At 50.0% G+C, this 268030-nt stretch overlaps 2 protein-coding genes across 16 annotated transcripts; one reads left to right on the top strand and one right to left on the bottom strand.

The window, feature by feature from the left end:
* Positions 1 to 1817: 1817 nt before the first annotated feature.
* Positions 1818 to 234273, top strand: NCOR2 (nuclear receptor corepressor 2). Of its 15 annotated transcripts, none has more exons than XM_071571895.1 (47): positions 1818 to 2053; positions 72708 to 72922; positions 85157 to 85284; positions 94614 to 94794; positions 115657 to 115836; positions 120666 to 120779; positions 132035 to 132091; positions 137135 to 137187; positions 147709 to 147775; positions 153014 to 153201; positions 154445 to 154541; positions 156932 to 157110; positions 159835 to 159889; positions 162053 to 162151; positions 175776 to 175897; positions 176774 to 176946; positions 179688 to 179750; positions 188998 to 189140; positions 193817 to 193964; positions 196424 to 196976; positions 201215 to 201335; positions 202285 to 202525; positions 206718 to 206873; positions 207346 to 207485; positions 207564 to 207669; positions 208327 to 208431; positions 209260 to 209363; positions 211772 to 211922; positions 215479 to 215631; positions 215998 to 216084; positions 216541 to 216818; positions 217608 to 217971; positions 218779 to 219006; positions 219119 to 219364; positions 219481 to 219630; positions 220065 to 220205; positions 220317 to 220479; positions 221007 to 221440; positions 223786 to 223929; positions 224088 to 224230; positions 224555 to 224748; positions 226283 to 226429; positions 226732 to 226877; positions 228167 to 228220; positions 230130 to 230357; positions 232004 to 232183; positions 232306 to 234273. In XM_071571895.1, exons 2-47 carry the CDS (start codon positions 72818 to 72820, stop codon positions 232479 to 232481), a joined length of 7485 nt encoding a protein of 2494 aa, XP_071427996.1. In that variant the 5' UTR covers positions 1818 to 2053; positions 72708 to 72817; the 3' UTR covers positions 232482 to 234273. The 15 variants fall into 15 exon arrangements, with proteins under 15 accessions (XP_071427996.1, XP_071428005.1, XP_071427999.1 ...); XM_071571904.1 differs by having other exon boundaries at positions 230130 to 230216; XM_071571898.1 differs by having other exon boundaries at positions 154448 to 154541.
* An 11261-nt stretch (positions 234274 to 245534) lies between these two features.
* Positions 245535 to 262322, bottom strand: RFLNA (refilin A). The gene is made up of 3 exons (XM_071572304.1): positions 261659 to 262322; positions 252552 to 252661; positions 245535 to 250869 (listed from the first exon to the last, which is right to left on the bottom strand). The coding sequence occupies exons 1-3, from the start codon at positions 262025 to 262027 to the stop codon at positions 250536 to 250538; spliced, it is 813 nt and encodes a 270-aa protein (XP_071428405.1). The 5' UTR covers positions 262028 to 262322; the 3' UTR covers positions 245535 to 250535.
* Positions 262323 to 268030: the final 5708 nt, after the last annotated feature.

A 268030-nucleotide genomic window follows, 5' to 3' on the forward strand; every position in this document is an offset into this window, starting at 1 on the left:
CAAAGTGTTGAACCACATGGACAGTGCTGTCTGAAGCCAGTGGACACCAAGCTGCTGCAGGCACAGGAGGGCAACTTTTCCTGCTTTTCCTCGCACGTCAGGCTCATTTGAGGCAATTTGCTTTGTGCTGCTGGTGTTTATGCTCACACCGAGGCGTGAGCCTGTGCTTACATATCAAGTCGGGTGACTTAAGGAGACTGAGTCCAGTCCTGGGAAAGTCCCTCTGCCCTGCAGTGGCGCAGCCTTATTGGGGCAAGGAATGCCATGAACTGCCCACTGTCCTGCTCTCTTGCTCCCAGGGAAATGCTGCTCATGGAGATATGGGAAAAGAGACATGAACAACCGGAGGCAGAGCAGCAGGGAACCCATGTATGCCCACCTCTGCCCACGCTGCCTGCTGGAGTACGGAGGGAGACATGGAGGTTTTTCTATCTGCTGGAGTAGGGAGGGAAAACTGGAAGTTTGCAAGATGCTTTTCCAGATGTTGTGGTCATACATCACCTATGGCAGGGGGAGGGGGTGGTTTCTCCTGGGCAGGGGTCACCCAGCGTGGAGCAGGAACCGTGGTGGCTGAGGGGGCATGACCTTCTTCATCCCCCCTCTGAGGATGGAGGGGAAGAAATATGAAAAAGCAGGATATTAGTTAGAATCAGAAGGTGGGCTGTGAAAGTGATAAGTGGGAATGGTGAGGCAGTGACCTGGGCTGCCTCAGTGCCAGTTTCTGTAGGCATTTACTTGTTAAACCATTCAGATTTCCCTGCAAAGATCCCACCCTGGTAAAGTTTTTGTTGTGGCCAGGATCACAGCACAGACTTTAATTCAGGACTGGGGACGTGCACTATGGAGTCTTCTCCTGGATACCCCCAACTTCACTTTGTGAGAAAACTGAGGTTTCCTTGCTATGGCTCTGAGGGATGCTCCAGACACCAACTTCTGGCACCAAGTGGCACCTGACCAGCTGCAGTACCTTCCAATGAAGTGCTTGTGTTTGAGATAGCACCAGGATGAGAGGATTGCTGAGCCAGTTCACATCACAGATGAGAATCTCTAATTTTCACCAGAAACGTTACTAATGACACCCAAGGGCACTGACACAGCTGTTGGCACCAGTAAAGCTAGGAATGCCAACATGGCAGGTGGCACTGGTGCAGCCAGTGGCACCAAGATAACTGGTGGCACCCGTTTAGCCAGTGGCACTGATAAACCAGTGGCACGGGTGCAGGCAGTGACAGGGTTACAGCCAGTGACAGTGGTACACCTGATGGCAGGGGTGCAGGGGATTAAGGCAGTGATGGGCGTACAGCTGATGACAAGGATGCAGGGGATGCAGCCGGCAACAGGGATGCAGTCGGTGACAGGGGTGCAGGAGGTGCAGGCGGTGACAAGGGTACAGCCGGCAGCAGGGATGCAGGGGATGCAGCCGGTGACGGGGCTACAAGCCGGTGAAATGGCTGCAGGGGATGCAGCCCGTGACAGGAGTACAGCCGGCAGCAGGGATGCACCCGATGACAGGGGTACAGTCGGTGAAAGTGATGCAGGGGATGCAGCCGGTCACAGGGGTACAGCCGGCGGTCCCGACACCCGCTGCGGGCGCGCGCTGCCCCTTTAATGCGCGCGGGCGGCGCGGCCCCGCCCCGCCCCGCCCCGCCCGGCCGCCGGGGCGGCAGTGGGGCGGCCTGAGAGACCGGCCGACCGACCGACCGCCGCCTCCCGCCGCGTCGGAGCGGGCAGGGCCGCGCCGCGCCGGGCAGGGCAGGGCAGGGCAGGGCTGGGCTGGGCTGGGCTGGGTAGGGTAGGGTAGGGTAGGGCAGGGCGCGGCTGGGCTGGGCAGGGCAGGGCACAGAGGGGCCGGCGCTGCGGCGGGGGACGGCCCGGCCCCACCGACCGACGGACGGACGGAGGGACGGACGGCGCAGCTCGCAACCCCATGGCTCTGGATTTATAAACACGGCGCAGATGGCGGGGCTGCGTCCCCGCGCCCAGCGCTGCCCCGCCGGCCGCTGAAGCGGGAGCGGCGGCGGCGATGGGGGGCGGCAGCTGCCGGCGGGATTAGGTAAGGTGGGAGGGGGCACCCCCGGGGGATCCCCCGGTCGGTGCCGGGGTGCGGTGGGGGCCGCGCCGGGGCCGCCCCGCGCCGCTCCCCGCAGGTCGGGGAAAGGCGGCCGCGTTACGTAAAAATGAAAATGTGCCGCGGGAGCTGCTCGCTGGGGAGAAACTTTCTTTTTTTTCTCTTTTTTTCCTTTTTTTTTTTCCTTTTTGTTTTGATTGTTTGTTTGCTGATTTTTGCCCTCGAGAGAGCGCGCCGCCCGGGAGCGGCGGGGTTTGGGAGCGCGGGGGGAGCCCCGCGCTTGGCAGACCGGCAGGGACACCGGTCTGCGGGGTGGGGGCACCCACGGGCCTCTTTTAACCCCCTCCCTCTTTTTTTCCCTGCACTTTTTTCAGTTCTGTTTTTTCCGGCTGTTGTCCCCCGTTCACTCAGACCCGGTGGGTTCCGCTAGACGACAGCCCGGAGCAATGAATGAGCATCCGAGGGGTCCCCGGGCGCGGGTGGGAGACCAGCCTTGCACCCCGGGGCCGTGTCAGTGGGTGCTGGGGGGCATGGCCGGGTGCTGGGCACGATCAGAGCCCCCTGACTCGCTCCTGCTGCAGTGTGGCGTTCACTGTGTGAACCTTTACGGGGGGTAACAGGGCCGGTGTCTGCAGGCAACAAGTGCACATTTCTCTGAACCCCAGCTACAGTCTCTGGAGTGATTGCTTTTTTTTCCTGACTGTTCTTAAAATTTCCTGTTCCCTTTTCTCCCTCGGCCTTTCCTCCCGCTCCCTTGCCCTGACAATGCACAAAGAGCAGGCTGCAGTGGGTGCAGGCAGCTGTCTGCCATGTGGGCTGCTGCCAGCGCCACTGAAGCAGCAAAACCTGCAGGACTCGGGCTGGGGCTGCCTGGGGCGTGGGGCCGTGTTGACCCAGCAAACCCATCCCTCCTTCCAGCGCTTTGAACCCTGTGGAAGCCCGGCATGCCTGCAGGCACTGCTGCCTGCGCTGGAGGCTGCGTCTGCTCCCTGAACTTTGTGTTTTGGGTTAGCTCAGGAATGTGCTGGAGAGGACAGTGGTGCTGGAGGTGAACTGTGCAGTGGGTGTTTCCTAACCCGTTGGGTTCACAGGCATTTATGGTTTGAACTCTTTCGGTGAACTCTCAGTATTCGCAAAGATTGGTGCTCTGGGTGCCTGAAATGTCAGGGTTTTGCTGAATCTGGGATTTTTAATCTGGCTTTGGTGAATGTGACGTTGTTTCGCTGCTATTCCTTGGCCGAATGGGGTGAGAGTTTTTCCATTTCTATTTACCATTTCGCACAGGGTTTTTATCAGCAAGGTTAAGGTTAAGTTTGCCATGTGCTTTATAGATAAAGGTTTGGTGCTACTACTAATTCATAAAGGGAAGGAATGTGAGTTGGGACAACTGAGTGAGGATTTCCATCTCCTCTGGAAGTGGTGACAAAACTCCTGGAGGGCTTTAGTGAAGCTATGCATTCCTGGATGGCTTTAATGAAACTGTACTTAATTCTGTGAATTTCACTGCCGACTCAATGGGTGACTTTGGGATTTAGCTCAAGCCTCCCGTGTGCCTCAGCTGGCCAGCTCTGCACAGGACCCATGCCTTGGGCTGGAAACACAGCAAGGCTCGCAGAGTGTGTTGAGACTGAGTCCCAAGATGCTATGGGAGGGAAGTTTTGCATGTGACAAATATTTTATAACTTCAGTTGAGTAAGCTTCAGAATGAGAGAGACTCTTGCAAAACGTGTTTAGTTTATTGAAAGCAAATGCACCCAAACCTCGGTTTGTTGTTGCCAAAAGGGAAAAAGAAGCTATTTTTGGTGCGTGAGAGGAGATGGGGCACGCACACGTCTGGGGCAGGAAAACACTAGTACGTTGTTCTTCTGGCTTCATGTGGGTGGTGGTTTCTGTTATTTAGCTGTTGTTCCTGCCAAGTTGCAAAACCTACCTGGTTCTGAAACCCCTGCGGAGGTCAGGGCTGGCTCTGCAGAGCTGGTACTGGGCCCGTATGGGAACGCCTCCCACGCCAGCATCTCTATCGCTGGAGAGGTGGGTGGATGCTACTGCCTTCACACCTTTGAGCTCCAGGGAGGTGACTGGCATTTTTTTGCGACAGGATCTGCACTGAAACCGTAAACTCATTTCAGGCAAGCCACCAAACAGCTGCTGCTTGGCAATACCTTTCACTTGCTAATGGCTGTGGTTGGATTTGAACCAAGCTGCCTCCAGTGGAGGTTGTACCAGTCCCTGGAGCCATCCTGTGCTAAATCCAAAGAGGGTTTGGTTCAGGCTGTGTTCATGTCTTGTAATTAGGAGATCCAGTCTGGTAAAGGCAGTTTTGTTATGATTGGCAGTGGCAGCGTGCATGCAGCTGTGCTGATAGCTGCACGTGAGGAGAGCTACCCCTCTCATCTCCGCCACAGCTCTGGATCGCACTAGCTGGAATTGGGTCATAGGAGATGTCTTCGTGACATGGCTGTGAATTATTTGTCCCCTTGATAGCTCCTGGTGTTCCTCCCACAACTGGCTCAGGTTTTTAGTGGTCTCTGCTGAAATACCGTCCTGTTTGCAGTCAGGTTGTCCTTGGAGGAACCTGCTTGAAGCCAACCATAATTCATGTGTCTGAGATACCATCATCTTCATGGCCATGTGGTGGGGAGGCAAGTTATGATCTTGTCAGTTTCTAGATGAGTAGGCACAAAGGAGGATTAAATTGGTGAATTTCCACAGGTGGGTTTGGGTGGCTGATTTGAGCAGTTGTGAAGGAGCACGGGTTTGAGAGGGCCTGTATTTGGGGTGCAGTGCTACCCATCCCTAACCTAATGTCTCATTCTGATTCAGATCACTTGACAACTCAGAAAGCTGAGACCAGGGAGGTTACATGAAGTTCAATATGTCAGACCAAGTCTGCTGGAGAGCTGGTGAAGTGGAGTCTCTTTGCCCATGAGTGCTTTGCCTGTTCAGTGTGTTACTCCCAGTGGCAGATCGTTGGTTGCCCCCTGGGTTTTGTGCTTGTGACCAGTGATCCCCCAAATGCAGACCACAGGCTTAGATACAGAGATAAATGAGGATGGAAATCCAGGGCAATGCGTTCTTAAGAGGACTGTTATCTTTGTGCAGCTGCATGTGTGTGAACAGTGGCTCGCTTTAGTCTTCAGTGAGAGATTTTAACAGAGAGCAGGGTCAGCTCTAATGGAGCTGGAAATGAGGTATAGCAGCACCCGGTCGCCTCTCTGATTAGTGACTGAGGCTTTTGCAGCTGCTTAAGGATTTGGGCATCATGAGGTCATGGATTTTCATCTAGGCTGCTGTGGCAGAGGCTCCTGCACAGCTTTGAAGGGCCCTTGCTGTGTATCGAAAAATTGCTATTTATGGCTGGGCTTGTGCTGGCACACAGGTGTTGGGGTCTCCAATTTGCCCTGTAATGCTGTAATGTCAAGGATAGATCTTTGCATTGCAGTAGAAAATGGAAATGTGTATCATTTAATGAGCATGGCTAGAGCAGAGATGCTTCCAAAAAAAGACCTGAAGTGGGGAGCTAGAGCTCCAGAACAGAGGGCATGAAAATGCCTGTAAAAGCTTGGTCAGAGTGAGGGAGGGATCTGGTCGGAAGGGAAGGAGGACAGAAGAGCAGAAGGAAATGAGTGATTTGTCAGTTTTGGGAAGTGAACCCTGACCTGAGCACGAGGCAGCAGTGGGACTATACTGGGAATTGAGAAATCTGGGTTGCACCCCCAGTCCTGCTGCCCACCCTACTTGTCACTTCCCTTCTTGAGGCCTCCAGTTCCCCGTTCCTGCCAACCTGCCTCTGGCAGCTGGAGTTTCTGGGTTTGTGGACTGTTCCTTATTGAAGATGAGGAGAGAGGGTGCTTCAGAAGGGGTTATTTCTGGTGAGCAGGCAGTGCTCACACAGTAGCAGCACCTCTGCCATCTTCATGGTGGGAAGCCAAAAGATGTGTTGTGGCTGAGGTTGGGCAGGCGAGAAAAGGCACTGATTGCTGCAGACAGCGCTGCCAACAGTGCGTGCTCAGCTGCTGATCCACTTGGAGAGGTCGAGAGAGGAGCACTGCCTGCATGGGAGAGGTGACCAGTGCTGGCACCGGAGAAAAAGCAGTAAAGATGGAGCGAGATGGCCATGGCTGTGATTGCTACCACAGTGCCAGGGCTGGAGGAGATCTGGGGCACGGGCAGGGGAGGGTTGGTGGGGGGTGGACAGGGAGAGCAAAGCAATTGGTGCGATTATGTGCCTGCTGGGTTCACAGAGGATGCTGATAATGGTTAGTGCTCTCTTTATAGCTGTGGAGCACTGAGCAAACATTAACGAATGTAAAGGATAGCAGCTCTGTCTAGTTAGAGAGAAGGGAAGTTAACTCCAAATTAACTTTATGATCCGTGAAACTGAAGGTTATTTAAAAAAATAATAACATAAATGGAAATGCCGAAGTTTTCCAGAGTCGCTAAGTATGCTGCTTGTTGTTTAATGCCTTCCATTTTTTCACTCCTAGTCTGTGTTTTTGGCTCGTGAACAAATTACAAGCAATATCAGCTTACGCTTGGATTTGAACCCACATTGCTCTTAGTCAGCTGAAATATTTCCCCTTATCGCTGCGCCCATAATGTTTATTTTAGACCGGATAGCATCATGGCTTTTCTGCTAGCTGTAGGGGAGAAGCCTGTCTTTGAAACAGCCCAGCATCTTGGAAAGAAATGATCTCAAAGCTGGTTTGGTTTCTGAATGAGGTATAGCTTAATTTTCCACCAAGAGGTTTAGACAAGGCTGTATCCCAGAACGGTTTGTGGCATTAAAAACCCAGGAGGCAGCAGATGGATGAATTGCTGACAGATTTAAAATCATACAACAAACATAAAGCATTCAGACATGAGGCCAAGGTGGGAGGAAGGTTGCAGGGAGAGATGGAGGCAGAAAGGTTGAGTAAGTTATTCTGGGCAGAAGGAAATGTGCAGGCAAAGGCAGACTCCAGTGGATTCAGCCTACCAGGGGAGGGAAGGGCTTCAAGAGGAGGAATGTGTTGAGGAGCATGTTCCCATCAAAGGGCCAGGGAGCCCTTCATGTCCTGGACCGGTGGTGGGAGGAGGATGAGAAGGAGGAAGGAGGCCAAGTCCAGCCTTGGCAGCAGCGGTGAAACCCAGAGCGGGGCTGCCTTGGGAGGAGACAATGTGGTGGGGCCCAAATGGTTTCCTTCTGTGGGAAGTGGTCCGAGGGAGAGTGCCAGCACGTGGGGAGGCCGGGGACGGTGTGGGTATTGTCTCTGGTGGTTGCAGCCCTGGCTGTGGCTCTCCGGGTGGGTGGTGCGTGTGTCAAGGGAGGGAGGCAGCACCGGCAGGATTTCCTCTCTGCGGGTTAATAACTAACCAAGCAGTCTAGGTTTATCCTTTCATTGTGGACGAGAATTATTTACATAATACCACTCAGTGTAGTCTTTATTTAGCATTGTGTCCCTGTTGTAACACTGGACGGAATGGCGGTGCCCAGAAATGCAGTTTTGACCCAAATGTGTTGGAAGTTAACCCTTCCTGGCTGGGTGTGCTTTCCCTGCCTGCACAGGGAACTGGCTGTAAACCGAAGAAATACTCCAGTAATACAGCCATCCGTCATACAGTTTTTTGGGACTTCCAAGTCTTCTAAACCCTGTTTTCTGCAGGCTCTGGGCTGGTGCTCTCTGCTGCTACCTGAATGCTGCTCACCAGCTTCCTAAGCAGAACTGTTTGGGTTTGTCCTGTGCATGTTGGGGCAGGGGTGTAGTTTGTAATGCACTCTTCCTTGTCTCTGTGTTGAAGAAGGCAGAAGGAAAGAAATGTGTCAGCCCGTGGGTGGAGGATGACGGGATTTGGGAAGGTTCCTGTTGTGGATCATCCCATCGTCTGTGATCAGTCCCTGAGGACTTGCTGTCTCCCAGGTGGGCAGGTTTCGTCCTCCTTGGGGAGCGTTTAATTGCAAGGTTTGGAAGCTTAAGTGGTTGTGTTAAAAGCTGGGCCCTGATTAGTGCAACAAAGTACAGTGAAGGATTGAACCCTGCGCCTGAGTGTCAGTGGAATGCGGTGGGAGAGTTGAATTGGTGAGTAGGAGGGCAGGCAAAGTCAAGCTTTCTGAAAATCTGGCTGTGCTTCCAGTCGTGCAGTGCTGGCTGGAGAGGGCGGAGGGTGTCTTTCCTCTGCACTGCGGGATGTGTGGACTTCTAACAAGCCATGGCAAACAATGGAAAGTTGGCTTTCTTCTGAAAATAGTTTAAAACCTTATAAAATTACTCCAGCAGCTAAATTTTTATAGGACCAGATCTCAGCTTCATGGTGCTTGATCACTTCATAAATAGCTTAGTCTTTGGCCTCTACAAACTTCTCAGACATGTTCCTGCAGTGCTGCAGAAACGCCGGTGAGCACGTGGTTTATCGGTGGCACCACCTGGCTCTTGTAGCACAAGTGCTCTGCATTAAGTGTTTACTGCCGAGGCCTTGTGATCTGTCTGGTCTGATGTTGCAAGGACGTGGTTTTGGAAGACTGTGAGTCCCCAGTGATTTACAGTGTATTACCTGATGGTGCATGCACAGTCCAGGCTGGATGTTGGCTTGGGACGCCTCTCCTGTCAGCCTTGCCCGAGGGCGATGTGGATCCTGTATTAGTTTTATGCTGGTGATGTGGACATTACCCCATCAAGCCTGAAACTTGCTGGAACAAAGGTAACTTGTTAACACCCTCCTTGAACCAATTACACCTGGCAGGGTGAGTTTGCATTGGATCAGTGCTGAGACTTGTGACTGCAGCATTCCTGATCCACTGCTTGAAGCCCTAAAGCTTTGTGTACCGATCCTTAAGCCCATGCCGTTACCATCATGCGATATGTGATATGTAAATCTTGGGTGTGTAGCAGAGCTAGTGGTGTTTGGTATCAGAGCTGTTTATTTGGGAATTTCTCCAGTTGTTTGCTGGGGGTATTTTTCCTGCATCTGGACCTTAAATAACTGTGTCCCCTCTTGTCTTGCTCAAGAGTTTCTTCTTCTTGGCAAAGGAGATGACTTTTTCCTGTTGGAAAGAATTCCTTGATCAGGTCCTTGTTTTTCTGTGGTTACTACGTCATATAATTCCGTTAAACTTTTCAAGCTCCATCTTGAAAGCAGTTACAGCTTTTTTTTTCTTTTGCTGCAGAGTTTCAAGCTCATGCCAGAGTGTCAGCTTCATTTCTAGGTCACCGGGCTGCCCTTTCATTTCCCCCTCACGCTCAAGTTGGCCGGCTTGTTTTGATTTGGTAATATGTGAGGTGGTGTCCACAGACAAAACCAGGCAGGCCAGTGAAATTCATGTTTCCCTGCAGCCTTGTTCCTGTTGTGTGTGTGAATAATAATTTCCAAATGCTAGACCAGAGGTGATTAAAAACTGTCAAAGAAATAAAATGCAGCGAAGTCTGCATTATAGGAATCTGTGTGTTCAGTGTTTTGGGAAAACTCTCTGAACTGGCAGTGGAAAAAAGCTTTTGGTATTATTTAAGGCTTTCTCGTCTTAAATGTCACTTAACTTGGGAGGTGCTGGTGAGGCAGCCTGAGCATATCCAGGCTCTGCAGGAGGTTGGTTGCTGCTGGCTGGGGAGAACCTGGAATCAGTAGAGCTCTGTTCCTGCACTTGCTCTGTGGAGTTATTTGGGATCCTGAGCTACAGTGGATATATTTTTGCAAGATGTGGCACAGGCACCTGGGCAGCCAGCTCTGCTGCAGGCTTGTGGCTGGAGCTGCTGAGCATGACTGGCAAAGGGTGGAGGGGTGAAAGGCTTCTCTGCAGCCCAAGTGGATGCTTGAGTGGATGTGAAGAGCTGTAACTTTCTGGGGAGCAGCACATGGTGTCTGTTGCTTGCTCTGAGGGAGTACAAGTGCTTTTTTCTTACTGAGCTGCAAGGCAATGAGTGTTCAGAGGTTTTTATGCAACCCTGATGTTGGGACTGTGAAGCAGTTGTCTTGTCATCAGTTGGGATGTGTTGGGCATCCTAATTCTTGGAGCAAATGATCCTGCTGACAAGCATGTATGGGAGGTGTCAGCCAGCTCTTTTTTCTTTGTCTCTTTTTTCCTTCATTTGTAGGTTTTAGTCTTGGCTTTACTTTGATATCTTGACAGGTTTGCTGCTAAAAAGTTGTTGGCTTTTTTTTTTTATTTTTTGATGTCTACGTGTCTTGAGTTGCCATGATTAGAGGTGCACGTAAAGAGCTGCTGTGGTTTTGGTCCAGAACCCAGCCAGCTACCAGCAGCGTTCCTGAGGGCTGTGTGGTGTCGGAGTGAGAAACACTGCAGGGTTTTGGGTTTTCTCCAGCATTATGAAACAGAAATAAAGAGAGAAGTCAGCATGTACCTTAAGGGTTGTGTTTTCGTTCTAACTCTCACTGTGAAGAGCTAAGGTTTGCGCCTTCTCCATTGAGATTGGTGCTCGTGAAATGCTTCTGTGAATGTCCCTAAACTCTGCCAACAGCAGAGAAAGCTCAGAAATGGGGAATTTACTTTGCCCAGAGGTGGAGGAGTTGTGCTGCAGAGGCAGACACAGGCACCCTGGTGGCTCCTGCTTCCCCTGCCAAAGGCGGTGTGAGTTTTGGTCTGTTGCAATGAGACAAGAGCGTTAAGCTCCATCTGTGTCTTTTTTTTTTCCTTCGTTTTGTTCGGTTGTGCTTTTTAAATGTCTGTGGATTTCTTCTCAGCAGGAGGTTTTACTCCCCACACAATGTATTATTGTTTGCTTGCTCTAGTTCCTTGTTTTATGCGGAAACACCTTGAACCTTTGGCTGAGTTGGAAGATGGGTGCAGAGTCAGACCCGTGGCTGCAGGCATGGGGTGTTCCAGGAAGAACATGCCTCTGCACGACTCCTCAGCCTTGAGTTACCCGGTTGCTGCTCGAGGCACTTAATGTGTTTGGCTAATGCAGGCACTCCCCTGCCTTCTGATCAGGCAGGCTACACGTACTTATTTTTGTTTTACAGAGGCTGATCTCTAGGGTAGGAAGGCTGTAGCCAGAAATAAGTGAGTGTTCACACTTGCCTCTATAAACTTCTTGAATATTTTGCCAATTAATTCTTAGGTAACCGAGGCTAAAATACCTATTGTAAAGGCTAGGCCAGGAATGCTGCCATCCCAAGCCTTTCTTCACTCATTCCAGTTCATGCAAAACTCGATAAAGGTGCCTGTGCTGTCTTGGCCACTTGCAATCTGCTTTATGGAGCTTCTTAACCAGCAGAAGAAATGTCTAAATAAATACAGCAGCTTCACCTTGCAGCCTTACCTGGTGTGTGTGTTGAGGAGGCAGAGTAATTAGTTACAGAAACAAATGGGTCTTCTCTGTGTTCTGCCCTCCCATCACAAGGACAGCCTCCAGTGTTGTGATAAGTGTAAGAGTGAAATCTGTATTAAGTAACTAATTAAAGGTTGTGCAGAACGGGGGAAGAAAAAGGTAACAGCGCAACATTAACCTGCTAAGAAAGGTGGAGCTGAGTTGTAGCTCTTAATACGTTTGGGGCTGTTAAACAAGGGTGATTTCTACTGCCTTTTTCACAGCTGACTTCTTTTAAGCTCTGTTTCTGAGATCTGGGGACTTTAGTTGTAGTGCTGGTTGAAGAAGTTTGCCACCTCACTGCCTCTGAGCCTGTTCCTAGCACAGTACTTCTCTCTCCTGCTATTTTTGACATGAGTAGCTGAATGAATATCTTCACCAAATGGTCATAGTTTTGTTTAAGTTGGCACCACTTTGTTGGTAGAATGGGTGCTGCAAGAAGGCATGGGAACCCAGGGGACGCAGTCTGAAGTCAGGGAAGAATGGCTGTAATTTACACAACCTGGTTGTGTTTCAAGCCTCTTTTTGCAGGTGTGGTTTTCACAGTCCTAAAATTCCCTTCTAAGGGAGAGATTTCCCCCCTAAGCTTCTGTGCAGACCTCTTTGTAGGCATGTCATATGTCTCCCTCTTTCAGGGAACAAACCAACCAATTTTGCATCAGCAGTATGAACCCTCACGTAGGGTTCTGTTGATGTTCCCGCAGCAGCAGCAGTGATTTCAGCTTGGAAATGTGGTCAGGCAGTGTTGGTAAAAGTTCAGTCATTTCTGCCATGGTGTGGGCAGCTGGGAAGGTCTGTGGCATTTGGTCCTGTTCCATAAGCTGGAAATAGAGTGCCTGGTTCAGAATGGTGGCTGGGAATGTTTCTCCGTGGCAGGGTTTGGGCTTTTCATGTTGTTGCTGCTTTGTGCTAGTGCCGGCTGCAGCACCTTTGTTGCTTGAATAATCTTGCTTGTGCTCCCTGGGAGACTCAAGTAGTCTGTGCCTTTGTGCCCTGGCCCTGCATATCCACGGGAGAGCTGATGAAGAGGAAAGTTGGGCAGATGCCATCCTCTGTGCTCTGTGGCAGCTTCTGCAGGCATCAGTCCTGGCTCAGTGAGGCACCTGATGAACAGAGTGAGAGCGCGGGGAGGGTCCATTTCCCAAGGGAGTTTAAAACCACTCTGCCACAGGAGCTTTGCTGAATCGCAAATTGCTTTTTCTCTCCCACTCTTTTCTAAATCTGCTGCTGTTCCTGAAGTGGCAGTAGATTTTACTCCTGTGTGCTGGTGCATGCAGGAGTGTGCGTTGCAGCGTGCAGTTGTGAGCAACTGACATGATGCTGATCATAACGTAGCTAATGACACTTAAAATATTTACTTGTTTGTAACACGCGGTGGTCTCTTCTCAGGCAGTGAAATTGATAGACAAGTTTCAGTTGTATTTGCCGTGGTGTTTGGAGAGAAGGACAGCTTTCTACCACTTCTTGTGACAGATGGGCTTTGAATTTTTAAGAGGAAACAGAGCATCTTTTTGTTTCTCCCCCCATTCAAAACCAGCCAACCAAAAGCCAGGTGGAGGACAGATCTCGCATGCGTTTGTTCTGCTTATTTCCATGTGCAAATGCATCTTCTTGATGTGTCATTAACCTGGTTTATCTCTGGTGCTATTTTTAGCAGCCTTAATGGGTCTATGGACAACGAGCTCTGCCAGTAAAGGTTTGTGAGCAGCCCAGGCTGGGATGAGGATATAGGCAGAGGGCCCAGGATGTCCCCGGGTGGCAGGTTCCTCCCTGTGTGGCTGGGGGGCCTGGTGGGACTGGACGAGCTCACCAGTCCCACACAGGAAAATCTGTGTAAAGCATTACTCTTCAGTTCCTGTGGCCATGGTAACCGACTTGGATACATCAAACTTGACTAATTAACCTAATGGAGAGTCGTTTTCAGGCTGAGTATCTCCCCTCGGATTTCAGAGCAGAACTTGTGTTGTCTGATTCACCAGCAACCTCCACAACTAGGGCAGACTTTCTCAGGATGGTTTCTCTTGCAGGTTTCTTTCTCAGGTCAGTTTGAGTTGGGGAGGATGGCTGAAACTGAATGATGTTTTGGGTGCGTCTCTTGCTCTGCATTCCTCTCTCTTTGAAATCCCTCACATTCCCTTGGGAGCAAGGTCCGAAACTCAGATGGGAAAAACTTGCTCTGTTTTCCTTCTTGGACTGAGGAAGGTGAAAGTGAATAATTTCCTGTATCTCTCCCGTTTCTGTACTGCAGGATCTCTGCCACCCTGGCTTTTCCTGTTTAAAATCTATGAAATCTTCAGGCTTGAAATAAAACAGCACATCCTGGAGATGTCTGTGCACGTCTTCAGGTTTCCTCATCTTAATGTACTAGTTAAAGGCATTGCTGCTTTGCACTGTTTCTCCTGGGTTTAATTATTGTTTCAGTGATTGGAGCTGCAGACTGCAGCAGGGACCTAAGAGTTCAGGCTCAATTAAAAACCACCCTGTGCCAGGCAGATAGCGGCCGGCAGTGCTGCTGTTCTCAAGTGTCTCCAGCAGTCCATCGAAACACCATGTGATTGGCTCAGTTGAGAAATCTGAGTAGGCAGAAAGCAGTTTCTGGGATAAACCTTGTGAGTGCTTCTCAAAATAGCCTGAAAGCAAGGTTTTGCTTTCCACAGTCGCTCTTGGTCCTTGAGGCTGGTCAGAATTTTACATGGATTACTAAATATTGCAAAGGTCTGATGTTCAAAAACCATAAGATCCTATTTTGTTGGGGTTTTTTCCCTTTTTGATGCTGCCTGTGATATGTTTGAACTGAAAGAATTTGCATTTTCATGTCTTTTTAGCTTTAATTGTAAGTACTGGGACCTTCCTTATTTGCAGTTCCAGCTTTTTATATTTTTCAGCAAAGCTGATGACCTCGTGTTTGACCTTTGGGCAGCCCAGCAAACAAATGTGCTGTGAGAGGAGCACATGAGAGGTGCCTGAGCCATTACACTGATCAGTCATTGACCAGGACTCTTGTTTTTCTTCCTTTGAAGATCTGCTTAATCATTGGCATTGCAACCCCTGCTGTGCTGGGCACTTGGAGGGGTTTGCTGGCTGCTCCCAGTGATGTCCTGGGTGATTGGGAGGTGGCAGGGGGGCTTTAGAGTGTCCAGCAGTGTAATCAGGTTTTACTGGGGAAGAGATTGTCATTGATATCCCTAGGATTTGGCATCTATATAAATACACAAGCCAAGCTCTGTTGTGTAGGTTCATGTCAGTTCATTTGCCTGGGAATAGGGCAGGGAGCATCCCATGACCATGATGGTTCTTTTGTGTAATTTCTATTCCCAATATAAAACAGAATCTGATTAGATGGGGTTTGCTGAGGGTAAATCCCTGTAAATTCTGGTGCAGCTGGAAGCAACTGCTTCAGATGTGACTGATTTCAGAACCAACTGAGAAATGGGGCTAAAAACTGCATGACTAAAACTAGTACTGTCACATTGACAGAGATGAGGGCCCATGGGCCTGGGTGCTGCATGCGTGACTGAAAGTTTGTGAAGCAGATCCAAGATCTTAAGAGTTGTGAGTTGTTTTTCCAACCTTATTTACTGTAATACCTCTGGGTGACACAGAGTGTTCAGGACATGCTGCTAAACTGAATTCTACAGCTGAATTCACATTGGAGAAATGGCAATTACTTCTTTTTGTTGGGGAAAAAATAAATCTGCTTTTATCACATTCTTGTTATCCTTCCAGCTTATGGCTTGGAAAATGAAAGAAAATTGATAGTGAGGGCTGACTGACAATGTGGAGAGAAGTAAGGTCCTGACTTTCTGGGGGCCTTTATTTCATGAACTTTCTTGTCCTTCAAGTGTTCGCTGATGTGTCAGTGGAACTGAATTTTGTTCAAGAATGTGGTTTGAGTGGAAATCTTAGATTGGCTCTCAGTTGGCTGCCTAAGGGTGATTTTAAGCGAGGCTTTGAGGAGCATCCCTGCTCTTGCTGTGGCTTTGGCTGTCGCTCTCCCCTACCAGACTGGCCGTCTGCAGAGGGGCTTTTCTGCAGAGAACTGCAGCCTGTGCTCCGTACTGAGCAGAAGCCATGAAAAATGTGGTTCGGATGACAGTGATTTGGGGTAGCTCTAGAAAATAATTTTCTGCTGGTGGATAGTACCAAACTATTTCCCTCCACCCACTCCCCCCTTTCCCAAAACAAAAGAAGAGATGAAAGGATTCATTAGGAATTATTCACTCAGCTCTGCCGCCTGTCTGAGATCTGGCTGTCTGCGTTCATCTCCCAGCTCAGGGAAGGTCAGAGGCCATCTCCCTGGGGAGGATTTGCTGTTGACTGAATTGCACTGTGTCATTATCCTGCTGGATAACGAATGCAGTGGCCTCATTGGCACTGGCTTCAGAAAAAGCACGGTCATCTGCATGTGGCCTTGAGGCGAGAGGCGAAAACCTGAGGAGAGCAGTGTGGAAAACCTCATCTTGTGGCGAAGATACAGGGCAGACCCAGGCAGTTTGGCACAGTGGTTTGCTTGCTGCATGATGCTGAACAGGTCTGTAGCTGCTCTGGACCTCTACATTATCTTGTTGGAAGTGGTGGGACACAGTAAGAGGGTTTAAAGGACAAAACTCCTTCTGATGGGGTGAAACTAGTTAGAGCTGCTCCTGTTTGCCTCAGTAGAAAATGTGGCATGCTTGTGGCACAGTTTGAGATATTTTAATGAGACTTAAACAATTTTTTTTCTGTTTGTTTTGTTTTCAGATAGGTTTCCTGAAAGAAAAACACACAAATCCCCCTGAGCTAATTGGTGTGTGATTTGAATTCAGCTGCTACCTTGGAAGAACTTTTCCAACAGCTGATCTGAAAACAGCCTTTCCCACAATATTGTGGGTTGTCAAGGATCTTGGAGTTACTGATGGAGAGGAGAGAGAGATGTGTTTTGTTTGATATGCTGCATCTTTTAGTTTGAGTGTGATACAACACTCAGAGGCATGTGACAAAGACCCTAATGGAGAGAGGCTGTCAGAGGGATTAAAGTCTTGGTAGCTGGAAATGAGTAAGAAACAGGTGTGGGTGCTGGAGCCCGTTGGGCTGGCTGAGGAAGCAGATAGACCTGAAGAAAAATTGCATTTTAAGCACCAGTTTCAGATGATACCCACTGCCTTGTGCCTTGATCTTCTGGCAGCTGTGGCTTAGAAGGGCTTGAGGCTGTGTCCTTCCAGCCTGTGGTTGTACGTTGCAGAACTGCACTGGGGGTGGCCAGATGCAGCCCTGTGAAGTCAAGTATTAAGCTTCAAACGTTGGCCTTCATTGCCTTCAGGCTAAGTCAGTTCCCTGGAAGGTGCTGTGATAAAATTGTTGGCCCAGGTAATTTGTGTCCTGATGACAAGCAGCAGAGAGGAGGCCGAGAGTTTGTGTGTCTGCTTATTGCTGTCATTCATCTTGCAATCAGAAACTTATGAAATGCCCTGTTGTGTTACAGGGCAGGGTGTGCAAGTGCATAATTAAGTGGTTAGTAAATATATCCAGTTGCTACATTGGATCACATCACCCTCTTAACAAATACAGACAGTGAGGGTTCACATTTGGATGTCCTGACAGTACAGGATGAGGTGGTCTTAGTGAGTTTAAAACCTTATACCCAAAGCAGGGCAACAATTGCTTGAAATTACGGTAATTCTGCTACCAGAATTAAAGGATATAAAATTATCTTGTGCTGAAAAGAAAAAAAATGTACAGCTGCCTAGAAAATTCTTGTTCCTGTAATCCAGGACAAAGTGTGTGGGACTGGTCACAAATCAGTTTAATTGCTTTTGGGAGTCTGATCCTCCAGATCATTATTTTGCAAGAAATCCTCCTCGGAAGGGCAGTCGTCTCCGGGCTGGTGCTCAGCTGAGTGATGCATGACCAAGTAGTAGCTTGTAGCGTTTATGAACTAGGCCAGAAGTAGATCCCTTATTCAGGCAGAGCTGTATAAGCCTCCAGTGCTCTATACTAGGCCCCAAATTTGCCTAGTTATAAATAAGTCTGTGGCTGTGTGCTTGTGTGTTTCTTTTTTTAAGCTGAAGGCAACCCCTTAAGCTCTTTTCTGCAGGTCTGTTCAAGCTGGGGCATGGGGAATTCCTAAGAGGATTATCATGGTTTACTTGATACAGAACTTGAACTTGAGCAATGGCTTATCTTATCAGGGATAAAAGACATGGAAATGAAGTTTACGTAACCAAAGAAGCCTTGAACAGTGCTTTTTTTTTTTCCCCCCTGCTGGAAGCTGGAATGACAGATCTCCCAAGTTCTTCCCTGCTCACAACTGCAGTGTTTCTATTACCTGGTGTGTACTGTCTGGTTACCAGTGGCATTTATGTCCTGTGCTGTGTTTGAAACAGTTCTCTGGAAAAAATAAAGGGAAAGGGATGGAGGGGCAGAGCAGCAGAGGCTTGGGAAGAGGAATTGTGGGCATTTGCTGCTTCTGCTGGAAAGCTTTGTGTCCAGGCTGGAGAGACTGGTGCTGCTCATGGCTTGGGTGCAAGCTTCTGCATTATACTGAGCTTGGCGTGTCATTTAAAGAGCAGCATAGAGCAGATGCACTTCACCAATGGGCTGTGAGCAAGGGCCTGGTAAGTTGCTAAAAGTTGAGTAAACTGGACCCTGAGAACCAGAAAAGGCCTGGGACTGGATTAAGATACCCTGTCTGTTCCCATTGGAAAAAGCAAATGAGTGGGGAGGGCCAAGATAATCTCTTTGATGTCAGCTAGAAAATAAATGCTGATAAATCTCTGCTGCTGTACTCTGTTGTTGGATTCCTCTGACACAGTGTCTGTGCCTCTGCCCAGGTGAGGGAGGTGCTGTGGCACCCTGACTGCTGCTGGCGGAGGAAAGCAGCCTGAGCATCATGGCACAGGGCTGTGCTCTCATCTGCTGCTGATCCTGTGCCAGATATGCCTGTGTGGCTGTGGGCTGAGCAGCTGTATGTGCACAGCAGGGCTGTGGAGCAGGATGGGCCATGGCTACCTGCTCACCTTGTCATAGTACATGATGTCTGGCTCTCATTGTCAGCTTCTGGTTCAGAGAGGGAGATACATGGTGCTCAGCAAGCAGCTCTGTGGCCAGGAGCCCTTCCATCCTGCCAGATTACAAGTGGGTTTATTTGCCCTGGTGTCCCACACATGCCTTGTCTGTGCTGCGTGGGGGGAATTTTATTTTTTGAGCTCTTGCTGTCACAGATTGTGACAATGCCACAGAGGTCCAGGCCTCGCTATGCTTCCCTCAGAAGGACTGAGCAGACAGTTGAAGGCTGGCAGGCTGACAGCACTTATTAGAGGTAACCTTCAGGAAATGCCACACACAGCCCTCGCTGAGCTCCCTGGCTCCAGGCGCATACAGTATTTACACCACGCTTCTTGAGTTTCCCTGAAGGCTCTCAGCCTGCAGCTGCCTTTCTGTGCTCTGCCACCTGCCCCATGTCCTCATGCTCCAGTGCCTGGAGTGGGTTCTGGCTGCTGGGCTCCTCTGGCAGCAACAACCGTGCCGGGAGGGGCTGTTGGCACCGACACTTCTCTGCGTGGCACAAAGGTCATGTCCTTTGGCCTTCTAAAAGGTGTTCGTGGTAATGTGGCTTTGCAGCCTTGGATAAAGCCAGCACCAAGTTTTAACACTTGTGTGTGCAGGGAATGAGCCGTTAAGAAGTGCAGCACCTGCACAGCAGCTCCTTGTTGAAATGCAAGGGAATTATATCAGATCAACTGTTTTGATTAAGCAGGTGACTTGCTGGAGTGGCTGTGTATGGAGTTAAAAGCCAAAACCTAAGCACTAAGGTTTGAAGTTTTCCTCAGGTTGTCTTGATGGTGTTTTCCTTCTACATGGGGGTGGGAGGAAGGAAATGTGATATTATCTGGTTCTAGTAAATGACAGTGCTGAACAGCACTTGGGTACTTTGTGGTGCCAGAGCCTGGACTGGGTAGGTGTGGGAAGGCAGTGCTGTGCACCCCACTGGGACATTTGCCCTGAAGGCAGGTCAAGGATTTTCTCTGTTTCCTGGGTGAAAGGTTATGGAATATCTGAGGGATGGGATTATGGGATGTGCTTAATCCTGGCCTCGCTGTGCTGCTCCCAGAGTTGGTGTCCCATGTGTGTTCTACAGACCAAGGAGTGAGTTGTTTCCAGCAGCAGCTGGCTGCAGGTTGAGCTCGGGTTCAGTTGCCTGAGTCTGTTTGGCTGTTTGATCCACCCACTCTCATCTTGCTGCTTGTACTGCGCAGGAGTGTTCTACTCCCTTCAGTGAAGGATCAGCTGTGATCCTTCACCAGTGAATCTGCTGTATGAAGAGCAGAAACTTCTGTGCTCCTGGATGTTGCCCTGCTTGGGGATGTTGGGAACTTGCTGGTAGTTGGCCTTGATGGGGTTGTCCTCTGGGATGCTCTAAACCCTGTACTGGCACATGTGCTTGCAGAGGTGTAAGTCTTTCCTCCGTGCTACCTTGTGAGAACTGTCAGAGGGGAACCCATGGAGTGGCATTAAAATCTCACTTTATTATGCTTTAATTTTTCGTAATACTTGCTCCATCAGAAGCTTGCAGTGACTGGTTGCTTGGACTTGCTCAGTGGGGAAGAGCAGGACAGACTACCTCAAGCTGAGGTCCCTTGGCTGTGTTGGCTCTGAATCCCCTTGCTCCTCTAGTGTGGATTTAATTTCCATGGTGCTGCAAATGCTTCCCCAGTGCCCAGCTATCAATTGAAAAGCACTGGGGGGGCCTGCAGGGGGGTGGCGATGGTGGGGAATGACTTGTGGTCTCCATGGCAACCTACAGACGATAAATGGATCAATGTGTGCTATTCTGTTCCATCTGAAACTCAAACAGCGCTGGCTAAATCTGGGGGCTGCCTTTGCCTGCCAGATCCTGCTGTGGGGGTCATTAGTGTGAGACAGCTCAGCATGAAAGCCTTCCCATCCTTCCCATCAGTGTGCCTGCAAGAAATTGCTGAGTTTGCCACAGAATATGTGGGGTTTGTGTGGAAAACCCACACTTGGCACACTTAGGGTTTTGGGTGTCTAGAGCTGTACCATTGCCTTGGGCTTAGGGTGCTGTTGTGGGTGACTGGCCAGCCATACCAGTCCCTGGATTTGGAAAGGGTAAAGACACTTGGCTCGCTTCCCTTCTACCACTTTTTAAAACCTTCAGCTCTTTCTGCACAGGCACAGCAAGATTTATGCTTCCTTTTCTGTGAGTTAAAGGCTTAGGATCCTGGCTGAGGTTTATGTTGGGGTGATGGTTAAGGGCAGCTGCCTTTGTTCTCACTTCTGCTTCTGGTGATGTGGATAAACAGAAAGTCTGTCTTCTGATCTGCTGCTGTAGTGTTTTCAGTGGCCATATTTACTTAAGCAAAGAAAATACTGATCTTCCTTCACTAGATTTCATAAAAACTTATCTTGGTATGAAGTTTCCAATCCACTGTTTTTTTCAAACAAGAGTCTTTCCAGTGCTGAAGTCTCCTACATGCTTGTCACACCTGACTCAGGTCAAACCAGAGACTCCCCAGTTGTTTGGCCAGGACCAGGTGCTGGTGTTCCTGGAGCAAGTGGAAGGCAGTGACTTGGGTGCTGCTCTTTGGACTGTACTTTTCTGGCTGTATGAAGGGATAATCGAAGTGTCCCTGGTGCTTTGAGTGCTGCAAATCTACAGGGCCACTCTTGGAGTTGGCCATTGATTGTGGTGACAAGGAACTGCAGATGAGCTCGGGACCTGAGGTGCTGCCTGGGCTTGGCTGCTGTTGCATCTGGGGCCATCAGTGCATTTCATTTGCAACAGGAGGAAAACTGTTGCCTTCCACTGAACAAAGGGGCCTGGAGAGATGAGTTGCCAGAGGCTGCACCTGAGGCTTGTGATGAAGCTGGGAATATCTCACAGAGTTCTTGAGCAGCTTGGGTTTTCTTTCCAGACTTATGTCTGAGATAAATACTGGTGTTTCTAGGGCTCTTCTCACCTAGAATTCCAAATGCCTTTTTGGGTCATTGAAGGGACTTTTGATTCCTTGGCGAGGTCTGTTTGGTCAGGGATGTGGGTGCATTTCATTTCTAATTTGTGGTGCTATGCTTGTAATTTTGTTAATCAGACAGGGAGACCTGCTATCTGCTGTGGGGTAGAAAATCCCCAAGGTATGCTCTGAAACTGCTTGTCTGTTGTGGTTCTGTCTGTCCAGCTCTGCCTGAAGCCCCTGACAGTGGCCTGTCTGTCACACATTCAGATGCCCATTTTGGAGATCACTGTTGCTGTTTATAAAGGCTTGACTGTGGGACAGTCTGGCCAGATGATCTGAGCTCATAATTCTGTGTGGTGCGGTGCTGAAATGTCCAAGAAATCTGCCATCTCTGTTGCCTTGTGAATAATTTATGGCTCACTTGACTCTATGCTCATAAAAATCGATAACTCTTCGTGGATTTTTTTTTTCAGCAGCAGCTTGGTTAAACTCTCCCATTCTTTTAAGCTGCTGATGTTGAAAGGCCGTGGCTTGTTTGCTTACCTGAGCCATGTTTTCTTTTTGCAGCGGAATTGATCTGGGCTTTTGCACAGAGCTCTCTGTCGTTGTTCTTCACCAGGACACTGGGCTCGGGTTACTGTAGGAGACAACCTCTCTTGTGTCTTTTCCATGGGCTGTTACATGTCTTTGGGCTGTTAAAACTCGTGCTCCGGGACAAAGCTGCAGAGCTTCGAGAGGTCAAAGTGTTTGAGCTCTGTGGCACCAGCTAACAAGAGATTAAAGCAGCTGCTGGCATTAACTGGCAGCGTCAGGAGGCCAGTTCCTGCCAGCAGAACTGCAGCCCTCTTAGCCCAATATTTTGGATATGGATATGTTAATTTATTCCTGTAATTTCTAGGCCTGTCTCTAAACACTGAAGTGCTCTGATGATCTTTGCTCCCTGTCAGGCTCAGAAACGAAGCCTGAAGTGTACCAGTAACAGCTGTGCCCTCTGTGTTGGGTTATTATCCTTTCAGAATTTAATAACGTGACACCCCTTTTTACTGGATAGCTTGGCCTTCCCTCTAGGAACAGATCGATAACAGACCTTGTATCTGCTATTTGGATGTAATTGCTAGTGTCAGCTGATGTCTGGTGTTGTTTCTCCAAACAGCCCTGGGAGGCTTGATGGGCTGTGGGGAGCAAGAATTTCTTCCAGGCTGGTGCCCCACGACATCCAAGAGCCTGAAATGAAGAGAGAGTTTTGCAGAGGAGTTTCCCTGCTCACTTCTCTTCCTGCTTGTGTTTTGCTGTATGGGGGCTGTGAGCTGGGGAGGGGGAGAGGAGAAATGAAGCCTCCAAAGGCAGTGGTGGATAACTGCATCTGAGCCATGATGTTGTGTTTGGAGGACTCCGAGGAACTTAAAGCTGACTGCCTAGTGCTGGTCTCGATCTGCAGGGCATACAGATTTTGTAGGTTGGCTGTAGGTGATGGAGGAAGAGTTTGGATTTGCATGGGGAGAAGGCAAGAGGGTTCTCCATTGCAAACAATTTATTCTTGCTGAGTCTTTAGGGTAATTGAAGAGGGTAATTGCTGTACTTTCATGCATCTAATCCACGGGTTGCCTGGGGAGAAAGGAGGAAATGATTCAAGTGCAGTGCAGGGGGTGTAGTAAAAAGGGGAGGTTTTCTCCAAGGCTGCCCATCCCCGCCTGGTCCTCTCTCGTACTCACTCCAGTTTTCTTCTCCCTGGTTGCGGGGCACCTTTGCTGGGGTAACTGGTTGGATTCATAACTGTTAGGAAGGAGAGGGGGTGAGTTGTGGGTAATCTGAGGCCTATTTTTCAAGAGTTTTAATGAGTGGGTTTGAGGTGAGGATCCATATACATGGAAATACAGTACTCAGAAAGTAAAGGAATGTAGTAACTGTAAAAAGACTGTAGTATCTAGAACTAAAAAAAAATACTTTATAAATACTTCCTAGCTGTAGGATTGGCCTGTGTAATCCTACAAGGGAAGAGAAGCCGAGTGATTGATGGTTGGCTCCATCCTGCTTTATCCCCAGACACAGAGTACTGTATTAAATATGGTTGCCTCTTGGTCTCACACCCGTAACGAGAGGCATAAATATTAAGTTACGGCCTGTGTACTGGCTGGGGCAGGTCCATGGGATGGCATTCCTGCCTCATTTCAATCTGTGACAAAACTCCCTTAGATGGACTCAAGGCCAGGCTCTTGCTCTGTGTGTTTCATCACCAGAGAACGCAGAACTACTGGGACTTGCATAACCATTTCATTAAAAATCCTTCATGCCCGTTTTCCTAGTTGAAAGCTGCGTGCCAGCATGAGCATATTTTTGTTTATTTATAACACCTGCATTTACAGCACTGTGCAAATCATCTGGAGAATGGGATGAGTACCTAAAACCCTGGGGGGGGGGAAATTTGGAAATATAAAACCTGCCCTGTGCAGCTGCATGGGCTTCCACTTGACCAGAGCTGTGACCTGCAGTTGGCCTGTGCTGTGTGCTGCACTTCCCTCTCTCATTTATTTTTTTTTAATTTTCATTATTATATCTATTTTTGTACCCAGCTAAACTGGGAGGTGGAGGGGTGGGAGAGCGGAACAAAACAGACTGATATAATGGGGCTAAATCCTGCCCAGCTGTTTTCTCAGCAGCCGTCTCCCTTACAATCCCAAGGAAATAAATGCTCCTCTTGAGGGTCCTGATGGTTAATGATGATTTGAAGAGTGCACACAAACATCTCTGCAGATGCAGCCTGCCTATGAGATTCCGGTCATGCAGCGAGCCCTGGGACCCCGCTCCTCTCACATTCAGTGCGATGATAAATCATTCATGGCCTCGGCAAATGCAATTCTCTTCCTTGCTCTGCACATAAACAGTCCAGGACCCTGAAGAAAGCCTGTATTTGTAGTCCTTGGAGGATGAGGCAAGTGCTGTGACAGCTGGGAGGATCTGAAATTAAAGTTATGGGAAGGGCTCTGAGTGCATGAGTGTAAAAGCAATTTGGTATGGATGGGTGTTTTGTTTTGTAGCTGTTCTAGGGTGATGAAGGGAGAATAGGGATGTGTCTCTCCTGTCCTGACAAATCAAAAGTATTGTGCTTATTGCCCTTGTTTTGTAGGGAGCTGATAACAAACGTGGATTGCAATGCCTTGTATGTGTCTCTTGTGTTCAGGGGATAAGAGGAGATGTAAAGAGGTGCTGAGGTGGAGGAGTGCTGATTGTAGTTGTGCAAAATGCGGGATCTTGAAGGTCTCCTGGGTTTTGTTTGTTTGGTCCAGCCTGAAGTGTGCAGCAAGCTGGATGGATTGGAGGGTGAGCCGGGAGTCAGCTACAGCTTGGAGAAGCAGCCTTATCTAATGTCCCCAAAGCAGTGATGAGTGGCAGCTGTGTCCACAAGAGCTGTTTGTGCTGAAGCCAGTGTGGAAACAGTGTGAGGGAGGAATGGAACCCTGTGTGAACACCAGAATCTCTGTGTGTCTTGCTTCAGGTCTGGCTTGAACAGCCCTGCTCTCCCCCGAACTCAGCTCGTGGCCAGCACGGCCCTGGTCCCATTATAAAATCCATGCTTGTCTCCGTGCCCCCCTGCACATCGTGCAGGCAGTGTGTGGGTTTGTTGGTATTTCAGTCCTAATCCCTTGGAAGCCCGGGGAGGGAGGAATGCCCTTGACCATTAACAGCTGGCACCTCTGGCCGGCCAGCGTGTGGAGAGGAGGGTCACTCTGCCGGAATATCTGTCGCTTCCTGTTTAAAGCAGAGATCCAGTCCTTAGACTTCAGTCTTGTCAGTGAACTAATTTGGGTTTCTGGTTATGAGTGTCACACAGTGAACTACTATAGGGAAAGGGAAAAACACACTTGCACCTACACACACTCTAGAAATATGTCAGAGTTGGGCTTGCTGAGAAGCTCAAGGCCAAGCATGACCTACTTTGAGACTGTTATAATCTGCAGGGGAATGCCCTCTGGATTAGATCAGTGTGATCTTATCAATTTGTCCCTCGGGCTTCAGGAATCACTGGCAGGGTTGCTTATTTTCCCCTTTTGCCCAGGAAGGCTGGGGTTTTTTTTTTCCTTCCACCACTGAGACCAGCAGAGGTGTATTGAGAAGTATAACAGCTTGGGCCCTGCTCGTCCATTGGGGTGCTGTGCTGAGTACCTTCTTTCTGAGAAGCTTCTGTACCATGGAGCAGCAAAGTCCACCCTTGTTTGTGTCTCAGTGAAGTTGCCTGGCAGAGGCTCTGGTGCTCTGGTCCTGGCCATGGAGAGATGTCATAGCTGATCCCTCCAGTACCATTTTGGTACTCAGCTGTGTCAATCTGTTTGTTTGGGTTTGTTCTTTTTGTCTGACCTGCTGTGCTGAGAGATGCTTTAAGAAAATGTGAGAAATTCTCCAACCTTTATCTTTCCTCTTGTGTCACCAGCCATTGTTTATGTAAGAGCTAGAAATCTTTATTTTTTTCCCAGCCAACAAATTACTTCCAGAGCTCAGCGAGGATGTGCATATCCACAGCAAGAAGGAAATAAACAGGGAGGCTGCATTTAATTTCAGCGTCTGCCAGAAAGTGGGAAGTTAGCACTTGCCAAGGAAAGATTTTTGGAATAGAGGTGCACCACACTTAATTTTCCAGGAGACTTTCTGAAAATAAAGAAGCTGGAATGGAAATAAAGCTTGCTGTGATGAAGAGAAATTGCTACCCGTTGGCTGGGAGCTTGGCCTTTGATTGCAGAGGTAGCTTTGCCTCGGGTGACTCTGGGGGGCTTTCAAAGAGGCTTTTCTCCCATCTACAGTACCTGGCACAGCAAGAGGAATGAAGAGCGAGTGTTATTTGGTCTGCTGGTGTGAATTGTTCTGCCAGACTTCAAAGAGAAGTGGAAATACCTAATCTGTCGCTTTCAAAAGGAGGAATAAAATATTCTCATAGATTCTAAACGGAATCACATCAGTGGTGCCTCTTCCACCATTGCCTTTGAGCTGTTCACTGATCTTTCTGATTGGGGTAATGCAGTGAGGAAGATACAGTATTCCCTCGGGGGGAGCAGCTTGTGAACATTACTGTTCAGTCAGCCTGAAAAGCTCTATTACAGACAGATTTAGACCCGTCTTTGTGCGCTGAGAGGCACAGCCTGGCTTCCGGGAGCAGGCTTTGTCTGGAGGACAGGTGCACATTGGGCTGAATTATATTTACCCTTTTTATCTCCTGCATGCACCACTTTCACCTGCTGTCTCGAGGAGGGGGTTGGTGAAAGGGTTAGAACAGGCTGCCGGTTATCCGGTTTGTGGGTCCCGGCAGTGAGGCATCTCTCCCACAGGATTGCAGCATCCTTTCCCAGGCCCATCCGGTTTTGGCAGCTCTCCAGACACCTAATGAGTTGTCCTCTGTGAGACTGGGAAGGTGAGGGGAGAAACAGATTTGCAAACAACCCTACCAGTATTGATTTTCTTCATTTCCCACATACCCTGCCAGGATTCTGTGCACTGGCCCAGCAGCTGTGGGTTGTGCTCATTGCCAGTGAGACTGGAGGGAGCTCAGAGTGTCTGTGGGGTGACTTGGAGGGCTGCAATGCCATGGCCGTGGGATTTCCCTGTGTATGTAGTTGGGCTAATTTGGTTGTCGTGTACAAAACTGGGACATACGTGCCTGATGTTGGCTGCCTCTTTTGCTGTCTTAGGTACTTCCATGTCCTAGTACTTGAATTTCAGTCCTGAGAGCCTGGTGTTGCAGTGAAAGGCACTTTTTCTGCACTTGGAAGAAGTCTCAGAAGGTCTCTCTGTTGTACTGGGAGCTGCTGAAGACAAGCGGGGGAGATTAAAGTCAGGTGGATAAACCATCAGCCTCATTAAATGTGCTGCGACAGTGTCTTCAAGGTTTTGTCTGTTTCCAGAGTTCTGTAATAGCTTGCACTGAGCTTGAGGAGATGTCATGTAGGAGTTTTTGGAACAGTATGAATATGGAAAAGGGAGAGGATTTCCTGAAAGTACAGTACAGATTATTCCCTGTGTCTTGCAGCTACACTGGCATGTTTGAGAAACATACCTTTTATCTCTGTCGTTTGGCTCTTCATGTCCGTCCCTTCAGGAATTTCAGCAGGGCAGATGGGATTGTTCAGCCTTTTACATAGATCCAGCTCTTCTATGCTTCCCTGTAGTGGGCCTGTCTCTACTGAATACTTTGAGTACTGAGCCTCCCCAGTGTCTGGGAAAGACCACAGGCTCTCCCCTGTTTTGCTCTGCAGAAGCAGCACAGCTGGAAACAGCAGAGTAAGTGCCAGCTGCTCACTGTGGAATTGGGCTGGAATTGGGAGTTTTACGAGAAGCAGGCTGTAAACCTCTTGTACTGCAGGAGGGGGAGGCACTCCTCCGAGATGACCACAGAAATCCATCCCAGGGTGGCTTTGGTGCCCTGCCTGTTGTAAGAGGAGCAGGACTGATTCCCTTCATGCCTTGAAACTATGTCTTCTCAGCAGGAGGGAGGACACATGGTGGTGTGCCTGGGGTCACAGCCTCTCCTGTGGTGAAGCTTCTGGATCATGTCCATTGGGGTGGGAGAGTGCCTTTGAGGCAGCTGCAGCAGAGCAGCCTTGGCCACACCAGCGGAATCAGCTCAGGGAGAGGTCTCAGCTCTGGCACGTTGCTGTCCCAAAGCCCAGCAGGCTCTGCTCTGCAGAGCAGCCTGCCAGAGCTGGCTTAGCGTGACCGCAGCTGTTGGTTTGGGTGCCAGAGGAGACGATGGAGAAGGGGAGGAAGGAAGGAAAAGTTCCCTTTGAAAAATGGCAGTGACAGCAGGAGAGCAGGGAGGGTGAGGCCTATTGATTACATGCTCATCTCTGTTTCTTTTGTGCCTCTCTTCGAAGGCACAACTGTGTGGACAAAGAAGCCCTGTGCAGTGGTCTGAGGCGGATGGTGATGGAGCAGGATCTGGTACAGCCTCTGGGAACTGAAGCTGCAGTGTCAGGTCTGTTTGGGCTTCAACCCAGCTTTGCCAGCCATCCTGACTTCTTGGAGACAGCAGGACATCCCTGGTGAGACAGGCTTCCTGAAAGAAAGAGTTTTGTTGTTAGTATGAGGTCTGGGCTATCTGGTGAAGGCAGCTAGCGTGTGGGCTTACTGAGCAGCTCTGAAATGTTGGGGATGTCTTTGTGCGTCACTGTAGGAATCCATAAAAGTCCTATTCATCCAGTTGGCATTAGAAGTTTAAAGAACCATTGATACAGGGAACTAGTCTTGCCCCTAGAAAGAGATAGCTGGCTCAGCAGCTGCGTGCAGCTCAGTTGTGTCGCCACATGGTCTAGGATTTATCCTGCTTGTAAAACGCTGCATTTAAAGAATGCTTCCCCCAAAGCCACTTGTGCCACATTCTTTGTATCTGAGTATATTCCCTTATCTTTCATCTCCTTACTTTTCATATATAATACAGATTAGCTGTGGAGAATGGCCAGCCCCTTAGGTGGTGGGGGACCGTGGTGACTGACTGAGAGCCATCTTCTGAATTGTGAAGCTGAGAAGAAGCATCAAGGTGATTTACCTCCTTGGAAGCTGGGAGACCTGTGGTGTATTCCTAATTCACATTGGCATGCCTGGTTAGCTGTGTCAGTGTCTTGCATTAAAGACCCTTCAGCAGAATAGTTTTGTTCCTTTGTGCAAGCATGATGACACCTTCCCAAAGTCTGGTAGGGAGTGCTGCATTCTCTTGTTACTGAGCCAGAAAGTGAGACCTGCAGGGCTTGGCATTTGCAGGGCATATCTGTCATCCATGAGCTGTGCAGAAGATGGATCTTGCAGCAGTCCCCTCCTGGTGTTATTCTGTGGGTGTTCCTGTGTATGTGAGATCTGGGGACAGCCTGGTCTTGGAAAATGCTCACTTTTTAGGAAGGAGCGAAGAGCCAACACGAACTGGAGAAACAAGCTGGTACCACAGGAGGGTTTGGCAGCTGTCCTTACCTAGGTGCTCTGGCTGGAAAACCTGAGTGTCCCTCGGTGTGAACTGTCCTGGACAAAGACAGTTCTGGGTGGATGTAATGAGTGTGACCAACTGATGGGAGCAGATTGCCTTTCACTCTGTGCACCTTATGCTAAAAATACCAGGGTGTCATGGGAAGGGAATTATGTAGGCTGGAAAGCCTGTGTGTGGGCAGAGGTATGGGAGCAGCCTGTTCCTTGGGGAAATGCTGAGGAAACCTGGCACCACTGCAGTGAGGAGCCAGCACACAGAAATCCAGGTGCTGGAGCCTCTCACAAGGTGCATGGTCTCCTGTGGGAGAATGGATGTTCTTATGGTGTTTGGGAGTGTGAACCAGTGGGTGATGCAGGTCCTCTCCCAGGTTTCTTGCAGAGCTGACTGTGTCCTCTGTGTGTCACTGACCGAGTAACACGCTTGTTTTGTTGATTTGGAGTGGGAAAACATAGCTGGAGTGGGAGTGCACATTGACAGATGCCTGTTTTCTCTCAGAAAGCCTGGGGGTAGTAAAGACCTAATTAGCATTCTCGTGAAGGCAAGTCATAGGGAGACTCCAAGATGTAGGTTTTCAAGGAGGGAATTGGCATCAGTGAAAACAACAGATTGCTGAAAATGTGCAAGCAAAGTACTTGATGCTCTGGTGAAGGAGAGAAGGTGGCATGGCAGGGGTGGTGGGAACAGTCAGATGTGTGGTACAAGGGCACGGGCTTCCTTCAGCATTGACAGCATGGTGGCCAGAGTCAGTGTCCCATGTTAGTGCCTTGTTCTTTCTGTTGAACTCCACTCTGATGGTGCTGAGGTGGGAAGACCTGTCTCAAGGTCTCAATTTGCTGAGGAAAGGTGAGCTCTGCAGTGCCTAAGGGTCACCAGCCTGGCCAAGTACCAGACTGTTAACTGTTAGAAGTTAAGGGGCAGCTGCTGCCTCTCTGCAGTCCCATTTAATTTGCTATTTTGGAAGGTTTTCTTTGGAGGTGATCCAGGGATAAAATCCTTGTGTGAGGCCAGTGATTTCCAAAAGTTTGTGATTGTTTTTCCCTATACCCTTTTGTCTCTGAGGGAAACTACACATGTGTTTATGTTGGCTGGGAGAGATGCTCTTGGAGAAAGCAAATTAATGTTTAAGACGTTGAACCTCCGGTGTAGAGCTAATCACTGTATTTCTGCATTTGCAGTATGTTCTGTGGGTTTCATTTATCATGATGAAGTTTAGTTGAGCACAGCTCTCTTGCTGGTCTTCCAGTCCTCTGCCTGAGGCACATATGCTTTCATTAATTTTCTGCTATTATCCACTCGGGTGTCCTGTGTGATCCAACATGCTTAATTTCATTCTACTGAGCACCAGCTCTTCCGATCTGAAGTTAGCAGTGCGATTTGCAAGCATCATAAGGAAATGAATCTTTCTTTTCTGGAGATAACTGCTTCCTGAATTTCTGTTCTATTTGTAATGCACTAATAACCTCCATCCACCAAGTCCTGCTCAACTGTGTCCCTTGGGTTTCTGTTGAACTAGAGTGTTCTTTGTTGTATTATTGGTACATCCAGAGCCTGATGAAGCGTATTTTGTGCTTGGTGCTGCTCCAAGTCAATGCTAGGCAGTGGGCTGGACATGCTACAAGCTCTTTGAGGATCGGTGTCATGCAGAGCTACAGCAAATATTTGGAAGACATGGCTATTGCCAGGCTTTGGAAAAGGGAAAGTTACTATGTTTCCATAGGCTGAGGATATGAGTCCAGAGAAGGTGGATTGGTGATGGGCGTGGTGTAAAGCTCTGGTGTAAATTACAAATGGTGATATAAAAGGTGACCTTAGGCAGGCCAAGTTTCAGAGCTGTCTGGCTTACAAAACATAACCAGGGCAGAGTCTCTTTGGGGCTAGGTAGGCAGACAGGAGAGCTTTGAGAAGGCTGTGCTGTAGATTTGCGGCCACTTGATGTTTTTAAAGCCTGGTCTCAAAGATGCAATGCTTTGGGTGTCTTTGTTCCTGGATGAAAGTCAGGCTCCCCTGTGGTTTTGACACCCTGGGGTCCTTCACAGCATCCCTGACATCTGCTCTGATCGTCAGATAACTGTATACAGAAGGGGCTTTGCTTCTGATGGCTGGGGATGCATCACTGCTGGGCCAGAGTAATTTTTCATGGTCTGGATTTCTGAGCTGGAAACGCCTGAGGATCAGGCCTGGAGCTGGACAAAAAATGCAGGAAACTTGTGGACTGAGCAAATACCTCTCATAGCAGACTGTTTGCACAGAGAAGCAAAGTTTAGAAGCAAAAGCAAACATGCACTAGCTAACGGAGAGGGTGAGGCAGGGGAAGAATGCTGAGATATGTTTCTCTGTCTGCAGGTCCATTTCTTACTTGGCTGCTCAAGGATTTAACACTGATCCATTCCTTGACAAGGAGCGTTTTGGTCTATACTTGTTAAACCCCTCAGCTTAGTGCAAGGTGTTTAAAACCAGTTTGAGACCTGCCTGTGCAGACACTTAAGGACTAGTGTGGCATGGGGGTCTCTGCTTCCGTTGAGGGTCAGACACTGCCTGCGAGGGTGAGCATGGGGTACCTGTGTTTGTACCTCTCAGGAGCAGGGGAGAAGTGTGGCTGAATTCTTGCCCTTTGGGCTCAGGCAGTTGTACGGCTCAGCTTTGTCTATAAGACAACTCTGAGGCTGCTAACATGAATGAGTTCCTACCTAAGGATAAATCTGATTCCAGAACCAAATGGGAGTGGATGGGCATGGATGGCCGTGGAAGAAGGAAGTGTGGTGAGGTTTTTCTTTGAGAACGGCCTTTATACTGGCCATGTCTTGCCTTTGAAGTGTTTGTATGGATCCATAGACAGTGGGGACCTGCAAGGCAGCAGGAGATACTGGGTTGTGTAATGATGGACCCGAATATTTAATTAGCTAATGATGTTCTGTAATTTAATTAAAAGTATCTTAGAGTATCTAGGCAGCAGGAGGAATATGTCTTTGCCTGCCCTCAAGCCTACTGCTGATAAGTGCATTAATCCGTTTGCATTTGTTCTGTGAAGGCATGTTTCTATCAGGTTTTCAGGAAAGTCTGCTTCCTTTTAAATGGAAAAAAGATAAGGCAAGACACTTGAGTCCTTTGTGGGTATAGCCTATAATCCTCCACATGAGGAAAGTTCTGTTTGAGCCTTTGTCTGGCATTTCATTGGTACAGTATGTTCCTGACTATTCTCAGCCTGCTTTGCATAGGTAATTAATTTGTCCCCTGCAGTAATTTCTCTATAGTGATAATGCGGTAAATGCCAAACTTAGGTGGTTATGTGTGAGAACATGTAAAAGAACTAGTCATGGTTTAAATGACTGAGATGATGAGACAGATATGTACAAAGTATTGAGCATTAGCAACAGGCTGTACTGTTTCCACCACGTAATGCAAATAGTTCAGGCTCTGAACAATTCAGAGTCTGAGTCTTGATAATAGTGAGTACAAAGAGTGCAGAGCACACCTGGAAAAATCTTTTTTATGGATGTTTTCCATTTAGCCCTTGCACTGGCAGATTTTTGGCTGTTCTGTTTTTTTTTTTTACAGATAAAAATTGAGGTTTGGAGACCTTAAGTGACATGTTCCAGGAAGATGTTATCAGAGCCGAGATTAGCTGTGGGGTGTTTTGTGGCTTTCCATCTTGTGCTTGTGCTGCTGAACATCCTTGCAGAGAGCACATAGGTTAGATACCCTGAGACATGCCAGCTCTGTGTTCCCTTGGGCCGGATGGCAGAGTGCACAAACCCAGCTTTGCCTTTTTCCTTCAAGGGACAGGAGAGGCTGGTTGCCAGTGAAGAGAGCAGAGCTGAAGATGGGAGTTTGCTTGCAGTGAAGAGGAGGCTCTCTATGCAAAGGGCACTGTACATAATTGGGCTGAGCTGCATGTCAGCTGTTTCCTGCTGTGTGGCATTTGATCTGCAGCAGAGATCAAGTCCTGGTGACGTCCTCCATTGAAGCTTGTGCTGTTGTTGTTTCAAGGGAAGCCTGTATTACTTATTCATGTGGTTTTCAGAAGTTGCCCAGCAAGAATATACTTGAGGGTCATCTTGTTTTTGTTTTTCCTTCTCCCAGTGCTTTCTATCTTTGTCGGTCATTTCTTCAGAAGTAAACATTTCTGGCATTCTTGGTAGTTTCTATTTAAAGAAAAAAGATTGAAAATCAGCAAAGTCTTCTGTTGTGAGTGCAGTTATTTCTTCGCGTGCAGGGTCTTTCAGTGCTCAGTTCTAAACGGTTGAATTATTAAACTTGAAAAGCATCTGCTCTTTAGAAAGCATTCACATGTCCTGGAAACTTGATGGATAACAAAGCAGAACCTAATGCAATTGACAGAGCTTTGTTGATGTTTGGAGTGTGGATTTGTGTGAGCTCTTATTTTACAGTTGTGGGGTTTGACTTGCTGCTGGGGTAGCCGCTGTCTGATCTTTGGGTGTCAGCTCCCTTCTTCTGCAGGTTTGAGCATGCTGTGTGGAGCTGGGTTTTTCCTATACCAACGTGGTGGCAGCCCAGGGATAGCTCATGGGTGGACATGAAAGGCTGGTCCAGGCTCACCTTTGGGAAAGTCAAAGCTCTCCAGCCCGGGATGTTTGCACAGGTGCTTTTTGGGAAGTGTTGCTCTCCCCCAGGGAGCAGCAGCTACCCTTGACCTTCAGGGAGGCTTTGGGCTGGAAGTGAGCCAGTGTTAACCCAGGTCTCGGAAGCATTGCTTTGGCAGGGCATTAGGACTGTGGTTTATCAAGCCATCTCTCTCCAGAGCTGTGCTGCTCGACATCAGTGGCACTGGGAAGTGAGATGCAGTTTGCTGTGGACCAGGGGCTCAAGGATTAGTCTCCATGCTGCTGGAAGGACTCTGCCTGCAGCACACAAGTCCTGCCCTGCAGCAGTGCTCCTGTCTCCTGGGGACAGGTTGTTACAGGCCTCTGGTGTGGCTCTGCCCGGGAGGAGCTGAGAGGCTGAGGTGCTGTGATGTCCCTACTGTGTGCTGGGAGGAGGAAGGATTGCACCCATTGATCTGCTCACGGTGTTTCTGGAACTGTAATATCTTGGTACATTAGGTTTGCTCATGTTGTCCTATTCTCTGTACCAACTTCAGACCCTTTTGTGGTGAGCAGAGAAGCACTAATTGATTTGCACTGAGGCATTCCTGAATCCAGGGCTGGCTTTCCTGTGTGCTTCCTCCTCAGTGCCTCTGGGCCTCATTTTTTAAGCTCACGGATGTGCAGAATAAGCAGCTCTGCCAGCGACTGCCTAGGCAGCATAAGAGGCCTGTGCAGTCCTACTGACTGTGTCTGAATCTCTGCTCTGAGTGGCTTTTCCCCCACCTTGTCCCACCCCACCCCACTGCGAATAACTAACCAATGCAGAACTGATGATAGCTGGGAGGCCAAACTGGACTTGAAAACTTTCCCACATAAAACACACTGGCAGTGCCAGCAGAGATGAGGGCGAGAGGAGACAGCTCTGCTGTGCCAAAGCACTCTTTTCATCTCTTTTCAACTCTCCCCATGAGGGGTCCTGGCTCACAGCACATAGATGCCTTGTGCAGATGTCTTGGCTGGGAAAGAAGTGGCCCCTTTTCCCTCCCAAGCAGAGCAGAGAGATATAAGAAAGCTATTGATCTGCCTTTAGCCAAAGTGAGCTAAGCCAGGCTCTGCAGTGCCTTATTGAGCTGGGGTTAAGGCTTTGTTGCACACTGGAATTAAAATAAAAAAAGGAGGGAGAGGAAAAAAGAGTGAAGGAAAAATAGCTGAAAGTACATTTTTTTTCCTATGTTGGTAAACAAATTGCTAGCTGGGTGTTGTTTACCTGCTGGTTATTTCCCAAGCAAATGAGAGGCAGGAACAAACACTGAACAAAGGCTGTGCTTTCTCATCCCACTCGGGGGAGAAGCAGCCTGGCCCTGGGAGCTGCCAGGCTCAGGTCTGAGTGGGCTGGCAGCGGGGGCACCCAGAGCTGTCTTATCTGTGGGGTGGCACATGTGCAGCCAGACGGTGGCAGGACTCCAGTTGTTAATGGGCAGGTGCTTCTGCTGGTGAGAATCACAGTGACCTTGTTAGTGGCACTGAGAAGCATGTCAGGGAGTGGCTGGGGTGGGAAGCTGAACTCCATTGTGACCCTGCATGTCGGTCCCTTGCCCCTCAGTGGTGCACTGAATCTGCCTGGCCAGTTCTCGCCACTCTATTTCACTTCTGCTGGAGGAGAAACAGAGCAATTGCTCTCTGGGGCTCTTAGTCTGGTCTTTTTCCTGAGCACTATATTAATCCTTGAAGCCTTTCCCCCGGTAAGCAAGTATTTTTGAGGAAATACGGATTTTGAAAACAGCTTGATTTATTTCCTTGGTGCTCTCCTGGAAAAGTCATCAGTCTTGGCTTTGCATTCCCTCCACTGCTGTTGAGAAATGGTGCTTCAGTGCCACGTTCCTGGCGCTGCCTGGCTCGGCCCAGGCAGGTTGGTTAGTGCAGGGAGCCACAGCTGCGGTGGTGCCAGTGTGGATGAAGAGTGCTCTGGATTGTGTTCAGTGTTGGGAGGTTGGCCAGAGGACTGCAGCAGCCAGCTCTGCAAATAGGAGGTATTGCTATTGACACCCTGTGTCTGAATGTGTTAAAATTTAGCTTTAATTGTAATTTAATTTTACTTATGTGGTGGGATTTAAAACCATTGGGTCATATGGAATACTTGTTGGATTTTAAAGGCTGGAAACTGCTTGCTGCACATGGTGCAGCTAGTTTTGCTTTACTCAGTGAAGCCACGAGGTTGGCCAGGATTAGTGCCTACTGCTTGTCTGAACTCCCCTGTTTGATTTTCACATCATCCTGTTTGATTTTGAGGAAATATATTTGATTTGTGGTCCTGTGTGGACTTCAGCTGAAATGTTCTCTGCTTGGTGCCTCTGTGATAGTTGGTGTCACCTCCTCCTCACTTTGCACACATGCAATGGAAGGAGTGCTCCTTGGACTTGGGAGGGGAAAGGGGCTTTTCTGGGGCTTTTCAGTTGCTAGAGAGCCGTAGTGATCTTTAATCCTAAGGTGCAAATTGCTATTGCAGCATTTTCCAGGGGAAAAGCAGCCTTGAGAGGAAATGGAGCTATAAATGAGCCTGGCTGGGCTCCTGGCTGAGTGCTTTGAGCTAGCATTTGTGCTCTCCCTTTTGGCTACAGGCCAGGCTTTCAAAGGCAGCTTGGCAGAGCTGTGCTGCACGCTCAGGTACCCCCTAACCCTTGCCCGCTGATGTTCTGATAAGCAAGTGCCTGCATGCCGTGTTGGGGCTGATCACGTGTGTGCTCGACCCTGCTGCCAGTGCTGTGCTTTGATGGCTGTGAGTGTGTGCTGGCATCATGCAGTTCACCCACAGACTTTTGAGAATCTAACCCTGTAATTTTAGCAGCTGGCTCAGCACTGTCTCTGAGCAGATAGGCTGGTTAAAATAAATAAATAAAAAAATACAGGCCTGTTTCCTGTGCATGTCAATATTGGAATAATTTTAAATGGTGTGTTTTCTCCTGGTCACTGACCTATAGTTTATTCCATTATCGACTGCTGGGTTACTGGCTCTTTGTATTCTGTGGCTAAGTGAACTGTAAGGCTGAAATCATTTGGTTGCAGTGGTGTTGCTGGGCAGGAACTCGACTCTGGCTGACTCAGATTGGGGTGAAAGTGTACCCTTTGGCAACTCAAACACTCATTTATCTCCACCTCCCCCCCAATAAACGGGTTAAACAACATAGTGGAGTATTGATCTTGCTTTCATCTGGCAGCCCCAGGCTGTAGCAGTTACCTTTGTGCCACATTCCTGCTGCTTTCCCAACAATGCCGGTACATTTTCTCCATAGCTCCCTCCCTCCCCTCGGTGACCTTCTCCTGGCTGGGCTGTGATGGCTTTGCTGCTGGACGCCTTCACCACTGTGAAGCACCAGTGTGGGCAGAGTTTGGCAGCCTCTGTAGGTAAAGGTGGCAAAGGCTTTCTCAGTTGGTGTGATGCTCTGAACACCATAGAGTGAAGTTCTGTGGCTTGCTAACATGCTTTTGTTCCCCAGGCTCTGTTCTGTGAACTTCTGGCCTTAATGGGATCCTAGAGAAACCACGCTCTGTTCTTTTGGGGTGTTACGGAGAGACTGAGGGCTGGTTGAAAGCCATGCACTTGCTGTTTTTGTGGATGCCATAGTTACTGGTAGGTGTCCAGCAATTACCACCTTATGTCCTGGTCTTTGGCAGTCATGGACCTTTACTGGTGCTGTGGCTTATTTAAAACTCTGATTAAGACTTCTGGATTGGCTTGTATTCCTGCTTTTAGCAAGGCATTTCCTTCTGAGAAGTGCCTAAATCTTCTGACTGTTGCTGACATCCAAGTTGCTGGTGGGTGGTGAGTCCAGCCCTACATGAGACCCCGGACTCTGCTGGTTGTGCTGCCTGTGTTGCATAATGGCTCTGCAAACATGGGTGCAGAGAAACAATACAGCTGGAAGGAGTCTGTTAAGCCGTATTAACACCCAGTAAACCATCACCCCTTTCCATGCCGACAGCTTGGAGCAGGTTATCCAGTGCTGAGGGGCTCCAGCCTCGGCAGAGTCCCATTGCTGAGCTGCATGTGTTTATCCACAAGGGAGAAGGACGGTTCACTCTTTCTTTCCCTGTTAGCGTGAACACTTGCACTGAGCTTGCACGTTGTGCCTGAGGCTCTTTGGAGTTTTTGGCTGCTGCCAAAAGTAGCTTTAGTACACAAATACTCAGAAATACTGTTCTGTATGATCTGTTCATATTTCAGGTCTAATGAGGACTTGATCTTTGTTAGTGACTGCTTTGTGTGTCTTGATTGTGGGCTATGGGGGTGTTAGAAAGCCCTTTTTGAGTGTTGCTTCTCAGCTTCCGACCAGATGCATCCATCATCTTCAAAAGAAGCGGGGGAGAAAGATGACTTACTCTTTTTTGAGCCATCAGAATTTGGCATCCAAATAAACAGGTGTTCTGGCATGGGAGCAGAGGAGTGCTTGTCTCTGAACTCCCATCTCTTTTCATGTGAGGTTCTTCAGGGAGTCTCTATCAAAGAGCTGACTTTACTAATGAGGTAATTTTTTCTGCTGAGGAATTGGTGAATAACTGGGTTCCTGGTGTCTGTAGCAGAGTAGACTGGTGCAAGAGGTAAATGTCTCTGGAGTACAGCCCCAAAATTGCCTTGGATAAAATTAAACTCTGAAAGTAAATAATGTTGCAGTTCTGCGAACCTCTGGCCTTAGGAGGTAAATACTCAGGACTGTCAGTCCCAACATGATGTGCTGTGTTCAAATGAGGTCATGTCTGCTGTTACTGGTAGACAGATGCTGGGAGTAACCCGTGAACCTCTAAGGAACCCAAGTCTGGAAAGTTTTAGAAACTATGGATTTTGGTACTTCGGCTCACAACTGGAAACGTGTGTCAACATTTGCCAGCATTTTGTGTGCAGGTCTTCCCAGAACCTGATTCCTTTCCTCTAGTGTTTGACCTCAAAGTCTGGCCTTGTTAGTTGCTTGGTGTAGAGAAATCCTTATGGATGGTATGGAAAAGCTTTCTAGTATCAGTGCCTTCTTGCCTGAGCCCTGCGAGGAGTGTGTGCAGAAGACAGGCTGGGCCTCAGGAAGATGAAGGCAGCAAACCCCTGATCAGTCTTAACTTCGTTCCTTGGCTTCCAGGCAGTGACACTTCCAAGATAAGGCAAACACTGCAGTGACCTTATCCAGGGCCCTCGCTGACGTCAACGTGTGCCTGTCCATTAACCTCGTTGGACTTTGGGTCAGGTTTCTTTGAAGGCTGGGCATTGAAAGCAAAGAGCGAAAGGCTAGCTGGGGTCACTCCAGTCTTTGCTGGGGTAACTGGAGCAAAGACAAGGGGCAGCCTGTGTGAACAAGCCTGTTGGGAGGGTCAGCCCACATGTGATTGAAGGCTGGGGGGTTTTCCATGGCCCTCTGTCTTGAGCTTCTTATGCCAAACATCTCTTACAGACCTGCTGCTGGGCCTCTCGACATGCATCTCCCTTTAAATGTTTGTTTATGTGCATGTCCCTGGGGCGCTTTGAAAATCTCTGGAGATGCCTAAAAGGATTGAGGCACCCAAGTGGCTGTGCACAGGATCAGCACAGCACGCTTGGGTTTATTTTGTCCTTAAATAAAAGCAGGCTCTGAACAGATGGAAACATTAGCATGAGCCCTGTGTGCCTTTGTGTTTTAATGCTGTCTCCCTGAGCAGTGAGAGACACACATTATGAAGTTCTTTCTTTAAAAGGACCTAAGGACCTTGATGGCAGCAGCCAAGCTGAGGCAGCCTTGGAGAGGACTCATATGCCACTTTTTGGTGCTTTGTGTTGTGGAAGTTCTGCCTGCCTCAGGGCTGCCTCATTGCGACTCCTGTGACAGAAAAGTCCAGATACAAGCCTAGGTTGGTAAGTTTAAGTGAATGACATTAACTGGGCAGTAAATGTTCCTGCTTGGCTTTAGAGTTCTACATAGCAAACAAAGAAACAGAAATAACAAACATTGGGTTTACTTAGGAGTAAAGTGACTTTGCTTTTTATTGTAAGCCTCGGGAGAACAGTAACTTTCACCTAGTGTGACCTCCTTCCAAACCATGGTATCTCTGCCTACAGACACACTGATGGATGTCTGCTCCTCAGGTTTTGCCAGTTACGTTCATCATGTTGATACTTGCAGACTGTTTTTCTGCTCCTTTCCTCCCCCATGCATGTGCTGCTTCCTCAAGGCATTTTGGCACCAAAGAGAAGGCAGAAGTAGCACTTAAAACATAAAACATTCCAGATGTGAGCATGCCTTGGACACTGCTGGTGGAGGAGAAATGTGTAATCCACACAGGTGTTCACATTATGGTGTGGTCACATGGTATGTGTGGATAAATATCCCAGATAAAGCTGATTGTTTTTGTAGGTTAGTTTCCTCTCTCCTGTCTAAACTGTAAATTGAAATCTACTCTCTGGGGAGCCTGCAACTGTATACCTGTTAGCTCCATTCCCTGCTGTGGTGTCAACTTGATGGCTGGAGCTTCACATTCTTAAATGTCAGCGATTAGGTGTTAGAAGTTCCCCTCTTCCTGCTGGAGGAGGTTGGAGGAGGCCCTTGAGAACTGTTTGCTGTAGGAAATGAGAATTGCCAAGATCCTCTGTTTCAAGGGAATCTACATGATCCCTTCACCTTGTGAAGGATGAAATAATGCTGGTATTTTCACTTCAGCCCCATCCCTGGGCAGATAGCAAAACCTGGTCCTTCTTCTGATGCAATGATTTGCCTCTGCCACCGTTCTCTACAAGGACAGGCCAGCAGAGATGGCTTTGCTTTGAGACTGAGTCTCCTTCCCCATTGATGGGAACTGTAGTGCTTGCACTTCCCCTAACACTGCAAATTATTTTGCAACTTTATTTTCACAAGAAACAGGCAAATGGTCCTTATTGTGCTTGGGAGGGGTTGCATGCTAATGAAACACAAAACTTGATATTTCTTGGCGAGAAGTTTAATTTTGAGCATCTTGAACACAAGATCAGAGAGGGGTTGAAAAAGTCTTGTTTTTATGGGAAGTAGCTGAAAAACTCATTGCTTTTGCTGATGGCTGGTTCTCCTTGGAAGCTTTGTAGTGACTGTGATATTACTGCTGTTGACTGTATGTTGGTTTCATGTCAGAATTGTTAATCTTTGTGAAGGTGATTTCAGTCCTTTTCTCTGTCAGGTAACTTCAAAATAAAAACCAGTATGCTGGGTCTGAATCTTTTCCATTAATGTAGCAGATTCCAAAGTGCCAAGTGGGAATGGTCTATTTGTAAGGATGCTCCTCTAAACTTTTGATGGTTTGTACAAGCCCTGTGCATTGGTTGGAAGAAATTACATTGAACTCCTGAGCTCTTAAATTATTTTTGGGTCCGGAGTTGAATTGGAGAGTGAAAACTGGATGTCACAAGTGTCTGAGACGCTGCTGGAGGCGATGACGCTCATTCGAGGCTGTGGAGGCAGCTCCTGTGTGCACTGTGGTGAGCAGTACCTGCACATTAGCAGGGCTGTTACACAAGGGATGGAAAGGTCCTGGAGTGTTCTGCGTTTATGCTACTCTGCAGCCTTTTGTTCTCATTTTCTAAATGGCTGCTCAGAATTCTCAGAGCAGTTTGATTTAAAGAAGAAATTTTGAACTGAAGGATTTAAAAAAAACCTCAACCACAACAGAGAATTACCTAATTTGAGGCTGATGTTTGTACCATTTCACACTCTTACTCCTGTCAGTCAGGGCTCTTTTTATATACATATGAATTTTCTAAGTCAGACCTTGCTGTCTAAGGCTGTGGTATTGTCCTGCCTATTTCAGGCTGCTTCAGGATCTACTTGAGATGCTGTTTCCTCATCTCCATTTCTCAGCCATGCTGCTGCATCCCTTCTGATCAGGCAGGGAATTGAAACTTTGGACTCAAGTCTTCTGAGGAGACTCCTGAAGTTTTCTGGGAAAATGCTGCGGTGTCTGAGCAGCTGGTGGGGGCAGGCAGAGCTGGCAGATGGGGGGGGATGCGGCTGTCTGAGGCTGGGAAGGAGGATGCACGCACTGGCCAGTGAGGCTTTGGGGAGCCGCATCCTCCGTTCCTGGCTTTGATTTGGTGTGAAAGGTTTGGCTTCAGGCTGCTGACCTCCCTGGCCCAGCAGTGTGGCAGGAGCAGTTGCTTGCGTGAGACCTTTCTTGATTTCTGTCCTGACCTGATGTGTCATGCTCTGGAGACAATGGTTTTATAAGGATTCTCTGGGGTGGTGAGTGAAGCGCTCAGATATATATTCCCCCAAGCCCCATGGAGTAGTATTTTTGTGTACTTCTGACGTGAAAAAGAAGAATCTGGCAAGTATGTAGGAGGCTGCTGCTTTGACTGGTATACACAAGCATTAAAATGATAAATCTCGGGGGTTTATTTAGGATTTTTTTTGTATTTTTTTAACTCTTTGAGCTCCTCTGGACTGCAGGTAGGAAAATGGGATGCATAAAACCTAAGGCATGGTTGATGCCTTTGTCCCAAGAGTGCTGCAGTGTCACATAAGGTGGGGCTTGGGGCTACAATATTCCCAAATGCAGCTTGAGGCTACAGCATTCCCAAATGTGTCCACCCATGTGTTTCCCACCGCGTGAGGCCTGGAGCAGTTATCTGTAACAGTAGTAATGTAAATTGAATGAGCAGTCCGGTTAAATAAGTAATGAAGTTAGCAGGGTGCCTAATTAAATTAAATTCAAAATTATGTATGGATGATGCCTTTCTAATAATTGCCGTAGGTTTGTCATTGAGGAACTCCATGCTGCCCTCTTGGAGGAAAGTTCCCTTTTCCCAGGTGAATGTTGGTACCACAGAGGGAAGCATTTTACACTCCAGTTTGCTTTATCTGCTTCCTCATGCTCTTGTGATCACTGCGTTGTTGCTGTTTTCTGTTCTGCTGAGATGTGTGGAGGGTGTTTGGGTGATTTCAGCCTCTGCTGCTTATATGATGTTTTTTTCCATCCTTTCAAAGGATTTCTGATTTGCTCCTGCCTTCCTAGATCAACCTTGGTGCTGTTTCGTCAGTCTCTGTGCCACACTGACCTCCTCATAGGAACTGTCCCCTATCCCTCCCATCCTCTTAATGTCTAGGGAGTTGCTCCTGCCTCCATAAAGCATTGGGGCCTGATGGCTCATCTAGTTACTCTGGTCACAATGACTTAGCTCACTGCTTTATAATCTCTTAATATCCATCTTTCCAGGCTTCCTTCAAACAGCAGTGCTTTCAAGCTGTGTGTCAGTTTGGGGATAAACATCATAAGCTGAGGTGTAAGAACAATTCTGAAGTAAGGGAAAGCTGCTGAAGTTAAAGACGCTTAAGACGACGCAGCAATCACGACCACCAGAAGCAATTCTCCTCTCTCCAAACAGCATGTTGAAGGCAGCCTGTTCCTGTCCTGGGCATGGTCAGGTACTTGGTGTATTTTGAAGATGGGCTGTCAAGGCAGAGCTGGCTCTGGCTGCCAATTGCTGACTTCTGAGGTAATGTGTCCTTGATAGAAGGATGTGAGTACATCAAAGGAAGAATTGTCGTTACTGTCTTTTCACCTCCTTTTGAGAAGGCCAGGTCTGTTAAAGGACTCTGCTCTGGCAGAACTGGTCCTACCCCTCCAGGAGATGACTGCTGGTTTTTCTGAAGTCAGTAGTGGATATGAGGAGGAGAGCCAGCCCAAAAGACCAGAGCAATCTTGCTGCTTTTTTATTCCCACCCTGCCCCACTGTTCGTTTTGCTTACATATAAAATTCCAAATTGTGTATTCAGTGTAGTATCCAAACTTGCCTGATGCAGGGGCAATGGTCCTGAGGACCCACAGCTGGCAGTGTGTTTTGAGCCGAGACTGCTCTTCATTAATCAGCAGATGCACTGCAGAGAGACACTTGGGACAGCAGCTATGGTGATGAATTACAGAAGATTTTTGTCACATTCTGGGCAGTCTGATTCTTCCTTGTTGATCGTTTCCCTGGGAAAACCTCCAGGGAATGAACAGGAGAATCATGCATCCCCTTTTTCTCTAGGAATGGGAAATGCTTTGCAGTATTTCCCTGTGCTGCTTCATCAGTGAATCAGAAGGTCCTTTGCAAACCTTTAATTAGTCCTTGATTGGCATCGGCACCTTCACACCCACCACCCTTGTGACTGAGCAACAAGACTGGAGAGCCTTGTTACGCCCTGTCTCCGAAGTGGAAGTGTGAAAATAGAAGGATCTTGGCCCTTATGAAGCCAGAGGAGTCTAGAAAACCACAGGGTGTAGTGACTGCTGTAACTAAGTGATTTGCATGGGTGCAGTGACCTGAGCAGGGCTCTGCACATTTCATGCACAGTTGCGTTAAAGGGATGCTGATCATTTTCAGCATGACCTGCTAATTATTAGAGCAGATGAAAGCCTTTTTTTTTCTCTTTAAATCCTCCTCCCCCTGCATGTTCTCTTCTCCCTGCTCCTTCCCCAGGCCCTTATCTAAGCTAATCAACATGACACAAACAGCCGAAAAAGCAGTATTCTTACAGCAGCTATTAAGTAGAAAGGAGACAACAGCGTCTGGAGCCCCTCGGGAGGGGCTCGCCTGGTATAACCCATCGCTTTTAACAGCCAGAGTGAGAGCTGCAGAGTCACAACAGAAAAGCTTTAAGCGTCTTTCTTTTGAGCTCCTAATATGCAGTGATCTGTTTCCTGTGATGTCATTTTTTAAGAAGACCAGAGTGTGAAAACCTGAGTGTGAAATTTCGGTGCTGATGAGGGGCTTTCCAGATAACTGATACATCCCTGATTAAAAATAATATCAATAGCTATATATGGTTTTTGGTAAGTCTTCAGAAGTTCAAGGCATATGGCTCGGGCCTTCAAGGAGAATCTTTCCATCTCAAGTGTCCACTTATTGTTGGTACAGCGTCCTCAGCAGCAGAACACACAACTAGAGGAAGGTCATCTTAATTTGATGAAGTGGTTTCTGTGATTGCATCAAGCTGGACACATGGGTTTGTTTTCTTCTGTATTTCAAGATTTCTTTTGTCTAGAGCCATGGGAGGGATTTTCCGGTCTCCTCTGCTCTGGTTTAAATGCATGCTTGAAAGTTGTGCTTGTAGTGATAATGGAATAGGCTGAGACAGAGGACAGACACATCTTAGGAATTTCAGTTGTGGTGGTATGGTGGGAGGAAGCTGAGCAAATAAATGGACACAATGTTTAAACAGTGTATCCTGAATTGCTTTCATTTGGTTCTTATTTTGTAAGCCATTGGCTGGGTTTTCTGTCCTTTCAGAAATCAGCAGCTTCTTATGAAATATGGAGCTGTTTAAAAACAGACAGCAGCTGCTCCATCCTTGCGTCAGCACGGACTCGGCAGAAGGAAGGGGAATGGTAGACGGTTGTTTAGCTGTGATACTCTTCCCTTCATTGCTGTTGTCATATTGTGTTAACAGAAGGCCTGATCAAATATACACCAGGAAAGTAAGACTTAATGTTTCTTTGTTCTCCTGGAATTGTGCTGGGAGGGGAGTGGGGGAATGTTTGAATGCGACTTTTATTTATGTGGTTCAGATAGCTCAGCATTGCCTGTGTTGGTAGATATGTTGTTCTGCTCTTATTTCTTAGGCTGCTGCTGTATTTTTAGCTGGGAAAAGTCTTTACTTGGTTGTTTGTACAAAACCTCTGCTGTGTGATATGGAAAGCTCGGAGGGGAGGTAAATATTTAACAGGGAGGGTATGCTGTGTTCACACTGACTTCCTAACTGGTTTTAAACTATTTTCATAAAAAAATCTCAGCTAGATAATTTAAAAAATAAAACGAAAAATGAGGAACATTGTTGCACAAGAACTGGAAAGAACCCAAATAGTTTGCTTACTGTTAAAATTGCGACATGACTGGAAACATTTGGTAAAGAAAAATTAATTGCCTGGTGTATTTGTGGTTTCCTGTTGAATCTCAATTTCTAGAGGAGGTTGAAAATCCCATGGATGTTTCCTCAGATTACTAGATAGCATTATACCTTGTGACCATGATGAAAGACCTTCAGCAAAGCATGGCAGATATCCATGGCTTGCTATAAAAAGTCTCTCCCATCTGGAACATGACTGTTTTCTCCTTTTTAGTAGCATGGTTTGAGCAAAGATAAACATGCAGTGAGATTTAGCCTGGTCCAGTCTTATTTCATTGCCAGTGTGCACTTTCCTCCAGTCTGGGAGTCACCTTAAAGAAGAATGCTCCTGTGGTCATATCCTCAGACAGACCTTTTAATGAGCTTTGAAGCCATGGACAGGCTGGCTGGCAAGGAAGGAGGAGAGGGCCAAGCAGTTGTCATTCAGCAGAGGATGGGCTTGGATGTGGTGGAAGGTCTGCTCTGACCCATCTCACACCACTCCAGAGTAACAGTCCCGTGCATGTTGAGCTGAAAAGCCAGAGGTTGTAAGAGTCAGATGGGAGAAATACGAGGAATGTTTGTATGGTGCCCTTTGAGAGGCACCACCATAGCCAGTCACTGAGAACTTCTGTGCAGAGTTGGAGCTCCTTTTGAGGAGCCTGATTGTGTACAGGGTCCTGTGGAAGGGTCTGGGTGAGCAGGTAGGGTGCTAAATGCTGCAGCAGACAGATGAGGAACCTGGTGGTTCCTACATCTGGATGCTTGGGAAGCATCTGAGAGCTGCTGGGTGAAACCCTGGGGTGGAGACATCTGGCCAGGGATCAGGTCAGAGCATCACAGCTCTCCTTTGGCCCACAGCCCCAGCTCTGCCTCCTTGTTTGATCAGGCAGACCTTTGTGTACGCAGAAGTTTAACTCGTGATGACACAGGTCTTAGCATTGTGAAATCTCTGAGGCTCTTCTGGGTATTCCTGTGGGAAGGGAAGAGTTATTCCTCAGATAATTTCCATGGGGAAATAGTTAATCTCATAAACACCAGGGGCTGTTTTCTAAAGAGAAGGCAGGGCTGTGCGGGAGCGTGGTTAACCATGTAGAGTGAAGACAGGCTGAAACTCATAAAGGAAAAATGTATGTAGGAGTTACAGCTGTGTATGAGTGTATTAAGGCTCTAATTTGAGATCACTGACTGAGATGAAATGAGCTGCTGTGGAGTGACACTGCTTTCAGGGAGCTGAAAGCAACTTTTTGAGATGGATGGTGGCCCCACAACTGCAGGTGCTTGATGTCTGAGAACATGCACAGTACAACAAAGTCTGCTTCTAGTCCTGGAAAACAGTAAAGTGTTGGGTTTTTTGCTGTAATTTGAAATAATGACAAAGTTATTTTAAAATTAATAATCATTACCTTTCTGAAAATCCCCCAACCAGCTTTGATTGTGTCTATTCACTCTTGGGCTGTTGGGAGTTAAATTTACCTCTTGACTCAACTGTGGAAATGGTCTTCATCTATAGTTTCCCAGTTTAGCTCCTGTATTAAAATTATGACAAGGCTGGGGTTTATTTTTGTCTTGTGTACATTTATCTCCTGTGTATCCTCGTGTCTATTATTAGAGTCCTGCTCCATTGCTAAATGGATTGGCCGAGTTCTTGGGGACAAAATATTGAAGCATATGACTAGTCTGCAATATGCCTCAGCCACTCGGCTCTGCAGTATTCATAGTGCCTGGGTTTACCCAGTGTTTGTCACAGCTTGCTTATTTTAAACACTGAGGATGAAGTGGGCAGAGCCAGCAGATAGGAGATGTTCAGTGGCATATCAGCTTGTAAGTGGAAGTAGGGAGGAGGTGGAGGGGAAGCTCCAGCTGAAAATAAACAGATAACAGTGGTGTATGTTTGGGAAGCATGGCCAGGGCACAGCCCTCTTGTTTTGTTTTTTTATTGGGACTTTTTTTTTCTTGGCAGGATATTTCTGTTTCCGAGTGCAAATAAGGGAATGTCGAATCGTCTGCAAGAGACCTGGAGTGGTATTTGTTTGGCTATGAACTTACCCTTTCTTCAATTAAAAAAACCCTGGAAACTTCCGATGGGTTCAAGCCATATTTCCGAGTCCCCATGACTGCCACTTCTGCTGGTTGGTGGCTGGACACTTGTCCTCCAATCTCTACCTGGCTTTTTGGCTTGCACAAGAGCGACTTGTATTGCTGCTGATCTTGCCTTCTGGTTCCACATCCAAACTGAGCTGTTCTTTAGAGTCTTTCTGGGCTTTGCTCCATTTCAGAACTTAGTTATGGAATATCTTAACTGTGTTCTTGCTTTGCTTATGGGATCTGTTTGTCCATGTGGCCTCTTCCATGTCTGCAGCTCTCTACCAAGTCTTAGGAAGACCCTCAGGGTCCTGCCTGCTATAGTGGTATACCTTTCAGAGGTTTAGTTTTTGGTCCTTTTGTTTTTTTTAAATAGCCTAGGCAGTGTCTTTGGCAAGGACTCACAGAAGCAATTAGAGAAGACTCTTCCTGGTATAACAGGGTTTGGGATCAGATTCTTGATTTTTATTCACTTCTACTTTGTTTCTCTTAAAAAAATGTGTTGAAATGCTTTCCCTATTCCCCTTTGTTCCTTTTTTTTTTTTAAACTTTTCTGCTATCCATGGGATGCTCTCTACTACTGGACCTCTTGATCCAGTTGCAGAGGCCTGGTAATGCCAGCTTTTGCACAGATCCTTGAATGAGTCGTCTTTTTCCACCTCCTCCCTTCTTTGTGTTCCTCATCCAGCATCCTTTGGTTCTTACGTATGTGACACGTGCTTCCTTCTTTTGCCTGTGTTAACAGAATTTCTGATGTCAGAGCCTGTTCCAAAGGATGCGGCTTGGCCCTTGCAAAGCTTTTTCTCTGCTGAAGGCTCCACTGGTAGAGGAAGGTGTGCCCAGGATGGAATTGTGCTTGGGCTGGGTGTGTTTCTGGAGGCTCTGGCTTGTGGAGCAGGAGGGTGGTTTATCCCTGGCCATGCAGCTGTGGGTGTAGGAAGCTGAGTACTGTGGGGTAGGGTCAGCACAGTGGACTGAGTTGCCTGAAAAGTTTGCTGTGGCTACAGAATGGCTTGGCAGGTGGGGGAGAGTTGGTCAAACAAACCTGCTTCCACTAATTGTCTGGCCTTTGTATTTCTTTTTTTTTTTTTTAATTTCATGGACTTTAAAGCATGCGTGACTGAACAGTTTAATTAGCTGTGGGAACTGCCGGAGATAACTTGCTGGGCTTTTCTGCAAACCTCTCTTCCCTTTTCATGTTTTCTGTGCAGCAGAGTTGCTGTGAGCAGGCAGGCAGGAGTGCCCACGGACGTGGCCCAGGTAAGATGTTACCACCTACAGGTAGTGGTGTGAAGGCTGACTGTTTGCTGGTGGGAACCAGTCCCTAATCTGGTACCCCTCTCTGGGCACGTTGCTTTTGGGGACAAGGTGCACCTTCAGCAGAGCAGAATCCAGCCACATGCATGAGCTGTGCTCGCTGGGGATGCTCTCATACCTTGGAGACATACCTCTTTCATCTGGGTCACCTTCTTGCACTCCTCTGTTGCAGAGTAGACCTTATGCAGCCATTGCTTCATGAACTGCATGCCAAGTTGGTAATCTCTGGGTGATCATCTCTTCTGCCTTCCACCCCAGAATGTTTCAGTGGCTGTTGAACTGGTTACGGGAGGAATACCAGCAGTGTTGTTAAAGTTGTATGGGCTTTACGGAAATATGAAGGTTTGTTATGGCCTACCAGGACATTTTCAGAGGCTGCTAATGGGTGATATTCCCAGAGACTTGGCTTGAAATCCTGCTCCCCCTGCAGTGAATGGGTGAGTGAATGTTCCTCATGACTTTGCAGGGACTGGCCTCAGCCCAAGTTCTTCTCCTGGTTCCATCAGGAAAGTCGTCATGTCTGGATCCCTTGCCTTGGCTGGATGTGCTTTCCAGGCCATGGGAACTACCTGAGTGGTGGGTAGAGGAGCTGTAAGTGGCTGCAAGTTGTTCTTTCTTTTCTGCAGGAGAAGCAAAGACCCACCTTGGGATAATGGAGGTTATAGCAATAAGGTCCTGGGTTGTGTCTCTGGCTTTATTAGCAATGATCAATATTGATTTTCTGATGTGTTTCTCTTGTGCACACAGTGATTTTCTTTGGTCAAATATGTCTTCTTGTTTTGTTCCTGTGCACAAATGGATTGTATTTGGAGCTGGTTTCCCTGCTACAGAGGCTGCTTCATCCTGACACCCAGCAGTCTGTCCAGAGGTTGTACATGATTGAGCACACACTTAATCGATTTGGAATTGTTAAAGGTCAAGGATATTATTGCAGAAGGTTCATTTTAAAAAAAGCATCCTGTAAGAGGTGCTGGTGGTTATTTTCTTTAAATCCTTAGATTAGGGGTTTCAGAGGAAAAATTATTAAATGATGTCTTAAAGCTGAATAAAGTCAGTATTGAATGTTCTAATGTCTTACAGATGCTGTGGGGTTGCAGGGTTTTATTTTAAATTTAACAATGGGAGTTGGAGTGGCTCCAGCACTGTAAAGAATAGTCTCTTTAATTAAAGGTTTAAGCTAGAAGAGTGTGTGTAGTGTGATGCCATTTTAAAGTTTCAGCAGGGCTTTGTAGTTGTAACTTGTTATTCCCCATCTTGCATCATACATCCGTGTGTCCGGGGTCGTGATGGGGGTGGATTTTCCTTGCCCAGAGAAGAGGTTGGTCTGTGTAAGGGTAGAAAGGTTTCTCCAGATGTTTTAGTCTTGACTTCACTATTTTCTCTTTCCTGTGAATCCTGATGCCCACTATAGGATGCTGTGTGTTAGCAATGGATGTGTTGTGTTACATCCTCATGCTGCTCACAGCAACATGGTGTGTTTTTCCCTAGTAGGTTTTTTTTCTTTTCAGGCTGGGGAAAGTGTGTTTGGTAGACATGTTCTTAGATGTCATCGTGGTAATAGCAAGTTGGGTACTTACTGTGAGAGTTAGGCTCTTCTGTGGCAGTAGGAACTGTGGCCTTCTAGCAAAGGCTGAGAGCTGTGAGTCTCTGACAAGTACTAAGGAACTTTTATGGTTTGCATTTGGTGCCTCCTGATATGTTTATTCCCATAAAATAATTAATTGAACTAGAGCTCCAAGCAATGTTATCACCTTTGCACATTAGAAAATCATAATCATGCTCTGTGACTTAATGAGATTTAGAAAAAAATGTTCTTTTTTTGTTTGCCTTCTGGTTTTCAAGTGTTAAAGACTCCCATGGGTCGTGCATTCAAGTGCTTTTTGGAGATCACGGGGGCAGTGGGCTGTCTGTAGAGGGCTGACCAGAGAGAGCCACCAGCCACCAATGCAGAGCAGGAGCCTTCAGGTTTCACGGAGTTGTTGCCAAACTTGGAGCTGGATTGTGAATGCTGGCAACACTGTTTTGAGAACTAAGCAAGGAGAATGGAGCTAACTCCCATTTTTGTGGTGGTCTTGGCTCTGCTATTTTTTTAATTTGTTCTTTTATTTTGCATTGTTTTCTTTGCTTATTTGTTAACTTGCAAAATTTGACAAATTCCAGAGGATCTCCCAGTTCTTGTGGTAAGTTTTACTCAGGGCTGCAGTGAGCCAGCACATGACTGTGGCACTCACTGAGCTTCTGTTTAGAGGTTTAAGTGTGTCTGGGACCTGCTGGCCTTCAGGTGGTCAGTGTGTGTGCCAGGGCATGGAGATAGTGGGGTCATCCTGGGCAGACTGTGTGCGTAGTCATGGTAAATATTAACTTCACATGATCTTGGGAGCTGCTGTATGTGTGTTAGCTGCTCATTTCTATAGGATTTGGCTGCAACTCAATCACGAGGCTCCTTCATCAGTCTTCCTACACCGCTGACTTTAATGATATCTTGAGTGTCTTCTCCTCCTCTGAGTTTTGCTGTTGTTTCTCAGTCTTACCAGGGTGTATTAATACTTTTAACTCCCTTGGCTGCAGAATAAGCCCAAACTGTGTATGGGCAGTTTTCCCTGCACAGCCATAGGAGCACAGGACATCTTGAGTGCAGGTGGTTCTCCAGGACATCCCTGCAATGCTGTCCGAAAAGGACAGATGAATTACAGAATCACAGACTATTCTGAGTTGGAAGGGACCCACAAGGGTCCAACTCTTAAGTCAGTGGCCCATACAGGTGATTGAATTCTCCCGGACTTGGTGAGAGGGGATTTGTAAAGCATCTTGCTTCCCTGCAGCTCTGCAAATTGCATCCGGAGCCCCACCAGCCTCCTCATGGCTCTCACGGGAGGGCAGTGACAGGATCACATGCACAAGTGTTATTTTGTGGTCTGTTTTCTCTCAGGCCGGGCGAGCTGAAGGAGAACCTCGTGCGCAGCTTGCTGGAGGCAACAAGCAGAGCAAACATACCTGCTGAGTAACAGATTGAAATGAACCCCGAAAAGCCCAGATGGGGTTGTGGCAGTTACTGCAGATGCTGCATCTGTGACAAATCAACAAATCCACTAGATGGGAAACAGTTCCTGTGTGCTGTCCCTGGGAAGAGGAGCATCCTCCTGCACGACTGCCTGATGACCCCGGACTGTAACACTGGGCAGCGGTGCAGGAAGGAAATGGTTAAAGGAGGAGAGGTTGTCAAGTTGGGTTAGCCATCAGATAGCTAATATTTTAGAGGTTTTTCAGAGCTAAGCTATAAAAAGGCCGTAGCAGTATTTCAACTCGCCCATTGTCTGCTGGAAGCCAGCCAGCGTTGCCATGCCGACGAGGAATTATTACTTGCTGCCAGAGCTGGAGGAAAAGCTCATACTTTTGGCTTCAAAACAGGAGGGGTGGACTTATGTAATCCACTGTGTTTATAGGCTGAGACTGGCAGGAGCATTGAGAAATAATTACAGGCTTTCCATTTCATTTCCAGCTTGGTTTTAAGGCTGTGTGGCCTCGCTTTATTTATTTATTTTGAAGTTAGGAGGGTGGCTGCTAAAGATGCAGGAGGTGATGTGGGGATGCTGCTAGGTAAGTACCCCCTGCTTCCCTCCCTGGGCTGGCTGGCGGCTTTTGTTTTGGTGGCATTTTGTGTGGAGAGCTAAACTAGGCCACAGCAGGGAAAAGTTGCTTTGAAAAACTGAGACTTGGCCCGGCGACACAGAAACAGTGTTTAGTGTTGGAGGCTGAGCACATACTCCTGCAGTTGCCTGGAGGTGTCCAGCTGCTTGCTGGTGGAGGTAAAGTGCAAGGTTTTGTGAGCCCCTGCTGCTTTCTGAGGTGATTTTATCCCTCCAGCCCTCCTTGGCATGAAGTGTGTAATTTGGGAGGGAGGGTAGCAACAAGGAAAAAGAAGGAAAAAAGTTTGGAAATGTTTTTTCTGGACATCTTGGTCTAACGTGTTGCTCTGTTGGCTGGACAGGAATTTGTTGGTGGGATCAAAGCAGTTTTGCTGCTGTTTGGTGCTTTTGAGAGGTGAATTGCAAAGTTTTGCTTGTAGTTAATGTGGGTTTGTTCATCCCGGGAGCAGTCAGCAGATGATGCTGTAATTTGGGTTTGCCTGAAAAGCAGCACTCAGTGTGTTTTGACTTTGGTCTGGCCAGTGGGAGTTCACAGCTGCTGTTTTGGTGCTGGCTGTTGCATAAAGGGAGTTACTGCTGGTACACTCTGCTTGCACAACTTTGAGGACAGATGATTTTGCTGGTTCTGAGGGTCATGGTGCTGCAGTCACGGGGAGGATGCTTCTGGTGCAGTGGGAATCTCAGGAGAGATGGTGGGATGGGGCTTTAGCTGGACTGGAAGGAGACAGTGAGGAGGGGGATGCTGTGGATGGGATGGGGGAGGGCTGTGCTGGGGCAGCATCAGAGCCCCTGAGCTGGTGTGAGCTCTGCCACACGATGTTGTGCTCAGGTTTCCTTCAGTAAATGAGAATCCTTCAACTGTGACTTTTTAAATCTCTTTGACATTGGGTGTAAAGCTGCGAAGAGTGGATGAAGCCTATTTTTGGAGGGGATATGAAGAAGAATGCTTTGGTATTCTTCAAACTTGCCTTGGATGTTACAAAGGTGTATAGAAGCTGCAGTGTGCTGTGATTTTTTTCTTCCTAATTTTTTAATAACATTTCCTTTCATTGCACAGCGTCCTACTGAGGAGTTACATTCTTCTTCCATGCTAATCTGCCCTCTTGCCACTGTTGTCTGGTGTGTACAGATGCAATATCCCTACTGCTGTGCCAGGCTGCTTTAGAGAGTGTACTCTAGTGTTGGCCAGCACTCGTGACTCAGATGCTGCACTTCTTAGGGACAGCTGCAGTCCCATGTGAACATGTTTGGGCCCCGTCTTGAAACACAGAGGTGCCTCAGTGGAACTGATGTACACAAAGGCTCGTTGAATGCACACTGCAGAAATAGACTGCTTTTTCAACAGTTTCCCACAGTTATGGGCAAAAACTTGGGACAGTGGTGACACACTTTCAGTGGGGAAATGTTCCTTGAAAGAGCAGGTTTGACTGGTGTTATCAGAGATGCATAGGTGTGTTGCACAAAATAATTCAGTCATTGAATGATCTATAATGCTGCTCTAACTCCTACCACAGATGCGGTTAGACTCAATGTGAGTTGGATTTGTTACTGCAGAATTTTTTTTTCCTTTCTCTGGGCTTCATGCCAAGATGAACTGTATGTTCTGTTCTTAAGAGCTATGAGTAATGTATGTGTGAATCTATAACATAAGTAATACGAGTATATAAAATGTGTGAGTATGCAGGATCTGAGTATCCTGCGTCTGCAAAGCACCCCATACATGCTCTGTGTGCGTTCTGAAATAGGGTGTGATACATGTCTGGGCAAAATTAATGACATGCCTTGGAGTTACTGCTCGCTGCAGATCCCTGTCTGATGGCCTCATCCCAGAGAGCTGAGCTGAAATCCCAGTCGCAGCTACGGTTTAGCTGCTTAATTGCCCTTTTGGAGGAGTTACAAATTAGAACTGGAAGTCCCTCCCTGTGCCTACAGCAGAAGCCACCCTTAACGGAGACAAGAGGGATGCTTGCACTGTTGTTTCTCAGGTGCTCAGTGGAGCAGAGGGGTGTCTGGGGGTGCTGGGGGGCTATGCCTTGGAGCAGGGGTGACCACAGTGTGCTGGGAGTCCCACTCTTTACCACCCCAGGTAGGTGCTGCTCCAGGAGCTGCTGTAGAAGCAATACATTCCAAGGCAAGCCAGCTGCTTCTAATGGGATTTTTTATTTATTTTTCAAATGAATAAAATGGGCTTTCACTCATAAATTATTTTTCTTATGTGAAAAAAGAGAAGGTGGCAAGTAGCCAATTTCCCCGCCTCCCTCTTCCCAGCTCCGATGAGGTCATTGCCTCTTAAAGTTTATACCACGCACTGTGAGACATGGCTGGAGGAGCAAGAAGGCAACAAATGGCTCTCTTGGAGCGGGTGGGAGCGATGACCGCCTGTCCCTGAAATGTTACTGAGCTGTAAGTGATTCCTGGGTGGACAGAGTGGGGAGGGGGCCTCGTACAGCTGTCTGGTAAAACTTTGTAGGACGAAGATCTGGGTGGGAGGGAAACACCCTGGTCACTGCCTGGTCCTTGCGATGGTCCACGTACAAGGCATGGCAGGACATGGGGTGTTTTGGAGGCAGGTCCAGGGGGTGGTCGTGAATCTTGGTGGGCTGCCAGGTGGAAGAAGACTGGGCATAAGCTTTGGCAAAATGTGATTGGCAGCAGTCCTGGCACTCCTCATCTCAGCTTGCTGTTGTGTCCATTTACTTTTCCTCAGGAATTTCCTCAGCGCTGATTTTGCAATGGGGTTGCGAAAGTTCATGACCCAATGAAGGATCTCTCCAAGACCTTTATGTCTCTGGCTCAGTGGCTGCCTGGAGAAGTTGTTTTTCTTTTCCCTTGAATGCCATGCTGAGCTGTGTGTGGATTCCTGAGCTATTGTTTTCTTCTTGCGTGTCCCCCCCACCATCCCATGGAAACAGGAGTGCCTGGACTGTGAGGTGGTCCTTTGGGCTTTCCTACAGGCTGCAACACAGGAGGGGGGATTTGGAGGGCTGTGCCTTCCTCCTCACAGCCTTTGCTGGAGTGCCTGGGGACAGTGGCATGCGGTGCCTGTGGTTTCCAGGTGCAGCACTGGCCTGAAACCACAGTTTTGTAGGTGCCGTAATTAATTATTGAAATATCAGAGCTTATTTACTGCCTTGTGCCTTTGCCTTGGCTCAGATTTTGGCTAGAGTTTGCTGTACCTTCTAGGGGTGATCAGGAAGAGGACATTTAATGCATCGTTAGCTCTTACTGTCTCACAGCCCCATTGTTGCTCTGGGGAGGTGTGATGAGCTGAAGACTGCAACTGGAAATTTGTAAGTGGGGGGCTTGAGGAGGGAGGAGTCCAACATGCTGCTGTGCCTTTAGGCACAAACTTAATAAAACCCAACCGTCTTTAAATTTGGTGTTCCATTGCAGCTTGTCTGTTCTGTGGAAATCATTGGAAATGTCCTGTTACTTCCAGCAGCTCCTGTGCTGCTGCACCCCAATGATATCTTCTGTTCACGAATTCTTTGGGGTTTTTTGCTTCTCCTTGGCAGCCTTGTGGATTTTTTTTCCCCCTGTCGACACAATACAATCACTCCTTGTTAGCCTATCTTGCTCCTTCTTCTTTCAAGGAAGGGAAGGAGCAGGGGAACCAGATCTGATAATTCCAGTGAGTAGAACTGTTCCCTTGAGCCCTTTATAAAGAAATAAAAAGGCTCTCCTTCTCTCTGCTTCTCTTTGAGTACAAGCACTTTACCCTCTTGGATTCCCTGCAGGCTCCTCATACTGCTAAAATTGAAACATCAAGATGTCTGAGACAGCAGGAATTACCATCAGTGTTTTGACACCTGGAGGTACAATTTCTATTAGCTTTTTTATAAAAACAACACCAGTTTTGCCAACAGAGTTCTCATTAAATAATGCATGAAGACCTCACTCCTGACAGTAGGTATTTTTCTTTTACTTTCCTGGACTCTTGGGTAATGGCTTAATTTTTGTGACCATTGGGGAAAACCATGCACACTCCCACACATGGAAATACATACACGGATACACACGTGCTTAATTCCCGGGCAGAGAGTCAATTACCCCATTTGCTAATTAATGTGGAGAGATGGGGGAAAGCAATTTGAGGTTGATCTGTTGAGCAGGCTTGGATTGTTGTTTTATTTTTTGTAAGCAGCAGAACACAGGTCCTTGTGAGAGCTTTGATGGTAAATAAGACTGCTGGTGTGTGATCTGCGGGGCCCTGGGAGGGTCTGTGTGCTCCTGGACAGAGATGAGCACAGGGTCATCAGGAACAAAAATGGAAAACTTGTGCTTTTGTCTGGATGATGCTTGGCATGGAGCATATGCTCTGTGCTCTCTTTTGGGGGAATTGAAGTGAAACAGAAGGGCACAGCATGTGGATGTGACTACTAATAGTGAGAATCAAAGTACAGTTTTGACATTTCTAACCTAATAAGTGGTGCTGTGTGTGAGCGCCTGCTTATTTTCCTTTTTTACCATGAGATGCTTTGACAGAGGAGTAAAGTCCCATTTTGACATTTCTGTCATTTTAACTAAAGAGAGAGATTACAGTAAATTGGATTAAGTGAAAATCTTCTTCAGATGTTTGTGGTTTGGGCTGATTTATGGATAGATGTCATTTGAACGTCATTCTGCATTTTTTAAGCATCTGCTTGATGGTTGCTTTAATGCTGTTGCTGCAAATAGTCCACGCAGAGGAGGGAAGGCTGAGCAAGCAGCAGCAACCCATGACAGAGCTAATGCTGGTGTGTGGCATGGGGACAACAAAGCACTGTCCTTCTCACATTCCCAGACACATAGTGCCAGATTCTGTGATGGGTGCTTGGTTCTCATTTGAGTTCCTGTTATTAACCTTTGTTATCTTCTGCTGAGAGTCATTTAAATAGGCTTTTAGAAGTATTTTTCCCACTTTGGAGAGGATGGTTCAGCACACACGGTCCTTATCATGCACTTGGCAGATCTTGGGTTGCCTGTTGCCCCGCGACCAGCAATGACGTTTTTCTTGGTTGTTCTCATGCAAAGTCTCTTAGAGTCCTTCACTTGCTCTGTGTGTGTGACTTTTCCAGAAACAAAAATACTCTCCTAACTGTGTTCTGGCTCACTAACATTAGCAACGGCATGTGAAAATACTTGTCCATGTACTGATATTTCCAAAAGATAGTGTTGAAAGTTCTTCTTTAAACTTACAGCTTGAGACATCTGAAATATATATGTCTTGTGTGGCTTCCTCCACCTAAGCTATTTCAAAGCTGCTGGTGCCATTTGGAAAGCTGCAAAATCTCTTGTGGGTGGTGATGTAATCAATACTGTAATCAAATCTGCCAATGATGTCATTGATGGAGTAGCCCACTGTTCCCGGTGTGGTGATCAGTGTCTGTACAAATGGTGTGATGGGAAAGCAGGAAGTACCACCCTGGGCAGTGCAGGGCAGTTGTTGGCCAGTGCTGCTCCCGGAGCTGTCTCTGCTCTGCACCGAGCAAAAGCAGCGCTGGTCCAGGGCCGTGTGTGACTGGGGCTGAGAGTGAGAATATAAAAATTGCCTTCGTTCTCTGAAGAGGTTGGATTTCTTAGTTTGTGTCTGTGTTGACTTTTACTGTCCTGATGCAGCAAGGGGCTGCCCAGATGCAAGATGCGCAGGTAGAGAGGTACAGTTGGAAGCAGAGCACACCAAATTCCTGGCTGCTCAGGGTAAGTCAGCTGGTGATGCTTCACGTGGAGCCCCTCTGAGCTGAGCCCCACTGGTTTGATTTGTAGTGTCTCAGCACTGCAAGGGATTTTCCCATGCTGCTGGAGACACCAGGATTGTGGTCTTGTGTTTTCTGTCTCTGTGTCCACCTCAGTGCTTTTTGTCCACCCTTGCAGTTAAAAGATTTTGCCTTTTGCCATGTGAGCATTTTGTGCCTTGCTGGTGACTCAGAGTGCAATTCTTAACGCATTTTCTGTATTATTTGTCATGATATGATTATTAGTTGAAGATCTCACTACAGAGGGAAGATAAATTTGTAATCCTGCTTAGTGTGTGATCTTATGCAGCTGAGTAACTCTCATTACGTAAGGGACAGTGACCTGAAATCTTCTTAAACTGTCCGACAGGATGCTTTTCCCTTCTCCACTTCACACATGGGTGTGATAGAGACTTTAAATGGTTTAAAGTTTAGCAGTTTTACTTAGAAATCTGAATACCTTCTGATAACTAACCTTTGGGTTGGTGTGCCAGAGAGAACAGTGGTGCCTCAGGGGGTTGGCAACTTTAATGCATCAGTCTACACATTAAACAGATGTTTTTGCATCTCTTGCAGCCTGGCTTGCTCTTTGGGATTGCTAAGCAGCATTTAGAAAGGGTGCCTGACATGAATGACAGGAGGATCAAGCAGAAGAGCTTGATCACAACCTCAGGAACATTCACGAGAGAGGCTGAGGTGGGAGCTTCAAGGAATGGCTCTGGCACTGGGGAAGGGCTCTGCTCCATCCCTCTCCATCATGCTCCCACTGCTGGATGCCAGCAGAAAGGGTAGGTGGGTGAGCAGGAGGAGAAGAGCTGCTGCTTGTGAAGAGTGAAGAATGAAAAACATCTGCTCCAGCTGTGTGCCTCATTGCTCTGGTTTTTAAATTCTCTCAGTAAAGCAAATGAGAAACTGGCGGTGCATTTCTTGGCAGGGACCTTGTCTTGCTGGAATTGAAGAGATATTTCCCTTTCTACCCAGCTGGCCCTTTCTCCTCTTATCCCTCCCAGGCACGTAGCAGCCCCAGGCTGAGCTTGGTTGAGGCATTTGGTCTCTCCTTGCTGGAGAGGATGATTGGAGGGCGCTTAGTAACTTGTTACCCCTTAGCCCCATTCCCTGAGAAATGCTGCATTAAATATCTTAGTGTTGTGAGCTCCATCTAAAGTTGTGAGGCTTATTCTGTCACCTCACCTGTCTGCTTCAGCACTCCTTGTTGGAGGAGGAAGCACAGGCTGCTTGTGTGTGAAGCCAAAGACCAAGGATGGGAACTGCCTTTTCTTTGTGGAGAAGCACAACTTCATGGGTCAGACCTGGAGCATGCAGTTCTTGAGGTCCCAGTTGCTCCAAGCTGGTGCTGGATACAGCCTCAGGCTGCTCAGGAGTTTCCTTCAAGCTAAGCAAGCATCCAGGCAGAGGGATGCTCTCTCTCTCTGGGTGCTCACCTGCGGTGGGGTGTTCATAGCCCTTGGAGGTGGCTGGTCATGCCCAGGTTTGAAGCCTGTGGAGCGAACGAGTGAGGCTCCCCTGATGTGCTCACTGCAGCTGGGAAATGTTGGCAGCACTCTGGTACATGAAGGAGCATCTCTTCCAAAGTTAATATCCCAGTGACTGGCAGTGGGGAAGGAAGAAAAGGTGGTTTTTCTCTCTGGTGCGGGTGAATCAGTGCTGTCTGTGATGGATTCTCACTGCGACAGGCTCTAAATGGGAACTCCCAGGGGAAATTAGCCTGCAGCTTTTGCCTTTATTAAATATTCTCCAGTGCCATCCCAAAGGGCCACTTTTTAGTGCTCTGCAATGGTTCATGTGTATTTTTAACATCACCTCCATGGAGTGTGACAGTATATGGCCTATATTTGCATTAAAGCCTACATACAAATAGTTAAGAAATGATAGATAGTGTGCCCTGTTCTTCAGGTCTGTAACATGATGGGCCTGTACAAGTGTGAGAACCTCAGCTGGAGATACAAAACATTATTACAAAGTCCGATAACTTACTTAGAGTTATGGCTTATAATGATTGATTCAGCCATTTTTTCAAACACCTATTTAATGATTGATTAAGCCTTTATAAACTATTTGTAACTTTTAAAATGGGACCTGATGTAGCTCCATTAGCATCTAGCTAATAAAATACACTGTGGACCTGTAATGCCAATTAGGTTGACAGAAATTATGTTTTAGGCCTTGCACATGTTGAAGCATTAAGTATCTTGTTACAGATTATTCTTGGTGAGTTTAAGATGCAAAAGAACAGTCTGCTCCTCTGCTTCTGCCGAGTGCCTGCAGATGCTGTCCTTGGGAGCTTTGACACAGAGCTCATTGCTGACTTGGAGCAGAGCCTGAGTGATGCTGGTGACTATTCACCAGATCCCAGCTGACCCAGCTTCCTGCTGGAGCAGGGGGCGTCCTGTGCTTTCCCTGTGGCCCTGCCTGATCTGGGCTGAGTGAGCTAAGAAGCATAAAGGGAAGGAGGGTGGTTTGCTTGGAGGCGTGGGATGCCACAGTGGAATTTAATTGAAGAGGTTGGGCTGAACTGGGAGAGGGGGAAGAGTGCTCTGAAGCAGAAGAGGTGCAGGCTAAGCTCTACATCCTACACTTGTCTGTGCTGTCTTCCTGATTCCTAGAATCATAGGATATTTTGGGTTGGAAAGGACCTTAAAGATAATCCACTTCCAACTCCCTGCCCACCAGACCTTTCACTAGATCAGATTTCTCAACCCCCCCCAAAAGCTGGCTTCACCTTTATTTAACCAATACCAAAAACTGAAGATAAATTCTGTACACAGGGTTATAGGGGACTTTCTTTTTTTTTTAAATCTGGCTTCTTTGTACGTGTATAAAAGCATTTTTTTCCATCAAGTGCTCAACTTTCCATTTGCTTGAGCTGTACAGAGCTGGCAGCTGGGATGAGCTGTGTAATGGGATATCTGAATCGCAGCAGGAAACCGGCTCCAGTTTAAGCAAACCTGATTTAAAAGCACGTTCAGTCAAACCAGTACAAACTTCTGCTTGGAGAAATTAAAACTACTTTATTTCCAAGTGATGTCACTTCTGCTCAGGTCAGTAACTACTGCTGAGTGATGCTCAAGTGGATAATGAGTAGAACTTTTCATTTGCAGGTTGAGCAACAAATGTCCCTGATGTTCTGCCTTTCTCATGGGGCTGTAGAGTGTAGGTAAAATCTGGCAAGGGCTGACTTTTCATCTGTTCCTGCTCCTGCCTAGCAAATGACTTTCTGCTCATATGATTAAATGATCTTGGTGACTGGTGTATGTTTGAAGGGTAATGCTGTGCTTTTCCTTGGCAGTCTGAGCTTGTAGGACTTGGAAATGTTGTGGTGAGGCTGACGATGTAAATGAGCACATGGGGACGTGGGAATGGTCCTGCCCTGTGGGTGGCTGATGTAAAAACAAAACTGGGAAGCCTTTTTCAGGCTGGGGCTGTGGAGCAGGGAGGTGGTTTCGGGGAAGGCTGCAATTAATATTTCTCTTTCCATGTTGTCAAACAGTTCAGCATTCATTTCCTTACCTCTGGCATCTGTCTGCAATATTTGTGTGCTTGTTTCTGGAGATTTCCTACTCATCAACAGGAGAAGACACAGGGAGAAGGGATTGGCTCTGGTAGCCTGTGCCTGTTATTTGGTCCCCAGCCAGCTGTTCTGCAGCTGTTTTCAGTGCAGAGGGTTTCCCAGAGCTAACCCCTACTCTGGGCAGGAGGTGACAGGAGCTGACGGTGCCCTGCCTGCTGCCCCTTCCAAGGGGTGTGTGTGGGGGGTGTGTTCGAGTGCCAGGTGCTTCTCTGGGACGTTGTGATAGGGTGAAGAAAATTAAGGTTTATTTACTCCATTTGACTTGCTTGAATATTTTTTCTTGATTTTTCTCTGTCTGTAAAGTTTATAACTTTAACCCAGGGCTCAGAAATAAACCTTGGGGGACACGAAATGGGAGAGGGGAAACAGTGAATTTCCCTTTGGGTAAGAATTTACCATTCAAGCCTTGACCTTGTTAAAACTTGTTAACTCAATAAAAGCCTGAGTATTTAAAGACAAGTGACTTCTTCCTGCCTTGAGGGGCATAATTAAGCCTTTCCACACCCCTTAAACTAGAGCTGTGGGAGGAAGACTAAGGAGCTCCCAATCCTGCCTGTCTAAGTCAGTCAACAACATTCTAGCTGGGTCATCTCTGTCCTACAAGGCAGCACTCCTGAGCTGTGTGGAGCTATTGCCGGAAGGCTCTGGAAGTGCTGGGAGAGTGTGGCAGTGATTGCGTAGGAAACGTGGTATTTCCCAACCCTTTGGGAGGATGACATTGCTCCTTTTTCAGGGCAGGCAGGTCTTGCATCGGTTGGAATTGTGGTCAAGTGTTTTGTATTAAAGCAGACTGAATTTCCTGGGTAAAACATGCAACAGAGCTTCATGGGGCATGGAGTGAGGAGGAGGCAAGGCAGGGGTTATGTTCATCCATAAAAGTCTCTGTACAACTTAAAACAGGAGTTTTCCTTCAGGATGTCTCATCTATGTAGCATGAATTTCAGTCACCTTTCAAGGACTCCTTCAAACTATTCCACAGCCTCCCAGAAGCCTGTGAATGACAGGCTGAAAACCGTTGTTCTGAGCCCAGGAGAGACCAACGACAAAGGGTATGACCAGGCTGCAGTTTGAGAAGAGTCCTGATCAGCAAGGCAGGACTCCTGGTCTGCTGGGCTCTGACTGACAGCTTTGGACAGCTTGTTGTCAGCAGGACTGAGCTTGGCAGGGAAGCAATGAAATCCCGTTTGCCCACTTGTGCGGGTTCAGTTATTAAACACATCAGGAATCCCCATCTGTTTTGTAAGACTGTCTGTAGAAACATAACCCAAAGCTTGGCTCCTGCAAAATGCTGTTTGCCTCGGAGTGAAGCTGGAGGGAGCTGGAGCTGTGCAAGCTTTTCCTACTTTTCAGGGTAAGACTCCTCTGTGGATGCAGAACAGGTTTGCTGCAGTCCAGGCCTCTTCCTGCACTGGGCTGTGGTTTGTGTACAGGGTATTTGAGAAGGGAATGGAGGAGGAGGTGGAGGTGATGTCCTTCTGCCCCCCCTTCCCTCACTGCAAATTGTCAGGCATTCTGAGAAGTGCTGCACATTGTATGCAAACGTTTGAATTTTTTTGGTGCCTCTGGAGAGGCTTTGACTTTCTGTCTAGAAGCTATTAATTACCTGGACAAGGAAAGCAGAACATACCCAATTAATGGCTCCTACTGCTTAGACCTGTCTCTCCGACTGATCTGCTGTGAACTAATGAGCAGCTCCTTTTACTGGGCCACCAGCAAGCCAGAAACTGCTCACCCTTTTTTCTGGGGAGAAATGAAAGCAGCAGCAATGTGCAGGAGCAAATAGCTGGAATTCAGTTATTAACCTGGGCTGAAAACTGACTCTGTCTGTCAGTAATTACCTGGGGGATGTTAGGAGGAAGGCCTAGAAGAGGGTTCAGAGCTGGTATTTGACAGACCATCACAAGCAATTGAGGTGGCATTACTTCAGTTCCCCTCTGGAGTCTGGGGTGCAGCGATATGCTGGATAGGTGGAGTGACTGCAGTGCAAACCTGGAGTGAAATGGGTTAGTTTAAGACATCTCTCCTCCCAAACGACTCCCTTCTTTAGTGATATTTTATGGCACAGCTGCATAGCATCTCATATTTTTGAGTACCTTGGTTTACAGGTCATTTAATTTATTTGCAGGCTTCGTTTCAGATCCCTAGGGTAATTCTGTTCCTTTGCACGTGTCTTCCCAGGGAGGCATTAAACTGTGCAGTTTGTCACAATAGTTCAGCTTTTATGCTGGCAGTTGGTGCTCTTCAAAGATCCTCGTGTGAAGTTTAGACTCCTCAATCATTAGGGGATCATGAAAGAAAAGGAATAATTTAGAAGGCAAAGATGTTTTGTCGTCTTTGAAATTGGGAACGTGCGAAATGAGAAAATGTTTAGCGGTACAATCCGCCTCAAAGAACTTATCTTAGGAACTCCAGAAAATGAACTTCCCTTCTTTATTCAGGATGTAAATAACCGAAAATGTCACTCCTGAGCTGAGTAATTTGTTCAACAAAAGGATCTGGAGGAGATGACTCCGCTTGCTTTCATGAACGTGCCCAAGACATCAGAGGACCTGTCTCTTTAGCAACATGAACTGAAGGGTTTGAAAATCAAATGAGCAGCGTGTTCTTTGCAAAATATATAAATAAATCTCGCAGGTGCTTTGTCATCTGCTTTGCATTTTAAAAGCCTTGTTTATCTGGGTAGTCTGGGGTTTAGATTAGCTCCTGGGAGCTGCAAGTGGACGCAGTGGCGTTGTGTTGTTACAGCGACGGTTGTTAATGCGCTGTTTAATGTACTTGGGAGCGTGGCTGAAATAGCCACATGGTTACTGTACCTTTATTGCACTACAGCAAGGAATAGCGTGGGTTTCTCTTGTTTTAAAGTTGCTGGTGCGTGTTTATTCAACTGAGGTTAGAACTGTGTAACAGTTACAATATTTAAGCCCATGTTTAATGTAAGAAAGGGTAGCTGAAGTGGGAAAGATGTTTTATGGTGTGTTCAGGGACGAGACAGGAGAAATGGGATCTGGGAGTGGGAAGAGGAGGAGCTTTAGCCTGGAACAGACTGTCTGCTCTTGCCCCATGGTTAAAATTCCCTGGATCCCATCCCAGCTGGATGTGGCAGCACAGGGAGAATATTGCAGCATTGTAGGCTGCCAGACAAGGGGGTAGAGGTAGAAGAGGAGAAGGGTTTGGTTTTTCCTTTGCACAGGCCATCTTGCCCCAGCAGATGTGCTTTTTATTTTCAACTCCTGCATTTCTTTATCTGGAGCTTTAGGCTGGGCTTCCATCACAAAGTGGGACATTGTCAGCATTTTTTCCATCCCTTGGGTTTTACCACTCACTTATGTTGGTTTGTTTTTGCTGTCCTGCACTGGTTTTCTTATCTGTCTCCTTTCTGGCTGCCTAATCTGTGCTCTGGCCTCTGACTGTCACTCCTTTCCTTTCCTCCCTGAGTCCCCTGCCCTGTTTCCCTCTGCAGTCCCAGTGCCCGGGTGGCTTCATGTTTGGTTTTTTTTTTAATTTGCTCTCCGGGCATTTCCATTTGTCTTTGCAGATCATCTTCAACAAAGGCCTCACATGGTCTAATTTGTTTTCTATTTCCAGCCCAGACTTAAAATAACTCCTTTGTTCCATGAATGGCCTGTGCATGGATCCAAATCCCACCTCCTCTTTTTTTTTTCTTTTTTTTTTTTATGGGTTTCTGTTTCACTGTTCCTTGTCACTATCTTTAATTACTTGAAGTGTCCCTTTTGGGCATTTGTGCTGCAGCTGCCAGTCAGGAGCTGTGGGTTGCGTGTGGCCATGTGCGTGCCGGCTCTCTCCACTTCCCGGCAGAGCAGCGTGGGGATGGGTTTGCAGGGCAATGGGTGCCCTGGCACAGGAGCAGCAATGCTGTTGCATAACAAGAGCAGCTCCCTGCGGACAAACTCACTGTCCAAAGAGCCACGGGTTGTCTGCATGGGTTTGCAGTCACAACTGCAAAATCAGGAGATGCTTATTTTTTCTAAACTGATTAGAAGGGGAAGATCCAACAACGGGAGTAAGGAAACTAGAGGAAAAGAAGCACATTATGGCAGGATTTGAAAAGCCAAGGCTGAGACCAGCCGTGTTGATGCTGACCTGAGGCTGTAGCCATGGCCAGGCCAGCACTTGGTATGTGGCTTGTGCATTTTAATAAGACAATGTCCCTGTAGCTGAGGAGTGACAGCCAAGCACTCCTGCAAAGAGAAATGGGTCAGTCTTGTTCATTTAAGCACATACATGTCCCTCTGGGAGCCATCACAAGGTCACTTGCAGCCCCTTTGCCGAGGGCTGAGACGTACTTCAAGTGTGTGAAATCCACTGCAAGTGCTCCCCTGACAAAGGGTGTCCATGGTGGTCCGGGGGTGCAGATGTCTCATCAGCTCTCAGAAGCCACTTTCTACTCCTGAGGGCTGGGGTCTGAGTGAGGGCTGTTGGGCAGGAATCACACTGCACAGTCAGCATATCCTTCCCGGAAGCATCAGACCAGTGTCGAGCTGCTGCCGAGAGCAGCCAGGCTGGCAAACCTGCCTTGCGAAACACAACCGGGAATGGGGTTGGCACAGTCTGACCCTCTGACCTTGCTCCACGCTGCTACAGTGCCAAGATCTGTACACAAATGCAGGCAAAGGTTATCTTGGGGCAAAGCTAAACATGGGTCCCATGCCCAAAATAGCTTGGAAAGATTGAAAAGGAGAAATATAAGTGGCAAATCCTGCTTTGTGGCTTTGGGCAGTGATAGGAACAGGGCTGCGATGTCATCTTTCGTCAGGGATAGGAACTGGTTCTGCATGGAGCCATGCTGGGATGGGAGAGCTGATGCAGCCTGGAGGTGTCCAGCTATGAGACAGCAAACCAGGATGAGAGACTTAAGCTCCTGAGCTTCTGCCATTCCCTCTGTGGCCTTAAGGACCAGTTGTACCTTCTTAAAAGGGCAGCACCCTGCTCTGAGCAGCTCTGCCATGGTGCTGCAGGCCCTTTCTTCCCCCAGATCTGCTGCCCTAATTGCTTGTACATCCACACCATTGATCAGGTGAGGAAGAAAATCTAGTACAAAAGAGAAGAGGGAGGAGCGTCAGCTGGGGAATGGCACAAGAACTGTTTTGGGTCTCACTGTGGGAGGAACACCTGAGGACTTGCAAGGTCTGACCATCATGTGCAGCGTGCTGCCAGCCTGGCTTGGCTTTAGTGCTCCTCCAAAGCAAGAAAAATGCTTTAGGATCACATGCAAGTACAAGCCTGGGCCCTTGAGGTTGAAATAACCTCTCCTCCATGCCATGGAGCTCAGGATGTGCCTGATCTTTGCTGTTGACCCTGTGCTGCAATGTTAGTGTAAAACCTCTTGTGCTCTGCTGTGATTGAATGCTACTTTGGATTCCTGGGCTGCAGACACTGACATCGTCATCTTTATTATTCTGAATAGAGCCCTAAATTTATGGCAGACGGCCTGCTTTCCTCTTGAAAGGACTTAATAGATACAGTACATACAAATATTTGTGTATAATGTCAACTGTCTTCCAAGAAAATTTCATGCACATATTGATTAGACAAATCCATTAACGTTATGTTGTGGTGCATTTCTTAGGAGTGTCTCTCTACCCATTTTCATCACATCTTAATTGTTTTTGCTTCCACTCCTCCTTTAAAGCAAGGGTGGGTAAATCTCTTAGCTGCTTTTCAGGTCTGGTTTTGAGCTAGAGCTGCACAGCACATCAGTGGGTCGGCAGCCGATGGGCAGTACACTCTGTGCCACACACAGGTGGGTGCTGGGGTTTTAAGCATCATGCTTGGTTGGACTCCTGGAGGTGGATGTTACACCTTGGTATTAATTAACCATTATTAACAAAGGTCTCCTTAATTTTTATTTCAAAATACACGAGTTGACTGGAGGATATATACCTTTTATTTCTTGTTTGAGGTGGAAAATTGTAATGTATTTAGCATTTCATTAAAGACGACTTTGTTGTTTTTTCCAAAAACAGCATCATTTAATGTAATTAAATATGAGCTTTGTTGTCAATACTCTTCAATTAAATGGACTGGAGAGTGCCAAAAGCATTTCTCACATTTGTCTTGCCTGCGTGGTGTGGTGGTACTAGTCGTTGTCTTTTGCAGTCATTTTGTGGGCTACCTCCTAACGTCTTCTATAGACCATCCATGGTCCGTAGACCACAAGTTGAGTAACATTACTCTGGACTTAAGAAATAAAACATTCTGTTAATCTTATTTCAGCATGTCCTTGCTCTTAAAAAAAAAACAAAACGTGTATTTGAACTTGAGCCATGTGTTTTCATTGGGATCTTTAAAACTCTTCAGAGCATGGATGAACCGGTATTTTCTGTGAGCTGGGAGTGTCTTATTGTTCTCATCTTTCAGACAGATGAACTAAGGCATGGGGTAATTACAGCAACTGGCCCACATTTGTACTGTGTCAGCAAAAGCAGGGACCTCTCCTGGGAATCCTGCTCTCCCTGAGAAGTCTGACCCAATCTGGAGGGTTGGCTCTAACTTTGAAGAGCAACAAGTGTGTTGAATGATGTTAATTGAAATTTTTGCAACTGGGTTTAGTTGCAAGCCCTCACTTTAGACTTGCGGTGTTTTAGCATGGTCCTGTGTCAGTGTGTGCTTGGCTGTGGTTGGGAGCTGTGCTGAAGGCCGACCATGGAGCTGGACAGCCCTGTGTCTGAGTGCTGGGAATCCATGGATAACTGTAGGATGTCATGGACTTGTCCATGCCCATCTTTTGGTCTGCATGTGAGTGTGCTTGACCCAGTGCTGTGCACCCTGTTACCATGGGCTGTGCCTGAGCTGGAGGACACTGCTGGGATTGGCAGGCGCTGGGCAGCAGAGTGTGCGGGCAGAGCTCCTTGGCATGTGGGCCAGCCTGCAGCAACTTGCAGTGGCTTGTAGCCTCCTTTCATGGTGTGAAATGGGAGAACAGGTGATGGGGAAACAATTTTAGACAGTAAATGGCACATGAGGAGGAGAAATAGGGAAGCAGAGTGGTGGCAGGGGGATGATGGGGGAGTTTTGAAAGCTTCAGCAGTGGGGCCCAAATCCTGAGAGTCTCCCAATAAGTAGAAATCAATGAGTGTAGAAGGTTTCATGGTCTCTTGCCTCATCATGTAGCCCTGACTCTGGGTTTGCTGGTTATCTCCAGCTTTCTCCTGTTCCTAATCAGAGACCATAAATCTCCTGGTACCTAGTGCTGTAATGGCTGACACAGGTCTGTGGGTAAAACAGTCTCAGATGGAGACTCCAACTGGGGAGGGGAAATACTTTTCCTGTGAGACAATGTCTGTTCCTCATCAAAATCAGTTGAGAAAAGTAGGAACCAAACAGTTTGATTTTAAAGATTTGAAGAGCCTGGCTGTGCTCTCTATCTTAATTCCATTAAGCTGCTCCTATTGTTTGTGTTTCTCTCTTAAAATAATTAATAAAGGGATGTGGAGGAGGCACCCCAGTGTCTTCTTGCTGAGACTAGGTGGCCAAGCAGTTTCCCAGCTGCACCCAGTTCTGAAGCGAGACCAGCACTTCTCCAGCAAGATGTTGTGCTCCCGCTTTACTCCCAGTGGCAGCACCCACAGCCTTGTTGCCAGCTGATCATGGACTCTCCTCCTGGAGCAGTGCTGGGCTGGGCACAGCACAGGGTGTGTGAAAATGGGATCTGAGGTGATGGCATTTGTGGAGCTGCTCCAGTGCTTTGGTGACCTCATTTGGTTCCAGCCCACAGTCCCACTGTGGTGGAAACATTGGGCTTGTTCTGAGATTTTGTTGGTGACCCGCTGTTTGTAGGTTTGGAAACACATGGACAGTACTTCTTCAGCTATTCGCAACCACTGTTGGTTTTCCAGGGCTTATAACAAGAAGCCTCAATAGAGACAGAGGTGGCTTGCTGCCCTTGTTAAGGAAAAATCCCTTTTGTGTTCCCTCTGGCTTGTGATTAGTGCAGGGCGTGGCTTGCATACACTGACTTGGTGCAGGATGGTTTCGTTGGCCCCTGTAAGTTCATCCTGTGTAGCCCTCCAGTAGACAGTTAACTTTTTTTTAGTTGCACAGACAGAGGCAAAAAAGCTTTTGAACTGTTTTAGAGCTTGATACCGTGTGGCTTTGCACCTGGTGCTGGGTTTTAAGCCTAACTTCTGATGTGAACAGTTCAAAAAAAGAAAAAACAACCTATTTCTTTTACTGTAGCAGCTGCTGTGGCATGGTCAGGTTTATCTGCTGAGGTTCCAGGGAAGCCTTGGCTTGCTGAAAGCTGCCAAGGACTCTGGGACCCCAGCTGGAAGTGTGTGTGTATGTGTGTGTATATATATATTTACACGTGCTAATTAACTTGTAGCTGGCTGCAAGCCAAGATGTCAGAGTTTAAATCTGTTATTAGGAAAGTACCTTAAATTACTGCAGATCCCAATGAGCTTTTGGGAGCCCTTTAGAGAACCCCATGCATGTGTCCTTAGCTGCTGCAAGGGAGGGTTTGCCTCAAGAAACACATGGGCTGCAGGAGGGCTGGGAGAGTGGTGGTAAGTCCCTGGAGAGTGAGCAGAGAGGGTGTTGAACCACATGCTCTTGGCACAGTCCCCAGCTTTGGGTGGGAATTGGTGATTAAAATCCCATCCAGTCGGAAGTGTGAGGGGAAGTGGGACAGTCATACTGGAAGTATAAATACACGTCTTCTGGATGCCTCTGAATTCCCCCACACGTACAGGGGCTTTCCTGACTTGGGTGTATTGCACTGAGCACGCCAAGCTCTTGCATGGGGAGGCTGTCTAGTCTGGGATGAGGGTCGGGCTGCTCCCAGGACCCCGGTGCTTCCCTGGGGTGGCAGGTAAGGTGCCCTGGGGCTCAGCAGGGATGTGTGGGTGCAGGGCTGGGGGAAATCCCAGCTCCTCTGCGTGGAGTGAGCCAAAAGCAAGAAAGACATGGTTGTCTCTCTGCTCCCTGCCTTGAGAGCTAAGCCTTGCTGTGTGTTTTTCCATACATTACTTGGCAAAATACCTTTTTCCAAAGAGTCTCACCTGACCCTGGGCAGGAGCATGGAATTGTCTTTGCATCTCTGTCATCCTTAAGCTTCATAGGGATTTGCTGAAAAATACGATTTTTGTACAATTTAACCTCTGGATGAGAGAGCCTCCCTAGATTGCTTTCCTTGGGCCACTCATAGTGCCTGAGCTGTCAGGGACTGTTGCCTTTGGTTTTGTTTCTGTCTGTGATCGGTGCGTTGATGCTGGCAAACCAGTGAAGGCGGCCCTGTGCCTGCCTGCAGCAGATAGCAAGGGATTTATCAGCATAGGCTGATCTGTGGTCTCACAGGAGGAGAAAAAAATTTAAAAAAGAAAAGCTTCCTCTTTTTTTAATCTTTTTTTTACCCTCTTTCCCACCCCTTTCTGGTTTTTGTGCATGCTAACCGCTGTTTCAGTTGAAGTTGCTTTGGCTGGGACTGGCTCTGCTCCTCGTGCACAGAGGCCATGAGCGTGGGGAGAGGCTTCTGGGAGCTTGTGGCACCGGAAACTTCCTCTGCTGCTCCTAGTGTGCTGATGGAAGATTTTGATACTGACAAAAACCTTGCATAAATCTAAATGTAATGTGCACCTGCACCGAGCGGGAGGTGTGCGAATGTGCACAGTGTTGCGTGGAATGGAGGATGGATCCCTGGGAACTAGGGCTCTTGCTGCTCAGGATCAGTCCTGGTGGCACCCCCTGAGCTTAGGCAGCACTGGGAATTTATGGTTTGTAGAACTAACCATTAATATGTGAATAGTAGTTAATGTACCTCAAGCTGGCAGTGATGAAATGCAGCATTTAGACCTTTGTCACTTTTTCATTGTAATCTGTACAAAAAGAGAGGCTTAAAATCCTCACTGAGCAAACTACACAAAGTATCTATAAAAATCAGTTACTTGTAAATCTCCTCTTGGAGCCAAGGAGTATCTTCCCACTTTGTTGATTTCCCTGGTTCTGGCAGCTGCAAAAGGAATTGCAATAGGTGGTTCAAGACTGAATGTGTGGGTTGAAAATACCCTCAGGGCTGTTGTGTCTTCTCTGGCTCTTAGTCCTGATCAGAAGGACTGATCCAGGTGGGTCTGGATGTGTGTGATGTACTGTAGTTCTGGATTTTAGTGTAGCATCATGGATGAGCATGGCTGCAGGGGAAGTCAGTGCTTGGTGTCCCTTCTGGCATGGATCAGAGCTTGCCTGAGGGGTCTGCGAAAGTGGCCACAGCTTGGAAAGGAGAGCACTCACATGAGAGTCTGGATGTGGAAAGGGATGGGCTGAGGAGGGACCTTGTGCCTTTGGACCTTGTGTTGAAATTCCCAAATTCTAGGTTGTGTTTTGGAAACTAAGTTGCCCTGCAAAAAAGTACCCATTTCCAAGAGAGGAGACATAGCCCAGCAGGGCCCAAACAAAATGCTGGCAGTTTGCTGGCCTGGTCCTGCTGGCGCAGGGGGAAGGCTTTCCAGGGAAATTGGGTGGGATGGATTTGGGGAAATCTTTTATTTGGACTTCCTTGTGCTAGGAGTAATCTACAGCAAAAACTTGGCAGCAGTGGCATTTGCCAAGAAGAAAACGGGGCTGCTGAGCAATTCCGAGGGCAGTGAGGTTTTGGTGATCGCCCAAGGCCTGATGTTTGGTTGTGACATGGGACTGTGGTTGGCTGTATTTTAACCTGCTACTTTCCTGTTTCCTTCCAGCTATTGCCTGACGCGGAGAGCACACACATGATGAAGAGGAGCCCTCAGCTCTCCTAATCCTTTGTCAGTGATTCGGAAGCAGCGACCGCCGCTGTGCCTGCTCTTTCGCCATGTCTGGATCGACGCAGCCCGTGACGCAGAGCTGGCGCGCTGCCGAGCCGCGCTACCCCCCGCACGCCATGTCCTATCCGGTTCAGATTGCCCGGCCACATGCGGTAAGGCAAAGCCTTTCCTTCCCCACCCGCTCGTGGGCTGGGAGCCGCGTGGCGTGTCCCCATCGCCGGGGCAGTGGTTCAGCCGCGCCGGGCTCGGATGTGGCTGTTACAGAGAAATCAGACCGTTTCTGTGCCTGTGGTACAGGATTTCATCGTTCCCCTCTCATGGGATCCTCTTTTGTTTCTCCATACGGTGCTTTGAGTTTTTCTCTCCCTTTCCAGCCTTTTCCTGGCACTTGCTGTGACAGTGCTCATGGGCTCTGGCTTTCCCTCCTGGCAGGACCACCCTTGGCTGGGTGCAGTAGCCAGCCTAGGGGGAGAGGAGGAGATTGACTGTTCGCATGGAGCAGGAGCTTGTGGCCTCCAGCTCTCTTCAGCATGTCCTTTCCTTGGTGCTGAATCCCAGTGAAAGGACCATCCTCTTCTGTGACTGGGCTCACTGCTACCCTGCAAGCCCAGTCTTTGCTCCTCACACCCTTGGGAAAGCTGTCCTGGTTCCCAGACAAAACTGCTGGGAGTGAACATGTCACCTGCCCTTTCTTCAGGAGACCTGCCTCTCTTTGTGGAACCCTCTTGGGGAGCAAGAAGATACCTGAGCTACTAAGTATTCTGTTTTGTCCTTCTCCACTTTTGTCCCTCTTACCATTGACCTCTAATCTTTTCTCCTCTTGGATCAGCATAAGCTGTGATGATTTTTTTGTTTGGCTGAACCAGCACTTGCAGAGGTTGCAGAACCTCGATCCGGCCTCTCCTTTCTGTGCCATGTCACTCACATCCATGCTTGCTCATGGGTGAATGTTTTAGGTTTAAACCCTTAACGGAAGAAACTCTCCTTAGTGGAACAGCTTTAGTCAGCTCAGGCTGCTTAAAGGAATCTTATTATGTGCTGGAGTGTGGCTCACACTTGCAAGACTCTTCAGGACCGGTTCTTGGTGGGTCAGAGCAAGGTGGCCACAGCCAGGAAGGTGCCTGTAACACAAGTCAGTGAGGAGACCTTGTCTGGGAGTTATGTATGACAGCTACTGAATGGTCAGATTCAGTGTGTGCTGTTTTTAGTGTTTGACTTAAGGGCATGGAAACCCATGAAGTGTCAGTGAAGGGGTGAAATTCCCTCATTTGCCCTCCTTGCCTGACTTCAGCAGAGTGGCACAGGGAATAGAGCTGGAGTTTGGAGAGGCTTTGAAATAGAAACGTTAAGGAGGGTGTGGGACGAGCTCTTGGCTGCGTTTGCTGGCTCATCTACATTGCTTGGGGCCTGCGTGCTGCTGCACAAAGAAGCTTTTCATCCCGGGTATGAGACACGCTGACCTGGTTCGATTTATGGGAGTTTTGCTTCCATTGGTGCAAGCGTGTTTGTTTGGGGGTGGAACAGAACCAAGAGCTTTTGTCTCAAAAATAAAATCCTAATTCCTTTTTATCAGAAACCCAAGCAGGAGGAGGATGTTGCCAGGTGAGCACAGTCTGCAGTTGTTGCAAAACTGTGGTTTAAAAACAAACCAAAGGAACCTCAGTCTGCAGTGTGGAGACTTATTTTTAAAACAGTGCTAAAGGCTCCAGGCCTTGAGGTTCTGAGCCCTTTTCTCCTGCAAATCCCACCTGCTTCCTCTAAATGCTGCAACAGCAGGATGAGCCGAGTGGGGCAGTTGTTCACAGTGGACCAGAGCTGGGGGTTCCTCCAGCCTACCTTGCTCCCTGGCTGCAGTGAGCACTGGTTTTATTCTATTGTATTAATGTTGGAAGAAGTTGCTGGCATTTGCTTCTAGAAGCTATTTTTACAGTCACATGTAATCACCCAAAGTTATGTGATACCTTTTGGGTGTCTGGATGCAGGAGAGGTCCGAGCTGAGATTTTTTTGGATGGAAAGCAGGAGCATGACAGCCCCACACAAACCAGCACACCTTGCCTCTTTGGGAGGGTAGGCAAAGTGTTCCTGCAAGCATGTCCCTGCATGATCTGCCCCGCCACTCTCAGCTGTTTGCAAACACGTGTCTCTTGCTCGGTGGCGCCATGAGCTGGAACCTGGCCATGGCTCTGGGGCTGGAGCTGATCTCTGGTGGGATTGCTTGGGAGAGGAGAGCCCAGTTCCTTTGAAGTTGCTGTGCTGTTTAATATTAAAAGTCAGCGGTATTTGCTTGCATGTCTTGGCCAGGTCAGTTTTCTCATGGGGTGTGTTTGCACAGGGAGAGCTTGTTTGGAAGAAAGCAAGAGAGGCCAAAACCAACTTGACACTAACATGTCTTGCATCTAATTAAATTCTGGTTCTGGTTTGTTGCGTTCCAAGACATCCTCTCCTGAGAACTGGGAATTCGTTAGCTCAGGGATCCTTATCCTGGTGTTGGAAACGCCCTGGGTCACCTCCTGGGCGCGTGTGCAGGGCTGAGCACAGCAGGGCTGCAAATGCTATTATAATATAAATAAATAATCACAGTCCAACTGTGACGGTCGCACCCAGGGAAATGCGGCGCAGCAGGAATGCTGAGCTCAGAAATGAGCCGTGACATTATTTTAGGCTTGAAGACACTTTATGAAAAGTGATTTAAAGGATTGCAGCTGTTTGATTTCACAGATGAGGCAAGTGAGAGGGGATGTTGTGAAGGGGCAGCAGGCAGTGGAAGCAGGATTGGGTATTTTTCCTCTCCCATCACATAAAACCCAAGGGAATATCTAATAAAATGAGGAAAAATATGTATTTCAAGTGAACAAACAAGAATGTGCTTTGTACATATGGGCACCTCCTCCCAGCAGCGTGTTCTGTGAGTTACTGCTGAGTTTGGAGCTGGAAGAGAAGATCCAGTACCGGTTGAGTGAGGATGTTTATTGGCTGGTTTCACTCTTGGGTGCCAGCTTTGGGCAGGGCTGTGAACCCATGGGTCTGACCCAGACTGAGCTCTGATGGATGATTCAGCAAACAGGCTCTTCCACAGGGTAAGCAGGTCCACAACCATATTCAGGTGTCCTCCTCCTCTTCCTCTTCAGTGAGAGTCATCTGGTCCCAACAACTGTCAGGGAGGCTCGATGTGAAAATAGTGCAATATTTTATAATGACCCTGGATTTAATTCTGTCCTATTGGAAAATGACTTGCATAAAGCATTGACAAGTAAGCATGCTTTTAAAGGTTGTGGTTTGTTTGACTTTCTTGAGGTAAAACTAAAATCACCAATAATCAGTAGTTTCTTCTTAAGGGTACTGAGTGGTTCTTGGCCAAACTGCAGGGAAAACACTTCTGGTTTCCATATTCATTAGCTGTAATGTTGTGTGCGTAGTTGACTTCTGTCATGTTCAGCTTGGAAACAGAGGAATTGTTTGAATGCTCCATGACCTTTAGCTAAAGGTGAAAAACCACATTACTTACACTCTTAACCTTCTAATGTGTCTGAAGTTCATGCTCTCTCAAAGGAAAGTTTCCCATGAAGGATATTCATTTTCAGGCAACATGCAGATATTTTCTGTAAACAGATCAATTTTCCTGTGTAGTGCACGTTCCCCTTTCCTTTTAAAGCTTCCTTGTGATCAATATTCCCAAGGAACAGAAGGGTTCCCTTCTCTTCCTCCCGTGTGAATCCATTTTCTTGCTGTGCCCTTCTTACCAGTCATCCTGCTCCTATCAGAACCCTGACATTTCAGAGCAGAATGATGTGGCTCTGGATGCAGGATGGGCTTTTCACGAGGGTGGTATTCTTCTTCAGAAGATGCTGGGAGTCAGGGTGCCCAAGGTGTCCTCATGCAGCAACCTCTCTGACAAAACAGCTTCTATTTTTGGGGTGCTTTAAGTGTTTTACCTACTAGAGATACTAAACAGGTTTGGGGATTGGTGGGATGGGGATATGTGCATGTTCATATGAAATTGGTGCTCCATCATCACTTGAATCTACATTGTGAGCAGTTCTCCCTGACTACAAATAAGAGGTGCTTGGTTTGCCTCCTTCCTGCTGTTTGCCCCCATTCCCTGCACGTGTCTTCAGCTGGGATGGAAAAGTGAGCTTAAGCCCTCTCAACCCCTCTGCTTCAGCTTTGAGACCTTTGTGTTTTCCCCATGCCACCTCTCTCGCCTGAGAACAGCTCAGTTGTTCCTTCATTAAGCTCCCCATTTGCAAAACAGCCCTTGTGCAGGAGTGGCCCGGCCGATCACTCGTTTGGTTTGGCCCATGATAAATAACTTCCTTGTCTGTCTGAACCAGAGACAAGAGGTTGGTGCAAACTTGCGTGTTGATTTGGTGTCCCAGCCAAAAGGTGGCCTGGGGGGAATCGAGTGCCTTCCCTGCTCAGACTCCTCCTCCCACCAGTTTGAGCAGGGCAAGTTAAACCCAGTGTCCTGCTACAGAAGGTGCTGTCAGGAGACACAGGCTCTGGAGATGGCAGGAGCTCACTCCTCTCCACAGTGACATGGTTGGTGTGGCACAGAAATGCCAGGTAAGCCTGCAGAGGGGCAGTGTATTTTGCATTACTGCTGCTGTGTTGGTTTTCTTTGGAGCAGCTATTTGTTGTACTGTTATCTCCTGGGAGCAAAATGCCAGTCTGTGTCGGTGCTCCAGGAGCTTGCAGAATGGAAGAGTTTACAGTGCACCACCTCTGAGTGCAAGGAACAGCCTCCTGCTACCAGCTGAGTGAGTGGCATCCTGAATTCTGCCCGCCAGGCTCCAGCTAATGTTCTAAAGAATGAGTTGAAAGTAAAAGACTTACCTTTGAAATACTGACTCTGATCGGGTCTGTCACAAGAACTAAGCGCGATCTCTCTTGAGTACCTTTCCAGTGACGGATTGCATTAGATCTGAGCAGCTCGGTCATGGATTTGGGGAAATGGGCTTTCTGCTGTGGCACTGTGAGAGCATGGAGGTGAAGGAACAGGACACCTAATTGCCTGCCCTAGGGTTTCCCTCCCATTGCCGGGAAGAAGGAGTTGGCTTACAGCAGTTTGTATTTAAAGCTCATTTTCCCTAGGATACAGCCTTTATCCAAAATACTTCTTTTCCTTCAAGCTACTTTAAACTTCTGTGGTTGCTCCCTAATCTGCTTTTTGGACGTGATTTGATGCAGAAGGTGATGCTTTTGGTTGATCTTAAGATTGTAAATCCACAGTGGAAGAAAGAACTTTTGCTGGGTGTGTGGTTTGGCAAAGGTATAGACCCACTAAAGCCACTTTTGGAGCTATTCCTGCACTCCAGTCCTGACTGATCACCCTGCCCCAACAGCCCCTGGAGGCACCTTCTGCAAGGCTGGGGACTTTTGCTGGCTGTCATGATCACAGCATTTAGTAAAAACACTGAACAAGTGAAGGATTTGCTATGGAGGTATAAGGAAGAGTAGGAGAGAGTTGAGTGGGGGATGTGGAAAGATGAAAGGGTCATATATGGACCTGCAGAGAGGTTATGGATGTTGTATGGGAGCAGGTGTGATGGGAGATGGTGGTGGACTACGGTGCAGAAGAGATGTGATGAGGAACAAAATGACCTGGTGTTTTTAATGTGGAAGGTTTGGGTTTGTCATGTGAAGAGAGCTGCTGCTCACCCTGAGTTGATGTCCATGGCTTCAGGAAGCAGAGCACCAGGCGTGGGGGATGGAGGAAGGGCAGACGGGTCAGTCCAGGCTCAAAGGCGCCTGGAAGCGACTGGGACAAAAGTCTTGTGATGGAGAGAGGCTTAAAAGCAGCACTGTAATGGATGTGCTGCTGCTCTGCAGGCACCTCTGGCTGCTGGGGAGAGGGCTGGCAGCTGGCTCTATCACCCAGCACCAGTCAGATGATTGGGGAGCCACAACAGCTGAGAGCTGCCCTCACCGGGATGTGATTTCTCCATGAATGGTGTATTCAGATGGGACAGCCAAGCGCCACTGACAGCCCTGGTTTGCTGGAGAGGGGGGAGAGGGCGTCGGGAAGGATGCAGTGCTGTGCAGCTGGTGCAGATGCTGACAGGGCTGGCAGCAGCCGTGGCCTCAGTGCAGGGATGGCAGCAGGAATCAATGCTTTCCAAGAAGGGGCCACGTGCAATGTGGTCACCTCCTAAAACAAAAGGCCAAGTCAGCAGCTTCTGAGAGATGGATGGCAATGAGACTGTTGGAACAATAAGGGCATTTGTCTTTTCAGCACATGTTATATCCCTGTAGGCAAGATAAAAATGCATGTATTCAGCCAGGTTTTTATTACTGACCTTATCTTCAACAGTGGAGCTGATTGTGGAGAAGTTATTGTTTAGTTTATGTTGGTATTTTTTTCTTAAATCTGCAGTGAACTCCTCCCAGGGTTTTGGGAGGAAGTTGGGTAGACAGCACTGTGTTTGTGGTCAACCTGTTTGGATCAATAATCACCTCCTTTGCTCTTGAGTAGAGGTTTTCAGCAGCAGAGGATGGCTCCTCTGGGTTGGGGAGGCTGAGGATGATGGGCCACACTGGTCCTTGTGCAGCCTGAGCTGCTGCACCTCATGCACTGACAGCTCTGCTATCACCCCAGTTCCTCCAAAACCTTTCCCCTTCCTTTTACCTTTGGGAATCAGCTTGGGGAAAAAATTATTTTCTCCAGGCAAAGGCTAAAAAGTGCATTTCTCGGTCTGATGAGCAACTGCTGTGCTGCCAGTGCCAAGGGGTATCCAGGCACCAGAGAGCTTTTCCTTTTATTGCTAAAATAGGTCACGCTTGCTGCTGGCAGGAAGAGATTTAAAGCAGCTTCTTTTTCCTAAATTGAGGGTGTGCAGAGCAGTGGTGGGGATATTCCCTGTCTCTGGCAAAGCCACAAGAGTGGTGGCTGTGCTGGTTTGGTCACTCTGCCTTGATCTGCCTGGCTCATGGGTGGCACTGCATGCAAGCCCAGCTGCAGCCAGAGCTGCACCAAGGGACTTGAGCAGCAGCTTCTTGTGCAAAGTAATTGCTGGATGGTCTGAGGTCCTGACAGAGTCCAAGCTGGGATACACTGCTCTGTGCTGCCTGTGCACTCCTGGAGGTGCAGGAAGCTCAACTTGCCATGTGCTTCCCAGCAGGATGGGGTGTGTCCAAGGCTGTGTGGTTAAATTTTGGATACGATGTTGGGCTGCTCTGGGCTATATGGGGCATACCCGAGCAGCTGTAAAGTGCCCAGCTATGGCTCTGTGTGCCACCAGTGCCACAGTCCTGGGGGAGGGCAGACATCAGCCCCCTGACATCACTGTTTACTTGCCCTGTGGTTAACATGAGTTCCCGGAGTGGCCTGTGAGCTGCTCACAAGCAGCAATAACAGGCCAGGCATCCCTTTGTGAGATTAGATAAGGGCCAGTTCATGAGGCATGAAATAAATAGGGATGCTTTGGCATTGTTTTCTGCTCACTGTTTGCGCCATGCCATTATTAATTGCCCTTGTTGGGGCTTAACACTTAGTAGTGTTTCAGCAGAAATAGTACATTGTTAAGAAACACATATTATTTGCAATACAGCACTGGGTGAACTTGTAACGAGCAGCCTTAATCTTTGGTGGAGGTGGCAAGGAGCTGGGATTTCTTCCTCACGTAGCATGTGCAGTGCTCTGGCCTGTTTGCCTGCCTGCAAAAGGTGACGAGGACAGTGTGGGGCAGTGGCTTGTCACTGAGTGATCTCTCCTGTGCACAGGGAGCTCCACAGGAGCGGCACTGCCTGCACCCAATGCTGTGATTCGAGATGGCTGCCGTGCGAGTGCCGCCCTCCCAACAGGGAGCCGGCTCAGCTGGCGGATGTGGTGGCTGACCCCAGACTGCTCCTCCTTGGTGTCACGGCAAAACAAGAGCTGGTGGTTTTGAAGCGAAGTTGTCTTGCACTGAAACTCGATGGGGAGCTCCCAGTTGCTTTCTCAGTGATAAGCGGTGAGGACCAATCTCACGCTTTGGGCTGCTTGAGTTGTGCTGCAGATCCTCGTCTGGCTGCACTCTAGGTCTCCATGGGTTTGCTCCAGAGCTGTTTTCCAAGAAAGCCAGAAGTGCTGGGCGTTCGTACTTGTTTTTCTGCTGGTGGGAGGAACGGAGGAGGAGCAGTTCGCCTTTCTGTTGCAAGACCAGCTCCAGGTTTCCTTTCTGCAGGCCTCATGTCTCTGGGGTCTTCTCCTCAGGGGCTAATTCTTGGAGTTGTGGGAAGGCCATCTGGATGGAGCAGTCAGTAGCTGCCTTGTCCTTGTGGATGTGCTCAGTGCTGGAGCTGGAAGAGCAGGGTCCAAGGCGCTGTTGGCTGTGGCGTAGCGTTGTCTGGCACTGTGTGCTGTGGGTCAGTGCCCAGGGGTGCTTCCAGCATTGCTCTCAGACCTCCCTTTCCTCCTTCTCGCTGGAGATCAGGCAGCCACAACCCGAGCAGCTGCAGGCGGGGGAAGGAGACGTGAAGCACACCAGCAAGTGCACGTGTCCAAAACAGAAAGCAAGAGAGGCAGGACGGCTGCGCTGCTGCAGTTACTGGCTTAGTGTGGGGGTTATCCTGAGGTCGGGGACAACAGAAGATTTTGCTGGAGACTTTATGGTACGTAAAGCAGCAGGCTGAAAGCTTTAAAAAAATTTTAAAAGGGGGTGTGTGGAAAAAGCTGCTTTTTTTACCTTCCATGGGGCTGTCTCTGTGTGTTGCCAAGAGCTTTTCTGTAACACTGCATTCAATCTCCCGGCTTTAGGCAGTTTGATTAGCAAATCTAAATGAGCCTGGTAGACTCGGGTTACTTACGGTCAGAGGATTTACCAGGAAGGGAATGGAATCGGTGCTCTTGGCACTCCCAAATCTAGTGATAACACAGAAAGACCTTGAGACTGCAGGTGCTTTCCCTGCCTCCCCCTCCCAGCACCCCGTGCAGGGTCAGTGTGGATGTGTCCAGCTTTTCTGGCTGCCAGCAAGGGACGTTTTCGGCCCCTCAGGGTGGGTCCAAGTACTTTGTCAGTCCTCTATGTGAAGAAGAGTGTTTTAATGAGGCTGCTTTTGGGTCTTTAGCATTTTATTTTTCTAAATGTTGGCCTGGTGCTGTGTTGCTCTGCCAGTGTGATTTATGGCACTCTGGGTGTCAGTCAGTCCTTGGCAATGCTTCTAGTGCTGGTGTCCTCCTCCAGATCTGTTGATGTGCCAGAAGCCCCTGAATACCTGTAGTTTTTCTGCTTCCTTGATTTCTATGTCAGGATATTACTGAATTTATGAAATTCTGCAAAGCTTCCCAAAGTACATCCTTGTGGGAGCACCTGAACCACAAGGAACAGTGGGAAGGTTGGTGTAAGAGGAAGAAAGTCCCATCTCAGGCAATGGGTGATTTGACAGGCCTGGAGAAGGTGCTCTGATATGTCAGCAGATTTGTGGAATGGGAGAAGTGATTGCAGAGAGCAGGAAGAGATGCAAAGAGAGGGAGGGCAAAAATTAGAATTAAGCAAAACAATGGAGAGGAAAAGGAGCAACACGTACCTTGGGGCTGCAGGATTCTTTTGTTTCAGGTGTTTTACAGCTGCCCTTGAGCAGGTGCCAAAGCTGTGCTGGAAATTTGAGGTCAGGATGGAGGCTAAATGACACTTACGTGCGTTGGTGGTGGGAAATGCAGTTGAGACCCACTGGGCACTACTGTGTCTATGCCAATGTGTGGAAGGTGCAGTGGTGCTGGCAGCAGATATCTTTAAAACTCTGGTAAAGAAAATTGAAGCCTCTTCTGAATCATAGAATCGTTCAGGTTGGAAAATACCTATAGCATCGTCAAGTCCAACTGTTAGCCCAGCATTGCCAAGTCCACCAGGCAGCTTGCAGGAAGCTCTTGCATCTGAAAAACAGTTACAGCCCACAGTGCAATTTGCTGGAGTAACTTTCTGAGCAATTAATCCACCTACGTCCTGCCAGAGCTCCCACGGTGCTTCTGATAGTTCATCACAGGGCACAGAAATTTGTCAATTTTAATCCTCCTCCCTAATTTTTAGGTGATGATATGAGCAATGCAGAGCAGCTCAGAGTGAGTTGGGTGATGTCTGGAAAAGCTAGAGCTGGTGATTGCTGGCTTTGCCCATGGTGGGGAAGCTGGAGAGACACATCTGTCATCCCAGTCCATGCCAGTGTAACGAGCTTTCCATGACTTCAGGCCATGCCAGCAGGTTTCGAGCTCCACCAGCCGTTTTCCAGTGGGGTTAGATGAGGAAGAGGCAAAGCTGAGCTGAGTGTGGGCAAGGGGAAAAGAAAAAACAGACAGTTCTTGGGGCATGCAAGAGCCTTTTTTTTTCCTCAAGGGCTCAGCCTTTGAGCCTCCCAGAAAGGTAATTCTTGTTTATACGCCCACAGAAGGTGATGGTCTTGATTGTGGACCTATTGGTGTGTCTTCCCAGAAACAATGTGTTTGTTTTGTGGGTGGTTGTCAGGAGCTGCATCACTCTTCTATTTAATTATTTATTTTAAATTTAAAATCAGGGCAAGTGTGAATGTGGGGAAGCTTGTCATAGGCAGGGATTCTGCTTTGGCTGGGGCTCTAAGAACTGATGGGCTCCTTCACTCCAGGTGTCTTTGTGTGTCCCATCTGTGATTGGACCAATGGCATGTTCTGTCCTGCAGCCCGCCAGGGCCTCCAGCATGGGTGGACTCCAGAGCTGGAGGAAAAGCAGCTACATGGGATAGCATGCCTGGATTTACAACAGAAATGGAACATCCCTGTGAGGATAAGGAGGTGCTGTCCCAGTCATGTCTTATGTCACAGGAACCTGTCTGCAGACACCCCTTGTCCCAGAGGCTGAGGTCTGGGATGGCCAGGCTGGAGGGGTTGGCCAGGAGTTGGGGCTGACAGAGGCCCCTTTTCCCTGGTATTTCACAAGATTGATCAGAACAGAAAGGGAGCAGCCCCACACTATTGCCTGATGATGGGGAGAAATTTACTCGATTCCTAAAACTGGCACAGCTTCTAGGAACAAAGAGAAGTGGTGGCCATCGGACACCATAATCTGCTTTGATACTTGGCCTTTTCATCTTTTGTGCAAGAGAGCCTGGATGTAGGGTAGGGGATCTGCTTTTCTTGGCTCCCCTGGGCTGAGTGCTTACCATTTCTGGTTTTTTTCCTGACTTTCTAGAAAAGCTCATATGCAAACATGTCGTTTTACCCTCTGATCATCAAAGATTTTGGGCCATGATGTTCCCCTCTACTCCACAGCTGACTGGAGGGGAGCATGACATCCCATACTGGGCTGCTCTGGTCATTTCCAGCTTGGGAAGGGGATCTCCAGGCTATTTAAGCTCCCAGATCCTTTCGTTGCCTGCCATGCACCTTGCTGGGGCAATTCCCCAACTTCCCTAGTGCTGGAGCATGTTGATGTGCACTACATCTGATGAAATAATTCCTGTTGTAGCACTTGGGGTAAGAATGCCTGTCCACATCAGCCACACTGGTGTCTTATTTTAAGATTTTTAGGTTTTCTTAACACCCTGAAATTTCTCTTTCTTTCCGATGGAATTGGAGATTTCTTGTTCCAGTTGGGAACTGTTCAAAAATAGCCTCCCAGGAGGAACTGGATCTTCTAACATAAATGTATTTCAGTTTTTCCAGAGATATTCTGTGACAGGGCTTTCCATGCTATTGCTGAAGGTCTTAGTTAATTAGATGATTAGTCTGCTGGTCAAGTAGTATCTATGTGCAAATAAAAAACAGCAGTTGAATATAGCTGCTAAAATACTGTTGCTGGAATCAGTCTGTGGCACAGAACAGGAGGGCTTCTTATTTAATTAAAATCAGGAACATACTGTACTGTACTCTGCAAGGGTCAAGGAACAAAAGGGACATACACATAATAAGTAGCAAACTGTCCTTTCAAACCACTTGAGCTCAGCCCAGGGGAGCTGTGTTTAAAGGGAAACTCTCAAGATAACATTTGTGATTTCTCTTCTGTCTTTTTTCCTCACCTTTTTCCTTTCTCTGTGCTGCTGTGTGAATTATTGAAGCTGAAAATATCCTGGGTTTTTTAGTTTTGTTTTCACTTGTTCTTCCTCTCAGATTTGCAGTTGTCATCAGGACTGCTTGGATGCCAGAAATCTTTGTGGGGGTGCTCAGTGGCTGGGCTGGGATTACTGGGGTCCCTTCCTAGGAACCAACCTGCCCACAGCCCCAGGAAGAGGCTGGAGAGGGCTGAGCTCCCATCCCAACACGGTGCAGCTCTGGGAATTTCTGGGAACATTTCTGGGGAGGGGAAATCACTGAGCTTTGTGGCCCAGCACTCAGCGCTTCAGAGAAGGAATATCTACAAGGGAGTTTTTGAGTTGTCAGGGTTATGTGGTTGCTTGAAAGTTCCCACCAGCCTAACGAGGTCTTCTGTGTTTGTTCCTGCAGGACGTTGCGCTGTTGGACTACCAGCATCATTCCAGGGATTTCGCTTCCCACCTCCCCCCAGGGTCTATCATGCAGCCACAGCGGCGGAGGCCATCCCTGCTCTCCGAGTTCCAGCCGGGCAATGAAAGGTACTGACTCCCCACTTTCCCTGGGGAATCCCAGCTGCATCAGCCAGGCTGTTGTGCGGGGCTGTGGTGGCAGCAGGAATGCTGTAATGCTGTGTGTGGGTACTGACTGTGCTCAGGCTCTTGTGCTGGTTCAGCTTCCTCATGCTAATGCAAGTGGCACCTTTGCCTTCTGGTTCCTTCCCTCAAACTGAAATGCATTTTAAAGGAGTCTTAAAAAGACCAAACAACAAAAAAACCCACCCTCCTCACTACTGTGAAGCTTCACATTGCTGTGACTGGTTGTGTTGGCTTCTTCAACATAAAAAATGAAGCCCATGTGGTCAGGTTTGGTCTGTGACTCCCAAGGCTACAGGGAGGAGTGAGAAGAGCTCATTTCCACCCCCAGCTCCGCTTCCTCTGCTGCTGCTCTTCCTCAATGCTTTCATTGTTTTTGTTTCTTTTTCTGCATTTCCCTTGCAACTTTCTCCAAGCTGCTTTTTTCCTGTCTGCTCCTGTCGTGCCTCTCCCTGTGTCCCTGTTTCCTGTTGTAGCCTCCTGTGGGAGGGAGGCTGGCAGTGTTTTTGGGTGCCACTCAGGCAAGTGCTGTGTGGCTGGGAGTGCTGTACAGGCCTTACCCACAGGAGCTGATCTCATCTGAAGGGCATCACTCTCACTCTCTGTTTCGACTAAAAATGCTGATCTCTCTCACCGTTTCTCTTCTGCATTTCATGCTTAGTGGTTATGGAAAAAACTGGCCTGGAAGTGAAATGAGAGCCTTGGTACAGTTGATTTATGCAAAAGACTGTTTTTAATGCTTGTTTCTTAGTCAGACTAAGAACAAAACTAGTGCAGAGTCAGAGATGAATCTGTTTCTCTAAAATCATCATTGTTATGGGAGAAGAATAAGACCACAGGGTGCGTAATAGATACAGACAGGATCCTCTTTTTGTTATGGGATGAGTTTGGCTTGGTGCTCAAAAACAAACCTGTGAGAATTTGGAGGCAAACAGCAGCCTCCAGAGTAGGTTTTGCACCTGTCCTCCTTGCTGTACCCTTTCAGGCTGTGCCTGTGGCACCTACAGGTACAGAGGGTCGTGTTACTTTTGATAACCAGTAATTTATTGAAGCATGTTGTGCTGCCTTGGCTTGCTTTGATTTCTCAGTGCTTTGATTTCTTAGCACAGAGTAACACGGTTAAGTTGGAATTGGGTCAGATTTAGCTAAATTTGGGGGAGATGGGTAAAGAGGAGCCAGCAATATGCTCCTTCTGCCTGTTTTTGTTTTTCACACTACTGATGGTTTGCAAAATGGAGAAGCAGTTCTGCTCTCCAGTAAAATGAAGGTTTCAAGGTCTGAATGTGCTATTTAAAAAATGTATTTTGGTTTTTCCATATAACTAAAAAACCAACAGCAAGCCTTGGTGTCTGCTGAACCACATGCCTGATACGATGTGGTCACTCAGGCATCTCCCTTTGGCCTACCAATATTTCAAAGTCTCCAAGCTTCTTTTTGTGTTGACAATCACATGAGTGTGGTAAGTGTTAATTGAGGTTGTCAGGACTAGATACACATCTGCATGCTTATCATGGTACCTCACTTTAAACCCAAATGGTGATGTTTTAGCATGCTGTAAAAAGAAACTTTTTTTATCAGACTCAACTTAGATTTAATCCCTTTTCCCTGTAATATCTGAAATATTGAACTTTTGCAAAATTTGGTAGTAAACCCGCACATACCATTTCAGTTCATTTGGTGTCTTGTGCCAGGATGCTGGGACACAGACTCATTAAAAATTTTTTGGGGGACATCTTGGGATGCAGAAGGGGTGTCTTTGTGGAAATTGTAAAGAAATTTTCAATCCAATGTAATGAGTTATTGAAGTATTAAAATGGAGCACCATTGGGGTTGGGGAGGTGTTAGTCTGTTTTGCAAAGCCATCTGCAGTTTCTCTGCATCCTTAAGCACCACACTTAAAATCCATCCTTAGGGGGCTTGGCTGTTCACCTTTATGTCTGCCCTGTAGGTGATGGTCCCTGACCTGGAGCTCCTGGAGTAGGTTGAGTTGCTCACTGGTGCCCTCCCAAAAAACAGCTGTGGCACTGCCTGGCGCCGAGCAAAGCCTGGATGAGGGAGGGTGGCAATGGCAGTCATCTCTGCAGCTGAGTCCCCTTGGCAAGCTCAGCACCTTGGCTTTGTTCCTGGACTGGGATTGATGGTTTCCAGCAGAGGCAGCTGGCTCTCAGTGTGAGGGGCTGGGACAAGGGAGACCAAGGCAAACAACGTCCACAACATGGCATAGGTGGGCTAACTAGAGGGAAACACAGGGGTGTGCTGTGTCTGAAAGGAAGACCCAAGACCCATGCTATGGTTCCCTGCTTGGCAGCCCACCTGGCACACAGTGATGGTGGGCGTGAGACAATCCTCCCCTTGAAGCAGGTGTCGGCAGAGCAGAACCCTTCCAGTCCCCCATTGCTTCAGGAGTTCAGAGGAAGCAGCCTGTCTGCTGTTGGCTGTGGTAGCTGATGCTCTTGCGGGATCCCTCCCCTCCTTAAGGAAATAAGCTTGTGAGTCTGGTGCAAGTGGGATATGGCAGACTGACAGCACTGGATTGAGCTCTCTGTGTGTTCCCAGATCCTGCCCTGCCATCCCTGTGCCTCATGCTGATGCAGAGCAGTGCCTGCAGCTGGAGAGTGGTTCAGAACCTCATGCTGCTCAGTCTTGTTTCCTCGGAGCCCACCTGCCTGGTGGGTGGCTGTTGTCTGCCCTCCTCTCCTGGAAACTGCAGGGATTCAATTTACTCTTTTGATTTGGGGAGATTGTCCCCCAGTTTGGCTTTGCCTTCACTTCAGGCAGATCTCTGAAGCTTCTACCTCTCTCTTCGCATGTGGTATTTGAGGCTTGACCCCATGGATGCTTTAAATCCCACAGAAATCATATGGGCTCACTTAGATGGGCTTCCTGCACTTTTGCAGGTTTGCAGTCTCTCCTGGCTGCAGTTTTGTTGTAGCCACCAGGATGGTGGTTAGTTGTGATCCAGTGGAAAGGGAACAAGCGGCGAAGCATTTCACTGTGGGCAGTGTGTTAAGTGTGAATCAGGTTTTGGGGCAAAAAGCTATTGAGTGGTAACTTGCAGGAAGGAACAGATGCTGAGATACTCCCGCACTTTGGGCCCTCTGAGAGAGAAGCTCATTGGGAAATTACAGACTGCCCTTTCTCCATGTACGTCAGAATTGAGAGTTGTCATCACCCCTTGGGGATTGGGCAAAGACTTGACTCCCTGAGCGGCAATTCTGGCTTGGAAGGAAAACCTGAACCACTCTGAATCTGTTGCTGTAGGGAAAGTTGGCTGTGTCAGTATTTGTAGGGATGTGCTGCTTTCCATGATAAGTTTTTTTGGTAGCAGGCTTTTTCTTGGAAGGCTCCACAGACTTCCCCTTAGCTTGTTCGACTGGCTGTGCCAACTGGACTGCCGGAGCGAAGAGAAGTATTTCAGGATCTGCTGTTGGTACAAGTCGTACCATCAATACTTGCAGTGGAATGCCCTGGAAAGGTGACAAGGATTAGGGCTTTTTTTCCTTCTCTATATATATTTTGGTCCTCAAAAGGAGTGAGAAAAAGTGGGTTGAGTGTTAAATGGCAGGTGCAAGTGGGGTGAAGGGTCTGAATAATCAAGGAACTGGGTTTTTTTATTTTTTGTAAGTGTTAGGATTTTAGAGGGAGGTTCCATATTAGTGCAGGAACCCTGGGGTGGATAATGGTTTCTCTGGCAGAAAATGTGGCTGTAAATAAGTGGTATGCATGTTAATACAGTATATTCCACCTCTATCCAGAATGAGATGAGTCACTGTTTTCAAAGATTATTTTCCCAGTTCAGGAGATGGTGCTCTTCTTTCGGAACCATCCTGCTTAGCAGGCATGAGGAGTTTGAAGAGTCTGCCCAGTGTTGATCTGTGGGATGACATTTTGGATACATTAAGCAGCTGCTGTGGTTCTGCAGCTATCTGAAATAGCCATGTGTAGTATGGCATGAGAGCAGGCTGGATCCCTGTGCCTCTTGAATGGGATTAATTCTGAGGAGCCCAGGGAGCAGTGGGAAGCCAGGGCGGTGTGCAGGGTGCTGGTTATCATGTGCAGCTCTTGGTCTTCATCTGTGCTGGGTCAAATGCCATCAACTGCTCTTGAGGTAACAAAACAACCAATTTTATTTTATTTGTGGTCTTTAATTAAGTTTCCATTTTTAAAGCTGACCCTTTCCTCAGGATTGAGTGGCGGTGCAGCTGGAATCTCCATAACTGTACATCTGTGTGCCTTTTCACACTGGAAATGGTGTTCCGGGAGCTGGGGTTTTTTCCTCTCCCTAATTGAACATGGGAAAGTGACATCTGGAGAGGACAGATGCTGGTGTGTAGACACTTGGTGGCAAGCCTTGTCTTGCAAGTGCCCTCTGCTTCTGTGTGGGCTGTGGGCATGTCCATGGACAGGCACAGAGGGTGACCAAGGCTCCACAAGAGGAGAGGCAGAGATGCCAGGCTTCTTGGAATGGATCAGTGTGCCCTGGCAGAGAGGTATGAGAGGAAACCTTGGCTTTGTCTTGACTGGGATGAGGAGTAAAAGTCCACAAAGCAACTTCATCGTGCATAGTCTTGAATCAGATTTATTTTAGGGAAGGAAAGGTGATCTTGCAGTGTATGCAGTAGGCCTAGTGTCCCTGAAGCCATTAGCGGAGGAGTGTTCCAGCCACCCAGGAGTGCCAGAAGGTCTTTCCTGACAGACTCCAGTTTTGGATACCTGGAGAAAGCATGTGGGGGAGCTTTTGTAGAGACACAAATATTCCTTCTCCTCCCTTTGAGTGAGGCAGTACCATTGTGTTAAAGCTTCTGCTGATCCTGTCCCCATGAATAATTCAGGCTCTGTGTATGAGGATCTTCAATATGCAAGTTTTAAATAAAGCATCTGTTCTTATTTAAGTTGCAGTTGGCTTGGAAGAAGGTGATGAGGGGTTGTGCAGCGCGGCTGAGACACTGCTACCTGCCCTTGTGTGGGAACACACAGGCAGAGCATCCTGAGGATGCACGTGGGTGCTTGGCCAGACCTCATGAGGACCTGGGAGTCCTTGAGCTGGGCCACATGGTGAGCTAAGCATCCTGCTTGAGGCTGTCCCACACCTTTGGTTTGGGAAGACTCAGTCCTGCTGCTGGCACATGTTGCCGAGGGCGTGGGAGCTCCATCTTCCCCACCCAGACATGCAGCTCTTTCCATCAAGTCATGATGTTTTTATCCCCTCTCCACCTATCTGACAAAGGGAATATGTCAGCTGGTCCTGGACGTGGTTTTCTAGGTGCCTGGTGTCAGGTTTGCTCCTACAAACCCTCCAGTTTCTTTCAGAGGTCCTAATTTGCCTAGTCTCCCTACTCTGGCTCTCATTATCTGTAAAGGGGTTGCTGAAACCTCTGACAAACCTTGGTATTGGCTGTAAATAATTCACGTCAACACCAATGTTTTTCTGTATTACTCTCTCAAAAGCATGTTATTGTCTGTCTGTACCTGTGGGGGTTGGATACTCTTTTTAGAACTTATTTTTGGAGACAATTTCCCACCAAACCATCTCAGCAGGGGGAAATAAACAGCCTCAGCAAGGCCATCACTTGTCTTGGTTCTGGTTCCAAAAGACAGCAAGAGTCAGTTTTCCAGCCTGGTTATGTTGTTTGGCCCTGTGGTACCTAGGGAACAGTATTTGCAGATGGGAGAAATTCTTAATATGCTCTTGCTGGGAAGTTGGTAGGAGCTGGCTCAGAGTTGCTGCTGATGTTTGAGCCCTCAGTGCAGGAGGCACAGCTGCAGGAAGTCAAGCTGATTTTTTGGATGTTGCAGAACAGCCATCATTCCTCCTGCAGCCACCTTCTGCTGCTCGGCTGATGGAGAAACCACCAGAGCAGGGGAGGATTGTGCTGCTCTAAAGAGCTGGTCAGTGGATTAATGGGGTGGAAGAGTCTTCTGTGGCTTCCTGAAAAGTTTGTACTTGCCCGTTTCCCAGTGATTTGGCATCAGGAAAGTAAAGATAAAGGTAAGATCCATTTAGATCTCATCAGGCCTGCTCTTACAAGTCCCAAGGGTAGCTCAGGATATCCCATTTGATTCTCTCTCTGCAGAGAGATGCTCTCAGCTTAATGGTTGGACTTGATGATTTTAGAGGTCTTTTCCAGTCTTAAGGATTCTATGATTCCCAGCTAGGAGACAATCCCTGTTTTCAGCCCATCTCGTGCTCAAGTGGCTCTGATGTAGGTATAATGTAGCAAAAGATGTTTTCCTAGGTCCCAGTGACCCACATGTGCCAGAGTGAGCTGCAGGTGCCCCACATTGATGTTGGATTTTATCCACTCATGCCTTCCTCCTTACATTGTCCTGTGTGAATCTGCTGAGGGATCAGCCTGGTGACTGAGTAACACTCCTGCAGCTGGGAGGGTGCAATTTATTTATCAGATTGGTAATAAACCAAAGGTCTGATCTTGGGGTTATCTTGTTCTTGTGAACTCAGACCTGCCCCAAGCAGAGCTGTGCGTGGGTGGCTGGAAGTCAGGCAAACCCTGGGCACCCAGCTTTGTGTGTCAGCAGATCTCACGCCACTCTGCTTCCCTGAAGTAATTCAGTGTTTGTGGTGAAGGGCTCAGGTGAAGACTAACCTGCCCCACTTCATAATTAACACTGGCATTTGCTTTACTTCATTTAATTATGCATAACTCACATGCAATTAAAAACACTCTTTCCCTTCAGCAAACTAGGAATCTCTGGAATAAACCTGCCAGGTAGGAACTATTTGGAATATACAGTGAACGCCAAATTCGGTGTAACGGGAGGGTTTTTCAGCCAGGGTTATTTTTGCGCTGACAGCAACGTCATTGCTGTATAAAAGTCTGTTGTAAAGAGCTCGCTGCAGGTGTGGATGTGAAGAGTGAAAGGTGTGAAGGCTTCAAGCAAGAGCATTTGTGTTTGCAGCCAGGACAGGCTGAGTGGGTTGTGTCGGGCAAAGCAATCTTGGGAGCGACTGGAAATTCCAGTGGATAAAGTTAATAGCAGTTCCAGTGGATGTGGAAATGGAAATAAAATAGCACCCTATAACATTGCAGCTGCTTTCCCTGGCGTGGCCCCTGCCTCGCTGTGAGTAACTGCCTTTGTAAAACTGAGTGGTGCTCTTATCTACAAAATCCATGTTTTTTTCGGAGTGGAGCAGTTGTGCCAGGTTCCTGACAACTGCAGAGGTCTCAGAGACGTCCTGTGTCAATTAGCAGCTTCTTGGTAATACGACCTTAAAAAGAAGAGGGAAGAAGTGAAAATAAATACATCTCATTTTTAATTGCCTCAGTACAGCAAAGGCTTGCATGTTGGAATATTTTAGCACCTGCCCAGCTCAACAGTTGCTTATTGTTTCTGGGTTTTGCAACAGAGCCTGAAATGCTGGCACGCAGCTGCAGGCGGGCAGGGATCGCATGAGGGGTTGGGACCAGCCAGCAGGAAACCTGAGAGGTGCCAGGAGAGATTTCTGGGCTTGCTGAGAAAAGTTGAGGGTCATTCAACGTGAAAAGTGTTTGCAGGTGAAATGAGCTGTGCTTCAGGGCCAGATTTCAGGCTGTTCAGCTCTGAAAAGTTTGTTGGGTGAGCTGTGCATTTGCTGTCTCGTAGGCTGGAGCACCAAAGGCAGTGCTGGAACCTCCCAGCTCCTCTGGCCCCTTTTTGCTGGGGAAGAGGAAGAAGATGAGCCAGATTCTGTTTCTGTGTGTCAGCAGCAAAGCTGCTGCCTGATTCCAATGCCAAACCCACAGCAGCAGAGGTTGGTGTGCACATGCTTTGTGCCTGCTGTTGGTGTTTAAATTAAAAAGTAAAATACCCAATTTTAACTTGGTAACCTGGAGCTGGACTGAGTTGGCCACGCTGCTGCAGGGGAGGGCAGAGGGCTGTGCTCAGAGTGGTGTCCCTACAAAGGTGGATTCCTCCAGGGTTGTTCCTCTCCCTGGATGTGATCCAGAGCCGTTATAGCCACTGGCTACTGGGGGCTCTAGGTGCTTCCTCTTTTGCCATTCTCTCTGAGATATTTAATGTCAGCAGTTGCACTTTGTGGGTGGGAGCCAAACGATGCATGAGAACCCTTGGTTTTATTTTTGATCCTGACAAAACACATCCCCTTTCTTCCTCCTCCCCTTTGAGCAGCTCCAAAGGCTGTTTAGTTTATTGGTGTTTGGTAACTGGGGAGGACACTTCACCACCACTCAGGAGAACTTCAACTGTCTTGTTTAAGGGGAAAAGAAAAAAAATCCATGTTTTTTCACAAGCTTTGAATCTCCCATGCTTTGTTTTATTTTTATTTTTTTAAGAAACACTTCTGCCTAAAGTGGTATACCCTTGGAGCTGCTGCAGCAAAGCTGATCTTGGGGCATAGTAAAAGGTTTAATGTATTTTTGTAGGATCCCTTTACAATTCTCACAAGAGAATCTGCTCAGGAAAACGGAGCTACAAAGAAAGTTTTACATTTGTTTTAAAAAAGCAAAACCAAACCTACTCTCCAGGTATTACCAACTGCATCATATTTAATGGGTGAAAGATATTGAGCCCGATGTGACTCGTCAGTACAGTTGCTATCACTGGATAATGTGCCTTTACAGCCTGCCAGGTCTGTGTCAGAGATGTGAAACTACATGTGGCTGGTTTCTTTCCTCCCCCATCGTGGAAAAATAAATCCCTACTGTCTAGCCATGGAGGAGTAGGCATTTTTTCTTCAACATACAATCTTTGGTATTCCTATGGAAGATGCTAAAAATAAACAGTGGTGCAGGTACCTTTGACTAAATAAGCCAAACGTGGCAGAAGGGAGTTCTGCCTTGTCTTGGAGGCATAGGAGGGTTTATGGGTCAGATTTGGGGATTTTCTGAGCTTTGGCTCTTGCTGACCAGCCTGACACATGTGGCATGACAGGGAAGGCTCACACCTGCAGCCTTGTTCACTTTGCCCTGGGGTAGGGACAGCCACCTACCACGTGTGGTGGGACAGGAGATGACCGTGAGGCTTTTGAGGTGACATGGTGGCAGTGCTGAGGAGAGTGACAGCTGGGTGGCCTGTTGGGCTTGGGGGATGGCAGTGATGCTGCTCCAGGTGATGCACTGTGCCCAGAAGCCAAGCTATAGGGCTGTGCATCTGGGTCTGCAGAGCCTGAAATGTCTGAGTCCAGGGCCACCCCTCATGAATCCTTCTGGAAAACAGGCAGATGTTGAGCCCTGTCTTCTTAGAGTGGTTTGTGATTGTGGAGCAGGGGAGAGTGGAGGTGATTTGCTTTCCTAAGGCTCCTTTCCCTTTGTCCACAGATCTCAGGAGTTACACCTGAGAACTGAGGCGCATTCCTATCTCTCTGACCTGACCAAGCCATCAGACTTGGAGTTCATTGAATCCAAGAGGCCACGCCTGGACCTGCTGCAGGACCCCCTGATGCGGCACTCGCCTCTCCTGAACCAGAGCCAGCAGGGAGGGACAGAAGATCTCTCAAAGGTAAGGGGCCAATGGCCTGGGCTGCCAGCTGGGTGTGAAATCTGGGTTTTGAGATCGCCTTGGCTTGTGTAGAGCTGTCTTTGAGCTGCCACTGAATTCAGTGTAGCTGGTGGTTCCTGATACTCTGAGCATGGCTTGGTGGTGTTGGATAATATTCCCTGGGATGGGGTGACCACTTGAGGGGAAAAAAGAAGCATATCAGCTTTCCCTATAACCGTTGCAGTAGTGGACCTTTTTTTTACTGGGCTATTAGATATGACAGAACAATTTTGAAGCTCCTGTAGGCTGAATTAAGGATGGTCGTGTCTGGCTTATCTGGATACTCTGCCTTGATTTGATTTTTACTTGACGTTTCTCATTTATCACATCTCTTTATTTAATATCAGCGTTTGAAGGGCTGGAATAGGTTTCTGGTGGTTCTTTAATAGAATCTTCCCCAGGAAAGCCTCCCTAGTCCCAGTCTCATTTAACAAAGCAAATCATTTACTTACAATTGTCCCCTCTGCACATGGAATAAATGTTGCAAAGAGCAATCCCTTGCTTGTGTACCTGTTTGGATTTACTTTCATGCTCTGTTGGGGTAAATTGTATTTGATTTTACCTGGAGTTTGGACATTCTTCTGGTTGGCAGGAAGGTCGTGCTAGATAAATGTGCTGGAGGCAGCTGTCTCTTGATGCCACCAGTGCTGAGGGTTAGTGCAGCTGCAGGATGAGCTTGAGAATTGCATGAGCCCTCAGTGAAATGAAAGGGAAGTTGCATCTGTACCCAGGGTGCTGGGGATGGTTTGCTATTTCACTGTGGGAGCTGATTGAAATAACATACAGGCAAGAAAGCTCTTGGTTGGGAATGCCAAGATATTCAGACATCCCTTATCCGTACAGTACTGGTGGGCTTTACCTGAGATCCCTCTGACCTGTCTTTAATGAGAAGGATATTTAACTTCAGAATAGTTTGGATGCCAAGGGAGATCTGGAGGCTCTGAAGCGTGGAGTGTCCTTGGGGAGCATTGATGGGGTGGCTGATGGGGTGAATACACTGTTTCTTGTCCATGAAACAAAAAAATCCCCCTCTCCAAAGATGTGAGGAAACTAGAATGACTCTTTTGTCTGCGTGTTAGTCTCACCAGCAGTTCTGTTCCACTTCTCACCAGAAAACCACAGATTGTCTCAGCTATTTGTTTCTAATAGTCAAAGCCTCTCTTGAGGCATTAGTTGGTGAGTTTAGGGGTTGCATTTGCTTCTCGGGCTGTGAGACGTTTCCAAGAATTACATGCATTTTATGAGGCTTAAAACATTTGTTAATGAAAGAGAGCGAGAGAGAGCTGAGATACAATTCAGCAAGACAAGATAATGCTTTTACTGGAGCCATTGGTAATTTTGGAGTCTGGAAGGAAGAAGAAAATGGGGTGTCCCTGACTGGTGAGAGCCTGACTGGAGCTGGGATTAGTTGCTCTAAACTAGTGGGAGCTGTTGCCAGAATGGGCTTGATGGAGTTCACTGCAAGACCAGATGATCTCAGTGCTGTTCAAGTGGTTGGGAGTAGAAGGCAAGTCTGGGGCACAGATATAGCTGCCTTTGCAGCTTGGGAAATCGGGTTAATAGCAGCATTTTGGCATTAGTCCTGAGCACTTGTCCTCAAACTAGTCTATGAACTGCTGGTGGACATTAAGGTCATAGAAAAGCTCCTGCAGTTGATGTGTGCATTGCTCTGGGCCTCAGCGTGTTGGAGAAGCTGTTCTGGGTGTGCTGGTCTGGAGGAAACGCAAAAAAACTGAGACTGGTCTTTGGCCACAGCTCTGGGCACTTGCAAATCTGGGCTGCTGACACAGGTAAAACCACTTCTTGCATCTATGCTAAGCTAGCAACTTCGCAACTGAATTCAGCACTGGGCTCTGATGGTGTAACCCACCACCTGGAACAGATGATAAAGACTTTCCTGACAGGCTCTGTGCAGAGGGAGACATGTGTTCCCAGAGTGTTGGCACACGTGTTGTCAGGGTGTGTGTTCCAGAGCAGTGGCACACACATGGTGGCAGGATGTGTGTCCCAGTGACCAGAGCTGGAGAGAGATATTTACTGTTCTGTCCATCCTGCTGACTCAGTGTCTGATGAAGTCACTCAATACTTTATCTAGGGCAGCTTTGCCAAGCAGGTTAGCTCTTTGGGTGAGATGCATCATGTGAGCCCAGTATTACTAAACACACTGCTGGTTGTTTAGATGGAGTATCCTAGGAGTTGTTCCCTTACTCCTTACCCCATTCCATGCCGTTGCAGTCACTGCGTGGGGAGGAGCTTGGTTTACTCATGGGAGTAACAGCATTAGGACTGTTTTTCATGGTGATTTTACAGATTGAGCTGATTTTTGCACAGTAAGAGCTCCACAAAGCCCTCAGTAAAAAGAATAGGGTTTGGTTACACACTCTGGGCGCCAGCCTGACTGTCCCAGGGGATATAACTGTAATGGATGTTGCTCCCAGGCAGTGGATATGTCTTGGTCTCAGAGCAGTGGTGGGGCTGAAATGCAGAGTCAGGTCTGTGGTGGGGTGTGAGTTTAGCACATCCCTGATAACCATTGATAACTGGATTTACCAACCTTCAGCCCAGAGCAGAGAAGTTAACATCATTCCTGCACATTTCCAAGGCCTTTGTTTTGTGCCATAATCTGTGCTCCAGAGATGGCGTAACTGATATGGTGAATACTGGTAGCAGGTTCCAGAGTTTTTTCCCCCATGAGAAGTGCATCTCTCATGCCTTTTATGCCTCATCTACCCCTCCCACATATGAGGTGAGCTGGGCCCCTTAACCCTTAATGCTCAGGATCATAGCAGCCTCACACCAAGCAAGGTTTACTCTATAAGGAGAAGGTCATGTCTACTCTTGGGTCAGCACATTCTAGCTGGAGAAAGCTGACATGCTTTTGGGCTGTGTGCCTTTCAAAAGCAGCAGCTTTCAGCTAAATCTCACTTTGTCTAGTGGAAGATAATGCCTTAGTGTACAAACCTCACATTGTTCATATCCTCAGACACTGGTGTTGCTTTCCAAGCCAGGGAGCAGAAGGTTGTTTTCTTGCCTGCTTTCCCCACTTCAGCATCTTTTTCCCTGCAAGAGGGGTTGCTGTCATGTTGCTGCAGTATTGTGGTCCTGGGATCCTGCTGCTGAGTTTGGATAGGAGGGCTCCAGTGAGCTCAGTCTGCTTGAGAGAAATGAAATCTCCCCATGCCCTTTGTGCCAGCCCAGGCTGATGCTGCCCCTGGGAAGGTGCTCCCTGGAGCTGGATGACAACAACCAGACACAGCTAAAGCAGGGCTGTTTTTTCAATCACTACAAGCCTGGGTGTGGGATTCATTGGAAAAGCTGCTGTGATGTGGCTTTGCCAGGTGTGTTCTTGGCAGAAATGCAGGAGCTTGTTCCCAGGACCCTTGATGGCTTCTGCTTTCTTTCTTTCCTATAAAGTCATGGACCTCCATCATGTAGCAGCAGCCAGGAGTAAAGCAGACAGCCCCAGAGCAGCCCAGGGATGCTGTGCGTGATCCTTGTCCCTGCACATACGAGCGCAGCTGGTGCTGCCTGTGATCCTGCCCCATGGGGATGGCAAGCGTGGCACGTCTGGTCGATCGGCTCCTGCTCTCACCTCTCCAGAGCTGGAGCTTTATCCTGTCTCCCCACTTCTATCTCTTCTTCTTCTTGTTAAGCTTCCACTTGTTTGTCTCCCCATTTTTAAGACTGATCTTCCACCATGTATGTGGTTTGCTGCTCCTTCCTATAGGATGTGAGTCAGTCATGATGTGCATTTAGTCCCCTTGCAAGGGCTGGCTGGCTGCACTTACATGTAGCCTATTGCTCTGGCAGGAATTCATTTACAGGGAGACGTGTAATCCCATGGGTATGGGACTGGGTGGAGGCTTAGGAAACCTGAACCTTGCTGCCATCTGCCCTGGCAGGCTGCTGGTCACCGGGTAAGTCTCTTCCCCTTTCTGTATCTCAGATTTCCCCATCTGTACAAGGGACAATGCCACTTCCCTCTTTTGTAAAATAATTAACAACTATGGATGGAAAAAGGCAATTAAGAAGCCATGTGTTGTTAGGACTGGGACTGTGCTTTACATTGTGGAGAGGTTTTAATTTCTTCCCTTTCTGAGTGAGTGTTTTTGTTGTGTTATGGACTGAAAAATGGAATGAGGAAAGGGAGGGGGGAAGTTTTGGAAAAGACAGCACCAAGGCTAGGAAATACGTATGGCAAAGCAGAAATTAGGGCAAAGGGCATTTTGCTTTGATGCATATTAATGTAGATTTAAAAGCAATTAATTGAAAAAGGAGGAATTAACACATTTGAAATGCCTTTTTAATGATGCATTGAAGCCAGCAGCGTACATGCCAAATTTCACACTGGCTGCCCATTCCAGAGCCCAGTTTACAATGAGCTCCTGGAAGACAGGCTGTGGGATGGAAAGGCTCTTGGCTAGCCTGCAAACTCGTGCCCCAGCCTCAGGCTGGCGGGGCACCGAGGACAGCCGAAAGGCCTGTCGGGAGCCCTGTGTCCTCCTCCTGTGCTGGCCAGTGCCCTGGCAGTGCTGGTCCCTGGTAGCTGCCCCATCCCTTGCTGAATGTTCCAGGGGAGAGGAGCAGGAGACAGGGGTCTGCAGCAGCAGGGATTTCCCTGGTACAGGGCAGAGGGCAGTGCCACAACTCCCGATACAGATAGCTGGGCTGGCTGGTCGTGTTTCTGCTCTGTGGCTTTGTTATGGGAACATTGATCTGTTGCTGGGATTAACCTCTCAGAGTTTCCAGTGGGTTGGTTTCGCAGTTATTAATGAAACTGGCTGGAACTTGTGTTGACCTTGGCAGAGGCCCCAGTTGGCTTGGAGGTAACTGGCAAAAGCATAATCTCTAATTGAGTAATCCAGGGCTGGGGGAGGGGAGCAGAGAGCGGGTGGACACGCAGCAGTGCTTTGAACTGGGAGAGCTCGTCACTCGGGCGGGATGCGTGGGAGTGGAGGGCTCGGAGCGGCGCTGAGCACGGCGGCCACCGAGGGAATTAGCAAGCAAAAGAGAGGCGGCATCTTGGATCTGGCACCCCAGGCTCCCTCTTGTACAAAACAGCCCAGAATTCCAGTGCCTCCCTGTGATTTATTGCTGTGGAACAATAGCACAGAGGGGCTGGAGAATGGAACAAGCTGTGAGCGTCGGCCGTCCCTGGATGCGTGTCCTCTCGTAGCCTCTGTTTGCAGCTTGGATCATGCTGAGCTCTCCCTTCCCCACTGGAGGTTGTTTATCACTTGGGAAAATGAGGTCTGGGCTAATTTCTTGGCCTTTTGGTGAATTGTCTGCAAGTGGGGACCCTCCAATAGCTGGGCTGTCTTCCCTAACTGTGTGCCTCTGCCATGGGAGAGGGAGATGCTTACTTAGTCAGCTGTGGCTGTGCCCAAATCTTTAGGGGAAGGGGTGACTGTCAACAAGCCCCATGGGACACCCAGGCAGAGGGATTGTGAGGAGTTGCTGTAGCACCGATGGACAGGGGACACACCCATGCTGCCAGCATCCTGTTGCTCCCTCCCAATTATCCAAAACCCAAGTGAGAGACTTTCTGCCAGCATGTGGCTTGACTAGCCCTGTGGCAGGTGAAATGCCTCGGGCACATTGCCATGAAAAGAACAGTTCTTGCCTCGACGACTGTGGAGTGCTTGATGCAAAGCCTGCACAGGCTGCATGGCTTCCCAGCTGCTTCTTGGAGGAACGGACTTCTGTAGAAGTGGCTCTAACCTCAGGTCTGAGCAATGAAATGAAACCGTTTTACTGGGTACAAACACACCTACGTCTTTCCTGCTTTTGTCCTCCTTCCCCTGCAGAGAACGGCAGTTCTTGTTAACTCTCCTTACAGCCGTGGCTGGGAGGCAGCAGGGCTCTCCCCGAGAAGCCGAGCCAGTGGAGTGGGGTGACCATCAGGAGCAAGTGGAGTGGTGTTACTGAGTCCAGGAGCTGTAGGAGGATCCTCCTCCAACGTGTTCAACATCCACCCATCTGCTCTGAGCTTGCTCACGCTGTCGACTTGTGCCTGATAAAAATCTGGTTGCAAAAAATGATTTGGTGGGGTGGGGAATTTACGTTAGGGCAGCAATGATTCAAAGCTATTTCTGGGAAAATGAGGGAGATGTTGGCATTCTCTGTCATTCCAAACATATTTAAAAGCTGAAATATTTGCATTGTTCACGTTGTCACAGTGCAAACACTTCTGGCTGGATTTCTTCCACCCCCTGCTTTCCTCCCTGCTCTGAAGATCATTTCCAAATTGCATGAGGATGAGTGTGAATGTATGGACCCCTGCTCACCTGCATGTGAACACACACCTTTGGGCATGTGTGTCTGCTCTGTGCAAGCAGAGTGGTTCTCCTGGCATGCCCAGCAGTCCATTCTATCACCCACTGTGCAGCAGCTGTGTCAGGATGGCTGTGAGGGGTTGATAGCAGCCCGTGCCATGCACCAATGTGGGATGGGAAGCCAAAGGAACAAACAGCCTGAGAAGTGTTGTATCTGGAATCTCTGTCCCATGCATGGGCTCATGCTGGTTTAATTTGAAAAACAGATGCTTTTAGGCGTTGCATAGTCCTTGTGAAATATTCAACTCCTCCAGCCTGCCCTTTTTGCAAGACACCTGGTTTTATTCCATTTCTCACCTGAAGTTCCTATGGCCAGAGAACTGAACTATGGCCTGAGAGACGTGTGTATGTCAGGGAAAGCCCTCATGGGCTGTGGAGACATTCCAGAGGCAGAATGTACAACCCCTGGACCCTTCCCCGAGCTGCCTGCAGCCTGGCTCTTCCTGCCCTGGCTGCTGCAGCCTGTGGTGGTCCCTGAGCCACAGACAGCAGGGCCAAGGCTCAGTGCAGCTGAAAAATCCACAGTAGAGCTGACAGTGCCTCAAGCACAGGTTGTTTCGCACTTCTTTGGCTCATTTGTGGTGATCGACATCGAAAACAACCTTTTAAATTACCTTTCAAGCCACAGCAGTGGTGAAGGGCGATGTGATAAGCCTGACTGCTTCTCGGGAGCCTGCTTCATCATTTACATAATTGGACTTTTCTGTTCCACTCAGTCAATATTATAAGGCTTGCACAGGGCGACATCTCACCTGATCTGCTGGAGGGAAAGAAAGTCCCTTGACTTCTTTGTGTGCCTCACCCCTGTAATTGGAAGAAATATTGCCAGCTCTTTCTTGCTTGCAACAGGGCAGCCTGGTGAGCTGGGTATGCTGTACATGTGTGTTCAAGGATACTTCTCCATCTATGTGTATCTATTTTGTCTTCCATTGCAAGGATTCTAATGTACCCTGTTATGTACTGGAAATGCAGGAGAGAGCAAAGCTAGTTTGCTACTTTGTCAGTCCTCGAATGGGACTTAGGAGATACAGGATTGGTGTGGCAGGAACTGGTACTGGTCTCCTGTGCGTTGCTCCAGAGCATGAATAGGATGTGGGGTGAGGAGGGCTGTGCCAGCCACTGGTGCTGCCTGTGCTCAGCCCATTTGCTACACTTGTATTGAAAAAGAACCTCTCGCCTGGAATAAATTTCCAAGGGCAAATTCAGTCCTGCTGCTAAGAGGAACATCCTGGCTCTTTTCTTCTGCAAGTCTCAGCCTGATGCAGTTTTCTTCTCTTTTCCCGATCTTCGGGGAGGGGATGTGTATGCTGCTGGACATCCTGCAGATGAGCTCGGCCTCCCTCCTTGTTCAGCATCCCTGCACACTCCGTATTTCCAAGGATCTTCCTGGGGAGGATGAGGAGTTTGGAGGGAGCAGCTTGGGTGTCTTCTCCATGAACATACAGCACCAAGCACATTTTTGATGCTGTACTTTTCCATGGTTAGGAAATGCAGCCCATCCACTGTTCTGACTCACAATGAAAGCCAGTGAGTTGTGACACCCATCAGATTGATTCTGGGTGCTGTGTTTTGAGGAGGAGGGTATTTCATGCTAATACCTTCCTTCCAGTGCGGGGTGGAAGCCTTGGAGGAGATGTAACAGCAGTCGATGGTGTTTGCCTCCTGCTGCTGGAGGGGATGGAGTGGGGGAGTGATTTCAGAGATGGATTTGGCAGAGATGACTTGCTGCTCTTTGTGCCTGTGGTGATGGAGCTGTAATAACATATTGAACATGGCAACAGCCCTTGCTAAAGCTCTGTGACTTCACGTTCGTGCTTCGTGGAGCCTCATCTCTTAACAACACCCTTAGCATCGATAACAAGAGAGGAGCTGTTGAGTGCCAAAGGGCCTAGTTAAAATCACTCACTGAAAACCTTTCTTTTTGGACCCAAACTTGCTTTTTAAACAGAAAACTCTTTGGCTGTGTTTTAGGCAGAGAACATTCAGAGGGTTTTTTGGCTCTGCAGATCCATGCTGCCTGGGGGGGCCGGGGGGCGATGGACGCTGGTGTGTGTCAGGAATGCTGGCTGTGCTCTCAGCAAGCAGAGAGGGGTTGTTTTAGGACAAGCTGACAGGCCCTTGGCTTGTTCTGCTGCTCTCGAAAAATGTAATTCTAATTCTTGGCACCTTTTTCCAGGAGGATAAGGAGCGAGAGCACAGTGAAGCCTGTTCCCTCTGCCCTTGGAAATGGGCTTCTACCCAAGAGCAGAGTTGGCTCAGGGTGGGAGTGATGTTCTCTGTCCTACCTGCAGTTTGGGGGATCAAAAGCAGAAATTAGTGGGGGAGAAGCAGCGTGGGGAGAAACAACCTGAATCACCTCCTCGCAGCGTTGACCTCAATCTAGTTACTCTGGTCATCTCAGTGCTCTGACAGAGCATCTTATGCAGGTGCCAGCATTCCACCCAGGTTCTGCTTGCCTTCATCCCAGCCAAGGGTGGCAGTCCCTTTGATCCTGCACCTTTTCTTGTAAGCGAGGAGTGGTGCCCTGTCGTCTGGCAGTGCCAAGCAGCAGCGTGGGAGATGGGGCATTGGGTATGGCGTTTCCCATTCCTCTGCTGCATCCCAGGGGGTTCTCCTGGGGCTACAGAGCCCGTGGCACCCAGCTCCAGCACATGCCTGCTAACCGCTATATCCCTTCCTCTGCCTGCACGGTAATTCTTCCCAGACTTGCCTTTGAGCAGCCTGCTCTGGTCACTGCCCAAACAGGGTCTGATTTCTTTCCTCCCTGTGCTGTTCCCTGAGGAGCAGCAGTGATCATTTCTGCCTTCTGATCTCCACTTTGGATGCTGTCATTCCTGTGGCTGCTTAAGAAAGAACCATTGCCTGGTGCAAATCAAGCCGTCCCACGTGGTTACATGACCAAACCAAGCACAGGCTTTTATTTCAAGCTGGTTTCCAGGTCTGTGTTACTTTATCTCATGCCAGCCATCTCAGGTATGATGTAGAGCAGATTGCCCCTAGCAGCTAATGTGTTTCTGCCTCAGCAGCAGAGAGAGTGGCAGATGTAAACACAGGAAAGTTACAGTCTTTCAAACACAAAAAACTTCCAAAGAATAGGTGGGTATGTGTATATAAGTATATACAGTGCATTATATTAATGGCTTTCAATATATTTGGAGAGAGATGTGTAAATTCATGCTTTCATGAATGTTTCATGTGTATATACTTTTTTATAGGTTTTTAAGTAATTGAAAAACATACATTTTTGTATATATATATATATACACACATGTGTATCTTTATATATATGCTGCCTTGTATACTTGTAAGCTGTTTTTTCAAAGGCTTCTTCCAGCCTCGTTCAGTGCTCCTGCCTTCAGCAGGCACAAGGAGAAATGCTCCAGTCTCAAGCAAAGCTAAATATTGATTTGAGTCAATCTGGGTGCACTTGGAGACATCACTAGTGTTCATGAATGCAGCATAATCGCTGATTGGAGTGGGGAAATTTCATCATAAAGGCCCCAAAAGGGAGGTTTATTATTGCTTTCTTCCAAATGCCTGAATTTTATTAGCTTCAGTCATTCTTGGCAGGGCAGTGGAATGGGATTTTATAGTTAGCAAAGGAAAAGTAAACACAGTAATCATTTCACAGCCCTGTGCCTGCCAAACCAAGATGGAAATTCCAGCCTTGGTGGGAAGCTGCTGCTTTGCTAACAGATAATAACTAATTCACTGTAGGCTTATTCTTACTGTGAGAGTTGAGATGTTCAGGTTTTTCTGTAACACCCTGGTCTGGGAAGGCAGAGGTGCTTCATACTTTTCTGCAGCTACAGCCTGGGCAGAGGTTTGTGGTTTGAATAACTCCCAGAGCCATTCACAGTTAAAAATGGTGTGTCTGCTCTGAGCCTTTGGGAGCTGCTCTGTCCCACGCTCTTGTCAGTATTTGGTCTTCCCTAGGTCAGTCTTGCTTCGGTTGCAGAGCTGAGTGATGCTTGAGGAGTGACACCTTTGAGATGCCACAATGGTCCTTGAGCCCTGTGGACATCTTTACCTGCTGAATGGGGGGAGGGATATTATGACAAAAAAATTCTCCATATAAATCCAAAACTCTCATGAAAGGCTTGTTTTGCGTGTTTTCCTGGGCTTGTTGAGGCGGAGGGCTTGGCTGCCTGCTCAGATCTGGACCCGCACCCGCCTGCCTTTCCTGATTCTGGGGGATGTCATTTCCTCCCACCTTCCTGCCCTACCGGCCTGGGGTGGTGGTGGGGATGGCCAGCACTGCCCCCCTGCCCCCACCATCACGGGGTGCAGGATGCGGCTTCCTGATGGAAAAGCAGGCGGAGCAGCGAAGGAAATGGCCACTCAAACAAGCGGCCAATGTCGAGGCAGTCCCTTCCACGTGTCTGCACAATTATTAGAACAATAAAGCATTGAGCGCAGCCGGTGGCTGGCTCTGATGGATGGTGCAGCTGACGGCTGCTGTGCACCACCCGTGCTCCCTGTCAGCACGGATCCTGCCGGAGTGTTGGGCCCTGCTCTGTGCTGTGCTGCCTCTTCATGGCACCGAGATGGAAGTCAGTGCAAGCAGCTGGGGCCGTGTTCCACATCCCCACCTGTGTCTGTATCAAGATGTGCTTGAGATGATGACTGATGGATGTGTTTTGTGTGGCCATGGGGGCTATCAGGCTCCTGGTGAATTTCTTGGGCAGTGGCAGGGCAGGCGGAGCATTGTTACCGTTGTGTCCCCCATGGTTTCTACAGGTGAGAGGTATTTGATGTCCAGCTTCATACACTGGAGAGCACAGCCAGAATGGACCTGTACATTAGGTGACCCTGAAGACAGTGGAGCAAGGAAGTGATGACATGCAGCTGGTAAGGGAAGCTCACTGGATTGCTGAGGTTGGTGGATTGAAGTGGGAGCAGGTACTTAAGTTTTTTAGGCTGACACAGTTGGAAGAGTTGCTGCTGGCAGTGAGCAGAGGTTTGATGCTGGGACCTGTCATCCTGTGCCCAGTGTGCTGGGAGTCCCCAGGGGAGTTGTTGGTGATCCTGGCTTGGTGAATGAGAGAGAAAATTTGGGTTGGTCGCACAATGTACCTCAGCCACTACTCAAACCATTTCATGTCTTGTTTGCATTTCCTTTCTCCATCAGGCAGTCTTCTCCTCAGTAGACAGCTCAGCCTCCAGGATTTGGGGAAAAATAATTTTCAGTGATGGTTTTGAAGGGAGGGAGGGAGGGAGCATGAGTTTCCTGTTAAGTGTATTTCACTTGTGGTGGTTAAAAAGAGCTGTCTTCAGTCATTCCCTTCTCTCCCCTCTAAATTTGATGCCCTTTCAAGCCAACTTCCAAAAATTGATGATGTGTGCCATCTTGATTAACTCCCAGACAAATCCATGCTTCACAGGGCTGCCGAGAGCTGCCTTATGTGTGTCCCGCTGGGATGTGCGTGGCTGAGGAGTCCCTGCTCCTCCTCGCCCTCCTGCCTCCTCCCTGGCAATAGGAGGAAATTTAAATATTTCTGAAGAGCAACATTTCCATTTCAAAAGCTGTTCGTTCAAGTGCGTCTGGAGTGGGATTTCTCTCCCCCACTCCTCTCTGAATGGGAGCTTTAGAAGTCTCATTTCCTCTGCTTGATAACACCAGGCTGAGAAGGGCTTTTGTCTTTTCATTTCCCCTCAATTTTTTATTTTTAAATCAGTGAGCTTTGGAAAAGCTGCTGTGGTGGATTTTCCCTCCCCCGTATTTGTCCGTGTTCTGGAGGATGCACCTGGCATCACCCAGTGAATGAGCTGGAGCTTCCTGGGGAACAGCCCTGAGCTGAGCAGGCACCCACCTGGGAGCACCCTGTCAGTCACTCCTGACAGCAGAGGAAGAGGTTTGCTGGCATGTCGATGCAGTGAAGCACTGCACTGCCTTTCCCAGCCCTCCCACCAGGGCCTTACGTGCCCCAGCACCCCTGGACAGCATTGGTGTGATGGTGCTGAGCCTGGCTTGGGATCTGGCGCTGTGTTTCCAACACATGACACTGCAATGGCTTTCATCCCACTGACTGGTTGCCTGCTTGCTTTTTGGCTGATGTAGCTTTTCCAGTTCTTGTGAAAATACATATTTTAAACAGGATGCTCAGGGGAGGGCAGATACAAGCAGATGCAGTTGCCCAACTCCCACTTCTGCAGGACTGAGGAGTGTGGATGGAGTTGCTGTCCCACCAGTGTGATGGCATTTGTGCTGGTCACTGGAGTATTTCACTGGTATTAAATAGGATTTGTTTATTGCAGAAGCCTTGTTTACAAAACTGCAGCATGCTTTTCACTTGGCATCTAGGGCTGGAGGGCTTTCTACCTGCTTGAGGGCCAGCTGGAATATGGCATGGACCATTCCAGCATTCTCTGTCAGGATGCCTGCTGGGATTAACATAGACCTTGATGCTACATCCCTGCCTGGTTGATGTGCTGGAAAGATGTGGAATTTGCTTTGCTGCATGTGCCAGTTGGAAGAAGATGGGTAGTATTGCCAAAAATAAAAAATTGAAATGAAATGTTGGGAGGCTAAAGCTTTCAAAGGCACAGAGTGAATGTTCTGTTCCCCTGAGGTTTGTTGGGTTGGGTGACAAGGTGCTTTCCAGGATGCTGGAGGAGGTTTGGGGATTGTGCCTGCACTCCCAGGCAGGGCACCCCTTCTGCCTCCCTGGGGGTGTCCCTAAAGAAACTCCCTGAGCAGCAGACACAGAGAGAAATGCAAAAACAGGAGAGAGAGATAGTTCAATGAGGTCATGTCACCATGTCCCATGTTTCCAAATCCATGGTGATTATGCAGAGGTTCCTGTGAAGGCTGCCCAAAGTTGGGCAGCTCCTGGGAGTGCGAGAGATGTTTGAGCCCCGGTGCCCTGTGGCTTTGCTGGGAGAAGCAGCGTCTGGCTCTGCCATGAACTCCCTGTTACCTTTAAAATGCAGTTCTCCAGCGAGGGGTGCTCACCCTGCTGCCTGGCCGGGCACCAAATCGGGCAGTTAGAAATTTGCCTCCCTGCTTTGGCATTTCATGTAATCAGAGGCTTTTTTCACAGTTTGCTCCTTTTTAAGAGACACCAAACAAGCATGCTCGCATTGCCTGCTGCCTCCCCCATGTGTTGTTCATGCGCTTCCCAGGTGTTTAAGTGAGCTGGGGGCAGCCCCCTCCTCTCAGCCTTCATAAACCCAAGGGAGGTCTTAGTCACCCAGGCTGTGGTTTTGAGTATCTTGGTGCAGGATTTTGATGCGCTCTTGAGCCGACTGGTTACGTGCCTGGTACCTTTTTCATGCAAACCTTTGCCTCCCCAGCACTGTAGTTTCATGGTGGTTTTCCATTGCCGTAAGCCAGCACTGTTCCCACAGAAGTGGTTTTGCTTCTCAAACCAAGACATCAGTGCTTGTCTCCTGGCTCCAGCTGTGGGTGAGCCTGGTCCCTGCTGCAGCACAAAAGGCTGTGGGCAGGACATGCCTGGCAGAGACTGCTCTGGGGTGGGCAGAGGGGAGGCTGTGGGGAGCTGGGGCTCCAGTGTCTGTGCCTCTTCCAGGTTAGCAGAAGCTCCAGTGGTTTAAACACATGGGTTTGAGTTCATGAAGGGAAGGTGGGGATTTAGGGCTGAGGTGCTGTGCTAAGGGACAGTGATACTCTTGGCAGGACATCGTTGAGTGCAACATCAGCACTGGTGGAGTGATGCTCTCGGTGGCTGCTGGGTGAAAAAATTATTGAAAGAACATTAAAGTTTCCAGTGGAGGAATGGAAGAACTTGGTGCTCTGCCTCCTACTCTGACAACCTTAAGTTGTCCTCCCCTTTTTTTGCTGGAAGCAGCAGGACACGACCTCTTTGAGTTACCTGGCCCTCTCTTCAGTGCCTGGGACAGACTCCTTCCCTTGCTGAGGGGGTCGCTGGCTGCTTTAGTCCATCCTCATCATCTGGTTTGTGGTCTCAGACTTTACCTGCTGTCCAAACCATGACTCCTGCATTTATTCACAGCTCTTTTAGGTCACTCACTGTTGGCCTGGAGTGCTCCACACATGCCTGTATGGTCCTTCCAGCTCAGCCCTTTCCCTTCCTTTGCAGAAGTATGGGCAGAGTGTGTTACCTGTCTTGGAGCTTCCCAGGAGCAGGACCCCGCTCTCCCTGCTTGCTCAGTTCCAACTCTTTCCCTAGAAAAGCACCAAGATGAGATTTTTATTAGTATTTTTTCTTTTGACTTGGACACTTTTTCAGCACTAACAAATGCAACTCGCTGGCAGAGAGTCTTACCAGATGTACTAACTGTGCTGAAGATGCTCAAAGGAAAGGTTCCCAGAATCTCTCTGAATGTTGCAGAAAGGCATATTTTCCTGTAAACTTGTTCTTGGAAGCGGCAGAGTTGCTTTGGCTGAAATTCACTGTTTAGGAAAAAAAAAAGAAAAAAGGCATAAAAATGCCTGAAGATGATGTTCAGCATGGAAAATTTCAGTCCAGACAGTTACTGTTTGAACAAACTTGGGGTCAACTGCAAATCCGGGGATGCAGAATAGGCAGTGTTCAGGGATTCTTAATGAGAGGTGGAGCAATTAGCTCCTTATTATAATGAGTAGATGGGTAGGTGAGAATTCATCACTCCTGCAAGTCAGTGGGGAATGTTTGCATTCAATGCAATTATTACCCACTAATGGGGAAACGCAGGACGGGAATGAAAGGCACAGCATCCATTTGTCGGTGTAATGCCTTCGGCTTCAGTGGGAGTTTGCCCGAGTAAAAGGTTTTCCAGATCTGACCCGTTATTCTAGGCTGCCTCTGAGTCCATAAGCTGTGTCTGACGGTGCTTCAGTAGAATTCTGCAATCCTGAGATCCAGAGGCAGCATCTGTGCAGTGTAACACCATGGAATGGCTCTTTTGAGCCCAAGCAAGTTTTGCGAGACCAGTTACAAGGCCTTGGTTAGTGCACTGAACTGAGGCACTCGCTGGCAAGGTTTTACCACCCTCGTAAATCTGGCAGGGGGGATGGGGAGGGAGGGTCAGCATTTGGTCCTGGTTTTGCAATTAAATTGCTTCAAGCTGTTGAAACATTGGGGAAGTTTTTTGACCTACTTTCGTGCAAGCTTAGAAATTGTTGGGATGGTTTTTTGCTCTGTCTGCATGGAATTCAGCAGGATTACAGAGGAAAGGAATTTCGTGGGCCTTCTCGTAAAGTCAGATTTATTTTTAAAAAAGGAATTAAGTATAAAAAACCCCAGCTTTGTCTTCAGACAGCTTTGGTCTCCAGCTTCATGAATTCCCATGAGAGCACGTACTGGGCTGTATCCAGTGAAAGTGATCCCTGTTTTCTCGTCCCTCACTGCCTGCACATGCCATGAGGATGGAGGCAGGAGGTGGGTTATGCCTTGGTCTCACACCTGGCATCCCTCAGGAGCAGTGGTTGGCCTTGCACAGGATTGCCCATGTTCTCATAGCTGGTGAACGTGCCACAGGTGCTTCCCAGAGCAGACAGACATCTACATCCCACTTGGGCAGCCCTTGGAGCACATGGGGATGCAGCCCAGTGAGAGTTCAGCAGTGTTTAAGAATTAAAATCTCGTTTGAAGTGCTGGGCTGCTGAAAGAGCCATTAGCACAGCAGATGGCCATGAACAAAAGAGTTGCAGTAACTCGATGTACTTTTCATTGCTTGGGCTCCCTACTTCCTACCTGTGCATTTCCCCAGAGAAGTGGCATGTTATTTTTCAGCCCCTCTAAAGTTTTCCACCTGTCGGTGATGTCGTCCTGAGGCTGCTGATGTGTCAAAATGTGTTGAACACTTTTCCAGTTAAAAAAAAAAACCTTTGGTTTGTATTTGGCCGATTTGAAAGTTTTCTATGTGTGTTTTTGCCTTAGAACCTGATGGATGGAAGTGTGGGGTGTTGACTTTCCTGTTCAGTTCTCTTCTCAGGGAGTGTGGGAAAGCCCTGGGGCTCAGTGTTTGCTCTGAGTGTGATGCTGCCCGTCCATGGGCACCTAAACAGGGAGGATGAGCTGCTGGCTCTGCCATGTGGCACAGTCTCACACGGATGGGAGTTTGGGAGGGGTGTGTGTTGGTGGAATACTGGGATGTTCACTGGCTCAGTGCTGCTGTGAGAGGCTCTGGTGACAGAGGTGTTCCCCTCACAGGGAGGCCCACTGATCACAGATTCATATGGGGTTTTTTGGGAACTGACTTGAGGACAAATTGCACAGCCCCAGCCTGTCCTGCCTGCTTTGGCAATCTCCTCCAGCCCGTGAGGACTTGAGATGTGCGAGTGGGCAGAAGTTGGAGATAACACCTCTTAATCCCTCTTGGTGCTCCAGCAGGAAACGCTGCTGCCGGCTGATAATTAGAAAGTGAACAGACTGTGGAAGAGATGATGTTGGCATCCCTAAATCTCTGTCCTGGGCTTGGGGGAACAGTGCTAATGATGTGGATTAGAAAGGCAGGGAGAGACCCGGACTTACTGAAGACGATATGTAGGGCAAACACCACGTGCCGTGTGGGAGCTCCTGAGGGTCATCCTGAGCAAGTGGCTCTGATGGGGTGTGGAGTCTTGGAAGCTTGCCTGTGGAGCTTTGAAGAGACAGCTGTGCAGTCCAGGGATCAGCAAGGTCAAAATGCATTTTACAGCAAGAGTTAAATGTGGATGGAGCAGAGATACTGATCTGCCATCTCCTGAGGGTGGGAAGCAGCCGAGAAAAATGACCCTTCACAGAGGCTGGGCTGCATCCAGCTGTAGGTGATGAGCTGAAACATGGCACAGTTGCTCTTCTCCACCCCAGCAACCCCCATGAGCTCCCTGGTCATATCATGAGGTGGGTCAGTAATGCAACATAAGCAGGTGGCAGTGGTCTCTGGGGCATTGTGTCCCCGGGACCAGGGTTGGGTTCCCACTGTATTTTTTCTTGTGGATGCAGTTGCTGGTGTGTCTGAAGACAAGGACATCAAATCTTCCAAGGCATCAATGGGCAATAGTCTTATCCTTTTCCTTACCCCTCTTTCTCCCATGTTTTTACAGTCATTACTTAATAGCATGTAGTAGGCTTGCTCTGTTATCTGTGTTGGGAATTTTTATCCTTAAGTGTGTAGGAGAAACCCACCCCAAAGCCTGGCCTTGCTCTTTGACAGCCTCCTCAGTGATAATTGTTTTTTTCAGTGCCAGCACCTCCTCTTGCTGCGGGGAGGTTTATGCAGCCTCTGCCCCCCACACACCCACCCTTGTTATCATATAAATCACAAAACAAGGCCAGGGATAAACAGGAGCTGCAGTAGCTGTTAGCCATGTGTAAAAACAAATCACATGGAAACAGTATAATTACTGAGAAAATATCAACTTGAGTAATGCGGTAATTGTTTTCTTCCCTCCAGCAGATTTATTCCAGCTCTCCCGGCTCTTGCTGGTTTGGAAGTCTGTGACTTCACGTTAATAAGAAGAATTTCACGTTTCACACTGCACTTGTTCAGAGCCTGGGAATGACACTGTCTGGAGTAGGGGAATATATTTTTGAGTCATTTCTTGAGAGCAGTAGGGAACAGAGCACTAGTTGAAATATCTGTGACAATTGGGATCTACCCCAGGCTCTGGGTGGACTCTGGTTTTTGCAGACCTCTTTTCAACCCATTTTTGTGATTTGGAAGAAGAGTGTCTTTGTGCCTTGCATAAATCCAGGAGCTCTGCTTTTTGGACCTCATTGCATGGGGAAGGTTCTTTTTTGTCTTCGGTTTTGTTTTTTCCTTCCTCTTGCTGCCTGTCATTCCTTTGATTTAGAGAGGTGCTTGTGACTTGACAGTACCCAGTTACGTGAGGTCCGGGGACAGTGCCCCTCTCTGTTGTTATAATCATCTCCTAATACCAGATGATGATGATGATGTTTCTGCTGTGACTTGCATCTATTTCCCTTACTTAGCTTTGCTACTCTTTTGCTTCATATTCTTTAAGGTAAAAAGATAAAAACGTATCAGGAACCAGGTTTCCAAGGGATTTTGTGGCAAGTAGAAGTTTTAAGATGCCCTGTCTTGCATATTGGCAGACGTTTGAGAGTATCATTTGTTTCACGTGAACAGAGAGGAGTCTTTCTGTCCCATGTCTTTGGCAGGTGACTTGCTTTACTTTAGAAAAACCTACCCACCTACGATCCACTGCCACTTCCCCTTCCTGTGCCTTAATCTGAACAAGATTTTATGAACACCTAATTTATCTTTTGTGGTTGTCCTTCTCCTCTTGACTTGGAAAAAACCCCAAAACCACAAAAAAACCCAGTTGTGGAGAACACAAAGCATTCCCACTGCACCAGCCTGACCATTCTTGATGTCTAATGCTGGGAAAGTAAAACAGGATGGGATCTGCTCTTTGAGATTCTCCAGAAAGCTTTGACATTCTTCTTCTAGTTTCTCTTCTGAATGGATGCTGGATACAATCAGCTTAGCTTTCCAGTTCCTTTATGCTCATGGGGCTGGATGAGCCCCAGGCAGGATAGTGAGAAAGGCGTTTTGGGGTGCTCCTTTGCCTTCTGTCCCTTGATGGCAGCAGTGAGAAGGGTGTTCGTGCCTCGAGGCTGTACCCAGCAGTGGTTCCCTTCTTGATGTTTTGATGTCTTCTCCAGCTAGAGCAGAGTTTAGCCAGGGAGAGGAGGAGGAAGGGGCCAGTGAAGGATGATGGTGTCCTGGGACATGGCCACTTTGTTGGGAACCATCCTTTTTGCCCCTCCTTGTTCCAGCTGTGCCTTGGATGACGTTGCCCATCCCTTCTGGAGTGGAACAGAGCAGAGCCCATCTCAGCACAGCCCCACCAGACAGGGACTGCTTTTGAAGCCACATCTCTGTGGCTCTACTCGGCTGTGGGTGCAGCCTCCCAGGAGACAACTCACTGTGCTTCATGCCCATCAGGACAGGAGCAGGGTGGAGGCCACCCGACCTGGTTCTGCTTTGTGGTAAGCACATGCTGCTGAGATGCTGAACAGTGCTAAGGTGGCATCTGCACGCTCACCACACTTGGCATGAGCTGCAGCATGGCCAGTGAACAACCCAGGACCATCATCCATGTGCCTTGTTAGATGGGGGAGCACAGAGGAGTCCACAAGCCACCATCCAAGCTCCTTTGTGGCACCCTTGTCCTGCAGGAGAACCAGCCTGGGCAGAGGGTCAGCCCTGGGCACTTGCCAGTGGCTGTGTCAGCACAGAGGAGAGGATGCTCAGCACCATTTGGTGCAGAACAATGTTGGCTTTGTACAGGGCTGCTGTAATGAAGGTAGCAAAGTTGTGTGAACTTCTTCCCTTGTTCATCTGCCCCCATCCCTCCCCTCCTCTCCACAGCAGCTGCAACATGCTGGCTGCCCAGCCTGACAGCGGTTTATGGTTACAGAGCCACTGCTCCTCTTCCTCCTCCTCAGGAAAAAGAAATCTATCCGCTTGCTAAGCAAATGAATAGATAAACTTTTAATTAAGGTGTTGGGTGGCTGCCAGAGAGGAGCATCTCGGGTCAGGGTAGGCTGGTGGTGTGCTGTGATCCCCATCTGCGTGTCCAGTGGCTGTTGAACAGCTTCTTTCTCCCAGGTGCATTCATCCATGGTGGGCAGACTCATCCAGGCATGCAGCTTGCATTGGCAAGAGACAGGCTCCTTTGCTTGGGGCTGGCAAGGTGAAGGGAGGCAAGTAGGAGAGGTGGTGTGGCTCCAGGATGCTCTGGGGTGCTTGTTGGGCTCAGCAAAGTTGTTGCATTGCTGGAGGCAAAGCTGAATGTTTCAGTGTGTTTTGTGTCTGCCTCCTGCCCATGGCCAGTAGAGCTGCTCCCTGTCATGGCCACAGTGGTTTTGCTGATCTCTCTGGTCTCTGACTTGTAGGGTCTTGTTGACCTGAGAGCTTCTTCCCGTGGAATTTGCAAAACACTGACAGTTTGGTCTATTTTTATCTTGACTTGTCTCTGCCCTTTTTCTCCATTTGTGGATGGATGCATTTAACATTCAACAATCAGAGCACACCCAGAGTTTAACAAGAGATGGAAGAAGGCTTCCATGAAGGAGTCCTCTTTCATCCCAGGGACTGCCCTCATACCCCCTTCTCCTTCTCTCTGGTTAATGCTGCTCTTCTCTCCAGCACAGCTGTGGCTGTGTCCGAGGAGGATGTGTCTGTGATGCCTCATTTTTGCAGAGAAGATGTAGCCCTGAGCTCTTTGAGGGACAGTGTTGTTGGGAGCTCTTGAATATGAAGGGGTTTTTATTGATCCTGTAGGAATGCAGGTAGCACTTAAGGTGGTGGGAGCCTCTGAGTCTTTGGCAGGAGGAAGAGCTGGTGTCACATCCCTGGGAGAGTAACCCGGTGCTCTTTAGAGACACTGGAGGTTGTGGAGTGCTGCAGTGATGTGATCTGACAGCTGGTACTCCTTAGTCTAGCAGGGTTTTTTGAAGGTTTTGTGTATCTCAGAAGGCTGAGAATGGGCCAGGGAGCTGTGGGAGGATGAGAGAAGAATCCAGAGTCTCCTGGGAGAGAGATGACCTGGTTGTTTTGTGTTCCCCAGGATCGTGGCCTGCCTGGCAAACTGGAGCCCGTGTCACCTGTGAGCCCTGCTCATGCTGACGCTGAGCTGGACCTGCTGCCTGCCCGGCTGTCCAAGGAGGAGCTCATCCAGAACATGGACCGCGTGGACCGCGAGATCACCATGGTGGAGCAGCAGATCTCCAAGCTGAAGAAGAAGCAGGTAAGAGGCTGTAGTCTGGAGAGAAGCACACATTCTTGCTTTTGTGTGCCACCTTATGCCCTGGCCTTGCCCATGCACGTCTACAGAGGATCCACCAGGATCATCTGTGTCCCTGCTCACTGTTGTGACATGTGTGGTTGCTGCTGTGCCAGAATTCTGGAGCTGGTAGTTGTGAGATGAGGGAAGGGAGCTTTGGAAGCCCAGCTTGTGGTCTCTTTGCATGTCAGAGGACCTTAAAGGGAGAAAAATGTGCCCTTGGTGACTTGCTCATGAACATGCAAGTGGTCAGCGGCAGAGCCGGAAGCACAGCCTGGGTTGCCCAAGTTGTCTGAACAGCCCAGCATAGCACAAGTCTTTTCTTTTTACTTTTCAGCAATTGTCTCTCCTCAGTGCTGCTGTTGCCAGTATTCAGGACTGGGCTCTTTAAACCATTGCTGAGACATCCTAATGATTGGCCTTTCCTGTGCACCCAGTCCCCATCTTCAGGGCTTTACAGCTCTGCAGCCATGAACAGCATCTGGTCCAGCTCCAGTCCAAGCTGTGCCTGAGCCAGGGATTTGAACCTGATCTTTCTGGTTGCTGCTTTACCCCTGCACAGGAACACTTTCCAGCAGGGTGGGCAGCTCAGTGTTGGCCTGTATACAATTACCATAAACCCATTAAGAGATTAATATGACAAAACCTTTGGGGACATCTGTGAAAAAAAACCCCAGAATTAAAGGCCTTCACTTCTTAACTCACTTCTTTGCCTCTCTCTTTCTAGTTGTTTTATTTTCTTTGCTTGGGGCCGCTTTCTGAATGCCCTGATGGCTGCTAATATCAGTCTGGCTGAGAGGAACCACCTTTCCCAATGGGTGTGCAGTAGGAATTTGGGAATGGAGCAAAATCTCTGCTTGGGCTGTTGGGTGAAGCTCCTTGAGGATGAACATGCAGTGGACCTTTCCCAACAGTTCTGTATTTTCCCATACCAAACCCTATTCCTTTCTGTCCTGCAAGACAAAATAGGATGTTTTGGTTTTGCTTTCAAACATTATGTTTTAATTAATGCAAAGGACCCTTTTCGTCATGTGTGTTGCTTTATATCTGCAGAGGTATCAGAGTGATTAGGATGAGGGAGCCAAGAGTGTTCAGAAGCAGCTGTGCTGGGGGTGCGAGGAAGCAGCCCTGTGTACCAGTTGTAGAGCCCAAAGGAACATCTGCAGTGATGGAAACCACAGAGGTTCCTCTTGCTGGTTTTGGTGGGAGCTTGTTGAAGGCAGCCCTTCCCCTCTCCCTCTTAGAAGGCTCAGGCAAAATGTTGGTGTCCTTTTCCATCTGGCAGTCCGGCTGCTGGTCCATGTTTTTAACTCACATTGGAGGAAGGAGGCACAAACCATGATTATTTCCTACTGTGGGGAAGGGCTTCCCGAGTGGGATACATGCCCAGCATGGCAGTGCAGTCCCTTTCATGGGAGGGGCAAGGACCGTGAACTCCGATGATCCACTGCCTGACTTTCCAGGGATGCTGAGGAGCTGCTGCTGCTGGAATCAGCATATGCTCCTTGCTGTTAAAATCAGGCTGGCCCTTCTGTAAGGAAACGTTTTGAGTTTTTTGTTGGCCTCTTGGTTGCTTTATTTCTTCCCTATGAACAAATTCCATGATTCTTCATCTCCACAAAAATGCTCTGTTAAATGGGAAGGAAGATGAAAGGGGCTGGGGGCTGTTGACAGTAAAAGTATCCTCTCCCCTCCTTTTTTATGTTATTTTTTTCTTTTTTGGCACATGGTGAAAAAGTCATGTGGTAGCAAATATGACCCCTCCAATATGGCCTCCTTTCCCCTCTGGCTGGAGCCTTCCCCATCCTGGTCCTCCAACAGAGCTGGCACATCTGGGAAGAAGCGTTTTTGGAGCAGGGGGTCCTCTCTGAGGTGCTCCAGGAACGTTTTGTCCATCTGTGCGCCTGAGCTGTCAGTGCAGGAGGACGAGCAAGGGAAAGCAATCAGCCTGGAACAGATACCACTCCTGCAGGAATGGTGGTGGAGCAGGGGAGAAATTGTATGCAGCAGGAATAACCTAATGCTTTTCCCCTCTGTCTTTTGGAGGCCTTCTCAGGGTAATTAAATACATTCATATGGAAAGGCTGTGCAAAACAAATCCCAACCAACCCCAATCCGCTATCTCTCTCTTTTTGCTTGTTCCAGTAATGGCAGGAAAGGCTCTGCCTGGACTTTGCAAGAAGCAAATGTCTTCAGCAAGCTGAGAAACCTTCCCCAAACCCTGAACACCCCTGGCAGGAGGCCACCTCTGTCAGCCATCCCCCGCTCATTCATGCACCATATGCGCTTAAATCTCTCGCTGAGTCCTCTCTCCCCCTCTTCCTGACAGGGAAGGATAATCCTTATGCATTTATTCCTGGCAGCAGTACCGAGGATCTGAAGGAGAAATAAACTGCTGGGCTGTTCTCTGCAGTGGCGCCGGAGCCTCCCTGGGCGCTGAGCTCAGCAAAGGGCTCTCCGGGAGTACAACACTCCCACCTGGTGATGGAGGTGGAGCCGGCTGGGTGGAAGAGCTCCAGGGTTTCCCCTTCCATCTTGCTTCTGGGTTTCCTCTGTTTTCCCCTTGCCTCTTTGAAATTGGTTTTCAGAAATGCCCTGTGTCTGGAAGCCTCTCCTTTTCCTGGGCAGGTGAATCATCCCAGTACTCAGGTGATGGCAACTGGGTGCATGTGGAACAATCTTGGCTTCATCAGGCCGGTACCTCCAGCACAGGAGCTGGTAGGAGAGGGGTTGGGGGTCTTCCTGAAATGCCACCCACCTTCCTGCCAGCACTGCTGGCTCCAGTGGCCCCTCTGCAGCACATGGTGCAGCTGAAGGGACTCTTACCTGGAGAGGGCACCTTCTCTGCTTGGAAATGGGTTGTCCTGTGGGTGCTGTAGGAGCCAGGGTTGTGGCTAATGGTGGCATCTTGCACCCCTTCAACACTGCTGCACTGTCTTCATTTGGGGAGAGGAGGGGGCTCTTGGGCAGCCACTTCTGGAAGTGAGGAGGGAGAGAGTGTGGAGCTGTCAAGACTCATCTCTGATCCCGCTTCTCTCCCTGTAAAGGTCACAGTCCTAGCCTGCCTTTTGTGACAGACCTTTAAGAAATCTATTTTGTCCCTGTCTGGGAACCCTGACCTATTTTGCTTTGCCATTTCCTGTGGCTCCCAGGGGTAGCTGTTGCTGGCTGAGCCTCCTACAGTCAGGTGTGCTGCCTTCAACCCCTCCTCACATCCTCACCTCCAGCATCTGGCCCTTTAATAATTGTACATCACTATGCCACAGAGAGTAAGAGTTTAATTCTCTACTGTATTTCAGCTATAATTAGATTTGTATTTTTTCTTCTAATGAGCTGCTTTTAATGAGCCTCCACTTAGTGGCAAAATTTCGTTTCCTGATAGGCCATCAAACCCTCCTGTCTGAAATCCCTTACCACACCCCCAACCACTTGGCAGGATTTTTGTGGGTTTCCATAACAAGATAGCCAAGTTTTGAATGCTTTGACTTTTTTTTCATTGTTTTTTTTCTAACACAAGTATTTTCTCCAAATGAAGTAGAAAATGTGTCCTGATCTGTTTTGGTGGCTCATCCTTTGGTGTCTATGCTTCTGCTTTTCCCTCTATGGGAAAAGGTGTCCACTTGTGGGAAGGTGGAATTTACAGCATGGGGTCCTTCATCCATTGAAACACATCTGATTTAAGGAGTGTGAGTTTCCTCAGCCAAGACATTAGACCTGTCTGAGGGCTTAAGTGTTTTTTTGGGCTGCATCCTACTGCTCTAGTGTGCTAAAGGTGTTGTCAGTGGCAGCAGAGATGATCTGGAGGAGAAATAGTTGCCCACCTTCTTCTCAGACCACCAGCCACTGCTGGCTCTGGTAGGTCAGTGGTACACTTGCCCTTGGTGCAAGCCAAGTCCCAGGTGCATTTTCTTCCTAGTGCAAGACTTGCTTGATTTTCCCCATGCTTCAACTGAGGATGCTTTAGCTGGAGGAAAAAAGTACAAACATTTGGAGATTCACAGCTAAGCAGTGAAAAAATCCTCAGCATTTTTTGACAGCTGCTCCCTCTCCTGTGCCTGTGCTGCCCCACAGCTGCTGTGCAGGGCTGTGCTCTCCCTCCTCACAGGCTGGCCCCAGGAGGAGCCTGGAGGAATCTGTGATTTCCTCTTTCAGCTGAGCAGTTCCTCAAACTTACAGGAAGGATGTCTCCTCCTGCATGACAGTGTTGGGAGAGGTGGAGGTGCAGGTGGAAAGTCAGGTTTACCTGCTGATCACGGTGATATTCTAAAGTGCAGGAGTGGCTGGTGCACAGTCATTTAGTTCAGAACAGTCATCCTGAGGCATCTCCTCCAAGTACTCCATTGGAAGGGAAGCTGAAGGTGGAGAGCAGCCTTGCTGGTCACTCCTGGCTCTTCCACCAGTTCCTGCATGCAGCTCTGGAGGCAGGTAGCAGCAGGGAGCTGGGCTGGAGCTGCTGTTTCATTTAGGGGTTTCCAGTGAAATCATTATTTTCAGCTCCAGGAGGCTCCTTGGAGGCAGGCCCTCAACCTTCATGCCTAAAACACACCGACTCACCAGCACATGGCTGGTGCCTGGGGCAGGCTGGTGCTTTGCTTGCGTGGCGGGGGATGCTGTGCAGCTCTCCTCCCTCTCCCCATCCCTCCGCAGCCTGACCCTGCCCGTGTCTTGCAGGAAGTCTCTTGCCATGGCGGTTTCTGCCTCGGTCGCGGTATCACAAAGAGTCTCGTGTGGACGAGGACAGCTCTGCTTCTTGCTGTGACTCACCCTCCTCCTCCCCCCTCTCCTTTCCACAGCAACAGTTGGAGGAAGAAGCAGCCAAACCACCAGAGCCTGAAAAACCCATCTCTCCGCCTCCTATCGAGTCCAAACATCGCAGCTTGGTGCAGATCATCTACGACGAGAACAGGGTGAGTCTGGAAATGATGGAAGTACAAACGTGTGGTCGTATCATGTCATCCTGGCCAGGGATGGGGAGTTTGGGAGGAGCCAGGTGGGGGATTCTCCTGGGCATTACCCCTGGGGTGGAGGCCATGGGAGTGGGATAGATGGAGCCCTGTAAGAGAGTGACCACAGAGGGCTCAGCCTTTGTTGATGAGCACTGATGTCTTCTGAAGAACCTGCCCGGGGGGTTTTCTGTCATCAGCCTTAGATTCGAAGTGTTCAGGAGATGCTTTAGACTCCCTTCTGTTATATATTTGTTTCATCCTCTCTCACAGGAGCAAACATGGTCAAAACTGCCTCAGAGGATGAGGTTTGGTGTGGGGTGGGCTGCATGAATGGAGGGGGACATCCATGGTGCTCCAATACTGACAGCCAGCTATGAGCTCTCCTGGCTGTCCCTGAGCCCCCTCAGGCTGGAACATAAAGGATGTGGATGCAGCCATGGCTGATTTGTGGATATTGGATGCTGTAAATAGCATTAGCAAAGGTCAGGCTGGCATCCCTGGCTCTGGATCTCTGCCTTGACCGCTCATTTGTCAGCCTTTGCCTGTATTAGCAGCCCGAGGAGACATGAATTTTGCTGTGTGCATCGGAGCGGTGCTCGGAAATTGGGCCCTTTGGTAGATAATCAAGCATATTCATTTTCATTTAGGTGTTGGATAAAAAGGATGATTTTGCATAAAAGGAAAACTACCAGTCGCTAATTATTTTGAATTGCGAGGCCTGCGATTTCACTGGGAGCTGCAGAAATCCAGGTGCCCAATTCCAAAAAAGAAAAAAATCGCCTACCCTGCGCTCCCAGGCAGTGCAGTTTTCCTGGTTTTCCTTTTTCCATCTGCTTCTTTCCCTAAGCCGTAGGAAACCCAGCACTAGCACAGTCTGCTGTGCGAGTGGGTGAAGGCTGAGGTTGATGTGTTTGAAGCAGAAACAAGCACCAGCTGGTGGTGGCTTTACAGCACTGGGCTTTGGGGCAGATGCTTAGTGTTCCTCAAAACCATTCTCACCACCAAGTGCCCTCTCCAGGGTCTTGGGCTTGATGGGTTATGCCTCCTGTGCAAGGGGTGAGGCTCAAAGAAAGGAGCTCTCAAACATTTTTATTCCTGTTCCTTTGAGCCCTGTCCTCCTTGGACAGTCTTGTGTAGCTGTACCACGTTAGAAGGTGAAGAAATGGGTGGTGGGGTTGAGGCAGAAGAGAAAGGTGATCTTCAGCCATGACATCCCTAGCAGCCTGCATCATACCAGTCCCCATTAGCTGGAGCTAGCTCAGGGCTGAGTGTCCTGCTGTGTTACCTCCTGTCTGCCCATGCCAACAGAAGGGTCACATATTCCCTTCCCACCTCCCTGAGTCTCCTATCACCTTCTCTATGGCAGACAGGATATGCTCTCAAAGCCTCACCATGGCTCAGGGCTGTGTCTTGGGGCTGTTGCCCTATCCTGTGGCTGATGGCAGGGAGTGTGAAGAGCAAAAATGTAGTTCTACATTTCTCCTTGAAAGTACATAACACCTGAAACATGGTCACACAAAGTGCTCAGAGCTGGTGGCATCCCTTTGTCAGTGTTGGGCTGATCCTCAGAGCCAGCCTCGGTACCCGGAGTGTTTCACTATTAACCTTTGTGAGAGGTCCACTTGTTCCAGGTGGGTGCTCAGCAAGCAAAGCTCACATCAGACACCAAATTGCTGCATAATTTCACATCTGGCTGCATGTTCGTGTCTGCGTGATCCCTGGGATGGGTGAATGATGATTCTTCCCTGTTCTGGTAAAGTCCCCTTGTGCGTAGCGTGTAACAAGCCTGATTGCGGTAGGGGACAAACCAAACAACCTTCCCCTTGGCTTGATAGAAACCATAACAGGCTGCAGGGAGGTTCCTCCTTTGGAGAAGACAAGATCTATCTATGGGCAATGCAGAGGTGACAGCCTTGCTGGCCCGTGGTGATGGCTGAGGCTGGGTGATGGAAGGACCCTTTCAAGTACCATAGCAGGGACATGCCAAGCTGTGGGCTGCAAGGGGAAGGGTGTGCTGAGCACTGCCTTCATTGTGGCTACAGTTACAAAGGTGGGATACAGGATGCAATTTTCCTTTGTAAAAACAGTCCTGGGCTCAGCTTTCAGCCTCTCGTGTATTGGACAGGTTTGGGATGCAGTTTGGTGATGACCGCTCTTCCCTTGGGGCCAGGAGGAGGAAAGCTGGAAGAGGAAAGGACTTGGGAACAGCATTGGTTGAGATCATGAGTGGCAGAGTGGCTGGTGGTTGGATATGCTTTGAGTGGGTTTGGTGGCAGCAGAACCTCTGGGTTTATCCAGCTGTCTGTTGGACAGGCACTCTTGTGCTGGCCTGTGGCTTTGCTGTGACTTAACACTTAATTGCAAGGTGAGCTGATAGGAGCAAAGGGCTGTGAGCCAGATCTAGACATATTGATTTAGAGTGGGGAAGGTTGCTGAGCCAAATTTTAAGCCTTTCTGCCTCTTCTGTGCTGTGAAAAAACAGTGAAGTTAATGCCTCGGGGTCTGCTTGCAGGAAGAGCGTCAGTAGTGGCTGAGCCAGGGCTCCAGCCTGCACACAAAGGGCGGGAAAGCCGGATTTACTCGCATCTCTCGGCTTGTGGCTTGAGGGAGGCAGTGCACGGTAAGAAATGCAAATAAAAAGAGGATATTCAGGCCTCAGGAGGAGGCGAGAGAGCAAAGCAACCCCAGAAGAGCTGGCAAAGCCTGAAATGATCTTTTAAAGAGCAATGTTGTGGAAGGGGCAGAAAGCCAGCCCTTGTATCAATCCCAGAGCAGGTGGGAGCCGGCAACTTCGTGGAGGGGCTTCTGCCTGGCTCTGGCTTAATTTTTCATGAACTGCGGGTCTGTGCTCCACCGAGCATGCGGGTGTTGCCGTGCCTGTTCCCACCACTCCTGCCAGGCTGGGCCGGAGTTGCACACTGTGTGCAGTTATACCCTGAACAAAGGAGAGACCAAAAACGGTCCATGGGAGAGGAGAGGTTACGTGAGGACAGAGGAGCTAGAAATGCCGGAAAATCAAGTTAGCCAGCCATTCTGTGACCTACTTTCCTTTTGGCGATAGCTGTGGCTTTGCAGGCGTGAATGGTTTCTAATTTTAGCTTATGGTTCATCAGGGAAGCCTATATATTTTTCTCACCACTGGGCTGCATATGGACGAGGGATTTGGGATGCAGGTTGGCACTGGACTATATCTGATTTTCTCAAAATTCAGGTTCACTAATTCTAAATGCCCATCATGCTGCTGTTCTCTCTTGTGGCCTACTTAATGTGTATGATTTGAAAGTTCCTTGGTGTTAGGAGGATAATTATGGAAAACATGACCTGTAATCCCCTCTTGTCACACTCTGCTGGACAAGTAATTGATTTCCAGGAAAAAAGGTGACTGTACAGATTCTCCTGGGGAAAAGTGGGGAGAAGCTGCTCTTCGTTGCAGTCAGATCCTGAACTGTTAGACTGTGATTGCATTTGGAGAGGTTTTAGGGACTTGGATTATAGAGGCACCAGAGGGACAGCTAATATCGAAGATCCAGGTGCCTCCTGCCCTGGATATGTGACTGGAATCACTTCATCTCCAAAGCTGATCTGTGAAGTTGCACCCGAAAAAAGTACCTTTTGGGAAATCTTTGCAGTATAACACAGGAAAACCACACACACTCGAGTAAAAGTCTCAACTGTGAGTGCAAACTGGACCATTTCCAAAAGGATGTGTGAGAATGGGAATTAATATTTTTGATATTGTCCATAGGCTAAACTAAGAACAAACAGTGGTCAGCATTGTCGGAAGTATTTGAGTCCTATTTTCAAAAATGCATTTAGTCCTTGAAGAGTCCTTGGAAGGTGCTGTCGGGAGCTCAGGGGACCGTTTTGGCTGGAGGGTGCTCAGGTGTAGGATGGAGTGTGTTTGATGGGCACCCCTTTCCAGGAACCAGGTGCTGGCAGAGTGGCACAGGACTGCCTGGGGAAATCAGGTTGTGATGGATGCCTCAGTTGTTGCTGGAGGTTGACAGCAATGCAGATGTTGGGGATCTCCAGAATTAAACCCTGTGAGTGGTTTTAGTGTATCCCTTGCAGAAGGAAGCTGATCCCTACCAGGTCTGGCACCTCAAAGGTGGTAGCTTTGTGACACAGCCTCCTTTAGGGCTTTAATTTGCACCTCTGGGATGTGTTACTTTTCCAACAGGATTTAGCTTTTTTCCACATCAAATCCCCATAACCTGGGCAGATCATCTGTGTGTATTTTTAGCTGTGGCTTTATTCTGCTGGGCCATTCACGGGATTCCTTGCATCTGCCTTCCCTTGAAATCGATACCTGGGCTTGAAGATGTTTTTGTGCTTTAAATGGAAATTTCCAGGTCCCTGGTTAAGAACGGGAAGGAGAGCAGTGTTTCTGTTGCTCCACATTGTGCTCTCTGTCTTTCCTGGGACATGGGGCTGGCTGAGCTCTCCTTGGCAGTGTGTCGTGGAGGAAGCTGCCCACCCTGGCTTGGCTGGGTGAATTCTCCTCGAGTCCCGAGTCCCCATCAGCTACCACACACATGTGTGTGCAGAGGTGCCCATGCTGTCACTGACCATGGAGCCCACAAGTTGCCTGTCTCCAGCTCTCTCTGAGATAGACACAGGTGGTTAGAGGCTCCCTGCAGATCTGCTGTGCATCGGAGCCAGCAGGACTCCTGCTCAGAGACCAGCAGATACAAAGCAGCTCCCGTGCTTGTGTCAGGCCTGTCCCTGCAAACAAGCACACGTCAGCTTTCCACTAAAACATTGCACTTATTTATCAGAGAGGGAGAGGTCGCGTCAGGACATGGCGTGACTTCGCCCTCCGCTGCCATGCCAGGGAAGGGATGCCACGTGCTGTGACCCACCACAGTGTGGCAAGGGCTGGGATGAGTCCCCCCCACGTCGCCCCTGCGGGTGCCAAAGACTTGTGGCCACACGAGCCCACCCTGATGCGCTGTCAGCCCTCCCTGCTCTGCTGTCAGCCCTCCGAAAAACTGGGCTTGATGCAGTGCAGGCAGTGGAAGCAGCAGCAGCGTCTGTCTTGCTCTCAAGATTGAGCTGGTGGAAATCAATAAGATTAAATTTTAATTCATTTTCTGTCTTGATGTGTGTTCCTTCAAAAGGGCACAGCTATCTATCTATAAATCCAGCATTATGCTGTAAAATTGGAATTCAAAGGATTGTTTGGAACTTCTTCCACCCCCTGCTGCTGTTATGTCTGTGTGGAGTATGTTCCCAGCTATCCGTTTACCCTCCTCAAATACCTTCATAAAGGATTAATGCCCCATCCATAAATAAGAGACTAAATAAATGAAGTCTTTTTGCATTGCAAAGTATAATCTCGCTGTTAACTAATCACAGACACTGAGTGTGACTCAGATTCTACAGGGATTTTATGTCTGTAGAACTCTGATTTTCTATGAACTCCTGATTTACATGAAAAAGGGAAGAATCGGGTCTGCCTCGTCAGCACAGAGCTGGTGCAGTAAATAAAACCTTATCAGTGAAAGTGCTTTTGAGCATTAAATCTGCAGGGTTTTTTCAAATTCTAGTTTACATGGTAGTTGGGATGGGGGCATTTCATACTTGGCTGGTGAAAGGGCCTTCTTCATTTTGCTTTTGTTTCTAATAACTTTTATTCTGCCTCATCAGGGCTCAGTGATGCAAAATGAGCTTCCGAAGAGTCTGAAGAAAAACTGGAGAGGCTGGAATTCAGATGTTATTTACACATCTGCGTGATAGGAAGATTTCCAAAAAGATAAAATTTAAACAAATAGCCTGGGGTAATTGAGAATCCTTTTGGGTTTTTATTGAATTTTAAGAAAATTCGTTTTTTAATGGTCATGATGTCTATTTTTGATGTCCGCTTCAGGATCCGAAGTTCCCAGTAGGTGCATTGACTCAAAAGCTTTGTCCATGACTAACCCAGACCAGATAAGACCTTGTCCTGCATTGTCAGGTCCTGAAAGTCAAGATGAGAATTGCAGAGATCCCAAATCTGTCAGCGGGAGAAAGGCAAACCTTGCAACAGAGCTCTGGCTCCTTCCATTGGGCGACTGGAGCTTTCCTGTAACCACTGCAGTGCCAAGACTTGGATTTCTCCAAGTTTTCTGTGTGATGCCAGCGCTCTCAGCAGTTTGGCAATGGTGAAATCTTCTGCCGCATTTCACAATGGCAAAGCCTTGCTGCTACCTCACTTTAACCTAAATGTGCCTTTGAATGGCACTGTGACCTTGCAGACAACAGAGCAGGGTGAGAGGGCTGTTGTGTGAGTGTCTCAGGGTTCCCCCCCTGGTGGGGATGGGGTATGAGAGAGCTGAGGATCAAAAGTGTCTGGCACTGATTAGCCAAATCCAGAGACTAGAGAGTAACTGAAATGAGTCGGCTTGTCATGCTCTGTGCAGGGGTAGGTGGGGACTGGTGTGAACACATAGCTCCAACGTAATCCATTTCCTCCATTTTCTTACTATTTGTGATCAGTCATTTGTGACCCCCACTGCATCATCTGCTGGCCTCAGCCTTGGGGACAGGGCTCTGCCACTGCTGGTGTGCTGGGGAGGTGGCTCCAGCTGGGCACAGCCAGGAGGGGGTGTGTGCAGGGCACCCGTGTCCCATGGGTACCCCTGGAGAGCATCAGACCCTGGGCCAGGTGAGAGGGGCCAGGCACATGCCATTGTGGCTGACCAGTGTCCCCTGATGGTCAGAAACGTTTGCGTTCAAGGAGAAGGGAGGGCAATCATCCTTGGGCTCTTGCAGTTGTGTTGGGAGCACTGTGGTTACCATCTCTGCCAGCTGTGGGAGCTGGGGATGGAAGAACGTTGGCTTCCCTTCCTGCTGTGGCTCATCCCACCTGCTTTGTGGGGAGGGCAGCAGATTGCTGGAGTGGTTTAGCTCTCAGAGAGTGGATGCTGAGGTTTAAAGGGGAAAAACTTAGTACCTGTGGTCACAGGAATTACATAGTTTCCCCCATGGAATGGGCACTGCCAGGTTGTGGTTTGGTCCCAGCAGATCTTGGCACAGAAGTAGGGCTGTTGACCCCCACCCCAACTGCTTTCTGCTGTCTGCAAGGAGATAATCCCACTTGGGGGTTTCCATGAGTTCTGCTGACCTCAGCCACACTTCTGAATTTTGTGTTAAATAAATCCCTCTCCAGCCTGCCTCTTTACCACTCTGCACCAACACAGCCCTGCCTGTTCCTAGGACAGAACTTTTCCCAGAGCTGCCCTGGGTGTGGTCTCCTGCCTCTGGAAAGGCTTTGCATATCTCCATGTGGGACATGCCTGGTCCCAAATAGAAACCCTTCCATTCCCCAGCGCTGCTGCCTACGGGCTGCTATAAATAACCCTGGGAGCACGGTTCAGCTGCAGCAGCTTTGTGCTGCATGGAGCCATGGCTGGAGTCGGTCCAAGAAAGTGCCGCCTCCTAATTTCAGATCCGCTTTCTCAAAATAACTCCTGTGTTTCCTTCTCTTCCATTTTTAAACTTTGCTTTAAGAAGAGCCCACGCAAAATCCCAGACTCTCCGTCTTATGGTTTCAGAAGCTCCACTGCCTCGTGGGGTCCTCCCATCATCCCCACGGGAGCTCACATGGCCGGGAAGTTACTCTTCTCCCTGCTTTCCCCTCCCAAGCCTATTTTAAGTTTCTTCAAAGGAAAAACAAGGAGCTGGAGTTTGCTTTGGAAGCCAAATGGTTTTAGGCAAGAATGGAGATCTTTGTAGTCTGCAGGGACTGTTGTTGGCAAAGATTGCTTTAGCTTCAGGTTTGTTGTATGATCATAAACCTGATACCTGTGTCTGTGTCGCTGCCAATGCCCCTGCCTGAGGGAGGTTTTTAGGGGCAGATGCTGCTGCCTGGGTTCCCTTCTGAATCTCTGGGACTTACAGTGTTTGTGGTTCAGACATGCTTATTGTGGCACTTAATCCCTCAAATATGCACTTGGAGGTCTAATATGGGATAAGCTTCACCTCTTCACCTGAGTCATGCTAAAATGCGCTCCAGAGGAGGTGCTCCTGCCCTCAAAAGTGCCCATTGTTTGCTCATGCCAGTGCCAAACTCAGAGCTGCTGATGGGAGCAAAATTCAACCTCAGGGCTTTGGTCCCTCCTTGAATGCCCCTGCTCCAGTGCTGGAGCAGTATTTCAGGATTCTCTGCCAAATCAGGGAAAGAGGTCTTTGCCTGCTGGCTCTGGAACTGTAGAGGGACCTTACAGTTTCATGCACCTCACCAGAGGTAACGGGTCAGGTTTGCTTCCCAATACATTTCTTTCTGTTAAACAGTGGGAATGCAGGCACGAGTGGGATCATTCAGCAATGCAGGACGAACCCTGTGGTTTCCTTCTGCAGAGTCCATCATTAAACATACTCCTAATGAAATCAGTATTGGAACCAAGTCCTGGGTGGCTGTGCCTTTGAAAAGGAAAGAATTTACCACAGTTCTTGGTGGTCTTTAGCAAAAGTCCTGCTGCTGTGGGGAGATCTGGTGGGGCCTGCTTTTGCACCTGAACAGTTTGAGGTTTGCCTAAATTCTCCAGTCAGGCTTCTAGCTCGCTGGCTTCTTAGGCAGGAGCACATTTACCTGTGTCTGTCTGTCCTTACAGATGAGCCCCAGCATGGTGGGAACTCTCTGCTGAGTATTCTGTGTCCTTCCCAGTTCTGCCGCCAGCTCTCACCTCACTCTGCTGGGCCTTTCAGACAGCTCTTTACAGTTTTGCTGTGATCTGATAAATGCAGCAAGGAGCATCAGCAATTACACTGGGTGTCAAGTGTTAATTGGGCAGCTTTCAACATAGAGGCATTTCTTTGTGTACGTACAAAGATATGACGTGCTCGGAATAGCTTCCCCTCCTGATCTTTCGTTCTGGAGACGTGTATATTGCAGTCAGTTAATGCAAGACAAATTATGCCATTCTTCTTGATTCGCCACATGTTCTGCCTATGGTGATTTGCCTCTGGCTTGTCTCATTAAGTTGTCTAAACATGGCAAATGCAGCAGCTGAACATACTCGGCTTTTTCTCAAAGTTAATCACATTGTACACACAGGCCTGCAGCATCACTGGTCCCTCGCTGTGCCATCCACCTCTGCCAGGGCATCATCCCCCAGTGCTGGTGCCCAGGAGAACAGGCCCATGGTGGGACTGCCTGCCTCAAGTGGAGCTGCAATCTTCTACCCATAATTACGTTAACTGCCAGTAATTGGTTTGCTGCTTTTTGTCACAGGGGTGTGTCAGAAAAATTTGGGTAAGCTGATGCTTCCTACTCTCCAGCAACCAATGACGAGCAGGAGGGCAATGTCCAGATCACCCTTTTGGCAGCAGATGTAGAGTGTTTTTAGCAGTTTTAATGACCTCCCTGAAAATCTTACCCCCTGGTTTTAATACTGTAAGACTTCTAAATGCCACAGTGCTGATATTCTTCAAGGTCAGCAGGTTTTATAAGTCATGGAGACCAAAATATTAAGCTCTGGCTCAGAGAGAGACATTTCTGTGTGATGAATTTTTCCAAAGGGCAGGTCCCTGAATGGACTTGGCTCATTCCCATGAACCAAGTCAGGTGGGCAGTGGGGGAAACTTCTTTCAGTGATCATGATGCCTGTGAATCCCAAAGTCTGCTGTGGGGAGCACTGCAGATAACCAGGCAAGGATGCCTTAACAGCAGGGCTGCTGCCTGCCTCGTGCATACATGTGGGGATGCTGCCAGAGTGTGCTCGCTGTGTGGTTACATCTCTCTTAGCATCCTTGAAGTCTCTTCTAAATTGCAAAGAAGCTTTGTGTCATCCTGGGCATACAGTAAATAGAGGAACTGGAAACATATCCTGGTTGCCTTGCTGTGGTGAGGTACCTGGTGTAGGCTTTGCAGCTGGCCTGGGGCTGGTTTTGGCGAGAGCCATTCTACTGGGGCTGTTTTCCAGGGCCCTGAGCCTGACCAGGGGCAGAGTGACTCACGCAGCTGCTTGGGGCCAACTCTGCTAAAGTGCACACTGGCAGATCAGACTGTGTGTGGGTGTGCAAAGCCCTGGTGTGGTGCTTGCATGCCTACAGCTGCATCAGTACTTCTAAGGACCCGACACCAGCGGGGGAATAGGCAAAGCTTTTAGAAACCCAGCGTGGGGGTTTATGTGGGGGTAAGCAGCAGGGTCGGTGCCAGCCTTTGGTGAGACATCCCTGTGCTGAGGCCCAGGGAAGCTCATCCTACCCTGAGCCAGCATAAAGGTGAGAGGTCCCTGCTGCTGGAGAGCACTGTGAACTGGACCCCAGAGCTGAAATCTGTTCCCTGCCCCAGGGGATCTTCATCTACGGTTTGCCAAGCCCCACTGGCTCTGCAGGAGCCCAGACCCCAGCCCTCTTCTGCTCCCCAGCCCTGGGGCTCAGCTCCCTATTTTAGGCTGGATTTTCTCTGTCCCCTACCCCAAAATACCTGTTTTTTCTGAACTTCTGAAAAATCCATCTCCTTGTCCCCCTCACTGTCAGGTATTTGGCTTCAACAGCTCAGCCTGTGGTGTCAGCAGCATACAGCAATCTCGATTTATCAGACTATCAGCAGCCCCCCTGAACAGCCTGGCTTTGCAAGGAAGTGCTGTTTACTGAAAATGTCATCTTTTATTTAGACTCTTGCTGCAGCCAACCCATGTCTTTTTTTCAGACCTGTTTAATTAGTAACCACCGCACAGCCCCTGACGTGTTCCTGGGTGGTTTTTTGCCCTTAATAAGCACTAGGTATCTTGGCCGGGGGCGGAAGGGGGACGGAGAAGGGCTCCTCTGCGGCAGGGAGGGGAGGGAAGCGAGAGCATGACGAGGAGCCAAGGGCAGCTCAAATCTAACGATCACATGCTCATGAAGCGATGAATCCTAGAAAGGGCATCTCTGCGTGCGTGCCGGTTCGCCCGCCCTCCTCCTCACAGGGCGGCTGCACGGAGGTAACGGGCACGATCCCCTGCCTGGCACCCAGAAGGGTCAGGGATTCAGGGCACTTCCCGGGCAGAGCTTGGATGCATTAAAGTCATGATAACTCAAGTGCTGGAGCCTTTTGCCTGCAGGGATTTCCTGCGGCTCCAGGGGCTGAACTGGACCTTTCCACCCACTTTCAGGCAGGAGTGGGATTTTTGACGGCTCTGTGGATGTTTTGGAAGTGGTTTTAGCAGAAGGGACAGCCGGAGCAGAGGGCTGTGACTTGTAATGGCACAAATAACTTTTCTCCTCCCTCTCCTCTTTCCTCCCTGCAGAAGAAGGCGGAGGCTGCCCACCGGATCCTGGAAGGATTGGGTCCCCAGGTGGAGCTGGTGAGTGTTTCCTCTGGCTGTGGGGAGTGGGAGCTGGGCCGGGTTTGGAGAGGTTCCTGGGTGGTGAGCGATCGCGGCACCCTGTGTGTATGTCTGTCAGGAGGAAGTGTGCTGCTGGCCCAGACCTCTCGCTGGCAGAGCACCAAGGCAGGAAGCAAAGTGACTGAGATGAGTACTGAAACACAGGCAGACACACACAGAGAACACTCTTTGGAGAGACTTAACCCTTTGTGTGCTTCTTCACATGCTGCAGCAGAACTGGAGGGTGGAAGGACCTCCAGCACAGTCTGCCTCCACTCGGGGTGCTGATGGCTTTGTCTGTTGGTGGCAGCCACAATGCTGGGTCTGAGGCTGCTGCCTGCACAGCCAGCCCTGGGGTCCTATGTGGAGGGATGGGTGTTTGGACACTTCTCTGTCCCACCTGCTATAAAGGGAGGAGGTTGCTGGAAGGTGCTCTGTGAGCACAGCCCGGCCACAGCTGTGATGACCTGCAGGTATCGGACTTGCACACATCCTATTTCAGTTCCCCTCATGCACAGGGAAACTGAAAACTTAGAAAAAATTGCCAATAGCAAAAATCCATCTTTAAGTCAAAGGAGTGATTGCTGGAAGGGTGGCTGGAAAACAGCCCCCAAGGGGCTGAGTCCTGGAGAAGCGTGCCTGGAAAAGGTGCGGTGGCAGAAACGTTGCTGGAAGGATCAGACAGAGTCTGACAGAACATCTCCTGCTTTGCACCAACTGTGGGATGCAGTGGATGTGAGGTAGGAGCAGGCAGCTTTGGCAGCTGTAATTTGCACTTGCCTTGTGGAGGTGGCACTAATGGCTGTCTTCCCCAGTACGTAAGGGAGAGGTCACAGGGGAATTACTGTACGTGTCAAAGCCCACTTCCTTGTTGAGGAGGTAACACTCATTATTTTTCCTCTGAGTCACCAGGGTCAAACCCTTTGCTCTTTCTGCTCTGAAGATTGGCAGTGCCTGGGGTTGGTGCTTTCTCATCCAAAAGACGTTGCATTTCCTTTCCTTCCTCCTCCCCTGTTGTTTTTTTTTCCTCCTGTTTTTCATTTTTCAGTTTGTTTATGCTTTGTCCCTGGGTGCTGACACTGCACAGGGGAGCTGTTGCAGAGCCCAATGTCGCCTTCCCTTACTCCTTGGAAGGCAGGAGAAAAGGGGAAACCTCTCTGAGAAAACCCTGCAAAACCCCGGCTGGGCTCTGTGTGCATCTTGCAGACTGTGTCATTTGTCTGCCCAGAGAGAGACACTTCCTATGGCCCAGCCCCCATGCCATGTTGGGCACAGCAGCACCAGGACCTGCCAACGGCCTACAAGAGACAAGATGAATAGTCAGATCTTCTTCTGAGTTGGAAAGGGAGCAGCTCCAGGAAGGAGAGCAGCTCTGCACTCTCTGCCTGATACACCGCCTGATACGCCACCTACTCCATCATGTTACCTGCCACGTGCACCAGCCCAGGGGCTGCCCGGGAGTCTCCCACAGGGAGGTTTAGCATCCTGGTGCCGCAGTCCTCCAATCTCTGGAAGGAGAGGTGTGGCTGTCACTGAAATGCAAGCTCCTGTGTCACTGTGGACTCTGCTTGGATGCCATGCTCCGGTTGTTCAGAGAGCTCTGGTTAGTGCGTTCAGAGCGGCGATGGTGCTGGATGAACATCGGCGCGGTGGCACAGCATGACGGGCTGATGGAGCGAGATGAGAGGTCACAGTGGAAATTGGTCGATCATGGCAGAGAGGCTGGAGGTTATCAGGTCCCAAGTGCTGCTGGCAGGATGGAGCTGAAGGCCCAGGAGTTCTGGGAACCAGGGATTCAGTTTAGATCTCGGAAAGCTGGTGTTCCCATCTACGTCAGGAGGAGATTGACAGTAAACCAGGACTCTGCTTATTTCATCCCTCCAGTGTAGCGGTCATAAAAAATGACCCCATGTTTTCCCCAGGGAGAAATGTCTTTTAAATGCATAGTCTGAACGCTGCAGTGGCCAGAAAGCAATTGAGACCTTTCATTCTGTTTTATTTCTAAAGAGCCTTAAGTAAATCCAGGGCTTTTCCAGTAATAGCTTTGCATTGCAATTATGTTTTTCTTAAATGTCATCCCCAAGAGAAATGCATTACATGTCCCTAACCCTGGAAAAACACTGTGGATGTTTTGAACATGTCACATTACCCTTCTGACCTGTCAGTTTTACTTCTGCTTATGCACTGAGAAAGGTGGAACTCTGTGCAGATTGCAGGCAGCTCTGAGGAAAGATGCTCTTTCGCAGCCTGTTGAGAGTAAAGTTTCTTTAACTATTTAACCTGTGAGATAAATTCTCTTACTTCCACTGCATGGGCTGAGTTATGGTGCTGAGGCTGTTGTGGAGACAGAAATCTCTTTGAAATGCTGGTGTCATATGGATCTTGTGTTTGGGTTCCAGAGTTCCTTATTTCTGAGTGTTTGGGCATTTCTTTTAAAGTGATGTATTCCAGTGCTTGTCTGCTAACACTTAGGTTTGCTTGCTAAGAATTTAAGTGACTGTTTATATCATAGATGGGTTGTGGTGGAAAGGAATCATCAGCTTTTGGTGAGCTGGCTCACGTCAGGGCATCCATAAGGTCCATGTGCACATGATCATCTTCTAACCCAGGTCCAAATCAAAATGTTACTTCCACTGCTTCTCTGAGGAAGAAGGTCTCTGTGACCCACCACATGCCAGCTTCTTTCCTTCAATTTTTGTGAGCAGAGAGGGAAGAAACACTTTCGTTTATTGGTATTTCCAGTTCCTGCAGTCTTCTTCCAAGAGGCAGTCACTGGTCAAGGCCACGCAGCAGTCCCTCCAGTCAAGCCTTTCCAGGGTGACTGTGGACGTGATGCTCTGGAACTGTGGCTTGATTTCTTCTCTCTGTGGTGCAGACCTGCTTCTCTGGAGCTACGTGATGAGACGGATGTCTGTGTTCCTCTGAGCTTTCCAAGCATGAAGTGCACAGCCAGCTCTGAGCCTGGAGTCAAACCAGCAGATCTGAGAGGATTTATGATAGAAACACCCCTGGGAAGTGACACCACTGAGAACATGTCTCTTTCACAAGGACGTGCTTGTCCCTCTCTTCTGCCCTGCCTCTGCCAGCATGGGGTGGCCAAGGTGTCTCCTGGCAGGTTGTCCCCTGGCATTCTTGCAGCCTGTAGTCCCCATACCAGGTAACAGATGCCCAGATGCTGCCGTTCCCTCCTGGAGCACCATGGTTCATCTTACTGTGTCTTTCTGCCTGGGAATTACATGCCTCTGTGTGCCCCTTCTGCCTGGGGATTACATTTGCTTTCCCAGCAAAGAGGGACATGTCCAAGGGCAGGCAGAAAAAGAAGCTGATGACATGGCTGGAGCCAAGATGCAGCTGTGATGGGGTGCAGAGAGTAGGAAGAGCTACACCCAGTCTCTGTTCTGGATGGATCAGTGTGGCTGTCCCAGCATGTGGCATGGGAGAGGTGAAACAGAGTCTGTGTTATGGAGCAGTAGGAACAGGCTGGTGTCGAAAAACGAGCTTCTGTGCCAAACACCTGTGTTGGTTATGGGACGATACACAGAGAAGGTGAGAGTAACACCTACTTCAGACTGGAGGAGAAAGGAACTCACCTTTGTTTGCAGGTCCTGTCCCCTCCAGTGCTGCACAGCTGATTAAGCAGATGCTCAGCAGATGTTTTGCTCTTTTCCTGTGTTTAATCTGAGATGAAATCGAGTGGACCCAGAGTGCGTTGCCTCAGCCCAATGACCACAGTAGGAGGGTAATCTGATGTGTCTGTATCCATGGCCCGGGTGCTGTCTTCAGCCAGGAGTTGAATGTCACATGTCTCTATGCCTGTGTTTGTCCACAGATGTTAGCTGCTCACAGCTGTTTTGGGGAGGGTTTGTGGATGATCTGCTTGAGTACTTGCATGATGTTTCTGTGGTTGGACCTGAACTGTGCTCATGAGATGCCCAGTTTCTGGTGATGGTTGGGCCATGGCAAGGTTTCAGTTACTCCAGTCCTGGACACGTTCACAGCAGCTTAGACAGTGACTAGAAGTGTTGAAGGCCTTAATCCTGAGCATCCAGTCAGCCTGCTGATGTGGACACAGTTGATTGCAGGTCTTGGAGTGTGTCCTGAGCTGTTAGTCACAATAGGTGGGATTGAGCATGGTCTCTGTGGTATCTCTCCCTTCCAGAGGTGGGACCCTGTGGCATGTTCCTGAGGGTACATCACCCTGTGGATGGGAAGGGAGAGGTGGCCAGGGCAGTGACCAGCTGGAGGTGACCAGGCATGGATGCAGCTCTCCTGACTCCCGTGGAAGTCCCCAGCATGTCATCACTGAGGATGTGGGGGGCTGAGCAGCCTCATGATAGATGCTCACATCTGGTGCTGGAGACAGCCACAAGCTCTGGGCTCTCCAAAGGACAACCATGGAGAAAACACTTGTCCTGCTGTATCCCAGTTGCCTCTCCTCAAGGGCAGACAAACACAGTTCTACACATGGGTGCTGGGGGACTGCAGGACCTGCACCAGAGCCAACCCACCCCTGGCATTGCTGTAAACCCTCGGGGTGAAGTGAACACTTGTCCTGCCTGCAGTTGCCCATGCTTGGCTCCCTGGGAGGGCTCAGGCAGGCTTTTGCCGCGTAGACATAACAACTTGCAGCGCACAGACTGTCTCTTCCCGCTCCCCAAGCCCCCCTCTCCCCTCGCCTCCCCCGTGTCATATGTTCCAAGGCGCACTGCGTTTTTCAGTCGGTGAATAACAGCCACGTACTCGCCGTGCCGTGTTTATCTGGACGATGTCGCAAATTGCTTGTTCTGAGCCAGCTCTCTCGAGCTCTGCCTGCCCTCCCACGGGCTGAGCTGGGATGCACCGGGACTTGAGCGGTGCTGCCGGGAGCCAGCACCCTCCAGTACGGCCAGGAGCGGGGCTGGGGGCACAGGGACGGGTGCCTGGGCTGGGAACCTGCACCGAGGCGGCAGCGCTTCTGATAGCTTTAAGTTTCTTAATGTCAGACTTTACCTTTTATACCTTCATTTTTCTTATTTATTTCAGCCATTATACAACCAGCCTTCAGACACCAGGCAGTACCATGAAAACATTAAAATGTAAGTATGTGGCAATAAAGCTGTTTAAATGTCAGGTTGGGCATTAGGCTGGAGTGGGAGGGATGCCAGCTCGCTCCCAGACCTGGATTAAAACTGCCGAGGAATTGTGAGCATCCTGTCAGAGCTGTTCTGGGTGCCTGAAGCACAAACCAGCTCCAGGAGCCCAGCAACTGGGAGCTGTAGCATCAGGCAGGTGCTGAAGGTGCTGTCTGATTTTTTCGGGGGCGGTGGGGGGGTGTGGGGTGTGGAGGGGGTGGATGCAGGTCATGGCCAGTCTGTTGATGTTTCCCCAGAGAACACTCTACCTTGAGTGCTTTTTTTCTGTGTTTCACCAATACTGAAGTACAGAATCAGCTGCCAGCATGTGTGTGTGTGTTTGTGTTTGCATGTGAGAAAGATGAGGTAAAATGGAAAGTTGCAATTACAATTAGATTTTCATGAAGGACCTCTTGAATGTCTAATAACAACTGGTTATTTCAAAGATACTTACCAAGACTTAGCAATCATTTAATTTGACTTATCACCTCAATACACGATTTAATCATCAGCGTGTGTTTAATAAGCACAGTGACTTCCTGCATATAGAAGAAATATAACTGATAATGAGAATAGAGATAATTGTGATTATTGTTCGAAATTTAAATAGTCAAACCAGATCTGAAACTTTTCATTTGCCTTGAATGAACTGATGATTGCTCTGAGCTGCCTGCAGCGTGTCTATTTTCGTACAGGCTCGGTCAGCTGGCGATAATCATCTTTAATAATCTATTAACAAAAGTTAATAATCTCTTGCTTTTCAGTGGTATGTTAATTGATACTGGGGAATTATAGGGGAAGAGTTCCTGTACCTCTGCTATAGGGGAGAGTGGTAAGAGCTGATGGCGTTTAGGGGTTGTCTTGTCCCCAAGACCTGCAGTGAGGAGGGTTTGCTGCCATGACCCCACCACTCACTGCCTGGCCCTGCTCTGTTCCTGCTCCACCCAAGGCTTCCTGTGTCATCCCAGCAATGCACTCGCTGTAAAACATTCCCACCAGCATCACCCCCAGCCCCTCAGTTCCTGCAGGGTCTGCCTGTCAGTTCAGGGGGCTGACAACTGATAAACCACCTTGTGCAGCACCAGATGCTGGCCCAAGGACGTGTTTTCTGTGTTGTTGATTGTGTCTCACCCCTGGCACTGATGGTGTGTGGAAGTCACCACCTCTTGAGGACCCTTAAAGAGCCCTGCAGCCTTCCCAGTCCAGGCACTGAAGATGGCAATCTCAAGCTGATGGCTAGTTTTGTCCTTAAAAGAATGAGTTAAAAGTAGATCCAGATACTTCACCCACTCTGCTTTCCCCTGCCAATATTGGTAGGTTTGTGATCACATTTTCCTGTGATTTAAACAATTTCCTGTCCTGGGTTGCTGACTGAAGGACAGGCGCAAACAAGAGGGAGCTGAGTGCGCAGGTCAGGAGTGAAACTGCTGACAAGGGGTGAAGCCCCATCAAACCAGCTTTCCATGCCATGGGAGCACGTGCTCCCCTCCGTTGCTCTCTCTGTAGGCATCTGTGGGGTTATCCACACCCTGGCTAGTCCCTGTGGTGGCAATGACAGACCAAGGAGAGGCTGGAACAGGCAGGCTCAGGGTTAATGTTTGCTGTGATTAATGCTGCAAAAATACGGGAAGGAAACCACACATTTTAATGAAAAGCGTCCATCTCGTCCTTCCAGAAACCTGGCAATTAGCTGCCTTCAGCTGGTTATTGATGCCAGCCACTGCAGTTACAGACCTAGGTCAGCAAAAGGCCCCTGAGCGATCTGGACTACAGATGTTGGTTGCTTTTGGCCGTGGGTTTGTCTCAGAGGTCCTAGGATCTGATCTGCACTTTGCTACTCGTTGATGGACATGCAGAGAAATCGATGTGTCCTTTCTCCCAACTCTGTGTTCCTGCGGCACGTTAAAGGACATTTGGATGCTTGGGAGGCAGATTGGAAATCAAGATTTCAGTGATTCTTCCCAGCAAATGATTCAGGGTCCTTTGACCAGGAGGAAGACTAAACTTTGCTGTTTTGACCAAATCATGCTTGGATGCTCACATCCAATCTATAACTTCTTCTTGGGCCACATTTGACAGTATTTTTTGTCTTTTCCTGGTTCTTAATGTGTTTGTGCCTTTCTGCTTCAGAAGAGCAGCTCCTGCTCCATAACCTGGAGGCGGCTGTTTCCATAGGAGATGGAGTAAATCCTCAAGGTGCTGGGAGACACCAGCAAGATGCATTAGAGCACCAGGACTGCTGCCAGGACACCACAGGTTATATTTTGCCAAGGTGTTATTGGATGCAGATTTTTCTGAACAGCTTCACCCTGTGCAGATTTAGCCATGATGAAAAAGCCTTTTGGCAGATTGCTGGAGAATCATCTGGGTTTTGATTCTGTCCACAAACCCTCATTGCATCCTAGCTGCGTTGTGCCAAATGGAAAGTGCTGCTGTGTGAAGCTGGTTTGGAGCCTCATACCTGGGCACAAGGTGGTTGGACTGTAAACTATCACAAATATCTTTTATAGGTTGTTTTGGTTTTTTTTTTTAAAGTTTCCTAGTGTGGATTTTTTTCCTCAGTTGAATGTTTGCAAATGTCAGTGGGAAGGCATTTGAATATCACAAAGCCAGAATTCCTCGATTTCTCCACAGCTCTACTGTCTGCCTTGCGACACTCATTTAATTCTCCCTTCTTGTTTGCTTTGCTTTTCAGTTGGGATGAGTCACGTATGCTAATAGAGCTGACTGGGGACTTACCGGGAGAATTTCTACTCTTACTAAAATGTTACTGGTCTCTTATTTTCATGGAGTTTTATGGCCTGTCTCCTATTCAGTACAGTTAAAATTAATTTCATGCCCCAGTTCATTCCACTGTTTGCAGCTTCAAAAGCTTTTAAGTCCTATTTAGCTGCCTGGCTGTGCTCTGTTACCCGTCTGCGTGGTCCCTTTGGTTCACCTGTGAGTGCAGGCTTCGAGCAAACATGGTTAATTTTGTATGCTACATCTGCCACAGGATCCAAGGCACCCTTGAGTGGTTTGTTCCAAAGACTTGACCTACCTTTGATGGGACTGTGTCCTTTCTGTTTGAAATACCTGCTTTGTTGGAGGAAAGGGCTCTGCCACTCTGTCATCAGGAAAGGAGATAGAAAGACTGCATTTAGTGCCCTCATTTCGTAGGGGTGTGGTGAGCTTTGCCCCTGTAGCTGGCTTGGCCCTTGCTGTTTTTCAAGGTAGGAGTATTTTGGCTTTGCAACAGACCAAGTTCCTTCAGAATGAGTCACAGCCCTGAACACGACTGGAGACCACTTGAGTAATTCTGCATCAGTTGAGGAGGTTACAAAGACCCTTTTTTAACATTTTGATGAAATAGAACCAATGCAGAAGGCACTTAACTGGTGCACCAGTGAAACACCAGTCTCTTTATTTCAGTGCTTTGCCAGATGGATGCACAAGGATGAGAGATGCCCTTCCCACCCTGCCATGGTAGTGACGTTGTGTATTCCCCAGACTCCTGACTCCAGGGATATTAACCTTCTTTCCTCCAAGTGTTTGAAAAATGACAAGATGTTGTTCACATGAGCAGGATCAATTACCTGCTGTCTGTCTGGAGAGAGAGTCTCCAAGGGGGCCTTCGTCTCTACAGCGGGAGATGCCTGCTCGGTCAGCCATGAAAAACAGCCTGGGTAGGACTCTCCTCCCCCATTTTCCAAAGCAGTCATCTTGCAATCATCTTCTGTGAGTTTTGTATTTGAAAGCAAAATGTGAGCTTCTGAGCCTTGAAAAAGCACAGAAAAGGAAAAGTGAAGAGCCCAGGGTAAGTGCATGCAAGGTGCTGTTCACAGGGTTTTCTTTAAACTTTTCTTCTGAGATCTCCTTGCTGTTACATTGAAAATCAGGGTGAAACCAGGCTGCATCCCCTTGAGATGCTTGGAGAGGTGTTGGAGAACCAGGGTCTGAGTGTAAAGTTAAAACAGATCAGGAGCTTGCTGTGATTTGGGTTTTCTCATGTGTCCAGATCCAGTGGCAGCAGAGCTGAGTGTACTGTTAATATTTGCTCATCTGAGTTGCTGTCTGCAGCTTCTCAGGGAGGGGAGTGGAACTTTGCAGAATCAAAATCTGAACTCAGGCTTCTGAGTATCTTGTTGTTTTCTGAATGCCCCCAAAAGAGCAGAACAGTTTTCTTCTGAAAATCTCAAAACTGCAGCTTTCAAAATCACTTGTCACGTTGGAAAATTTAAGTCATCTTTTCATTACTTGCTGTTTAGGGGGTTTAGTAGCACTGGATTGCCTCTAAATTCATAGTTGAATCCTGACATGTAACACAAATGTTCTTTCAAACCCTGTCATTACTAATGCATTCTCTTTCAGGTCTTTTTATTAGTGCTTGTAGACATTTTCCTCATTAGAAATTCACCTAGCAGCTCCTCGCTCATCCCATTCAAGGTTTCTCATCTCTTTTATTCTCTATTGGCATGCACCAAGGCAGCAGCATTACCTGGTGATGAATTACTAAATGATGGAGACACACACAGCAACCTTCTTCTTCCTCTTGCCAGTGAAAAGCGAATACTGGTTTTGGGGGGACTATCTTGCAACATTTGGACTTGCAGTGTCAGCTTGGGCTTCAGGAGAAGACAGAGTCATAGGACGGGTGCCTGACTGATGGCCAGAAGTGCCATTTTGGTCCTGAGCTTGTAGGTGCTAAAGAGGATAGGCAGGAATTTCCCATCTGTTGTTGTGGATGTAGAGGCCGCTCCATGGGTTACTTGAGCATCTTCACAAGGACATGGGACAGGGGCAGGCAGTGCTGGGGCTCTGGCCAGTGCAAGCTCTGATAGCAAGGCACCTGTGTTTGCCAAGGCATCTCCTCCTTGGCGCATCTCACTGGCCTCAGCGTGAGAACCAGTGAAGTAACAGCACAAACTGTTTCATGAGTTACAGTGCTGAGGTTGGACCTCCAATGCTGAGAGCAGTTTGGAGCTGCAGAGGACAGGATTGAGAGGCTGTGAGACCCTGAGATGGCTGCTTTCTCTTGAGCATTGTTTCTGGGCACAAACAGCCTGCCTGACTGTATGTCCAGAGTTATGAACCTCTGCCACTGCTTTCAGAGGCATTAGTGGAGTTGGGGGGTTTAGCCCATCCCAGTGCTCAAAGGCTATGGGGTAAACTGACTAAGGATGTGCTTTACTTTTCTTCCCCAGAAAACAATGCTGCATATTGCAGCTCCAAGCAGCCGGCTTTCCAGGAGCATGCCCTGCTGTGGGGTTAGTAGGTCACAGTGTGTTAGCAGCTGGAGCTGTGTGCTCCAGCCGCTTCAGAGCGAGCAAGGGAATGCGTGCGGTGACCCATGAACAGGGTGACCTGCTCCCTGCCCTTGCTGCAGGGTGTCCTGTGGCTGCAGGGAATCAAGGACTCCCCTGAGCTGTGGCTTGGGATCCTGGTACCAGTGATGAACAGGAGCGGCCTCACCGGGGGAAGGACAGAACTGTTTTGGTCTCCATTGCCTCTTGGCTGGTTTCACCTCAGACTGTTCTTGCTGTACTCCTTGGGTTCCCTGATTTGCAGATCGAAGATCTCCCTGTGCTTTGTTTGGCTGGAGTTGCCAGGAGCTTCCTCCATTTCCTACCCTTGCCTGCATGATCCCTCCCGCTGTGCAATGGCATTGCCAGCTGCTCGCTGCCTCCTTCCCATTGCTCTTTGTAGCTTGGTCCCTACTTTGTTTTCCTTGGCTGTTTGATGAAAGACGTTCCTGTGTAATTAAATACCCCTGATTAGTTTTGCTCAAATAGCAAACTTCCTTTCATCTCATCTTGCACTGACTGAAGGGCTCCGCAGGCTCAGCCAGGTGTGCCGCAGTGCATCGGTTCTTTGTATCATTGGGAGCCTTATCCCAGGGCTTTGGCAGCATCCACACGTGGGTACACACCAGCCTGACACGCATGCGTGCAGGCACATCCTTTTAATATTGCAGCCTCCGGAAGGATCATGGCCAAGTCATTCGTGTGGACCTGTGCCAAGTAACTCAAAAGTCAGAGTTACAGGTTCCCTCCTTGACTGGCTCCATTGTGAAAGCCATAAAACAAAACAACCTTGGGCCAAGCCAGTGAAGGTGGAAGCGGCTGCTCCCACAGGGCTCACTTTGCTTTGCCCAGAGTGGGAGATGGGTTTCACTCAGCAGTTTGGAGGCTGGCTCCAAGAATCTTGCTCTGGTGTGGGCTCACCAGTGGGGCTGAGAGATGAGCATGAGTTATACAAGGATAAAAACCTCTTGCAGAGAATCACACCCAAAATTAGAGACAGTGTGTGCATCCAGCTGTCTGGAGGCAGCTCTGTGCCTGGCATCTGCAGAAGCTTACATGGTCAGTGTCTCTCTGGAGAAGGCTGTAGTGCGTGACCCACACTGGCTTGTTTCCCGCTTCCTGCAGAGGAGCAGAGAAGTTCCAGGAAAAGCTCCTCTGGTGACCAAAGGGCTGGAATAGCATTTGTAACAGAGAAGGTAACTGCATGTGGTGTCCTAACCCTGGAGGAGAGCTGCCATCAGAGAGGAGCATTAAAGTGGCGCTGCACTGCAGCAGGCGTGTGGGAAATGGCAGCCAGTGCTGGGGGATGCTTTGTGAAGCTGAGGGCCCACCAGAAGCAAGGTCCTTCCCCATGGGTACCCCAGGGAGCCCACAGCCACGGGGAAGTCAGGAATGCAGATGGGCACCATCCATTAGGTGAATCGTTGACCAGAAGAATGGGGATGTGCCATCTGGCAGCCTCTAAACATCAGCTCACTAGGGACTGGGAGGCTCTGTGTCTGTCTCAGCCTGTCCTGTCCATAGGGACACTGCAGAAGACAGGGCAAGGAGCCCTCATGTTCTCCCCACCCTGTGTGGTGTGATGTGCCAGCCCAGCAATACTTAAAACTGCCCACAAGAGTCACTGTTGCTTTATCTAAGGAGCCTCCATTCCTCCCGTCTGGGAGCTGCCTGATTTCTTCCCCTCTCTGTGGTTCAGGTCTCCATCCCTGACGCTTTTCTTGTGCCCCAGAAAACCACAGGGCCCAGGCTGAGAAGGAGGAAGAGGATGGAGGAGGGTTGGCACCTTGCATGGGCGACGTTTCATGTGTGCCACTCCACTGGGGTTATTATCGTGCCCACTCCCATTAGACAGCCCTCACCTTCCCTCCTGTGCCGCAGTGTCATGCTCAGCTCCCTGATTTGCCCAGGGAGCACAGCGTGTGCTTCGGAGACATGTGGCCCGAATTAACCTCCCTGCAAACGGTTTCTAAGTAACAGCAGTACATGTAGCAAGATAAACTGTGAAGCCTATTTATATTTACCGAGATTTTATTAACCTTTGAAAGGTTGACCTTATGCAAAAACAAAACAAAAAAAAGATAAAGTGGCAAAAACATTTAGGGCATGAGGGGGTTTGTTGTTGTTTTAATCCTTCCACTCTTTGATTACTTCAGCCTGGGTGGTGGTAAACATACACTGGCTTTCAAGGCATTCCTGATTTTTGCAGCTGCAGAACCATTAAGCCTTTGCCTGTATTTGCACTTTCAAGGTCAGCCGTGATGCACAACTCAAGGCAACCCATCAGCTGCGTCAGAGCTGCTAATTTCTTTCATTTACTCTCCTGTTTCCCGAGAAAGAGCAGCCGATCCAGCACCAGCTGTCAAAGCCACACATTGTTCCTGGATGTCACCCAGGCTAGTGTGGGGAGAGCAGAGGTTGATTTAGCGGGGCTGCTCCCAAGGGACAATCCATGACCTCTTGTTGGGGACCATCCCACGCTTGCTTGTCACCTCAGCGATTTCCCTGTGTTAGAGCTTCCATGAGAATTGGAATAAACAAACAAACAACCGGAACGTGTCGGGCACAGTGACCCGTCGGGCCTTGTTCACACAAAGCTGAAGCCCTGGAAGGAAATCTGTCCGACGGGAACTCTGCAGGAGGGTTTGCTGCCTGCTGTGGCACCACACGGCGCCGGGGCCAGTGACAAAATCTCACTGTGTGTGACATGAAGGGATGAAGGGGCATGTGAGGAGCTGGGGCTGACACATGGGTGCTGGATGCTACTGGACTGACCTTACCCATATGTCCAGAGATACATGCTCTGGAGCACTGGGGCACAGGTGTTGTCCCACTCCTTGTTTCTCGTTCCTTCCTCCCTGTGCAGCTGGGCAGATGTTACTGCAGCTCTGTACCTGAGTTTCCCTCACTTTTTAAGGCAGGTGAATGCTGTTTGCACCAAGGTGAGCAGTGAGGTTTAGCTCAGCCAGTCACCTGCAGCCTCCTTTGAGACTCCTCCATGGGTGCCCGACAAAGTCAGAAACAAAGTGCCATTGTGTTGATCCAGAGGGAAAAGCCTTTGACAGCAGCAGTAATTATGAATATCTCTAAGGTGGCCTCTGGAGTTCATAGTGCAGCCCACAACAGCAGCAGGTCCCTTTTAAAAATGTGTTGAACAAGAACAAAGGCAGTAAGTGCCCCGTATGTGAGTTTATTTGTTTTTTCCTCCCCCAGTGATCAATGACACTTTGATTCCTGTAACAGAATCAAAGGATGTGGCTTGCTACTTAAGCCCTGGCTCAGAAAACCATTTGTGGATCCAAATGTCAACTCTGCAGGAGCCTCCCGCCCCATCACTTGGCTGTGCTTTCTGCCAGTGTGGGCTCCCTGGAATGGGGAGTGCACAGGGATTTGGGGTGGTGTGGCTAAGCTGGGGACTTGGGAGTCTCTTCCCTGCTAGTGGCTGGTGTTTTCCATTGGTATGATCACTGCTTGCTAGCAGTGCCTTGGAAATATCAAAGGGTTCAAGGCAGAGTCAAAAGGAGTGAAGACATGGTGCTGCAGCTCATGCAGTGATCAGGGACTCTGTGTGCATCCCTTGCCTCTGGTAGCTGATTAAGAGAGGAAAACAGAAGTTACAAAAGTGGATTGGTACTATTAGAACCAAGAAGCAAGCCTAATGAGTTTCCTCCTTGATAAACTAAAAGGAGGCCACAAAGCTGAATGTGGCTGTGCTGGAGGACTTAGCCCCGTCCCAAAGCCTGTTGCTGTTCCTCTAGCAGCTGTGCTTGATCTCTGAGGGAGTCCTGGTTGAAGACCCCTCATCCAAAGGGGTCCATTTGCAGGTGGGCAGGGATCCCCCAGCACACTGCTGGCACAGAGGTGCAGCCTCAGCAGTGGGCTGGATTCCCAGGAAAGCACTTGCCATGGTTTCACTGTCATTCCCATGTGGGCCAGCACATGGTTCAGTGGTGTAGCAAGAAAAGAGTTTAAAAAGGGAAAAATGTTGATGCTTTGATGCTCTCCATCCCTAAATTTAGCCAGGACTGCCCCCAGTCCTCTCTCTAAGTGAACTGGACCTTGTGCCCCTTCCCAAACCACTCCTGTGTGCTGCTGATCAGGCTGAGGGATTTACAAGGAGAGAAGGATGGGTTTTCCCCTCCCGCTAGCCAGGCAGGAGGGCAATGAGGAAGTGGCGAGGGTGTCTCTTCATTTGACTAAATCCCACAGAATGTGCCTACATGAGACTGCTAAGCTCCTGATCAGTAATTACACACTGCAGCTCTGCCTTTAATCAGGATAAAAGACTTAAGGGAACTCCTTTGCCCCTGGTCTCTACCTTTTACCTAGAGATTTTATTGCTGTGAATATTAGTAACAGGAACAACTGCAGGAGCTTGGCTCTGGGGCTCGTGCGGGCTCTGGGAGCTCCTGCAGCCCTTCCAGCTCCATTCACCTCTGGTGCTCCTTCTCTTTGAGCAGTTATTTCATGCTGTCTTTGGAAAGCAGAAAGGAGAAGAAAGCAGGTTGGTGTCTGGGCAGACACTGCATTTGCGGTGGCCAGTTTCTCCCTTGAGGTCCTAATTCTGCAAGTGGCTGAACTCTCCTGGCTGCTTGTTTGCTGCTTTGTTGGGCATGTTTCCAAGGAAGCAAGAGGTCAGGAGATAAGTGATGCAAGCCCTACTGTGATCCTGCCTCCTTATCAGCACCTAGAAGCCTGGGGTGAACAACCCCTTGGGAGCATGTGTGCATCAACAGCCCCATCACTGCTGGCTGTAGGCACTGGGGTGCTCAGGGTGGCCTCTGCTCAGGGAGTGCCACCTTCTGTCATGCAGAGCTTGGCCTGAAAACCCCCAGTTCTTGGGGTTTTTCAGATCAACACATAAAAATAACGAAGAAACAGCCTGACCCATTGGTAGATGCAGAGGTGAGCATCTACCCACATGTGATGCTGAGCACACAGGGAAGGTTTGCAGAATTGAGAGTTTGTGAATTAGTTCTCAACCTTAGTCCTTGGTTTGACAAGAGATGTGGGTGAAGTTCCCTGTGTCGAAGGGTTTGATTGTTTTTCTCTAAGCTGGTGTGAGGTCGCAGTTAACAGCATTTGCTTCAATTCCAGGTTAAGGTGGAAGCTGTGTTGCAAACTCCTTTGAAGTGGGGAAAGCCAGGCTGTGTATTTTAGCCTCCTCATTAATTGGATCTCATATTTTTTTCTGTCTTTACAGAAACCAGGCAATGCGGAAGAAGTTAATTTTGTACTTTAAGAGGAGAAATCATGCGCGCAAACAGTGGGTGAGTGATTCCCTTAGACCTTATTTTATACGTATAAAGCCGTGTAATTCATTATGTGAGAAGGAAAAGGATGATTTCCAGCAGAGAGGTGCTGGTGCTCAGTACTTTGCCTATTACATTGCTGTGGAATCTCTTCTGCTTAAAATAACATGGATGTGAAGTAGAGGTCCCTGATCCTGCTGCAGGCAGCACCTCCCTCAGCAAGTGCCCCCCGCAGAGCAAACACGTGGGGTTGGCTTAATCACAGCAGAGCCCATCATTGATCTCAGAAAACCTATCACAGCATAAATGTCTATTTTGTGAGTAATTCAACCCTAAGAGAGGTGTGAAACAAGCTGACTCTGCTTCCTATGAATGGTCTGGAGACTGCTCTGACTCCTTCCAGCTGACCACAGAGCAATGTTCTAGGAATTTGTGGTTTAAAACAGAATTCAAGCTCTGTGCCAGTTTGTTTCTAGGCAGCTTTGCCAGCTGAAGAGTTCTGGTGTCCTTTAAGGAAACGGGTCTTGATTAGGTAAAGGTGGGAGTGATTAGGAGGCTTCAGAGGCATTTGTTGCAAGTCTCCAGTAAACAGAGGAGAAAGTTCAAGTGGGTTTCACAGAATTTATATGTTTTTGGTGCTGACAGTTGTGGTCGTTGCTGGCGGGAGCTGGGAAGCAGAACCAGCACAGAAAGGGAAATGCCAGAACAGCCAATGGCCCCCACCAGGAAGGTGGATTTTGTGGTGGCTGTTGGTGATGGGTGAGATGTAGGGCTTCACATTTCATGTGGTAGGTGTAAATAGTGTCTCCTGACTCAATATCTCTGTTCTGGGACAAGCTCAGGTGCTGGTGTCAATGTCTTCCAGTGGTTTAGGTTTGCTCAATGTCTTTGGGGCTGGGTTTGGACAGAAGTGCTCTGGTTCAGAGGAGTTGTTGGAAAAATTCAAAGTAACGAGCCTGGGAAGTGGTTGGAAGGCTCTGGCTTTAAAAGTAGCTTTCAAGACAGATGTTTCTGAGCCAGTAATCTCATTATTTTCTTTATTATGGTGAATAAAGGCATGTTCCTTTTCTTTCCCATGCTTTGCTTTTTCCCCTTTTTATAGTAGTCTGCCAAGAGCCACAGATATTGCACTCCATAGGAATGATTGTGTCTCCTGTTTGTGTCCAAATACATGTTCATTTAGACTTTTCCATGATAAAACTTCTTCCAAGTCTCTAGCAAGGGCTTCCAGGGCTTACACCTTCCACAAGATGTGGTGTGGCAGTCAGATACTGCTCAGGGCACCTCATCTGGCACAGCTGAGGACTTCTCTGTGGTGGGAAGCAGATCAATATTCCCTTCCTCAAAAGAGGGATTGCAAAGCATTGTGTGGTTTTGTTGGAATCAGGAGGGAAGCACCCGGGAGCTGCCTACTGGTGAAAACAGCCAGTTACTGTGCTAAACCTGGAGTGAGTTGCTCAGGGTGAATATCGAGGAGCTGGGGGAAGAAGTTTAATTAGGCTGTAAGAGCACAGTTCCTAAAATACGACTTGCAGGAAAGTCGCCTGTCATGCAAAATAGGTGAATTTCTGCCAGCCGGTTTATTCAGTGTCCTTGAAAGGGGATTTTTCAGTTTAGGGAAGCAGTTTGCCTATTCTACAAAATAGGCAACATACGGTTGCTGAATTTGCAAAGTGAATACATTTGCTGATTCTGTTTGCAAAATGGGTATGCTTAGCTATTTTTCTGCCTATTTTGTAGCAGACCCTATTTTTAGCAAAGCCCATCTACGTGCCAGCGTTTCTTTCTGGCTCTTTTACTTTCTGGGGTATTGTTGCTGCCTGGGGCTGGCTGGAGCAGGGTCAGAGCTCGGTCCCTGCAGGGTCCAGCCCCCGGAGCCCCATTCCCAGGGGGTCTACAGGGCTTCCTCCTGCCTTCGCTGAGGTCAACATAGCAGAAGATACTTAATTCCATCAGGGTAATGCTGCAGAGAGGGAATGGTGAAGGGAGTTTTTCTGGGTGTGAGAGGTTTATCTGCATTAGCCAAGCGAACAAAACTGTGGGCCTTTCATAGAAATTGAACTGGTTCCTCCTGTCACCTTCACTCTTCTCCTCCCCACCAAAGAGCTGCTCCATTCCCTGGAGCTGTGAGAGCGTGGGCTGCGGGAGGGCTTGGGCTTGGCACAGCCCACAAACTGCCTTCAGCTGCTACGGCGGTGTTACTATTCATCCATTTTTAGATACGCATGTCAGGTCCGATTTGGCTCGCTATCAGTTACTGGTGTGATTGAGAGGCTGATGGGCTGCTGAGTCCAGCCGGGAAGGGGAGCAGAGGAAGCACTGACGCTAAAAGCCAGCACAGATAGTTGCTCAGGAATGGACTTGCTTGCTTAGGGCTTCTCACAGGATGCTTAGAGAAGGAATAGATGCTTCTGTTCCTAAAGTGCCTGACCAGGAGCTTCTCCTGGTCAGGGAGCTGTGAAGATCTGGAGAGTTCACAGTGCTGTAAGGTGCCTGTAATCTTGGCTTTTGAAGGATGTGAAAGAGATGGCAGGGAGTGCGTGTCCCAGGTGGAGCAAAAATGCTGGATGGGGTGCTGCATCCCAGCCCTGTTGCGCTGGGGTTTGAAGTTTCCATGGCAGGAAGGATCTCAGCTCTGTGTTAGGAAGGGGTGTCAAGGAAGTTCTCAGTCGGTCCATTACAAAGCTGTGCTCAGGAGGGCCGAGCTGTGAGGGGGAAGCTTTGGTATTGGTGCCCTGCTGCCAGGGTGTGAGCTGCTGGGGATACAGCAACGTGACATTGATGTTGCTTATCCATATGCAAATGCCAGTTCCTTAAAGTGGGAATTTTGGATAAAGCTTTTGTAGAGTTGTTCCAAGGAGTGGAGGAAAAGGAGGAAGAAGAGCCACCCCATTGGCTTTGAAGCAGCCAGGACTGTGCCAGGTTGCTCTGCTGGGGCGGTGGCAATGTGGGACCCAGCACTGGCTCATTTCCACAAGGAATGACAAACCTTTCAAAGCCTCAAAGCTTCTCAGGAGACCAAGCCCTCGTGCTGGGCTCTCCCCCAACCGTGCTGCAGGCTGGCACACAGCACCAGGCACCGGCTGCCTCCCGGTGCTGAGGCTTCATAAACTTTGCAGAGTATTTTTAGCCTCTTCCCGAATGCGATGCTCTGAAAGCAGGAGGATGTAGCAGATTTGCTGGCAGGGTGGGAGCACTCATTTTCAGGGGGCTGATGGCATTGCTTTGGGAGGGATGAAAACGCAGCAGCTGTGATTTCTTCGAGCTGCCGCAGGCTGTTGGTGTTACCTGTTGTAGCTCCTCACCCGCAGCACAAAATTCACCGTGCAGACTTTTAGGGCATTTTAATTTTTGCTGTTGTTTCTCAGTTTCATGTTGTGCCTATTTCCTTTAGCTCATGGTGAAACCCAAGCATCTCCTGTGCATCCCTGCAGGGCAGGACAGTCTCCGGCTCCAGTCATGCAAATGGGAATTGATTTATTTTCAGGGGCTTAGCTCCAGGGCTTGAGATGCTTTGTCTGTCTCACACTGTTGAAGTGCCTCCAAAAGGCCATGAAGATCAAAGATGTGTTTCTGTCCTTGGATTATTGCCAGGTCCAGGATGGCTGGACCAAACCCACGTGATAGTATCAGCATGATGCTGGCCAGATGTTGCTGCAGGTGCCTGACACCAGTGACTGAGTTGGTTGCTGAGCTGCTTCTGCTTGGGGTTCACAGCACAACTGACCCAGCTTGCGGGTAACTCAGTTGCCTCCTGACCTGCAACTGAGTGTTTCCATCGTTTTGGGAGTTCTTTTTACCATTCGCAATTTTTCTTGGTGGCCAAGAGCAAGCAGAATGAGAGCAGAGCACAGCTGGGAAGTCTCGTACTTCCTTCCGGTTGTGGGGCGTTGGGTGGCAAGAGATGAGTTTATTTCTTTGAAATCCAGATTCTCTGTGTCTCTGCTGTGGTGCCAGCACAGTGCCAAGCTGCCTGTTCTGGAAACCAGTGTCAGGGGCAGGAGTGACCTGGGTTTTGCTGTTAAGAGTGACATCTGCTCTCACTTCCTGATTTGGGGCTTGGAAGGCATTTGTCTGACTCAAAATGAAACCTTAAATCCCCTCTGGTTGCCCAGCTGCTCTCACATGAGGCTGGACACCATCACTGCTGCCAGTGCAGCAGCTGTCAGAGAACAGATGGGCATCTCCCCACTATGGAACCTCACCTGTCTGTGGGTGTTCTCCTCTAGCAGGAGTATGTCTGGAAGAGGGAGGAGCGATTCAGGGAGTGGTGGGAGGAGACTCATTTGTGGTGCAAATCATATTTTAAAATTACTGGGATGGTCCCATAAATACCTGGCAGAAGTGCAGTGCTGGACCTGGTGGGGGACTGGGTGGATGTGCCATGAGGATGTCACCAAGGGGGATATGGTGTGGAAATGCCTTGCAGCACTGCATTTTGGGGGAGCCTGGGTTTGCTGTCAGTGGAGATGTGCTTGTCCCACTCTTTGGCCAAAAACAAGGAGCAGCAGCTGGAAAAATACTTCTGGTTTCTTGGATGGTGTAGGAGCTGTGGGACATCATGCTGTGGCCAGACCACCATGGCATATGGCCTTGGACACGGGCTGGGTGCCTGGCTCTTGATTTCACAGAGCCAGGCCCCTGCATGGAGCTCCCCCATGGCCCCAGTCCCACTAACATTGCCAACATGGAGCTGTGAGTGCTGGAGCTGGTGCATGTGAGTGGAAAGGGGTGCCATGTGGGCACCATGACAAGCCTCTGCTCAGCATGGTTTGTTGGCAGCTCCAAAATTACTGCTCTGCACACCCTGCTCACACAGTGGGGACTTGCTCTCCTGCCATCTTCTCCCACGGTCAGGTTTCAATCCCTCCTGGCTTTTTGGCTTCAAACAGGCACTGTGCTCTCTCCTGGTTCATGGAACAGGGGCTCCTTCTCCAGCATGGAGACTTTGGTTTCTGAATCGAGCACCGAATGGCCCGGAAGATATTTGGGCAGAAGATGTGGGGAGTGGGCAAAGCCATGCTGGGTTCCACCAAAGATGCTGGTTCTGGAAGGGAAGAGCCTGAGGGTACCTGTTAGCCTGTTTCAAGAATTCAGTTGGTCCCACACCCTGGGGCATGTCCATGTCCTAATAAACCGTATTTTTTTAAGCAACATGACTCATTCTCAGCCTGAGCAGCCATCGTGGGCCAGGCTTGGAGGAGCTGCCCTTCCCAGGCACATCTTTGAGCTCTCTGTCTCCCTCTGCCCTTTCAGGAACAGAAGTTTTGCCAGCGCTATGACCAGCTGATGGAGGCCTGGGAAAAAAAAGTGGAGCGCATTGAAAATAACCCCCGGCGCCGTGCCAAGGAGAGCAAAGTGCGGGAATACTATGAGAAGCAGTTCCCGGAGATCCGGAAGCAGCGGGAACTGCAAGAGCGCATGCAGAGGTTAGAGGAGAAGCGGTATGAAGGGGCTGAGCTGGTATCAGACAGCCTTTCTTTTTTCTTTGGGAATGGGTGTGGGATGTGTTTGTGGGAGGCGTGGGCTGGGATGGTTATCAGTCCCTTTTCTCCCTCTCTAGCAGAAGGCAGAAGCCTTGCTGCTTTTCCCCAGGGTGGCTCAGCACAGAGCCAAAAGAAGGAAAAATGTCAGGAATGTGACTGCCTGTCTCACCTCTGCTGCTGATCTCCCAGCTGGCCATGTCAGAGCCAGGGGCAGCTCCCTTGTGCTGTCCAGCTGGCCAAGGCAGCCCTAACTCCTGCCTTGCAGTTGGGCCTGTGTTAAGATGTATGAGATTTGCAGACGCATTTGGTCATGTTGATGATTTAATACATGCACATGCTTTGATGGGAGCATGGAGAGGGAGAAGAAACATCTGCAGCGGTTATTAGAATGACTGCAAATGATACAAAGGGAGCAAAATGTCCCGCTGAAAGGGATGTCCCCTGTCTCTCCCCTCCCGTGTCCATTTTCCTCTCCTCATTGTAAGTGCAGCTGAGGTCATGTTGTTTCTTGCCAGGAGGAGACACGATTTCACAGTCTCCACCCTTTTTGCTGAAAACTCCCTGTCCTTCCCATTTCAGACCTGGGATCTTGCCCATTGGCAGCTGATGTGTGCAGAATCCAAACCCACTGCCAGCATCCCATCCTTGTGCCCCACTAAGAACTGGATGGGTCCAAACTTCCTAATTAAGGGCTTTATTTTATCTTAAACAGAAAGGGAGAAATGGTACTGAGAAATGTTTTGATTTTTTTATCTGCTTAGTGAGAAAAGTTGAAATTCCTTGGGGCATGTGACTGGTACTGGGGGTGAGGAAGATATCAGTGGATGGGTTTGATTTAAAAATTCCTATGGCATTTTCAAACCAGATGTGATGGTATAGTGCCAATGGCTCAGTGCTAACACTGATACCTTTGTGCCATTGCTGGGGTGGGATGAACCGGAGAAAATCTGGGGGACAGTGTGGCTAGGTATGAAATGTGCTTGTGTTCTAGCAGTCTGCAAAGTTGGCACAGGTAAGGAAGGTGATTTGAGGCTCTTGACTCTGAGCCATAAACTCAGACACCGTTCCTGCAATGTGGGGTGGGGTGGCCTAGGTGGAGCGTTGGGTTATGGCTATTACAGAGGTCAAAGTTGTCTTGAATGTGGTTTGCTGCTTATGAAATGGAGCATCAGTGCCTGAGTGTGTCACTGCCCTTTCCCAGCAGGGTAGGACAGAGGGGCAGCGGTGGGCTCTCCATGTCAGCCGCACGCAGTGAGCACGAGGTGTCAGAAATCATCGACGGGCTATCAGAACAAGAGGTGAGACCGAGTTATCCTTCCTCGTCCTTTTCACCCCTCGCTGTCTTCTCCCAGGAAGTCTAGACAGTACCACCAGTTCCCATGGTGAAATCCAATGCCAAATCTAGGCCATGCTGTGATTAAGGGGGTTGCCATGATGCCTAACACACTTCTTGGACAGGATCCAAAGTTAGGTGTTCATTTAATATCCAGCAGCATCTTTCCAACCACGTGAAAGATGCAGTGGAGCTGTGCAATGTTCTGCAGGAGCAAAACACAAAGCTGGTGGCCAGTGGGTCAGGTTTATCGGCATTTGTCTATCTCTTAGAGAAACCCCAGTGTGCTGCTTGTCCTGGGTAGTGCCCCACAAACACCTGCTGGCTGTGGTTTATATTGGATGCAGAGGTGGGAAGGCAGCCGGCGCCCTGGCTGTCGGGTGGAGGGGTTTTTCTGTTTCGTTTTGTTTTGAATGGGCTGTGTGGCTTGACACAGGGGAATCCTATGGAATGAATGGTTTGTATGTGAGCCAGTTGGCCCACATCTTCTGGGAGTGCTCCATTCATCTTGAAACATCCCCATGACCTCGGCTTCGTTTGGATCTGGTTTCACAAGGGTTCCATTCTCTTGGCACGGAGGCAAGCTGCAGTGAATGGATCATGTCTGGGAGGGGAGAGCAGCCACTGCCTAGCAATAGCTGGGATGTTTGCTGCCTGCACACCATGACTCGATCCCTGTCTGGGATCCCAGGCAGTTTGCTCTTAGCCAGTTAAGGCAACAACCTGGAGGACATGGATCTTGGAAGCAGAGGGAAATTTCACAGCTCTGCAGCGGTTGTGGCCAAGGGGAACAATAGCTGATTGCCTTCAACCTCCTGCAGTGTGCTGCTCAATTCCACCCCAAGAGCTGCCCAGTGAGCCCCACATCACCACTTTACTTGTCTCAGAGGAGATCTTGAGAGCTTCCAGCTCTTCAACAGGATTGGAAGGAGCAGGGAATTGAGAGCTGGGGAGCATTGCTGGCAGCAGGGCCAGCTCTCTGTCCCAGCACGTTGCTGGAGAGGAGAGGGGTCTGTCTGCTGACTGGTAGGGTGTATTGTCAGTCCTTGGCCCCCTGAGACCCTGCCAGGCAAGGGGAGATGCCTGATGCCCTCAGCTGCAGACACTGCTCCCACCAGCTGTCTCTCTGCTCTGCACAGGAGCTTCTCCTGTGGCCGTGGGCAGCCAGTGGTGGTCCGGATCTGTGCTCTGGCTGTGAGCTGTCCCTGACCTCCCACCTTGAGGTGACATTCCCAGGCATGTGGAGCAGCCAGTTGCTAAACAGGAGGTGTTCTAGTGAGGATGAGGAACATGATCAAATGTGTTGAAATGTCCATGTCTGTATAGTGAGCTGTGTTTCAGGAGGAGGAGGTGGGGTCTGATCAGGTGCAGTGGGGAAGTAGAGTGGTGCTGGGCCAGCTGGGATTGGCAGCTTGTTGGAAGGATCAGACATGAGTGTTCTCCCAGGAACCAGCATCCAGCTGTAAATTGAAACAAACAGCACTTGAAACCTGGCCTTCCTGGGTCAAGGGTTGAAATTTTGTCTGAGCAGTGCCATTCCAGGTGACAGGGAGGACTCGGAGCGATGGTGTAAATAAAAGAAGATGGCCAGAACATCCCTTCATCCCTGCAGGGTGGACCTGTGCCAGGGAACCACCAGCAGCTCAGCCAAAAGGACAGTCCCTGCATTCAGGCAGGGGATAGCACAAATGAGACATCACAATGGCCTCTTTATTGCAGATACCTAAGGAAACCAGTGTGCCCAGTCTGTCCTGTCCTGGTGTGCAGCTGGGGCTCCAGATGAACTTTGTTCTCCATAGGATGGAGTAAAGGCATCAGATTATGTTCCTGGGTGTTGCAGTAACAGGGAAAAAAATGGAATGACAGCCTCGTTACAGTGACATTTGAAACCTCCTGGAACAATTTACATTTCCTGTGGAGGGGAAATATGACGTCTCCCTCTGCCCACTGTTTCAGGAAGCTTTGCAGAGCTGGCCCACTTCTTTTGCAGTTTGGGTGGGGGGTTGAACCTCTGTTGGCTGTGGGTTTGATGGCTGGGAAAGGGTCTGCATTCCCAGTGCCACTGCTTCTTTGACTTGTCTGTCATCATGGTCAGGAGCTCTTTTGCTTAAATCAGACATTTCCACGTGAGATCTTAAAGCCTTTTATTCTAAAATGAAAGATTAATTGTTTCCTGGCTGACAGTGATAGCCTCTTTCAGTGCTTAATTTACAATTACTCTAGCAATAAAGCTGTCTAGTGCTTGCTTTTGAATTCTCCTGTTCCTCCTCCTGTCCTTTTCCTCTCAAACATCTGTCTCCTGCGGTCCCTGCGGGCCTGTAGTGCTGACCAACTGTTCTCTCTGCTTCCCTAAAGAACCTGGAGAAGCAGATGCGCCAGCTCGCTGTCATCCCGCCCATGCTCTACGATGCTGACCAGCAGCGCATTAAATTCATCAACATGAACGGCCTCATGGATGACCCCATGAAGGTCTACAAGGACCGGCAGGTGATGAACATGTGGAGCGAACAGGAGAAGGAGACCTTCCGGGAGAAGTGAGTGCAGCCCACACACTGCTCTCAGTGCAGCCCTTGGGGAGCGTGGACAGGATCTGTGCAGGGCTTTGACTCGGGCCCCAGCACACTAAGGCATGAATTCTCCAGGATCTTATCTTACCCCTCAGGGCCACTGTCACAGTCACTGTGTTACCTTGAACTCAGGCACAGGGTGATGCACCCGCACAGAAACCTCTGGCCTTGCTGAATGGCAACAGGGTGAGAATGGGAAGTTTTTCTGCTTTGGCATTCCCTGTTGTGTCAGCCAGTTCAAGGGTAACACCAATGAAAACAAACATTCCATACACATTACCTTTCTGGATTTACATGCTGTCCTTTGAGCTCTGTGTGTCCTGGGGAATTCTCGTGACTGTCAACATTCAACCCCCACTGTGTAGACCCCTCAGGCTGCAGCTTCCAGCTGGTGCCCATCCCTCAGTGCTCCATCCTGCTGTCTGCAGGATTTGCCACCGGCTGCTGTTTCCATGGATGCATTCCCACATCAGACACGTGCAGACTCTGGCTGTGGTACTTTCTACTATTTGCAAGCAGTGCTTGGGAACAGCTTTGCTCTACCAGCTGAGATCAGTTGGGGATCACTGTTCCCTTCCCTGGGTACCACTGTGCTGTGAGTCAAGATGAGGATACCCAGCTCAGTCTCACATCCAGACTCCTGTGTGTCCCATGGCCCAGTAGGGACCAAGGTGTGTTTGCATGAAGAACTGCAACATCCTTTGCGCCCCCACTGTGCTGTTTGTCTGTAAAAACAGAACTGGAGTTCACCTTCCGGTGGGATGAGCTCTGTTGGGGCTCCCTGCTGTGGACATGTGGGACATGGAGGTATGTGGATGTGCCAGGGCCACATTGTCCCTTGCAGCAGCACCACTTAGTCTGGCTTCCAATCTGTCATGGGGTGGCTCTGTGGATTACCACGGCCAGCCATGCAGGAAGCATCTCTGTGTCCAGGATCCCTCCTCCTGTACCTGCTTGTGACTGCCATTTGCAGCTGAAATAATTGCCAAGATATGGACCAAAAAAGAACAAAACAAGCAAACCAGCTCCAAGCCTTTGGTAGAGGAGAATCCTCATTGCTAATTAGCCTTAAAATGTGCCACTCCAAACAGCAAGGCTTGCCACAAGTGACGCAAAGGCTAATTACTTGGTCTTTAATGGCAGGGCTGTGCCTGGCTAATGGAGCTGGATGAATCCACACCCAGCGTGTGCATCCTGCTGTGCACAGTGGTTTCTGTGTCATCACCGTGGGTGATGCAGAGCTTGAGGCATAAATACAACAGGGTTTCAGGGCTCTCACAAAGCTCATTTTGAGAGACTGGTACTCAGGAGCTGCGAGGAGGGTGCAAGGAGTCCTGCCCTACCTCTCCCCCATCCTAGTGTGCAGGTAGTAGCCAAGCTGCCTGCTGTGCTACAGCTTCTAGCTCAGGTTTTTAAAGTGAACTACAGTTGTGTCATCTGTGACCCAGAGCTGGCCTCCTCCTGAGACCAGGAAAACCTGGTGCAACCTTTTCTTCAGCCGTGTTGGTGGGGGCTCTTAGAGTAAACAGCTAGGCACTGCAGGGCTGACAAGCTCCAGGTCTGAACTATTTTAGCTGTCAGAACATAACCATGAGAAAGAGTCTGATTTGGTTTGCTTCTGGGCAGGATTTCAGGTCTCTGTTGAGAGCCCATCACTGGCCTACTCCCAGGGAAGCCAGAGTTTGCTGGTGAAGGAGCAGGGTGCAGCTCAGGCATCAAGGCCCTGTTGTGCTGGGCACTGTGAGAATGCAGCGTCCCTCTCACCATGGGGACATGGCCTGGCCCATCAAAAAGAGTGGATTGTCATCTGCATTCTCCCGACAGTGTGTTAGCATCATGGATAAAATGGCCTTGAAAACACTGTCCCGGGGTCAGCGCTTGGTTTGTGCTATGTGCAGCATGAGGAGCCAGCTCTGACTCCATGCCCTGATCCCAGGTTGTCTGAGCAGCCCAGCTTCTTTGCCTTTTTTTTTTTTCCCCCTAGCATTTCTGGTTTCTTTTTTGCTCTGTGACCACTTACGGTGACAGTGTTCTTGTTGCCCCCCAAACCATATGGGGGACTGTATAAGAAGGGCATCAGCATGTAGCTGACAGCATCCGAGTCCTGTTGCCAATGGCTGGAGTTGGTCAGGCCCTCTCTGTGTTCAGCTTAGTGCCTTGACTCTGAGTTTGGTGCTGGGACAGAGCAGCAAAGGTTGGAGAGAGCTCAGCCAGCTGCCCCAGGAGAACCACTGGCAGGGCTGGAGACACAGCACACCGCAGCTCTCCCACCTTTTGCCTCCTATCCACTTTCCTGGGGCACAGAGCTGTTGGCCCCTTTCCTTGCCGAACCCTGAGGCCTTGGCCAAGTGTGCAGCTGCCCTCTGTGCCTGTCCTTCTGTTGGGACAGGTTTGGGTGGCCGTGGGATCAAGTGGGGTGATGAGCAGTTGTCAGGCCCTGCCAGCCCTCCTTCCGTCTCCCACCCCGTGATGAACATTTGCATGTTGAAGCTCCCAACCAGCCCAGCTCCAGTGGGCTAAATTTAAAGTTCCTGTCTTTGTGGGAAGCTGAGCAGCAGGGAATTATTTTCTCAAACCCTGAAGTCCCTCAGGGAGCTGGCCTTGCTGCTCCAGGCAGGCAGGGCATGGCAGCCCAGCTGTGAGGGGGTTGGATCCAGCACCCAGACTAACCCTCTCTCTCTCTCTCCACAGGTTCATGCAGCATCCGAAGAACTTCGGCCTGATCGCGTCTTTTCTGGACAGGAAGGTAAGCCTCCCTGCCTGCCTTTAACCTGAATCATGCTGTCTCTTCTCCATCACTTGGCTCATGTTGCTGGAGCTGCCAGCAGATGCTGGGCACCTGTGGGCGGTGGTGGCTCCGAGCCCCAGGCACGGTCCAGACGCCTCCTGGCTTCCTGCAGGGACAGGGACTGAGTCAGCTGCGGAGAGACAGGGAGCTCAGAGCAGAGAGGTGTGAACGCAGCCAGGCTGGTGCGTGGGTGTCGCAGCCCACCCCGTGATCTGCCTGAGGAGCTGCTTTCTGGCATCTCCCAGAGGCATTTTGCACCAGCCAGGCTGTCACACAGGGGGTGGGCGCTCGGCTGCCCAGCACAAAATGAAGGGGTCTCTGCTCATGGAGAAGATCTTGAGTGTGGGCTGAGTCCCATTTCATCCAGGAGTTCAGGTGGCTGTCCTATAAGCACACACACCTCCTCTTGGTGTTTAGGATTAATTTGCTCACAGGACCTTTCCCAGGCCTCTGTGTTGTGCTGCTTAGCGTTTTCCTTTTTACTGGTAATTGGGCTGATGGAGGAAAGGTTTGAGAAAGAGATCTGACCAAGGAGCGAGTCTCTAGCCCTGTTCAGAGCAAGGCCTGTTACCTTCTGTGGGACAGGCCATATCGGCAGATCCTGGACAGACCCAGCCTGGAAAGAAAACACTATCCATCACCTAGATACTCTCCTGAGTAGGAAACATTTGAGAGTTACTCCTTCCCTCATCTTTCTAGTTGGTTGCATCCTCTGCCCATCTCATGCAGGGTGTCATTCATACAGTGTCCACTCACTCTGGAGGAATTCCTCTGCCCTCAGAGGATGGCCTGCAGAGGTCCTTTCTACTTAAGTGATTCTCTGCTTCTGTATGATTCAGGCTGGGGAAATAATTTATAAGACCTTGACCTTCCTGTCCAAAGCATCAAGGAAGCAAAGACCAGCAGCCACCTCATGCTGCTGCTGTTGCTGTGAGATTCCTGGCTCTTCAGCCTTTCCCATTTGGTAAAGCCGAAAGTGGTAGGACTTGGATGATGTTCACAATCCAGTCTGTGTTCCAAGCTGTAAAATGTCTTCTAATTTTATTTGTACTCGTTTGTAAATCAGGCTGTAATTATGATACAGAACACATCCATTATCCTGTTGGAGAGAGATGCAAAGTATGGCTCAATGTAATGAATTAATAGATTTTTAAATTGCATTATAAAAAAATAGTGATCTTAGCCCTTGGAACAGATGACTGTAAGTTTTTGTATTCGCGCGTGTGTGTATAATCAGAGCTAGATTAGAAAGAGATCCAATTAACACTTTAAAAGTTGCAATCTGTTTTTGCAAATGGTTCCTCTCCTTGCAGAGGGATGGGGTGAGCACAGCCCCCAGGCACCCCCAGGCGCATGCAGCTGCCCCTGGCTCCTGAGCACTTGCGGCATGATGGGTCTGTGGGATTATTTCTGTTCATGCAGCCACTGATCCTGTTTGTGAAGGTGTAGCCCAAGACCAGTGTTCTGGTGCCCACCCAGTTCAGCAAAGTATTTTTCCCAGCATGGCACACTCTGTGCTGTTCAGGGGCAGGGTATGTCCTGGCCTCAGCTCCTTGTTTTCCTAACATGTCTGATCTGTGATGGTGCTTGTGGAGCCAACTGCTGGAGTTGAAGTTGGGATGGCAGCTCCTGAGTGCCGGGATCTCAATCTGCCCACAAGAAAGTCGTGGGCGCACCAACCAGCAAGTTTAATGGGTGGAAATAACACCAGCTGACAGTCGCGTGGCAGGTTATGCCTCATGTAACCTCAACAGAGGGTGACAGGCAGCTCCTTCTTCTGCCTCTGGTTGCCACGGTCATCTGGGGTCAGCCCTTCCCCTGTTTTGTTTCCAACATGGGGTGCTCTCTGCTCAGCACCCCTCTCTGTCTCTGCACGCCTGCAAGACCTATCTGGTCTGTGCCTTGGAAGAGCCTTTTTACTAGGACACAATGCATGGTCCAGCTCTTCCAGCTCCAGAAGCCTTTGGGAGGGAGGTGAAAGGAAGCTGTTGGGCTACAGGTCTTTAGGATCAGGAGGGAACCTGGGAATGGCTGGGTCTGAATGCTGCTCCTGGAGGTCTGTGCCCTGACAGCGCAAGAGGACGGGACCTTCTGTTCCCTGACTTGCCCATGTCATTGCAGACGGTGGCTGACTGCGTCCTCTATTACTACCTGACCAAGAAGAATGAGAATTACAAGAACCTTGTGAGGAGGAATTACCGGCGACGCGGGAAGAGCCAGGTAAGAGCTGGAGGAGCGTGTGGAAGTGTCGTCCCTTGGTCTGAGCAAGGAGCTGCAGTGGTTTCTCTGAGGCCCCCAAATGCTTCTTCTTCCCCCTCCCTACATGGAGATCTTGCTTGCAGGCTGTGATGGGGCTGTGCTCTGTGTAGCTTTTCAGAACATGCTTCTTTCTGGCAGCTGGTGTTTGTGTGTCCCCATGCCAAGGTCACAGTATCTTTAAAAAAACAAAGAGACACAAGATGCTTAAAAAAGGGGTGGAGAGAATGCAGAAAACCTGGCTGTGTGTCAGGAGCACAGGGTTGCCTGTGTAGCCTGGGTTCTGTGCAAGAACATGTGGCCTGTGTCTCAGTCCCTTCTGGAGACTGCAGCTGTGGTGCCAATAGTGACAGGGCTCCTGGGAACTGGGTAAGGGGATGCTCCTGCTTTGCAAGGGCTGTCCAAGGCTCTTCCTACAGGCACAGGTGTGGGAGGAGAATGACTTGGGTGGGAATGACTTCCGGTGACGCCTGAGCAGAGGCATATAAATCCATCTGGAGTGCTGGAGGATGTACAAGAGCCCTGTGAAGGTGTCTGAGATCCTGTGGGGCTGGCAAATTCAGCACTGAAGCTAGAGGAGACCCTCTTAACCCTTTGGTTAGGGGCAGAGCAGATACCAAGGCACCACAAGGTGCCTGGGGGTAGGGGACTGAGTCAACCCTTGCCGTTACTGTGGCCAAGACACAAATCTAGACATGACCTTGGCGGTATTGCTGATACCACAATACCCAGGTACCCAGATAAGTGCTAACCTTTTGGGCAGGTGCTTTATCCCCATGAATGCCTTCAGCCAGAGGCAGGTCCTGCTCTTAGATCCCCAGGTCCATGGGGGGAGTGATTATTCACATCATGAGGAGAGTGAGGTGGCCACAAAGGGACTGTCTCCCCAGATAGTGTGGGGATAAGGATGGAAAAACTGGCTTGACCCGTGCCACCACTGACATCAGCAGCTCCTCACACTGCATGGCCATAAAAAGCAGCACTTGGGCCCAGATCCTGATTGGGAAGCAGATAGGTAGCCTCACTCCAATTTGATTTCTGCAGCATTAAGACATCAGAATAGCTAGCACATGACGAATGTCATGGACGGGGCCCAATTTTCCCTTCTCTTTTTCAGAGACATTAGAGATGGATAAAGCCGTATTAGATTATCCAGTTCCTCTCCCAGCAAACACAGGGTGGTTCCCTCCAGTACATTTTTATAGTGTTTACCATGGTCTGTTTTGTTAGATCACAGCAACTAGAACATGAGGCCACATTTGTTTCTAGTTAGCAGTGGAGACATTTAGCACAGCTCATTCTGGTTTCAATGTTAAATTGAGCAAGTGTGGAGAGTGAGAGGCTTTTCTGTGTATATGCCTACCTTCCCCTGCAGCCACAGGTTTGCCCATCCTGCAGCCAGCAGGGACACTATCTGTGTTTTGAGGTGTTAAATTATCCCAAGCATCTCTAGCTGTAGAGCTTCCCACGATGCTTTCCCTCACTTATGAGCCTGGTCCAGCCTGGGCAGTGGAAATGTGTGATGCCCTTTGCATCATTCAGTGCCAGCCTTTGGAAGCAGGAACTTGCTTCACCAACTGTAGGAAAAGGCAGGGCTTTTTTTGCAAGTAGGAATTGCACCAGAGGGAGCAAGGGGAGCAGATCTCAGCCAGATTATTGATTTTGAAAGAAGAGTCTCCCTGAGTCTGGAGGGGACGTGATGCAGTGAATATTTCCCATTGCTGTTGGATGCTCAGGTGGAAGGTGGGATGTTCAGACAAACTTTAAGAGCCATGGGCTGGCTGCACAATTCACAGTAAGAGAGAGGTGCAAAACAGTGATTGCTGTACACAATCCAGCTGGGAGCAGCTCTCCAACAGAGTTCTTGGTTGGTTTTGAGATGCACACTCTGTGCTGTGATACCTCTAGTATTTGCATCAGTTTCCTGCAAGGCTGCATGGGGGGAGCACTGGAAGAGCCTGTGTGCAGGCTTGGGAAGGGCACACTGCTGCATAGGCTGGGAGTAGCACAGCTGGGTTTGTGCTGCAGGGGGAAGCTCTGCTGGAGTGGGATTTTAAGGTAATGAAAGGCAGAATGTGTTTGTTAACAGTCCTGTCATAATTTGGTGGGAGCAGAAAAGCATCTTCCTTGCACCCCTTCATGAACTCCCCTGAGTACTGTTCCCTTGCGACCTGCTTTCCCAGGCCAAGCTACCTTGGTGTGCAGCTGCACAGACCAGCACAGGAGAGGTTAGATGCTGGCCATCCCAGAGGGCTGGTTTGGAGGGATGCTTCTGGTGGGATTTTGCTTAGTGAGTCTTTTCAGAAGCAGCTGAAATTCTGCCTGTGTTGCAGAAGTTGTTCTCATTTGGGAATAACCTGTCCCAAAGGCTCAGCTGGCACATTGGCTGCCCCTTCTCCTGCTTGTTCCCAGGGGGTCCTGGATAGTTTGTAACCCTGTGCAGATCCTTCATCCTGTATTCCATGTGGCCTGGTGAGGAGTGGGGACTTTGACTGAGGAACCAGCAGCATTGGGCTGACCCAGCACCAGCAGCACTGCCATTACCTGCCCAGTCCTCGGCACCAGAGGTGGTGACGAAATGAAGGACAGGAGGCACAGGGGGACAGCACAGGGATAGGCAAAGTGCAAGGAGGGAGCCCTAGACAGTCTTTTCACACTGGAAGGCATGGCACCGTGTTCCCAGCACTGCCTGTGCTCTGAGCATGGATTTCCCTACTGGTAAGGGTTCAAGCAGTTAAACACCAAAAGCAAAGATTTAATTAATTTACAGCAGGGGAGGAGAGGTTGGGTTTTGTGTCCAATGGGAGGAGTGGATGAGGTCTGATACAAAGAGCATTTGAAGTGGCCCTATGCTGGTTTCTTGCTTCTTTTCTCATGGAGAGGTTGGTGGTCTTATTTGCTCTTGGAGGCTGTGGGGAGCTTGAGAGCGAAGGGGAGATAATTACACATAGAAATAAAGCTACTCTGCTGTCAGGACTATCCTTGTGGCCTACTTATTAAAAGTCCATTAAAAAATAAGAATCCCACTGCTCCCTGGCTGATGGTCCCCTGGCAAGAGATATCCCTCATAAAGCTGCTACTTATTGCTAAAAATCTCCTGCCAAGAGCAGGGGCTTCACATGATTCCACTTCCAGTTTGTCAGAAAACAGAGCAGCTGCCTGCTCCAAGGCAGGGCTCATGCCGCTGGCATGCTGCCTTCCCCAGCACTGATCGATGCAAGGGAGTACCCACATCCGTGGGTCACGATGCATAATATTGAGGCTCCTGAGATGAAGATATTTCTAAAATAATCTTCTGTCTTCATGTGTAGAAAAGGCAGTTTAATCCTGCAAGGAGGGAATTGATGGGAAGAGGAATAGCTTCCTTGTCATTTCTCATCGGAAAAAGAAGAAAAGTATTTATGCCATGGTAAAACAATCTGATCCAATAGTCAGTGTACAGTAATAAGCATAAATTTGCATGAGCTTGTAATGGACGGCTCTTGTGCGATGTATCTCCTCAGGGTCTGTGGCAGTTGGTCTTCAGGATGTTTCAGAGATTCTCTATGAATCCCCCAAATTCTGTAGCAGGGGCACTAAAATTGAAGCACCATGTGCTTTGCCCTTTGGAAAAGCATTTTGCTGGGCTGTGGAAGCACAAGCATTGCGCTGAAACTGGGCTGGAAGGAAAGTGGCCCTACTTCAACACAGTTACTCTGTTCGGAGTTGTGAGGGTTTTATTCCAGAGTAAATCTGCTCTGATTTTGGAGTAGCATTGCCCTTGTGGTAGTGGAGTGGCCACAGCACGCCAGATATACTTCCTGGGGTGGTGCTGGTGAATTCCTGGGGCGAAAAGCCATGGGGCTCCTGTGCAAGGCCAGGATGGGCAGGCCATCTCACCAGGCAGAGCCATCTCACCAGGCAGAGCCATCTCACCAGGCAGAGCCATCACTTTTCTCTGCAGTGGCAGGTCAGTAGGCAGCAGTGATGGGCGGCTGGAGCAGCTGCCTGCCTGCCTTGGGGGTGACTCAGAGGGGGATGAAGTCATGGTGGATGGACACAGCCCTCTGGACGTGCCGTCATGCCGGTCCCCCTCAGCACTGCTATCGGACAGTGTTCACATGTTCCCTGGCGGAAGGGCCCTGTGTGTTGGTGTTCACGCTTTCGAGGACTTGCTCCATGGCACTCAGGGGACTGGAGCTGCCCAGACCCCCCTTCCTCTGCTGGGAGTGGTGCCAGAGCTGTGCCGGCAGGGTGGAGACCCACGGTGTGACCTGGCCGGGTGTCCAACGCTGTCCCCTGCCAGGTCCTACAGCCTTTCCCAGGCCCACCCTCTTCCCTGCCCCCTGCCAAAACCCAAATCAAATTATCCGTCCCACTGGCTGTCCCACCCTCCCCAACACAAACCATTCCCCTCACCGACGTGGATAAACGGCCCCAGCCCACATTTTTATAAACAACTCGTTTACTTTTTTGGCAGAAGTGTAGTCCCAGCAGGGTCTGGCCAGGTTTGATATCTCATGGGTCGTGCAGCCTCAGGAAAAACCTGGCCAGACAGGTTTTCTGCCCACCAGCAGCCCTGTTGCATGGGCTGGCAGGGCCCATGCTTCCAGGTAGTTCCTGCCCATGATTCCAGGGCTCCCTATCTCCATGCTCCATCCTTGACATGCCATCACCTCTCCTCCCTCCACAATAGTCAAGTCCAGAGCTCAGCAAACTGCCTCTAACACTGCAAATTGTGCAAGTGCCCCCACTGCAGTAACCACAGCACTTAATGAGAGGAATGATACTTGTTTCTGGGAAGCATTTGATCTTCATCAGTCCGGGGAGTGGCTTCTCATTAGTGACAAAGCATTTGACAACTTCTCTTTCAGATACAGGGAGATACTTGCCACAAAATTGTGGTGTAGTTAATTCAGCATGTTGTACAGACATAGTCCTGGATTTGGCCAGTAAACTTTGTGCCACAAATACCAACAAATTATTCCACAGGCATTTAAGACTGTGCTGACTAGAGCTGTGTCTAAAAGAGCACTGAAATTACCCATGGATTATCCGGGGTTTGCCTGGTTGGGAATGGTGTCAAGGATGTCAGCATTGGAGCATAGGTTGATCTTCTGCCAATGGGATGTCACTGCTGGGACATAAAAGGGCTTGAATTTGGCTCATTTTCTGGAGAAATCTGCAGCATGACAGGGCTGCTGCTGGCCAGGGAAACCAGGCTGGTGCCTCTGCAGGGGAGAGGGGTGAGGTGTGTGATACAGTGGTGCACAAGCTGACCCTGAGCTTGACCCTGTAACCCTCCCTTGTCACCTGCTCTTTCAGTGTGGAATACAATTGCTCCCAAACCCTGTTAACCAAGGTATGCCCCGTAAGGTGCATCATGCTCGTTCCTCCATCACAAGGGTGCAGCAGCTTTCACTGCCACCCCTCCAGGCAGCACAGTTGGGCAAACACAATGGAAACTTGCATTCCTGAAATCTCAGCTGCAGTTTTGGGGGTGATTAAATGAGAACGATGTGGCCATATTTGGGAAAAGAGTTGAAGGATGCGTTGCCACAGGAGGATGGCTGCTTGGTCCCTGGGTCCCCACACAGCCTGCTGGCAGTGCAGGGACAGCAGGGAGACTTGCAGGCTCTGAGCAGGGACAGGCACAGGCAGGCAGGGACACTCAGCCACTTTCCTCTGGGGTGGCACTGGCCCAGGCTGCCAGTGGACCACTTGCTGATGGACCCTTTGGCCCCCAAAGCCGGGCTCTTCCACAGTGCTTGATCACATCCGTAGGTGGCAAGAGTAAAATAGTCACTTAGGGAGGTGAACCTCCTCATTCTGGTTGGCCCCCAAGTTGGGACTCGTGTTTCTCCAGCAGCACGTCGATGTGTCCTTGCAGCAAATGCCCCACCACGCCACTGCCCACGTGAGTACTCCTCAGGATCGGGATTGGGATCCAGCCTGAGCATTGCTCATCCCAGTGAGGGACCCACAGCAGGATGTAGAAGCGGTTGGATTTGGGGATGAGTTGTTTTATCTGTTGTTATGATCCAGGTTTGACTAGGAATGGATGGGAAGTAGGTCATTGCTAAGTTGCTTTCTAAAGCAGGCACAGCTAAAAATTCCAGCAAGTCTTCCACAAGGATACAAGGCTTGCTTTGCCTCTGGTTGTCCATGGCACGCATGGATGTTGGTCTGTGTCCCGCAAACTGCTGACCCAGCACCTTCTTCCTCTGTTGACAGGGCTAGGAGAGGGGTCAGCATGTGGCTGGGGGGCTGCGAGCAGGGGCAGCAGCATAAAGCAAACCACAGGGAAGAGAACACACGTGTTCCCTCCCTGGGACAGAGCGGGGGCTCATCTCCACTGCTTCCACATGTTACGCTCTCTTCCCCTCGGGTCATTTTTCCCTTCGCAAGCAATCAAATCACTTTTTAAAAAACTCAGCAGCAACCCAGAAAAGAAACATTTCCTCTTATGGAAAAGCCCTCAGTGATTCAAGGAGGGATCCGAGTGAGCAGGGTCCTGTAAAAATCACTTCAGTGCTTCACTGAAATCACTGAGTGAGGGGTGGGAAGGCAGTAGTGCCAGCTCTGCTGAGCTGAGCCACACAAGGCCCTGCCTGAACGGCTCACCTGCCCAGCCAGCTCCCAGCACTCCCCAAGATGAGCCCATGCTCAGGTGCGAGCACCAGGCACAGTTGTGCTATGGTCTGGTGAGTGAAGCTGCAGGGTCCAGCATCACTGAAGTTCCACAGCTAACCCTGCTTACCCCAAGACCAGCAGCCTTGGGAGATGGCACAGGGCTTTCTTGTGGCTACGACTGCCAGTGCTTTGCTGCTAGCACTGGTTGTGTTTTGTGGCTTGTGGTGCCAGAGAGCTGCACTGGCGAGTGTGCATGGGGCCTGTCCATTCCTGAGACACTGGGCACAGCCTTGGTGTTGTCCATCCTTGCCATGTGATGATTGTGGCTTGCAGAGTTTGTTGTTTGCCATTGGAGGAACAGCCCAGCTCGAGGCCATTGCTGCTGGAGCTGAACCGAATGAGCCCTTTGCTTTCTGTCATTCTTATCAAATCTGAGCCTGGCCCTTTGATTTTTCTGACTTGCTTCCACAGCCAACAGCATCAAACCCAGCCCCAGGACACAAGCAATCAAAGCTAAGTCGCCGGCAAACATTCTTCTTCCTCCCCTTGTTGTTTTGGCAGCAGCTTGTTTTGCTTTGTGGTTTCTCCCATGAGCAGAGGGTGCCGCGTGCGGTCGTGAGAAGCCAGGCTGTGTGGCGGTGGGTGGCAGCGAGGCCTGGGGCATTCCAGACCATTGGATCAGAGGCTCCAGGCCCTGGGATTCAGTTACATGACACACATGTGTCTTTCCAAGCCATCTTCCCTGTGCTGCTTATCCAGACTGCCAGGGTGGTAGGGAGGTGTGAGGAAAGGTCTTTGCAGTGGCCATGCAGTATCAAACCTCATCTGTGGGTGCTTCTACCTCTGCTGTGGCATCAGCAAGTGGGGAAGGAAGGTTCGAGGGGACTTGAGCTGCCTGGGCAACATGGTGGCTAAGGAGGCTGCTGCCACAGGTAACTCTGTGGCCGAGTCCCTGCCCTGGCTCAAACTGGTGTAACCTGCCAGAGGCAGAGTTTGAATGCAGGTAGAAGGATGGATGTAGGTGGTGGAGAAAAGGATGCTCCTGAGCTGTCCTGCTGCAGAGTCTGTGGGGCCTGGAAGAGGGGTGAAAGCCAAGTACCCAGAGCACAGTGCATCCTGCCCTGTGGTGCTGGCTCAGGACCCCATGGGATGTGCAGGGTGATACCAGCAGGCACCCGTGCATGTCCATGGCCTTTGCAGCTGTGCTGGGACTCCTGGGGAAGCAGCAAAGCAAACCCCAGGCATTTCTGGCCAGTGTAGAATCAGCCTGATGTTTTCAGCTTATCTCGAGCTGGTTTTAATTTGCAGCTCCCTGATTGCGTGCAGTGACCTCGGCCTGAGCCTGCTCTGCAGCTGAGTGCCCCGGAGAACATCATAAATGCCGTTGATCTGAAGTCACCCACAGGAGAAGCAAAGAGCTGGCGTCCTGCACGCCAGAGAAGCAGCATGGCCAGGCGGGTGCTCCCGGCTGCCAGAGGGCTCAGGGCTCACACTGGTGGGATGTCGAGGCAGACTTTGGTGTGACACACTGGGGAGAGGGCTGGCGTGCATCACTGCGCTGGCACAGTGAGCCTGTGGTGAAGGTGCAAAACCACCTTTGAGTGAAATCCCTGGAGCTCGCTGCCTGCAGCACCTGGGATGGGCTTGAATGGCATTAAAACCAGGTGCCTCACAGCTCAGCCTGGCACACTCCGTCTACACCAGGATGTACAGGGGTAGTGGCTTTCCCCCTCCTGATGTAAGGAGCAAACAGGAGGCGATGGTTTTCTGTGGTGTGTTCATCTCCTGTAAGAGCCCAGAGCACTGTAATGATGGAAGGGGGGATGATGCACCTGCTGGTAGCCAAATGGTGTCCCCTGTGCAGCCAGTCTGGCCTTGAAACCTGGCATGGGGGAAAGGAGATGCCACCCCCAGCAACACGTGGGCTCAGGGACAGACTCTGTCACAGTGTCATCACAGTGACCTGGTTCGCCACCAGCATGTCCAGCAGCAAGCAGTGTGGTCGGGGTGGCAGATGCTGGTGGTTCTGGTGTAGGAACTGGACTCCCAGGGATAAGCTCATCCCTGCTGGCAAAAGTGGTGTTTTGGTTCATATTTTTAAGGTGCTGTGGCACAGGGAGTCAGAGGGGACCAGGGAAGGGTGCGGATGCCTCAGTTGCAAGGTGCACGGTCCAGTGGTTAATGCTGGGATGTCGTGTGGGCATCAAGGGTGGTTCCCTGTCCCTGGTCCCTGCTGCCACAGCACAGCCTGGCACATCTCACCACAGAGGGCATGGGGAAGGCAGCAGCAGTCTTTTTCCAGAGACTTGCAAGTTTGGAAAATAAATAACCCTGCACTGTAGGTTAAGCTTGGCATCCTGGCGGATTAATCACTCTGGCTGCAGCCAGCACTGAGAGCCCCGGTGACGAGAGCTGTGGTTTATAGATGATGATTCATCGGCTCGACTTAGAGCGACCACGTTATTCCAGCAGATTGCAAAATCATAAGAGGAATGTTGTGGTTAGTTTACGGCTTAACTATGCAAATCGTCAGGAAGCCTTCAGAGCCGGAGAACGTAAGGCACAGCGCGCCCGGATGGCTGGGCGGTGAGCAGGGGCCGGGAGCCGGCGATGGGGCTGTCGGGTACCGGCCGCTCGCGGGAGCCGGGGAGCGGGGAGGTGAGTGATTTGGGGGCGATGGGGGTCCGGAGCTGGCGGTGAGCGTTCGAGCGGGGCACTTCGGAGGCGAGGGATGCGCTGCTGGCTGGGAAGGGGGTTCTGGCTGGTTCCACCGTCTCTGTGCCAAGGTTCAGGCGTCTCCGGCGGGGCTGGGGAGGGTGAAAGTGGGGGGTTAGTTCCCCCACCTCCTCCTGTCCTCCCGTCCTGCTTCCAGAAGCAGGCAGTGCCTCGGCAGAGGAAGTAAACAGAGTGGGAGGAGCTGCACCTCTTCTCGACAGGGCTTTCTCCCAGCGAGTCCCGCTGCCAGGACGCGCAGCAAGTTGGTCCATTCTCAACAGGGTCAGCGTTCCTGTGTCCGGATCCTACCTGGAAGCCGCTGTCCCGCTAAAGTGCGCTGGGAGTCGAAGCTTTGTTGTAGCTGAACTGTCGTGGCGTGCCAGCCCAGCGGCACTGGCCGGGCAGGGCGAGCCGTGTCGCTCGGGATGGGAACCGGGCGCCGCGGGAGTGCGTGTGCCGGCGGCGCGTCCCGGCCGGGGGAACGCGGCGTTCCCGGGAGGGCTGGCAGCGCTCTGCGCCTCTCCAGCTGCTCCGGGGCCGGAGGGAGGTTGGGGCAGAGGTGAGCAGGTGTTTGTAATTACGGAGCAGCTCGGGCCGGAGCGCGGGGAGCGGAGGAGGCCCCTGAACTCGGGGTAGGGTCGGCCTCTCGCTCAGGCGTCCCTTGTCAGATTTTGTCCTGGGGCCTTTTTACATAAACAGGATGTGTCGGCAGCAAAAACAAGCAGCAGCGATGCTGAGGAGGAGGAAGGGCGGTCCGGGGTTAGAGCGTCTGACCTGGGAGGGAGGGACAGCCCTGCCCTCTGCCATAGGCATCTTCCCTGGCCTCGGGCACATCCCTTTACTCTCTTGTGCATGGTTGGGAACACGTCCCTGGTTTCCCTCTGGGAGGTGGGGTGCCTCATCCCCAAGGTGGTAGGGATGTAGGTGGAGAGACGTTCAAACTTGCCGGGAGCTGAGCAGTTTTGGTGCTGGCCTTTGGTGTGTCCGCTAAGGGCTCACCCACCTGCCAGTCCACCTCTAGCCACGGCGGCATGAATCAGAGGGAAACATCAGCTGGTAATTGGGGAAGCATTTCCTGGCCTGTCACACTTTGGGATGGCGTCCCGTCCCTTGAATCATCCAGAGCTGGTCTGTGTCCAGCACTAAGAATAGCCTCCCCACACACCGCGGGGGCAGCCTGCACCAGGAGGGGGGAACTGGACACCGCGTGGGTTCCCGGCTGTGACTGCCCAGCATTATGCCATGCCATGGTCCAGTCCTGATGCCAGTCTGAGGTTTGGGGTAGAGTGTGTAGCATGGATGAGCTGAGGCAGCAGCTGTGGTTGATCACTGGGGCAGTGTCCCATTTGTGTGTGCCATTTGTAGCTGAACTCTCAAACAGCTTCATTCAGGACCGTGAGGTGCCCTTGCCCCTCCAGGGCTCTGGGGTGCTGCAGCCAGCCCCACGGTCTTCAGCCCAGCGTGTACACCTGGGTGGGATGTGAGGTGGCACACTTGAGCATGGCCAGGATGTTTGGGGGGTGCCCTGCTGTGCAGCCAAGCTCTGGCACAGGAGATAAGCCATCACTGTGGGCTTGCCAGGGTTCAGATCAACATTTGGCTGGGAGCCTTCCTCAGACAAAGACATGGTCTGGTGGTGATGCTGCTCCCCATTTTAAGTATTTCTCCCTGACAGCAGAGGGCTGACAGGTGAGACCTATGCTGTCTGTCCTGCTGGTTGCAAGGTGCTGCGCCCACCTGGCTCTTGCTTCTGGCATTGGGCACTTGGTTGTGGCTGGAGCAGGGCAATCACTAGAGGGCAACCTTGGATCAAGATGTGCCTCTGTACTGAAAGAAGCCCTAATCTGATGCCCTGCCAGGCTGGACTTGAAACCTCCTAGAGGAGAGGGATATGCAGTGGCCCCCTGAAACTAGACCAGTGGGGTTTGCCCATCCTCATCATGATGGAGCTTGGCAGATGCCTCTGTAGAGAAGCACCCGTGTTGCAACGTGAGCCACTGCGGCCACTCACATCTCTTGCTGCCTTCCCACTCATGCTTTTGCAGGCTGGCTCAGGGAGCTCCTTGGCATTGCTGCCATCCCAGCCTGTTCCTCTGGGGAAAAACTGCAATGGCTGCTTGAGCTGACAGCCCCCTGATTCAAACAAGTGCAGAGACAAGATGAGATGATGCTGTAGCATCTCTTGGGAGCCGTGCCAAGTTGGTATCGGGGCAGAGACTTGTACAATCATGGCTAGGTTTAGAGCTGGAGGAGAGCTGTGATCTCTGGGATGCAGTTTCCCCAATCTCAAAAGAAATTATTTGCAGTGGGCTGGTAGAAATACTGCAGACCTTGTGTGGGCTCCCCTCCCTTGCCAAAGCCTTCAGTGAGGGGAATGTGTGTGGCCAGGGCTAGGGCAGAACCTCCCTTGCTGCTCACCTGGCCCTCAGTGGTCACAGCCCTCACGTCATGGGTGTCTGGGCTGAACCTGCACTCATGGTTCACCATGCCATGACTCAAGAGAGTCAGAGAGTTCAGGGAAGCGCTGGGGAAAGGCACCTGACAGATGTTCCTTGCTCCTCTGCAGCCATTGCAGGCTTCCCACCTCTCCATCTCGGCAGGCTTGTCGACTGCCCTCCTTCTCCGCTGTTTTGGTGGCTGGCAGGGGCTGTGCCTGGTATGCTGGGTATGACACTTTCACTGGCCAGCTGCTGCAGGAGCCAGTCCATTCCCCAAACCTTAGCAGTTCCTGGACTTTGGAAAATTGTAGGCAACCAAGTGCTCATCCCAGCTGTTCCCTGGCTCCCTGTCCTCTAGGTCCTCCTAGCCTTGCATCCCATGGAGCCATTCCTAGGGGTGCAATGGGAGTGTGAGCTGATGCATTATGGTGGTGTTCTGCACATGTCCAGGCATGGAGGTGCTGCAGAGACTGGCCAAGTGTGCCATACATGTGGTGATCCTGATGGCACAGTTGCCTTCCCCCATTCAAAGAGGAACTGAAAGTCCATGGGGCTTTGGTGATGGTAGTGCCTGGGTTTGAAGGACTTTTGTTGAACCAGGACCTGAAAGAATCAGCAGTTTTCTTGTTAAACTGCTTCATTTGACAGCTCCACGTGTCTCATTTTAGCACCAGCCCGTGGGGGCAGAGAGCTTTGCTTGCACTCAGTGCTGCTGCAGGGATGCCCATGTTGAAAGCAGCCTCACAGTTCTGCAGACTGGGGACAGGCCAGTCCCACTGGTTCGAGGGATGCAGGGACATCTTGTCTGCACTTGCTGTATGGCTGTGTGCCAGCCAGACCAGGCTGCGTGGGATCATACTTTCTGCTAATAAATCCATCTTAAGGCAATTTCCCTCCTGTTACATCACCAAACCCTTTCCCAAGTGGTGGAAGCCCTGCAGCCTGGGCAGGAGCCGGGCGAGCTGGGGTGGGTTTCCTGGAGCAAGCAGCCTTGCATTAGGCAGGAGCAGGATGGTTTAATAAATCATTTCCGTCTCTAATTTCTACTTCTCTATGCAATGCCTCTCATTCGCTGGTTGCCAAAGGGAAGGGAGGTCAGGGGAACCAGGCCTCCCCAGCAACCTCCTTCCTGCAGCTGTTGAAACACAATCCAGAACTATAATAATGACTGTGTTCCTCCCTGGGGTGCCACAGTGCCTTCAGTCCGAGCAGCGGCAGCGGTGTTGGGGCAGTTGGGCACACAGCTTCAGCTGAGGGTGCCAGGTGGTACAGAGTGGGCAGGGAGCTGGGCACTTTTACTGCTTGGTGATAGGGAGTCACAGACTTTCCCCATGGGCTGTGTCAAATACTTGGGAAAAAGATCACAGTGTTGGTGCTGCTGAGCCTTGGGGTGTCACTGGTGTCCCTGTCTCCTTCATGCTCCAGCAAAATGCATCCCACTGGCTGCAGATCACGATCCATGTGGTTAAGCCATGGTCGGCAGGAACAGGGTGATTGTTCTCACCTCTCTGCCTTACCCCTGCCTCACAGGCTGCCTGATTCCAGGATTGCTGCCTGATTCCAGGATTGCTGCCCAGGCTGCCCCACTGCCTGGAACAGGAGCCAGAGTGCAGCTGCCTTGCCTGATCCTGAACTACCTATGATCTCCCCAGAAAGCTTTCGGCCCCCATGGCCTCTGCCAGCACCCTCTGCCTGCAGCTCTTTCCTCTTGGCCACTCGCCCCCAGCATTGTTTTGCAGTGGTTGTTTGGGTTGGCCCAGGTGCTGCCATGTGTCTGCCTCAGCACTGAGGGGTTGGTTTAATTTACATCCCTTGTTTTGCAGCAGCAGCAAATGCCCCGGAGCAGCCAAGAAGAGAAAGATGAAAAAGAGAAAGAAAAAGAGAAGGAGGGAGAGAAGGAGGAAGACAAGCAGGAAACAGAAAATGACAAAGAAGAACTGACAAAGTAAGGACAACCCTCCCTGCCTGGCTCCAGTGAGAGCTGGGCATTGAGCTGGGGCTACAGTGGTGGGATGAGGTGATGGGATGCAGCGGTGGGATGCAGCATAGTACAGGGCTGTCTGACCCTCTGCAGGATCATGTGCACCGTCCTTACCTCCTCCAGAGGGAGGGAAAGGCAGAGCCTCCTCCTCATTCCTCTTCCCTGCTGCTCCCAAACTGGGAAAGCAACTCGATATGCTTTTTTTTATATCAACCCAATCAATCTGCAAAGCTCCTCTGATCCTCCAGCTTGTTTTGTTGTTAGGAGAGCCTCTGGGAGCTGGAGGAGCAATCCGGGCGCAGCAGAGCGCGGCACTTCACCTTTAGTGTTATTGATGTCAATGTGAGCACTCCCAGATGAAGGGCTCCAGCCAGCCCTGCCTCCCTCACGCCAAGCATCAGTGCCGTGGCAGGGAAAGGTTGGCACGTAGACTGCTCGCTATCTGTAATGGGCTTAATACTTGGTTTAAAAGAACATCTGGCTTCATTATATCTAGGCTGCAAAGACATTTACCAGCAGGTCCCTTTCAGGAAGATAAATGAGGAGGAGGCAGGGATGAATTTGAATGGTCTGGTTTTAAACCTGTCTCTGTCAGGTCTCTGTGTGCACTTGGTGGTGGAGCTGCAGCCAGCTGCAGAAAGAAAACCCCACTACAAATCACCCCACCGCCAATCCCAGCCAGGAAAAGAGCCTGTGTCTGCAAAAAACAATGCAGACCTGCCCCCCCAGAAGGCCAACTGAAAAAAAACCCCACCCATCTCCAAACACATGCAGATAAGTAATTGCTTGACCTAAAAAATCAGATCAACCCAATGTGTTTTTTTCTACCTGTTTTTTCAGGGAAAAGAACGACGACACGTCCGGGGAAGACAATGATGAGAAAGAAACCGTCACCTCCAAAGGTCGCAAAACTGCCAACAGCCAGGGCCGGCGCAAGGGCCGTATCACCCGCTCCATGGCCAACGAAGCCAATAACGAGGAGGCAGCTACGCCACAGCAGAGCGCAGAGCTGGGTAGGTGGCATGGCATTGGGGGACCTCAGCAGGGCTTTTGGGGTGTCTGTTGTTCTGGGATGTGACATCAGCCTGCTCTGCTCACAAGAGAAGTGGTTTCCTTTGTGAAATCCTTCTTTTTTGTGGAGCAGCAATGAGGTTTTTCTATCCTATGAATTACACAGCATAGTTCAGCCAGATAAGTGGGGGCATTTACAAGCCCAGGCTGTCCTGGCTAACTGTGTTTATGGCCTCAGAGGGAAAGTGTTGCAAAAGACCAAAAGGGAAGCCGTCAGTTTTAGCAGTGTGTGGCTGGGTTCCTGCGGAGCTTGTGTCCCTCCTGCACCCGGAGCTCTTTCCCTCTACGGCTTCTCAGGCTTTGAGTACCCTCAGCCTCTGCACTAAACCTTGCTGTGTCTCTGCCCTCTCAGTCTTGCCTGGGTCTCTGTCAGTTCTGCTGTCTGTTTTCAAATTTGCCTGGAGCCTGAGCAACTGCAGCCTGTGGGATCTGTGCCCCCTTGGCTTTGGACATTGGACTGGTCCGTTTCCACCCATAACCGATGAGGCAGAGGGTGCTGCCTGTAATATGGCACCCAGAGACAGCACCAGCTTGTGACCACACATAGCAGTCAGCCATAGCCATGCCATGCTGCTGTCCCTCTCTTGGACTAGATGGGAATTCATGGCAGCATCTGCAGCCCCACATTGGGCGCATCTGCCTCTCACATCTGCAGCATCAATAGTGTCCACGTTTGGGGACAGCACATGTATTGACTTAGAGAAGCCAATGCATCGAGGAAGTTGGGTTATTTCCCTATATTTTGTGCTCTTGTCAAAGTACAAAATTATTGCTGTGCTACCTAAGGCAGGTAAAAATAAAAGCAGGGTGACTCCTCTTGGTTTCCTTGCTCTGCAGTTTCTTGCTTGTGCTGTTCCATGTGCTATAAATCACGCGGAGGTGTTTTGCCTCCCTGTTCTCTGCTGACAACTGGCTGAAGCCTTGATTGCGAGCGCTCTGTTTTCATACAGGCGATATAAATAGTCCCCAGCACAACGAAGCCCTGCTCTCTCCCTCCAACTTGTTCAGCAGTGCTGCAGAGAAGCAGCAGATAATGCCAGTAACTTAGATGAGGTTTTTTTATCCCAGCGTCTCTGAGTCCATGATAAACTTCACTGTGAAGACAGAGAAAAGGCTTTAGACCATGTTAAATTGGGAAAAAGGAATGGATCAATTCCAGTGACATATCTTAGCAATTGGTTTCACTTTATGTCTCTCCAATAGCGCTTTAATTTAGGTTGGCTAAGAAAGTTATTGCATTTTAAATACCAATTGAACATTAAAAAACAACACAAAACCGTATTGTGGTTTAACTGCAGCGTGCCAGAGCTCCCTGTAGGCATCTGTTTCATAACTGCACAACCTCAGTCAATGCCATTAATCAAACCAAACGGGCCGTTTCTGTGACATTTCTTTACCATACAGTAACAGGCATCACCAGCAGAGCCAAGGGCCTGCACAGCACTGGGGACACTCACTTTTACGTAAAACAGCATCGCAGTCCCGGCTCTGCCCACAGCCGGGGGAAGCAGTGAGGTATCGATTTCCCTCCCTCTTGGCTGTTGTCCCAGGGGGGACACAGCGTCTCTGGGGGAGGCAGTGGCCTGTGCTGTCTTCCAGGAGGTGACACCTGCAGTTGTGGTCAGCCAGCTGTGAAGGAGATTCTTCTGTCCAATGCTGTGGGCACTGGAGCCCACATTGTCCTCCCACAGCGTCTCAGCTTCCTGGAGAGCTTCTTGGAAGATTCTTCCTTCTCTCCTTGTCTATATTCTTTATCCTGGACCTATCAGCCTGTTTTCCATTTTGAAAGGACACTGTCAAAACATCTCTCATCACTGCTGAAATAATGCTTTGCCTGTTGTTTAGAGTAATCACCCCTTGGCAGCCCGAGCCGGAAATCTGTTTCCTTACCAAGTTGTTTTTTGCATCTGACTCACACCCCAGTTTGTTATTGTAGGGTTTGCTCTGTGCCAGGCTGCCAGCGGGACTGGTGTATAGTGAGGGCTTTATGCAGGGCCTCGGTGTCCCAAGCACTATGCCTAGGATGGAGGAGAGGGGCAGCATCAGATGGTGACACTCCTCTCCACCTCTCCTGGCTGGAGCAGCATGTCCCCTTGCCATGGGCACTGTTCCAGGTGAGTCCCCACCACTCTTGGAAGTGGCTCAGAGTTGTTGTCCAAGAGCCTGGGGATGGCACAGAGGGAGCCGCAGTCACACACAGCCAACACCCTTGACAGATGCAGTCAGCCAAAGTCACCACTGAGGTGACGCTGCTTCTCCGTCTCTGCTGAGGGTGACGGTCCCACCCTGTGTCTGCCACCTCTAAAGCACACAGCCGCAGCCAGCTCCATCTTAGGTACCTTTTGCTGGGCCGGGGTGCGTGGCACCAAATCAACAGGAAATCTGCTGCCACTCTTGAGCCATCTGGCTTTGCTTCCAGGCCCAAAATGGAGGTTTTATATCACTGAGGCAAATCCCAAGGGGATGCTGTGCAGGGGGTACTGTGGCATGGAAAAGCCTCAAGAACCCACACCATGACAGCCTTCCTTGTGGAAGCACTTCTGCACTCCATGGGGTTTTGTCATGCCTCCAGGTAACAGGGCATGGAGCACAGGGTTTGAGTGTTGGGACATCTCATCTGAGCTTACTGGGCTTGCTGGGTCCTGCTCACAGCTGACTGCTCCCTTTCCTTCTTCCTTCACAGCTTCCTTGGAAATGAATGAAAGCTCTCGCTGGACCGAAGAGGAGATGGAGACAGCTAAAAAAGGTGAGACACATTTTTTTTCTCCTGTTGGCTGTGCTGGAGCTAACCCATTAATTTGGGATCGACATCATTTGACTGCTGGTGCAGGGCTGTGGGTCCTGAGCTGTGGGGCTGGATCCAGCCCACCTCAGGAAGGATTTGGTATTGGCAGATAGAGGTGCAGGGAGTGTGCTCAGATTCTCCAGCCGCAGGAGCTGTGCCAACAGGGATGTCTGGGCTGCGGCTGGAGCCTGCATGTGTCCCACAAGGCAGGAGTTGGCTGTAGGAAATGGGAAAGGCGCTTCACCCGTTGCCGGTTGGAGCTGCTGGTGCCTGTAGTTTCACTGCTCTTTGGAGCCTCATGCCTTTGCTGCAATCTGTTACAGGCACACAGACTGTCTGCCTGTGCTCACATGTCTGGGATTTAAGGAGAGGACAGTGAACCCCAATACTCCCCAGGCATGTGTTGGGGAGCTCTGGCAAGCCAGGGCTGTGGGCAGCATGGGGTGACTTTACATTCTGGAGCTGATTCAGAGCCTCTGCTGAGACCGTTTTTAAAAAGTGCTGACTGTAGCACAGCCCTTCTTGCCACTTCCCCTCCTCGTGCCACTCCTGCGCCAGCTCTTTCACTGCTTTAATTTTTTGCCAAAGTCACGTCCTGTTGATGGGCTGTCGAGCTCATGTCCCCAGCCCGTGCATCCCGCTTGCGTCGCTGCCGACTCTCCTGGCCTGGAGAGGATTGTAAATGGGAAATTAAAATGGAAATGAGTGTCGTTCGGGGATGGCAAAGGCAAACAGGCGTGTTAGCAAGTTTGGCTTTGCTTGGAAAATGCACCTGCTGCTGGGATGGTGATTACACGTTCTGGAGCGCCGGCTGCCCAGGTGCCGATGGGAGCTGTGGACTTGGATTACTTTGCCTGTGAATATCCCAAAGTGTTTGGCTCGCTCGCCTTTAAGCTGTTCCAACCCTCTTTACAACCCTGTGCCAATCCTGCACGTTGCTGAGCGAGGCTCTCTATAGTTGCAAAACTTAATAGATAGACTTTAATCAAGCAAACTGGCTGGGGGCCAGGTAATGGGGTGAGCAGGTGCTGGCAGGGGAGGGTCGTTGGTGGGATCTTTTCCGAGCACTGCTTTGTTTTGGAGATCAGCATCTGGTTGTTAAAAAGTGCCTCTTGTTGTTTTATGCTGGTTGCTGGAGGTGCGCTTAAGGAGTCTTAAAACCAGCTGCCAAAGCCTGTGTGAAGGCAGGATGAAGCGTGGGAGCACGTAGCGCTATTCCAGCCCAGGGGCCAGGAGGAGGCAGGGAGATTTGCTGATATAAAGCCCAATGGCTGATGTTTTCCCCCTCACTACAACCTGGGAAACTGAGATTGCAACACCAGACTTCTACAGAAAAGCCAAATTCCCCTTTGCCAGGAAGCAGCCACTTTAGTGCTTCAAACTGGCTCTGTCTGGCATTTCCAGGGACCAGCACGGTGGGGGTTTCCACTCACAGCAACTCTGAAACTCCGGAGGTAACCTCAGAGGCTGGAGGGGGTGGTGGCAGAGCCTGCTGCCAGCATGGCTGGGCAGGGGCAGAGGAGGTGGTGGCCAGCATGGGGTGGGCGCAGAGATACGTGCACCATCCTCCTCAGCATAAGGATTTGGCCAGCCCAACCACACTCCTCACCATACTGGTACAAGTCAGAGCCCATAGGTGGCTGGTGTAGGGAGTTAAACAAGCAAGATGTGGGTCCCAGGGAAAGTCAGTCCTACCACCCCGAGGTGCTCTGGCAGATGGGCACTGTGACCTCTGCTCCCACCACCTGTCAGCCAGGAGAGCAGCCGAGCCTTGATGTCCACTCTTAGGTTTCTGTGCGTGGCATGAAACCCCGTGTCATTTGTGCTCAGGAAGGTGAGAAAAAGCAGCCCTAGGACAGGGAGGTGCCAGAGTTGCCTGTTCTCCTGCACAGTAACAGAGCTGCACAGGGAGTTTCCAATCAGGAGAAGGCAGGACTGTTTCTGGTGGGAGAGACAGTGAAGGGGAGTACCATGTTATTAAACTTAAATAGGGGAACAAAAACCCAGCGAGAGGAAAGTTCTTGCTTAATGACACTTTTATTACTCAATAAACTTCGATTCAGTAGTCTGTTAAAATGTGCAGAGATTGGTATAACGATAGTGGAACGTGTTTTTCTGATATTATCTCCTTGCACCAGGGCTGTGATCCTTAAAGCAGAAGGTTTTGATTTAACTGGAGTTGCTTGAGGATTTCCCCCTTCCCTTCCCAAGCTGGGAAGCAGGCAGAACCTACTGCTTTGCTGCTAGGCAAGGGGAAGAGGCATTCAGCATCAGGATGGGGCTGCTCCTTAAAAGGCAATGTTTAGGCAGCTTCTGCCTTTGGGGGACCCACTGGAGGAGTCCACACAGGCAGGAGTTCAAGGTAGGCTGGAAGGGAGTGTGTGAGCAGCAGGCAAGCACCAGTCTGGAGCAGTGGTTGGGTTTTTGTCTCCCCAGTCCCTCCACCAAGTGTCCCTGCCTGCACCAGAACTGTGGAGCAGCCGCAATAGTGCTGGAGCTGAACTCGATGAACTGGGAGGTTTCGACATGACCTTTGTTAGTCTTTAAAGTCTGGTATCTGTTCTCACCCAGCTCGGGGTTTTCCCCCCTGGGTGTCTAACAAGCGGTTTTGTTCTTTGAAGAGAGGTGGGTGGAAGTGGCAGGTCCTCCTGCGCCTTGCCCAGGCTCTGCCCTTGTCCTCAAGGTACAGCCAACCTTGGGCTCCTTACGCCTTTTTCCAGGCTCAGAACACAGAAAGGCCATGGGATGGAGTCATCATGATGAGACAGAGGAGGACTGGGCACCAGTGTAAAATACTGATGACAGAGAGTTAAATAATCCATGAAGCCTCCTGAATAGTTACTTTTAGCTGTAAAAAATTCCGTTGGAACACCAAAGACACTCTTTCGAAGGCTGATTTTCAGTGCTGCCAACAACTCATCAGACTTCTGAACTGAAGCATTTTTATCCCCAGTCCCACTCAGTTCACGAAAGTGAAATATAGTAGAATTTTTTTTAAATACTGATTTCTTCAAATTAAGGCATAACATGACCCACTGACAGGAAAGCCCGTGTCAGAAATCAGCCACCTCCCCTCACCTTTGGAACTCAGGAGCTGCCTGTGGCACAGGTGACACTAGAGAGCTGGCAGCTCTGTACCTTCCTCCTTTCGTCACCCCTGTTCTCTTGTTCGAGCCTTCCCTTCTCCCATGAGAGATAAAGACAACTGTAAAAACCTGCTGATAGTAGTAAAAGTGGGCTAGACAAACTGGTTTGCAGCCCGTGCTGGTCACTGCGTGTTGTCCCTCTGGCTGGCCTTGGGGTGGGATGTGGCTTGGGGTCTCCCACCCAGTTGTTCTCTGCCCAGGATGGGTGCAAGAGGATCTTAAAGCCAGGGCAGACCAACCTGCGCATTCCAGTCCCTACAGCCAGAGTGCCAGTATGTACCCGCTCTGAGGAAGCCCTTATGTCTGCCATGAAGTTTGTACAAAGTGACATGGTGGAAATTACTGGGATGGAGCAGATTGGGTGCCACAGGGGCAAAACTGTGTCCAAGGCATGGGTTAGTCACACTTGCCCTGGATGGTGCTGTAGTCAGCGACAATCCCATTCCTGCCATCCCAGACTGGGGCTTGGCTGCCCTTCAGCCAGGATGTTTCTCCTGGGCCCATGGTGCCTGTGCCTCTTGTGCCCTGAGAGCTGCACTTTCTGCCACCATTGGCTGAACATTTCTTGAGCATGTAGGAGAAAACTGTGAGGATTTGCTTAGTGAGTGTCAGTGAATGGAACAAAAAAGGCCTGTCAGGAGGAACTGCTGGGTAATTACTATAATTTGCTGCCTACATTTTAATTTTGAGCATTATTTTTTCAACAATAAGGGAGCAGGAATAATATCTGAACCAGGTGAAGGGAGAGAGCTGGGCCCACCAGCAGCAGCTGCTCAACGTGCACTCACTGCCATGGTGCTGGACTCGAGTGTCCCAGCTGGACAGGAGGTGATAGCACTTCTCAGGGAGCTGGCAACCCTCGTGGGACTTCTTGTCCCCTCCCAGAGTCAGAGGATGGAGACACAGCACAAAATGAAGGTTGTGATAGGAGTGGAAAAGCCATGCAGGTCCGTGATCAGGGCACAGGGCTTGATGTTTTGCAGCAGGTGGATGCAGCGATCAAGAACTGTCTCTTTCAATGGGGAGACCTGGGAGCTGAGGGTCCCAGCCATCGCCAGAGGAGAAGGAACATGGTGCTAGAGCTGAGCTAGTCAGGGGTCCCAGCACCATACCCACACCTTGTTTGGTGGCACTGCCTGCCTCCCTTCATAGACCTGGTATGACAGGTGTGAAAGCTGCCAGGGAGTTCAGCTCCAAGCTCCCTCATAGGCGTGGGGCACATCAGAGGCCTGTTTGTATCCAGCTGCCAAAGCAGAGGTCCATTGGGAATGCAGCAGGCTGGTTCCAGCATTGCCTTCCCAAGGAAGGAAGGACATCACCCACTGTGGTAATGAGAGCACACTGAGCTGGCTGCCTATGCCATGGCCCCTCCAGCAACACCCCAGGGATGTGGGCTTGCCCCCCATGCCACCATCCCCACTGCTTCCTTTGGCACAGCAGCAGGAGCCTGGTGTGCACCTGGCTTTGCCACCCACTGATCTGTGGCCCTGGAGAATTTACTCACCTTCCCCGTGCCTTGGTTCTCCCCCATGCTGCAAACCAGCTCGAGGTCAGTGTAGGAGAGTGATGCCAACCACGCTTTCAGGATGCCCTGGGTGGTGTCGCTGACTCAGTAGTGCTGGTCGTTCTTCGGAATGGGATTGCAGCACATTTTGGCTGTGGTGTAGCCAGAACTGCCTCCATTCCCACTGCCAAGAGGGTGTGTGGGTGCAAGAGGTACTGGAGATCATACCAGGCACCGTCAGGCATAGGGAATGATATCACTTAGTTTTTCCCCTATAACCTTGTTCTGTTAATCCATGCGAACTCCCATTAAGGGACCCTTTTACGGGCTCTCTCCACCCTCACCAAGCCCTGGGTGGAGCAGGGTGGCCATGCCAGAAAGCCTTGGAATGGCTCTGGTGAAAAAACCTAGCTTCAAAGAGCCAACGGGGTGTGAGCCGACGGCCTTCGCCCTCCACGCTGCCCCTCCGGGTTTCTTCTCTGTTCCCCGAGATGCTGAGCACGGTACCCTGCTCTGCAAGGCTCCTCTTCCTTCCAGCCTCGTCCGCTTGCCGTACGGGAGCCGAAGCCCCGGTCCGCCCATGGCGAGACCGGTGCCAAACCTCTCCCCATCCCTCCTCTGCCAAGGCAGCAGCTGCAGGGCCGAGGTGTCCTGGGGCGCCACGGCAACCCGTCGGTGCGGCACTGGGCTCGCCGGCGCGCACGTCCCCAAAGAAAAGCGCCTTTGATTCACTTGAGAGCGGAGAAAACTATTAGCCAAGCTTTGTTTTCCTGGATCCCTCCCCCTACTGCTGACATTCAGCCGAGAGCGAGGGAGACAGAAAGTGAGCGAGGGAGGGCGGGAGCGGGTGCCAAGCGCCGCACCCCTTGTCAGCTTGGGTCAGCGCCACGTTCGTTATTAATGCTCTGTCTAGAGGTCACATTCAGATGCAACGAGCCCCGGGTCAGCCAGAGGAACAGATTAGAGCTTGCTCGCTGCTCCGCCACATACCGACGGCACCAGCTCCCCGTCCCCGGGCTGGCAGGAGCGGAGCTGCTGCGCTCCCACCCCTTCGCCTTTCTCCTGCCTTTTTTTTTTAATTATTATTATTTCTTGGCAACGTCGGGCACCTCCTGAAACTGCACAGCCTCCCCGTAGCCCCAAGCTGCTGAGCAAGGAGGTGAGGTAGGGGAGAAAATACTGGCGGCGCTTCCATCCACCTTAACAACCGCGGCTGCAGACGGCTGGAACACTCCGGCGAGCGAGCAGAGGGAGAGCGGAGAACGCTGTTCGCTCCAGAGGGAAGAGCGCTGGGGCCGGAGCATGTGTTCCCACCAACTTCTGCCATCGGGGTCAGGAGTCTGCCGCCTGTGACCTGGTTTCCAGCCTCAGTGCCCGTTTGCTCGGCGCTCCCGGCCGCCCATGGCTCTGAAATCCTTTCGCCCCCAGGATTTAAGGAACCGGGTTTGCTTTCTTCTCTGTCTCCGGCTGCTGCGAGGGAGCGAAAGCGAAATGCGTGGGGAGGGTGTGAGCGGAGCACTCGCAGCGCTTTGCAGCGGGCTGCCGTGCCTGGGGGGGCTTTGAAGAAGTGCCCTGCCTCCCGTGTCCTTCCCAGCCCACCCGCTGCACACTCCAGGTGCACTCCCTGCCCGCCGGAGCCGGATCCGGAGCACGTAAGTCGGGTGCTGGGGTCCGAAAGATGGGGTTAACCTCAAGATTGTGTGTAGCTGCCTGCGGCAGACCCTCCGTCCAGAGCCCCCGCCACGGGCCGAGGAGCTCAGGCTTCCTGAGGATCTGATAACTCGGTTAGTCATAGTTTCAGTTGCGATGCGGAACGAAGGACCGCGTGGTGCCGAGGCGGGCTGGTGTGCCGGGCTGGCTGCTGCCGTGAAGGGCTGGCGAGTCAGCGAGTGCGGGGCAGAGGCTGGGGTGACAGGGGCTGGGAACAGCTGTGCTGATGGAGCTCATGAAACTGATGCCCGGCGAGCCAGGGTCTTACCGGCACGTCGTGGGGTGTCTTGACTGGTCCCTCACAAGTGTGCAGATAACTACAGTGTGGGAAGCAGGTGTTGCTGTTTTGCTCTGGTTTAATGCAAAAAGAGAAGAGTGGCGGGGTTCCCTGCTGGTCCCGCGGGCAGGGGCTGCAGGCAGCCTCCTCCTGCTCCTCCCGACCCGGCCACCTGCCCGGCCAGCTGCAGGCTCCTCTGGCAGTGTCCTGGTGAGAAGGGACACAGCCAGCCCAAGCAGGAGGAAGGACAGCCAGGAGCTGGCATTGCCTGCGGCTGGCAAAGGTCACACTATGCTGGGGACCACTCACACTGACATCCATCACTGCCCCCCCTCGACCCCCCCGAGTCCTGAGCTCTGCCAGCCAGGTCCTGCTTGCCTGGCATCTCTCCCGCCAAAGCACCAGAGCTCACAGCACATCCACACCGCTGCCAATGTCTTCATTTTGGGGCTTTGCCCGAAGCACAGCCATCAGCCTTGGCCCCGGCTGTCACACTTGGTGCCGGGCCACCAGCGCAGTGATGAGCAGAGGGACAGAGCCGCTTGTTTGCTTTGGATGGCAGTAGGGGGTTGTGTCAGAGGGGATGGGTTGTGACACAGGGGACTGTCCTGTTTTGCCCTGCAGCATTCAGCAGCAGTGGGGGGAGGACTCCTGCCCCGCTTGTTACCTCACAGTTGGTGGCCGGATGTGATTTTTTTAAATCTATTATTATTTTCAAGAAGTCCCAGCTCACCAGTGAGGTGACAGAGGTCGTGGGTTTGGCTGAGTGAGGCTGGGAGTTGCAGAGTTAAAGCTCAAACTTGTGTCTTGGCTTGCCAGGGCCCTTCTGGTGCTCAGCGCATGTGATGCCTTGTACATGCAATTTGATAAGCCTGGTGCTGGGACAGGCAGGATACAGGCACTGGCTTGATGTTAACTCTTGCTGTGCTGGGTATTGCTGGTTTTCTCCAGGCCCTGGGAAGCAGGGAGGTGGGTTTCATCTTTCCTGTGGGAATATGGTCCCATCCATTCAGTGCAGCCATGTCCTTAACCTCCACGCTGTGCAAGGGGCACGGCACAGATCCTGGCCAGAAGTGCACCCCTTGGGCCTGATTGCGTGTGGCTGCTCTGGGATCAGTCCATCCCCAAGGTTTGTTTTTGGGCTGAAGCGGAGATTGGGCTGGCACCTAGGTCCAGTCTGGGGCTCAGAAGTGACACATGGCAGCAACTCGGCTGGAGTCTGGCAGCAGGGCTAGGGCACAGCTACCACATTCCCAGGCACAAACAGAGCCACACACAGGAGCTCCAGTGTGGGACTTACTGTGGTCCTGAGCCCCGTGGCATCAGAGCAGCCAGGGAAGGGTTTGGGTATGGACCCAGTGGTCAGTGTCTGTTCCTAGGCTCTGCGGTTGGTGGTTTCTGGGCAGAAAATCTCCCAACAAAGCAGGAAGATGCTCTTAGCAGGTTCATTCCCTCATGGTTTTCTTCTTTAAGTCACCTTTTGTGGTAGTACAGTGTGCCTTGGCTCACAGTCTCTTTCTGCGTCCTGTGTTCTCACAAGGTGCAGGGGAGAGCTGGGAGGGCTGTTGGCCAGGAGCCAGCCAGGCCAGCAGTGTCCCACAGGCTGGTGGCAGCTCCAGCCCCACCAGACACCACAGGAAGGACCAGCTGCACACCAGGAATAATTGCTGGCAGTGAAGCATTTTTTCCCAGGAAGCCTGCATGGTCCTTTCCCAGGTCACCTCCAAGAGCCTGTGGTGGAGGGACCATGGTGCCACTGCACCCATCCCTGGGTTGTGGTTGTGACTCCTGCCTACAGCTACAGGACCAGGAGTGCCCAGACAGCCCTGCAGAGACCACAAGGACACAGAGTGCTGACTGGTTTCTTCCTCCTCCTCTTCCTCCTCCACCCTGCTGGGTTGCCCCAGCACTGGCAGGAGCCCTGTGCTCGGGTGGCACCATCTGGCCAGGATTGCCAGCCCTTGGCATGATGCCTGACCTGGGAAGCTGCCTTTGCTCATGAGCCTGTGATCAGCACTAATCCCTCGGCACGCCTCTTCCCAGCCAGGGACATTACCTGGGCTTCTCTGCCAGAATGATGACACTTAACCTGCCTAGGCTCTCCCTTCCCATCCATAACAGGGCTGTATGCTCCAACCCCATGAACTGCCTTGTCACATCTTTGGAAATCGTCAGTGGAGAACAGGAGTGTGGGAAGATTCTTTGCTTCATGGTGGGGACTGAGAGCAGCTGTCCCAAGTTCTCCTGGACATGCCAACACCTCCTGCAGCCGTCCCAAAGGGAAGGAAGCACTGCTCATCCTCGTGACTGCCCAGTGGCTAGCCGAGACTTGCTTGTGGGACGTATTTTGTTCCAGAGACGGCCAGCATAGTGCCTTTTTTCCCCTTGGAAAGAAAAACAGCCTCTCATAGGTCATCCCCTGGCCTAGAAGCCATTCAGACAGGTGCTGGTGACCATATTGTTCCTGTGGAGTTTGGCTTGCACGGAGGATGTTTCCCATCCTGCGTGGATAATGCTGCCCTTGTGCGAGCGCTTCTGGTGTTAAACTCTTCTTTCTTCCTCCAACCACAGGTCTCCTTGAGCATGGGAGGAACTGGTCGGCCATTGCCAGGATGGTGGGCTCCAAGACCGTGTCACAGTGCAAAAACTTCTACTTCAACTACAAGAAGAGGCAGAACCTGGATGAGATCCTGCAGCAGCACAAACTGAAAATGGTGAGAGCCCCAGCCCAGCCCACATATGCTCTTGAGTGAAAGCTGTGGGGACTGCAGAGTGGTGCAGGAAAGGGTTGTCCACCCATCTGTCTCTGGGAGGTCTGGATGAGGCAGAGCTGCTGTGTGGGAGATGCCTGGATGTTTGGAGCATGGCTGGTATGCATGGCTGGTATCTCCCCTCTCAGAGGAGAGATAAGGAACAGGAGGAGGAGCAGGGCTGTGGTGTATTGGCCAGGATGTGAGCTCGGTCCTGGCTGTGCAAATACTTCTTTCTCTGGTGAGGTGGTGCTGTTCCACCCTTGTGAGCCGAGAGCCCAGCTGGGCCACACGACTCTGTGCCTTGCAGGTCCTGCAGTTACCTGGTAAATTGCTGGTTTGCCCCAAAGAAATTCAGGGATTTTGGGTAACCCAAGGACATGGGTATTGGTTGTCCTCAGGGCTGTGAGTGGAGGCCCACAACTCTCTATGCCTAAGTTTCCCCATCAGAAGGGGCTAATGCGGCTTCTCTTCTGGTATGCAGTGCAGGGTGTGAGTGAAGTGGGGCTTGTTTGGTGTTCTGGAGATGGCTCGGACTGCTAAGAACCACTAAAGATTATAATTATTTCATTTGTAGAGTATCCTGGGGTTCCCAGTTTCTGGCTAATAGAATTCACATGGCTAAACCCCCAAGGGGTGCTTTGAAAATGCAAAGGACAATGTTCAATGCAGGAATCTCTCCAAGCAAGCTATTACAGCAAGAGTAAAAAGAAAGACAGGAAAACATTCAATGACTCACTCAGGAATTTAATATCCTAGTCAGTCTATAGGAATGAGAGAAAGAGAAGACATCGGCGCTTCTTTTTTATTAATTCTCTATGCACAGAGACACTCCTGTGTTCCCATGTTTCATCGAATTGTTTTTAGAAACAAAGCAAACAAACTATATAAAAGACCCCCAGACCCATGTAAAGACTGGAATGAAATGTGCATCAAGCCCTCTGAATATAAAAAGTTACATTAGAAAGATATCATTGTTCATTACTGGGGAGAATCTGAAATAAGATCATACAGCTTTCCTGGCAGTGGAGCCGGTGTGTATTAATTTACTCTGCTCCCTAATGTTGCAGAAATTATATCACGGAAGTGTTTTTCTGCAGAACCACATTTTTCCCTGCATCCGTCCCTCCAAGGCAGCCGCTAGACTTCTCCAGTCTAATTGCTCACTCTCACTTGCAGTTTATATCAGCATCATCATTTTATTTTTCGAGCATTGAAGGCTGTGGGATTCGGTCATGGAGAAGAACAATGAACATTCAGCTGTTATTTATTGTACTCTATTGTTTTGTGGCAACAGCAGATGCCAGAAAGCTGAATAAAATAAAAGAACAACTGAGATTAAATTGCTATAGACCTTCTTTCCTGACTCCTAAATATATTTCCAAGCAAAGTGAGCTTCCAAATCTCATCCTATATCCAGTTCAGCCGTGACCTCTGCGGAGGAAGCACGTGGTGAGGCAGTGTGGCATCACTTAGTTTTGCCATGCCATCCATGGATTATTCCCTGACCTCATCACCACCAGGTATTGCTGATCATGTGCGGGGAGGTCCAGTGGCTCTGCTTTTCCTCCTCTTGCTTAATGAGAGTAAACGTCATTAGTAGATCTCATTCATTTCCCAAATGGGGTTTGTTGATATTGTAGCCTCCTCTTCCAGATAGGTTTCCACGGTGTGCAGGTGACCCAGAGGAGCTGTGGGGACGGGCCGGCAGCAGTGACAGGTGTGGGATGGGAAGCAGACAGCCATGGCTTGGAGTGTCCCTGCCAGCCAGCCTCACCATGGCACAGGCAACCTGTTACTGCTGGGGCAGGGTCAGGCCACCTTGAGGCTTTGCTTTATCTGCCCTGCTGTGTGTTTTGGCTTGGTTTGTTGCCACATGGCTCAGATGTGTCCCAGGCATCAGCGTCACTTAGCCTTGACCTTCTGCACACTCACTCACTAATCTCAGCATTTAAGGAAAGCAGGGTATTAGGATACATGGTGTTCTCAGAGCTGTTCTTTCTGTTAGTGGCTGGAGACTAGGCACTGTCTTCACTGGGACCTCTCTGCAGTGTGGTTGTCACTTTGGGCTAGTGTCTGCTGGGGCTTGTTTTGGCTTATGCAAGGAAGAGGGGCAAGTTTTCCCCTGGGCTGGGGCTGGTCCTGCTTGGAGAACCAATCTTCTGGACCTCCTCTGAGCAGCATTTCTTTAATTCCTTGCATTTTTTGTGTGTTGCTGGCTTTGCACAGCAAAACTGCTTTGGGAGCACATCCTGGTGGCCTGTGCTTCTGAGGAATGAATGTGTCTGTCTTGCCTTGGTGCAGACCCTTGCTCTCAGAATGGGGAACTGAGACCCTCTTCACTGCAGTGACAGAGAGGTTCTTCCTGCAGACTCACAACTCTACCCCTTCCCGTCACTGCTGACTGCTCACAGAGCAGAGCATGGGAGTCAGTCCGTGGTTAGACCTAGTCCAGACATGATTGGAAACACACATTGTTGTGGGATACCAGTCTGGGACTGACCTGGTCCTGCTCTTTGGACAGGCTGAGGCTGATGGGAGGTTCCCATCATGGTAGCTCCCTGTTGGCAGCAGAATTTGGAAGCTGTTTGAGCGGTTGCTGCCCTGTCAAGTGGTGAGTGCAGGGAGAGGCTGAATTTGTTAGGATAGTACAGAAAGACATCATGAAGGAGGATGCATGGAGTCACACCTCATGGAGGGTTTGGTGTCCTCACTGCACAGCACTCCTGGCGAGGCAGAAGTGGCACCAAGTCCTAAATGCTCCTGAAGAAATACCTGGTGGCAGGTAGAGAGCCACAAAATGAACATCAGAGTGTCCATAGCAAATGGTCCTTGCACCTTCCCATGGCCTTGCTGGCAATCTCTTGAATTAAAAGTACATTGTGATGATGGTAGACACCTGGTCCCAGGCATGGCTCATGGAGACTCTTTCATGTCCACCACAGCTGTGGCTAGGATCATGTGTCAGCCATGGGGGCCCTGGGGCTGCTTGTGGAGACAGGGCAGGATGGGACTCCTTCCTTGACAGGGTGCTGGGAGCAAGACTACACAAGGGATTTGGAGCTGTCAGCATGATAAGAGGCAAAGTGGTGGGCTTGAATGTATCTCTAGATGTACGCAAGATCTGTTGCCTGGATTGCACATCATTCTGCCTAAATACCAGCAGTGGGGTCTGCTGGGAGAGGGATCCACAGTGGCCTCGGGGCTGCTCACTGCTCCACTCTGCCAGCAGTTGCCAGCCCCAGGCTCTGGCCAAGTAGGGTGCTGAGGCAGAGTCTGGTTCCCAGCTAATTCCCAGCGAGGAGCCTGCTCCTGCCCGCGGCTGAGTCATGGACCCGTGAGTAAGAGGCAGAGAAGTCTTTGCCATAGTAACGTCGGCGCTTTGTCACTGCATTAGCGTGATGGGGAACTGCTGCTCCACACAGAAGTGTGTGGTTGCTGAATCGCTGCTGTGGCAGAGGCGCGAACACCGGCAGCACCGGGGCATGGCCGGCAGTGCCGAGATGGGGCAAGGGAACCACAGGGCCCAGCCTTTCTTGCACTGCTCCACGCCTGCAAAGAGACTGTTCTCAAGTGCCTTTTTTTCCCTCTCTCTTGCCCAGTTTGATAAAAATAGATTTTGAGCAAGCAGCGTTTCCAAGCAAAAAGCAGTTGTATTTGTTTGTTTTATCTGGAAGTTTTCTAAAGGACTGAAAAGTTGGGAGTGGGGGGAAGGAGGGACCAGCTCTTCCCAGCACAGAGATCCAGCAGCAAAGTTAACATTTCCACCACGGCTTTATCTTTTCATCCATGTAAATAAACGTCCTACACACGTCACTCATGTGGGGTTTGCAGGGAGAGCCGGAGATGATGAGCCTGTTCCTACTGGTAATATTTACTCAAGCAACAAGAGCAGGAAACAATAGCAAAGCCGAGACTTTTCCTTTAGGTCTGCAGGAGGGAGCAGCTGCCCGCACCCTCATGGCTGTGGCACGTGCCCCAACAAATGAGGACAGGGCTGTCTTGGGGCAGGACAGGCCACCAGGCAGCTCACCTTTGGGATGCTGTGACGCACAGAGCATCCCCACTGTCTGCTGGTGACAGCTGGCCCTAGCAGGGAAGTCAAAGTCCTTTGGCAGGACCTGCCAAAGGGGTCATGAAAGCTGGTGTGTGGAAGTGTTGGCTGGGCCCTATCTGGGGCATCAGCTTTGTTATCTGCAGATGAGCGTCAAGTCACAGCCACATGTGTATGTGTAGCTGAATGTAGAGCCTGGAAATGCACAGGACTGGTATGTCACACATGCGTAATGACTAGACACGGGACCCCCGAGCTCTTGTCAACTCTGCACTGGTGATCTCTGCATGCTGGTTCCTTGTCCACATGTCTGTGCCATCCTTCCTTTGGAGTCTTGATGCTGCCTGAGGCTGGAGCTCCATGTGCAGCCAGGCTCACAGAATTTTTTGGCCAGGTGACACCACACTGCTGGTCTTTCAGCAGATAAGTCTGGTCCCAAAGACTCATACTCAGAGGGTTTGCCCAAGGCAGGGGGTGTCTGGTGGTGTGACCATCCCTCTTGGCCCTTTGGGCAGGAGTGGTAGTCTCTGTTCCCACGTGGCTCCCTATGGGCTTTACTTCTCACCATCCTCTTCCTCTTCCCCAGGAGAAAGAAAGGAACGCCAAGAGGAAAAAGAAAAAAGGTGCTGCAGTTCAAAACGAAGAAACCGCCTTCCCTCCTGCAACTGAGGACGAGGAGATGGAGGTGTCAGGGACGAGCGGCAATGAGGAGGAGATGGCAGAGGAGGCGGAAGGTGAGGCTGGTTGGGGGCTGTGGTGGAGGAATGTGCTCAGCTTTCCTGGCTTTGCCGCCTGGTCACAGCAGAGGCATCACGCGCGGTCTCTTTGGAGCTGCAAATGTCACCACTCACAGGGGGTCATGTCTGTCACCCCAAAGTCACACCGAGGTGATGGTGTCTCACAGCCCAAGGCGCTCGTGGCATTTTGGATGCCTCTGGATTTCACGCTTGCAAGGAGTGCCCTGGATCACTGCCTTCCTCCCATGTCTGTCTGGACAGAGGGCTATTTTTGGGAGCCCTTTGGTTTCTGATTTCCCTTAGCGTGCTCTCCAAGGAGCACCCAGCTTCCAAGGGCCTCTTGTAAATCACATTTCTTGGTGTTTTTCTCTACAGTCCCTTTGCTGCTGTCTCAACAGGGTTAGATAGCCACAACTGTGGGCTTTCACTGAGCTTATTATGAGCTCAAGGAGGGATAACTCACCAGGGTTTGCATGAACCCATCCCTTCAGGTCATTGCTGCTTCCCTGGTCAGGGAGTTTCCAGAGCCCAGCCCTGCAGCAAAGGCAGGGGAAGCTGTGGTCTCCCACCAGCAAGGCTGATGTATCATGGTGGGTCTTTTCCTCTTTCTTTCCCTTTTAAGGTAGCCTTTTCCTCCCTCCCAGCCATACCAAAGAAAGGAATCAACTTGAAAGTGACAATTTTCACCTATTTATCGCTTAGAAAGCGGGGCAGTTTGGAGAAAATGTGCACAATTTTCCAACAACAGCCCATTTGACTTCTGTCAAAGTAATTTAGTAACTTAACCAGCACTATGGCACCATGCTGGTTTCTGGCCTTAGCACCCAGCTAATGGGACTTGAAATGGGAAATCTTTTGAAATTGTCATTGCAAGTGACTCATTACAAGGCAGATTCCAGGTAAACCTTTGTGCCAGGTGATATGTGACTCACAGGAGCAAAGTAAAAGGTGGTTGTTGCTCTTTGTAAGAGTGCCTGAGAGGAAACAACATGATTTTGAGATTAGAGATGAATCTCTTGACATGCTCCTGAGCCTTACGCTCCCAGCATTGGCTCTTGTTCTGCTGCTGTGGTTGTCTGCAGAGCTGTGGAAAGGCATGAGCAGAGGGGATGAAATGTAATGGGCATAGAAGTGCCAGGATGGTGTTATGCAGGAGATGGCCAGTGGCTCCAGGGGGACATTCGGGAATGCTATTTGGGAACGCTCAGGCAATATCTTCTTGTTGCAGGGGCCTTGTGGCCATCTAGGTACAGAGGAAAGAACTTGGTGTAGTGGTTATGGTGTAGACTATGGATTCAGCATCTGGAGGGAGTGCACTAGAGTTTAAAGCTTAGTTGAGCTTGGGATGAGCCACTATTGGATGTCTCGGCATGGTACTCAGAGTAACATCAGGTGGCAGTTGAGAAGAGTTTGGCCAAACATGCTGTGAACCTTGTCCTGGGTGGGAGGCAGGACACTTCATTTCTTGAATTGCTGGTGAGGAACGTTAGAGAAGGCTGAGATTCCTGATTAAGTGTGGCATGATTTCACATTAAGGAAGGAAGGATGTGCTCCAATGCGTGGCTCTTAGGACACAGTCCCTCTGTGCTGCTCATCTCACCAGCGCTGAGCTGTCTGTGCCGCTGTGGAGAGAGGCGAGTGAAGGAATGCACATGAGGAAGCCTTTGGGCATCAGCCTGAGAGCCCTCCCCGGTGGGGTCATGCTGGGATGGGACCATGGAAATCTCCTGGTGCTCCTGGCCCTGACCTTGTTTGTCCAGCAGAGGCTTGGAGGGAGCAGCTGTAGAAACAATCTCTTGGCAGCACTAAACTCTGAGTGGTGCTCGGATGCTTGTGCTTCCAGCTCTCATCAAGCCGCTGGTGGTAGATTTGAGAATGATCGTTCCCATGTAATAATTAACCTGTCCTGCAGCACTGCCAGCGCTTTGCTTTTGCTGACCCTGACCTCCTTTCTTCTGCCACCAGCGACTTAGACAACAACAAACACGTGTGGTGTTGAGGGATGATCCCAGCTGCCCCAGGGGTGGCAGAGCCAGGGATATGGGCAACGTAAGCAGAGTGCCAGCAAAGTGCCTGGTCCTGAGGCAGCAGAGCTGATCCTGAGCTACGGGTGAGAGGGGGAAGAGGGAGCAGATCTTGTCCTGCAAGTCCAGGCAGCAGCCAGGGTTTTCCCTTAAAATCCAGCTTCCCAGATGCTCAGTCTTCAGACGTGTGGTTTTGTATTTGAGTGGGGGTTAACAATCATGCTGGACAAACAGAGGGAACCCCAGAACATCCCTTTGCTTAATAATTAAGGCTGTGGATCTGGGAATCCCAACACAGCTCTCCCAGCCCTGGGATCATCTCCCCCTCAGAGGAACGAGGGCGTTCTCTTCCCAAGGGAGGGGGTGGAAGCAGCGATATGGGAAGCAAGAATCTCAGGCTGATCCTTATTTTTATTTCTTCCCTTTTCTCAGCTGCAGTAAATAACAGCTCTGACACTGAGAGCATTCCCTCGCCGAGGCCTGAAGCCAAAGAAGGAGGCGAAAACGGGGCCAAGGCACCACCCGGGCCGGGAGGTGACACCGCTGCAGAACCAGCAGTCAAGTGGGAAGAGACTCCAACACCCCCTGACGCTCCCCCTGCTCCCCCTGCCAACCCCACTCCTGCCACCAGCCCCCCGCCAGAGGCAGCTCCTGAGCCGCCCAGCACCGAGGAGAAGGTGCCGGAGGACCTGGTGGTGGACGTGGTGAAAACGGAGGAGCCGGAGGAGGTGAGTGAGGAGCCCTGCAAGAGCGAGGTGAAGAAGGAGGAAAGCGAAGAGAGCCAGGAGAAGGACAAGGGGAATGACAAGAAGGTGGAAAGCGGCGTCAGCAGCGCAGGGACAGCGGGGACAGAGGGTACACCGAAGGCCGAGAAAAAGGAGAGCCATAAGGGCAGTAAAGGCCCCGGGGTGAACCCTGACAGCGACTCCAGTGCGACCTGCAGCGCGGACGAGATGGACGAGCAGGATGCTGTGGACAAGAGCAGGTAGGAGCTGGGAGAGAGGGGAGCAAGTGAACAGCTTGAGGGCCAGATGAGCATCTCCATTGCATGCTGCAGTGTCCATGTGTGCCTTTGTAAGCTCTTCCTTGGGAATATCACTGCTCAGGCACTCCCTCAGGCACAGGAACTTCCCGGCTGTGTCCTCATGTGCCCCCAGCCCTTTGGCCATCACTTCCCAAGCGGCTGTGGCACAACAGGCAGTCTGATGTCCTAATGTACAGGTGTTACTGGGGTGTGGCTGTGGGCAGATGTTGGGTGCATAGCCACTGTGTCTGCTGGTGACAGCTGCCCTTCTGGGTGACGCAGTGGAGCGGGATGTGCCCCTGGGGACAGTGGAGTTGTGCTGGTTTGCCAGCATCCAGGACTGGAAATGGTTTCAATCTGAGTTGGCGCTGGCAAGAGAAAAGTCACATCGGGGATGTGCGGAGAGGGGGCAAGTTGTTCCCGTGGCAGAGATGCTGCTTGGATCCGTAGGGACAAATTATCCATCCTGGCTGTGGAGACAGGGGAATGATGTGGGCTGTGTGAACTTTACTGGGGCCGTGACAGGATATCTTTACCTGAGCCACTGTGGTCCCAAATGCTCCACCCACCCCTGGGGCTGGCAGCCAAGGTCGCCTCAAACCCCTCATGGATGGCTCTTGGGACAGGGAGGAGAAACACTGGCCTCCTCCTTGGAGAAACATCCTGCTCTCCTCCCAGCTTTTCCCACAGAGCACTCCCCACCCAAGAGCCTCACAAATGGAGAGAGGGTTTTCTGTTTTTTAAAGAATACATATGAATACACATGTCCTCGTAGCACTGAATTTTCTAATGGCTCTTAAGTCAGGTAGGACTCCTGTGTCTGCCCTGCCATTGCATGTAGGGACAACAGCCCAGCTCCCACCTCAGAGCTAGGCTGGGACTGGAGGCTGGCATCCCACATCCAGCGTCCCACATCCAGCATTCTGCATCCAACATCCCTCCCATGAGCTCTCAGGAGGCAATTTGGTAGTGAGATGGGTACTGTCAGTCTGGGCAGGATTATTTAAAAAACAACCAAGCAAAGCAATGGGATGAGTTTGGTGTGCATCCCACCACTCTGAATGGCCTATGTACCTCCCGTGTGAGTGATGCAGGAGCCAGTGGGTGAGTGCTATTGATGTGAGAGCATCCTCCACACTGGCTGCCCCAGGAGAGCAGCCCCTCTCGCTGCCAAGCATCTGGAAGCAGCACTGACAATTCCGAGGGGTGGTGTGGATGCTGCTGGCCCCGGCCTCGTGGCAGGGCTGAGGCCTCTTGGCTGTGGAGCTACACTCCAGCAATGGCCAGAGTCCAGCACCACCCCTCCCCACCCTCTCCTCCTTCCCAGACAGGAGAAAACCTCTCAGCAAGCGAGAGTGAGGCCAGTGGGGCTGTTCTCCTGCAGCTTAACATTCATGCAACTGAAAGCAGGACAGCAGCAGCTTGTCCTGACTTCCCAGGAGCAAAGGAGCAAGTCGTCCTGCGAACAGCTTTTCCATCCCAACTTTTTCATCCTCGCTGAGTCAGCACCTATCTCGCCTGTCAAACGGTTACCAGCTTCCAGGAATATTAAACAGGCTCCTGGGCCACTCCTCTTATCCAGTGTGGTGATGAGATGCAGGTGATAGCAGAGCCTGCCAGCACGGGAATGCTGCAGCTGACACCGGCACCAGGCACTTCCCAACCCAGAAGCAATACAGCTGGCTCAAAGTTTTTGGCACCACCATGCCCTTCCCAGCTCTAGCATTGCCCCCTTGCCTTTCCTGTGGGCCGAGTTCCCGCAGCCCCGCTGCCGCAGCGTGACTCGCGCTGAGCAGGACCAGGCTGCCGCGATGCCGCGTGAGCCGCCCCATCACCGCATCACCCGATGCTCGCCCGCCCACCCAGCACCGGCGGGGCGTGGGTGCTCTTCCCTGTGCTTGTGAAAGCATCAAGCTGTCCCCGGCATCTCTCAGAACAGGACAGAGGGTGGCTGGGGTGTCCCTGTGGTGAGAGGGGAAGGGTGCAGGGTAAGGGCAGCCTTTTTTTGGGTCCTCCTGCAGTTCACACTAGCAAAGACACATCCAGGATTGAGGAGGCGCAGCCGTAACTTGTGGAAGCTGAAGAAGGCAGCTGGTTATCTGTGGTTCCATGCACTAGTGCTGTAGGAGGGCTCCTGCTAGCTCGGCCAGGATGTGGTTCAGTGGGAGGTCATGCCTGATGGGAACGTGTGAGGGAGGCCATGCACAACCACCACTGCAGACCTGCAGCGCAGAGAGGAGACTCTTGTCTGTAAACACTTGCACTGAGCCACCTCCAGGCTGCATGTCCCATTGCTGGCTCAGCCGTAGGTGCAGGGACTCCGCTTGACCAACACCATGTTGGTGCCACGGCCCTGGCTTGGGGAAGCGCATTGGGAAGATACCTGGTTGCCATTGCCTTTGCACAACCACTAGCAGTGCATGGAGTCATATTTGACTGGGTCATGTGTCATGGCTCATCTGGAACTTAAACTAGTCCTCATCTCCATGGCAGAAAGAGTTTGGGGAATGCAGTGTCTTGGTCATCCACTAAGCTTCATGCCTGGGAGGGGACACTTCCACACCACTCAAGCAGAGCCATGGGTGTGCTGGTACCCCTTCCTGCTCAAACCCTTTTCCCATCACCCCAGGTTGGAGGCAAGGGGATACAAGATTCTGAGAGTTGTTTATATACAGTTGTTTATATCCCGGACAAAGCATCCAACAGATGTGCTATTGTCCAGCACAAGATCTGCTGGGAGCGATGTAATAAATTAGGCAATTTGCATATTGATTAATTTAATACTGACTTCGGCTTCCTAAGCATCAGGATCCTGGAGGGCTTCAGGAAACCTGAGGATCTTGAGGGTGCTTAAGGGACTCTTAAGGGTGCTTAAATACATCTCTGCAAGCACCAATGAGTGCACAAAGCAGCTGCTGGGGGGGCTGTGCCTCAGCTCAGCATGGCATGAAGAAGGTCTCAGGGACAAGTGCTGGGTGCCCTTGTCCCCAGCCATGTGTCTCAGCAGACTTTGGGGCACTGTACCCTTCCAGGAGCTTTATGTCCCCCATGGTGTGGCTTCACAACACCCAGGTGGCTCCGTGGACAGACATCATTGGGATTATTTGGGGAGAAGCTGAAATTTGCTGCCCTGTCCTGGTTTCCCCTGGGTGCCTAGCCAGAGCACTCTGGGCCTGGTGTGGAGGTGGATCCCCTTCCTCTCTGGTGCCAGGCACTGTGCAGAGCAAGGACCAGGGCAGTCCCAGCACCATGGTAAATTTATTCCTCACACATGGCCCCGCCACGCTTGTTTATTCATCCAAGGGTGAGCATGGAATGACCTTGAAATTTATAGGCTGAAGAGAACACTAAAATAACAGCTAAAATAAACAAATCAAGCTGTAAAACTTGAAAACTATGTACTGGCTTCAACAAATTGAAGTCAGGAGAGAGAGAAAGCAGAGATGGTCAGGAGAGATGTGGTCCCCTGGAGTCTCAGCATGAGACCGCTGGTTTGACCCGTGGGCTTTGCACGCCTCATTCCCACCCCATTTTGGTGGCACCATGGAGATGCCCACTGTGTTTGCAGATGGACTCTGAACAGCTGGCTGAGTGTCTACCAGGCAGCTCTAAACAGCCAAGGGGAAGAGCAAGTGTTGAGAGTGCAGGGCTGCACAGCTGCTGGGCTGCTGAGCACCAAATCCCATCCGAATCCAACCTCTTTCAAGAGACCTGAGTGCCCCAGCTACCTGCATATGGCGGCTTGCCCTGGCTTTAGCACCTTGATAAAAGACAGTCCTTGAAGAGGAGTGTGAGGCCAGTCCCCAGCTCTGGGCAAGCACCACATGTGAGCTCTGGAAGGTAACATGATGCCCAGTTGAAATCCGAACTGGTCACCCTGCTCCATAATGCCCAACTCCAGGCTCCAGTTATCCCTCAGGTTTTTTCTAGACAACAGTATATTTGCTAAGAATCATGTGGGATTGAGGGGAGAGGGGGTTGAGAGCCTCTTGAGCAGATGATCTAATTTGAGCATGGAGTCCTATGGGCATTGTCTTTGAGCCCAGATTCCCAGCAGCAAACAGTGGTCCAGCACACTCCTCTCTGATGCAGAGGGTGTTCTCTAGGTTCAGCAGCATAAAACAGGGGTGCCGGGTATGGGGTGGGACGTGGAGTGTGTCCATGGCATTGCCCAGCTGACATGCATGTGTTGGTTCCAGGTTGCTGTCCCCCCGGCCCAGCCTGCTCAACACCACCAGTGACACCAGGCTTAACTCCTCGCCGCAGAAGCCACTGGACCTGAAGCAGCTGAAGCAGCGAGCTGCTGCCATCCCTCCCATCGTGAGTACCCCACCAGAGAGGGCCAGGACTGGCAGCACAGTGGCTTGTGCATGCTCTTCCCTTAGACTGCGTGGTGTTCGTCAGGGCTGGAAGGATGTGCTTATCTCTAGGGATGGCCTCTGGTGCATTGAGAGCAGTGCTTGGGTGGTGCAAGCCCCCAGGCAGGCAAGGTGCTCCCTGTGCAGAGTGTGTTCCCAGCTGTTGGAGCAGCTCTGCCAGCAGCGTTTGGATGTCTCTTGAGCTCTTTTATCAGAAAGTCGTGGGAGGTCTGGACAGAAAAAGCTTCTTGTTACCACATGACTACTGCCTCCCATTGCTTTAAAAAGTGAGAGTGCACCTTCCCAGCCCTGCATTTCATCTCATGTGCTTGAAGGATGCCACCTAAGAAGCACATACACTCTTCTTCACCCGGAAGCTTTGCTTGGTCTCCCTTTTTTGGCTGTCCAGTAGTCATGAATTGAAAAAATGTTATTCTTCAAGGCTAATGATCCCTCCTGGTGCAGTGGCTTGGGCTGTGACAAAAAGCATCCTGGTATTTCAGGGGTCAGCACCAGAGGAGCAGCAACACCAGGTGGGCAGGCAGGAAATCCCTGCTTTGGGGTTTGGAGGCTCAGGGAGCATCCTGATGCATTTCCAGTTTCTTATGTTACAGCTTAAGATGTGGCTGCTGTAGTGTAACTTCTGACCAAAGCTACAAACACATAACTATAGATTAGAGGTTTAACAACTCTCAGTCTCTCCTGTAGTGTCACCAGCATAGGGACTGATACTGTCTGTCACGGGCTTTTTTGATCTTGTATGGCTGGTGAGCTTTGAAGCCCCTAGTTGTCCTGCCAAGACTTGCTATGATAGTGTGGGACAGGGGCTTCTTGTAACATCTTGGTTCTTCAAGACTATTATGGATGTCAACAGCACATGACAAGTGTCACCAATTCTTACTGCTTTGCAGATTTCCGAAGGTTTCTCAGAGGGGATATTGCAGAGTGGAAGCGTGAAGCCTCAGGTGCCTCCCCACGCCTTGGCTCTCTATCAGCAGCAGATCACAAAAGCCCACGAGTCTGCCCGTGAGGACATGCCCCCGAGCAAGCTCTCGCAGTCCCAGCAGCAGCAGCAGCCTGAGAAGGAGCAGCAGCAGCCCAGCAGCAGTCCCAGGGGGAAGAGCCGGAGCCCCGCTGTTGGTGACAAGGAAGGTAGGGCGGTGTGTGTGTCGGTGCCTGTTTGTCCGCACAGAAATGCCCGGTGGTGTGCAGCTGTACACAGCCGGCAGGTTCCTCCTCTTAGGTGAAAGCTTTCGTCGACACTTGAAAGCTCTTTAATAGCATCTTGAGGCAGGACAAGAGAGGCATGGCTAATTTCCCATGTTCATTAGACAGTACATCATGTCTCATTGAGCCTACAGCAAACACCAGGCAGTGTGGAGCGCCAAGGAGGTGAAGATTGCCTTTATTAGCGTCTCTGCCATTCACTGGAGAGCAGAGGGGCCTGGAGGCATGCCAAGGCTCTGGGTACAATGGCTCTTTTCTACCTTGCTGGCTTTCTATAAAGAATGCTTTTAATGCACAGCAGGGACCATTATTTCATTTAAAATCAATGCTAATACTGTGACTTGGAGTCCAAAGGTTCCTGTAAAGATTCCCAGTGCTTTCTCCCCGGAATAGCTCTGATGTGGTTTGGCTGCCTAATGAGCAATTCAGAGTTTCCCACCGTGGAGCATCTGAAGCATTATTAGCTTGAGCACCTGGGTATCAAGGTTGAGGAGAGACGGGAAGTCCTGATGAGACCATCCTCTAAATGTGTTTTTAATATGAGTGTCAGAGTCTATTCCAGTTCAGCGTCTGTGTCTCTGCCCTTCATAGGCAGCTTGTGGTTTGGTTTTGTGGGAGGATGAGATGCTGTCACCAGTGGCACTGACAGGAGCAGGGAAGTCGGTTTGGGTGGGTGTGTTGTCCCCCAGTGCTGGATCCTGCACAAGGGTGGGTGCAGCTGCAAAAATTTCCTGCTTGTGCAGGGAAGAGGAAGATGGATAAGACTGTGTTGATGAGTCAAATCTGCACTGGACTTGGGTGGGTGATCTTTGCCAGAAAATCACTGCACTAGTTCATCCTCTGGCAGCCAGGATTGTAGCAGCCTGCTCTTTGTGTTGTGGCCCAGGTCAGGTCCCTCTGGACAAAAGGATGTGCTTGGAGGGAGAGGTGGTTGCTGCCCCTTGTCCACATTTTTTTCAAACAATAAATAGCACCATGTCTGCATCACACCTCCAGAATGTTTTGCATGTAAGTAAGGAAGGTGACTGCTTACCTTGAAGGAAAGGGAGTTTCCCTGAAGTCATGGTGTTTACACCCATGAAATTCCATTTCCAGTTGTTCTCATCCTGGGCTGTTCCTGTTTGCTGCCTAGGAGGAACAGTTCCCTCCAGCTTTTCCCCCTCAGTGGCAGGTAATCAGGTTTGACCTCCTGTGCAGTAATCCTTTGTGGATCTGATGCTTGCTGAGCTGGATGCCATAGCCAGCACTCCAACCCAGAGCTCTGCATCACCGGTGTCCCAGTGCTGCATTTCCGGCTTCCTCATGAATGGAGGAGGATGAGGAGATGAGGCAGATTAGTGTGTGTGAGGTACAAAGCAGGGATTAGGGTTTGGTGTCAACCATGCCATTCTGTGACCTGCTGGCACCATTATTAAATCTGTTATCCAGGTGGATCTTTTGTTGCTTTGTTCTCTGCAGAGCACTAATGATATGAAGCACTTTATTCTCCTCTGTAGTGCTCTGAATCTTCCATGTTAATGAAATTAATTACGCCTCCCTGTACCCTGCAAACATCTCGGCAGGACTTGGGCTCCAGCTTTGTGCTCTCCAAGCTCTGTGTGGCTGTGCATGTGTGCTGGGTGCCACAGTGGGTCTGGGGTGCACTTGGATCCCAGGGAGTCATAGGGTGGTCTTCTCTGTTTGTGATGGGAATGTACTTCCCCTTTCAAAACCAGCAGCTTTGTGATGAGTCACCTCAAAGGGAGAAATAACTCCCCCAAAGCTCTGATTTCAGTATGAGTATGGACTCAGTGCTGTCTCTGCCTCTTGGAACACATCCCAGCTGTGGGTCAGGGGTTAGAAAGGAGATAGCCAGATAGTCCTGGCAAATGTGCGTACATCCCTTCCCACCCTTGCTCTCCAAGGCGTCCTAGTGAAGTGGCAAGCATCCAGACTGCAGTCATCATGCTGCCACTTGGGCCTCAAGTTAAAGGGGAGAGTCCAGCACAGCCTGCAGAGCCTTCAGGAGAGCAGCCCTGTGCCAGCCCCCAGCAAGGGGCCAGCTCCACCAGAGCAGGTACTCCCATTCCTCACTGCTCAATAAGAGAGCTTGAACTCCTGCAACCGTTCCAGAGATCAACATCCTTCACACAGCTCTGGATTCGCTTCAAAGCCAAGTCTTGCACACATCCTGGCCGAGGCGTTGGCTGCCTCGCAGCCGCTGGCTGGGGCCGTATCGGCTTGGAGGGCGGCCAGGCAGCCGTACCTTCCTGAGCACTGCCCTCCCTTCCCTGTCTTCCAAGAGAAGCTGCTAATCACGAGGCTGGGCAGAGGCAAGCAGCCCTGCCTGGATCTCACCGACAGGCAGACGGATCCCTTCTCCCATTGCCGAGTTGCCGTCGGGCATATCTTTGGTTATCGCACGGCAGTTTGAACTCCAGCAGTATGTTTTGTGTTGATTTAGTTGTGTTTCATTTGGCCTTTGTAGGCGATGGGGAGCCAAGAGCATTAATTTGGATGATGGATCATATAAACTCTGACTCCTTCGCTCCCATTCCAGGGACTTGATAAACGGTAATAGGAACTCTCTCTTCCCCGTGTAAGTGCTATTTTATCAAAAGCTGGCTGAGTTATAGTCACCCTCTAATGTGGGGGCAATTAGGAACTGGCCACATTTCACAGGCTGGAGAGGCATGCAGGGGAGGGGACAGCTCCCACGGGGAGGGGAGGAGGATGGGGCTCTCCAAGAGCCATTCAGGGTGCACAGAGCCTTGGCTGACAGTGCCTTGGCGTCAGGGAGCATCTTCAGCCAGGACATCCCAGCGCTGTTCATCCCCACATGAGCAGAGCTGAGCAGGGCTAAGCTGAAGGGAAGAAGATCAGAGAGTGTGAACATGCCAAGGACTCACTGTCAGCATGAAGGACGTGTCTGGATTCTCCTGCACTGGCAGGATGAACGGATCCTCTCTGGGATCCAGCATGGGGAGAGAAGAGGCTCCAGCCAAGGTCCAGCCCCACCAGGCTGCAGAGGTGTAAGCTCCTGCACACCTCTGTGTGCCCAGAATCGATTTCTTCTCTCACCGAAGGGGACAAGAATAATCTCCCAGCTTCTGAGTACACTGAGCATTAATAACGATAATGCAGTAAAGCCTCATTAAATTGGGCCTCTGATAATCTACTTGCCCTATTATTAGGCTTAGCAGGATTCAGGCATCTATTTTTATCAAAAATTGATGGTTGAAGGCTGAGTTCATTTGTGATTGCTATTGTTTACTGCCCAGTTTCTAATTTCTGGTCAATGTGGACATTACACAGGTGGATCTGGAGAAGAAGGGCAGTGCAAAATTAAGTGTTTATTGATTACAAGCAAATCCTACCAAACATGCCTCTAATCCATCCAGAAAAGGCTGTCTCATCTGTCTGCTTAGCAAAGCGTGAGGATGCACTTGGCATTGAGCTGGTGCAGATGAAGCCTCTCTTTTCCCCGGCATCCTTCAGCACACGGCAGGGTTTGGGCATCCCCAGCACCGTTCCTCCATCATTAAGCTCTTCTTGGCCTCCAATCAGCCTTTTTATAGCCAGGGTGAACGCAGCCTGTCATCCAGGATGCCCTGAGCCAAGTAGTTTCAGGAAGCTTTTCTACTCCCAGCCCCTGTGCCTCACAGAGGACCAGCGAGCCACCCTCGCTTGGTTGTCCACGGAGTCCATCTTCATTTTTGTTTGTCTTTGACAGTATGAGGCAGTGTGGTTGTCCCAGATGTTCAGAGAACATCAGCATGTTACTCCCTTGCTGTCCAAGAAGCTGATGCCATTATTTCTGTCTGCTTCTGTCCACAAATGATTTATAGCCAGCAGCCACCCTTTAAGAGCAGCTGGGCTTTCATGTCAAGATGTGATGTGGGGATGAGTTTGTTCCCGGTGTGCCACTACGCACCGGTCCCTGGCAGTGGCCTGGGGCTCTGTAGGCACCCTTGTGCCCTGCTGCACAGTGGGGACTATGTTGTCACGTGAGAACTGGTGCCCTCTGAAACCACTACCTGTGCTTGGAGCTGGGTCTGGCTTCCCTGCCCATGCTTGCAGAGACCACTTGCCCATGGGGGCCACTGACTGAGCTGGTTTCTTTTTGTGTCCCTTGCAGAAAAGTCCATGCATTTCTCCTCCATCGCTGAGGCTCAGAAGCTGAGTGCAGAGTCGATGGCTGCATCATGCTGGCCCCCTGTCCTGCCCTACCCACGGGATGTGATCAAAACCTCTCCCCAGGCCGAGCCCCACTTGTTCCAGTACAATCCACCAGGCAAGTAAAACCCACTGGCTATGTGGTGTGTGCTGTCCTCTGTCTGACCTGAGAGTGAGTGCAGAGGCTGTGATTGCAGCCATTGTCACAGGCTCAGCTCTTGAAGGTCCACGGGTTGTCAGCTGGGTCTCCCAGGTCTGGCTGGGGCAGGTTTAGTGACATGTTTTGTCACAGAGCAGTGTGGGTGCAAAGTCAGGCAGGTTTTATCCCTCGCTGCACTGCCCCTCTCCGACTGGAAGACAGACGAACGGGGCACAGCACATCCTCTGGCTGCAGAGGGGACAGGCAATAATTTAAAATATTCCAGTCCTTTCCAAAATGATCTTGTGACTTGGAGCCTTGTGCAGACTCACAGCCAGCCAGTTCACGGACTGCATCCAGTCCCTGTTCCCTCCCATGCCCCTTTCCTCTCTGATAGCTGCAGCTGCTCTGCCTGCCCTTGGTCTTGCTAACATTTGTGTTTTCCTCACAGGACACCCCATCCCCCTAAACCTGCATGAGAGCTCTCGCTCTGGTCTGCAGAGACTGGCCAGCATCTCCAACCCTCCTCCCCTCATCTCCTCCACCAAGCACCCTTCTGTACTGGAGAGACCCGTCGGATCCATTTCCCAGGTAGGGTGTTGGGTATGAGCGGTAGAGACACCTTGCAAGGACCAGCAATCGCTCCTGACCTCTTCTCTTGCCCCACAGGGAATGCCCATCCAGCTCCACACACCCTACAGCTCTGAGCATGCCAAGGTTCCCGTCGGCTCCATCACTATGGGCCTGCCACTGACCATGGATCCCAAGAAACTGGGTAAGGAACTGGGAGGCGAGTTGTTTCTCTCATGCTCTGAGAGCAGCAGGGAATGAGCTTGCCAGAGCATAGGAGAAAGGAGGAGTACAGAACACAGCAAGGGAGCACAGAGAGAACTGCTAAGAGGATGAAAGGATTAGTCCATCAGGAGAGAAGAGACATAGGGAACTAAATTTGTGCAGTATACGAAAGCAACAACTCGGTCAGGGATGCATCCCAGCCTATAAATACCCTCCAGCTAATACTGTGATCGAAGGAAGGAAATATATTGTTGCTCCCCAGGCTGGTAGGATAAAGAGTAAATGGCCTGAAGTGAACAAAGAAAGTGTTTAGTCTGCAGATTTGGAAGCTTTTCTTAACAGCAGGAGGAGATGGGTGAGGGATCAAGCCTGGGGAGGAAGGATAGAGGCTCCATTTCCCACTGTGTGTGTGACCTGTTACAAACCAGCACAGAATTTTCAGTGTCAGCTCCAGTCCCAGTGTGGGCATTGCCTTTGCCAGGGCAAAGGATCTGACTTGCTCACCAGCAGTTGTGTTCGCCACCCTAGGGATGGCAAAGGTGCCAGCTTGGGGCTGGCAGGATTAAAAACCTGAAGCACCCAAGGGCTGTGGCCCCATATCGTGTACCTATGCTGATATGTGGTCATTATTTTCCAGTGCCTTTTCCTGGAGTAAAGCAGGAACAACTTTCTCCTAGAAGCCAGGCCAGCCAGCCAGAAAGTCTGGTTCTACAGCCATCCCAGGAGGGCTCTATCCTGCGGGGTGAGGACCCAAAGTGGGAGGCGCGTGTCTCATCCTGGCTGCAGAAGGGGAGGGATGCAGGCACTGCCAAGCCTGGTGGATGCCACGCTGCTGCAGCTGCCTGGTTATCTTGTGTTTGATTTCTTGGACTGTCCTCCGCCCAAGGGGTCTCTTTGCCCCTTTTCTCTGTTTCCTCAAATCAGGGCCTTGAGTCTTGATTCTGGTGCAAGTTTTGTGTTCAAGGACCACACAAAAATCTGTTGCTTAATACAAAGCAATACCTGTTTAAATTCCATTAATTGGTGTTTTCATGCTCTTCACCATTGATGCTGCAGCTGGGCAAGAACCACATTTTCTTTAAATACAGCCCTCCCAGGTTTCTTTCCCCATTAGCCAGGCAAAAGAAAATAAATGCCAAGGCATTGCTTTGTAGTGCATATTCTGGTTTGTGACAACCCTCCCAGTAAAGCTGTCAGGAGCCTGAGTGCAGTGGGCTGGCTCCAGCCCAGAACAGATCTGTGTGAATGAACTCAAGCCACCCTGATCTGCATCTCACCACAGATCTGCTCTGATCACATCAGGAGAGGCTGAGACAGGCTGTGCTTTCTCCCAGGCTCATAAATCTGCCTGGGCCCTCCCCAAAGGCACAGGGCTCTGATAGTCTCAAAATACCTTTTTTCACCTCCCCACCCCACACCCACAGGGCTGAGTCTCTCAGGGGACTAGGTATAGAGGCCTCTGCAAGGCATAGGATTGAATGTTGACATCTCTTGGAGGGTGCCCCTCTGGTACCACAGCTTGCCGAACAGCAAATCCAGCCCCCCAGCTCACTGTCTTTGTGTCCTACAGGTACTTCCCTCAGTTCTGCCTCTGGAGGGAGCATCACCAAGGGAACACCCACATCCAGACCCCCTCCGGAGTCGCCCATCACCTACAGAGGGTCCATCACACATGTAGGTCCCTTGTCTCCAGTGGGTTTTGCGTCATGGGTGTTGGTGGCTGCAGCTTGTGGTGCTGGATGGGGGCACCAGGGACTTGCAGGGTGCATCGAGTGTGGGACACAGCACTGTGCAGAGGGTCTGTGGTGCTCCACCCCATGGAGCCCCTCAGAGAGGTCTGCAAACAGCCTCTGCTTGGGATGGCATGAGCCATGTCCCATGAGCTGAGACTGCAGAAGAGCAGAGCCTGACTAGCAGTGATGCAGCTTTGCAGCACATTTAAACCCTGCTTTGGTTTTTGTATCTGTCAAGAACAGAGGCAAAAGCAGCTTTAAATGGCTCTGGGAAAATCATCTTGCCAGGGCAAGGAAGTGTAGCGCAGCAGAGGAGGAGATGGGTGGAGGGCCCAGGCCCATTGGAGGAGGGAGTCGACTGTGAGGGGCACATAAGGTAGTGAGGACTCCTGCCAGCGCTGAGCGTGCTGCACTGGGGGTCCTGCCCAAGGGCTCTTCAGCAGGAAGATACTTTGGCCTTAATCTCCACCATCCATCTTCAGAAGAGCAGCTGGCAAGCGGGCGATAGTTCCTTGCAGTGTGAGTTATTGCTCATCTGGTAACAGAGCGGAGAGCATTTAAAAAAAAATATCTGCTTCCCATAGGGATTTTATCTGGCCATCATTCAGATATTTAAGGCCACTCAGGCTCAGATTTTTGCCTGCCTCTTTCAAGGAGGATGATCGTGTTCCCTTTGGCCCTGGGGACCTGATCCTGAATCCTGGCCCAGAGCAGAGGCTTAGCTTGCCTGGTGCCCTGTGTCCAGCAGCTGCCAGGAGCAGGTGCTTGGGGGCTGTAAATAACCCATCAGAGCAAATCCTTGCTCCATCCTCTGAGATGCTGCTGCAGCAGCTATGGGCAGCAGTGGGTGGGCATGAAGGGTCTTGAGCACCATGTGCCCATTCAGGACATGAGCAGAGTCTGTTGAGACACTTAGTTTGCATCCAGCAAATGAGTCCGTCCAGATTCCTTTGTCTTGCTTGGGATTAAAGTACCAAGCGCTGACCCAGAGCATTGCATACCTCTCCTGCTGGCTCAGGACCCTGCATCTCTTTGCTCCTGTTGGGAATGAGCCCCCTGTTCCAGCAGCAGCTCCCTGTACCAGAGCTGATATTTGATCTCAGATTAGTCATCCAGTTCACAGGAGGCAGATCTTGAATATGTGCTCTCTGCTCTGAAGCCATCTGTCATCACTTGCTTTCACATCACCTTGGAGCACATCTACAGCAGGGAGGTGACTTACCTGGGGCAGGGAGAGCCATTCCCAGGTGCACCATGAGGGTGAATGACCGGAGCACTGAACCTGCATGCTGGCACACCAGCCCCCAGCTGTGGCAGGGTTTTGGGGACTGCTGGTGCTCTGAGGGCTTGGTACAGAGCAGGGACATTCCCAAGCAGTGGTGGGGAAATAGCCTACATGGCACAACCTTCAAGCACCAGCAAAGCTGCCTGGTGCATCACATCCCTCAGGTTTTCCCCAGGGGCACATCAGTCCCAGGCATTACTGGGGTCAAATGAGCAGAGTAGGCAGGGGTCAGTCAAGAACTTCACTAACAGCATCGCTGTACCTTTCCAGAGATGGAGAGAGGGCCCATCACCCCATGGTGGCTGTTCCCAGTTGGCACCAACAGGTTACAATGGCAGAGGGGTGTTAATCACCAGCAACTCTTCAAGGACATCCAGCTCTCTGTGTTTTGAAGGGAATTCCGGAGGCAGGTGGCTGAAAGTTGTGTCTGTGTGTGCCTGGGGGAAGAAGAGATTTTGTTCACACCGGTTTGTGTGAGGAGTGTGATGCTGTTCCCGTTGGAGAGCTAAGGCAGCCTTCGCTCCCCAACCTGCTCTGGGACCGGTTTTGTTGCTGCCATCTCGCCCGGGCGCGCTGCCAGCTGCCACAGGCAGCTCGCTGAAGGTCACACTGCTGCCAGCAGATCTGCCTGGGTGGGCAGGACATCTCTGTGGCTCCTGTGCCAGGCTGGGGAAATAGGCTGCAGGGGAAAAGCTAACACCCAAGCAGTCCCTGCTGTCACCAAGGTGTCCCTAGGAGGGCAACCAAACCTTGGGAAGGGAAACAAGCCAGGTAGCTTTCTCCAAAACATGCAGGGTGAGAGAGTTGCTGTTCTGGAGGTCTGTGCTGTGCTCATCCCCCACCTCTTCCCAGCAGCCTCGCACAGATCACGTACCTTTTTACCACTCCTCGTTATCGTCCTCATCAATAATTAAGCTGCAAGTCCCTCGCTGTTGGCTGCGCCAGGAAGCGGAGGCCGGGTGTGCTCCCTCCGCTCAGCCTCCCGTGGGGAACAGCCTGTCCCTGCGCGCGCTTGCTTAATTGCTTGTGACACTGTTAAATATGGATCTTGGTGGCTTTCCAAGGGCACCCCGGCAGAAGTGCTGTACAAAGGAACCATTACCAGGATAATCGGAGAAGACAGCCCCAGCAGAGCAGAGAAGGCGAGGGAGGATGCCGTGCCCAAAGGACATGTCATCTACGAAGGGAAGAAAGGCCACGTGCTGTCCTATGAGGGTAAGTCCTAATTCTCTTGCCTTTTTAGGGCAGGCACCCGGGGGTTGTGCCACTGTGGCTGGGAGTTGGGAGCTATTTGAGGAAAGGCTGACAAAGTGCAATGGGCCAGCCTCACGTCTTTGCTTCCAGCATCAATTCTCTCCCCTCCCACCCTGCTTCTCTGTGTCCCTCTGTCCCATGTGGTTATCTTGCCTTAGAGACAGATTGCTGGCAGGCAGTGTTGCAATGGTTTTGGTTGGTTTTGGGAAGCAGGGAAGATGAGAGAACCAGATGGGAAGGTATTGCCTTCATCCTTAGCACCTTGCACAGGAGAGGGACTGGTCAAAAATGAGATCATCTCCAAACTCTTGGGTCAAGGTGGACTCAGGAACCTGCAAGATGGAGGCAAATCAGGTAGTTTGGCATAAAGGTTTCTTTGAACACCAGATTGTAACCTGCAATGTCTTGGGCACTGTGCAACTTTTCCATCATGGGGCTGCCCTTCAGGAATCTTCCTGGGCCCAGCATCACTGTGCCTCAGTATCAATTGACTTTGCTAGAGCTGTTGAAGGGATTGAAGCTATTCCTGCATCCCACAAGGAGGCTGTCTGGGATTGTGTTGGCCTGTTACTGCACACCCTCAGCACAGTAAGGCACTTCCTCAGTAAATGCCAGCAGTGCCTTGCTGTGTTAGTGGTATCACCAGGTGGTCACCAGCTGCTCCTGCCTCTTCTGCGCCTGCTCGGCCCATCACAGCACTGGCCATCAGAGCTGCTCTGCACATCCTGGTGCCTCCCATTGGAGATAAGCAGATGTTTCTCTGCAGTGAGGCTGGAAGCAACTCTTCCGTTCTCACCTTTCTCTGTGTGCTGGGTCAGGCATCTCTGTTGTGGAGTTGGGCTCCTCCTGGCCTACAGCTGGGCTCAGGAAGAGCTGAGTTACAGACTCTACAGCCCCACATCCTCTTGGGATAAAATACTGGCATGTACTCTGGTGTGCATGGGGATGGCCGTCCTCGTGTGTCACCTCTCTCAGCTGAGTTTGGGAGATGACTAAGGAGCAGATCCCAACCTCAGCCACTTCAGCAGGTGTCTCTGGCAAGCTTCTGTGCTGCCTGAACCCTCTGCCTCTCTCCCTGGGGCAGAATGTCCCTTCCAGCCTGCCTGGTAGCCCAGGCCCTGTGGTCTGTCCTGCCGACAGAGCTTGTCCCACAGAAGTCCCTTTCCTCTTGCCCACAAGTGCAGGAATCTCTGATTTCATCGCAGCTCGTTGTTGAATCCAGGGCTGGAGGCAGAGTGTTCAAGTCAGGCCATGGGGGACAACTCACAAGCTTCAGCTGATGTCACCTCTGTGTGTGCCCTGGGACTGCAGGGACCTTTCAGGAAAGGGGTCTGTGTTGTGCCTCTTGCCTGCCACATGGAAGCTGGCTCATCTCATGCCTCCCCATGTCCACTGTCAACTCTGGCCCAGATAAGAAATGTCACCATGGAAGACTTGTGTCTGGGCGCCCTTTGGGACAGTTGGCAGGGCTTGGGCCAGGGAGGACACAGGAAGCATTTCAGGACTTGTTTGTGCAAGAAGCTATTTTAATCTCCTCTGCCCAGGCTGGAGGTCGAATGAGGCTGATCTCAGAAATGGTGCTATCAGGGAGAGAATGGGGAGGGCTTCTGGCACAGGGCTGTCCATGCCCAAAACTGGGATCCTGCTCTGGGGAGTGAAGGAGAGCTACAGACCAAATTCTTCCCTGCTGTTGGTGTCAGCCTGAGTCTCCTTGGCTGCAGCCTGTGCCTGTCACCTCTCATCCTACCCCCATGGACACAGATGAGGAATTAATTCCTTCCTCTCCCCAGCAGCCTTTTACATGCTTGATAGCATTTATCACATCCCAAGTGATGCCGTGTGCTGCTGCAGCCTTGCCAGCCCTGCCTCTCTCCTTCCCTCCCATACAGCCCAGCAAGGCTGTGGAGCTGTGAGTGGAAGAGTTAAAAAAAATTAAATAAGAAAACTGAAACTGTTGGTGATTATGAATTTTGGCAAGCAGGAAAAAAATTGCAAATTCTTTAGTGTCATGAGGGTGCTTAAAATAAAAGAGCTGTAATGAGACGAGATCCTGTAGCATGTGTGAGCTGAATTGTGCTAGATTGGTTATTCTCATCCTGCATATGATTGCTGATGGATGCTGAAGGCGAGGGACGTGGGTTTGGAGTGATTTTCTTTCTGTTTAGTCTCTCTTCTCCCTCACGCCCTCCCCCTGCTTCCCAGTGGTACAAAGGGTGCCCGGGAGCACGTCCCCTCCTGCAGAAGGGCTGGTGGCAACAGATGTGCCTTGATGACAGGGTGCAGGCACATAGCCCGCGTCTGCCACACGGCTCTTGGCTGATTCTGAATGTCACCCCCGGATTTCTCCTGTCAAATGTCAAATAGAGCTGAAGCGAAGGCTCAGGCACAGACCCCCTCATTCCCCACACGCAGCCCCAAACACTTTGTGGATCGAGTGGGTGCTGATTGCGGAAACCAACAGTGGGTGTGAAGTTGTAATAATCCCATTTTATTAATTACTGGTTTTGCTGAGGAGGAGTTTTGTTCCTGATTGTTCACAACGGAATGAATGTTTTTAACTTCTCAGTTTTCTCTAATTGTACAACCACCTTCTTTGTCCACAAAGAGGAGGATCACGGCATTGGTGATCGTTGGCAGGGGTGGCCTGGCCAGGGCCAATGGGCAGAGGCATTTGTCTCTCCAAGCTGACATCCCATTTGGAGCTTGTTACATAAACACGAGGCATTCAGCTGGATCAGAAGCTGCTGAATTCACAGCTCACTGCACATGATGGGTGCCCATCGCCTGGGGTGGGCGGGATGCTGCCTGGCACGGGCAGGACTGTGCTTGTGATGGGGATGTAGCTCAGGACAGATGTCCACTGTTTGTTTGCAGGGAACATGCTCCAGGTTCAGATAAGGGGGTAGTCAGTGGTCTCTCCTCACACTGTCACTTGCTCCATCAATCCCACATGCCATCTCTCCTGGTTCTTATGTGTACTCATCACGGTTTCAAAGGAATCATTCTCAGCTTTGCCTCTCCTCCGTTTTCCCTGATTTTCTCACCCAGGGAGTGTCTCAGCAAATGTTAAGGCTGGCCAAGTTCCCAAACAGTAGGTGTCTAGCAAAAATCAAAACAAACAGGGGGGAAAAAAACAAAATTCCCCAGACCCAGAGGGCCAAGTTAAGGGGAACCAGAGCTGGTCCTACCAGTGCCATCTGGCTCCAGGCTGTCTCGCTGCCTACATGATGGTCCCACTGGAAAGGGAACGAGGGAGCAGGACATGACAGGGTGGATGCTCCTACCCAAGTGGGAGGCACAGATCTGGAGTCTGAGGCTGGCAGGGAGGGGAGAAAACAGTAGCTGAATTTCCTGGAAGCCAACCCCATGCAATATTTCTGGCACTGTGGAGCAGTGGCTGATGCTGGGATGGGATCTGACCTCTCAGCAACGCACACAAACAGCAGTAAACACCCTCCATTGGCCCATGCTGACTTTCCACACTTACGATAGTGCCTCTTGGTATTCCCTTCCCCAGGTGGAGTTGCTGCTTCTCAGTGTCCCAAAGAAGACAGCAGGAGCTCGGGAGCCTCCCATGAGACCACAGGAACTAAGCGGACCTACGATATGATGGAGGGGAGGATCAGTCGGGGCTTATCAGCCCGTGATACCTTATCTGCCAGCATTGAAGGTGAGTCTGGGTGAAACCTTTCACTTATGTTTTGTTAGTGTCCCATGGAGACCCCATCTTGTCTCTTGTCTACATGATGCACCTTCCTGTGCCAGTGTTTTGGTAGTGATCAGCTGGTATTCTGCAGCACATCCCAACAGCATCTGACCAGCATGGAAAGATAAGGGACACAGATTGGTCCATTTCCCTTTGGTTTCTGTCCTGGCAGACCAGTTTCAGGAATACAGAAAAAATAAGCACATTTTTTAAAAAAAAGATAATTAATTAATTTAGAAATTGTGTTTTCCCTTGTCTTGGAAGTCCCTGATAACAGTGTAAATGACCTCATTTGTCAAAACTCAACTTTCCCTCTTGGATCTCTTCTAGGTCTCATGGGTCGGGCAATCCCTCCAGAGCGACACAGTCCCCATAACCTGAAGGAGCAGCATCACATGCGGGGTTCGATTACACAAGGTAAAGCCTGCAAGCAGAATCAGGGCATGAACAGAGGTAACATGAGGAAGCATCTCATGTGCATGGCCCCTTGTTCTTTTTGTCAAGGTAGGACAGGAGGAGACAAGGATGAACACAGGTCCAGCTGCAGATTTTCACTGCCCCTGCTAGGTGCTCAGAAAGATTTTCAGTCTTGCTCAGCTTCTACCAAACTCTGCCAAAGTCAGGGACAAAACTGAGAGTGATTCACATGCAACAGTTTGAAATTAGTGTGAAATGGTTCCGAAAGTGGTAGATGTGAGGTGGTCCAGCTGCATTAGTGATTTATTTGCTCTGTGTGCTCAGTTGGGTACCAGTCACTGAGTTAGATGTGTTACCTAGAGACACCCTTGAAGTGAGCATCTGCATGGGGACTGGAAGTTCAGTGTCTGGCTGGGGAATCTCCCTCTGCATCCATCATCTGCTTGGGGGTTGCAGGAATACCTCGGTCCTACGTGGAGGCCCATGAGGACTACCTCAGAAGAGAAGCCAAACAGCTCAAGAGGGAAAACACTCCACCAAGGGACTTATCTGATACCTACAAGGTCAGATCTCATGAGGGCCTTACTCCTCTGAAAATGAAATCAACCCATGAAGACTTGGTAGCCACGGTGAAAGAAGCAGGAAGATCAATCCATGAGATTCCCCGGGAGGAGCTGAGACGGACACCGGACATCTCCCTGACGAGACCTCTGAAGGAAGGTTCCATTACGCAGGTGAGTATGGGATCAACAGCAGATGTGATCAGTCCTCCACAGTCTTCGGTCCTTCCACAGACGCTGGAGACCATTCCCGAGGTAAAAGGAGAGCAGAGACAGCTTTAGGTTGCATCACTGGTCAGACTCGAGGCTCTACTTGGGTACAGGTTGTCCTGCCCCATCCTTTGATGGGATCCCTTCCAGTCCAAACCATCCTATGAACCTTCCCAGTGGATAAATACAAAACTCAGGGAATCCCCTCACACATTAAGAAAGCAACACTCCATCTACACGTGTAAATGAAAAGGGACACATTTGCCTCGATTTCAAGGCCAAAGTCAACTTGGTGCCCTCAGCAGTTGTTACCCTGGGTGCAAATAAACTTGGTCTCCTCCCTTCATGGGCAAGTGGCAACCCAGCAGGGCCAGTAGTTAAGATGAAATGCGGCATGCTCTCTCCTGTTGGGCTCCAAATATTTGCAGGGTTCCCATGGCACCTTGTAGTCCTACCCCATTTCACACTGTATGCAGGAGAGAGGCGTGATGGGCACAGCCAGCCTTCAGCAGTGACTCATCATCTTGTTGGAGCACAACAAGACATGCAAGACGGGCACTCCACCCTGCCCTGTTTGGTGCCAAGCTGTTATCTCTGCTCTGGTGATGGCTGTTGCCATTTGACCAAGGAAGTTTGGCGTATTGACCCACTGAATGAAGAGTTGTGTGTCCTGTTGAAACTCAGTGGGATGCAGTTGCTGTGTCCCCTTCTCCTGTACGTTCCTTTGATGTCCTCTCTGCCTCCTGTCCCCAGGGTACCCCGATGAAGTATGACAGCAGCTCCTCCTCCTCAAGTACCAAAAAGCATGACGTGCGGTCCATCATCGGCAGTCCCGGCAGGACTTTCCACTCTGTGCACTCGCTGGATGTCATCCAAGACCCGAGGAATCTGGAGAGAGCTTATGAAGAGAGCCTGAAAAACAGGCCAAGCCCAGTGACAAACTCGGGTGGCTCCATTGCCAGAGGGGCCCCTGTGATTGTGCCTGAGCCAAGCAAGGCTCACCAAAGTGCCCTCGGCTATGAGGACCACCAGGCAGGGCACAGCACAGCGTTCAGCAGCCACTTGCACAGAGGGTCTCCAGTCTCCACAAGGGAGTCCACACCACGGCAGCATGAAGGTGCTTGGCAAACCTTTTATTTGATGCTATGATTTCTAGCAGCCGAGCAGGTGAGGTGCACGGGAGGTGGCTTCTGACCCCACCTGCCCAAGCTGTTCCCAACAGGTGCCTGTTGAACCCGTTCTTCCCAGTACCCCACACCTATGGCTGATTCACAGCACTGGGGTGACTGCCAGGGACAGCTGGGCCTCAGTGCCCTTCCTGGGACTGTTCACATGGCTGAAGTAAGGGCACCTCACCTGCACCAGGGTAACCAAAGGGAGACTTGGGCTTTGGCTGGTGAAGCCTTGGTTGTTTTGAAAGCAGCTTCCCCATCCCAGCACTGGCCCAGGGGACTCTTTTTTTCCACAGGTGGGCAGGAAAGCCATGCTTGAGGCACTGGGTGGGGGATCTTCACATTTCACACCAACCTGGTGTGTATGTGCCCACCTCAGCCATCTCCTGGGCACCTGAGTGCCTCAACTCCAGGAACATCTAATCCCTCTGAGTCGGTAGACCCAGGCAGTGAGATGGTGTTGGGGCTCTGACAACTCCCCTGCCCTTCTGTGCATCCTGGCATCAGCATGAATGTGCTGGGGTAGAGAGATGGTTTGGGCAAGGCCTCTGTCCCAAGGGCAGCTGGAGCTTGGCCTGCCTCAGCCTTGGTGGCGTAACAGGACATGGCAGTGCAGGGAGGAGGGAAAGGTCCCTTGAGTTCAGGGTAGCTTCAAGTGCCCCTGGAGAACACGCTTGGCAGCAGGCATCCCTCGGGGACATGGCTTGGCCACAGCCATCAGTCTCTGACTCACTTCCTTCTTCTCGCTGCAGGGAGCATCACTGCTGGGAAGCCAGTGTCCCAGGACAGAAAGATCACCCCCACATCGAGAGAGCTCACCAACTCCAAGTCTCCACATGCCCCTGTGCCCGACCACCACCACCCCATCTCCCCATATGAGCACCTGCTCCGTGGTGTGAGCGGGGTAGACCTGTACCGAGGACACATCCCGCTGCCTTTCGACCCTGCCGCCATCCCGAGGGGAATCCAACTGGAAGCAGGTACCTTTGTTGGGGGCACAATCTGTTGGGGTTGTTTTTTGCTGTGTTGTGCTCTGAAAGCTGGAGGTCTCTGTGAAAAGCCACATCACACCTGCATCCTTTTCTTTCCCAGCTGCTGCTTACTACCTGCCGAGGCATCTGGCTCCGAGCCCCACGTACCCCCACCTGTATCCCCCATACCTTATCCGGGGCTACCCGGACACGGCCGCCATGGAGAACCGACAGACCATCATCAATGACTACATCACATCCCAGCAGATGCATCACAACGCTGCAGCCACGGCCATGGCGCAGCGCGCGGACATGCTGCGTGGTCTGTCGCCTCGAGAGCCCTCCCTCGCCCTCAACTATGCAGCAGGTGCTCCCAGCACGGCACTGTCCAGGGACATGGTCAGGCCAGCACTGACAGCCCCACTGTGGCCAAGCTGCAGCAGCTCAGCATTTTGCTAACAGTCCTCTCACATCTCTTTCCAGGCATCATCGACCTGTCCCAAGTGCCACACCTGCCTGTCCTCGTGCCCCCTACCCCTGGGACTTCTGCCACGACTATGGACCGCATCACCTACATCCCTGGGCCCCCCCAGACCTTTGGCAGTCGGCACAGCAGTTCCCCACTCTCCCCAGGTAACACTTCAGGTTGCTTTTCCCATGGGAAATTGGTTGAGCAGGATGCTCTTAATCAATCCAGGGCCTTGGGCTCCAGTATCCCTGGGCAGATGAGGAGACCCCAAATTAATTCTCTCTCAGTGACCAGTCTACTGACTCCAACCCTCCCTGCTTGTTAGGGACTTCCTGCTTTTCCCCTTGCTTCCCCAAAGTGGCAGCTGGCAAACAGCTCTGTGGAAGGTCATACCCCAGAGATGGCACCAGGACAGCTACTCCGTGATTTGTTTAGGTTTTGTCACAGTGGTTGCCCTCATCTATTCTGCTCCAGGTGACCTTGGATGGAGCTGTTCCTGATCTGCTCTACAGACACAGCAATGTGAAGAGCAGGCAGCGTTCCCAGGGGAAATTGCTATGCCTGCAGCCCTCTCACTGCCTTTTTGGTTGGGTTTCAGGAGGCCCCACACACATGACCAAACAGTCGGGATCATCGGTGTCTGAACGTGAACGAGAGCGGGAACGGGAACGGGAGAGGGAGCGTGAAAAATCCATCCTAGCATCAACCACGGTGGAACATGCACCCATCTGGAGACCAGGTAGGCTGGGGAGGAGTCAAGCACCACACCTTGGTGCTTGTGCTGGGTGGAGGTGGGGTTGGGGCTACAGGACGAAGGGCTAAAGAAACTCTTCCTTGTGCTGTCCGCCAGGTACAGAGCAGTCCAGCAGCCGTTCGTCCTCCCACTCTCACAGCCACCAGCACTCTCCTGTCTCACCTCGCACCCACGAGACCATCCAGCAGCGGCCCAGTGTGCTCCACAACACGAGCATGAAGATCATCTCCTCGGAGACCCCTACCCCTTCCGTCCTGCGGTATGTCCCTCTGCCGTGGCTCCTGCCACTTTGCTTCCATGGCAATTAATCAGTGAGCACTTCTGGGTGGAGTGAGGGTTGTTTTGCCCCTCAGTCTCAGTGGGAACAGGAGTGGGGCTTCCAGGAAAGTTGTGATGGAGAAAGGCAGACTTTGGTGCCCAGTTCCTTTGCTTTCTCTAGTGACTTCTGCTACCAGGAAAGAAACCAGGAGCATGCCTGTGCCCAAATACAGGTATTGTTCCTCTTGCTGAAGGTTGCCTGGTGGTGGAGTTATGAAGGTCTCTGGGACCTGTCCATGGGTTTTATGCTCTCCAGTTGATACATCCAAGCCCAATACCCTGTGGCCATTTACTATGGTGGAGGCTCCATCTGAGCCCTCCTCGCTGACCCCAGCACGGGCGAACCCTACGCTCAGGATCCCTCGAAGGAGCTTGGCCAGACAGAGCTGGACACTGAGGCTCTGGTAACAGCATTTCTTTTCTCCATGTGCTTCTCTCATCTTGGCCTTGTCTCTATTTTCCTTCCAGAACCTCCTCCACCACTACCACGTCACCAATCCGCTCCGCCGCTTTCCCCTCGGCCTCCACCCTGCGCTCCTCCCTCAGCGTGGCTGACGGCTACGCAGCCCCACTGGACCCGGCCATCCTGCAGAAAGAGGCCTCGAGGGTGCGGGAAGCCAAGACAGAACGAGCCCAGACTGACAACAACATCTACACCTCAAAGCTGCCCAGTGGGGCCAACCTCGAACAGTCGCCTTCACCCATTAAAGCCATGGAATCCAGACCTTTGCCCGCTTCTGGACCTGGTTCTTCTCATCACTATGGCAGAGGACAGGGGAAAAGCCAGCAGCACCATCACCCTCTGGACCAGCAGCACACAGGCTCAGGCTCTGAGCAGCACAGTAGAGAAAAGAATCAAAGTAAACGCTTTTCTGTGCAGGAACAGGAGCTCCGAGCACTCGGTAAGACCACCACGACAGCAGCCAACTTCATAGATGTGATTATCATGCACCAAATGTCTTGCAATAAGGGGCAGCGAGAAAGAGGCTCGCTGAGTAATGACTCCAGTAGCGATGGTAAGAAATTGGAGGGGAGAGGTGAGAGAGCTATGGCCTGACACCCACTTTATTTCATGATTTCTTTTTTTTATTTGCACATTTTGGCTGTTGGCTTCATCAGCTCCCCAAGTGTGCTTGTCCCTCTGCTTCCCCGTTGTTGTGTTTTTCCAGATATTTTATTTTTGTGTGTTTTAAGGATCTTCCCTTCTCCCAGCCCGTTGCCAAGTCCTGTTTTGCAAACGTTGTGCAGTTCCTGGTATTGCTTTTTACAGACAATAGCCATTTGCTAATTTTGATTTCCCCATCCTTAGAAATTCCCAGGCAATTTGTAAGGGACAGTTGTGGGTAATAAATCAAACCAGCAAAGCAAATAACTGGAATTTTGAGTGTGACTGGGCTGCTGGCCCTCAGACACACATCTCACTGCTCAAGAGCTGCAGGATCTCAGAGAGCTTTGTGAGTCTCAGCTTTGATGAGGTCCCATTGCCTGGGGTGACCTCACTAAGGGTCACAGTGGTGGATGCTGCCCAAGATGGGCACCATGGACATGGCTGTCCTGGGATCACTCAACCCAGCCATGCTCAGCAGTCATTTCCAGAGCACACCACAAGAACCACCTAACAGGAATCTTGTGTAGGACACAAAAGCACTGGGATTAGTTATTCCAAAAGAAAGTGCATGGAAAGGGCTGGATTTAAAGTCTGGGTCACTTTTGATGGGACTAGCCTTGACCCAGAGCATACATCCAGGCTCCCATTAGCATGCAGAGGCAACAGGCAGCCTGTGGGGATTTGGTGGGTCCCCGTCTTCAAGTTGCAGCATCTGCTTTGACCATCAGCACTGGGAGTTGCTGCCTTACTCCCCTTCCTGTAACCCAAGGGTGGAGAGGACATGGCAGTGTGGCCAGGCAGAAGAGCTGCTCTAACTGGCACATCCCATCCCACCCCTTGGTCACATCTGGTCCCTGCCTCTTCTAGCAACATGTTCCAGGATGAAGGATGGGCCTCTGGCTGAGCTTTCCTCCACTTTTTTCCCTGGCACTGGTGTTTCCTCCAGCTGTGTGTTGTGCTGTGGAGAGGGCAGCTTTTCCATGGCCACATGCTTACAGAAAGGAGCTGGTCTTCCTGAGGACCTAACTGTTGGCTAGGGGTCTTTCTAGAGCAGAGTACTTCATCTTGGGTGGATCCAGAGTGGGATCCCTTGGGTGCTGGTGTGCATGGGGTGATGGGAGATGCTGCATCCCTGTCCCTGGTGCAGGTAGGTTCTCCATGGAGTCCACCTCCTCCCTGCGCACCAGGTACAAGCAGGGTCAATGTGTCCATGCCCAGGCACCGGGGACCCTCCAGCAGTGCTGTGGATCCCCTGCCAGATGTGCCTGCTGTGGGCAGTCTCTAGGAATGGAGTGTTATTAGGAGGGTAAAGGTCTGTGAAGGCAGAAGTTGTGTTACCAAACGTGCTTGGCTGACAAGAAGCAGTGTTTGCTTCCTCCAGGGCTCCTCTGTCTTCCACCCCTCCTCTGCAGAAGCATAACTCATCTGTGCCTCAGTTTCCCCTCCCTGTTGAAAGGTGATGGTTGGTGGTTCTTCATTCCAGCTCTGCCTGTTTGATGCAGGTTGAGTCTGTGCAGAGGTGGACTTGGTAGACTTGTAAGTGTTAGGGTAGTGGCTGGACTTGATAAGCTTAGAGGTCCTTTCCAACCTAAATGATTCTATGAGTCTATGAAAGGTCTTAAAAGGCAGAAAATGGTCAAAATTTGCCCCTGTGGTGTGCGAGCCCACTGTCTCTGGAGCAAGATCTGGAGTCTCCAGGACTTCACATCCAGTTTTCAAGTCCCTGGTCTTGGCCATGCTGGGCTTGGGGCTTTTCTTTGTAAAGCAGTTGGAGACTTCTTGTGCAGCCACCCCTACTCCTGCTGAGCATTGCTGTCCCTCTAGGCAGAGCAGGGGTTTCAGTGGGTGGGGAAGGGGAGGGAGCAAGTTGTGATCCCTCAGGTCCCTGACATTCATGTGGCTCAGCAAGCTGCTGAGTGTCCAGCTGTGCAGGAATGAGATATCACCTCTTCACTGCAGCCATCACCACAGCTGGACATCAGAGGTGGCTCTGGGGGTCCCTGCAGTGTGACCTGCCAGTTGTTTCCTCATCTCTTTTTTTCCCCCCTTTGCTGAACGTGTGACTGTCCCTGCAAGCCACAGCACTAGGGAAAAGCCAAGCAAGCTCCTGGTTCTAACTCTGTTCTCCCCTTTCCCCAGGCTTTCATGGAGGCTACAGCCCTGAGCGGATGGAACCAGTGAGTCCTGTGAGTTCTCCCAGCCTGTCCCATGAGAAAGGTGCCAAGCTGCTGCAGGATGCAGAGAAGGGGCACGGGGAGCATGACCTGAGGCAGAAACAGCAAGGTGAGGACAGGGAATGGCAGTGCCAGCTGGCACCAGAGCGCCTCAGCTGGCATGGGGGTCTTCTTCAGCCAGCTCTGGCTTGCTATGTCCCAGTGCTGGGACATTCAAGGGAGGGGGCACAGACATCATCTCATGGCTGTTGTCTTTGTGCTCCCCAGGCTCGCTGAAGGCCTCGGCTCCTGAAGCCGCCCACCTGCAGCACCTTCGTCAGCCTGACGGCCCCCAGTGCCAGCCCCTACAGTCCAGCCAGAACATCAAGGGCATGAACCAGAGGGTGGTCACTCTGGCCCAGCACATCAGTGTAACTAACATCTTTCACCTCCTTCACCAACCTGCTGGGGCTCCAGGGAGGGGGGGGAAGAGCCAAATGAAACATGTCTGGTGCGAACAGGCGGGGAGTAATGCTGAGACCTCAACACCTCTGTTTGGGGGCTGGAGAGCAGAGGGCATCAGGGATGTTCAGCCTGGGTGTTTGTGTCCCCAGGGAACCCATCATGACAGGAGACAGAAGTTATATCTGCAGGGACAAACCAGCCCATTTCCCTCCTGTTTGCCCTCTTAGTTGGGCCCAGCAAAGTTAAGGCAGAAACCAACTCTCTTTGTGACTCGGGGGTTTCTTCTCTAGGAGGTCATCACGCAGGACTACACGCGCCACCACCCACAGCAGCTCAACTCGCACATCCAGGCTCCGGTGTACTCATTCCCCGGTGCGGCGTGCCCGGTGCTGGACCTGCGCCGCACCCCCAGCGATGCCTACCTGCCGCAGCAGGAGCACGCGGCGGCCTCGCGCATCTCCCCGCAGAACGAGGGGGGCAAAAGGTGAGCTGAGAGTCCAACCCGAGATGGCACAGGTGGACTTCTGCCAGTCTGAGTTCATACGGATCTGGGCTGTGCAGGGTGAGGAGCTGGGCAGGTGCCATTGGCTACCTGGCACCCCTGGAATGGAGTGTGCACTGGGCTGGCTGGCATTTGGCATTGCTGAGTGTGTGGTCCCTGGTGTAGTCCTGTACAAATTGCCTGCTTACATAGCCCAGAGTGTAAAACTGCTTTCTGAGCTGGGCATCTTTTCTCTGGTGGTGCCACTTGCCATCCCTGCTCTCCTATAAATGCTCTTTAGACTCCCTTAGAGTCCATGTGTGGTCCCTTTCACAATCTAGCTGGTGTCAAAGGATAGTTCAGGTGGGAAGGAGCTCGAGCAGATTTTCCTGGGTCATGGCCAGTTGGGTTCTGAGTATCTCCACTGATGGAGACCTCTCTGGCCAACCTGTCCCAGCATTTCCTCACAGGAAAGAAGTGTTTCCTTTTGTTGGGAATTTCATGTGTTTTCTTTGTGCCAGTTGCCTCTTGTCCTGTCACTGTTCTCAGTCCCTGACCACAGATAGTAGCCTTTTTTCCATTGTTTCAAAGGTAATTGTATCTTCATCTTTCTCAATGAATCAGAAGTTTGTTAGACACATGTGCCCTAACAGCTGTAACTGTCCATTTCAGGCACCACCTGTATTTGTTTTAAAGTCACTTTTCAAATTCCTGTGCTGCTACAAGGCAGGTCTAATTGCTGTTGTATGGAATTAAAAAATGGGTCTGTCCTGATACCCAAATAGCCACAGAGACCCAAATGCATGCAGGAATGAGTGGTGCCTCCAAAACTGGTGGTTCCATGTCAGTAAATGGGATTATTCTTCCCATCTGTGCCTGGTCCTAGAGTTGACTTAATAACATGAAAGGAGAGAGCCCAGCCCTGACCACCCAGTGATGAAAAAAACAGGAAAAAAAGAGAAACCACAGAAAGAACAAAGATGTAAATTCCCAGAACTCGCTGTGAGAAATTCGTCACAGACATGAGCCTGGCTGTCTCCCAGGCTCTGGCCACGGTCAGGCATCGGGGGCCAGTGTTGTTCCTTTCTGAGCTGCCCCAGCTCCAGAGCCCCTCCCACAACCAGCCTCTGTGTGGCCCTGACAGGGTGGATGAGAGCTGGTGGGTGCTGCCTCTGCTGTGTTCACAAATAAGATGGAGAATCAAAATCCATGTCCCTAAAGGGTTAATGTCACAGCCCTCTGCTGGGATCCTGTCCGTGCCACCCAGGGACACTCCTGAGTCAGCAGGTCCCAGAACTGGTTCCTCATCCCTATGGGGCAGTTGTGTTTGGGGTGGCTCAGCTGTCCCATTGCTGGGGAATCAGGGCTGGGCTCTCCTTCCGGCGGCCCCGTGTTAACAGGCACCAGGAGCCCACAGGGTGTGAAAGGTTTGGCTGTTTTCCCTGCTGTAGGACAGCAGTTTTAGCCCTTCTCACCCTCCCAACCCCAAGCTGCTGCGCAGGGACAGAACCGATCACATCTTCCTGTTGCTCCGCAGGTCCCCGGAGCAGGGCAAAGCAGCGGCCGGCGGGGCCGACAGCTGTATCGAGCCGGTGTCTCCACCAGACGGCGTGGGAGAAGCGGAACACGCCAAGAGCGCCCCTTACCCCGTCCTGTTCCGCGAGGGAGAGCCCATGGACCAGAGGTACCGCCCGGGAGGGCACTGGAGGCAGCTGGAGGTGGGGATGTCCCCACAGTGTGCCCTGGCTCAGGCTGCTTTCCTCACTGCCAGAAACAGTGTTCCTTGCCAGTGTGCTGTCTGCTTGTAGGAGCTTTTCAACACCTTGTGGTACATTTACAGTTGGGATAGGGAGTGACTTTGGAGATCCTGAGTATCACAGGAATGCCCAGGCTGATTCTGAGCAGTTACAGTAAAGGCAGTGGCTCTCTAGGTGGGACTTTGTGCAGTGGATGTTGAAGAGGTTTCCAACGGTCTTTGCTTTGCAGGATGGGGTCCAAGTCCCCAGGAAACAACACTCAGCCTCCAGCTTTCTTCAGCAAGCTGACTGAGAGCAACTCTGCCATGGTGAAGTCCAAGAAACAGGAGATCATCAAGAAGCTCAGCACGACCAACAAAAACGAGACGGAGTACAGTAAGGACCAGTGGGGAGACAAATGGAGGGCACTGACAGGGCAAAACCTCAAGGACATAGGAAGCAAAGAAGATTTGGGAATGGGTGCTGCTGTGTTAAGGGCTAGGAGCTCCCAGCCAGCATTGTCTGCACTTAAGAGCTGGACTCAGTGATCCTTGTAGATCCTTTCCAACTCAGAATATTCTGTGATTCTGTGAAGTGCAAGCTCCAGATGCTTCCTGGGATGTTCTGTGCTGGTGCCAGCAGTGGCTGTGTATCCAGGGAGGCACTGGGGACTTGCCACCCTGTGTCTCCATGCTCTGGGTCTGTCAATCCCACCTGCACCTGAACCTCTTCAGGAAGGAAGTAATGAGCTGAGCATGGAGGAGACCTAAGAGCAATTGATATTTTAATGATTGGGCAGCCAAGCTGAATCCTTCCTCCTTGGGATGCATCTCCCTGCAACATTACTTTAAGCCCTGCATCAATATTGTTGCAGCTTTGTAAAACTAACCAGGCTGGCTTAGATTAGAAATTCAGCCCGTTCATTCATTACCCGCTAATAGAGTAGATAGGATCATAATTTAATTTAGCCCAGCATTATACAGTCAATACTAATTCAATTTGAATCCATCTTACAACAGCTGCATCGGATAAGAGGGACCGAGCTGTCTCATCTCCTGGATGATGTTACCATGAGCCGACAGTATTGTTATGCCCCTTTGGGGACATGTGGCTGAACCCTGTGACCTTCCACACTTTTCCCTTATCAAGGGAAAATATATAGAAATAGGATACCCACTCTTATTTGATGAGAATTTCCGTTATTCTAAGGAAAATGATAGCCAAGTCAAACAGCTCAGCTAAGAGGGAAAATATTGATTTAGCATTTCTTCTCCTCCTCCTCACCCTCCCAACTCCCCAGACCTGCTCCCTGGATAGGGGTTGTTCAGCCTTTGGAAATCCCATAGGCGAAGGAGAGAGTTTGGCTTCATGGAGGTTGTAATCCCAAGGGCAGGAGGGAGGAAAGAAGAGAGGCCAGCACTGGGCACAAAGACTTGCCTTGGCTTTCTGGGCTCTGCTTTTCTGCTCTTTCCCACCTAGCAAAGGTGCCCACTGTGGATCTCCCAAAGGTACTGGGAGTTATTCCTGGTTTCAGCCAGCACCGGCAGACCCACCCCAGTTGCTGTGGGGCTGGGTGCTGTGACAGGAACATGGGAATCTTGTCATGGCTGGCACAGCAGGTCCTCCCTGCCACCAGCCTGCATGTGCTGCTCTCGGTACTGAAGAGCTTCTTTGTTTTTCTCCAGATGTTGGGCAGCCTGGGACAGAGATTTTCAACATGCCAGCGATTACAGGAGCAGGTAAATCCTCCACGTACCTGTATCTCATTCCCCACAGGGCTTACAGCCATGGAGAGCAGGAGATTTGGTAGATTTAAGCATCTCCTTTTCTCCTTCTCCCATAAGACCAAGCATAACAGTTGCTGTGAGGCAGAAACCTTGGGACCCACCATAACTCCCTACTATGGGTTGAAGACAGGGCATTTAATTCCTCAGAAAACCTGGCAGAGTTTGAGGAGAGGTTGAGAGTCAAGCCATCTGATGCCAGCAGAGGGTTAAACCATAGTAAGGTGGACTAAAACCAGGAGAGAGCACCTTGCTCTTGGTGGGACCTTCTCGTCACCTGTGGGAGGGTGAGAGGGCAGCTGCAAAGGGGAACATGAGGGAGGGGAGCAGGGTCTGTGCCCTGCAGGCTGGGCATGAAGCAGGAGACAGTTGCAAAAGCAAACTGGGGTGAGAACAGCACTCCATTGGGCAAACTGGTGGTGGATGAGGACCAAAGAGGTGTTACCTGGGAGATGGAGGCGTTCAAAGGAACATAACTGGTCTGAGGGGGAATGACAGTGGGAACGCTGTTGTGCTGTTACTGCCCACGACATTTCCAGGTGGGCTTGCAAATGAATGACATGAATCCCCATAGAGAAATACTAATTGCTATTTAATTGATTAAGGATTAATGCTCTCCTACAGCAGGAATGCCTTTGGGTTGTTAGTTTTAAGTAGGAAAAGCAGCAGCTTTCCCACAGCCAAGGGCAGGAGGTGCTGTGGGGCAGGGGCTTGGTGCGGCAGGAGGCCAGTGGTTTAAGAATGGGAATGTGTTTGGGAGAAAGAGCCAGCTGACACGTGTACAGGAAGACAAATGTCCAAACCAGGTTTACAAGCACCTGGGATCCGTCCCTTTCCAAGCAGAGGGGCAGCAATCCTGAAAGGAATGCCTCAGGATGGGGCGAGCTGGGGGGCCTAGTAGTTCTGTGTCTGTATTTTGCCCTTGCTTGTTCCCTGTAACTGCCACCCCGGGAATGATGGTGGTGTGGCTGAGCCTCTGGTCCCTGTGCGGTGCTGCTCCATAACTGCATGGCTTGAGACTCACACCCACGCGGACACACCACTTTGCCTCTGCATCCTGTCCCGTAGCCATGGCTCGGCCCGGGGGCCCCTGTTCCACGTGGGCACCTGGCCTGTGGGGGAAGGGAGGGCTGGGGCAGCGGGCAGGGGGCTTGCAAAGAGGGACAAAAGAGTGCTCCCTCATTCCCACGTAGCCCAACCCCACACAGGCAGCTCCATGGGCTGTATTACAGGAGCTGCCTGCCTCCTCCAGGGGTTGCCTGCATTTGTCACCTCTGATGCCAGGGCCAAATCCAGGCCTTTTTTTCTGCTTAAGTGTTTTTGTGGGGTACTCACTCTTCCTTCCCTGACTGCCTTTATGGGAAACTGCCCCAGCCTCCAAATTGTTGGCACAGTGACTTTTGCTATCTGTGCCTATGGATCCCACATCCAAGTGACACTCTTAACTGCCCCCATTCCAGGTCTGGCTGGGTTGGGAGCGCAGCTCCTGTTTCTTGCCATTGCTCCCTGGGGCTCAACAGCAAACCCTTACCCCTCCAATCCTCCCAGCCCCTGGCCCCGGGGAACCCTCCCCAAACCCACATCCCACAGTGAGCCCCCATCCATCCCACCGCCAGCCCCCACCAAGCCCCAGGGTGGGATGGAGCGGGAGGAGGAGGAGGAGGAGGAGGAGGACGGGTGCATTGCAGCGCTTTAAAGAACAAGATGACAAAGTTTGTTGCTTTGCGAGAATGTGCTGACTGTTTGTTTCTTCCCTTCTCCCTTGTCTCCTTTCTCCCCCTTTCCCCGTCCCCCCCATCTTTCTTCTCATTTGGCTCCCCCCCATCTCCCATCCCCTCTCTCCTCCCTCTCCCGTATCTCCCAGGGCTAATCAGTTGTAGGAGCCAGTCGGTCCAAGAGAATTCCAGTACCAACATGGGGTTGGAGGCAATAATTAGGAAAGCCCTAATGGGTAAATATGACGAGCAGTGGGAAGAGCGCTCACCTCTCAGTGCCAATGCTTTTAACTCTCTGAATGCCAGTGCAAGCCTGCCCGCTGCTATGCCCATAACTCCTGCTGATGGACGAAACGAGGACGTGCGCTCCTTGCCAGGTCTGCAGCCCTCTCCACCTTCACTCTCTCTGTGTTATTAATTCTCAGCCTTTATATTTCCCCTTTTATGGGTGGATTTGTTCCTCCCCTCCCCATTTTTGTTCATTTTGGTTTTCTTTTCTCCCCACCCTCCCCCAGCTTTGAGCTTTGTGAATCCGCTGATTAATCCTGGTCTTGTTTGATGTTAATTTAATAGTCTCCGAAGGTGCTGTTGCTTTCTCTAAACCACTGACTTGCTCCTTTCCCTGTTTGTTGGTTTTTAATATCTCTTTTTCCTATATTTTTTTACGCAATGGAAAGGTTTATGGGGGAGAAAAAACCCCACCCCAAAAATCAAAGCCATAAACTTAAATAGCCACCCCCAACTATGTGTAAACCCTGTGTGGGACCACTGCCCCCAGAAGAGGGAAAGAAACTGAGAAGGGCCAGTGTGGGGGATACAGTGCAAGGGTGACATTTCCCTCCCCACCTTGGGCTTTGGGGTGTCAGGGCAGAATCCAACCTGGGACAAGGGGTTGGATGGGATCTGGGAGCACCTGGAGCAAGTGGGAGATTTTAAGAGAGCTAAAAGTGATAGATGGGAGAAGATAAAGAGAGCTAGGTTGGGTGTGAGCTGCCCTGTGGGCACCAGCAGGACTTGCAAACCTTCCGTGAGGGGGTCTGCTCAGCCTCGTGGAGGCTTGAGCAGAGCTGAAAAGGTTGTTGTGGAGACCCCAGTTAAGGAAGCGAGGGAGGAGGGGGATCAGGAATGGATTTGGGGAGAATTTGTCCCCTGAACACCTGCCAAGGGTAAAGTGCCTCATGCAAGAGCCCTGTACACAGCATGGCACCAGTGCCAGGGTTCACCCTTGGCAATCTGGGTACAGAGCCTGTGGCTCGGGAGCATCATCCTGGGCTCACGTGCACCTTCCTCTGGGTCAGCTCACACCAGGCACTCTAAAGCTTGTTGCAGAAAAGCTTTTCTGCCTCCTGCATGAAACCAGCAGCTTCTTCAAGCCATGTTTCCCCATGCCTGGCAAAGGCTGCCTGGGCAGGCAGGATGGGATGCAGAGCCCATCCATCCCTCCATCCCCTTTGGGCAGCTGCCCCTGGTTTATCCAGGCTCACATCCCTGGCAGAGGCCCATTTGGCTTTAAACCTTTTAAAAACTGGCTGAACATCCTCAGGTTTTCTGCTGTAAGGACAGGTGAAAGACTATCTTAGCCATGTAGACCATGGGAATGGGGAATGTGTCTGGGGCTCCAGCACCCATGTAAACTCTCGGGGGTCCCTGTCAACTGCTCCATCCCAGGACTCATGTTTGTGGAATGAGCCATGAGCCGGCTCGGGAGTAGACCCTGCAGAGAAACAGCTGGGCCAAAGCTGCATGGCTGCTTCTGCCTCAGGTCCCTCCACGGGACAGTTGGTGGCATCAACCCACAAGGTGGAGCAGCACAGAAAGGGACAGAAACCTCTGTCTGCTGTGCCTGTCCTCCCCATGGCCCTTCCCCACCATGGTGCCACTGGCCCAGGAGGAGCTTTGCTCCTGCCACAAGCCATTTTTGCAAGTTCCTGAAAGGGAAGTGCTGGGTAACTTGCACCCCCTCCCCGACCCCCCAGAGCCTGTGACAGTGAGCCAAGTGACAAGCAGGTGCTTCTCTTTGCAGGAGGAGGGGGGAAGCCAAAGATCGCTGCCAGGCCCAACAGCCGCAAGGCCAAGTCCCCAGCGCCGGGTCTGTCGTCAGGCGAGCGGCCGCCCTCGGTATCCTCGGTGCACTCGGAGGGGGACTGCAACCGCAGGACACCCCTCACCAACCGCGTCTGGGAGGACCGGCCGTCGTCCGCAGGTAGGGCTCAGGGGACAGGTCCCAGAGTGGCCATGCTACCCCCACAGGGGTGTGGTGGGGGGCTGTAGGGGGATGGGGGAACAGCCACCCCATTGCTGACTCTGCTTCCTCCTCTCGTGCAGGTTCGACGCCATTCCCCTACAACCCGCTCACCATGCGGCTCCCCAGTGGGGTGGTGACGGCAGCCCCCGCTGCACCGCTGCCGCAGGGCACCCCGGGCAGCCAGCACCACGCCTGGGATGAGGAGCCCAAGCCCCTGCTCTGCTCCCAGTATGAAACCCTGTCGGACAGTGAATGAGAGGAGCCAGGGGCAGGGAGATGGCGACCAAACCCAGGGTGTGGGGAGTGAGCGGGACGCCCCGGGCGAGCACCCACTGCCCCGGCCCTGCCGGCTCTCACGAGCGAAGATGTAGGAGCAGAGCTATTTTGGTTTTCCCTTTTCCTTTATTTTTTCCCTTCCTCCCTAACCACCCAGCTGGAGAGGGGATTCTTTCTTTTTTTTTGTTTGGGTTATTTTTTTTCTTTCTCAACATCTGGAAATTTCTGCATCCTCTTTGGTCTGATAAAGAAAAGAAAAAAGCCTTAACGAGACGAAACCCAAGGAACCCATCTTCGATCTTGGCAGCCGTGCTGGGCAGTGACCCCGCGCTCGAGGGGGACTGTGAGCGGCCACATGCCCGTCCCCGAGCCGCACGTGCTCGGACGCTCTGCTGGCGCTTTCCCACGGAGTCGGGCGAAGGGCCATGGCATTGCTCCCAAGGAGTCGAGCGAGGGGCTGTGGGATGCTCCTGCAGAATTGCGTGACAGGCTGTGGGATGCTCCCCCACATCCCAGCCATGGGGATGTGCCGCAGAAATGCAAAACCTTGAGTGGGTTAAAGCAAAGAAAAAAAACGGATTAAGAAGTGAAACAGGACGGAACACCCTGGGTTGGTTCCCCAGCTGATCCGAGGGCTGCTTGCCTGTCATTCCCATGTCACAAGATGTATCAGCCCTGCAGTGACACACTTCGAATGTGGCTGGGATGAGTGGGCAGGGGAGGGAGTGAAGAGCTGTTTCTTAAAAAAAAACACAAAAAATCCTGGTCCCTTCGGTAGAAGCGATCCCGGGTAACTCGGAGCGGGCAGGGACGTGCCCGGGCTGGCTCATGTGCTGCCCACTGAGGGGCTCTGTTGCTTTAAGTGCATTGTTTTCTGAATGGTGAGAAAAGGCAATTGTAAATTGTATTGGTCTACAGGGTATATTTTTGATACCTTCATGAATTATGTCAATATTTTACGCAAGGAAGGACTTAAACAAAACACAGTATTACATGCTGTAAAAGAGGTTCTGTTCTTACATGCAGGCTTTGATGCGTTTGTCCATTGTATGGAAGGGTTTAAAAAGAAAGGTAACAATGATCCATCAAAGTTATCTGGGAGTCAGGAGAATGTACGTACTTAGTTTTAAAAAAAGGAAACCAAACAAAATCTTGCCATGGTTGCAGGGCCCCCCGTTACACACACCTTTGCTGGTTGTAGATGTTGATTCTCCAGAGCCCTCTGAGCTGGCCGGGGCAGGGGCAGAGCGGGCAGGAGGCTGGCGTGGCAGGGAGTTCACAGGAAACTTTAAAAAAAAAAAAAGAAAAAAAGGAAAAAAAAGTTTTTATTGTATTTTTGTGATACACACGAATGCTCTACTTTACATTATTTTTTTCATTCCATGATGTTGGCTCATATCTGCAGTTACATGGTTAAAGAACAAAATATTAGACTTTTTTTCATTCACTTCTGCTTTCTCGCTCTGGGGGGAAAAACAAATGGCAAAACAAAAGAAATAAAATGTATTAAATGCTTTGCGTTCTATGCGCTAGAGGAGCCCCAGCCCGTCCGGGCGGGCGGCAGCCCCGCAGCCTCCGGCGGCACAGCCCGCGCCATCACCTTCCCCATGGATCTTTCTTTTCCCCCTGCAACGTTCCCAGGTTGATTCTGATTTCAAAGCAAGAGAATGATGGTGTTTGTTGTTTGTTTGGGGTTTGTTTTTTTTTTTCTGTTGGGGTTTTTTGTTTGTTTTTTTTCGTTTTTTTTACAATGTACAGGTTTTTAATGTTCATCGATGTTTGTGTCTTTTCTGTTGTGCTTTTTTTTTTTTTTTAAGAAAAAAAATCCAAGACAATGCACAAGCGATGTGGAAGTCTTTCGTTCCCAGGTTATTGCTGCTGGTGTCTCTGTGGCTCTGAGCTGTACAAACTCACAGAGCTGATGTCTGGGTATAACGTTATTAAAAATGTTGCAGATTTTGCTGGGAAAAAAAAAGAATTATCCAAATCCAAGCCATCTTCAAAGCTGCCTCCTTAACCAATTCAGAAAAAATAGAGAAAACCACAACAAAGAATAAAGTTCCCACTTGGCACAGTAGCAATACTGTGTGCTGCTTGATATCTCCAGATGTCCAGGAAGGCGCCGGGTGCCCGTGGAAGGTGGTGGTGGAGCTGACGATGCCACGGGTGCCCATGGAAAGCAGCTGCAGAGCAGGCAGTGCCAGGTGCTGCTGGTGGAAGTTATCTGCAGAGCTGGCAGCTCCACCAGCTGGCATCACAGACCCTGCCAGCGACTCAGTGAGGGTTGAGACACGGCAAGAGGAGGTGAGAGAAGGGGATGGAGCTGCTGCCCTTGGGGTGAAGGCACCGAGCCCCAGCTTTGCCGTGGCTGCTCTCGCCAGTGGTACTGCAGCGGTCTGGGGATGGAGTTGGCATTTGGGTCCCTCACTGTGGGCACCCCATGCCAACCCTGCAGCCAGGTGGTGGGGCATTAGGAAGGGCCATGGGCTCCAGCCAGGAGCTGCAGAGACACCTTCTCACCACCCCATCCAGAGCAGGGGTGGGTTGCCCGCCCCTCCCTGTTAGTCTTGGGCAGCGTTCACTGCCAGCATGGCTGACACCTGGAGCCACAGGATGGAGAGTAAAGAGCCTGTCCCTCCCTTCAGTGCCCTTCGTCGCTTCCTCTCCTTTCCACTGTTTTCCATGTGTGCAAGGTGAGGTGCCAGGACTAGCCCAAAGCACAGTGATGCCCGGGGTGTGCTGAGTGCAACAGAAGAGTTTTCAGGTATTTGTGAGGTCGTTTCAGCCCTTTGGGGTTTGTGGGTCAGTGCTGCTGGATGGATGGTTGGGCAGATGTTATCCCTCAGCTTGTAAGCAGGGTGGTATTTGCAGGAGGGGACATTGCTGGGGAGACACCAGTGACCCCCAGGTACTGCAGGGCTTTGGCAGCCTCACACCCCTGTTCCGTGGGATCCTTTGGGATCTTCTGGGGAGCAGGGAGCAGGACACATGGCTGTTCCCTGCTCGGTGTAGGAGCTCAGGCCTTGGCTGTGCTGCTTGCCCCCCTCATGCCAGGGCAGCCTGCCCTGGGCTGAGAGCCAGTGTAGGGGAGCAGACCAGAGGTGCATGAGGCTGGGACAGACACATGGGATTTGCTTCAGTGGGATCCTACACCTGAGGAGTCTCCCCTGGAGCCACCTGTCCCCTGGCACATCCATGCAGCAGCAGGGACAGGGATAGGGGAACACTGCAGGGGGCACACAGCACAGCAGCAGCTGCTGTTGGGGACTTCTGAGCCACCTTGCTGGGGTGCCAGAGCAGGGAGCATCCTCCCACTGCGGGTTAATTAGTTTGAATCAAATCAATGAGCTGGCAGTGTGAGGAGGGTGCTCAGCTGCTTGGTGGGGATCCCCCCGGACCTGGGGATCTGCGGTGGGATGGCCCCCATTTCCTTGCCCAGATGTGGTCTGGGGGAGCGTGGGTTTGGGAAGGGGGAAGCTGCTGCTCCTGCAGGTTGTGGTGCTTCCCCCTCTGGCTGTCGTTCTCACGGAGGCATCCCCAAGCACCCCAAAACCTCATGGCATGGTCGATGGCACTTCTTTGCGCTGCTGGCTGTGGTTGTGCAATCCAGGAGAAAGTCACATTGAACTATTATTAAACAAGTTTAAACTTAATGTTCACCAGCTTTGTAACTTGTACAAAGAGGCAAACAAATCATTGAACAATTTATTGCTTGAACTGTACCAGGGGGAAATGTCTCTGTTTGTATCCAGCCTGTGCACAGCTGGCATGGAGGAAGTTGTACAATAGCCGGGGCTGTACTGAGACCACCAGGTGTAAATAATTCCACAGCTTGCTCCAGAGGGGAGGGGTTTCTTCTGCTAAAGGTGATGGGTTTATTCACTGTTATTTGCTTGGCGTGCCCACCAGCGAGTGCTGGGGAGGCAGTGGGTGACCACTGCCATATACTGGTTAAATAATAAAAAAGCAAACAAACCAACCCAAACCAAAAAGCTTATTTGGGAGCAGAATGCAGCATGTTCCTGCCTGTGGGGGGTGTGAGCCTGGGCACAGCGAGCTGCTCATGGGGCAGCTGAATCGGGAGTGGGGCAGCCAACAGGGAGGGAGTGGGGGGGATTGGGGACCCCTGCACTGCCGGGCACTGATGGGGTGTCAGAGGTACACTGGGCTGAGGGGACAAAAGGATGGTAACACCGGGTGGTTTTCTGTGTGCCCCAAGGGCACAGCAAGTACTTCAAGACCTGCGCCTCATTGCCTCAGGGTGCTGGGAAATTACTGGGGAGGCTAATGAGCCACTACCTAATTGAGAAGTGAAACAGAAGCCCTGGTATCTATTTGTATGTCTACATTGCTTTAACTCTTGACACCTGTCCCATGGGGTGGGAGTTTCCAAGTCCTCTTCCCACATCTCCACCTGCAGGGCTGATGCCACAGGCTGGGGAGGGTGTGGAGGTGGATGTGGAGGTGGATGTGGAGATGTGCATGTGGATGTGGATGTGGATGTGGTTTTGTGTGTATACACAGGATGCTGAGTGGGATGGCTGTGCACAAGGACAAAGTGGATGACTATCTGGAATTTAATCAACTGAAGGGCTGTTAGTTGGTTTGGGGACCTTCTACTGCCTTTCCTGGTACTTGGAAATGGATTTTATACAAATGAGGTTTTCCTGAGGCCAGCAATGAGCATTTCAGCCTCGGTGTACCCCTTCCTTCTGCCAGCTCAGCCTTCCAGGTGGTCACCCTGATCCAAGTGGATGCAGTCCTAGAGGAAGGCTCCCAGTGCTGCCTGACTGGTTGGTCTGCCCAGAGGATATCCAAAAGGTTCCTGTCTCTGTGCTTGTGATAGATCACCCTCGGTCCTCTGGATCACCCAGACACCATCTGAAATCCCTCCAGGTACGTACGCACAGCAACCAAACCTGCCCCTTCCAGTCTCTGTGTGCTCCTCCAGCGACCAGCTCCCATGGCAGTGCCCTAGGCAGATACTGCCAGCTCTTACAGATCAGCCTAAAGGTCTCTGAGACCTGTGATTTTGTTGAAAACCTTCTTGCAAAGGCTTTTGCCACTCTGAAGGCAACTGAGTAAGTTAATAACCAGTACAAAGAGGAGCCAGGCTGTTCAGCCTCTCACATCAGGGTTTAAACACACAGGGGCTGACAGCAGTTGCCCTGGTCAATAATTCACACTGATGCTGATGAAACAGAAGGTGGGAAAACTCCAAATTCAAGGCCAACATTTACAACTTAATGATGGAAAACTTTAGGGCTACTTGAAAAGCTTATACATAAAGAGATGAAAATTAAATGGGACAAAAGCTGATGGCTTTGAAAACCAGCAATAAAAAGATGTCAGCAATCCAGGCTCCCTCATATTTTGGGTGGCAGATGGGTTTTTGAGGGGAAAGGGAACAAAAGATGTTCCCTGATGCCTTTGCCCTGGACAGAGACTGAGAAGGCACAGGAGCATTGTGACCTTCTCCTGGTGATGAATTGGTATTTAGTCAGGATTACAGGGGATTTTTTTTTTCTTTTGGAAAGAATTAAGAGGAAGAATTTTTTAGCAAGGCTAGGCTGAGTTACAAAAGCAAGGAGGAAAGGGCACAAGATGGAGGTTGTCCTTCCTGTCTGTGCCAGGACGCTGCACTGGGTATCAGCACCCTCCCCACGGGCTGCAGGTGACCAGAATACCCCCCTGTGTGCTGGTAGCACCCAGCCCTGTGCCCTCCCCATGAAGGCAACCCACAGTCCCCCCCAGCAGAGCAGGGGCTCCACAGCTCAAGGGCTGAACACGTCAGATGTGCCTTCGGCCAGGAGAGCCAGCAACCATTCCTGGGCTTTGTACAGCAAGGAAGCATTTTATACTCTCCTGACAATTGCAATCCAAATAGTCATTCATCAGCTCGTGTGATTTGCCATGAAATTATATATGCTCTGTGATAATGATGCAGAGGGCTAAAGAGCTGATCTTGGCAGGAGATGAGACAGGGTAGGTTGGCAAGTAACTTGGAAGGAAAATAAGAGTGGCTTTTGGTGAGATGCCTGGCTCTTATCAGCTATAGAACCCTGACAGGAATTGGGCAGAGGCAGCAATGTCCAGGCTGGCTGAGCTCTGCCTGGCTTCTGTGCCCATCTGGGAAGAGTTGGGCTCCTAAGAAAGTTGGGAATGAGTCTGTGTGTGTATGTGTAACAGCTGAACTAATTGTTAGGTTTATTTATTCTCTCATTTTTTGGCCTCCGCTAATTACTAAAATGAGTATTTGTCAGGACTGCAGGCAGCAGAATGGTCATAAATCACTGGCCACCAATGGGAGGTTGGAGCTGCTCCATCTGTACTGAGCTGAGCTTAGTTTTGGTTTCACTGAAGGGCAAGTGCTTGGAGGGGCTGATGGGCTGGGGCACAAACAAAAACCAACAAACAAACCAGCTTGGTGGAAATGCTTCTGAAATGAAATCCATGGATGCAGAGTTCTCCAGCTGTGGAGAAATCCCCTAACAGGGATACAGGGGGGACTGGGGAGATGAAGCCCCAACAGCCCCAAGTGTGTCGGACATTGCCAGGCCCTGCAGGTCCCTTCCCATGAGGGCACCAGGGTGACCAAAGCCACCCTGTGGAACACACAGTGGGGAAGGTGTGTGCCTGTATGACCTGGACTGAAAATCTGCAGAAACAGGGTTGAGAGGCATAATCCTTGTGCTGCAAAACCACAATTTTCTGGGTCCTGCTTTGCAGAGTGGGAAGGTGACAGAATCATACCAGAGACATTCACCACAGCTGCAGACACAGCTCACTGACAGGTGAGGCTTTCCTCTTGTTGGCCCTTGTGAGAGCAGAGCAGGCAGAAACGACTGCCCACAGTGCTCAGGAGGCCAGCCCAGAGATCAGGTTTTGCCACCTACATTGTGGGGAGCACCCAGGTCACATGCTGCTCTGAGTCTGTGGTTTTGAAGAGGTTGATATGTTTCCCTTCTTTGGAAATAATCTGACTGTCCCTCAGTAAGAACATGGAACCTGATGAAGCTCAGGGTGTTGCAGGGGTGGTAAACTCCATCTGGAGAGCTCTCTGCTTTGAAGTCAGACGCAGTTTTAAACTCTGCAGGGTACTTTTCCTTAGAAAAAGCAGCAGTTGTCAGTAAAGATTGATCTTGGTCCAGAAATTTTTGCTACCCCCTGACTTTTCATATTTATTAGTCATTTGCAATCTCTTTGATGACTTAGATGCATGTTCAGCTTGGAAAAAACTCTGTTGCAGTATTTGCTGAAGCAATGTCAGGGGATAGGAGACACAGACTGCACTCACTAGGAGGCCCAGCCGTGCTAACGATGGTGCAGGTGCATTTAGATTAGTCACTGTTAATTGCCATGGCAGCCCCTGTGCTCCTGAGCAGAGGCTGAGGAAACTCATGGAGTCAGCAGAATCCCTGAGGAGGTTGGACTGAGGTCTCACCCGTGGGTGTGCAGCCTTGATAGAGCCAGCCAAGATCGATTGTTCCACAGGCTGCAGGTCAATAACTGTGGAAAATGCTGTACCTGTGGGAGTGGGGCAGTGCCAGAGGTTGTTGGGGGCTCCTTTCCTGCCTCTGATGGCACAGGGGAAAGGGAAGGTTTTGTGAAGATCAAAAAGAAGAGCAACACCATCCAGGAGGCTGTTGTTGAAGACACTCCATTCAACATGTTCCTCAAACTATTCAGCACAGCTGTCAGCAGGTGCAGTGTGATGGGCCCCAAATCAGCTCCAGTGAGCCTGGGACACTGGAGAGGTTTGGACTACACTGACTGGGGTGTTTGTTTGCAAAAGTCCAGCCTTTAGCTGTGAAATCCTGAACCAGCTCTGCCTGATATGCAGGAGTATTTCCTGCTGCTGTTTCATCCTGAGCCCTTTCCAGAAAGCAAAGGAGCTGCCAGAGGTCAGACACAAGAAGCCTGGTCAGTGTGTGCATGAAGATGGGTGCCAGGTCTGGGTCTGCAAACCAGCTGGACCAAGGCAGAGCTTTCCCCCATGGGGATGTTAATCCTGAGCCTTGGCTTAGAGCCATCTCCAGCTTTCATGGTTTTGGAACAGAAACACCATTTTGTTCAAGGGAAAGACAAGTCCCTTATACCTCCAATGCGAAATCACAACTGTCTCCTTAGTGCCGAAACTCATCTAACTCCACTCCACTGGACCCATTTTTAAGCTACCAGTCCCCATGGACTGCCAGAACATCCTGTTCCCCTTCAGGCCAGCAAGAACTCCTGAGCTGGAGCTGCCTCCTCTGTCCACTGATGAAGGAGGAACCAAACAGCAGAGGTTGGAAACCAAACAGCAGCGGTTGCTCTTGGGTCTCTTTGGGGGAGGGCAGCTTTTTTATTAGGTCCAGATGTTGCTTTCTGCCCTAGGCCATGCTGGGAAGTAAAGCAAACTGTGTTAATGTTGGCTGGAAGAGCCTCTTTGCAAACAGGCTCAAAGGAAGCAGGTTTTCTCCTGTACCCATTTCCTGGGGGAACAGGGGAGATGGGCCAGCATGGGAGGCACAGGCATGGGCCCATCTCCCTGTTGCTGAGCAGTCTCTTCCCTTTGCTCTCTAAAATCTCCCAGCAGTGATATGGCTTTGGCCAGCCACCCACTTCTCCAGGGCTCTTGGGTACCTGCTGTCCCCTGGTCAGCTCATGACACCCATAGGGAGTGTTGCCCCCATTGATGAGCTGACAGGTCCCTTCTAGAATGATTCCCTTCTGGGTTTTGTATTGCGATGTGGAGATGGAGGGCTCTGTGTGAGGGGCAAGGCTGCTCTCCAGATGTTATTTTTCACCATTAGGCAGTGTTTAAACATACCATGATTCCCCCCCCCCCCCCCTTTCTGAGTGCATACAGAGGGGAGACCCTTGGAAGAGCAAAGTGAGTGGCAGGGGGAGGGCAAATGAAGCTTTACCAGAAAGTGCTGAGCTGGGTACTTTGCAGCACCATGTCTGGTTAATGGAGCTGGGCTTCAACAGGTCCCCACCAGCCAGTGCCAAGCCTGGAGGCCCTCGGAACACGTGGCTCATTAACTGTGTGCTTCAGCTGGGGCTCACACAGAGGGCTGGTGCTGCCAAAACACTTACAAGTCCCAGAGGACTCGGAAAGGGCCCAAGCTGCAAAGTTCAAGGGCAGACCTGGAGACAGAACAGTGCTGTGCTTAGCAAAGCACCCTGAGCCTCAAAGGCTGCTCTGCAATTCCTTGCTCCACTCCACCTTCACTTCACTTGGAAAACAGGCTCACACTAGAGCTGGAAGGATGCTGAACAACTCTCCCAGATAATAGTTAGGAATATGTGTGGCTCTGGGTTCTTTCTCCTCTGGTTCAGTCTATATCCCAGGGTAAATCCTGGGCTCAACCAGTCAAGGATGCCCCAAGAGGCCTGAGATGCTGCCATCCCAAAGTGCCTCACTAGAAGCTGGATCTGAAGCTAAAACACCAGCTCTGCCCCTCCAAGGCTATCCTACTTAGCCACAATGGGTCCATAACATGATGTGTGTCATCACCTCCAGAGCCCCTGGCACTGGGGACACCCATCCTTGAGGCCATCAGGTGGCTGAGCTCCTCAGCAGCTAAAATGAATATCCTGGAAGTGTAGGCGCTAAAAAAACCTCCTGTCGGAAGCACAGCAAAACCCATCTGTGCACGGAAGAGGTCAAAGAAGAACACAAAGGCTTTTATTTCCTGGAGGCATTTGTCAACAAGACAAATGTGGGTTTTTTTAAATTTGCTGCCATTTCCTAGCTGGCCGCCCACGCAAGCGCCAAACGGACTTTCGCTCGCATAAAGAGGGGTGTTGCCTTGTGTCCTTTGTAATCCAAGGCACAGGACTCAGCTGAGGAGTTGGCTGGATCACTGTTTGTTATCAGTAAGTGGGGCATATTTAAAGGAAATGGGCAGATTTCAACACTACATCTATAACTGGTTTATTGCTGGTGTGTTCCTCTCTTGGCCATATTATTTACGTTGAACATGATAAATGAGGGATTGATGATTCTGGCTGGTTCATGAATAATCAGGTTATTGCCCTGCAAAGCCCCGGGGGAAGGTAATGTTTCTACAACCCTTCATCAAAGAGAACGCAGTTTGCACGCACGTCTGTGTCTGTTGTTTGTTCCTCTGCTGTGTTGTGTGGGTTTTGGTGTGGTTTTGCACCCTCCCTCTGCAAGTGTGCAGATGCCCACGCATTCCCACAGCACATCCCAGGGCCAAAATGTTTCCCAGTGCCCTGGCATTGCTGACAGAAGTCGGGCATGGGGTGTTTGGAGCAGTTGGCTCTCCAGAGCAGGAGGTGGTGGGTGTCTCAGTGGCCTGTGATGGGAGGCTGCACAGCCAGGGCTCAGCCAGGAGCTCCAGGGAGGTGCACAGAGAGCCCTGACCGCAGCAGTCACCTTGGAGGATCTAATCAAGGAACTACAAATAGCCACTGGCCTGAGGATTTGCTTGGGAGACAGGAAAAACCTCAGGGACATGATTTGAATGTTTATGTATATAGAAATATCAGCAGACTCAGAACAGGCTCAGGAAAGGAATCTGGTGGTGGTTAGCTGGAGAGTAGGATATTTTTATGCTAGAAATGTGTTGTCCGCCTGTTTGTAGGGTAGGAAGGATACAATGAGAATCAAAGGCTTGGCAGGATAAGCATTTTCATCCTCGTAGATGTGAACTCTCCATCTGTCTTGAACTCCAAGGCGTGGAACTGTTTAGATCCAATATCATTATTAGAAGCAGAAAATAGAGCTCATAAAACTCCCTCCTTACGCCCCAAAAAAGCAATTCCAGGACCCTTTATCCTACTTGAGAACAAGCCATTCCTGCACTAATTTCCCTGCTGTGGCTGGGCACATTGCCAGGAGCAGGAGACTCAGAGCTTCAGTAGAAACTGCACGGCCCTGGGGCAGGCCCTTGCTCTTCTCCATTGTCACCAGACTGGGGGATTTAGAAATAAGCAGGAGAGCTGGGGATGGACAATGTGGTGACAAACCTGCATGGCCAAGCCACATTCCTGATGGACTGGGGGGTAACTGCATCATGGGACACCAGGAGGTCACAGAACTACATCTGGAGCGTCCCAGGTGGGTTCAGCCATCCTGGGACAGCTGCTGAGGGAGGTAGTTTTGGAGCCACAGGGTCAGCTGCTCAGGGGACAGAGATCTATCTGCTGTGACTGTCTCCCATCCCATGTCTGCTCCCCCCAGAGATGGATTAAGTGACAGTTCTGCATCCTGTGCCAGAGGAGACAGAGTTTGAGCAGCCAGCCATGCTACACATCGGTTCAGGAATGCTGCTGGTGATTCCTTCACACTGGAATAGATTCATGACATTTTTGAGGACAACACAACCTCCTGCTGTTTGGCATTGCCTAATCTTCCAAAGAGACTTCTGCAGGCCCAGGCTGTGACATTGCCATCTGCTGATGGAGACCAGACACCAAGCCCAAGGTTTTGCACGTGGTAGACTCAGGTTGATGGTTTGGCAGCAGGGGGACATTTCTACCGCTCCAGTATTAGGTAAGGCTCTTTCTCTGGCAAATCTTTCCCTTGATTGTTGACTGTAAATAGCTGTGGAATGAAATTTGATGAAGGCATCTATTATTTCCCGACAGCTCTGCTTTGTTGAAGTAGGAGTAGAGATCCCAGCATGGATTTTTATTATTATTTAATTTGTAGCTGCCTATTATCAGCAAATTCTTTTAGGTGAGGCTTTTGGCATTTTACACTCAGCATTCTTGCTGTCTGTAAAACCAGCCTAAACTCTTCCTTCTGTTCATAAAGGCGTCTAGTTTAAATTCAAAGTCCATCCATTATAACTTCAGCACCTTGTAATCCCTCAGAGATATGTGCAATTACTCTCTGAAATATCCCAGGAGCAAAACTAATACCAAGCATCATCTGCTTAAATTTACAACAGCCAAAGAGCACAGTAAAAGCCACTAGCTTAGGGGTTAGCTCATCTGAGCACACTTGCCAAAACACATATCCTGCATCTAATACTGCTTTTGCTGCTGAGGATTTAGCTGCCACCTCAGGAATCTTCATTGGACAGCATTCACATTTTATGGTTTTATTTAAATAGCAGGAGTGGATGCACATGTCCTTCATCTGGCATTTGGGTATCAGCCAGTGAACTCACCCAGCCTGCACATCCCCTGCCTTCTCCACATCCTTGTGTTTCCTCAGGTTCTTAGCCACGAGTGTGTCTCCCATCCTTCATCCTAGGAGCAGTTCAGACATGATTTGTGTCACAAAGCTTGGGATGTGGATATGGGCACTTCCCCTGCAGCTGAAGCCTCTTGCATAACATGGCTTTGCTTCTCCTTTCCATTCCTTAGAGTTTAACAGCCATTTTTGTCCAAGCCTATTGACTTCATCCCTATAAATCCAATATGATTTTTCCATAAGGATTAGTGTCAGATTCTCCCTGCAGACATCTTGGGTCTTGGAAGACAGCAGAGCATTCTACTAATAGCTGGCTGGTGAGCCTGAGGCATTTACAGCAATGGGTTTAATATGCACTTTATGGCTAGGCAGGGGTTTAGCCCCAGTTCAGCCCATCCACTATCGTGAGTTGGAAAGCCAGGACATTGCAGGGGTCCCAGTCCTGTACCGGGAGGTGGATACCTGGATATGAAATAAGCATTGTGTTGGTTCTTCCTTCTCTTGAAGGCTGTGGAAAAGCTGGGAGAGGAATTGTCTAGATCAAACACACCAAGGTTTTGTAGCAGGATAGAACAAGATGAAGGAGGAACAGAGAGATTTAGAGTGAAGAAACGGTAAAACTGACACCCAATGAAACCTAAAAAGGTAAAACTGCCCCTTCAGGAACCAGAGTTTTGCCTCTGTTTTTCAGCTTTCCCTGGGCACCTGTGGCAGAGCAAGTTTTACACATCTCAGCACTAACCGACTGTGCCACAGCCACCCATCCACAGGGAGCTGGGCTGAAACCCACAGCACAAACATGCCCTCTGCATGGGAAAGGGGCATTAGATACCAAAGACAGGGTTTAGGAAGAGGAAGGAAACTCCAGATACATCAGCATGATGGTTTGAGCATTTTATTATGATATATAAATTTTGTCTTCTTAAATTACTCTCTATGAGTTGAACAGAAAGGGATTATGGTGGAGAGGGGAATATACAAAAATAAAAGGATATTGTGAACTACTGCATCACCACATATACAACAGTAAAGTACTTTACAAGCACTTAGAGAATCAGACTTACAAAAATAAAATTATGACACATCCTTATGCATTTCCACCACTTACATGTTCTCTTCTTCCTTCTCTAACCCTCAGACACCTTTCAACCCCATCCTCAAGTCACAACTCACGTGGTAGGATACCTTGCTCATTTTGATAACCATCACAGTATCTAAAAAAGAATTAGTGCCTCCCAAGACTTAAAAAATCCAATGGTTCTGGGAGAGCTTTAGGAGAAATGTTCAGAACAGATGAATTTGTGAGTGATCAGGTGATCCTCAGGGAGCAGAGTAGCTGGCAGTAGAAATCTGAATATCCCACAAGATCCATCATCCCCTATAAAGCATCCCCCCACCTCCCCAGAGGCACAGCTCTGTGCAGGTTTGCTTGACACATATAAGTGCCCTCTAAGCCTGGGGAATGCTGATGCTCACAGACTTCAGTGGGACTCTATGACTGTGACAGAGGATGGATCTGATTTTGTTTCTGCTCTAAAGAAGGCAAGGATGCCTCTTCCTACAGGAAAAAAGGCAGGTTAAAACTACAATGGCTAAATATCCTCACAGTGTCCACACACAGAACCATTCACCTCCAGATCAGACTCACACAGTCTTCAGTTTGCTCTACAAAGTCTTTTGCTCATTTGCCTTCTGGTGATCTTCCCCATTTTTTTAAGACACACTCAACATAAATAGTAAATAGCATTCACTTCTCTGACCAGCAGCTCACTCAAACACTGCTATCAACACCCAAACCACATTTCATCATTCCCAGAAATGTTGCACCAAGGGTGCAAATCTGTCTGTATTTCACATTGAGGAAAAGTAGAGCTGGCTTAGGAAGGAAAATAAAAAAAGAAAAGACAAAAAATAAAGGTAAGCAGTAAACTGTTTTGGTCGAAGTTGTTCTCTGCAGTTTGTGCAAAGTATTCCACAGCTTCAGAAAGTTCAATATTTAGTTAGGGCTTCCTCTTTTTGGCCCCAAATGCAATGACAGCAATGCAGGCAGACCAGACACGGGCATGCTCTGCTGCATTCAGGGGCAAAAGAATCACAGGAATGAAGGGGGTGAAAGGGAAGCCCCACAGCTTTGAGACACTGACATTCCATGTTGAAAAAATCAACCTTCCTCCCCCCTGCAAAAGAAAAAAAAGATGCCTTCTGTGGAAGTTTTTGATCTCAAAAATAACTATTGATGGAAATAATTCCAAAAGGTAGAGTCTAACTTTACCCATCAGGTTTATAGGACTGTGGGCAACATGCACCATCAGGATCCTGGGGAGAAATGGAGTAGTCACAGTCCCAACTGCTCAAGGGAACTCACCTTTCCATGGTCTAAATTTATCTTTTGAGTCTTTCAGAAAATATACAGGAACAAAGATCTGTTGGTTGAGATTAATAATGTTCCATTTGAAAGAAAAGCACCTCCCTAGTGGGCTAATCATTCCTTTTAGATGTACAAACATACTACAGGTATGGCACGAGGCAATTCTTGGCTGCTTGGAGTGATTATTCATTGGCAACACACACACAAAATACAGTTCTGGTGTTTAAGTGGATTAATAAAAAAAAGTCATCACTTCTCTCAGTCATGGTAAGATGAACTTTGGCTCTTCCACCACTGCCTAACCCAGCCCCAGGGATGGGAGCAGCAGGGACAGGGTGGACAGGCAGGGGTGAAAACCTTACCTTCTGTGGTTTCCTTGTCCTCAGGAAAAACAAAGGGCCTTTCCAGCTTTGCTGAGATGAAAAGCAGCTTGTGATGGGCCCGTGGGAGACAACATACAAGAAGGTATTTTCCAAAAATTTCTACAGATCTCAGGCAATGTCCCAGTTTGAATGTGGTTCCAGGATGGCAGCCCCTCCAGGGTCACACAGCTCAGAATGTGTTCAGCAGCCTAGAAACCCATGCTGCTCTCTGTGGTTTTTTCCCCTAACGTGGCAAGACCAGAAAAGCTGCTTAAACTCAAAGGAGCAGAAGCATGTTAGGTCATTTCTAGTCTATTTGCAGAGAAAATAAAGCATGAAACTTCAAAGAGGCCTGGCCTGGGCGTGTGGGACCCTCCAGTGCCAAGGATGCAGCTTTCCATTGCACCCTCCCAGGGGTCACATCCACCTGTGAGGCTTTGCCTCAGCAGCCCCCTGTCCCTCTCTGGTGAAAGTCCAGGCTGAGGGTCAGGTCTCTCCATTGGATTTGTATTTGCACAACAGTTTTTTTGCTTTCCTTGAATTCTTTTTTACATTGTGGCCGACATTTAGGAAGCAGAACTAACAGTGGACAAAGCTGGCAGAAGCCTGAAGCCAGTCATGATAGAAGAGGTTTTTCTAGGGAAAACCTATCCTGCTCAAAGATGAGCATGATCAAAAACTGCAGCTTTGTGCTTGGGGCAAGGGTATAATCCAACTGCTAACAGGAGCAAAGCCTCAAGTGTGATCAGAACAGGGAGTCTCCACACAGTGGAGGTGCTTTCAGTCTAATCTGTCATCATGCAGGGGGCTCCTGTATGAGCACTGGCCTTGCTTTTGAACATGGATGACACTGTTGCTCAGCTTGGAAACCTGCCCTGCTTTGTACAGACTCACAGATGCTCGGAATGAGCCCTCCAGAGCCTCCCTGTGCACCCAGCAAGGCAGGTGGGTATTTCCCCAGTCCCCAGACTCCCTTGGAGAACCGGACAGACCTCATGATGAACCAGTAAGGGCATCACCAGCTTCACTGTGCTGGACCATGTTCATCCTCACATCAACTCCCTGCTGCCTAAGCCAATCCCACAGCACTCATGTTTGCTGGAGCCCTGGGGAGAAGGGTTGCTTCAGGCATAACAATCTCTTTGCAGGCAGATGTTGCTTTTCCAGGCTTTGATGCTGACACTCAGTGACAGCAAAACCTGACCAAGAACAAATACAATCCTTGTTTGTGTTGCTGTAAAGAATCCAACAGTAGGTGGAAGCCTTGGAAATCCTTTGAGAGGTTTCTCCCTACCAAGTGCTAACTCCCAGCCTAGAGAGGCAGCATTCATCACTGCCATAACACACATCTTTCAGTGCTAATGATGCTTCAGCTGTCAGGACTTAAGTTTGTATATAAAGACTTTATATTTACCTCTGGTGGAAAAACTGTGCTTCACTTTAAACAAGAGAACTCTGTTTCATAAAGGTCACAGTTCTGGTCACATTCACCAATTGCTTTTTGAAACTGATGGAAAGAGTATCTTTATAAATCATTATTTAATTTTATTATTTTTTCAAATTTTTCAGGTTTTTTTTCATCTCTCTGGGTTTGTGCGTCAACTGTTCTGGGCAATCAGCTACATCTTGTTGACATTGTTAATAATCTTTCTGACTTGGCTGCTCGGCTGTGTTCTGAAATAACTCCATCAGACTCACAGCAAGTCAGGAACAAAATGGAAAGTTTAGAAGAGGGAAAGCTGGAAATTAATTTCTGGAGCTGTGTGGTTATTTGCTAAGTTTGAGCAGCATGCAAAAATTCTTGGTGAGATTTTTGGAGAAAATTGCAGGCTATTTTCAAAAGTTACATGTTTGTGGGAATCCAGTCTCTTGCAGATTTTCAGCAAGCTACCAAAGTGGAGGGATACCAGGAAATGGGATTCACAAGTGGGGTTTGGTTTGCCTTAGGATGGCTGTACTGACTCCTGCTCACTCAAGTTTCTCTTGGTCCTTTTGCAGAGACAACTTGGCTGTTTGTGAAGTACCTGTTGAATTGGTACAGCCTGGATGATGTAGGAAAACCTGGAGTGGTTTGGGCTCTTCAATCCTTCAAGCTCTACACTGAGGAAGTTTGGCTGCTCCTCCACAGTCAGCAAAGCTGTCCATGCCACAAGTATGGAAACTATTGACAGGGTGAGTTAACTTTGCCCTGGCTTCTTTGAAGCCAGAGAGCATCTTCCTGCCCTATGCTCCTCTCTGCAACAGAGCCATTCCCCAAAACTCAGAAGGGCTACAAGTGCTTAAAGATCCCTGTAAACTGGGTGTTTGAGGCACTGAACAGCACACTTGGAATGACAGTACTTTTGAAAAAGGGCTCCTGAATCACTGAGTCACTTTTAGAAACTGGCCTTTCAGCTATTCAGTTTCCTCAGTCTCTGCTGCTAACTCTTGGCTGGGCTCACAGAAGATGTGGCTGTGTGGCAGGGCAGGCCTTTCTCCCATCTCCTTGCTCTGCTGTGCCTTGCCATGGTACACAAATATCCAGCTGCTCACAAGAGCACTGAGGGGGCCTCCTTTCCTCCTTTTTCTTGGGGTGACAGTCCCCATTCCTCCCAGGCTGAGGGGACTGCAGTGGTGTAATACTGCAGCTCTCTCTCAGATGAGCTGTTGGAGCAGGCTGTGGTGTATTAATAACCACCTCCTCTGCATTTCAACTCTGAGACCTGGCCTGGTGTATGCTGGGCGGACCAGACGCTGACTCTGCAGTTGGTCTTCCCTTTGCAGAGATCAAAATAGCTCTGAATGTTACAGTGACTCTCACCTATGTGCTAGACGAGACCTACAGAGCTCACCAGGCTCCGCTACGGGTAACAGGGTCTTTTTTCATCTTGATTTCATCTTAAACACAAGTCAAAAATAGATATGCTCAGGGAAAAAAAAATGAAAAAAAAATAAAATCCAGATCGTGTACGTCAGGAATGTCGCAAAATACAAGCCAGCCTCTCTCACAGCTCAACACCATCCTGTGCCCTGCAAGCCTCTCCCAGCCAGTTCAGCCTCCCCCACGCCAAGGGGTTCTCCAGCCATTAATATTCAGTTGCCATCAGCGAAGGCCCAGCCAGAGACCAGCAAAGGCTGCATCCCCCCGAGGTCACGCGGTGCCGGGGCAGATCAGAGGGTCTCACTGTAGATGACGCACGGGCTGGTTTCCTCACAGAGTTCCAGCTGCACGCTGGAAGCAAACCAACGCTTGGCACAACCCAAGCTGTAGTTGAGGGTGGTCCGGTAAATGTTCTTGGCACGCTTAGGAAAAATGATGGTTGTGCTCTGAAACCTCAGTGGCTTCTGGCGGGGCTCGAAGATCAGCTGGGACTTGTAGTTCCGCCAGGTGCAGTTGGGAGCGGCGATGATGGTCTCGCTGTAAGTGGTGACCGTGGGGATGGGACCATAGAAAATGTCATCCCGGTAGTGCTTCTCGGAGTCGTACTTCACCTCAGAATTGCACCTACAGAGGACAGCAAGGTATCAGGAACACAGCCCAGGCAGCCAAGGAGAGGACAGGCAGGACTCCCCTCTCACATATTGATGCTGGCAACATTTAAGATCTCTGACTGCACAGAACTGGGGCAGCTGTCAACTCTACAACCCAAAGCGATGGCCAAGAGGACTCAGTCCTGCTGGTGAATCTTGGTGGAACCCCACCTTGCTGTGAATCCATCTCAGCATTTCTGCAGTGCATGTGCACAGGGGACCATGGTTGTACCACGGCAAAAAGCACCTCGCTGCTGAGACTCCAAACCATCCACTTCTTCTTCTGGTTTCCTCCATGGGTCCCACTGGAGCCTCAGCTCAGCCCTGAGAATTACACTGGAGGCAAACACCCTGTAATGGACTTGTTGAGCTGTTTCTTTATACTGCCTTGCCATCAGAGCACAAAGAAGCCCCAACTAGCTAAAATCAGAGTGCTGGCAGATGAGAGGTGAGGTTGCTTGTTGCAGCCTACAGAAAATCCAAGCACTGGTGAAAGAGCAGGTAAAGCAATGGGATACTGCAGGCTATGGCTGCTCAATACCCAAGCCACTGGTCTCAATGAAAGTGACCACCTGAACAGGCATGAGATAAAGAACCCACAAAAGGTGGGATGTCACTGCCCTGCCCATTTTCTGCAGGCATCCAGAAGGGATGTATGGACACCAGGCCACGTGACAGGCTTTTCCTAGAATCCCTAGCCATGAGGAACAGCAGGACTTTCACTGGTTTTCCCTGCTCCCCAAACGCTCCTCCAGCAATCAGCAGCCAAGGAATGTGCAGCTCCACGTAAAAAAGATTAAAAGCTGGGTGTGTGCTCGTCATTACCTCCACCCTGAGGGGGGCTGCCTGATTGTGCACCAAGTGTAATCTGAGCTGCTGTAATGTGTTTTGCACAGCTAGGGTGTAAGCAAGTCATTCAGCACACATAAAACAGGACTCCGATGTAATCACCATAAAAACATGCCCGCTGGCAGTTCCTCAGCCAGCAGAGATTTATTTACTGGGGTGCATTTCCAGAGAGACGTTGCATAGGTTGAGAGGAGTGGGAATTTGGTTTACAGTCCTCCCACTGTCCCTGCCCCAAGCTGTGTGTAACTGCTCCAGGCTGTTTTCAGAGTACGTTCCTCACCAGCAAAAGAGCAAAAGAAGAGCAAAGACCAATGTTTATCCATCAGATGCAGCACCAGCCCCACAGGAGGGCCAAACATTTCCATCACTGCCTTGAGGGACACAAGGAGGAGCTTTGTGGGCTGGTCTAATGTTGATTTCCCTGTTGCAAGGGCTAACAAAAACAGGTGCCAATTACAAGGGTGTTGCTTCTTCTGAAGATACAAGTCATCTGGGAACAGTATGAAGACCATCAGATTAGTTAGTGGAGCTATGAAGCCCACAGATGGTAATGGTTTTCTCTCATAGCCTTGGATTTAAGCTGGCCTTGGAAGGAAAGCTGCCTTCTGTTAAAAACTCCCTCCAGTTCCTGCCTCCTCCCCTCCATCTCCAGTGTCTTTAATTCAGGCTTTACTCTCCCACCTGTTCCTCCCTTCCCATCAAAATAACCATGACTCCCATTTGTAAACACATTTTAATTTTTGGCAGAAGGAAAAGCACCAGGAAAAACACAGAAATCCCCACCTACCCACCCAATCCCATCTGTACCTGATCTCCTGCACGGGCTCAGGGCTGACCTCAATGCTTTCTCCAAAAAACACAGGGTGCATTCGAGGCCTTATCTCTGGCATGGACGGGTTCAGGAGCAGGTAAGGCATCTGCAGGGAAGGAGAGCACAGCAAGGGTTGGGACACAACAGGTGAGGCTGGCATGGTTCCTAAAGTACTGTGGTTGGCAGCTGAGCAGCCTGATGTGACACTGTGGACTGCCCTCCCCTACCCACACCTCCCTCTACCCAGCACACCTCCCACGTACGAGACTCTGCCCAGATCTCTGGCATTCCACACTGCACTATGTGTTGAAATTTAGCCCTTCTTTTCCTTCTTCCTTTCTTGCTTCTCACAGGACTTGCAGTTGTTTGGGGGTTTTCTTTAGCCCTGACATTGCCTTTACTATTATAAACTGACAAGTCTTGCAAACACTCAAAGTGCACCAACATGGAGAAGTGCTCCACGTCTGACCTAACACAGAGATAGGGCTTAAGTCTGCTGATTTAAAGGATATACATCTACTTAAGTGAGGAGAGTATTTATATACATATATATATATATATATATATATATATATATATAAAAAATGTATGCACTGATCCAGCAGAGAAGTGGGAGACTTGCTGTTGCTGGAGTCTCTGTGCCAAAAATGGCTCTCGTGCTCCAAGGTGTATTCTAGTTAACCATGCACAACCGAGGGCGGGGTGAGACACTGGGGCACCTTGTGGCCTCTGCAATGCAAGAAACCAGTTTCAAGCCAGGGCTTTATAATGAATGGAGCTGTTCCAATTCATGACACTGAAAACTGGATTTTTAAGACTAATTGCACCCTGAAGTTACTTACTCTGATGAATTGTCACAGTCCAGCATAAGCTCCTCTGCCCACCAGAGAAATAAGTAATCCCAGTTCTTGTATAGAATGCTCCTAAACATCAGCTCCCACATACAGAGATCCTGTGTCTGGTGTCTGGATTAAGCCCAGCAGCTAATTAAACCTAATCCTGTCCTCCTGGAAAAATGTCATTGCATGTTTCAGTCCCTGCCACTACTTCTCTGTCATCAGACATTTATGACGCACAGGGACACGGGATTTCTTTGAAGGAGATGCCTGGTAGCCTCTGTGCAGGCTCTCTAGATGGCTGAAAAGCTCATGGAGTTTTCTATTTTTTACCACGCAGAGTTCCTATGTGCTACAATCACAGCCATGGTTCACCCATTACGTGAGTAAGATCCTCTCAGGACTCAAAGAATCCACTGACAGTAGCTGAGGATACTGGTCTGGTATTGGCTTGTTCATCCCATGCCTCTCCCTTCCACCCTCCCCAGCATCTTCTGGTTGAGTGGCATGACAGACAACACTGGAGGTATGTCCTGGTTCTACTGACAGCACTGGGAGAGGTTCTACTGCCTGTACTCTGCCCTGTACACTATCCAGGTCCCCAAATGCTCACCAGAGTGTCCCCCAAGCTGACATTAACTGGCAAAGCCCTGCTGAGTCCACTCAACAGCATCAGCTCCCATTGAGGTCTGGTTTTCTCTAGTGGCTTAGGCTTTCTGCCTGAGGCTAAGGCAAAAAATGTCACTGCTCCACTTGAATTCACCAAGCCCTTCAATTCCATGTCCCAAAGCCACAAAGCTGTTTGTTCTTTCCATACTGAAATATCCCTGAACTTCACTACTGTGAAAAGTACTGCTATAAAGTAAAATGGCCAACCTGTCTTTTTGATTGAATATTTCTGTTCTATTGTCAGAGGAGGACAGTATTTGCATAGGTATGTGGGGAAGAAGAAAAACTATATATATGTGTGTATACATATATGTTTACCCTCCCTACGAAACACTAGCCAAAAGGCAAAGTTAATTTCTGGATTGCTTTCAGCACTCTTGACAGGGGAGGGCAAGGGCAGCATTTCTGGTCATAAATAAAGCTCTTTGCTTCTGAAATGTGAATTGTTTACATCAGGCAAGCCTCAGTTCACAAGGGTGCAGATATTCAGCTTTTAACAGACTGCACAAGGCCAGAGCTCTTTCTAAAGATATCTTGTCCAGGAGGAGAGGTTCATTTGGGTTGCAGGAGTCAAACACCATGTGGACAGGCACTCATGGGCTTTGTGAAGAGCAGGCAGAGTGCCCTTTGGGGGTTAACCTGCAGAGAGATGAAGAGTGCTTGAACTGGCACAGGAAGCAGGGCTGGGAAGCCATTTCAGTGCTTTCAGGCAAATAAGTCTTCACATTTCTTGCTAACAAATGCTGACACTAAGTGTGCTCTGAACATCCCCAGGATGAGGGAGGCGAGGTCCTTCCTGTGGCTTAGTTGGAACATTGCTGGGACATCTGGCCCCCAGTGCTTGTAGGGAACAAAATTCCCAGCCCGCTGTGCCGGAGGTGCCGCTCGGTCAGAGCGTGGGCACAGCAGAAAACGCGTCTGTGGAAAGCACAAGTCCCACAGCAGGGAGCAGGAAACAAGAACATGCTGCAGAAACAATACCACAGGGCATGGAGAAATGGAGGCGCTGGCATGCATGACTGAAACCAATCAGAGTCAAAAAGCTGCCACTGAACTTGGTGAGAGCAGGATTAAGTCTTCTCCAGGTTAGTTGTGGATGGAGTGGTGATGAGCCTGTTTCCATTGTGGCTTATAGTTTACCTTGCTCTGGGCAGGGACAGGTGACAAGCAGCATTTCATAATGCATTTCATGTGCTGTAAACAAGCACCAACCTCAGAACTGCAGGCTTGGCCTAATTTAGAAAGCTGAAACAACTGTGGACATTGGCAAGCCAAAGCCAGGACTTCTACTGCCCATCAATACCATTACAGACTCACACTTATCTTCCATGAGCTGCTGCAGGTCAGAAACCTTGAAGTGACCTGGAAGTCTGCATATGGAAGATGTAAATAACTCAGAAAGCACGGCCTAAAAATAGAAATCATCTCTAGGATGCTGCAGGGTGCTCACCAAACAGCAGCTGATTTGCTTGCACAGCATGAAGGGGTCACTAAGCAGTAAGCACAGGTTTTACACAGCAGGGACAGGAAGGCACTTCAGGTGACATTTTGTTCCCCTTCCAATGATGTTCTGAAATGTCGGCTCCTGCACCTCACCTGGAGTTGGGAAGCAAGAAGCGGGGGACAGGAGCTTTCCAAAAGATTTGTCTTTGGGGCTGAAATGTTGTTATACGCTTGGCACGTGTCAAAAACTGTTTTTTTGGCAAGAGTTTGACACTAGCACACTTCAGTCTGTTTTAAGGTAAAAACAAAACAAAAATGTTCTGCCTGTCAAAGAAATACTGACTCAATTTTTTCTCCTTCTGCATAGGAATGGGTGAAAGAAGAGGAACGCTGGACTGCTGAGCTCCCTTGAAAAAATGACAACCCTTGGCTCATTTCTGGCAATCACTCAGTGATCTCCAGACACCTCACAAATAAGGTTTCTACATTGCCCAGCGCCACAGATGGGCTGGCAGGGAGCAGAGCTTTCTGCACACTACTGGGGGTCACTCACAGGGAAGAGGAGAAGCCCACATCACTTTAGACAGGCTGTCCACAAGGGATCCACAGTCGAGGTCTGTCCATCCAAGGGTTGCTGTCCTGGAATGCTGCAGTGGGGACCTGATTCATTTGTCCCCAGTAACTGGAGCTGTGCTGGTACTTACAGGATGCAGCTCTACAAAACCTACCACAACCCTGTCAGGTTGTGCAGGGACAGAAGGAGTCTGCTAGTCCAGGAAGGTTGAGCAGAGGAAAGGAAAGATACTGGAGAGAACAAACAGTGACCCCCATATGTACACACTATGCCCTCAAAACAGATCCAAGGTGAAAATCAAGCAGTTAATGTGCTATTATTTTTATTTCCTTTCCAGCACATAATTTGTTTCAACCAGTAAAGAGTTACAGTATTATTGAAAAGTTGAAGTGCTTTCTTGTTTGGCTGCATTTTTCCCTTTGCCTCTTCCCTGTGATGCCTTTCAGGCATGTAATGGCCTGGGCAGCGAAATTCTGCTTTTTGCAAGTAGCAGATAGATGAACACAGATAAAATTGGTGCTGAACAGAATTCAATCTACAGTTAAATGACAGCACGGACTGTTCTTTAGCTTCCAAATTCCAAACAGCAAAGCAACAAAAAGGAAGGAAATTAATGTGATTTGAAATAAATAAAGCCCCCAAAACCTTTCCCCAGAGAGCACGAAGAAGCAGAACTGACTCCTTTTGCTATGGTCATTATGTGGAAGGCACTGAGATGTGGCATTAGATCCCTGGGGACTGTAAGGGGAAACGGCTTTCCAAGCTTTAGGGCTACAAACAGGATATAGCTTCCCAAATTCCCAGCTCCTAAGTTAGCTGGGGCATAAGCAAATCTCTCACCACATTTTCCCACTATGGTAACATGTCAGGTCCATGAAAATGTCACTTTACTCAGCTGTTATTTACAGCCATAATGAAAGATCTGGCTGAGTTATTTGACACACATCTACACTCTCTGCTCTGGAAGATAAGCAATATTTGTTTAACAGACCATTTATTTTCCCAACATCTACACATATTGCACATTACAAGTAATTTATACTAGAGCCGGATGAGATTATATTGGAAGGTGATAACAGTAAATGCAAACCTCAGGTAGAAACCAGGGCTTTATTATTTCAAAGAATTACATCCTTCCTGCTTGTCTTCCTCTTTTATTTCCAGTGGGAAATGTGTGCTGTTTTGCTTACTGTCCACAGGGTTATGCAGGGACGCAATGGAAATTCAACAACTAGAAGAAATCACCCGAGATGTCTTCCATCACAAGCACATTTTTCAGAGTGGATGATGAGATCCTGATGCCTGTTTCCCTGATGTGCCCAGAAGGGACATCTGTCACAGTCTGCAGATCAGGTGAGGCCCAGAGCCATTCCCCTCCTTCGCAGCTGGTGTTAACCAAGGAGGAATTGTAGCAAGTGCATGTTTAGAACTGGATGGAGCTGAGGGGCAGGGGACAGGCAGGTGGGGTTAGCCCTTGCCAAGCAGAGGACACAGGTGTGGAACTGAAACCACCACCAACCTCTGCCAGAGGAATTCCTGCAGAATCTGGCCGTGTGGGAGTGGTTCAGAAGTGGGTCAGGATGCCAAGCTGCCAATGCCAACCCCTGAGGCAAGCCCTGCTGCAGTGCCAGATGGGTGCCTTGCTCCCCACACAAGCCTGGGGCTTTCCCCAGAGCTGCTGGGACACACATGGCCTTGGAGAGTCACATCACCTGCCTTGTGTGCAGGCTGCAAGCTGGCTCAGGTTGGGGTGCTGGGCCTCTCTCCCGTGTGCTTTCACTGCAGGTGTTGGCACGTCTGGAAGTTACATATTGCTTGGAAACCCTTTGATGGCCACGTTCCCCACCCAGTCCCTACAAGACAGCCCCCTGTTCCTGGGGCACTTTCAGTGTAGGATGAGATGCTGACTCTGTGGCCCAAGGGCTCTTCAAAATGCTGCATGTTAGGAAGAGATGTTCTAGTTTTGTTGGGTTTGTTAATATGAGCCATAAATCCAACAGGGCTGGCACACACACTGACATGAACCCCATTGTTGGGACTATCCCTGTGAAGGCTGTGCCAAGAGGCAAGGTCTCCTTCTGCATACTGGAGATGAAGCTGGAAACTCCTCCCACCACACGAGACTGATTCTGGCACCACAATGTTGTCCAACACAGCTCCTGAATGTAAGTAGAAATTCCCTACATCCCTACAGCTGATTGACTGGGATACAGCCCTCCAGGAGTCACTGCTCAAGCAGGCAGGTTGAATGCACAAATACTTGAAAGTCTTTCAAAGAAAAGGAACTTGATGCAGTGACAATAGTTTCCTTCACTGTTGGGAAGGAACTCAAAGTCTGCTGCTTCAAGAAGGTACGACTGACAGTTCTGCAGATGAATGTGATCCTGATCTCCCCTGACACCCATCAGGATCTGTGCTGATGAATGCAAAGCATTTATTTCGGCACTGCCCAAAAGCCTAAAACTATATCCCAGGGCAAGAGCAACAGGGAAAACTCTAAGCAGACCTGGATACTTTGATGCTATTTCATTCCCTACTGTTTCAGCAACTGCTTCTTTGTGCATATTATTAGAGATTTATTTCATTGTATTTATGTTCCTTTTGGCCCGCCTTTACGGGCACAGCCTAGAGAATTCAGTAACCCAAGTCATAAGAATCAATTTAATCATGTTTCAGATTTAAGAGGCAGAACTAAGTAAAAGTCACTTTCTATTTTCCTTAGGATATTTGCACTTAAGCACAAAACACTTGACAAATTCCCTATATGGACTTTATTTGAAGAAATAAAAGCCAATTTCTCTTGCACTGCAAGTAAAATGAAAAAAAAAAGTCCCTAAATGGTGTTGAACTTGTGGTATTTATGACTCTGGCCCTAAATTGCCTTTCATATTTTCTTGGATCTCAAAGCTGTTCCCAAATTGGCTGGTTAAATGTGAATAAATGGAGCATTGTCTTTGAAACAAAGTTGTGCTTATTAAAGAGCAGAGAGTTTACTTTTTCAGAGTCACAGTTAATAACACAGAGAAGAGAGAGCACAGATTTTACACACAAGAAAGTCCTCGATAAGGGCATGCAATCGCCTTTTAGTCTGCATGAGAAGAGCTCTCCTAGAGCAGAAAAATTCTGTAATATATTTGTGAAGTTGGAACAAAAGAGCTGACTGCAAAAGAAACCAACTGGACTCAGACTGGTGGGTTGATAGTTCTGCAGAAAAGAATAGTATGAAATCCTGCAGATCTGGAATGTTGTTTTCTTCACCTGACAGCAATTTATTGTAACTGTACATAATAGGACTTTGGCCATTAGTGACTGAGCTTATATATGGTTTTATAGTATCTTAACAGGCTGCATTCCTGGCTCTGTCATGTCTATAAGCAAAACAAACACTAATATAACAGGCAATTTAAAAAAGCATTTCTTGGTGTGCAAATAGCTGCAATTATTGATTTGCCAATTCTGTACGCTCTGATGAACTGCAGAGGAGTAGAGTTAAACAGAAGCACATTCATGGATTGCATAACTGCTCATAGATCTGCAAGTCCTTGTTAAACAGCAAGATTAGAGCTAATTAGACACTGCAATTTAGAAGTATGAAGCAAGCAATGCTCTTCGTATTTTTCCTGCTGTAATACCAGCTGCAAGCGCAGTATTTGCAGGGTGGAAATGAGAAGTTAAATTCTCTGTACAGTTACACAAAGTTCCTTTTTACTTCATGATTTTGCAGTGCACGAAACAGAGTTAGAGAGCACAGTCCAGCACCACAACAAGTAACACAGTCCAAGTGGTTTCAGTGTCTGGATCCCTGCAACCTTCTATACCTCCTAAAAGCATGAAAATATCCCCAGTGTATGGAACCCATACTCTAAGAGCAGGAGCCCAGGGCTACCCTTGCATTGTGATACAAACTCTGGAAACATCTACAGTGCGAGTTTCTCTGAAATATGTAAAATGTTCATTTATGATCAAAATAACTGGAAAACTTAATTTTGCCTTAGATCATAGGAATAAGGTTTTTTCCCTGCAGGAGTCAAGCACTAGAACTCTCAGTCCTAACAGCCTGTGAGCTGAAACAAATTTTCTCAGGTCCTTTCATCTTTGATATCTAACGGCTTTCTTGCATGGAGTGGTGGCCAACTGTCATATTACTGGAACAGAGACTGTCATATCCCCATTACAGACACCTCCACCCCAGCTGTTTTCTGGTCCAGCAGCCTTCATTCACCTTCCTCTCACATTTTATTTTACAGACACATAGCAACAGCCTGATCCTGCCAAATCAGAGGTGTGTGGCTAAGTCTGTGTACACAAACAGTCCCATCAAGACAGCACACACGCCCAGGCATCTGCAGGTAAGGCTCCATTTTTGGAACTGCAGGGTTAGTAGGTTTTGAGATTTGATTTTCATAACACCTCGCACCCTGCCTGCTGGAGTCTGGTAAGGAGGAGTCATTGCTCATGGGAAAGGCTTTGGCATGTTCAGGAGTAAAAGGCAGTTTTCAATAATATGCTGAAATAAGCCTTAGACCTTGAGAAAGTGCACGAGGGTGTCAGAAACTATTGTAAAATGTCTCTACGGGGAAGAAGTCTTTGAATTGTCACCAGTCCATAGCTAGGTGAATTTTTCTCACAGAAAGAATTGTGCTGCAGTTTTTATTCTGTATAGAAGCCAATTAACTGTGTTGAATACACCTACAAACATCTTTTATATAGGTTTAAAAAATTTTAAAGAGCCCTGGGGAAGAACTTTCCATCATCCTTTAAAAACCTCCACCACCCCTGCTTATGCTCTGAACTTTGTGTTTTAAAAAGTTTTTATAGCTCGGGGATAGAAATAAACAAATAAAGTAGAATAATAGTCGTAATAAATCTACCCAAAGCATACTCCACAGTCAGCCGCTGCATCAGGCTGACTGAAATCTGCCGTGCTCTGCCCGCTGAGCTGACAAACCAGCACTACCCCTGCTCTGCTTGCAAACCCCTCGCTCCACAAAGCCCCGTTGCAGCAAAGGGCAGCACGCACAGCCTTCCCCAGCCCCTGTCCCAGCTCCCCGGGCACTCATCCGTACCCTGCCCCAGGGAACGGCCACTTTTGTCTCTCCTTCAGCCAGGGCTCCAGCCAGCGTGGCTCCTCACAACACAGATGTGGGATGCCCAGGCAGGATGGCTGGAGGCCAGACGCCCCTGTCTCTGTCCGGATGGATGCAGCTCCAATCTACACCGACCAGGCGGAAGGGACAATGTCATCGAGAAGCGACACTTGTCTGTCCCGAAGGTGGGTAGAGGAGCCTGTTTCAGATCTGGGTTTCGCTCCCACACTGTTAATAAGAGTTTGCCCAGCCAAACTGCCAACACTCTGCGAGTACATCCGAAAACCCCTCCTGGCGCTGGGCCGAGCCCTGCCTGGCACAGCAGCGGCAGTGCCACCACCGGACTGCGCTGCCCCGGACACTGCAGGGCACACAGCGCGGGGTCTCCCGGTGTGGGCACAGTGCCCTTCTGCCTGTGCCCACTGCGGGGCCCGGCCAGCCTTTCCCCTCCGGGCCCCGGAGAGGACAGAGCCCGGCGCCGGGTTGGCTCTTACCACTCTGCCGTCCTTGGCCTCTCGCCGGTGCCCCGGGGCCGGGGAGTCCGCAGCGCCGCCGCCCCCTGCCCGGCCCTCCCCGGGCGACAGCGAGTAGAAGGGGGGGCTGGGGCTGGGGGGCAGCCCCGAGTCCGGGCTGTCCAGCAAGCCTTCCCGGCTCTTCTCCTTCAGGCTCTCGTCCATCCCTTGCAGCTGGAGGTGACCTACCATGTCTGGGGGGCAGCGAGGGGGCCGCGGCGGGAGAAAATCCTCCGGGACCGCCCGCCGCGGAGGGAGGGAAGGGGAAGGGACGCTGGGGGCCCCCCCCTGAGCCCCGACCGCCGCCACCAGCCCGCCGGGCCCCGGTGCCGCGCGGGGCAGCGCTAGCATCAGCCGGACCGCGGTGCCCCGGCCGCCTCCCCTCCGCCGGCCCCGGCCCTGCCCGCCCGGCAGGCGCTCCCGGGGAAGGGCAGCCGAAGCCTGAGCCCCCCGCCCAGCCCTGCGGGGACCGGCCGGGCACGGGCGGCTACGGCCGGGGCGGCCCCGCCGGCAGGGAGCGCTGGGCGGGCCGGGGGACGGGCCGGGACGGGACCGGCCGGGACGGGATGGGGACGCGCCGCGCTCTCCACACACCGCACCGCCCGCCCGCCGCCTCCCGGCGGCCCATTTATCCGGAGAGGGTGGGAGGGAGCCGGGGAGCGCCCTCCCCTTCCCCCGGGCCCCCAGCTCTGCCCCGGCCGCACGTTCTCGGGCGCTTCGCAGGCTTGGAGCGCGTTCGGCGCCGCCGGCCCGCCCTGTCCGTCCCGCCCGTCGAGAGAAGGGCTCCTCACCCACACACCCACACACCCATCCCGGGCTGCGGCTTCCCTTTCGCTGGCTCCCTCCCTGCTGCCTGAGTGTTCCCTCACCTATATCTGATTTTCCCCCCAGTTCTGATTTTCATCCTTCTTTCACCCGCACCTCCCCAAAGTAGCTCTTCCCTTCAGTGTATGTGGGCATGAGGGAAGAGATGCTTATCTCGAGAGCCATCACCTCTCTTTGCTTTGAGGTGGCTTCACCAAGGCAGTGGGTCCCTGTGCCACCATACCCTCATGGTGGCCCTCATGCCTCCTCCTGCACCGTCACACCTTTCTTTGGTTCCACAGCTGCTGGTCCACAGCTAAGGATGTGGCCTTCCTATCCCAACTATCGTGTGTTCGAGACAACCATAAACACCATGGGAAGGCATCCCAAATGCCAGCATAGCCTCTAGCCAGGGGGAGCAGAGTATGGCAGCACTGAGGGAAATGTGGAGTTCATATCATCCCTTCAGGGTTCGGGGAAGCAGCAGCAGTTAAACAGGTCAGTCTGAAGCCAATATGGTCATTTATTGCACAATAATTGGCTGGCGCCAACGTTATCTTGTCCACAGCTTTGGTTGTGTTTTTCTCATCATGTTTTCTCTCTCAGAGAGTCTAGACTCTGAAATCTGGGGCAAGCCCACTCATACAGCCTGGTGGAGCTTTATTCATGGCAAATAGGTTTCCATGGGAAACTGCTGAAATCCAACTGGCCACCTCGTCTTGGTCTGAGTTCTTGGCCTAGCACCCAGTGGAATGAGACTGTGTCTGTTAGTGCTACAGAACCGACAAACACAACATTTGTTGTGGCAACTGAGGAAAATGTGAGCGGTTGGGTACTGCATCAAGTGGTGAAGGCTTCACACCCAAGCCGTAAAGATGACACAAAGTTCTGGGAGTTTGGGTTGAATGTAAAAGTACCCACACTCCATCCCCCCAAGGGAGCAGGTCACACTGTAGGGTGGTAAAGCTGGATTTGTTTAGATGTAGTCGTGCTCAAATCAAAAGGAAAGGCCCAGGATGCCCAAATCCACCTTTGACTGAAATGAGGGGCCCTCATTGGAGTGACTGAAGTGATTTGTATGCACTGAGCTGTGCAGAGGAATGTCACTGATTTGTAAATGTCAAACAGGCACCGAGCAGCCCACACACGAACCTCAGTGAATTCTTACCTCTGACCCGCTCGCTGGCTCCAGCAGCTGCACAGGCTGATTTAGAGCCCCTTACTGTAAGGGCTCTAATGTCTCACACAGGCTATGGCTGATCTGAAAATGTCAAAGGGGACCAAAGGTCAAAATTTCCATAAATTAGTCCCTGGCTTGCTACCTATCATGTAATAGGATTCTCTGGCCAGTTAACACTGTGAACTCAGGCATTCAGCCCAGCAGTTCCCCTGCAGCCCTGTTCCCCTGCCCCTCTCCTGAACTGGCAAGACCGTATGTACAAGGGGAAGGAGTGTCTTCAGAGCTGCTTTCCTGCACGGAGGAAAAAGGAGCAGGACAAAGAGACACTGGGCAGGGGTGAGTGCACTGTCCTTTAGTCCTAGAAAGGTATATTTTAGCTTGGGGAGCAGTTGAAGGGAGATGGTGTTTTTTCTGATTCTTGTTTTGAGAAACTGCAATGCAATATTTCCTGGAGTTAAATAATACATATTTTTAAATGTGTATTTCAGTACAACACATGTTCAGCTCAGAAGTGGTTATTCACAGTTGCTGAGCTCTAAACAGCTGAAACACTAAGCACTGCTGAGCATCCCCAAGCACTGGTAGGGGTATTGACTTCACTTATGACTGGCAAAACTCCTGCTGGGTTCTGCAGGGCATGTGTGTGCACGTATTATGGTGGTATTGTTATTATAGTTGTTGTTGTTGTTGTTGTTCTGCAGTGCATGTGTGCACACATGTTATGGTGGTATTATTGTTGTTGTTACAATTATGATTATTATTCTGTTTAAAGTTAGGAGTAGGTTGCTCACCCAAGTTGGAGCACAGGGCATGCAGGTGGTAAGAAATGCTCCTGTCCTGGTGGCTGTGATGGAAATGATTCGTTTTTTTGGTCAGAGTCCTCCTGGAGCCACAGTATCCGGCTCTTGGCCAGTGAAAATCAGCTTGAATGGAATCTCAGTGAAGGATACAGTGTGCAGACACAGGTGTATCCATGGCATAGTATAGAATTAGATCTAGTGAAACAGGATGTAAATATTGCACAGTGCCCTACTGAAGGAGAAAAACAACAAATGCAAGTTTTTTCAGTTGAGGCCATGTTGCTTTACTGAAAACCTCTTTAGTTCAGCAATTCTTAATTTGCTGGAAGGAATCACTAGGGACTGGTACATTCCTGTGTCTTGGCTTGGGAACAGGGAAACTGGGCCCTTGTGTATATGGTGGGACAAGAGGAAGGAAAAGTCTGGAGGGGAGTTTTCTGAAGCAGCTGAGTACAGACAAACAGGTGCAAGCACAGTGGTACAAGGGCAGCAGTGTGTGAAGGCACAGTGGCCTCCACTGCCAGCACTAACTCTGAAGGAATAACCCTGCCTAGATAGGAATTTGAGTATAAAACAACTGTAAATAAGGAGTCGGAAGTCAAGTAGCAGAAAACTAGGGGAAATTCTGGCAGGACTGTATCTATTAAGATTTAATCTCAGGTAGAGGTGCAGTTCTGGCATCAACTAGAGAGGAGTTTTTGAAGCACACATTTCTCAGAGCTTCTCCAACTTCTTTTTTTTTTTATTGATCTATTTGTTATAACATGCAATCCCCAGGTCCCATCCAGAAACAGGTGGGAGGTAATGAGAGAGGAACACAGACAGTCTTCCCGCTGTGACCAACCCTGCTTCTGGATAAAAGCTGCTATCACTCCTTGAATCCATTGGGATTCAAGCCTCTCCATGCTTTTATGAGTCCTCTGCCTCCTGTTTTCCTAGCTATTCTCTTAGCTAGATTTGAGCACTTTAGGAATCTGCCGTCCCACAGACATGGCAGAGTGTCAGCATCACATGCTAAGTTTCCTTCCACTGCTGCCAGGCTTGAAAGACAAATACAGTGAGGGAAGAAAGAGACAGGATACAAACACCTACATCAAGACTTTTTCTGAAGCAGGCTGGGTGGCAAAATGGGAAGAATGTTAGGAATGTCCATCCTGGTTCAGTGTCGAACCCGATCCTTCGGAACACCCACAGCGTAACCAGTCCCAGTAAGAACGGCTCGGGCCATGGTTGGATGTAACTGTGCTCTCTGGTTCCCTCCAAAGAAATGCAGCCTTCTCTCTCTGCCATGTGTTCCCCACAATAGTGTTGAAAGGCACTGAAGCAGCAGCATCACTGAAGGGAATATGACCAAAGAGTAGGACCCAGGTACGTCAGGCCCAGACCACTCTTGCCTGGTTCACTATGGAGTTGTTCACCTAAGCCCAAAATGATCCAGAGCATGAGGGTGGCATTCCACTGCTCGCTGCAGAGGTCCAGATGTGATACAAAGAGCAGGAAGCACATCCCTAGTGCTAGACCTGGAAACCACAATAATGATTCATTTTGCAGGGCAGTATGGCAGAGTTCAAATCAAAGGAACCTTTTTGCCTGAAAAGCAGAGGCCATTTATCAAAAGATAAAATCACCTCCTGAGGTCTACTCATTTATTTTTAGGCAACCCTTGCATCACAAATGTTTTCAGCCTGGACTCTGAGTCCTGATTGTCTGCTCCAGTGAAGGCCACAGCGCCCTCAAGTCATGGCTGCACCTGCTCTGGTCCTGCTACCCTGACCAGACAAACAGCCCTCCTAGCTGTGACTTGGAACAAACTGTCTAGCAGGAAATGGGAACAAAAAGCACAAAAATCTCCTTTTCCGGGGTCAGGAGTGCCTGTTCTTGGCAATAAATCAAAGGAAGAAAATTTCCTTTGAATAGGCTGAAAAAGATGGTGCATCTCCCAGACAAGACAGTAGACTTTGCAACTGCAGTAAAGACAGATGGTCTTTGAAAAACATACACAGGATTGTATGAAAATGCTGCCTTCTCACACTGACTGCAGTTTGTACTGTTAGTGCCACAATCAAGGCAAAAAACCCCAACTGAATGCTGTATTACAAAATGAGCAAAGGATCTGAAGCACAAAAAAATCATCATCAAAACTTCTGCTGACCCTGCTTGCCTTTGTGTAGGGCATTACATGATGAGTATTTGATTACTTGTGGGGTCCAGTTGGCATTTGCTGATATCGTTACATACTGGAGTCCAAACACACCTCCCTACCTCACTGCCCTGGAGAAGGAGCTGCCTGTTATCCTGTGAAATTTCCTCTGCTTGTCTGTCAGGGCTGCTGTGCTGTAATGTTGGAGGATAATCAACAGCGAAACCATTCATAAATCACAGCTAACAGAAAAGACGCCGATAGGGTCTTAAATTTCAAGCCTGTGAAGCCATCATTTCAACAATGACAGTCAAAGGGGAGATTAAGAATTCTTTTACATGGAAAAGTTTTTCTTGGAAGAGCAACCCTCTCTTTGGTTGCCTGTAACTACAGTCATGTGGATTTGATTTTTACATGGCCCTTCTGCCCGCTTGCAGGGAATGCTCTGCAACCCCAATGGGCCTGTTCTTGCACCAAACTGGCATGTGGAGGGACTGCCGCAGGATTTGAATAAGGCATCAAACATGAAGAACTGAGGCTTTGCCCAGTGCTAGTGGAGGCCAAATGGGCTGCCTGTTTGGAAGGCAGTGGCAGGACGTTCCAGACCCCTCTTGGCTCAAGTCCACCGTGCCTCTGGGTCCAAGTGCAGAATGGGAATAAGACTGGTGCCTTGTTTTATGGTGCAAGTAAAGCATTTGGAGATTAACTGTACTTGCACCTCATGGTGTTTAAGGCTGGGAGGTTGCTGTGAGGGTATTGTGAGGTCTGTTGCCAAAAAGGGAATGCAGGGCTGGATTAACACCCCACCTGGAGAGCAGGTGAGCTCTTTCTGATCCAAACTGAGTCTTGTCTTACTTTGTTCATTTGGACCAAGTGCTATGCTAGGAAGAAAGGAGGGAGGCTGAGTAGTTCTTGTCCTCCCTGCTGTGTACAGTGACCTGCAACAAAAGCCTGAAGAAGGTGCAATGGAAGCAGGGGAAGAAACAGCATGTGGAGGAATACAATATGCTAAGTCATCTATTGTGCTTCCTTCAAATACTCTTCCATTGAGACTGGGAATGAGGTGACTCTCTGCTGGTTTGTTTGCCCTCTCTGATTTCTAGACATACACTGTGTTTCCTAATTCTGCTTTTCTAGCCTGCTTGCTCTTGTGATAAGAAAGGGAAAATACCACTGTGGGAAGGACCCTTCTGTTCTGTGTGTGGTTAAAGAAAAACAAGAGCACACCAAAAAGTACTCTGAAGAATTAAAAACTCTAAAAGAAGCAAGTGTTTCACAGCTAAGATTTTCTTGAATTTTTAAAAAAATGGGAGAAGCCTGGAAAACTGAGGATAATTCTCCCCAAGAAAAAATCCCCAAACCCCACATTTTTCAGGGTTGTTTTTTTTTGTAAATGATCATTTAGAATGCAGGACCGGAGCAGAGATGTA

Source organism: Pithys albifrons, chromosome 17, assembly GCF_047495875.1.
Source record: "Pithys albifrons albifrons isolate INPA30051 chromosome 17, PitAlb_v1, whole genome shotgun sequence".
NCBI lineage: Eukaryota > Metazoa > Chordata > Aves > Passeriformes > Thamnophilidae > Pithys > Pithys albifrons.

Excerpts from the sequence above, each read along its gene's own strand:
- NCOR2 (XM_071571895.1), top strand. The coding sequence starts at position 72,818 with ATGTCTGGATCGACGCAGCCCGTGACGCAGAGCTGGCGCGCTGCCGAG. Across the intron at positions 85,285-94,613 it reads TTCCAGCCGGGCAATGAAAG|ATCTCAGGAGTTACACCTGA; the intron begins GTACTGACTCCC and ends CTTTGTCCACAG. Across the intron at positions 207,486-207,563 it reads CCGTCGGATCCATTTCCCAG|GGAATGCCCATCCAGCTCCA; the intron begins GTAGGGTGTTGG and ends CTTGCCCCACAG.
- RFLNA (XM_071572304.1), bottom strand. The coding sequence starts at position 262,027 with ATGCTAGCGCTGCCCCGCGCGGCACCGGGGCCCGGCGGGCTGGTGGCG. Across the intron at positions 252,662-261,658 it reads AGGCCAAGGACGGCAGAGTG|ATGCCTTACCTGCTCCTGAA; the intron begins GTAAGAGCCAAC and ends CCTTCCCTGCAG. Across the intron at positions 250,870-252,551 it reads GAGCCCGTGCAGGAGATCAG|GTGCAATTCTGAGGTGAAGT; the intron begins GTACAGATGGGA and ends TGTCCTCTGTAG.